Source organism: Nesoenas mayeri, assembly GCF_963082525.1.
Source record: "Nesoenas mayeri genome assembly, chromosome: 6".
NCBI classification, from domain to species: domain Eukaryota; kingdom Metazoa; phylum Chordata; class Aves; order Columbiformes; family Columbidae; genus Nesoenas; species Nesoenas mayeri.
The window spans coordinates 14,830,645-15,119,002 of NC_137545.1; the positions used below are offsets into that span (position 1 = coordinate 14,830,645).

The 288,358-nt window shown below is 37.7% G+C and overlaps 3 protein-coding genes across 3 annotated transcripts; 1 reads left to right on the forward strand and 2 right to left on the reverse strand.

Annotated features, from left to right (window-relative positions):
- Positions 1-100,566: 100,566 nt before the first annotated feature.
- On the reverse strand, positions 100,567-104,537 carry LOC308041792 (baculoviral IAP repeat-containing protein 5.1-like; the record flags this gene model as incomplete). Its single annotated transcript, XM_080346701.1, has 4 exons — positions 103,894-104,537; positions 102,755-102,864; positions 102,168-102,282; positions 100,567-100,755 (listed from the first exon to the last, which is right to left on the reverse strand). Exons 1-4 carry the CDS (start codon positions 104,029-104,031, stop codon positions 100,567-100,569), a joined length of 552 nt encoding a protein of 183 aa, XP_080202827.1. The 5' UTR covers positions 104,032-104,537.
- A 5,160-nt stretch (positions 104,538-109,697) lies between these two features.
- Positions 109,698-204,935, forward strand: DNAH7 (dynein axonemal heavy chain 7; the record flags this gene model as incomplete). The annotated part of the gene is made up of 64 exons (XM_080346702.1): positions 109,698-109,739; positions 110,439-110,504; positions 110,981-111,092; positions 111,205-111,358; positions 111,690-111,759; positions 112,993-113,173; positions 114,776-114,851; positions 116,840-116,965; positions 118,364-118,483; positions 120,023-120,206; positions 121,653-121,832; positions 123,140-123,415; positions 124,370-124,497; positions 124,673-124,751; positions 127,963-128,187; positions 129,572-129,718; positions 130,321-131,006; positions 133,034-133,220; positions 138,054-138,247; positions 139,571-139,769; positions 140,858-140,998; positions 142,087-142,299; positions 143,187-143,296; positions 143,764-143,932; positions 145,168-145,270; positions 145,372-145,499; positions 146,646-146,858; positions 147,922-148,020; positions 149,644-149,892; positions 151,037-151,186; positions 152,265-152,447; positions 153,089-153,265; positions 153,578-153,709; positions 154,357-154,581; positions 156,050-156,247; positions 158,478-158,633; positions 160,957-161,125; positions 163,662-163,788; positions 164,640-164,859; positions 165,902-166,774; positions 167,617-167,846; positions 168,896-169,226; positions 173,960-174,306; positions 175,386-175,566; positions 176,591-176,776; positions 178,888-179,051; positions 181,244-181,398; positions 182,318-182,508; positions 184,308-184,441; positions 185,112-185,447; positions 187,946-188,072; positions 189,227-189,421; positions 192,289-192,381; positions 194,060-194,236; positions 195,145-195,306; positions 195,758-195,958; positions 196,779-196,940; positions 198,215-198,400; positions 199,120-199,257; positions 199,669-199,899; positions 200,950-201,102; positions 202,920-203,097; positions 204,221-204,324; positions 204,729-204,935. The coding sequence occupies 64 exons, from the start codon at positions 109,698-109,700 to the stop codon at positions 204,933-204,935; spliced, it is 12,036 nt and encodes a 4,011-aa protein (XP_080202828.1).
- Positions 204,936-208,196: 3,261 nt separating this feature from the next.
- SLC39A10 (solute carrier family 39 member 10) lies at positions 208,197-227,002 on the reverse strand (the record flags this gene model as incomplete). The annotated part of the gene is made up of 9 exons (XM_080347055.1): positions 225,962-227,002; positions 224,658-224,859; positions 218,905-219,074; positions 217,902-218,120; positions 216,461-216,581; positions 214,150-214,518; positions 212,247-212,327; positions 210,267-210,457; positions 208,197-208,355 (listed from the first exon to the last, which is right to left on the reverse strand). Exons 1-9 carry the CDS (start codon positions 226,997-226,999, stop codon positions 208,197-208,199), a joined length of 2,550 nt encoding a protein of 849 aa, XP_080203181.1. The 5' UTR covers positions 227,000-227,002.
- Positions 227,003-288,358: the final 61,356 nt, after the last annotated feature.

Here is a 288,358-nt window from a genome sequence, read left to right on the forward strand (position 1 = left end):
AAAATAGAACCTTACCCCAGAGTTTGGCAGGTAAAAAACAATAAAGAAAAGCAAACTGTAGCGGTATATGCATCTGGGATACACCATCCCTAGTAAGACCAGGAACAGATGTTTGAAGTTTGCAACAGCAACTGCTGTTCACGTGCCAGTGCCTGCTGCAATCATGCCTGGCTGGGTAATGTGCTTTATGTGCCTCAGCATTGTATACGCTGAATAAAGTAATGAAGAAGGAGCAAAACAAAAGTCCTGTCCCTGCCCTGGGCACCATGGCTGAGCTCCTGCAGCCACGGTCCTGCTGCCACCAGCTCAAACCAGCCCAGGCACCTCCCACGGGCAAACATCAGCCAGAGCTGGGGTGAGACATTCTCAGATGGGGGATCCCCATGGCCACATAAATTGTGGGATGCCTTGCATCTTGAGAGTCAAACATTTACATAAAGTACCTCCAGCCCATCTCACTGAGTGCATTTATTGGTTTCTGCAGGATATGGGCATAAGTAGCTTTCATTTCCTTTAAAGCTGTAAATGTTTCCCAAGAAAAAATTAATAAGATCAGAGCTATCTAAAAGTGTTTGAAAGAGTCTAAGAAAGAATGGCTGCAAAAACACCTAACAAGACCTACTACACTTCAGGAATCTTTCCTAGAAGTCAATTTAAATTCTTTATATTGAAGTGTTACATAAAATGTCTTATGTGAGATGCAAACCTTTGGATATCTGATCAGTGTCTGCTTGGAATTAAAGGAATGAAGGAGGAAAAAAAAATGACATAATTATCAACTTAGAAGCTCCAAGAAGTAGATTTCAGGACATTATACAGGGGAAACTGTATTATACGTACTGAAAAGTTCATAATTGCTTTTTAAAAACCAGGTTGTAAACATTTCACTGGGTGTCATTTTCTATGTTGATTGCATGCTGCTGCAAAATCCATTGCATTATGTTTTTTGAGGTGCTAGTGAACACCAGCAATTAAAAAAATCCAAACCCTACGTATAGAAATTTTACCTTAGCAACGTCGAATCTAGCCAGTTTATTTCAAGATAATGCTCATAAAATGTGGCAAATGAAAACCATGGAAAATGCAAGGAAAAAATGCATTTCAGTGAGCAGAAAACCCAATAAGATAAGGTCAATCTTAATAAATGATTCAAAAGTATTTGGTCAGTTTTCAAGAATTTTAGTCAATAGATGTACGAGTTGTGTATGTATCCAAACACCCCTTTCAACGCAACAATGCTTTTTTTTTTTTTACTAAGAGACTAAAAAAACTCTGTATTTTCCCTCAGATTTCTGCATATTTGCATTTTACTTCTGAGTGCCTTATTAATTCCACTGTTAAACTGATACAGCTGATTATTTTGAGATTCATGTTAATTGCTTTTATAGGAAGAAGAGATAAACCTCAGTATTTTTAAAAGGAAAAAAAAAAGAGGCAGTTTAAAACAATAGTTGCCAATGATATTGAAGTGACTGAAACTATGTCAAGTCAATTTTAACTTGTTCAGGTTCCTAAGAAATGAAGATTCTCTGCACAAACCCACACAAGCCTGAATACCCAAAAGAAACTTAGAGGAAGTTTCTTCTGAGTTGCTGATCAGATATTTTTAACATTAACTTTGAGAGTTTACACTGGAGAATGGCCATTGCACATCTGCCTTTTGGCAGGGATGTAAATAAACGTCAAGATATTTGTTCTTTCTTTATTGTTATTATTTCATTGTCTTGCAAACAGTCAGCAAGGTCCTGATTCCTTAGGTGCTCTAAAATTATTTAAGTAGACAAATGCCCTGATTCTCAAATCAACTCATTATTCAGGACCTGTGAGTTATTCAATAAGAATGAAATGCCCCAGAGTACTTTATGATATCCCTGCCAAAGAAAGCTAAAAATTTAAAATATAATTTAAAAATTTTTCCAATAGTTAACTGAAAATCTTTTTCCATTTCTTCCCCTACCCCCCTCCCCCATAAAATTATGATATCGTAAAGAAGTATTAAGGAGTGATATCCATTCATTGGGTCTCCTTAGATCCTGGCTGTACACAAGGATCAGGATTATTGCATCTCTTGAATATGCATTTCCACTAATACTGTTGCCTAGCTTGTTACATCTGAAGGCTAGAATAGTTTAATTTATGATCATATTAATTATGTCTAGGGTATTAGTCCCAAAGTTCTTCAGTTCTAGGATAATTCTAAAATGTGCTAAGTCTCCCATTTGAGTAATTCCTGTAGAGAGCATTATCTCTTAATTCTAGCTGATGCAGTCACGATAGGCACATGTTTAATTAAGTAAAGTTGTTAACTCTTCCAGTATATAATATTCACATCTTTAATAGCTTAGTAGGTAGATTTATCTCAGTTTGAATCCACTCCTTATTTATAAAGCCCAATTTAAAATTATCCCTAACACACAGAACATGATAATCTAAAGATTATATGGCAACAGTTACAATAAAAGAGAAAGAATAGTTTTACATGTAAATATTTTCCATATTCATATCGCAAATACAAAAATAAATAATAAGGAATAAACAGATTCTCCAATGAAGCTCCTATACAATCTGTCAGACACTAGAAGCTGGGAGGGAGAAATATGTGCAAGTTCAGCTTACCAATAGTGGTAGATTCAAGGGAATTGAAAACTTTGTATTTGAAAATTCAGAATTCTACCTAAAATTAGGGTTTTTTTTTTAATTGAAATGAAGAAGAATTTACCTTAGGAGCAAACAATTTGGCCTAGTAGTTGAAGAAATATATTTAATGTAAAGATGTAAAACGATGCAAAGAAATCTCAGCAAACAGATAAGAATAAGGAAAAAAAAAAAAAAAAAGTGATTTCCGGATCATTCAGCTACTGTTCTAGTCGTCCTTAATTTTCTTTAATGCTTCCTGTCGCAGGTCTGTAACAACTTCCCAGAGTGACACCTAGCGTTTATTTCATTTATAGGCAGCATTCGGCTTTTCTATGTCAGCCCTTTGAGTACTTACTCCATTCACCAAGCCAGGTCATCACAATATACTGTCTTCATGCTCCGGTTTCAAATTCTTAGGAAAATCAGAAAATATGAAGGTTTCATAAAAATAGGACATAAATAAAATGTCATTACAACTTGGGTAGAACTGATAGGAAAATAATTTTGATTTAATCTATATTAATTAGCCAATTAGTATTATCCACAAAAACTACTTCATATATCAGATTGAAATACAACATGATTTTCATTTTCTGAAACATAAGCCAGCAGCCCAGGTTTGCAGTGCTCTCAGGTATGAGGAGAAGCTTCCTAATGTGTACCATATATTACACTAACATGTCACTGAATTTTTGAAGTTGTGCAATGTTAGAGTATTACTTAAACTTTCCACTACAACCTTACTGCGTGTTAAAGCCTTAAAGCACTCGAAAGCTCTTGATCATAATAATTCACCTGAAGCTGAGCCTTTCAAAATTAACTGGCCTATTAGAAAGGGAGGCAACCTTTGATAAGAAAATGTATTAACTTCAATACAGAAACACAAAGCATATTCCAGATGAATGATTTCTTTCTGTTGTGAATTAATATCATATATTATTCATATTGAAGCTGGAAAAGGCAGAATTTAATCTGCATTTTTAAGCTAAATTTCTAGTGAATAACAATATTCAGAGCTGGCAGCTGAGTGAACTGTCATTTTTAGCTCCCTCCATTTGGCAAAACCAATTCCAATCCCTCACTTGCAGGTAAGCCCTTTGTCAGCTCTGCTGTCAAGACACTCCGAGATGCTTATGCAGGGAAATAATTATTAACCAATCTTTTGAAAATAAAGTTATTTTTTGTTTCTTCCTCTCTGCTCAGCAAGTTTTGTTACTTGCTTTTGCTGTTGCATAGTAAGATAACATTGAAAGAACATAATGAGATACTATAGGGAAGACCAAGAGTACCTTCAGGGACTATGGATGTGTTCTATGCTGACATTACATATGGTTGCAAATAGTAGTTTAAACAAACAATATAATTATTTATATCAGATATCAGTAACCTGCAATCAACCTTGAGAACTAACAGACACATCTTCTGTTGAAGATGACTTTGGAGGGGTGACAGCTCAGGCCAACTTTCATCTTACTCCTCTGACACTGGAAGGAAGGTTCACTGCTGAGCACTGTGATTATCTGGTCAGAGGGAGATCAGAAGCCATTCATGGTTCTCTGTTTGCAAGCTGCACCTAACTACCAGAGCATAACATTAGTAAATCTTATGTTTTCTTTACTGAAAGCACACTGTGTGTAGATTCTAATTGCTGTATGCAATATAAAATGTACTTTGTTGTTCTACATGTGTCACATGCCAAGGAAATAACAGTGCGCAGAAGAAAGCCAAAACCAGCCTGGCACATGTTTTCTGCATCTCACTGAAGCACCATCTCCCCGGGAACTGCCTGAGGCAACTACCAGCAACAAAGCTCCGAGCAAACAGCAAAAACGAGGAAATCACTAACAAAAAATTAATGGTCACAGCCACTTTCTCAGCATCACACAGACTGACTCAGCAAATAGACTGAGCCAACCTGACGTGTTACCTGCTCATTGTGCTCTGACCCAGTAGTCAGGATTCACATCAAAGGAACATCGATCAAAATAGAATAAAAGGTCTTGCTGTTTTACCACAAAGATTTTTTTGATCCACAAATTCACAATTCCTTATAGAAGGTGGTGATGGGGATTTCAAATATTTTATAGCAAATAATTTTTCACATCAAGTTTTTAAAATATCATAGCTGTAGTGAACTTTGGTACACAAACACTGGTTTAATCACAAAGACAACCATGTAACTATTATTTACTGTCAAAATCCTAAACATCTGCATATATCTGTAAGGATATCATAAATTCAGTTAACTGGCTAACTACAGATATGTGGGTCTATTTTCAGTTTTCTAAGTAATTCCTTAATTAAGCTTTCCTTCTTGCAAGAATTTGTAGAATCTCCTGCAAATACATTTTATGCCAGGGTATATAAGTCTGCAATTACCATCTTTTCATCACTCCAGCCCACAGATGGGTATATAGCCCGAGAAACAGTAAGTGTGTTGCTCATGTGTATAGACTTCTTTTCTTTTTTAGTATTTTACATACACAAAAAGAGACATGGAAGTAATAAAACCATTATGAGAAACACAAGCCATATGACACCAAGAATCTGTTTTACAGAAATCACAAGGATTAGAGAAGAAAACCTGAATGCAACTTTTAATCAATCCTATAATATTTTCAATTTAAAAACAAAAAGATCATTGAAATTACCTTCCATTTTGTTCTGTTCAGCAGTTATTTGCTTTTAACTTTTATTTGCTGTTCCAAGATAATATGAGCTACTGAAGTTTCTACAGATGTTGTCTGTCTGAATTCCCCCAGTGCACCACAGTTACTGCCATAACTTAAGCTCCCCCCATGCTCCCAGTGACACTCCTGCCACTCAAGAGATGCCAAATTTATGACCCATCTGCATATGCATATTGATTATCTAAGTGGTTGCTGCTTAAATGAATTTATAATGGCTGAGGCTTGCCTGCCCAGTCATCAGTGGGAATGCTCTGTTCCTCGGCACAGCTGCTGAAGGTCACACAACTTGTAGGAAGAGATATCACAGAGATTTTTTTTCTCCCTAGTTAGATTTGGTTGACAGTGGTCCATTGGTTTAAAAGTAATAATGGACACACAGATGGACATAATCTGCAGATCTTAAAAAGAAAAAAAAAAAAAGAGCCAAAATTATATATTTCCTTTTCCCAAACTTGCATAAGCCATGTTCTACCACATGCATATAGCTGCAGAATTTGTACTTCAAGTATTTAAGACAGATGCACTAATTTCACTGTCAGAATGGACTTCGCATCAATGAAGTTAAAGTTTCTCCCAATGTGAGGACAGGTTTCAAAATTCAGAATTGAAATGTCCAGTTGACTTAAATGAAAAATTCAGCAGCCCTTTAATTCTGTGTATACAACCCCTGTTGTAGAAAAGAGGAATCCTCTAAGCTTAACATAAAAGCTCACAGTCAAAAATATTTTCTTCAGACAACCCCAAATGGACACAAATTTCGATAAGATCCACCTGATAATTATGTTCACCTCCTTTCTTTTGAGAGGCTAGCAGAATTTTAATAGTATATATTAAATGTACTATGTAAATGAATTATGAGAAGGTTCTTATTAGATTTTGACATCAACCAAGCCACAGTTGTAGGCTCCCTTAGGTACAATGTCAGGAACAGATGGTCATCTTTTTACCTCAAAAGAAAATTGGTGTTTGATAATGAAATCTTGATCACCTGCCATCTGCCTGCTAATGATTAGCAGCAACAGGATCATTTGTCTGAGAATACTCAAGGAGAAGTGCCTCGTGGTCAACTTTGAGGACTCTGATGATCTTAGTTCACAAAGTAGATTATGCACCGAATTTTAGAAAGGTTATAGGTGAACTCAAGGTCCTCATTTCTTCTGTCAAGTTTTGAATCTTTGCTGAGATCCTTACCAGAAAATATATACTAAAATATTACATTTTCTGCAAGTAGATACACGTAAACCCTCTAGCCACAATTTTGTAGAGTTTTTGCTTCCTCAGAAAGAAATGTGAAACCTGAACAGCTCTGCAACAAGAAGCAAAATAATAAAACCTCTCGATTGCAATGCTAATATTTGAAAACCAAAAGCCCAACACTACAGACAAAGCCTGTAGCTGTGCATTTGATGGGGAAAGGCTCATCTCCCTCCCAGCTGCTTCTTTGAAGCAATTCCTTCCTGCAGGTGCTACAGCGAGGTTTTTGCAGAACACAAAAATAGCCAACTACAGCAATATAACTTTAAGTAAATCCATTCATAAGACTTTTGCTCTGAGTTTTCTTTGTAGTTCAGCAACTTTCAGGCTCTCTGAGCCAAAAGACCAAAACACCATTTCTGTGGATATATGGGAAAGACTTAATTTCTTCACTTCTGAGGTCTGTCTGGCACAGCTGCCAGTAACATCCCCTGATCCTCTCAGAAGTCTCCTCCTCTCCTGCCCTGACTGTCTTCCCACCACGTGTGCCCTGCTCTCACCAAGGGATCATCTGCCCCTCTCCCTTCCAAAGGTTCCCAGAAGCCCCGAAGTGCCACCACCAGAACCTGGCAGACCAGCCACCTTCCTCTTGGCCCTGTCTGGAACAGGGCATTTAAAGCAGCTCACAAAGGGCTGGAAGTCAATCAAGTGTTTGTTTCTCCCATCTGTCACACGTCACTCCTACAGAAACCCAAGGAGGATTCTTCTGACATGGCACGGAGCAGCATCTGTCCCTTACGAGCACGTTCCTGGACAGTCAAGACATTGATACCTTTGCTTGTCAGTGTTTCCACTCGCATGCCATCTGTTTGGCAAGACCAAACTTAACCTCCTACATTTTGAATTATCTTTCTCCACAGTATCTTATAATTTTAGAAGTGTATCTACAATAGAAAGCTACCCATGCACACAAGATAACAGTTTCTTAAGAGATGGCACAATTGCCAAGCATTTCTTCTCCTCTTTTGAATACAGAAAGTGATAATTCTGCTGAAATACATACTACAGGATGTAGTATTTCTTTAGCATTCTCTTATACACCAGAGCAGATTCTGAAGTATCTCTGAGTATAGCAGATGACTCTAGTTTTGTTTTGTTTTTGTGAGAAACCATTTCATCTGATTCACTTGGATCTTCTGTACTGCAGTTCCATGGACTGCAGTTCAGGATGGCATTTTGACTGGGTGTGAATTTACAGGGTTACTTTTGTTCATGTCTTAGAACCCTCATCAGCATAAATAATCAAATCTTTTTCAGCAACACAGAAACTGAAATTGGTTCAACAGTTACCTTGTTGAGTTGCATTGTGATGTATTCCAAAAAAGGCAGAATTCCTCAAGGTTTCGGACAACAACTCACTTAGTTTCTTTTGAACCAACTAATCAAATGCACACTGGTGTTCTCAAATAAAGTCATTGTCCCACCTGAACTGAAATTGGCACCTATTTCTACCCTCTCTAGATCTTTTTTTTTTTTTTAAGGAATATGCATACTGTTCCACTTTCAGTGCAGTTTGTTTCTTGTATTCTTTGAACCCTACCCAATATATTTCTAAGTAGTGGAATGTCAGCTTTAATCTTCAAAAGTTACTATACAGACAACCTATTTCAACAAATATTTTCTTGCTTCATGTGATCAGTCCTACAGAGTTCAGCTTCCTTCATTTTACCAGAGGGCCTGTGGTTGTGTTGCACAGTCACAGGTGAATAAGCTTTCAGAGCATCTCCCTGCAGGAAGATGCTACAATTTGAATAAAGAGAGAGAGCAGAGCTGCTCCAGAGGCTTCTCCAAAGCACCAAAAAACATGACCTGGAGAGACCTTCTTTGAAGAAGTGAGTATGAAAATTACATAAAATTTGCAATACACAAACATTATGCAAAGACATAATTTCAGGGACTCAAAGCTAAACTCCATAAGGGGGAAACTCAGGTTAATTAAAGTTAATTAAGTGAGATGTCTGAAGAAAGAATAATAAAGCAGTGATTAATCTTTGCTGATTTTTTTTACCATCTCAACAGTTTTTCCAGGAACTATTTAAATATGCCATCTTAGACCATCTGTTCAGTCCAGAAAACACTGAAGATACCATCCAAGAACAATGGTGATAGATTATCATAAGACTACTCACTCATTACACTTCAAATTACTGGGTAGATTTCATATATCTCATTACACAAAAATGCAGCAGAGGAAATAGTAGTAGGTACGACAGCAGCAGACAGACATGTGTCCTCTAACACAACAATGATCAATGCCTGAGTCATTTCAAATTTTACTATGGAATTGCAGGTGATATTAATATAAATCTCTACCCATAAAGAGAAGATGTATAAAGCTATTTTATTTATGGTGTCACAACAAGCCCCTGCTGATGCTATCTGAAAGATATTTTAATTTCTAAAGACAAACAGTGACATATCAATACCTAATGAGATAAGCAAAAGTATATTGAAATATTCAGAAGTTCTACTATAAAACAAAAGCAGTGATTTAATATCATTTTATCAAAAACAAGTTATGGAATAAATTTTAAAGGAATAAAAAGACAGGTGAATTCTCCTTTTTCCCTATCAGTGTTTATCCTGTATATTAATTCACATTTACATAGACCATATGCCCTTTCACATACCTTCAGAGTGTCTTTTAATAAATATGTGAGTCACCTTACTATCCATAATAATTTAAAAATGGGATATTAACCTACAAACATGGAATTTACTTCTATTACTATCATTTTACAATTTTCCCCCAGCCATGGCCATCAGCTTTACATGATGGAGAAGACCTGACCATTTTCTTCTACTTCTCCCCCATCTTGCGCTATGTAAACTGAAACTGTAACTAAGTGCAAGAAATTGGAGGCACTTCATCCATTCCAAAATACTTTTCTACATATCTTCAAATACTGTAGGTTGTAAGGTCTTCCTGACTTCTTTTTTTACAGAACTACAAAATATTTTATTTAAAACTGCTTTTAATGGATTAGTATTAGTGTTGTTGAGCTCAGGATGTTTAAGGCGGTAAGATTTATACGGAAAATTAAAATCTTCCATTAGACTCAGCAGAGTAGTTCAAAAAACCCAGAAAACCGTTGGGTGTGCAAATATTTTTCTGAGCCCAAAATGCAAGCAACAACTTTAATGCTAATTACAATTATTAATTCTTTTGGGGGTTTTGTTTTTGTTTTGTTTTACTTTAAACTTGCCCTGTATCTGCAGTATGAACGTGCTTGTGTTCAGTCTCTGGCAGCTTCCCCTCGCCGTGACTACTCAAGGTTTTGCCCTTCCAAGACAAATGTTGTCAAACATGATCCAGTCAAGCAAAGATTATTACTTAGATGAGAAAAAACAAGAAGATTTCCCTACTGTGTTTGATCCAATATTTGTTACTTCTATGGCTTTTGCATCAAGCACTCTGACCACCTTGTCCTTCTGTGTGCCCCTTAATAAATTTTTGGACAGGAGTCTTCCCATTACTGAAACATTGCAAAGATGAGAAACAATGCTAAATGCTTCCTGACTAGTTTTTGGTTTTGTTTTCTGTTTGTTTTTGGTTGTTTTGTTTTGTTTTTCCCCAGTATTCTGTTGCAAGTCTTAATATCCAACATAATGGAAATAATTCCCCCTTAAACTGACTAGAAAACAAAGAAACAAACAAGCACTAAACAAAATCACCCCACTTCCCAACCCAAAAAACCCAACCAAATATAAAAACAAACAAACAAACAAAACCCACAAAACAAAACACACACACAAAGCCCCTTCCTCCAAATCCTGAAAGGATAATTATAGCTATCATAATTATTTGAAACCTTTGATGGGAACATGCATCCTGTCACACAATAATGAAAAAGTTCAGACTCTCAATGGTCAGAAGTGAGCTGAAAACATTTACAGGAGTACCACTCATCTCATCACAGGCCATCACGTTGCAGATTTTAAGAAACACCATCAAAATAAATTGCAAAGGTAAATAATCAATATATTCCATATACTTTTACTCTTTAGCTCATTAATCAATATATTCCATATACTTTTACTCCTTTAGCTCATTAATCAATAGATACCTAAAATCAAGGCCAGTCACAAACTGATGCCACAAAATACTCATCTGTATCTGTACAGCAAGAGACTCTGAAACTTATCTCCAGGCACCAGCAACGTGGAAAACATCCATCTATCTCAGGACTCCCCCAGCTGTCCTTGTTGAGACTCATTAATTTTCCCAAGAGTATTTATGATTAATTACTGCATAATTAAGCATATGGAGTGCATTTCCTAAAATACATAACAAGTCTACTCTCAATGAATAGATTTCCTTATTTCCACAGGGGTCTAAGTTCTCTAGGGGTTACTTGCTCCCGAATACCAGCAGAGGACACACAGTTGTTCTATTAAATGTTGGCTTGTTCATAGCAAAAGTCATATTCTCCTTAATCTGGTTATTTTAACCCAACATGCCACATTAAAACAGCAGTTCTCCACCAGCTTGTGTGCTGTGCTGCCCCAGCAATTACAGCATCATAAGGAATAACAGTTGTGTGGTGCAAACGCTCCAACAGTTTTACAAGTAAACAGCTGGCAGGTAAGATAAACACAGCCCAAGGCACATGTAGCTTCCTAAAATTATTATTATCAAAGAAAATGACCATGAATGCAGACTATCACTTATACCCATAGAAACCAAATGTCTTTCAGGTGCTCAGTTTTGTTTCATATGCTTCTCCATACAGAGATGGGATTTTTTTTTTAGTGCGCAGAGTGAAATAGATCAATAAATTCCAAAGGTGGGAGGGTGAGAAGAAATATAATACGACACAGGAAAAGGGTCATATGGTTTTGTTAATCTGCAGAGATAGCCTGTGTTCAGAGCTGCATCACTATCCTACAAAGCAGTGACTATTAACCACTGGGCAGCCATCACTTCTCTGCTTTGCCAGTCAAATAAATGAGGTAACAGCAAGTGAACTGACTCGAGCACATAGCGGTTTTATGTATCAATCAGTCACATGAAACACGGCACTAGGGTGAGAAAATACAAACTGGAGAGACAGCAAGGATCAGCATTACCTCTCTCTTCGGTCAAGTAGCACCAATGTTATCATAAAACTGGAGATGCACACAACAAATCGGTGGGCACAGAACTTCTACACCAAGCACATGTTAGCTATTAGGATCACCATGGCAGACATCACTTTCTTATTTGTTCTGTTACTTTGAAGGCTGCAGAGACAAACATATCAGGGCAGCACAGTAGGAAGCAGCTGCCCCTACACGTGGAGCTTCAATCTCTCTTGCTCTCCTACTGGTCAACACTTAAAATTAATCTATCTTGAAACTCTCTTCCCTTACTGAATGACTTCTGCAACAAACTGCAAAGAACACACACCAAGAAATCACGTACAGTAGGTTTGAGAATGGCAGCTGCTCACACATGTGATCCTCTGGAGCACAAATATTCTTTGGCCATAAGACATCAAAACCAGACCCTGCCATATTTTTCAAGCCTGCTGCAAGCACTGAACAAGGGGACAGATTGAAGGTGTAACCAAACTCCTACCTGCTGGAAGACAGAGGAACTGAATAAACATTAATGCTTACTGGTTACAGCACATGATTTTCTTATATTCAATCTTAAACTGAGATGGTGAATTGTCTGAGGCTTTCCAAGTGTACTGAACACACTGATTTTTTTTTTTTTTTTTTAAATAATCCTATTAGAAAAGCAACCAAGTCTTCACCTGCATTTTGTAACAAACACCACCTCCACCACTATCTTCAATAGAAGACCGATTTATGCCTATGGCCAAACTGCCAGTTCTAGTTTAATGTCCTACATATTTAGTTCTTGGTGGTGTTTTTTTATGCTTATCTTAATTCCTCCTATTCTGTTCCACAGTCCTATTTAAGTCTTGGCTTTGTTGTTACTATTTTTGACTCCTTCCTAACTTCAAGATATCTCAGTCCTTATCAACCCCAAAACAATCCTGCTCACTTCACTTCTCTCTGGTGGTTGTTGCACTTTGACAGCTGCAAAAATTGACAACATGCATGACAATGTTCAGAAGTGTGGCAGGGTAGTGTTTCATGGGATGTAAAGCATGTTAAAGAATGCACCTGCCCATCACTACCAAGCAAATGAGTTTGACTTTATCCCCTTTATTCTAGGGCACATTTATTCACAACAAATCCCAGTGTATGTTCTTGGCATAGCAATTCTGGATGGCTGGCTGTATCGGCAGGGGACAGCACGGGGCTGGAATGGAAAAGCTGTTTGCTGTCCAAGGTGAGAGTCACTGCAGGGATATGGAGGCAGAACAAAGCTGCAGCACGCAAGCTGCTGCTTCTGCCTTCCTACGAGCGGGAAGCTGGTGAAAAAGGCCCAAAGCATCCTGGCCTCTCAGACCTGTTCTCTCACATCCAGCTAATAAGGGTTACAGATTTTAACATTTCTATGTGTTCACTTTTGCAGAAAGTTTCATATTTTTGCAATCACTATACTAAAAGAAACCCAAACAACCCACACAACACACCCAACTACACAGACAAAACACATTGAAAAACTAATGAACTATATGCAACCTGAGAGAAGGCGCAATCTGGATATACTGATAAAAAAATTTTTATCATATCGTTCATATCTTTGTCTCCTTTCTCTTACTAAGTTAGAACTATCACACTCACTTTCACTCACCAGAATCAATCCTCTTTGCTTTTCCTCAGGCCATTTTTCCCTTCCCCTCACTCTGCAAATGGAGTTTCTCAGTCTGAATGAGCTGGTATAAAAAGAAAGTCCTGTAATATACTGGCACCAACTCCATGGGGTACAGGTGAACTCGAGAGCAGCTTAAATGGACTTGAGAAGGATGCCCATGCACCCTGTGTGTGCTAACATGAATGGAAAGCAACAGTAAAAAGTACAAGAGCAGCAGGCCTGAGAGTGGGAAAACCAAGTGAGGCACAGGAGGCAACTGCAGTTACTCCAGGGGCTGCGGTGTGAAGCAGCAGCCTTGCCCTCTCTGTACATCCATACTGTCAGCTCCTCACCAGCCACGTTTGGTCATTATAGAAGTTGAAGGAGACTCTGCCAATCCTGGTTATTGATTTAAATTCATTTTCTTTCCATATGCTTCCGAACTCTGTAATTCTAGCACATAAAAAGGGTTTCTTATTGAAAAAGAGTCAAATCCAGTCACTGAAATGACCAAGTACAGGAACACCAGCTGTATTCAAATACTGTGGCATTAAAATTAGTTTTACAACTGGTTTGGAATCTGCTTATTACAAGAACGTACAAGTAAATACTTGTAGTCTGTTTCAGTCCTAATCTCTTAGAATAAGCAGTGCCTCTGTGATTTGGTGTTAGGTTATGAAAGATATGGCGGACGGGAGGGGAACAATGTGCTTTGTGCATGTGCTTGAGTTCCCTGCTCAGAGCTGAGCTCTGTCTGCATTCTCATGAGATATCCCCTCCTGTAAACTTTAAGAAATCTACTTATTGAGTGCAGACTCTTTAATAGTGATTACACAATTTAATATCTTTCCCGAAAGCTAAGTTACCATGCTGTTTATGATGTATGCTTAGACTCCCTGGTGAAAGGTTTATGAATTGTCATTTATAACTCTTCTCCATCTCTCAGAAGTGCTTAGAGCACCATTATGAAGGATAAAATGTCATCCTGAAGAGGACAAAACCGAGCACAGGGAAGCAGAAAAATTAATTCTATGGCAATGCTTAACCAAAGGACTTGCCCATTTCCCGTGGTAGACATCTAAATAAATAGCTATGAGAGAAAAGTGAGTGTAATTTACAAAATGCTTTTCTATCACAAATACTACTGCTTCACAAACACCATCACCTTAGGAAATTTGAGGCACAAAATAAACCAGGATCTCTTATACTGAAAAATTACTGCAAAAAGTATTGCTTAATAGTTCACTAACATCAGTTCAGGTTTTTAGTTCTGTGGAAACTGGCAGGCCCTTTGGCCTCTTGGTAATGATATTCAGAAGATCTAGCAGATAAAATGGAGTAAGGAAGAGGAGCACACGTCTGTGTGTATGTGTGTTGGTGTGCGTGTGTGTGTGTCAGAGGGAGATGTATTGCACAGAGGGCAATAGAAGGGGGAGAGAAATGGGAAAGGGGAGGCTAAAAAGATCAGTAGCAAAGAGCCCGAGAAAAGCAGGCGGAAACAACTATCAGAAAATAAACCAGAATGAAAGAAAGAATAAACTTAACAGTAATTTGGTCAAAAATGACACGTTAAAGTTCTACAGTACAAACATTTCAGAGTAAACATAATGGAAACAAACCAAAGTGAATTAAAGCACCTAAGAAAGAAAACAAGGAACAGTATGCAAACAGTCCAAAATAAAATATGAGTATACAAAATAATTTGAAACAAGACATTATGAACATGTCTATGTTAAAAATGAGTCATGGGAGGAATCAGGTCTCTTTCGTGTTTTAAATGTATTTATCCCAGGGTCGGCTTTTGAATGAGCTACTTGAACTTCTACCAGAAATGGATCTGAAGGTAGGTACAAGTCCACAATGTTATTACCTGCCATGCAAGAGCAGAGTGATGGATTTAATCTTAAAGGCTTTGGAGCATTGTCAAAGATTCAACCTTACTCAATGATCAATGTTGCCACCTTCAGCGGAGCAATTGCACAGCTGGGCATTTTATGGGATGCCTTGGAAGAATTTTGTGTCTGTACTGCCAAGCCCATAAAAAAGGCTCAGAAAATAGAAGGCTATTATTAAGTCAAGAAAAAACAAAAAACAACCCTCTCTAAAAAAAACAACAACAAATCTCAAAAACCCCCGAGCAAAACAACCAACAACTGCAGTTCCGTCTTCTACTAGCAGCAGACTCTTAACAGTTCATTATCTTAACAATTGCGTTTAGACATGATATTGCTGATTACTTACTAAAAGGCTTCTGAAATACCAGGAACATAGAGAAGCAACCATGAATGAGAGAATAAATAGAGATTTCACTTCTCTGGGAAACTACACCTCCATTTAAGTGCCTTGTTATCTACATAAGAATATTTCTGGACTACTAAGAAAAGCAACGTGAACATCTGAAAGATATGTTTGGGGACCTGGTGCTCCATCTCTGTGTTCTGTGATGGGCCAAGGTGAAGATGCCCAGGTACCACTTGATGCCTCTTGGTCCACTTCTGGACCAAACCCAGGCCATCCCACTGACATGGCATCAGTTCATGCTTCAGGCAAAGCTATGGGAAGGGGAGGGGATCAGTCATTCCCACTGCGCTCTCTGGGTGGGAATGAATGGCTGAACCAGTAAATGCTGGTCTCCCGCTCCTCCGCATCCCAGCACACACCACATGGGAGCAGTTCTGATTATAGTCAGGAAAATTACAGTCTCTGATACTGTTAGATTATTTATGGCAAATTTGCTTCCACCTGTGATGCTAATTGTGAACGTTTTGAGTCAGTGTGGCTACAAGGGATTGCAAAGTAACGAGGTAACACGTAAACAGACAATTTGAAATGCACATTGATACATTTGCACTTTTTATCCATGTACTCTTTGCTTAGAAAGACAGAATAAAAATTAAGATTTTAGACTCAACTTACTGATTTTCACGTTTTTCATTCAAAAGTATGTGGTACCCTTAATGCTGTGAAGCCAAATACAGGGACACTCTTGCCAAATATTGCAGATATTGTCTTCATTGACTCATGATTATTGTTTGCACCTTAGTCACAAGTCATATGCTTTTATTAAATTCAATTATTGCATTTTTCATTTCTAATAATTTACCTTTGGGCACAGGCAAGCTGTTACTTGGGGTATATGTATTCTGGCTTTATCTTCAGTTTCAAATTGCAACGATAAGCCTTAAACATTATGTATTGCTATGTTTATTGTTGATGATTTGTAAGTTTGTTGTTTCAATGTTTAGATGAACTGCACAATTGTTAAAGGCATCAGGGCAGAGCTAGGAATACTTTTCTAATCATATCACTTACCATTGTGTGCACAGGACTTTCATTTCCACAGGCATCACATTATTCAGACTGTGTGTCAATTCTGCCACTTAGCAGTATGGCAACTGGAAAATTATACTTCCAGTCACCAAAATGGTTTGCCTGTGATTCACCTATGGTGGCAAACACAACTGGTTCAGGTACATTGAATCTTAATATAGATGACACAGGCAAACAGACTGTTATTTGGGCTTTTATTTGTTTCCTTGTCAGTATTAGTTTTTGTATCAAACACTTTTTTTCCTCAGTGCTGCAATAAACTTTACTCCTACATGAGCTAGGGCATCAGCCATGCACAGCCCCACACAGAAGAGAACGTAGAAGCTCAGTCTGCTTGGAATTGCATGGCTCACAGTCTTGGGTACAGGTTAAAAATATAACAGTAGAAATAAAGGAAGAAAGATTCAGCATCATGAAAACATTTTTAAAAGAAACCTTTCTGCTTGACTGCTTAGAGACACACGGAGGCATGTCCCAGTGAGACAGTCAATAGTGAGGTTAGAAAGCTCAGCCACCAGCTGGTTCACAAAGTGTCTGTGCCACCGGCTGCCGCTGTCACTGGAAAAGAGCCACTGAAGATGAAATAGAAGCAACACCCCTCATCTAAGACCTCTCAGGCTTTGTCTTTCTCACAATGACCCTCTCTGCTGTATCTTAATTTCTGCACATATATTTACAAATACGAGCATTAGCCGTACCACACAGAAAAGAGCTGTGCCTCTGCAGTTTCCTCTGTAATTAAGTCCTTAAAACTACAAAAAAGGGAGCAGAAATCTACCTGAGGATTTGAAATGTATGCAACAGTCTGGAGCGCAGCTGGAAGAGATCCAGGGTGCAACATTTATTGCACTGTGCCCCAGACCCTACTGTAAGCAGAACATGCAATAATAAAGTGGATAACTAACTAAAGTATCAACTATCAAGTCAAAATCCCAGGAAAAAAAAAAAGTTATTTCTGCTCATTAGGCTAGAAAAATTCACCCTTTGATATCCCTAAATTACAAAAGAGAACTGTTTTCAAATCAAAGAATAAACAGTTCCATTTGTCTTGAACTGTTTAATCTAAGTCAAAGAATAACAACATTATACATTAGTAAAATTACACATGGAAGCTGTAACCACCAGCACTACTAATATAATGTGCTGTAGCACTGAGGGCGTTGTTGTATTATAAATATTCATTCAAATGGTAATTTATGATAGTTACATTGTACCTGCAGGAAAAATATATGCAGAAAACCTAAAATGTTTTATTAAATAATGAAGGCAAACAACTCAAGCACTATGCAAACGTACTGGATGCGTTAACTTTGTTACTTACTGATAAATACAAAGCGATGCAGAATATTCCTATGTTTTAAAATTAATTCTTAATGACCACCACAGTCACAGGGCAACTATATCTGGTTTTCTTTGTACTCATCACAGTGTGTGATCCTCTTCTTGGATAACATCTATGGAGTGGTACATCCCATTCCAGCTCTGACGCCTTCCCTCATGACAGCTCCTGAGGCAGTTCTCCTCACACAGAATCACAGAATGTTAGAGATTGGAAGGGACCTCAAGATATCATCTAGTTCAATCCCCCTGCCAGAGCAGGAACACCCAGATGAGGCTACACAGGAATGTGTCCAGGTGGGTTTTGAATGTCTCCAGAGTAGGAGACTCCACAACCCCCCTGGGCAACCTGTTCCAGTGTCTGTTACCCTCACTGAGAAGTTTCTTCTCAAATTTAAGTGGAACCTCTTCTGTTCCATTTTGAACCCATTACCCCTTGCCCTATCACTGGTGGTCACCAAGAAGAGCCTGGCTCCATCCTTGTGACATTCACCCTTTATATATTCATAAACATTAATGAGGTCACCCCTCAGTCTCCTCTTCTCCAAGCTAAAGAGACCCAGCTCTCTCAGCCTTTCCTTACACGGGAGATGCTCCACTCCCTTAATCATCTTCGTTGCCCTGCGCTGGACCCTCTCCAGCAGTTCCCTGTCCTTCTTGAGCTGAGGGGCCCAGAACTGGACACAATATTCCAGGTGTGGTCTCACCACAGTCCATCTCCAGCTGATGAACAAGTGACTGACAGATGTTCCACGTCACTCATCACTGGGTTTATGATCTTGCGCTTCATAGCACTGAATTTTTTCCCCTCTTCATTGCTCCACCCCTCCACATAATTCCGTTTTTCCTAGACAATATTCTAATCCTGCTCTATACTGATTATTCCCTCCTAACATTAAAGGACATTTTGATTAACATATACTGGTTTTATTCTAATCCTACTCTATACTGATTATTCCCTCCTAACATTAAAGGACATTTTGATTAACCTATACTGGTTTTATGGCCTAAGGTCAGTAACGAAAACAAGGCTCAGGCTGTCTCTAAAATAGGTTACTGAGGTTTTCCAGCAGCACCATTCCTGCCATCTCTTAAATTCCCTTTTTGGCACAATGTCAGGACTCTGTAGCATGCTCTTCATCCACTTTGCTACTTTGTACTATAACAACCCTTCCTCCAGCAACAGTGGCTCAGTGTTCTCCTGAAAGCTCATGGGCAGCCAACCAAAAGACTGAATTTTTGTTCAAATGGTAATTTATAAGTGCTTTCTAGGGCTCTTAAAAAAGGTCTGTTATTCCCCCAAAACAGGCATCAGGATACTTTGCCATCTATTAGTGTCACATTTCATGCCATTTATGCCTTTATCATCATCTTATATTTTTGCTTTCTTGGTTGATATATGTGGATTACTTAGATTTAAATATAAACTGAATTTCTTATTTGCTACTCATCTGAATACCCAGGCACACTTAAAACTTGTTCCTTGACCTGTGATTGTGTATGTTACTTCTTTCAATATTCTTAAAGGGATTTATCCAGTTTCCAAAAAATACAAGCACCATGTACTTTGAGCTTTCTTCCACTATAAAGGTAATATTTTCTATTTTAAGTCACATGTTTCCATTATTAATGTTCTTCATTACTAGAAAAAGTTCAATATGCATTTACTTTAGGCAAAGCAAAGATTTTTATATTGAAGAAGAAGAAAAAACTCCATTTCTTCTTGTTCTTTGTTTTAAACTACTTTAAGACAGCTGCCAAGTCTATAAATATTCTGGTTTCCAAGATATATGTAATTGCTGATCTTAAAAGGATTCCTTTATGGCTTTCTTGAGAACATTTTGCTTTAAGAGACTCCAGCTTTCCCTGTATCCTAGTCTTATTATCACATCAAATTATCAGTCCACAGTATTTTGCAATAATACAGAAATATATATATAGCACATATTAAGAACTTAGAATAAGAACCTGGTGCCTCAAAACAAAAGTGCAGACTAGACTGACAGACATCACCAAGCGACTCCTTAAAGAATTCCCAGCAAACACCATTAAATCCATCTCATAGCATCCCATCCTTCTAGGAAAATGAATATTAATCAGTGAAGCCACTCAAGCCATGGAATCAGCTCAGTTCTGGTCTTTTCTCTTGTATGTATACTCTAAGTCGGGTGTGCTGATTTTAAAGATACTAACTACTCTTTATTCTACTTACATCTCAAAAATCAAGAGAAGTAAACTTTATTCATTGCTGATTACATTCTCATAGTTTATACCAGCACAAATATTGTTAGTTGAGCACTAAATCATATGTTGCCATTTATCTCAGACCTCTTATTTTTCTCATTTAGAAGTTTTAACTGAGAAGCAAAAGAATCCCAAACTCTCAACAACGCTTCTAAGACAATGGATGTCTTCCTGAAAAGGATGCTTTAACAGGAATGTCATATAATGTGGAAATTTCAAAACCAAAAGCCCAAGGTGGTCGCAGTCCATCTTAAATCCAAAGACACTCATCCTTTCAAACACAGGCATACCTATCATTTTTGGTGTTTTAAGCTTTTTTTAATATGCAGTTTTTCATACTAAGCCTATGTGATTCTAAGGCTTCCTGTGAAATTTAATTTAATTTGAGATAAAACATAGATTATTCACAACCTCTGCAAATATTTGCAATAAAAGCACCTTCAAGCACTGGGAGCAGACTCGCATACAAGCTTAGCTGTTACAGACTTGCATGCCTTCTTTTTCTGCTTTTGGAATAATTCTGTTCACCACAGTTAAGAAGATAGTACTCTTTTCCCATCATGATGCTCTGGTGGCGAGGAATCTCATGCCTTACTTTTTCACCTAAAAATGGAACAGGTGCCATGTCAACTAGCAAACAATAAATATACACAGATTCAATTTAAATATTTTAGTCACATATTTAAACAGCTATAGGTTTTCAGATTGTTTTGAAAGTAAAGATTTACAGTTGACGATTTTCTTTTGTGGGAGAGAACACACAACAAAGAGATAGCATTATAGGTATTTGGAGTATTGCTATTAAAATTTTTGCTTGGATTTCATTACCAATAAAAAGTATTAACAGAATTGATTCACAAATCTTAATCCATATGAATACAATTAATCTTAACTGAAGGCAGCAATTATTTATTATGTTTTAAAAGTATAAAAATAGTGTGATTCTCCCTTATTGCTCATTTGAAATACTTTAGGTAAATGTTATTCCACTCCTCACTGAACAGTGATGAACTTCTGCAAAGTAGGAAAAAAAGTTAGAAAAAACAGAAATGAGTATATAACAAAGCAGCATCAGCCTCTCTGAAGAAAGGTGAGTTGAAAGCTTACAACTGGCTGGAGCTGCTGAGCTGCTCTAGGACTAGATGCTGTCATGCCTCATCTTGGGACACCTTAAAGACTATTAAAGAAACCAGAAGAGATGGTAAAAGAGATTTAGAAATATGAAGAGGTTACATTACATTTTCCACTCCTGAATTTATTCCGGTATTTGAACAGATTAACACAAACTGGAAGCTATTGTGTGGATCCATAAGCAGGCAGAAGCGGAGAAAGCCTCATGTAAGTTACCTGCCACTGAAAGTGAAAATTATTTAAGCCTTAAAACCCACTTTATATTATTTCAGAAAACACCACTGTCTCTACTGCATGATAATGGAAGTTCAGCTCCAGGTAATTTCAGTTCTTTCCAAGAAGGTGCTTTGAGAAGTTATTAGATCCCTTGACATGGGCTTCCTTTCTTTTTGGGGCAAGGATTGTCGGTCATGTTGTTTTGTTCAATGTTATATAGAATGTATTTGCCATTATCTGTTTTAAATAGGTGAATTTGAAAGGCCAACAGAGGCAAGGAAAGTATGTTCACTCTGTTGATCATTTAGAGACAAACTGGAAAACTACCTGGATTCAACATGATGGCAGGTGTATTTATTCTCTGTTTGCTTGTTCCAGCACAGCAAAAACAGAGTGTATGTGCTGTTTCCATTTTTGCCTGGGGCACAGAGGCTTTATATTGTAGTTAATGGACCATCTACAAACAGAAAATTAATTTGGCAAGAACTCACTGATGCTGTGTAAATCAGAGAAGCAGAGTCCGTTTTGAAAACAATTAATCCAGCCAACAGAGAAATAAGATTTGGGTTGTTTGGGACACAAGAACTTTGGCATACGGAAAGCAAGAGAAACAAAGCCTTTTTCAAAAGAGCTTACCCACAGAGGGACGTGCTATATTTTAGAAACAACACTCAAAGAAGAGCAGGCAACATTTCCAGTAAAGGAGCAAGGTTGAAATTTCAGTAAAATAACATGCACCTTGCCCAGTTTAAAGCTATGCTATTTAGAAAAGTCACTTTCTGTAACTGTCAACACATTCATATTCCCTGACAAAAATGAGGGGCATCAACACATCAAAACAATCAATAAACTCCAGGAATCATTTGCTGACACTATTGGATAATGATGTGACCAGCAGGAATACTGGTGCCTTTTGAACCTATTCTATGTTGGAACACTGAAACTTGACTCAAAATTCTAATCTATAAAGTCTTTTAAGATCTATTTTAAAAATTATATCTTGAAGAGAACTATAAAAACAGTTTTATAGAAGTGCATGTAATCAGTGTAAACAAAACATCAAAGTACTAGACTTTCAGGCACAGGAAGGACATGTGTGGACAGTCAACAGCCCAATTTCATCCTGCCTCAGTCAGAACCTTAAATTCTTGTCTGAACAATAAACAAAGAAGAAAGCTTTAATATTCACAAACCTTAACATCATATTTCCTCCCATTTTAGTGATCACACACAATCTCAAAGTTCTGTCTTTATGTCAGAATTGAATTGTTTTACATTGACTCTTTAATTCAGCTGAAAAGTAGGTGAAAACAGGACTTATTGAATCTATGGGCTCATGCGAGGAAGTAATGAAAGGAGGAGTTTGCACCATTCTCATCCTCAGCTTCAAGTTGAGCCAAGTGTCACCTGAGGGCTAGAAACAAATACGACATTGAATCTGATGGCATTTTTTAGCCTATAACATCTTCACTCCTGGGGATGATGCTCAGCCCAATAAGGTCATCATTTCATCAGAGTGACAAGCTTTGATAGGAAGAGCATCTATTTATTGTAAATAGAGTAAAAGTGAAAATAGCATTTGAAACATAAATGGGCAGCTAACAAAGGCATTTTAAAGGATTTTTTTTTTTTTTTTTAAGTAACACACAATACTGTAACTACATATGATCTCCGATCTCTCACAACCAGTTCAAAAGAATGCCAAAATAGTAAGTTTTGCTTTTTAGGAAACAGCTTCACTGGTACGCTGGTTAAAAATACTGTGGTGATCAAGCAGAACATGGATTAGCAATTAAGTTATTATTTGCTAGACTACTAAATATATTTTAATGCTACTAGCACATTAAAAGTTTTTAAAATAATTTACATGTAAAGGTGAGAGCATTTTTCCTCTAGGTAGGTGCAGTGAGACACCATGAATTCATCACGGGGCACCCTCCACATGCTCTGTACTCTACACGCTCTAGTTTTCTCATTACCCTCTGAAGACATGCATATCTTCTCTCATTAAAAAGTGAAAATTAGGTATAACAGTCTAACTTCTAATGAACAACTCATATCCAGCCATCTGAAGAAAAGAGATCACAAAGGCACTTTGGGAATAACAATCATTAAGTCAACCTAACACTGATTGTCCTTTGTGCAACAAAATTCATCATCAAAATTGGATTTATTGCCACATAAGATGCAGAGTCAACTCTTTAACAGGAGGCTACAATCTACTAAGAGATCACTACTCAGAAGTCAGGATAGCCAAAAAATAAAATCTCCTCAGTTGTACTGCATGGATTGTCTAACAAATTTAAACTGTTAGGGTGTGACTCTGCAGAGACAGAGATGCACAGATTTGTCTTTCACAACACAGAGCAAAAAGCATTTGCAGGTAGCATTTGGTTCCCTACATAACATCATATTCAGATTTCCTTTTTTTGTTATCTTTGCTAGTAAATAATCATCCTCTTCCCTGGTACTAGAACATAATAGAATGAAAAGTACATTTGTAAAATAACTACACAGCATGTATCCTGATTATAGACATCCAAAATAACAGTGAGATGAAGCTGAGAAAGTCATGCACAGTTTACCAAGATTTCTTCTGTGTTCAAGTGCTAAAGTGCCTGAAGAAACCTATGCTGGCATTAAATACGGATACATTGCTGTTAAGGAGTTGCTAACAGACAATATGATGAAATCACAGTTTGTTCAGTTCTAGAACTCACATTTATAAGCAACAACCTTTATAAACATAAGAAAACCTAAACATTTCATATATTCTGTTGTCGTAACTTACAGAAATAAGTGAACATTGACATTCTGCTCACATAAAACTGTCACTAGACTGAAGGGCAATGCCTCTGCTGGCCAACGGAAATATACAGAAATGTGTTATTCAGAAATATTTTGGGATGTAGAACCTAAAACACTACGGGCCTAGTCCTGGCAAATATTTCAGCAGTGCCTGAAGGGTTTGTCTGATGAGCAACTGAAATTAATATAAAATGAAAGTCTTCATTATTACTGTAATTCTTTCCCTCTTCAGCACCCTGCTGTGCCACAGCCTCCTCCTACACATGGAGGAGCGCTTCTCCGGAAACCTCCTCTGAACAGACACAATTTGTGTCCCTCAGCAAGCCCAAACAAGTGCACATGCACAATGTCAAGGCAAAGCCCAATCCAAACACCGGCTTTGCTGTACAGAGACAGATGGCATAAACTCCAGTGGATGTTACACTGGTCCCAGTTTCCTGCTCCAGTTCAATGCAAACTCTTCCCATGGAGAGACATTCTGCAGAGCAGGGACCTCCAGCTCTGCTCAGCATCACCCAAAGCTGCAGCAGCTCCTTGCCTGGGACTGACTGCATCTTGCTGATGGACAACAAACCTTCAAGGTCACCGGCACAAAAACAGCCAGCTGTGGAAAAAAAAACAACAGCTTCTCCTCTTCTCCTATTCTGGCCCAATAGTTTATATCACCTCTTGCAGCAGAGTTCAAAACACTAGTCTCAGGTTTAAAATTAATATATTTGTCTTAGTTAAATTTGACAAATATATTTTTTAATATGCTTCTACTATAACTAGTCATTACGTCTGAAAAAAGTTAAGGGAAATTCCTCTCACTTATAACACAGAGCTCTGGGCACTTGCTGGTATAAATAAGTATAGCTACAATTTAAATACCATTTGCACTAGGGCTGTAAATATTTTAGCTTCCTGTACCTTCCTGAACATCATCAGCAACAATCTGACTAAAAATAAAATAAAAAGTCTTGGGCAACAGTTTGGATTTTTTTCCTTTGTACAGAGCTTTCAACAACTTCCCCTCTAGGTCGTAAATGGAAGTACATACACCAAAATACACAGATACAGACAGGGCTTATCTGTAAATGGTAAGCTTCTTTCCCCATTTTTGGATTTAAGGTCAAATTTTCCAAAAACCAAAACAGAACAATGTCAGGGGAAGGACTCTTCCTTTAACTTATTTTTTGAATGAATAAGCTATTTTCAAAAGCAAACTTCACCATTTCTACCATTCTACCATCTTTGTGCCAAGGCAGAAATGTACCAAATTGGCACATGACTACACAAGGCTGTCAGAGGTCCTGAAAATCCTGCTCAAGGTACCAATTTCTCACCTGAGAAAAAAATAAGACATGGCAGCAGGTGCAGAATGAGCCAGCAGATAGAAGCTAAACCACAGTAGCTATGGAGGTGTGTTGAAATCTCTTGGAGGCATAAGACAAACTCTAGAGTTTGGCACATGTCAGACTGATCTACTTGGCAAAAGATTCTGTGACGAACTGCATGCAAAAAGACCAAGATAAACAGGGATTTGCACGAACAGTAACAGACAACTGGGGAACAGTGAAAGCTAAATATCCAGATTAACGAAGGACACAGGCTGCAGCAGTCTCCACTCTTATTCATTTATAATACGTACATGCAAGGTTTGGGTTTTTGGATGCCGCCTTTTTCTTTTTTTTTTTTTTTTTTTTGGTGGTGGTGGTTTGTTGCATTTTTTTTTCCTTCTTGAAACACAAGGTATGGCTTATATCTGGCCACTCAGAAAATGGAGGTGCTCCTGTCCCAGGTATCCTGGCACAGAAACCAAGGTGAGTTGCATCAACATCCTCCCAAGATCTCAGGATGTGGCTCTGGCTCTCACTGACACCCAGGACACTCCCTGCAGCTGCACAGCCAGATGCACAAGAACTGGGAACGTCCCCACCAGTGAGAGTGACTCCTGAGTGCACAAAGCTCAAACCCATTAGACTGACCTAATCAACAGAATGAAAACCAACACCGAAAAGTAGCATCTTTAAATGAAATTATAAATGCACTACTAGATAGCTGCATCGTATAGTACAGATGAACCAATTTATAACTCTGTTTTTCAGCCAAGAAGCTCAATGGGATCTATTGAAACTTAGAAGTTATTTCTTTAATTGTACCCAAAGCTGCCATAATAGCATATCCAAAGAGATGTCACCATCTAAAAAGCTCATTATATAAATAGAAGGTATCTGGCAAGATGATAGGTAGTACATTGCAAACCTGCTTTCCTTAGATTTTCTTAATTTCTTTTTTTCTTCAACCTACCTCTTCATTTTTTGTCAGAGTTTGAGGGACTTGCTCATTTCACAAGAATATAAAGTCTTTGTACTCAATTCTGTGGGTGATCCCTACAGATTATTCCATTTATCTCCCTTTAAGCAGAGGCAACGCTATACCAACACTGCCAAAGAAAGAATACAAAATTCAAAACAATGTTTAGGGTTTGGTTTTTGGTTGATTTTTTTTTTCTTTTTTCTCTTTTTTTTTTTTTTTAATATTAACTAATAAACGCATATAATCTTGAATTTAATTGGCAAGTGCACCATGGAGCAACTAGGAAGGATGTATTTTCAGTTTCCATCCCTTACAACTTAGAGGCAACTCCAAAAACAAGCAGTGGTGGTTTAAAATTCCAGGTACTTCCCCAGACCATTAATAGTATTCTGGAGATCAAACCTGTGAAATCATTGTAATATTCATTTCCTTACTCAACTCCTCTGTAGCAGTGGCATTGCAATAACTCGGATGGACAACCTGGAGGAGAACATCATCTTATCTCTGGCTTATCTCCACAGCATCGGGTAGCTAAATTCTGTACAAAATAAATTCACTATTGCTGTTTCTACAAGTTCCTGACATGTCTACTGATTGTCTTTTTTCCTTTAACACCAGTTTTAAGTACTTGATCCAAATCTCACATAAGTCGATGAAACTTGTTCTATGAAAGTCTATGTCAGATTCTTCTGGTTATCTCTGCAGACAAGTACAGAGCTTAGTCAAGAGAAAATAATTTATTTCCTTTTGATTTCAGGTCAGTGGCAAAACTACAACATTGCTGGTAGATTGTTTTTCTTCTGCTAATTCACTCTAACTTGTTGTAGTCAAACAGAAAATCCTTGACACAGCAGTAGATGTGCTCACCGAAACGCCAGAAGAAATCAAAACAACAGAGCAGTGAGCCATCACTAAACCTAGATCAGCTACATAATGCTAAGAGAGCTAAAGCCTTTTAGAATAATATAAACAAGCTAAGTCCAGAGCATAACATAGGTAAAAAATTCTATAAAGAAGAACAGCAAACCAGATTTTTCCTGAGAGTCTCCACAAATTAAATGAGAAGTGCTTAGTGGAAGCTAACTCTGACAATGTTTTAGATTTTGACAGACCCTCCAGATCTCAGATTTGGTTTAAGTTTATACATTATTGATAGCTTCTTATTTAGTCATTTAAACACACAAAATCCAAGAGCATTGTACCAAAACACATAGATGAGATCTCCACAGGCTCCTCCAACTCCCTCTGAACCCTATAAATATCAAATACAAAATCTTCTGTGCTAACAGCCATGAAACAATTGCAAGTTGCATGAATTCTAAACATATAAAATTCTATTCTCCAATAAATCCCAGATTTTTGAAGTATTGTTCTTTTATACAGAATCCTCAGATAACTGTGCATCAAACAATTCTCACTCTCAAACCACCCTTGAAATCAGGCATAGAGCTGGAAAACCCCAACAGAAAGGGACACTGTGAGAAAAAGCAAGCAAGGAAGGTAACAAGTAGGAGTATGATACTGGTACCAAAAAAAAGTCATAGCAGTATGTTTTGCCTTCCATTATGTATATATATAGGTGTCACATAACCTTACTGTAGTTGTTTCATTTTTGCATTTGCTTTATTCTCTCTCAAGGATTAAATCTTGCCTGTCATTTCAAGAAACAGACAGAGACTGTCTCCAAACTCAAACTCTACGTATGAAAAGGAGAAATGTGATATAATGTTGTAAGAGGGGATGAAGTAGGTTTGACACTTTGGGAAACAAAAGGCGTCATCAAGAGAATTGATGTGGTAGCAGAATTTCAGCTGACAATAAAAGAATATACTATGTTTCTAAAAATAATTTTAAGAGGAAAGCAGCAGGTGGTGTCAGCAATACCAATTTACTGAGAGTATACAGGGCTTTTTAATAAGCTTGTGTATTGCCAACAGCAAAATCATTCAGATGAGAGCAAACGGTATTGTGGAAAATAAACCTGACTTCACCCTTTCATATTAAAAAAAATGAAACAATGCATTAAGAAGAAAAGTAAAGTACCAGGCAAAAGAGTATACTTAATACATTCTATGGTGAAATTGTATTATGGTCTAGTCCATAGGATTTTCAATGAGGTTTTGAGATTGCTTTAGAGCTTTCAAGTAAGAAGCCCACAGCAATCCAGCCAATGATTTCAGAAATTCACAGGCTGTCACAGCCAGTGGATCTTACTAACCTTTACTCACCTAGAAGTTAGGTTCAACTTAGTTTTAAGCCAGTTTAAAAGATTCCTCTCTTTAGTCACTGTAGGCTACTTGTATTTGCTTTCCCACATGGAAGGAATTTAATCATAATGTAAGTGTCCTCAGAGCATTACCAGAACGTAAAAAAACACATTTAAATAAAGTGGCTGAGATGGTGAGTGTTGCATCAGGCAAACACAGACACAAATGCACAGAAAGGCAAAGAACACCCATCAGGGAAGGTGTGAATTTCCAGCTAATCAAATACATATTACATGTCCGAAATTCATGATGATGTCTCACGCTTCTTTCACTATGTTGCCATAAAAGCTACTGCATAGACAACCCTGCTGTAGGCCGAAACTGATTAACAGTTTAAGGAGCAGCAAATTAAAATTACAAGATCAAAAGTGATGTTTATCCAAATCCATCCTGTCCTGCATAGAAATCAATAAAAATGCTCCAAATGAAACCTCATCTCCAGTCAGCTGGTTCCCTCTGGAACATGGAGGAGTAACCAACAGCAATTTTGATTTATCTCTCAAAACAATGATCACTGAACAGTTTTGGGAAAATACAAGTGGCAGGAAATATACATTGCTTATTGAGGTTTTGGAGGGTCTTTGGACCCTTTCTTGAAAGCTGTCTGCTATTTCTTGTCATCTAGCACTTAAAGGATAAAAATGATAGCGTTATAAAATATTAATGCATCTTGTATCATGTATCTTGTATTTTTTTTAGATTAAAACATGTAATATATTACTGTTATTGATTGACCCTCATGGAAGGTAAAAAAGCCACAGACATAGCCAATTGTTTAGTCAGTGTATCTGAGAAACATTTCTGTGATTTGTACGCTACCTTTTATTGGGAAAGCATTTGCGGAATATACAACACAGAGACATAATGTATATTTACTTGTTCCTCAAATAAAGGTATCGTAAACACTTTACCAAGCCCTTTAGGTCTTGGCTGGCTCTCCTTCAAGATCTATTGCTGCATATCAGCAAGGACTTGCTGAGTTTTCCAAACAAAAGGGAAAATTTCTAATTTGTCAACAAAGCTCACTCTTAAGTACTCTTATGGGCTTCTTACTCAAATAAGTAAGTACAGGTGATTTCTCGTGGGACCTTCACTTCTTTCCAATGTCTATCACTCTCTAGTAGTTTTTCTAGGGGCTCTGACCAAAGATGCCCAAAGCAGAGAGAAGTGAAGGAGTCAGATGGCAGAATGTAGTAGATATCAGGGATCGGCCTGAGAAAGACACAGGTGACAATGAAACAAAGGAACAAAAACTCAAAGGTACAGAGCAACATGCAAGGCAGGGAAAAAAGGTGGAAAGGAAAAGCGATATTTCAGAAAGCTTCATCTGAGGAGAGGTAGCAACGCTGTTTAAGAACACTGTGTATGAAGATTTGTGTATCTTCTGTTTGTCTGATGTGGAAAATTTGATTACTTTTGTTGGGGTTTTTTTGTTTGTTTAGGGTTTTTTGTTTGTTTCTTTTCCTTTTAACATTAAGTGTTTTGCTCCATGAACAGCTTTAATCTGTAACTTCTTCCAAAATGTGCCTTATGATATGCCTGATGGCAGCTGCCAGCAAGTCGATCAGTTACATAACTTTACTATTTTGCTTATATTCAGCGAAGAGATGCATTTTAAAAGCACAAATCATTCTAAACAATATTTTGCCATTTAAGGAATCAAGTAGTTGCTACATGACTATATGAGAAGAAAGGTAGCTCTGTTAAGGTAATTCTGTTTGACAGAAACCTTTTCTATTAACAGTTTATCCGTTTTAACAAAATTCTATTCACATTAAAACTACTGAAAATACACAACAATGGATAGGGTAGAAACAGGTCTCTACTGACTGAATGACTCAGTTTACTTCCTACTGACTGAAGAAATGTCTATAGTTCAATGAGCGTAATTATAAGCATAATTCATTATATGAATTAATACATAATAACACAAATTATCACCGTGCAGGAATGAAAAGCAGACACATGCCCTCTATTTACATTTCATGATAAAACTCAAATCTATTACTTTTGTAGGCCCAAAATCCAACACAGTTTTCACACTTGAAAAGAGGTTCTCAGGAAAATGTTAAAAAAAAATAGTTTGGGCAGTATATGCTGCTATCACACCGTATTTTCTTATTACAAGCTTGAGTTCCTTTTCTGCATGTTATTCACAATCTACCAACATTAAGCTAATCACCATCTCTAAACCCCATGCTTTACCCACAGTGCAAGGGGTCTACAACTCATCTACGAAACATTTGTTAAAATCATACCATTAAATCAGTTAATTAATGCAGACTCCTGGAAAAGTGAAGGGAAAAGAGCTTGAGAAACTGTGGAGTAATAACGATGAGGAGAAATAGTAATGTAAAGAGACTGTCCTCTCTGATGAACTACCCTAAGTTGTATTCCCTTCTCTGGGATGGTTCAGAACACAACCAGAGGTGCTGTGTGGCATCAGGCTCTCCTTTGCTCTGTCAGGCCATAACACCTTTCCAGATCAGAAAAAAGGGAAAGCCCCATACAAGTGCAGCAGACAAAGTACAGGGGGTGGAGAGGGATTGTCCACAGTGGTAATGCCACTGTTCCTATAACCCTGTCAAGCTGGAATCTGCTGTGCCCTATTATATGAAACATTTTCATATTCCTTTAGAAATAGAAAAAAGTTTGGCTTCAATAAGCAGAACTTCTGATGCTTCATTATATATATTTTTAGTCTGTTCTAATATTCTCTATCATCAAGAAAATCATTAAATTAAAAAAATCACTGTTCACATTTTTGCCCTGAATTGATTCTCTTCAGTAATTTCTAATTTGATACCTTGAAGATGAAATGAGCCATACTAAACGTCCACACATGTCTAGTATAGACTAGATGTTTCCAGATGCTCAAATATCAAACTGAACTCAATGTACTCACAACAGGCACAAGTGCTGGATCTTCACTCTGAAGCACATAATATTTTTTTCCATGCAAAACAGAAGAAAAACTTTTCCAATAAATAAAATTCCCTTACTAAAGTTAGAGTACTTTTTGCTGATGAAAATTAGGGGGTTATTATATTTTGCTGTTCCCCTGCCTTGGCCCCAGATTTCCTTTCATTCTCAAACATATCACTGTCCAATTAAGACATCTCAAAAAGTCTGCAACTATCCATCCACTACAGTGAAAAATGTGAATAATTTGGAATTTTTTTCTTTAAATTACGCTATTATTAATTCTAAATATATATCGGATAAATTGACAATGAAAGTGTGCACACTCATCTGTTTACTTCTTCTGTTAAACTTAATTTTCAAGGGTTTTTTTCAGCAGGAGCAGAAAGCACCCAATGCAAAGAAGGATCATTCTAGATTTGTTGGCACAACAAAAATTCTTTAGTAACACTACATTAGTTAGAAAGCTTTAAAAAAAGTTTCAAAAAATACTTCTCAAACTCGAAAGTGCATTTTTTGTGACCTTCTTAATCTGACGGCAGAAGTCAAATTTCTGCATCATAAATACCACAAAACATACACATACATGCCTAATACAGAGACACAAGGAACATGCATGTGGAAACCCCTACAATAAATGTACCTTGTTAAAAAAGAAATAAGATCACACAGATCAGCTCCATGAATGAGAAACAGCTCATTTAAATTATGTTATCTTTTACACTCATGAAGCTCAGTGGCTTCAGCCCAATATACATGTGGCTTCTTTTAAAGTATAGATTGCTGCCCTCATCTGCACCCTAAAACATCATCAAAGCTGCAGGTTGCTCATCATGGCATAAATGTGCAAGCAGATCTAGCCTAATAAAGGGGGCATAATATGAATATAAACACCTTTTTCAAATAGTACTTTAAACATCTTTAAAGATAAACCAGCATAAAGGTCTCACATTATTTCCTGTTGCTAAGCAGAATAAAAATCAAAACACCCTAGTACTACTGACATTCAGACTAAACCTAGAGAACACGTGATGACGATGCTTATCCATAGATCTGACGACACCTGTTCACTTGTCATTATTTAACAAGTGAATTTTTTTAATTCTTTTTTTTTTTTAAATTCTTTCTTTCTGTACAATAGTGTGTGTGTCTGAGTTTCAGGGACAAACAGGGTTTTTGAAACTTCTGCATTTGTACCAAACAACAGCGGCAGCTGGAATGTGATCTGTTTCCAAGCTGTATTTCATATCCGACTCTTCAAAATGAAATCAGGAAATAGAGCTAAACCATATGAGCCGATTACTTTTAGACAAGTTATCAAGTAGATGTAGAAGTAAAATCAAATCAGATAACCTACTGCATCTTAATTACTAGCAATGTTCTCTCTTGCATATGAAAATCTGAACATTCATTAATTCTGAGCAATTAACAGTCATGAAATGAATGCCTGTGATGCTGAAGTTTGAAATTAGATATGTCAGAGTTCAGTAAAGGATGCATGAATTAACTTCTTAACATTTTCCATCGGGAACCATCCATGAGCACTGTGGTGACAAGTTATTGACTATAAATGTATGCAGATCAGGATGCTGAAGTCTGAAGAAGCGACTAAAGCAAATGTTTGTTCTAGAACCAGGGGATGGTGATGGCTTTGATGTCTGTGTACTCTCTGCAGCAGCACGTTCAATGCAAAGTGCAAGAATGCAATTCTCCATTCACAACGTGCTCAGGGGTGCTAATACAGTATCATGAGAAAACAGCTGTGTGGATCTATGCCAAAAAATTGCAAAGAAAAACCATAATTTTGCCAAGCAACATTTGTTCATATAATGTAGTTAGACCTAATAAGCCTCTGGATCTTGCTTGCATAAATTCCCTCTTACTCAGCTCTGTTCCAGTTGTAAAGTATAATCAGTCTCTTTCAAAAGTATCACTAAACACAAATATACACCATGAATAAACTTCTGCACTTTAAAAATAAGGTATAATCTAATCTTTTGTATGTATATGCTCTGAAGCCTCCAATGACATAATGGACAGCAGTTCATCAGGATCAGAGACTTGTGCAACTTGTATTGCATAAAGTACCAAAACCAGGAAAGGGAAACTAGAACAGAAATGCACAATCTAATGTAGAGTCTTGGCTTTACTCAGCCTGTCTTATCTAAAGACATTTAACATTCTCTGAAGTAATTTTATCTTTTTCAACAAATTAAAACAACTTGATGATCCTGAGGGTCTCTTCCAAACAAAATTACTCTCTGAAAAAAAAAAGTCTTCAACTCATTATTAGTGATCTAAATTAATGAGAACTTAGGTACGTGACTATTCAAGTTTCCCACTGTAAACAACTCCCCTGCATGAGAACCATTTTTACCCATGCTGACCTTAGGAACACACAACAAGGTTAAAAACTCAAGTGCCACTTCTATACTTCTGGTGGAAATATCAGAACAGCTACTTCTATAATTTAGTGGTATGAGTCAGAAAACTAATGAGAAGTCCCTGAGGAGAAACTAGGGAATATTTTCAAACAGTGAATACGGTGAGTAACCATTTTTGTTTCCTAATCATCAGAGGCACCTCTACTTCTACAGGAAGACTCATTATGTTATATTCTACTTGAAGGTTAATTAGAAAATATGTTACCAAGGACAAAAGATTCACGAGGTGTAATTTTTCTCCTAACTTTCAGAGGTATGATATGATGTATGATTCAGTTTAATCAAGAAACTCTGAAAACTAGAAAAAAAAATATTTACAAGTTCTATGAATAGAAAACCCTCTGACTCCAGGCCACTTTTACAGCTATAGTAAAATGCCATATTTGCCAAGACAAGCAGCATGATAGCTCACTGGGCCCAGTGCTCTCTCCCTTCACACTCTCACTCTGAAATAGTTACTTTTACAGAAATTCAAAAGGTTTTTCCCTACTTGTAGTAATGTAAGTCTAGCAGTGGAATTCATACAGTGTAAATCCCTCCTGGTCTTTGCAAGGTATTATTCGTCAGTGCAATAATCCACTAGGTTGAACTACTCATTTCTCTAAGTCTAACAGTCAAAGTTCTCCCCTGTAAGACTTTCCAGCAGTTAAACATTCACGAAACATTTCTTCTTGTCTGCTCCTTCTGGGAAAAATAGCAAGACAACTACTCTGGTTGCCTTAGGAAGTTTATCACATAAGTGCTTAAATGATTGCATCAGATGCCATTTGGTCTTCTTCAATTTTTAAAACTCTTAATAAAGATTTAGATAATACATCAATTGCCTGCAGGTGAATACAGTTCATCCCCAGCCATAAACTTTTGCTTTCTGAGCTGGTCACCTGGTGACTTCTTTCAGGCAACACACAAAATTTTCTGTTCCTTGAACCAGCAAGAGCTTGTTTCATGTCTTCTCTTTCCATGTTCCTGAGTGAAAATATCTAAGTAAAACACTTTGCTTCTGTGCACATTTTACCACCTTCAATTTTACACCTTAACTTCTTGCAGTTTGTATAGCTTCTCTTCCCTAGTAACCCTGTATTTTCCCAGAATTAAATGTACACTACACCTGCTCAAGTGTATTTTCTGGGCCAGGTCTGTTTATAATCAGAAAATAAAATATATGTGCATGTATGTGTTGACTCTTTGCCATGATGCCTAAATACCACAAAGGGAAATAAAAGTCCAGCATTTTCCTTCACAATTAGAATTCTGTAAAAAAAGCTATGAAGTTAAAAAATATGTTACACATCTCCAGGATAGTATGCAGTTCATACAATTACATTTATGCTTTATCAAGGTGTTTTTTGATATTGATTCATTGAATTAATTATTGATTACTTTAAAGTGTAAAATATAAATTAGTCCTTAAATGGTTTCTTGGAATATTCTTCCGGAATTTTTGCATGGAGAAAAAACCCAAACATATCAGAATTCCATCCAAGATCATTTAGAAGATTTTGGCTATTTTAATTATTGTAAATTGCAATTAAATACTTGCTAACATGCTGTTACCACAACAAGCCAAGCCATCAGCGCAGTTTAAAATTCTCTCATCAAAACAAAATTAACACACACCCCTTGCTCCTATCCCACGCATTTCACCAGCATCTACTTATTAAACTCATCAACAGAATTGAGAGGCAAGTAGGATGAACTTTTTTTGAGTTGGTCAACAACCTCACGTATTTATTTGTAGAAACTCCTGACTCTACAAACATCTAGCCTGATATATTGATGATAAAATGATTAATATCTCCTGCAGGTTGCACCCCTGGCCTGACTGGAATTACAAATAGTTTGACGCACATGAACAGCCAAACAAACCTCAGAAACCATTGAAAGAAATCTGTGAAGTTACTAGCTTTTGTATAAATACTCTGTTCTTTGGTGAGTGTGATGGATTGGGCTGTTAGATTGCTGGCTGACAAAAAGGGTTAATAGATAATGGATGTTTATTCATATACAAATCTCTTATGTCCTATAGAAAAATGAAAACCAAAACAAGCTGAGTTTGCTCTGCAGGGATTTTTTTTTTCTTTGCTCTTGCTTCTTCTCCCTATCTGAAACAATCCACTTTTCACCTTAGGGTAATGCATTGTCAAAGAGAGAGCATCGTGTTGGTTAAAAGCTATGAGACCACTTTAGATGAGGTAGGTTGGCTTGAACCTTTTAGACCCATGGATTCTGAAACCTCATGTCACTGGACATTTACTTCAATTGGAAAGCTTAGCTTAAGCAGAAGCCTGTTTCTGCCCTGAGGGCAACTACTCTAATCTGGGAAATTTCTGAAGTTTAGGTAGTTTCTGAAACTGGCCAAACAGCTGTATGTCATATGTACTCTTTTTTTTTCCTTTAAAACGCTCAACATTCACATGGTTGTCAAAACCTATGCGGTGGACAACACAAACTTTCCATTGGAAAGTCAGCTTAAAAATGTATCATTAATAATTCTATACAAATTAGATATGACTGTTGTATAGGAAGACTTCATCTGGCCTGACAAGCCACATCTCTGAACTCCACTGACACTCCATCAGTGGTGTTCTCAAAGTGGCTGCACCAAACACTATGTAGGAATCAGTGGTTGACTGTGCAAGAATATCCAAAAATTTTTCACTAAAGTTTTTCCATTTAAAGGAATGATGGCTTGGAAAAATTATTTCATAAGTAGGTTACAAGCAGACACATTTTTAAGTAGATCAAGAACAGACAAGTTTGTGCAAACTCAAAGGGAGTTCGATACAGAGCTGGACTGCATACAGGTACATCAAAGTTGGTTAAGCTACATACAGATGTATACATTCATCACAGAGCATACAAAATACTTTAAGCCACCAGGTAGCACAATTTCAAGTCAACACCGATTTTCTGTAAATGTTAATTAACTGTACATTTGCAGACATTCATATAGTACTTCCAAATAAAGTAACAGGGATTACTACAATCCAAGCATAAAATGAACTTCTTAGGCACAAAAATTGGTTTCCTAATACTCTTCTAGAAATCAGATGTTACTAATGTTCTTTGCTATTACGCATTAAAAAAGCCCAAAATATCCCGACACACCTAAACTGTATGCTCAGAGCACAGAAACACAGAATCCATCTATTCAGTAGATTAAAATGCACAATAAAAGAGAGCCTATATTTATCTATTAACCACATCCTTCTCATCCTTATCTCTTCCAAAAGCCTTGGGATAAGAACTGGTAGAAGCAATAACCATGAAAATATTTCCATTCAATGTGTTTTTCATGCATATTTGCTAGTGTGTGTATATATACACACACATTTCCATTTCATTTCCATTATCATTGTAAAATATGCTCCATATGCTATATTCCAACAGCATATCAAGTGTTCAAAATAGCAGAAATAAATAGTAATATGTGAAATGGATGTATCTGTACTTATCTGAATCCTGATACTTGCTACTGATCTGCAAATATATAGCAGAAGAGAAATCTTTACACCTTGTTGATCACTGACTGTCTAAAAATTGCCATAGTAATCCTGAAGCCACACAAAAGCATCAGAGTTTGGATGTTTATGTGTCAGAAGGCTGTATGTTATGTGCAACCTGTGTGCCTTGAAACCTCTGAATTCCTGCCCCAAAATAAGACTTGCTAAAGTAATAGAAGAGATGCTGCAGCCAAACAACCTATTTCAGAACCACAGTGTATATTGTCTCATTCTCCTGCATATGGAAAAAAAAAAAAACAGATGAGAAACAACATAATCTAATATTGCCAATGAGATTGATTGGTTCAAAAATATTAACAATAAAAACATAGCATAAGAGTTGCAGCTTTCCATAGATGAAGTCTTTCTCTAGTGACAAGAGCACCACCTATAGACTTACAAAATCATCCTTTCATTGTGCTCGCTCCTAAACCACAGCAGCTTTATTTCCAGTCTTTAAAACTGTAAAATGTTGCGCCTGTCCCAAACCCGTAGTTAACAACAATGCAGTAATTGTGTAGAATTTATATCAGGTAAAAGGTCTGACCCTATTTCCTTAGAAAGTTACATGTTCAAAATATGGGCTCCAGCAAAAAAAAAAATCATGTTGATAAAGACCACAACACTTTGCTTGAGAGGGACTTTCAATAACATTGCCTTTGAACGGTCCTTAAAAGACAAATGGGTATATAACAATTAATACACACTAAGACAAGGTGGGTGTGGAAACAATAACACTGGATGCTATGAAATCAGCTCTGACATCGCTGTAGCCTTGTGTTCTGTCAGCTACATGTGCCCTTACAATGCAGTGAGGGGCAGGTAGCAAATCCACTGTTTGCTCAGCACGGACTCAGTCACTGCCCTGGTTTCACTGAGGCCCACGGGGCTGCGCTGGTCACACAGGAGGGTCACAGTTCAGTCCTGAGGGACTCATTTCAAGATCTGTGCAATTCCTGACCTAATGATAAACACACTGATAAGCTAATAACACTGTAAAGTAACAAGGTTAACATATTCTGCTAATATCATAGAACCAATAAGCACAATTCAACTCACTTTTCTTAGAATACCAGTCTTGTCACCTCATGAAAGCAAACACAGATTTTTCTATTTCTACAAAAAAATAAAGACACCAGGGAGCTACAAAAGTTAATATCGATTAAAGAAGGATGGTGAACTAAGCAGAAAAACCATAATCAAGCAAACTACTTTTTTAATAATTTAATGAGTAGACACACATGAATGACATTGACTTATTCCTAATTACTGCCATTAATTTTCTACTTTGGAAAAAGGTTAAACTAAACCAGAACAGAGCACTCTCTCTCTCAAAAGAAAAAAATCAGAATAATCAGAATAACCACAGGGAATATTTTTTCTGAAGACTTAATCACAGTACACACTAGGCATAAGCAAACTCCAATAGGGTGAAAGTAACATTACAGAAAGCCTGATGCCTTTCTTAGCTAGTAAGATGCAAAATCCTCTAGTGTTTTTCTTTGTCTGAAAGAACACGTTTACAAAAATAACTGGAATTGCTCCATTTTTTCCTCATCAGTCATCTGAGTAATCTTATTAAGAACAATCAGGCTCCTTACGTGCAAGTTTTAGGCCAAGAGATTTGCTAAAATACAGAGATTAGCACTACAGTTACCAGGTCTTTATCTGAAGTGATTAGAAAAATTGGTATTTAAAGGGCCTAAGTGTGACCTTGCAGTGATGTAAATCCAGTTTCCCTGGTTTGTTCCACTAAGATAAAAAGGTTCACTTTTTCTTGTACTCCAAATAAATTCCCTTAAATCATTAGTTTCTAGCTCTGTTCATTGACAGCTGGTTAGGACAGTACATGACAAGGAGAAGGAACCACACTTGGCTACAAAACCCTCCTCAGAAGTCTGAGCCAGTGGGTCAGTTACCAACCAGATACCAACAAAACCAGAAAACCTGCTGCCCTCCTAAAGGCCCTAATAGTAAGATTCCATAGTGAGGAGGATGACCTGCTATTGGGGAACCATGAGGAACATTTAAAAAAGAACAATATAAAGAGTTTTCATTTTCCCACAACCCTGTGAACAAATTTCAGTGGTCAGCCACAAACAAACCTTCAAGATCAGGATTGTCTTTAACCCATATAAGCATCTTGATATGTTTTTGCAAATGCGCATGTGTCATGTAGGAAACAATCATCTTGCCAATACAATAGGCCCAGGAAGGGTCTCTCAGCAAAGGACCTCAAGTGTGAGATAACTTATAGTTATTACTTCAGCTTTTAAGGCCATTTCACCTGCTAACCTATTTCCCCTGACATAAAGGAGTTTCTTCTCTGATGTCCATTAACATGTACTACAGCGACCTCTATTGGTGACATCAGATTACATAACACTAGCCCAACTAGTTCTTCACGAACCAATTATTTCCCTTTGCTATTAATTAGACCCTCTTCTTCCCAAATTTTCCAAAAGATGTGCACTACTCCAAATGCATATCTAGAATCAGTATAGATGGTACCTTCTTCTAACATTTGCAGTGGCTGAATGAGAACATATATCTTGCATGTTTGAGCGGATCAGTTATTAGGCAACCTTCCCACTTCCTATATTTCACCACTCACGCCTTCAGTGATGGCACATCCGTTGTGTCTTCTTCCCTCAATTATCCTTGAGGGGTAATGAAATGGTGCAGCCCTGCATGTAGGGGTATGTCTCTCAAATCAAGTCTTACTTTAGTTTGGGTATTCTATCAAGTTTAAACAAATATGCTCTAAATCTTGATCGTCATTGTCACTTCTCCATAGGAAAGCAGCAGGGTTTAGATATGATTCTGTTGTTAAGATCAAATCATGTTTTTCAATTAACGTAGCTTCATATTTCAAGATTCTTGAGTCAGTTAGACACCTCCCAGCCTTTTGGGTCAAGTTCCTCCAAAGGTCATTTTCCTGCTTTCTTCCACCAGAAGAGTGGTTGCTGCTGCTGGGTTTAAGAGCTTAGGTAAGTGTGCCACTGGTTGTCACTTCCCCAGAATTCCTATATGGAACAGTAGTAACCTTCTTCACAGCTTGAATCAAGGTGTTGTATCACCCGCGTGCATTGTGAAAATTCAGGGAATTCAAACAGTTCTTGTGCTGGATTCCCAACTGATATAAAATAATTTATTACTAAACAACAATTTAGCTTTTCATTCCCTTTCATTAACTGACGGCCATAACTATGCTACTGAAGTACTAAAGAATTCACTAACAATGAGAGGCCACTGGAGAATGCACTGAGATTACAGTTCTGAGTAAGAAAACATCCATTTTCTCATTTGTTCATATTAACTTGCAGTAAGCTTATGATAAATTTGTGCAATGAGCACTAAATTCACGAAAATAACTGCCTGACAGAGAGAATGACTGTCTAATAAGAGTTCAATATAGAGGACTAAAAAGTAACGTCAGAAGCTAATAGTTTTAGAGCTTCCTACAACCAGAAAAGCCAGGCTAGGATAAAGAATTTTAATTATTTTATTCTTTCACAAAGTAGATATTTCTCATGACTTAAATTACCATGAGAGAAGTTAAAACCTCACGCACTTGTGTTTAATTCCACTTCATCCCATTTATATGGGGAATTGTTTCCTTGACTGTTGTAAAAAAAATAACACTCGTTTTTTTAGCCTAAGTAGGAAAAGCACTGTTTCTCCCTACACCAGGCTCACACTGAGGGTAGCCATTAGATTTTCTTTTGATGGATTTTTTCTCATTTATTTAATCCACCAAGAGTTAGTGCAGTAGTTGTAGGAATTACATTTGCGAAAAATCGAGTTGTGATTACCGCAATCATGACTTTTCGCTTTTGCCTGCCCTGGCAGCAAACAGAAATTACTGAATCTGGACCACTGTGGAGCAGGGTCCCAAAAAACCCTGCAAGACATAAGTGTGTGCACTTATATTCACTTAGATTCATAAGGATTTGGAAATAGATGATGAAAGAATTCCTATGTACCACAACTCAGTGTGCCATAAAATGGAACTAAAATTAATGTCTCAGTGCTTCAGGTAACAAAGAAGCAGGTTTATAGTGATGTTTGTCACAAAAAATAATCAACAGCAGAGTGTGAAATACTTGAAAACTATAATAATGCAATTATTTTACAATGGAAATGGTTTACAATTTGCAATGTAAAACAAGCATTTCCATCTTTGATAGCATGAACAAAGAACCAGTTAGAACCAGTTAGTTTTTTTTTCAAATAAATAAAATTATTTTTTCTTTGCTTGGCTAATATCAGAGAGAAGCTACAAAATAGGTAAAGTGTTTCTTGAAGCTTGAAAACTTAATTACTCTGAAACATGCTCAGGTTCAGAGAAAAGTGAGAACAAACTCAACAGGACTTCATCCAATTCTAAGGAAAGGGCTTGTTGGGTGGGTTGTTTTGTTTGTGGTTTGCTTGACTTTTTGGAGCTTGAGGGTTTTTTTAATTAAGTCAGTTAACTATAGTTGAATCACTCCAAGCTGAGGTAAACAATCCATAAAGGTGTGCTTAACTTATTCTTGAAATTAAATTAAGTTTTAACTTTCAGTGTCTGTTTCTAACTGTGTCAAACTGAAAAAAAAAAAAAAATCATTATTATGACTATTTCAGTTGGATGCATTTTTGAATTAAACCTTTGGCTTAGAGAGTATTTGCAAACCAAAAAAATTAGCTAGCAGGACTTGGAGCTGTACAACACAATACTGGCTGAAGTGGTTTTTAAAATCAAGCACTGCACCAGAGCATCTTATCTGTGGTTGCAGAATAAATGCTTATCCAACACGATATTCTCCTCTTAATCACTTCAGACAGTGTACAAAGGATGAGAGTAAATTTGCAAAACCAGTGAATCCAGGCAAACTGACATTTGTAGGGGTGGGTGTATCTACCAACAGAGACACACAGCTTCTCCCAGTCAAGGGCCCACTCTCAGGACTCAGCCATTAAGTTTGCAGAAAGTCACTGCTGTAACTAAAAAAGCTGGAGGAATATAGTCCATGATGAAATGGCTTTTAATTGTAGATAAATACTTTTTAGCAGTACTCTTTCCCATGTGATTATCCAATCTCCACTGGAGATTACTCACTGGCAGTAAGTGGAAACATGAGACTAGATACACTCAGTTTTATTTCTTCTTTTAATTTAACATCCTCAGGCAGACATTCAGCTTTTCCATCACGGCTGTCATTCTAGCTATATGGGGCAGCTGGAGATATTATCCAGTTAAAATGTGTATTAAATATCTCAACATAAAAAATGCAACACACATCATATGTGTCTAGCACTATATTATTAATATAATGCTTTGATGTAACAGATTGAAGCACAAGTCCCATGTTAAATAAAGTCTGTGTCTCTGCTGTATACTATCAGCAGGGAAACACTACTAGTTGTCTCAATAAAAACAGGCCATTTTCTAATAGTATAAATAGAATTAATACATGTTTATTGTTAGACAAGAACTTTTTGTTTGTTTTAGAAAATTATAAACAAGCTTACTTATCAAAATCAATTATGATCTTGAAGGGTACATGATTTCCATTTACTTATCAGCTTTATATCCATTAGACTTAAAAAAACCTAACATTTTAAGCTGCCCTTCGATATTTATGAGAAATGTGGGCTACTGAATTGGTAGACTATTACACTAAGCTTAGTGTATAAAAGGAAGGTGTCTGTCAGGAAGACTTAGGACTAATTTTTGTGTTTAAAGCGTAAGGAAATCTCAAGCTGATAAAGTTTGAGCTACCATAAAAAAATAGATATAATGATATAATATCCTAATAAAGAGTATAGTAAAAAAAAAAAAAAAAGGTGCACAGATAGTAATTTCACATGCAGTCTTATGCTTACTGAATATCATATATTCAATTTGTGTTCTTAATTTAAGTAAAAATCTTTTTCAAGTGCATCTCTTGGTTGGTGCCAACTACTAAGTGCTCTTGAACAACAAGGTTTGCAAATGCGTAAAAAAATTAACTTGCAACTAAACAAACAGCTAAGAAATCTAAAAATTCTGTTAAATTGGCATAACTGGCCATTTCATCCTTTCTGCTGCCAGCTAGAAAAAAAAACCTGGAATATGTGTTTAAGCTGCACATACTAAAGCCTGCATGCATGTGAGATTTGTCCTAGGAATGTGTACAAACCCCCACTGTGCTTACAGGTGGGAGCTAAATCCTCTTCCCTCCTGAGGGACATCTGAAAAAACATTTTACTCTCCTAAAAAGCATAAAGAACTTATATGGGCATTGGTGGAGGCACCACCCCATCCTACTTTGACGCCTCCTTGCTAAGAGGGATTTAACATCAGGCGGCTGGTGTGAGGTGCATGTGAGCTCTCATCAGTGAAGTTTTTGGAGGAGGAAACTTGCTGGCTTAAGAGCTCTAGCTTAAATACTTGGAGATGTTTAAAGGACAGAATTGCACTGAAGTCAACAGAATTATCACTGTCCATCACACAGATGCCATGCGAGAAGGAAGAACGAAGATCACTAGTTTACTTCTGCTATCTTTGTTCAGTTTTGTTACAAGGGTCATGTTCAGGAAAAGAAAGATGCTCAGACAATTAAGAAGAAAAAGCAAAGTGTCAGGAGGAACAGTATTGCTTTGTCTCTAACAGTTGCAGGGAACACAGAATACTATTGTTCACAAAAGGTCAAAAAATGCTGTGTTTTGGAAACTTCAAAAGAGAGTGTATGGAATAAAACGAACACAAGTTAGTGGCCTAAAGTCCTGTAGGGGATGGTGACATTGTCTTCCAAAATGCATACCATCACTTTGGACATCTGAAAATAAGATTCAGCAACGAGAGAAAACATCAGCTTAGGAATTCAGCTGTTTCTGAGTAATGGATAAAGATGAAAGATTTCCCTTCAAGTTGGGTATCTGTGCACCTGAGAGAACTTCCGTGACTCCCAGGGGCACAAGACATGAAACCTGCAGCTCAACAGCAGCCACTGCACAGGAACCACCGTGCACAGTGAGCACACACGTAGCACCAACACAGCAGAGCTCAGGCCAAGTTACTGAATGGACAAGTCATTCGAAACACATTTGCCTCTTGAAAGTGCCACGCTCAGTAACCACCTAAGCAAAACAGAGGACAAAACACAATGGAATCTTCTCTCTCGGACACTCCAAACATCGGACCACACACCAGGAAAATTAAGAAACTTCCCTGTTAGGACCAGATGACCCTTGTGGTCACTTCTGACCTGGTATTCCATTATCATGACATTTCAATCAAAAAAAAACCAAAACCATATCACCTTTTGGAACCTTTTATAAATCATTCTGAAACAGTCCTGGTCTCTGTCTCTCAGTGAAAAAAAACAAACCTTGGGTGACGGAAAGAGGATAACTTTTTCTTTTAGCTCAGTGGGGAGTGGAGATTTTCTGGAATTTGGAAGTTATCACCAACTCCTGAATGTCTGTGCAGAATCCCAAGGTGTAGCGTCCAGTCACTTTGCACAGTCATCTAGTTACAACCCTCAGACTCCAACAAATGAAGTACAGCTCAACTATGATGACTTTTCTGGAACCACTTCCATAACATAATAGCGAATAACATTGTCTAGTGGGGGTTTGGGTTTCTTTGTTTTTAGTTTGGGTTGGTTGGTTGGTTTGGTTTTGAACTCCAAAGTGTGCTGCATAAAACTTTTCAAAAAAAAGTTTTAATGAATCTTTCACAGTTCAATAAAATATTGTATTAGTCCATTCTCCTGATGAAGCAATATTCAAATCTCATCATACTTATCCAGAAGGGAATAAGGTACTAGGTTTTATTGGATGTCTCATAAGTAGTTAACAAGCAACCTGTTGGATTTAACTTTGCTTATACTCTCAAGGTTTAAAAAAGTAAAAGAAGGGGTTGTGACAAGCAATATTGTGCTGTATGGAAGTAGAAGGTAATGCATCGCGCATAGTAACAATTCTCTGGCATCCTACAGCTGGGATGTGCCTTAAGCTTCAGGGTACAACAGCCTCTTTCTGCTCCATCCTTTTCCCTCCTGTCAGCTCTACTTTTCAAAACAGCAGACCTGAGAATAAACTTTAATGGCTGAATGCTCTGAAGAAAAAGCACCAGGCGGTCCCTGTGGCTGATGCATAATTAATAGAAAGTAAATCAGTTGCTTTCTATAGGGGAGAAAGTTAAAGCCCAGGCAAAACCACCAGCCTCATCACAACATTCTGTTTCCAACAGAAATTAATTTTGTGAGCTGTAGGAGTTTGAAATAAACATGTGAGTGCTAAAAAGACCTATTGCCGTTATCTCAGCATGGAAAGAAAGATTGAAAGGTACTTTCAGAATAAGGGTTACAGTCTCAGGACTGCTCTGGGTATGGACAATATTTTTCCCCTGTCATCTTTAGGAAAAAAAAGAACAGAATAAATAGTGCCACATGCCTTCACAGCTGGAACAATTGTGACTAAGAGGTTGGCACGAATTTATCATCTTAGGTAACCACATGAATCTAATCATAAGTGACGGACATGGATGTAATGACACTGTTTTACTGATTTTCACTGGGATCAGAGCTCCTCAGGCCTTAAGTACTAAAATGTGTTAAAAGAGAACAGGATTTCTTGAGCATTCACTGAGGAAAATATGCTCTCATTTTACCAATCTTTAGCTGTTTTTTCATCTGAGCCCAAAGGCAGCCTGAACAAGTTGATATAAAAAGGAATCTGTCGAAGGTTACTAAATATGCAGAAACTCAGAAAGTCCCTGTTCTGAGACTAGCTGGATTTGGGAAAAGCATTAAGAAATATCAAATATGCTTCTCCTGCAGGAAAGGGGCTCACTGAACCCAGGAGAGATCCCTGAAGTTCTTGGTTCACGCAAGTTACATTCTGTATAATTACACCTCCTTATAGGCAATAAGTCAGCATGGCAATAGCACACTAAATACTATTTTCTAGAAATACAGCTTTATAGTAAACGCACTGAAGGCACTTAAATGCGTTTGAGTGAAGCACAAATTCTGTTATCCGTCAAAGTAAACAGCATGAACACACCACTGGTGAGTGCCAAACTCCACTCAGATTTTACAAACCTTTCCTCTCCCCGCACTCAAGATCTTTCTCTAGACTCAAGATCATTCCAGTATAACTTCCTAAAGACTTTATTCCATCCTAATACCTGCCAGCATTTTTAAGTCCCTCTAAAATATGTTTTCTGGAAAGTATTTTCCCGTAGAAAATTCTTCACAAAAGAAACTCCAGAAGATTTCACATACATACTTCATCCAAAAATAATTGGCTTGCTAAGGAATTCATAAGCCTGTAATATGTAAATACAAACCCCTCAGCTGTGATCAAGACATCTGTATTCAATTTTAAAAATTAAAGAAGTTTCTTACACACTGGATAGAACCTCTTTTAAGAAGGAAAAAAAAAGACAAGTCCTGTCATAGGAAGGGCAAATGAATCTGTTTCCATGGCTTTGTTTCTTTTGCCCTGGGGAGCGCTACCTTTTTCTTGCAGTTCAGTGAGAGGTTCAAGGGAACATACTCATACATAGACTGAAATACTGAGACAGAGACACAGAGGGAGTCACCTTTTCTGTGTCCCGGATTTTTGCCTTTGATTCACACTCTTATAAACACTTTGGAAGAAAAATGTTTTTATGTTTAATACTTTTCGGTACTTCTTGATAAAAATTACTGCTAAATTCTAATATTAAATAAAAATTATACAGCTGACCTGGCTTTGTATCTGAAAGAAACAGGACACAAACTTGGGGAAGTCTCATACAAAACTAGCCATGTTTTTGCAACGTACCAATAAAGAAAAATCACAGATATTTTCAGAAAGAATGTAGAAAGCAAGTAGCTGGAGATGGCAGAAGTTTTCATTCACTTTTTTCTTATACTCCTAAGACCACATCAGTCTTAAAATTGAACTATAGCTTCTCACAGCATAACCATTCTAGGGAGATTACTTTCCACTATTTCACACTACATTTTCTGAAGAAGGAGTCTGTAAAGTAGTATAAGTTATTTACTATATTGTGCTCATTCATTCAAATTATTATTAATGCAAAAAAACAATTATGAACAAAAACTATTCCTCTTCATTTATCTGGCCTTTTCAAACCTGATATAACCTAGATTAACAAAGTCTGGGGTTTTCCTTTAACTGATCCAAATATTTATCACAGGTTAACCATTCCCACTCAACCCTCTCCAAAAAGACTGTCTGATTTTGAATACATTAGAAATAATTTAAACACAAATATGTTACATTTTAACATTCTTTCCCAAGGGTTTGGATGATTTGGGCCTTATGTAAATACGGTCCAATTTTGCTGCCACTAAAGTAAATAGGATTCCTGCCACTGACACCAGCAGGAATGGAAACAGGTCAATAAGGTTGAATTTAAATTTAATTAAACTAACAGAACAGAGGTCTATAACACAAGCCCCATGAACAGCTACAACTGCTTTTACAGTATTGCTTGTTAGCTTTGATTATCACAGCACAAAATTGCATGAAAGAGCTCCAGTGCCCTGGAAGCAGCCAACGACAGTGACATTTTAAATCATTACAGCCTTGTCCACTGTCCATTTCTGTGCTAATGACATCTTTTGATAACAAGCTGGTTTGGATCCCATCATGGAAAGCACCTCCTCCTGCTGCTCAGTGTGACTGCAATAATGTTTGGCGATACATTAGCAGTCTAACTCTTAATCTTTGTTGTCAAAAGAGCAGTTGGTGAACTCACCCTCTCCTCACTAGTGTATTTACCTTTTTCTATTGATGTGTGCTAATTTTCTTGTTTAGTGTGCTAATTCAGCACCTTATGTATGGTTTGTTTGGGTTTTTTTTGTTGTTGGGTGTTTTTTGTTTGTCTGGGGGTTTTGTTTGTTTGGGGTTTTTTGTGTGTGCATGGGTGTGTTGGGGTTTATTACTATATACATTTGTTTGATCGTCTAAGCCTCATATGTCCTCTCTTACAGCTATTTCTTCAGTGTCCCTTTCTAGTCATCTAAATACACAAGTCGAATTGTTTGATATATATGAGTGCCTGACATCACCAACACCCATCGTCCTTCCAAGCTGCTACAATTAAACTGGACTCTTTTTACAAATTTACTCAATAGTCAAAATTTCCTCAGTGATTTCCCTGCATCAGCAAAAGCAATATTTTTAACTGTTTCCTGGCAGTGTAGTTCAGTGTATTCCTGCCAGTGGTTCAAAACACACACAGCCCTGCCGGTCACCCAGGTAACGCAGTGACTGGGCTGCTTTCCAGCAAACTGGTCTTCAGATGCTTCATAAAAATTCCATTGGGAAAAATCTTTATTTCTTGTTTGTGAATTTGCTACGATATCACAATCACTGCTTAGGGATATATCCACACAGTCCATCAAGGGGGATAAAGTCTGTTTCCACAAACACTATCACTGCTTTGGCAGTTTAAAATACCATTAACTAGTTCTTGTGTACATATCAGATGCAAATATTTTGGGTGCTACTTTTTATAAACACACACATATAGCATTCTAAAAACATACAGTGAAAGAGGTTAAAATATCCAGAAAACAGTCAACAAAAGGCAGCTTCCCAAGCAGAAACCTAGTGGCAGTATCTGAATTAGAAACTGCCCAGACCAGAAACTGGTCTGTAGACGCAGGGAAAAACACAGCATCAGAAACTCTGTCTTCTTTTGAAGTTCTAACCTGGGTAACACCATTCAGCTAAACCAAAAGCTTCCAGAAATAAGCAGAAACTGTCCAACTCATAGATTAAAAGTAAGAAAAATCAGTCAAACACATCCTAAGTTTTAAGCATAGTAAATCTTAAACTTAGTGCATCAGTTTGTTACCTGCAAATTAAGAAGTGTTTAGCTTCTTTTTACAGCATTTCATAAAAGACAGTATTCAATTGCAGCCTTCTTTGTTTAAAGTGTTACGATTAAAACAAACAAACAAAAAAAGCTCGAAATATACGATGCTTTTTATTATAATAACTGGTACATATTAGCAATAACCTCTGGCTCTCTCCTATTTTCATTTCCTCAAAAACATCAGAAAACAAAACTCAAAGCAACCTCACATGTCCAGTCTCAGATTTTTATATGTTGTTATTGGAAAAGGTTTTAGAACTGCTTCATTGAAGGCTCTTTAAAAATCTAAATGTACCTGCCTAATTTAATAATTAGCTGCATAAATTGCAGTTATGGAAGACATTATATAATAAATTGGGAAAAAATTGTTTGAAACTAACATGCAAATTGATAACATCCAGAGAATGCCAAATGAAAACAAATTGTGATGACAAACTAACATTGAAAGCCTTAGTGCAAGCTGCATGAGAAGGTAAAACAAATAGAGAAAACCTAATTTTGTTGCTTTTGTTTTAAACAAAGCCTTAATATTTAGCATATGTAAACCAATGCCATCTTTGTAAAAAAGAGTCAATCTCTTTTATAAATGGATCCAACTAGCCCTGGCAAAAGTGGAAAAAATATGTTTTCAAGTTGTTTATATGTATGTACTAATCCATCTGCAGTATATTGTATGAATCTTGTATTCCAATAACACTTATAAAATGACTATTATTCAGAACCTTGTGATCCAGTTTCCTAAGATAAATTAACTTATAAAATTACCCAACCTCTGTTTTCTATAGAAGGATAAATACAAAGCAGTCGGCAGCTCCCTGTAAATTGAAATATTCCAAATGCTGATAGTTTGCAAGACAATTACAATCTTCACTCTTAATTTTTGACATAGGAGAGTCTCTTTCCAATTAATTGGTCTGAACATCTAATAAAGTAATTCTGTTGAGTAAATTATAATAAACACACAGTTACACAAACCATTGCGCTATAAGGCAACTGTCTGAAACACCAGGCAGTTTCACAGCTAAATGCTACCTCAGCTCATTTGGCTGAGCAAGGACATCTCAGCCCTTCTACCATCACAGCCAGGGTCACCATGAGCATGAGAATTCCAGGTAGGCAATGCCAGGAATCTCATTAACCATCCTGAAAAGCAACAGGTAAAAAGGGAGATATCATGAACTTGCTGTTCTCATCCCTTTTAAATTCATGGAAGTTTTGCATGCTTAAAAATATAGAACTGACCTTTCATAGCACCTCCTTGTCCTGCACAGGCCCAGGAGTTGGACTTGGTGATCCCTTGGATGTCCCTTCCAACTCAGGGCATTCTATGGTACTGTGACATCATTTGGCTTCAACACTGATGCCTGTTATTAACACAGCTACCATGGAGATGAATGTGCAACATCACTTCTCCTTTCACAGAACCTATAAGTGAGGTGCCCTTTGCAGTTCCACAAAGCTACACTGTGTTACACCAGCAGAGAATCTGTTAATTGTCTGGTACTTACAGCTTTTTTATCCCCCTTATTGATGATTAGATTTTAAAAAATACAGTATTTTAATTAATTAAAACTAAAGTTAATTTCACTGAAATACAACCAAGGTGTAAAAAGCTGGGTCCAGCTCACCAGAGAGGGTTTGAAAATTACTGCAGGAGGACCAGAATTCAACCCAGGTTTTATTTTCTGTTTGGTTGCTTTTAAAACACAAGACATTTGGAAAATCATACATCTGTTTAGGGATACAGAATGGCCTTCTATTGAATAACCTAATCCTGCTGAAGTAAAAAAGCATTCTGGCATTGATTCAACAGAACCCAGATTTGGCCTCTGCAGTATAACAAAACAACAAGAGCACGAAAATACAGCATTTACAACTGCACCAAAGAAAATAGTAAATACAAACCAAAGCTTACTGTTTCCTTGGTAAGATCACAGACAACGTGACAGTGAAAAAATAGCATGTTATACAGTAGAGATGCAATCTGTTTTCATAAAGGTGAGTGGGGCACCTGCTGATTGAAACAGGCTTTAATTTAAAATTTGAGGGCATATTCTTTATACCAGTTCAATTAGACAGATTCTACCTAACTTCCTGCTATAACCAGAAAATAGCAAGCAAGTAGGGTAAATGAGGTCCATAGACCAAAATTAACATTTTCTATACCTGCTTACACCTTACTTTCCAATATCCCCAAAAATGACAGAGAACAGCCCCAATGAAAGATGTGCTTGCATCACCAGGACCTGGATGGACTATCCCAGTGGGTGGATAGATTCCACTAATGCACAGATGACAGGCAAGGTTTAGCAACATCACGTTTAAAATTCAGCTCACAGCAGCTCTTCCACCAGAGCTTCATCCAGGTTTGGGAATTGACCTTCTGTTTATCTCATTGGTTTCTTAATTTTCCAATTGAGTTGCCAAGTGGCAGATAGTGCTGCATCCCTGAATAAACTGAACTGTCTCGTGTATCAGCTTGACTGAAAGAACTTCCAAATATAACTATCAGAAACACTAAACAAAAAGCTGGGGCTAGTCTGCTGAGCAGCCTGTTTGGGGTAGTCGCATTTGCCATTACTCATAGGAAATGTCCATTCCTTTATGTTCTAGGGTCCACATTTACTTACGTATATTTGAATATACATAGCAAAATGGTAATGCAGCTTCACAGAATTAATCACAAAAACCCGTGCAATGGAGCACTCAGGTTTCAGAGGGGACTTTCACTTTAGTCACCACCTACAGTTGTTTGGTTTTACTCCAAGGCTCTTTAATCTTTATCCTTGGCCTTTTCCTCTCGCTTTCTGTCACTAGCTGTGATGTAGAGCCATACTAATGAAATCAAATGATCAGATGTGCTTCACATTTCTTTAAAGATATGATAAATCCATACTTAATATGCCAAAACAAAAAACCCCAGAGTAATTAAAACCAGAGAATGCAATACCGGTTTTATAAACTAAATGCCTACGGCCATGGGTGTTTCTTGGTAGCAGTGAACATGGAAGAGAAATAACAACCTGACCTCCTGGTCTCTGCTATGAGATTGCTTGTTATAAATCACACTTTTACAGTGCTATAGATCAATATTCAATATATAGATCCCTAAGTCACAAGCAAACCCACAAGAGCTGCTTACCAATCAGTGTTTCACAAACGTTACAAAAAATGAGGACTTAATAGGAGGTTAACATTAGAGATTCACTCTTCAAAATAATGCAAACTGCTTTTAAAGTGAGGTTAGCTTTTTAAATGTTACAAGCATAAAATTGAATTAATCTACTGTCAGCTGAACATTGCTAATGTAAATTATAGATAACAGTGTCACGTCATTCTTGAGTAAATTAGTTATCTATCATTATGACACTACTCAAGGCTTTTAAAAATTCTGTTGTTAAAGGCAATCAATTGTAAATTAAACTGTGTGTATTCAGTCAGCGTCCTAACCAACGATGAGGCAAATATGTCTTAAGGTGATAGTAGAGATTTATACCACCAAAACTTTTGATGTAAAATTTAAACAAGTTGCAATTTGAAAATCAAATGAAGCTCTACTATATTTTGCCTACAAAGCTCTTCCTTCCTTTCTGATTTATTTCTGGTTACCACTTTTTAGATTGAAGGTTGCTTGAAGTACTAACCCCTTTTGAGACTCACCAGCATTTTCAGCCTGATTTCAAATCCACTGAAGACAATGAAAAAACCTGCAAACTTCAGTGAGGCCTTTTAGGATCTGTAAGTGCTCAGCAGCTACAAGCAGTAGGACTGAAAAGGCTTTGAACAAGTTTCATGATACTCAGCACATGATTTGGCAATCAAACATCCTTTAAAAAACACGAGAAGTTAATACTTCAGCTCTTCAGTGTGACTGTCTCTGCTCTAAGACAACTTGCTATGTAATGGGAATAGCAAAAGCTATAAAATTAGGAACAATATACATAGCTGCAAGATACAGAAAAGTTAAGGAAAAAAAATCTTAAATTATACTTGTGTATGTACATATAAAAAATGCTACAATGACTTCTGCAAACTCTTCCTGGGGGATGCCAGGCAAGACATTCATTTTAGCCAAGCTGCAACTTTGGCATTCTCTGGACTGTGGACATTCTGGGGCACACTTATTTCTTCACAATATTTCCTGTCACAGAAGTGAAAATGACATTGACATCTGTTCTTTGGTAAAGTTGCAATTATCCTCCTTGGGGATAGAATTACTCCATCACAGATTATATTCTGTGTTTATTTTTTAAGCGATTGTCAATAATAGTGTCTATGCTGTGTGTGTATATATATATGCTTATATATATATATCTGTATCACACTGGAACAGCATGAAGCTTAAAAGAAACATCCTTTTGAAACCCCTGAAAAGATCTTCTGCATACACAAAGAAGAACTGGAAAGTGTCAGCTGTTAGCAGTAAGAATTTACCTCCACAATTTAGTCACAATATATCATCTCACCTCTTACCCAGAAGGACTTAAGAATTGAAAAGTCTGCTCTTTTTAACTCTGTTAGTCCTTGACCATGTAATTTCAGTCTCCTGAATTGGCCATTGACAACTTTTCAACAACAAAATATGTTAAGCGATCATTAACTTGTTTAAGTTAGACTGTTGAACATTGTAATTACATATTAGTAGGAATGAGACAAGTAATTTTGCCCGAGGGTTCTTTACTCCATTTCCTTTTTGCCCCCACATTTTAAGCCTGTAAGTAGTTCTTTAGACAGACCTGAGTTTGCTTCCATCACAAAACAAACAGACAGCAAATGCCTCCAGTCACATCCTACAGCACAGAGCTTGGTTTTGGGGAAAGGGAAAGTTGCCAAAGCACAAATATTGTTCCTAACAATGCAGAGATGCACTCTATGCAATCTTTGTGTGTACATATTATTCCTACAAACTGCTCTCAGCTCCTGTGAAATCTGGGAGCTCAAGTCCCAGTTCATGAGTAATTTTTATGCATTATGCAGTATTTGTTTGAGGATATTTGTATCCCCAGCTGCTGCAGGAGAAATCGTCAGACCTCTTATGTGTCTGTCCATCAGTTTGCAACTTTCACACCTTCTAGTAGCTGATATAGAAAATGGATATAAGCCACTAATATCCACACATTGCTCAAAATATTTGTCAGGCAGTTCCTTAAGCATGATTTTGTACCAAAGGACAGAAACAGCCTGGAATAAATACTGCACAGAGCAGTGATAACTTCACCCCGAACTGACATTTTAAAGAGTAAGAGGGCTTTTGCAGTGCAGACTTCTTGATGTTCTTTCTCTATTATTTTATTAGATTGAATGTCCAATCTGTCCAGATCAAATACAGAAATGCATTTGAAAGATTGCATTTCTCCCCAGAGCTAATGTTAGGATCAGATCAACTGCAAAGTTATTGGTATTCACATCTAAAACCTTTCAACTGATGACAACTCTTGTCTTTCACTTTACAAAGACAAATTAAGTGCAGCAAATCTGATATACCTCACAAGGCTGGCAAGTACCCTCCAATATCATTCTGATGAAACCTATGCCAAACAAACACCACCCTCCTTGGCCCTTTGGACTTGCTTTCTTTGCTCATCAGTTGTTGGAGAAAAGGAAATACTTTTTTTTTTCCTGCTCGCTTAAGGAATATAGCTATACATTTCTGTCAATAGACATGGTTTTGGTAATAGAAATAAAATGTTGGCTGTTACAAGGGAAATAACATCTTCTAACAGTGCCTCAAATATGATCTTAACCAGTAATCTTTTTGTTCCTTGGTGCATCCCTAAGCTGCAGACAGGGAGAAGAGAGTGGAGAATGGTCACTAAAAATCTTTACCTTATACTTTTTATTATTTACCTCCTACTAGCAAGTGCAACTGGTTTTATGTTCCCAAATATATCCAAGTTACTAGATATAGCACCCAGATCTTGGCTCTAGCTATTCCTGTCTCCTTTTTTCTTTCTTGTAAAAAATTAGTTAGCTAAATATGGACAAATAAATACCTGAAATACATGAAGATAAACAAAAATGAAAAGGTATCCTTGGAGAGGTATCATAAGAAATTATTTTCTCCTCACACCTTCCTTTCTTTTTAAAAAAGCCGATACCCCAGGAAGACAACAGAAATTCAATTCAGGAACTATTTTAGTACACATCCAATAAAATTGCATTCCAGAGGCTTGTAGCCTTTATATCTCCTTCAGCAATCTCATGTAAAGACCTTTACAGGAAAGAACACAGTAAGAAGTATTTGCGATTCTGATTTCAGAAATTACTTCAAGAAAAGGAATTATTTATCTGTTATTTTCTACAACTTCATAGGACAGTATAGTTTAAATTTAACACACTGATGTTATTTAGACTGAATAGGATTACTTTCAGTAACAAAATTGTGTACTGATTCCAATTTAGCCCTTCTATTTAGTCTGTTTAAATTCACATTCAAAACTATTTAAATCATACACAAAACAGTTTAAAAGTAATAACTCCAACATATCAATTCATAAAAATATACATCAAAACCCTTAACAAAGGGAGAAAGTGTCCATAGTTAGCCATGCACATGTACTGTGCAAATTAATCTTCATGCCAGTTTTGTGTTTATTCAGGACAACGTTGTGTGTGAAAGCTCTTGAAAATTAGGCACCACAGCAAACAAATCCAAGTGAAATAAAGCATAAAACAGAATAACTAGAAATATTAACACTTCAAAAACCTATTCAGAAATTCCTAACACTTGCTATTGGGAAGTGCGGAATTAACTGATCTGTTTATAAGGAATTATTTAACGTTTTAGTAATGAATATATCAGCAATACTGAAACAAGAACCAGAATGGGTGGCAGGAATGATGAAAACACCTTGGTCTATCTTGATAATGTTGTAAGGCAAAAGTCAGAGAGTCAAACAACAACAAAAAAACACCACAAAAACAATAAAAGATCGAGAAACAATATAGATACTTTATATACTAATAATAGATACTAGTTTTCATTAAGAATATTAGTGTACCAATAAGCAATGGTTTAATTTAATCCAGACAGAAAATGATAATACAAGCTTTTAATAAACTTTTAAATAATATTTGCACTAACAAGTGCTGAACCTGTGTCTGAGTGCACATGAGCAGGGCATGAGCAATACAACATTCTGCAACTTAAGAATGCTATTGTGGGCATGCAGCCCTGTGACAAATCTTTGGCAAGTGGAGGGCATAGTTCTGACATGTTGCCATCATTGGCATGGTGTTTAGTTTAGACTAAGTCTAAACTATAAACTTCATAGAGTTTTTCTAACCAGACCATCAGTTAAACCCTACAAAATCTCATTTCTGAATTTATGCATAGATTCACAGAAAATACAATGCCCAGAGACATTCCCTTTTTAAAAAGGATAAAAATAAATATATGGAAAATCATATATACAGACACATGTATGCCATGTTCACATCAATGTTGGCTTGAATATACCATCAACATGTCATTTTACAACATATCAAAGTTACACTCAAGGTGAGCATGACACAAGTCACAAAATCCTGACAAATTTCTGGCATTCCTAGAACACGAAGGGACAGAACTATTCTACAACCTAAGATTATCTACTGTTTGAGAATAGAGAGCATCATTCCTCCTAGATAGAAGAAAACGTGTTTATATGTGGTTTACACAAAACTGCAAACATTGAAAGCACATTCATTCCCATAAATGTGAAAGAGTTCCATATCTTGAACAACCTGTTCAGTGTGTTGCTTTTCCAATCAGTATATGCTCATATTTTTTTGACATATCGCTGAGTATCACAGAGAAGACAGTGAGTCTGCAACACAGGACTGTTATTGCTTCCAACAACTAACTCCAATAGAGATTTCCTTTACAATTTCATCAGGAGTCACTACCCCACAGTTTTAATGACTACAGCTGACATGCAGCAGTGCCAGCCAGATACAGCCTTTTTATACAGTTTAGAGCTAGAACTACAGTACCACATTGGAAAGAATATGCAGTATTACGACACTGATTTTCTACAGCTAGAGTAGGGGCGTCAAACTAATTTTCACCAGGGATCACATCAGCCTCGCAGTTTCCTCCAAAGGGCTGAATGTAATTTTAGGACTGTATAAATGTAACTACTCCTAACTGCAAGGCTGATGTGGCCACAGGTGAAAATGAGTTTGACACCCCTGAGCTAGAAGAATATGAATGGTCAGATACTAAGCATATCAATTAGAGAACTTAAATTGCTGTGGAAAGAGTAGTAACTCAGGCTACAGAATCCAGGAGCTTTGCAGACAAAGATTGGTTTCACACAGCTCTCTTGAAAAGCCATCCTGCTTCCTGAGCCATTTCACCCCTCAGGAAGGCCAACAACAATGAGACCATGTAACAGAAGAGTCTTCTGTATCCAAGTACCTTCAGCACCAAATTCATTTGGATTATATAAAATCAAGGTATTTCTTTATTTCAAACAATTTACTATCAAAATAGTTCTCCAGTATTTAAGTCACTAAAACAAAAAACTAAAAAATGTATCCCAAATATATTTAGAAATGTATCCTACAATGTGTTGAAGTCTAAAAGTCACATGAAAAAAGCATTCCCTGATAGGCAATGTGTTCTTGCAGTTTTGTGGCTCTCTGGTCTTCTTATCAGTTGATTATTTCCCATAAGAACACAAACCCTCCAGATTTACCCCAGCAGAGCCCTGGGCTACCATGTATGCAGAAAGACATATCAACAAGGTGATACACAAACAGGACATCATGCAAACATCATTATATTGCTCCTTGACCTCCCTTATCCCTGGAAACAGAACAGTCATAGTTTGTTCCTACATCTCTGAACCCATTCTTCTACCACCTCTGTTACCCCTTTTTTCCCCTGTTACCTGAGGTATCCTCTAGAATATTTTTCTGGACAACTGAGAGCCAACACATTTGACAGAAACAGAGTGTGCTTCTGCAATGTTTTTAATAGGCTTGTGTGGAAAAATGATTGGCAATTTTATTAACATGTTACTTTCCACTGCCCCCAGGGTCCCAAACTGTTTTGTTAGTTTGGCCATCATGCAGCCTGCATCAAATTGAAAGCCAATATAATTCCTAATACAGTTGAAAACAGAAATAGATGTCCCCAGCAGGAAACTCCCAGGACTCTGGAATGAATACTCTGCACATATATCTCCTCTTACAGAGAGGAAAAAGATTTGTCAAAAATGCTGAATGGTTTGGAATATGCAGCACCAAGGGATATGGTTGTGCTCAGAGAACCTCCTCCCCACCAGCTTTGCACAATATCAGGTCTGGATTCAAAGTCTGGGTGCTATTACTGTCATTTTAACCATCCGACCTGAGTCACAGCATGTTACATGACATTTGTGACACACACTGCCTGAAGATGTAGATTAATCACAAGAGAGAAAAGGTATCACACTGTTGTATTTGTAGCTAATGCCTGACTGAAATGGCTTGTGACACAAGGGTTAGCAAGAAGGAAAGGACATTCACTCAGTTTGTCTCTCTTCATTGTGGAAAACTGATTAACAGTTCACGACAAATTAGAAAAACCTCAGGTATTCCAAACCATGCAGAATATTGTCTCTTCTTTGTAGAAACATCTGGCTTTCGCTGCCACTGACACCCACCGTGAAAGCATCTTTGTACCATGACAGAAGAAACAGGCTGCAAGCAACAGGCACTGGGGAGCTGGGGCAAGATGCTTACACAATCAAAAACGTCAGAGAATTTAAGCTTAAAGGGTGTCAGCAACAGCTAAATCATGATAGCTATCCAGTAAATATCAAGTTGTTCCACAGGCATTTAGAATCCTGTAATGGCTCACAGGGGGAATTAACAGAAAAAGAGAATAAAGACATGAAGTTATAGGTCTCTCTGATTTACTGGACTTTTCAAGAGGGTTCATAAGAAAATTGTTCTGTGTAGAAAATCACCAAGGAGTTTAAGTCAAGTTAAAAGGAAAACATAAGAGAACATTTGCTTGTTAAAGCCAGACAAGTGGAGCATGAGTCCAGGTATAATACCGATATCATATTAACTATTGGAGGCATGAAACTTTTTTGTAGGTGCAGCTTTCAGATTTTCCCCTCCACATTCTTACTTTGGATCCTTAATATTTGTCACCATCAATTATATATAATTAATAAGATATTGCAGTAGAGAAAATTATTTGAAAAGCCATTAGGAAGTCTAAACATTTAGAAAAGATCCACGGGAAAAACCACATGTTATGTATTCCGCACACATATTTACAAAATATGCATAAATACAAACTAATACATTATCAAATATTGTTCCAATAGACAGTGGAGCTTAATATTACGAAAGTTACTTTTTAGCACAAGGAAGGGATACATTCATCGTGCTTTAGGATTTTCACATCAGTTTTCTTTTTCACTCAAATATCCTTTTATCATTTATGATTAAAAACAAATAAATATTAGAAGGAAGATAAATATTATTTAGAGAGTATGTGAAATAGTGTAATTAAAGGGAAATGGCTGCAGACAGGAGACTGTACTTGTTGCCAGTAGGCAGAAGTCACCTATACCCAAACCTGAAGTCACGGATGCAATTAAAAAGTCCAGGTGATTTTCACTAAATTTCAACAAGTCTCTTATCAGAAATGCTGAATAAGTTTCTGACATTCAACTAATTTTGCCAGTCTTAGTCTGAGGAATCAGAGCTGATACCAGTGTCCGGCACAGGATCTGAGAGCACCTGTCCCAGCAACAATTATATGCAATGAAAACAGAAGATTGTGCTGACCAGATCCTACAGAGACCCTGAAAATGTTTTTTCCATTACTTTTGTGTGGTACAAGAGCAAATCTGTTAAATTTTGCTTTGGTAAGTGTTGTAGACATGAGATATTATTATAATCTGGAAAATAAAGTTCTATCACATGAGCAGTCATTCGACATTATTTAAGAGAGAAATTGAGAAATTGCATTAACATCATACGTATTCAATATATTAATATCCACATTGTTTTTAATTTCATCAAAACACACTTCCATACTCATGTCTTCCAGTACTATTAAGAAAGCAAAGAACCAGTATATCCTTAATTCAACCACATTTTCCTCTGCCCTGTAAAAGAAAAGCTGCCACTGAAAGAGCAAGTACATCCCTGACACATCAAGCTTGTTCCAAGATTGTTTTAAAGGACAACTCAAACTATGATGTATTATGTAAGTACAAAAGCTTCATCTGACTGTGACGCAGGAGACAAAGATCTGTCCTGAGACCACAGTTTTATTCAATGCTTTAAGGAGGATTAAAACACACTTCAAAGTTTTTTGAAAACCCTTTTCAGAATTTGTATACTATTGCTTAGGATGCTGAAAATACAGCTTTGTTAATTGCTTCCAATTTTCTAAGTTACAAAACTTTACTTTTCTGAGTCAATAAAAACCAGTTATTGCATCTTGATTTGGCCTTTTTACACTGTTTCGTTTTTATCTCAACCATTTATATTTTATTTTTAAGCTCCATAATTTTGAACATTAACAACACTAATCTTTTTAATGAGTCATTATGTTATTTTTAAGTTAATTCTATGCTTTCCAGTTCCTTATGACATTCTTCTTTAGGCTACAGAATACTGAATGTTCCAGCACTAGAAAAGTACAGCAGTAGTTGAATATTAGTCTATATGCTTGTGGGCAGGGTATTTAGGCACATGAAAGAAATATTTTATTTATGAGTAAAAAATAGGAAAACTGCTTTAACTTTGTGTATGAACCAGTAAAACAATATGAAATTGGCTACTAAAGCAAAAGGATTTCTTTAATGCAGTAATATTTAAATTGGACTTCACTTGACCTCCAATGCTGCCCCTACCAGTGTGTATTCTCTAGTTTTCCAAAACAGTGCAATAAGAGGATATTTCACAGACACTTCAGGACAGGCTCAGGAAAAATCAGTGAAGTCCTAAATTTAGTCCACAGTCCTGTAATAAGATACATTTAGGAAGATGTGGCACTCAGGTGAAACCTGTGACAGTTAACAAAGCTCATCAAACTTATTTACTAGCATGATTTTTGAAGTACTAGTTTCACATTAGACTGAAAATTTGGCACAGTGCTTCAAGACTTAATTCTAAATTCAAATGTATTTAGTAATAAACTAAATATTACTCTCCCCTTTCAAAACATTGGTAACTAATTAATGCTCAGTTTGGATTCAGTCAGCAGGGAAATGAACATAGCTAAATGAAATATTTCAAATTAACAGGCTATCTCTATCAACTATGAAATTATTCAAACAGAACTACTGTTTTATTACTGCTGGGATCTTTGGTTCATTATGTTCTCATAATGCTCTCAAATATATCTATTAATCTGCATAATCACAAATGGCAAGAATTAATTTCAAACAGATGCAGTAAGTTGCTTATTCGCTCTTGATTTCATCATGGTTTTCATTACAGATATTTGTATTTCAAAGAATGTTTCTAACACATAACAAAAAATTGTCTTATTCCTAATGTCACGAGTGTAGTTCCTTTACAAAAGTGAATTAAATAGCTCTCCCAAGACCCAAAGTCCATGGAACTCAGAATTTCTTTCACTCAATTAAGCAGAATTAAGATAAAACCCTTAAGTTTGTCTTCTGCTTAGTTTTTTTCTGTTGTTGTGTTTTTGTTTTGGTTTTGGGGTTTTTTGGGGGGGGTGGGGAGTGTTGTGTTTTGTTTGTTTGTGGGGTTTTTCTTTTTTTTAAATCTACAAGGAACTGAGGTTTAAAACTCTCTAGACTAGGGAATTTTAAGCCAGCAGGGAAGTTTTCTTCTGAAATTTCCAGAGGATTTCCCCACCCCCACATACACCAGCACATCCTTTAAAGGTGAAGGTGAAGCATCCTTGACACTAACAGCAAAAGGCACGATTATAACTTCTGATATGTTCACAAGACAACAAATGAAATTCCACTATTCCTACATGGAACTTTTATAGTCTAGTTCACAGCTGGGAAATTATGCTTTTTTAAAGGGGGTTGTGGGTTTTTTTGGGTGCTATTTTTTTGGTTTTGTTGGGGTTTTTTGTTGTTGTTTTTTGTTTGGCGATTTTTGTTTGTGGTGGTTGTTGGTGGGTTTTTGTAGGTAGCGGGGGTTTGTTTTGTTTTCTTCTTTGTTTTACCCAATCCTGAATTCAGTTTAACCAAGTTAGGAACAGCTACAGGGAAAAGTGAAAACTTTGGCAATGTCTGAGGTCCTTCTCATGTGAACTGCAAACCACTTCACGTCCAAGCTCTATTTAAGCATATTTTTCCCCAACTTCCTCCTCAATCCAAGGACAATTACCAGGAGTACAGTAGCTTTTACCGTAACCTTTTCATCCCTTGCCTCTCTCCCCACCTTTACAAATATATATTTATAGATGTACTGCATATTAAAAATATATATTTATATTTGTACAGGAGTTGAAGCACAATGACACTTCAGTGTAATGTGCTTTGATACATACGCTTGATCTCTCTGCGTATAAAGGGATTTGAACATCATATTTAAGGGGAAGTTAGTGGACAAGGGAGGTGTTTTCACACATACTGTATCCAAATGAAACTCAGGTTATTTGTGCCCTAGGACCAATTCGCTTTTGCCAGATTCAATAAGATGGTCAAATACTTACATGGTCAAATACTTGTGATCAAGTAGGATTAACAAACCACCAGTAGGTGATAACATTGCAGGCACAGAATCTGGCAGAAAATGCCATATAAACTATTCCCCAGCTGAAGCCTGGAGAAAGGACAGAAGGCAGGCAGCAGAGTAATTAGTTTTAGTCCATACGTGGATCCCCCAAAAGACCAAACCATACACTGTGGACACCATGTCTTTAGTGGACAAAAATCGAAATGACATGTTGCAAGTGTGAGGAAAAGGTGAATAGTTAAGTTGAAAAAGGATCACACCTGATAGCTCTTTTGACTGAATTGCTTCCATCATTCTAAATACTCCAGACAAACATTTTCTGCCTTCCCATTCTTTATACTTTCTGTGCTAAGGAACGCCCCTGGCATTTTATAGCTTCTTTTCTAGAGGTGAACTGAATCAGTTCCTTTTATTGGAGATGTTTCCATGATATGAACAGTTGTTGGGAGGTGGCCAAGATCTTGTAACGAGAATATTTCATCTATGTCATCTACTTACCTGGTTATTATTTCAACATGTCAGTTTGCATTGAGGAGAAAATAGAAGGAAATATGAGATGCTGAAACAATGAATGAAGTAACAGGGCAAGGGAAAGAAGTTAGAGCTGAAAACTGAACATGTATTTATTGACTATAAAGGATTAAGCAGGGATTCTTCTTCTCCCTCCCCTCCATTTCAGCTCATAATTTCTAAAAAAAAACCCAGTCAACTAAATATTAGGTCCTGTATCTGCATGGGAGGGATACATTAATCCTTCAGTTAATCCATACTACTGCCTGCAAAGAGTTTAATGAATTGAAAAAACAATAATAAAGTTTCTGGAAAATCTTCCATTACAGAGACCTCAAAAGTGGCTTATAAATATTAAGAAGTTTCATATTTACATTGATAGATAGGAAAAATAAATTTAATTGTTCATTTAAAGTCAGTCCAGAGGATCCGAAACAGATTCTGCATCTTCTGCATTGATGTGGACACAAAGCAGAATTGTTTGTGACAGATCTAAACAGATAATAGTGAAAAAACAGGTGTTTCTTGCAAAACACAAGACCAGTAACTGTGTGATGCTACTGGTTGTTGCCCACCCTGATCAGGTTAGGCTATGGTTGGACTCAATGATCCTGAGGGTCTCTTCCAACCAAGATTATTCTATGATCCCAAAGGCAACTTCTGCAGCCTGCCAGTCAACTACTGCTCTTATGAACTAGAGAACACTAGAAACATTTAACCATGAACAAAGTTGAAAGCCATGTATATACACATCCTTCTAATTTTCCTCCAGCTGTTTAGTGCACATAACTTGTGCTATTTATTAAATTCCATTTGAAATTTTGAAGGCTTTTTCTCCTAGCTGTTGCCTCCACCTCTATTTTACATCTCCTCATATTTTCCTCATCTATTTAGCAACCATTGGGCATGCTTGTTTTTCACTCAAGGGGCAAAGTATGCATTTCATACTGTTTTATTGTGTATTAAATGTAATTGTATTATTGTATCTATTTAGGACTGCCATTATTTTGCCACAGAAAACGTGGCACATCAGGGAAACCATGCATTACATAGGGAAAAGTGCTCTAGTTTAACAATGATTCACTAACAACTTTGTGGCTCTTAAAACAAATATGCATTTTACATATCCAAGAACGCTTTCTTCCTTTCCCTTCTTCCCCAGCCTTTCCACAGACACAGATGTCACTATAACAAGTGGTCACATAGCACTGGCAGAGGTTTATTCTGAACCTTACATCAAGCCGTCAGCTCCAGCTCTCCCGGAACATCATTGCATTCAATGCAAAATACAGTGAGGTCAGAGAAAAGATTATACTTTCATTGAAACAAGACAATCATTATTCTTATTAGGCTTCTTTCAGGAGACAAGAATCATACATTATCCAGCATATTCTTTGTATGCTTTACCAAGAGGCCTTCCAAGTTGTAAGTCATGGTAAAAAACATCACCACCACTGCACTCCAGAGACATTACAGAAGATAAACTCTTTAATAATTTATCAGCTGCTGTTGACAGGAGGCATTTCAGCACACTGAGTCTTTTTATTACTCTTTATTTGTTGAGAAGCTTTGATCTGTTCTCAAACTGGAAGAACTGTGCTGCAAAGTCTTTGTCTGCCATCACCAATTTGATTAAGTTAACTAGACACAATTACCTCGCTCTCTTGAAAATCATCTTCAAGAAAATCTGAACAAATGATTGCAATTTAGAAACTGAACTGTCAAAGATACAGACCAGTAGGCAGACAGCTGTTTGGTTAGTTTTGGTGGTGCTAAGAAACTCCTCCTGCTTACAGTGAGCTCCAGAAACCTCAGTCCTTAAATAATGAGCTGGCAGGGGACCACAAAACTGCTGGAAGATTCTCTTTAAGCTTTAGTCTCAGCAGAGGAACGCACCAGGGAATCACTGCAGGGCATCACTCACCAACATTAATCAGAACAACAGGCTACAAATGCATGCAGATTAGAGTTGCTGCAAACAACAGACATGAATTTCCTACTAGCTCCTTAGGAGATCCTCAAGTATGTCTTCCCTGCAAGCTACAAAATGCCTTTTCCAATGAGCTGACAGAATGATGTACAAGACTTGCTCATCTTTCAAGTGAGGTGGGAACTGCCCAATTCTGACTTTTATCCAGTTGTATAAAAGGGGCTGATCATTTCCCTTAGTTATAGGTTATTTGTTGATTATTATTGTCATTTTTGTTATCAAATTTGTTCATATCTACACATTGATATGAGACCTATGATGTTTTAATTGATTAGGAGTTTCAGAAGTAAAACTTTTCCTTTATTGAAAGTCCAGGAGGCATTTTCAAGGTACCAACCTTTACAAACTAGAATAAGCATTGAATTGCATCTGTGACCCAAGTTAAAAATGTTAACACACAATGATAACATTCTGTCTCACAGCTAGTGCCATCCAGTGCCAACTCTTAAAATCCATTTGTCATCAAGGGGTGATGTACACAATTCCTGTTTCAATTAGAACTAGTGAATAAAAATTTAAATGCTGAATATTCTAAATGCAGTCAAAAGAGGGAGGTTGGAACACCAGCTAAATAATTCATTTGAAATAACCTACTCAAAGAGTATTACATCATGAAGATGAATCAGTGACAAGTTTTCAAACCTCACTTGAAGGTTTAAAATAACTTCTCTCTTAATTGAAAGTTTTGGGATTTATTTTTTTTTTAAGATTCAGTACTAGTATGTGCAAATACTGGAATCAAGTAATAGGGAGATGCCTATTCAGGAATTGACAACACATTCACTGCTAGATACTACTTATATCAAACTGAGCCCAGTGGCCACTGATGCACAGCACACATTGAAAAATCACTGGCCTGCCACATTGTATTTTGTGACAACATAGCTATGAACACTAACGAGTGTTCACTTAACTAAAACTTTGTTCCAGTTTAGAAAACATCTTTCAGAAGTATTTCAGACTGCATCAAGCACTCAAAAAGAATGTTATCTTACTCTGTGTCATGTTTATTTTCATAGGAAGCATCAGCAGGAGCCATTGAACTCCCCATCTTGGGAGAGAGACAAACAGCACAAAAAGATCTGGAATACAGCTACTACTGAAGTAGCTATTTCACTCCCTTGGTTTATATCCCCTTCCTTCCAGTGCACAATCTTCCTTCTTTTAGGATCGTTCCTACCTTTGCTGTTTCACAAAAAAAAATTACCACATCAAGTCTTCCTCAGTCCATTTTCAGTTCCACACTCAGACATGAATAACCCATTCTTTTCAATAGCTTTCACCTGCCCAACTCAAGTTCTCCAGCAGAAAACTCCAGCTTTCTCTCACTATTTTGTCTTCCGAGAAAATTCTGCTGCTACATTACATAGGAAGACAGTGATGCATTTGAGTGAGCAGAATGGTCACAGAGCTACTGACCAACACTTAAAAAGTGATTAAAAGCTACACCACCTAAAATGAAAGAATTCAAGATGACAAAATGTGTGCCTCTATTTCCCAGCCTCGTGACTTCCCTTTACAAGTGTTTTGCTTTTCAGTTGTATCTTTAAATCATTCAATATGTGATAAAATAGTTTTGTTCACACTTTTCAACAAATAGGAACTTTAATATATAGCGTGTGACATTAATTTGAATTTCAAAGGCTGTATCCTCTACATAAACAAACAAAAGAATCTGTTAGATACCTCCCTTCTGCATTCAAGAAACGACCTCAGGACAGTCAACTTCTGAGCATTATCTGATATGTTAAGGATGGAGGTTCTTCACTAGACATTAGTGTAACTGCTCATTCCCTAGCTTTTCTGCTAGATAAATACTAATGCCTATTAAAATTATTTCACTGCTATTAATCCCCAAACTTTTACATCCCATACTGTTAGATTTTAGTAAATCTGAAGTGTGACTCTTTAAAACACAAGTCAGTATGGATGTGTTTAAACTACTTGAAAATGTTCAAGAAGTTGCCATAGTTCACACTCCTCAAATGTCACCTAAAGCATTAATTAAAATTCCTTTCCAGAGGGGCTGAAGAAACACTGTTGTGCACTGGCACCTACCCCTGCTTGCTAAATGCAGAGAATGAATTTCAATCTCTACAATCTGAAGCTGGCAGTGAATTTATAGAACTCTCTCTATTGCTTAAGTAGCAAAGATAAAATGTGTAAAGATCACAAACCAATTGTTAAGTTCAAACTAGGTAAGGTGGACTGAAAACAGGCTGAACTGCTGGGTTCAAAGGGTTGCTATCAGTAACACAATGTCCAGTTAGTGGTATAGCCAAGGGGTCAACAATGGGGCCAATATTGTACACTTTCACTAAGGACTTCAATGAAGGCATCAAGTCCACCTTAAACAGTTTGGAGATACCAAACCAGGAAGAGTGGTTGATAGATCGGATGGTTGTGCTGCCTTTCAAAGCCACCTTTACAGGCTACAGAAGTGGGCAGACAGGAATATCGTGAATTCCCAGGTATGGAAATACAGAGCATTGTACCCAAGAAAGAACAAGCCGAATGCATTAGCACGTGATTTGATAGCAAGTCCCCAACCTTGAAGAGATTCAAAACACACTGGAAAGAGTGTTGAGCAACCTATTCCAGCTGATGTGCTCCAAAAGCAGGGTGGTTGGACTGAAAAATGTTCAGAGGTGCCTTCTGACCACAATCACTCTATACATATTATACATATATATAAAATTATATATATATATAAAAATATTTTTATATATATACACATATATATATTATACATATATATTATACAATCACCTTTATGCTTTTGGGCAGAAACTGGGGGAAAAAGTGCCATTTTTCACTGTAGTCCAATTGGACATAAAACACAGATTTTATGTCTTTCAGTGAAGTCCAGTGAGAATCAGAGTAACTGGTTGTCATATTTTGTCTGATATAGCAGATTTTCAAGTTTAGCAACCTGATCAAACACTGAGTCAGGTAGTATATTATGTGCTAGTCAGGCTTTTTCTTTTCTACATGCATTGTAGAGAATGTAATTATGAAAGCACTCTACTCTCTAACCAATTTTTCAGGGATAAGTATATTCAGTGAGAATTTTTTTTGTAAGAATACCATTGTACCTGTCCTTTCTCTGTTACTTGCTCCCAGGGCCTTCTGGAGTTTCTTTGCTTAGAAACCCTGAGGCATATAATTCTGTCAAGCTCTGTCTGCATCTCTGCCTCCTGACAGAGTGACACACCTTGTTCTTGTTGCTCCATCCAGTCACCTGCACACAGGCCACTACCTACAAGAAGCAGGAACAAGATTCTTCCCCAAATGGAGAAAAAACACACACACGCACACCCCAAATCACATACACTTACAAGACAAAAAAAAAAAAGAAACACCTTTCTTGAAAGAACATCCACTTCTTTACATAGCTGCCAAGATCTATCTTATGGCAATGGCTGACAACTGCCCAAGATCCAGATATGAATCTCCTAGGGTTTTCCTTATTCTGACTTGTTGGATTTGGCAGTCTGTTCTCAGATCAAGCTGTATCTGTGCCACATTTCTAAATTATCTTGTCTCCCCTCTCATTTTTTTCCTCACACCTCTAATCACAGTTAACTTTTTCTACATTGACTATCTACCAAAGCTCATGGCATTTATAGTCATTTTAACTATTCTGAAAAGCCTGGATGCCCTGGTGTAATTATGTCTGAGAGTAAGTTGCAGAAGAGCAATGGCTGAACTGAAACAACTTGCCTTAAAAACATACTTAGGAAAATGACAGGCTTCTAATCCATTCAGTGTGCATGTAAATGAGACTAAACAGAGACTAATGAGATTTGGCAATGAAATTTTCACATGAATACCACATTCTGACTACACTTCATGTACTGATTAAGGCTGCAACCTCAAGTCTTACGCTATGTCAACTTCACAGTGAATTAATGGCTTGAACAAGGCAAGTATTTTTCAAGTTTTCTATGGTATGTTTCCAAAACACAGACTTTAAAGTCAGCAGTGACTTTGGATAACTGTACGCTTAAAAAATTGACTGCTTCTGTCCTACCTCTGTATTTCTTAGCCATCTCATTTCCCTTCCCAATACTATTCCTTTTTAAGTCCTTCATGTTCAAAACAAGAGGGACTATTCCAGGGGTGAGATACACAAGCATAGGATGGATGATCATCTGAGGGCATTTGCAAAGTTGGAACAGTTATTCAAATTGTTACAAATGTTTTGCCCAATATGGGTGAAAAACAATGTTGTGCCATCACACAAAACAAACAACAAGCTTTTTACATCTTCACTTGTACTCCACTACACACCAGCCCTTTAGAATCATAGAATCATTTCAGTCGGAAGAGACCCCCCAGGATCATCGAGTCCAACCATAACCTGACTCTAGCACTAAATCATGTCCCTAAGAACCTCATCTAAGCACCTTTTAAACACCTCTAGGAATGGTGACTCCACTACTTCCTTGGGCAGCCTGTTCAGCTTTGCTCACTGCTCCTGCACTGTGTGCCTGGGAGTCTCAGAATTCCAGCAACCCAAGTGTCTGACAGAAAGAATCAACTTACACGCCACTCAGGGCTGGGTTTCCCTGGAGGAGGCAGCTGGATGCAATTTGTCAAATGCCAGGAGTGCTTTAGCAGAGAAGTTACTCCAAATGACTGCAGCTATTGCAGAATAAAGGACAAGAGCCAAGGATTAAAAATGTTTTATCACTCAGGTCAATTGAACTCTTAAGGATTAATGAACATATATAGAGCCTTTGCTATCTTCTCTTTTTATTCAAAAGCAATTAAAGGAATTAAAAAGATCCTTCTCCTTAATTTCTGTGTTTTGCTACGTCTGATGCTCAACTGAGGCACCACTGCTTGGTGAAAGTTCAATAGATTTCATTAACAAAGTACATATAAACATTTAAAAGCTATTGCTTAAGTCTTAAAACTAAAACCAGGCATTTTCACATCAGTCAGAGCACCAAAGAGGTCCCTGAGAATGTCTCTGAAATTTCACATTGAAAAAACAACCAACCAACCATAAAAACAAAACACCACACCAAAACCCACCACAAGACCAATCACACAACTACCACCACCCCCCCCACCCCCATACCAAGACCCTCATTCGGTCCCAGGAGAGCTCTTACACTGTCATTGTGTCATTGCAAATAGACTCCTGTGAAAAACTTCACTATCATACAACATTATTGTACAGTTAGAGCATACCAAATATAGATAAAATTAACTCCATAATTTTAATAGACTGCAAAGAAAGCTCAAATAATTCATTTGAAAGATCTTTGCCTCCATATTTTTTATTCGCTGAAATATTGAGGACAAAATTGTCCCTGTAATTACTTAACAGTAAGAGAATGTAAGTTAGATTTGAAGCATCCCATTATACTACAGGGAGTATTTTATTGTTCAAGTGAGCAGGGAAGCAAATCTGGCTAAACACCACACCTATTCAAAGACATGGGGAAACACTGAATTTGAAAGTTATTCCCTCCCAAACATACACTCAACCTCCTAATTTTAAGACCACTTTGAATGTTTAGGTATATCAAACTACAAACACAGGAAAGAATTCACAACACCTTGATATTATCTTTAAAGGTTCCAGGTATAGTTTTCACCATTTCCACTTGTAGCAAGCTCAAGTTCTTTCAATTGATCAGATACCTGCAGTTTTTAATAGAGTACACTTCCACAGAGTCATATGCTGCACATGGAGAATGATTGGGAACACAATTCTCACTTTTAGCCACAAATTTATTTCCAGATATTCCCAATATTTCTGCACAGCAAGTAGAATGCACATGGTCATGAAACTAAAAATACATGACCTGTGAGACAAGCATGTTGTTTTTGTTGACCAGCCTCACTTTGCTATCAAACGCAAGAACTTTCAGTGTCAGGAATTAATTTGAAGAAAGGCTTTTTCATTACACTTACTGCTGAATTACCTCCAGGAGATCCATCTTATAATTCTGAAAATAATACACCTGGATGTGCTCTGTACAAAGCCTTTCAAATACATTAAGTAGAGCAAAATATTATAAATCCATACACAAAGCATAAAGATGTAATTTGGCCCCAGGCATTAAGGGCATCATTGCCCAAGTCAGCACAACCTCTGAAGCTCAGAGCTCTGCTCATCTGTTCAAAGCACTGCACTCAACTCTGCAAATTTGTGATGGTCATTCGCTTAAATTAACTGCGGTGGCCAAATAACACTGTTGTTTTAAGTGAAAAGTGACATTTAAAGTGTAATTAAATGCTAAAACAAACCAACCAAACAAACAAAAAACCCTCATAATAAATAGATCCTGTCCAACGAGGAGAACTTTGGGTAACATGATGAAGCAACTGTGGAAGTAGACTTGTTGTCATGGTTTAACCCAAGCTAGCAATACAACCACAATAGCCGCTCACTCACTCCCTCTCCTACTCCCCTAACAGGGGAGAGAATCAAAAGGGAAGGGAGGAACTTGGATAAACACAGTTTAATAAAATAACAAAATACTTATACACTACAAGTAAACATAAAATAAAAGATACTCAAGGCAATTCCTCATGAACATGCTAAGCAGCCAGTCCTAGGAAACAGCACCTGGTCCCAGCAGCTGATCCCAAAGGGAGAGATGAGAGGAAAAAGGCAGAAAAGCCCAGAAGCCTCTGCAAAATGGCAAAAGGCCAGGCTAAGCATTCCAACTGAAACTTTCCAGCTGTCCCCAGAGAGAGAGAGACGACCAGAGAGATTGGTAGAGCCAGAGAAAAGGGGAGCAACCCAGAAGAGCAACTCTCCTTAAATAAATAGCATGAAGCTGATGGGATGGAATATTCTTATTGATCGATATGGATGTCAGTCAAGCTTTGGTCCCCATCTTGCTGCCTCACACCTGTGGGCAGAGCACTCAGAATATCCTCGGATCTCAGACCAGAGCAATTAAAACTGTAAAACCCTGGGACAGAGTTAATATCTTGTTCTCAAACTAAGTCCAAATAATGACTGTGCTAGCTATGAAAAAGAAAGGTTTCTAACTGCACAAAGAATATTAACACATTTTCAGTCAAACCAGCACACTTGTCCAGCTGCATCTAGTTGTGCAACTGAATAACAGCCACTAGTAAAACAAATAGAGTGAATTTACACAAGAATTAGACTTTTTCCTGTTTGATTTTACATAAACACAAACTTGTTGGTCTTAAAGGATCTCCGTACAGATTTACACAAAAGATAAAATACCCTAAATGCAAGACACCTCAAGTGACAGAATGCAGCCAGTGATATAAGCTCTCCTTCAGAATCTACTTGCAGCTATAAAGATATTTGCTCTACTGCATAATTTCGTAATTTCATAAGTTAGTTTCCAGGTTATCAAACATCGTCCATATTATAGCAAAGCTAAAATTCATTTAAGAGTTCAGCTTCTGTTTCAAGATATTCACAGTTTTGATCCATCGTTAGAACAATAAAAACATTTTGCTTGAAAGTTAGAAAAATTATTATTTCACTGTTTATTTTCACTATTAAGTGAACTACATTCAAAGACTTGGATAGACAGGTCTGATGCTTCAATACAGACAGTGAATACATATACATATTTACACACACACTCAACCCCCATACAGTTTATCTACAAAAATATTCAGTATTTTTATTGCAAAATTGAAACTCAAAAGTTTAAGTTATCATTTCATCCTGTCATAACAATCATCAAATCAAAAATTTCCATCAGATTCACTCTTACCAGTTAAACTATATGCTTATTTGCCCCAATATCACTGCTAACAGAACCTTTTAATAGCTAGAAGGTAAATTCAAAAATCATTTTACAGTGTTCTGTAGACTGAGTGAAAAGCAACTGATCAACCTTGCTAAAAACCAGTTGATCAATGACAGCGTAGGAAGCACAGTGGTTTTCTTGCACTTTGAATAGTAAACCACCACATAACTTTTCTTTAATCTTATCTGGCATAACAAATGGCTACAAATTAGATCATAACCATATGGTAGAAGCTAAAGGGTAGAGCGCAACATGAATTTTATCATACAGAACCAGATGCTGCACTTAATGTCCATGATGCCTTTCTATTTCAACACAGATGATGACTATAAATTAGCACTGTAAAGGTGAGAACTCTATTAAATTCGATAATCAAATGATCTTGAACATTGTCATACAGTATTTTCCTTTATCACATAATATCAGAGGATGCTGTGTTATTGATCACTTTTGTACTATTACAGATAGTAACTTTAAAACTGCCGGTTATTCAAGTAGCAGTTTGGTAATGCCTAAAGCAAAACTTAATAAACCATTTAAAGGCTGAAGCTCCTTATAGTTCTTTGCCTGTGTTGAATAGCATTTATTATACAATACTGCCTTGAGCTAAATTTGTTGTCAGTCAATTCAGTTGGATTTTTTTTTTCCAGTAGATTTTTACCAATTAAACAGATATAGACAAAACTAAATAACAGAATAGTATTCCTGACTACCTAATGAAATCTGAAACAAAGTTCTTACAACTGATACCACTTCCACTGCACCACTGTTTTTGATGCTGTTTTCAGGAATCCATCTCTGCCACTGCAAATGACTTGCTCAAGGGAAGCGAAACTAATATCATACTGAAAACCAGCTCTAGTGTATCTATCTACTTCGCTGTTCCTGTCCTTCAATGATTTGCCTGAACATGAATTAATGACACTGGAAACACTGAAGTTTGCATCTAAAAAAGGTCCCCCATTGACACTGTCCCTCTCTCCAGTAAACACTAATTCTTTTAGGCTTTTTCTGTGCAATAAAACTATGCTTTCTAGTATTTACTCTCTCACAATGAATTGCAATTTCAATCTTAAATAACAGTGGCTTGAGAGCCAATCACAGAATAAATTCATTAGTTTTAATAAGATTTTTGGATGTTAACGGGAACAGGCTTATATCAAGCAATACAGCAATGGGAAGGAGAAAAAGGGTAACTCTTTAGCTTTGACTGGAACACCAGAAGTAGAAAGGAAGAAGCTTAGCATGTGTAGACTGTCATATTTTTTTTTCTTCTTTATTCATTGACCTGTCAGAATCTTACCATATAGGAAACCGCAAAAACTCCTTGCCATTATTTATGAAGTCCATAACACACATTTGTATCATTTTAAGCAGGATCCAGTGGGTTTAAATTATGGAAGTTATTTGTAAGTACTATTAATTCCTCCAGGCATAAAAGCAAACACTGCCAGTTTCTTTCCATGCTACCAATCCAACTGTCCCCTCTGCTCTCAAGAATCCAGCCTTTAGTACCCTCACCAGAAGGTATGGGATGAAAGGGTTCTCAGCAAATTCTCTGACAGCTCTTAGCTACCAGTACCACAATGTTACTCAGTGACAGGATAATTGCTTTCCAAATTTCTCTTATTTTGTCAGCCCCCAAGCGGTCACAAGAGGCTGTTTTGTACCCAGACCTGTTCTACCCACTCCCCACCACTCCCTTTGCATTTAACAGGGAGAACCAGGTAGCAGAAGATGAAGAAAATGCATTTAAGCATTGAGTCCTTCAATCCACAGTATGCTTATAGATGTATGAAAACAAAGGGGAAAACTGGTTCCTGATTCACAGACAATTTAGTTAAAAGAGTAGTAAAACCTCCTTATCTCTTCTACCACGTCCTGGGCTGTCAAAGGACTAACCTGAACATAGGTAAGCCTTATGTTACATTTTATAGATGTATTATTTGTAATCCTGTTTTTGTCCAAAGGCTTCAATAGTGCAGAGATTCAGTTTATGTAGAAAAATAATCTGTATTAATTTGGAGAATAAATAAATGTTTGGAGAATAAATAAATACATTCTCTTTCTCTTCAAAACAAGCTTCACTTCTGGTCAGAGAGAAGGAAGAGAGTACAGGTACAGCAGAAAAAAAAGGGAAGCCAAAAATGCATCCACACCAAATTGCTGCATCTGAATTTCCTCTACATAATGGGAAAAAAGAATGGCATGGCTCAAGAGCAACATCTCTTTGATTTTTAGCTAGGAATTATGTTTTATAAATATCCCCAGTAGGAATGTGATTTTTTAAAAATAATATTGTATTAATTTGGTGCAAAATGTGCATCAAGGTCCTTTTATCAGATTTGTGTGATTGCAAGTAAAAAGAATTAATGCATCTTATCTTACTTCTGCATATAAGACCTAAAAGCAAGAGCAGCTCATGCAGATTACGTAACTGCATCTGTGGACATCACATGCAACATTAATAACACCCAGCCCACAATTCATTTGGCTTTGTTTTCCAGAGCATATCCTAGAGGGCTTATGAGGACTACTACAGTTCTATAGAAAGGGAAATTCAGTGGAATGCTCTCATTAATGCTCTTTTAATGAAGTATTAAATCCGCTGTGGCAGAAAGTTTATGGAGGTAGCCATCTCAGAAGCAGTCTAAGCAAAGCAATGTGTACACACATAATTAAAGAGAACATCAATTCTCTTTCTTAGGAGGTGAGCAAGATGAATATCAAAGAAGTGGAAAATACATCTGGTTACTTAGAGCAGATGATGTTCAAAACATGTTCCTGTAGTGAGCAATTCAGATGAAGTGCTGGTGTTTTATTGATCTTATGACTATTTCCAAATGGAATGGTAAATTATTTCCTCCAGAGTTTCCAGCAAGACCTTGTGCTACTCTCAGTCACATCATCTCTTTGCTTAACAATTCTGCTGTTTTGCTTCTTATGACTTCAACCCATACAAAAATTAGGACGGTGATACCGTAAAATCAGCAAATTAACGGACTCTTAAAAACCATGTTTTAAGGTCTTAAAAGTAGCATTTCTTATTCAGCACCCGGGCTGGACCAGGGGTGTCCTTCCATAGGTCCACCACTGATTAGTTGGTCATTCATGGCTTATATTGGTACAAATATTACATATCTATTAAATCATTATCATATCACATACCTATTCTGAGAACTAATTGCATATGTATGAGGTACCTTATTTTATGGTCTTTGCTGTCATCTCCTGTCCCTCCATCAGTACTGCAATCTCTCTTAGCCCCTTCAGCGGTCATTACTTCCTCTGGGGCATCGTTTATCCTTTTCATCACTTGTTCACTAGTTGACCTTTTCCTCATTGGCAAGTTGCTCAGCAGGTGTAGTTCCTTTGTGCTGATGTAAGCTTGTTAGTTTGACAACACTAAGCAACCTTTCTATAGAACAAGCAACATTTCTATAGCTTCAGTTACTTATTGCCCTCCTTATCTGGTTTAAGTTCCGCTCCCAAGGATTCTGTTTCCTGCTTCAATAACATGTTTTGTAAATTCGTGATCAATTGCAGGATACAAAACACAGATCCTTCCCAAATATGCTTAATGAGCAACAGAGTATAGGTGTTACCATAATATGGTTGAAAGGACAAATCCTACCTAGATACAAACTATAGTTAAAGTACAAATCTTACATACAGTTACAAAATCAAAGCTATAATTTGGATCTATCAGGATTATATAAAAATATATGTATCTAGGGCCAACTAGTGGTGGGGCTTTGAACTTTGATTTGCAGCTCTTAAATCTGCCTTTATGAACAGATTTCCCTTTAGCATATTAAAAATATCACAGTCTATGCTATTACGACTGGAAAACATTACAGCAAATGACTTCGGCACAAGAACTGCACAGCACGGCTCAAGCTGTCATTTGCCACTCACTTTGCTGTGCTTTTCGAGACTGGGGTGAAACTTCCCAACACAAATGACACTTTAATTTACTTTTTGAAAAGCAAAAATAGTGTAAATATGGACATTTAAGGTAGATTTGTAGAGTTATTTTATTGATGTGACAAAATTATCACCTAGTCAAAGAGCCTTTAAAGAGACCGAGGGAAGGAAAATAAGATCAAGTGGGCAGAAATACACAGAAAGGCAGGAAACTGCAACTGTGAGGCTATGAAAGTTACTGAGTAAATAATTCTTCAGTTGTAAAAGAGCAGCTATGCACAAACAGTCTAAAATACTGCCCATTTTTATGTATGAATGGGCATATATATGTATGCCCATTTACATATGCCCATATACATATGTATGCCCATTTTCAAGTATGAAAAGAAAGTCATATTCTAAATAGGTAATTGTACGAGAACGAAAAGCAGCTCTGCCTTTAACAGCTTTTCACAGCTAATTACTCAGTATTAGATCAGCACAATCATTGTTGTCTTCACTATTGTAGATAAACACAGTAGTTAGCATCTACTCAGCAACATTATTCCACACTCAACACTGTTAACCAACATTTCAGAAACTATAGGACAAAAGACTTTAGCAACCACTTAAAATTTTTACAGTTAACAGTAGACAATTGAGTAATTAACATTGTCACAAAAGCATTGTGAAAATTCATTATAAACTTAAGTGTAACGGACAGACTGCATGCAGTGTCTTTGGCAATTAGGCCCTTATTTGTCTTGATAAATATAAAACCTTCTCTGATGTGGCCCACAGAGAGCAACTTGCTCAGAATTACGTTCCTGCAAGAAAAGCCAAAGCAAAAACACCTGGAAACCCTGGTTGTTTCATGCAACCAAAGGAAGTGCAATATGATTCGTGTGGAAAAATACATCTATGTGAAAACATCAATGGAAAAATACGTGAAAATGTAGTTGAACAAAATGAATAAAGAAGATAAAAAGCTGAGACAAAACCTAATGAAAAGTTAGAATTCCCCAGTTAACAACAACTCAAGCCTTAAACTCCCCGCCAAACGTCATTTGGGACACAGACAGAAAGGAGGATGGAGGGAACATAACCAGCAAATGGATGGTGAACAACACGAACAACAGCCTTGCTCCTTCTAGGAGCATGTTTTAATGGTGGAATACACACACCAAGGGAAGCCTTATTACAGATCACAACCATTAACCAACTCCTAAAATATCAAATTTCTATTATCGCAGGAAATCAGAGTTTAAACACGTTCCATATCCAGATTTATTGCATGCTGGATAAACTCTACAGATCACAGAAGCTGCTTTGCTGAACTCAGATAATCCAGATGCCAACCGCCCACCTCAGGAACAAATGCCTAAGGTGCTAAAGAATTTCTCAGTATGCATTGATTATGGGAGGGGGTGAAACATTTTTATTGAATTTATTATTATACTTTTTAGTTTCAAGTTTATTTCACTGCACTTAAGAGATATTGATTGATTTTGATGTTCTTTAGAGACTACAGACTCGAGGTCTGGGAACAGACAGCTAAATACAATATTAAATATTACTTCTTTTATGAAGGATAAGTTTTTTAAGAAGACAAGCACTTCACTGATCATGAAAATAAGCTTTAATTGTACTAATCTTTATTACGCTGTTAACGTTAATTTTAGAAAACATAAGACATCCTTAACTTTCGAAAACATAATTTTACTATAAATACTTGGAATATTGGCCCAAACTCCCCCACCAAATCAATATTTCTGAATACAAGGAGCTGAAGTTGTGTGCACATGTGTATGTCCACATGACTGGGATCCAACGCAGCACTGCAAAGCAGCTTGTTTTCTGTGACAGCTTGGTGTTTCACATATTTGAAAAAGCCAAAATACCAGAATAAAAGAGCTCTGATGCTGGGCAACCAGGTTACCTCTAAATGAAAAAAGAGCTTGACCACAGTAGCCTGACAACATTGCATGCAAGCAGCTGGACAAGAGGAACAAAAATGAACAAAAGGAACAAAAATGAACAAAATATGAGGACACATACTGAGTTAGCGAGATTAATCTGTTGCTGTGTAGTAGAAATCTTATTGACACTTATGCCATTTCTTTTCTTGCTTCCTACACAGAGACTCTGACATTTGAGGAATACTAACAATTATTGAACAGTACAGAATGCTTTCAAATGGATTTTCAGCATTAAGGAATAAAAAGACTACGCAGGAACAGAAATACAGTACAATTGACCATTAAAATGCTAAAATTATGGTGAACAAAAGGTAAGACATTTTCAAAGACATATTCTAGTAGTTTCTATTTTAACGGGGTTTTAAAATACTTTGCAGTTCCATTGCTAGTGTCACTTAACACATCTAAGAAACGTTTCAGAATACCGGTCACAACAATGGCCACATTTCAAGGTAAAGCATGAGATGAAAGAGACCCCTTTCAAAAGGAACAGATGAATGACATTGCAGTTCCCCCTCCCACCCACCTCCCTCCTTTGTGCCACAACAATTTATCATTTTATTTCACTTTACCAGGTTCTCATCATTGCCAGGAGTTGTTTTCAGAGCAAGAGCTAATTTTATTTAGCTCAAGCAAACTTCTGGTACTAAAGACATACATGGCAAAACCCTAACTGATCTTCGTGAGATCAAAGGGACAAATGACAAGCTTTGATAATTCAGCCTGCTTATTATTTCCAGCCTCTTTCCCTCAATTGGAGATTTTTTGTTTGTATCACAGTATGTTTGGGATTGGAAGGGACTTCAGAAGATCATCTAGTCCAATCCCCCATCATCTAGTCCAACCCCCCATGTTTGTGACCATGGTACAGACAGTGCCATGCTGCCTCCCTAGTACCATGTGTTTTATCCAGAAAATACTTGAAAAATGCCATTGCAAGTGTGTCCAAGAACCTTTTAAAGAAGAAAAGGGTACTGTATCAGGCACATGCTCCTCCTTCTTTAATATTACTAAATTCAATTTCATTATTTCATCTTCATTAGAATAAAACAAAAATAATTTACCAAGTACATTTCTTTAGAAGAATGTTTATACAAACAATGAAATTCACATATTAAGGGTGATTCTGCTCCTGGCTAAGCAATTAGGCGAATACTGAAATCAGTATATAGTTTTCTAACAAAACACAACCATGTACACTGGGGGGAGGGTGTGGAAATGCAGCTTTCTGGCCTCTTCAAAACACTGTCTAATCTGCAAAAACATCTTCAATGGACAGAAATTGGAATGCAAACAAGCTTTAGTTTTCTTGTGCCTGTAGTTCCTCACTAAGGAGCTGCACAGACAAGGGTGTTAATTCTTTCTAAGTACAGTAACCAGCATCATTCATCATTTGGGATTCTCAGAGCCTAATTGTTCCAGTCTGGGAGGATTAACACAATTCAATGCATCTGACAACATAAGCTTCCCAAAACCTATAAAGACAAGAAATCAACGTTACTGGAAAAACATTTAATCTCCCAAACTTTCCCATGACTCCCAAAGCACTTTGGGTGCTCTGCCCCACGAGCCAGCATCCAGCTCTCACACTGGCCACTGCGCAAGCAGCACTGTCAGTAGCCACTGTATTTTATAGTTATGTTGGAGTTGCATGGGAACTTGTCCCCTACAAAAGGATAAATAACATAGAAAGCCTGAAGATGAAGGCAGCATAGGGGCTAATGAAAATAAGAGGTAATGTAGAGGGCTCATAGTGGATTAACAATAAAAATACCCTTCAAAAGTTTATATTACACAAGGTACCCGGGCTGATATTACAAAGATAAGGTTTTCTATTATAACCTAATTTGAGTCATAATTATCAGAAAAAGTTCCATGAAGTGTTCTTGGTAGGAATAAACTTTAAATAAACATACTGGAAAAACTGCACATGGCCCAAACATTTTAAGATTAATTTAGGAAGGTATTCTGCTAGTCTTCTGCATTCACATGTTAAATAAGATTTGTTCTCCTGTATCACCCCAAATGGTGATTCCCCCAACTTCTTTCCATTTCATTGCCCTTCATTACTCAAATCATAAGGCATGTAGTATGATTTTCTCCTCCAGGGAGGGAAATCTTCAGGAAAGGCAGATCAGATCACAGCATATCAAGAGGAACAAGCAAAGCACTTACTTAATCCCAGTGTATCCCAAAGTAGTCTGAATCTTTCTGATTATCCCTGCTGAGACTGACACTTGTTAAACTCATCTAGGGGGGTGAACGGGACAGCTGAATCTTTATCAAGCACCATGCAACAGATAATTCTTCAATTGCACATTCAGCAGACAATCATTGAGTGCTTGAAGTTTAATATACCTGGAATTTTATCTAATATATATGTTACTTTTATAAAAAGAGAGCCTTGTTCATAATTTTCTAGACTTTAAGACATACCAAGCATAAAACATGCATCAGTACCAGTATAGGGCATACATCAATCCTTTGAAAGGAAGAAGAAAAATAATTATTGTATGTAATATATATAATGTCCAAACATAGAATGAACACAGATGTGTTACTTTCACCCCTCACTCATTTACTCTAAATGAAAGTAAATAAATAATTGGATCTTACACATCTGCACTATCTAAGGAACACAGTTCATTTTAAATCTAATCTGCTGCTATATTTGTGGGCTGCAGTGTCTCACAATACCTAAAAAAGGTCTCATATTTGCACAAAATTACTGCCAATGATCAAACCTGATCTGGCAAAACAAAAGTGTGTGCAGAAGCAAAAAGAGAGAATACTATACCAATGAGACCATTACTACTAAACTTCTGTTACAGTTTGGGTCAAATTTTACAAAGATAGGGCATTCACGTAAGACCTCAATGTTCAGTGCTGTTTAATATTTGACAGTGCTGTACTAAAATGAAAGGGATACATGGCATGAATATCCCCTTTAAGAAGGGGACAAGTAAGGAAAACTTGAATTACACGAAGAGGGGGGGAAAAAACCCAACAACAAACAACAAAAAGCACAACACGGGTCCTCCCACCACTGACTCAAATTCTCTGTGTTCCTGCCACTTTCTAACAGACACTCACCTTAGAAACACACATTTGTGCCAAATAGAACATCCAAGAAACAAAAAATGTTTGTTCAAGTTTCAAGTGCAGTAGAAATGATAAGACTTGAAAACTGGACTGATGATATTGTAAAATAAAGCTCAGCAGGTCTCATAACTTACTGGTTTCTTTTCAGTTTAACTTGCAATACAAGTACCCGGTAAGAATGAACATTTACAGACTGACTTGAAAATTACCTTATGATAAAGTTCCAATAATTTTCAAGTAGTGATACATTACAATCCTTAAAACAGGAACCATATCACAAAAACATTGAAAAGTTTTGGGGTAGAGGGGAACAAAACACCCACACTCCAACAAGAACAACAAAAAACTTATCTCCCTTACAGAAAACTTACAGAAAAGTTTTACAGAATTCTGACAGCCAAACGGGTTAATGTACCTAGAGAGTGTGTAGATATCGATACATATACATACACACAGAGAATATACTTTAAAACTTCAGATACAAAAGATACAGACTTTTTTTTCAAAACAAAAATAGACCTGCTTTTGAGTTAATAATGCTTTGTCTAGGCTAACATCTTCAATAAGATGCACATTAAATTAATTTGATTTCTTTTGGATGAAGCCAAAGTAAAAAATAAGCTTCAGGAATGCTCCTAATGAACTCCGGCTGCAAACAGGCATCAATCCATAGGATTAACTAAGAGCTGATCTGCAGTTCAAAACAAAACACGAAAAATTAGTGGCATTGTGATGCTTGTTGTTTGTTTGCTTTTCACTTATACATTCCAAATCTGGAAGCTAATGAAGAGATGAAGGTCATGGAAGGCTTTTTTTTAAAAAAATCTGTAATTACGAGCAATAATTTTTCTCAAAAAAAGAAACAAACACCCTCTACCAATATGAATGAATGATCAGATCATAGCCTAATATGAACTGTAGTAGCCAAGATATATGTGCTGAACAGCTTTATGTGCTCACTGCAATAGCATGGAGAAGCAGAGAAGTGTATTAACAATGGTGCAAAGTGCCTTACTTCTATTATTTTATACTCAATGTTCATCTTCAGATCAGGAGAGGCCCGAAAACTCAACACACCAGCCACTAGGCAGAAGATAAAGTGCCAGTAGCTGGCTCCACGGGCCAAGGGCACACAGAGAAGATAGTTTTATGATGGTCCCATATTATATTCAAAGCAGACAGACATGAGGCACGTACTACACACAGTTCACACGGCTGTGTGAGGGTAAAATGGTTCCTGAGCTAAAAAGTTTGAACAAAATAAAGTGTACTGACATGCCCAGCCCAGAATGCTGCTGTGGCTTAAACTATGCTACAAAAAACCAAAAAGCAATGCAACTGAACCCACAAGTCCCTGCAGTTACCTGCAAGCAACTACTCCACTTAAGGGTTGTTCACCCCTTTTTCAAAACAACCTCCCCACACAATCAAGCATTAATTAAGGACAATTATCTCACTTCACTGCCTAGTCTCCACATTAACTAAGGAAAGAGAAAAGAAACAAGGGGAGAAAAGCTTTGACAACTTCCTAAAGATGCTGTCAGTTGCACATTTTCTGTGAGAGCCCTAGACAAGAAAAGTTTGTTTATTCTCTGTTTTGTAATTTATTTACACACAGAGAGAAAAAAGCGTAACTTCGTACTGCACCACACCTGGACTTCTGGAGGTGTCCTCTGCTCTCAGGCTGTGGGAGCAGGTGGAAGCGGAGATCCCCAGCCTCAGCCCAGCCCAGCTCACTCTGGAGCAGCTCCACACATCCAGCTGCAGTTTTCAGAGGAGACTATTGCTACAGAATAAAACCAGCTCAAACACCACTGCCTAACTGCACTGTTCACAGGCATCTATCCACAGACAACTGCTCCACCACTTCGCTCTTTCCAGTTGCTACAAAAGCCAGTAATGCAGAACTAGGATTCAAACTTGTTAAATAAAAGCAACTGCACTTGCATATATCCACGTTTAACTCATACCATTAGCACCTGGGAATTATTATAGAGGAAATCCAGTGGAACAGAATTCCATTTGTTTTAAAATATATATATATACTACTTTGATTAGCAAACTTACTGAAAACCATCCCAGCCATGAACTACCAGACCTGGGGTTCCTTTTCTAAAGGAATAAACAGTTTGGTACTCAGTTCTCTCTCTTCCAAGAGCTACTCCAGATTCTTTAGTTCAGAAAACTATGCAGGATCCAAACTTTGTCATACCTCCAATGCAGAGGTTACTAGAAAACAAGATCCAGTGTTTTAACATTCCCACAGGTACTGTCATACAAGTATGACAAAACACAACTCTTCAGCATCCTCATTTAAGATTTTTTGTTTGCTGGCTTGTTTAATAAATCCTTCCTCAGAGGAGCAGTCTCACATCAGTACTAGATTTAAGAATTTAGATTTAGATTTCACTTACAGTGATTTAATCATGATTTTGTAGCTGTCATACCACAGGGATTTCAGATAGGACCAATGCAGACTAAATGCAGCCAGACTGAGGGTTTGTAACTGAAGTCACTCACTGATTATTACATGATCCACAATTATCACACTGTACCTGATGCCCCTGCCCACCCAGAGGAACAAGCCAAGTTCTCTCTTATGCTCATTTGGTACTATTTCAATACACACTTATACACACAAAATAGCATTTTGGGATTTACTGCAGTTTCCTCAGACTTTGAGGACTAGAGAAAAGGAAATAGAGGGAAATAAGTGCATTTATCCTGTACAGCATCCAAATTCATAATGACAGCATGGGCTTCACCACTTATTCCTCATGCTCATCTATTCACATGGTGGATAAACATCTTATGAGGATTTAGAAGTTGTAGATACAAGTCAGTTAATAAAAGTCCACAAAAGAAGTCATAGTAAGTAATTAATCTGTTGAATTAAATCTCTGTTTGTGTTGTTCTCTAGTGTTCTCTAGTTCTGTCATTTCAAATATCTCTTTATTAGTGGAACAGACCTCAGCCCCAAGTCCATTGCTTACTGCTTGCTGTGAGTTACAGCTGAGTAAACAGACTTTGAGGATCTGCATCAACAGACTGATACTTCCCTCCTCAGAACAGTTTCTTGCTCTCTGCTTTTAGTAGTTCCTTGTCCAGTTCATCAACCACAATTTTACTAATAACACCTTTACTGAGCACATAGTTTTACACAAAACTGTTATAAAGTTCAGATCACCAGACTTCCTACATTTAAGCAAAGTAATTATTTTACCAAGTAAAAGGACAAGTTACATCTGGCACAACGTACTCTGGAAAAACACCTTTTATTGCCAAATGCACTCTTTCCTTCTAAATGTGCTCTAAAAGTCTTCTATCCTCTTCAGGTCAGACGCATTCTCTTGCTTCCCCCTTATTTTTTAAATTATTTTACATACCATTTTTCTTCTCTTTAAAAATATACTCATGACGTTTGCAAACGGATTTTGCAAGTCCCTAAAGGTTTGGTTCATGAGTAAACAGCAGCAGAGGTAGATGCAAACATTTCTCAGAAAGATATTTAATTCCCTGCTTCAGACAGATGACTGTTTTGGTTGGTTTAAGGTCTCTTTACTTCAGGTGATCTACACATCTGTGGAGGCTCATGTACTCTTTCCCTTTTTCTTTTCTCCCTGCCCCCTCATACACACAAGCACACTTCTGCACACTCCAGGGAAGAAATTTAGATGTAAAGCAGCTCCTTCCAGTCCTAATTTGGCCCCTTCCAAGTAAAAACATTATTCTACATGAGAATACTAAAGTGGATTTGACATTCAGTGTACTGAGTTCCAAGAAACCTCACTGCTACAGGAAAAGCATTCTCTTTCCAGTAGATGAATAAGATAATTCTCTAAATTCACAGTTTGAAAACCATCCTGTGCTCCTTGACTACTTCATGACTTGAAAAACATCTTATAGTCTGTATGGTGTGGAGTGGAATCTCAACACCTCTTTCTTTGGTACACATTCCATGACAACACTGTATTTCTGAATGCCAGTATTTGAAGTATTGTCCAGTTTTACAAAGGCCATCCTAAACAAGTCATTTGAAACATTATTTTTTTCCAGAGACTGAATACATATTATGTATCCTTCTCACGAGGTTCTTTAATAAGAACTTTTGAACTAAAATTAGTCTTCTCACTATATTGGCAGGAGAAATAAAGAATCACATTTCTGACCTGTTGAGTTTGCTGTATAAAATTAGCTTTCCATCAGAACTTTAGCACAGATGTTATGTTAGCAGAAATAGCTCTGCTCACATGTATTTTAGAGAGTGATATTTGTTATTTTTTTTCTTTTTTAAAAAAGCTTGCTTATGAAAGTTTTATGACACTTCAGCCTGCAAAGTCACCTCTGAGGAAAATATTGAAAAATAAAGGAAATATTACAATTAAACATTAAGAAGCACCTGCCCTAAAGAAAAAGTGAAAAACACCTACTAGAAAGGAAGACAAAATTGCATCCACAATTCAAGTGAAATTGGTTATTTCAAATGAACTGTTACAACCTTTCAGCACTGAACAAAAAGCATATGTGGGTGAGCTTTGAAAGATACAAATCCTCATGTAAAACAGCATTTTCAACTACCCAAATGTGTTTATTGTGAGATAGTAAAGTATCTCTGGTACCTAAGAGATACTTCATATTTGTCAGGTTTTTACCTTATGTTTAATGAGCCAAATCTTCCTCACTCAAAATGTTTTGCATAAATCCACCTATCAAAGAAGTATTTGTCAAGGTTTGTCTAGAGGCTGCTCTTTATTGTAAGTGAAATGTTATGATATAAAATCAGGAGACTTTGATAGCATGGAGGACCAGATTGTGTGGGAAGACCCGGATGGCCTTGATAGCCAGAATATAAGATGGGACACCATTCAGTAACAAGTAATAAAGTTTATGTGCTAATGAGAATTGCTGTGATAAGTAGGAAGCTCTTTAAATAAATAAATAAATAAACACTTTTTTTTTCCCCCCTTTTAAATATATATACATATACAGAGCTCTGGTTACATTGACTCCCAACAGGCTGGCCATAAGCAATGAATGTGTGGAAGTTGTGGAAGAGGTTTGGTTTTGAAGCAAAGGAAAACATAGACTGTTATGAGCTGACAAGGCTGCAGTCTCTAGTTTCAACACTAACATAAGCATGAGTAGGAAGGGAAAACATAGAAAACCAAGCAGTACCAGCACTTTTCACCAGGGAATTAGTTGGATTTGCCTCCATAATAACCATTCATTACAGCAGCATTTGAATCATCTAGATTTTCAAACAGAAAACTAGTTACTTACAAAGAATGTAATGTACCCCAAAAATATTTACAAACACCTACTTTCAAACAGCCATTTAAAAATATTCTTTTTTACATACCATTTGTTCTTGAAATTACTTATGAAAGAAGGATGCTTGAGTACCACACATTTACAACAACAACATGAGAGAATAATAGCAGAAGCACATAACCCACAAACCTCTCTTGTGTGGGGTAAAGTAACAGAATAAGAACAACTCTTAAAACAAACAAAGTCAAAAAAAGGATCATTGGATCACCTGATCATTAAGGGTTATTGCTTCAGAAGAGGTCATCAGGGCAATTACGAGTGTCAGGCAAAACCAATTTGTTAGAGAAACAAAGCAGCATTCAGAAGCCTGTTTCAGTTTCATTCTCACATCAGCAATTGTTTATACAGTTAGAAACTGATACGCACTGTAAATAGAAAAGGCTTTGAAAATATCCCTTATAAAGGACGCTCTGCTTTAGAAATATCATACATAAAGCTCGACAAATAAATATTTCTGAATCCAAAATACTGAACCCGACAAGGCTTAAAAAAATTAACCAGCAAGGCTATTCTAAGATTATAACAGTTTTGGATTCCTTCCTCAAAATTCAGTTTAAGTTTACTTCCCAAAAAATGTAAATAATAAAGCAGGAATTACATAATTAAATCATGTTTCAAGTGTTTTAGTAGTTTACTTTCTTCCCATCACTATACTGGTGTATTTATCGGCCACTATTACAGACAGAAACAAAGGACAACATCTATTTGCCTGACTGTTTTTGGGGCACACATTTCCCAGAACATTCCATCTAAACTCTCTAGTCCACCTTCTATCAGTGAGTATCAAAATCAAAACAGTAACAACCAAATACAAATACAAAATTCCAATACAACATATCCACTGCTCTTTCTTCATCATCCATATAGTACTTAATGGAACAAAAGAACTTTACCTTTTCTGCTAACCCTTTGTGCTGGTTTGACTGAAAATGAGTTAATTTTCTTCATGCAGTTAGAAACATTTCCTTTGCATAGCCAGCAGTCATTATTTGAAGTTAGTTTGAGAACAAGAGAGAACACCCCAGCCCAGAGTCAATGTTTTTAATTGCTCTGGTCTGAGAGCCAAGGGCATTTTGAGTGCTCGCCCACAGGTGTGAGGCAGCCAGGAAGGCAGGCATGGGTGGGGCAGAGCTTGACTGACAGCAATTTCTCTCACAGGGGTTTTTTTTCTTCACTCTTTTTTGCCAGAGCTGGGGAAGTTTTGGCTCAGGACATTTACTTCAGCTTTTTGCCATTTTGCAGAAGCCTCTGGGCTTTTCTGCCTTTTTATTTTTTTCTTTGCGATCAGCTGTTCAGGACCAGGTGCCACTTCCTGGGACTGGCTGCTCAGTGTAGATGGAGATCGTGAGGAATTGCCTTGAGTATCTCTTATTTCTATTTTATATACATATTTACTGGTAGTGTATTAGTATTTTGTTATTTTATTAAACTGTGTTTATCTTAAACCAAGTTTCTCCCTTCCATTTCAATTTTCTCCCCTATTGGATGGGGAGGTTGGAGAGTGAGCAGCTATCATGGTTGCATTGCTATCTTGGGTTAAACCACGACACACTTTGACAAGGCAGTTTAAGTGTTTTGAAGTGGAATTCAGGAGTCACTATCTTCTGCAAGCACACAAGTAAAACATTCTCCCTTGCCTGTACAGCCATATAAATACTGAGCTTCCATTAAAGAGACATGTTGATCAGAAAAGCTGTGATAAAACAGTAATACCAAAGGTCGAAGTCTTTAGGAGAAAATATGTATTTAGTGGTAAGGGATCTTTTCTAAATCCATTTCACAAATATTTGTTATTTCAAAGAACAATGCACAACATCTTGTTACAAGTGGTAGGGCAGTACAACACAGACTTGGAGGTACAGAATACTTTCTGCAGTGGAATTTGCAGTCACTTGGCGGGGCATATCTGTGACCATATATTTTTACCAGCCCTAAGAACTGCAGGAGGTAATGTCCACGAGACTTGCACGCTAAAGTAAAAACCGTTCACCTCCCATTACATGACAGCCATACCTTCAAATTCATGTAGTGTGTTCTGCCTCTCTCTCCTGTTACCACTACTAAACACTTTCTAAGTGGTGTCATGGATACAACTTAAGGATGACACAGTGCTCAAGTATTAAAGGTAAATTATAACTAGTGGCAAAGCCAACTGCCCTTTTTGGAAGATGAGACGCTAATTTACTAGCACAGTATTTTGATTTGGCTATTTCACACTCCAGATGAAGTATTCCTCTGCCTAAAGGAGCAAGCTTTCCTTATGGGAAGTTGATTTGTGTGTTGAATTCTAAAATTAGATAATGTTACTGCAATATGACAATCTGTGGACTAATCTGTCCCATACACAAGAAAACACTACTATGTTTTTAAACTGCTTGTAGAAGGCATTTCCTAAGGAGACAGAGGATGTGCAAGCTTTATGCATTACTTTGGACTAACTTACCACAGGTCGTCTACATCCAGAAGTTATGTTGTTAGCAACATGTTTCAAGTTCCTGACTGAAATAAGAATTATTTTTCTTTAAAAATATAGAACTGATTTTTAATTTCTTTTATCTCTTTTAAAGGTTTGTAAATTCCTCACAATTAAACTTAATGAAATTCAAAATTTCACCCTGAATTTCAAATCTTATTTTTAAAAATTAAAGTCAAGGCAGTATGATTCTCCACTGACGTCTCAGTTCAGGTGTGATCAACATTTGTTCCAACTCATCTAACAGAGGTTCAAAATAAACTAAGCATATGCTATGAGGGTTCATTAGTAACTACTAAATGTCTAAGCTCTTTAAAAGGCACTCTGTATGGAAGAGGCTTCAGAGGTTCAGTTTCAACTCCCTGATGTTAGGTAACAATAAACAAAATTTCTCATGATGGTTATAAGCTTGAAGAACAAACACTCATCCTCTTCAAAAACCTCACTGTGCTTTATGTCTGCTTGGATTACAGGTAAAATTTTGGTCCTTTTGAAATGAGTGGGAACACTTACCTTGTTTCCCCAAAATTAAGACAGGGTCTTATATTAATTTTTGCTCCAAAAGATGCTTATTTTTTTACACGTATAGCTGCCTGGACACTATTTAAATTGACTTTTGAAATGAACTGTAACTAGGGCTTATTTTTGGAGTAGGGCTTATAATTCGAGCATCCTCAAAAATCCTGAAAATCCATGTTAGGGCTTATTTTAGAGGTAGGCCTCATTTTCAGGGAAACAGGGTAATCACTCAATTGAAGCACTAGCTCTTTTTAACACTAGTCCTACCAGAGTTTTATATTATTTCCAATTACGCTTATAAACACCCTGCCAAGCTGTCTTAAACTTTTCTAACTTCATGACAGCTGTTCAGTGTTTGATGGCACTATTGTCAAAGCTTCCCCAACTTATTGTGCCCCTTTTTTGATCTCCTGTTATATTACTTCCTCAGTTTAGAGAAAAACAAAATAAAAAAAAAACCCTCCCAACCCCCATGAAGAAGAGTGAACTCAGACTGGTTTATTTATACAATTTTGCCAGCCAGCAAGTATTCAAGGCAGCTTCATCATTAAAGCTGCTGTTCATTTCCAATAATCACACATATAGCTGGAAAGTCTGACAGTCACATATGGCAATTGTAATATTGTACATATCATAGAAAAGCAAGACAGAAAATTTACTGCTGTACTGTCAATATTTATTGCATCTAAATATGCATGACATTTGACATAACCATGACAATCTGGTAGCTGGATGTAATTTCTGGATGCTCAGTCTCCTCTACATAGCTTCCTTATCAAAATGTGAATTTTCTCTCTTGTAAGCGTATGGTAGCAGTAGAGTTTAAAATCAACTGTGCCACCGCCTTAAGGAATATATTATTTTTGTAACCCAAATAAGGACTAGGTCCAAAACATTTCAGAAAAAAACACAGAAGTGTATCTGCACATCAGGAGCTCCAAATCACAGAACTCATGGTTAACAAGGGGTCCTGGCCCATCACTGACCTTCTCGTGAAGCAACTAATGCACAGTTACTTGTCTGGGTAGGATGGGACTTGATTTACTCAGGAATGATTGTACATGCCTGTACTGTTCAATATCTGCATCCTTTTTAACAAGGGGAAGCATCAGTAGCAAAGTCCCTCACAGATTTCATGTGAAATTCCAAATTCTTCAATTTGGATGTAGAATACTCTGTCTTTGCTAAGGTGAAGAACTTGGAATTCTTATGTTTAATGTCCCTGTTCCTCGTACACTTGGTAGTTTGTCAGAAACAGTAGGAAGAAGTTTTTTCTGAAAGTGCCATTGTTATATCAGAAAATGATTTTAAATGCAGGATCTGTGGAGCATCCTAGCAATGGTAATGTTTTGAGAGCTGGCTTTACCCTCTCTGAAAGTGTTTTTTTCTGTTAAGCTTTAAGTATCATTTATTTGTTAATAATTAAGAAGGTTTTGCCTCTGACCAGTTCTGTTGGTGGACATCAGCAATTTGAGATTGTCCCTACTATTTACTTGCTTCAAGCTCCAGCTTTGTTCTTTACTTTATCTGAGAAAAAGCATTTATCTTTAGTTTGCAGAGGGTTTAAATCTGTCACTCATGACACAGCCTGAAAGCAGAGATTTAAATAAACACCCGCAACACTCAAGGAACTCAGGAAAGGACATGAAAGCAGCTCCAATGCTATAGGGGACAGGCGAGACAACATCTTCAGTAGTTTCTCAAGCATCCTCCTTTGTGACCAGTCACATTTGATCTTTCTTGCTCAATGTTACATGTTTCTTGTTGGCATTTCTTTAGTGATAGTCACTGCACCAGGGAGAAGAACTAGACAATTGCCATTAACATACTGATTTGTAAACTCTAAGGCAGATATCAAACCAGTGTCTGCCTCAATAACAACAGCCTCTGGATTAGAAAAACCAGCACCGAATTACTAAGTTTTTTGTGGGTTTGTCGTTGTTGTTTGTTGTTGTTTTGGGGTTTTGTTTATTTGTTTAGTAAATGCTGTGCCTACAAACAAAAAAACAAAAGTCTTGATTAAACTCATTTTCCTGTAATTCTTCAAAGATGAAAAAAAAAAAAGGAAGCCTCTCTCTGCTTCTCTGCTCTCTTGAAAATATAGAACTAAGTGTGCTAGCGCTTAAAATAAAGTGCTTCCCTAGGATTGCAATAAAAGTTGCCAGAGGGAATATGAAAACAATAACTCAACATACCAAGGATAAAACTACACAAATCTCAAGTCCAAGACACTAGCAAAAATGGTTTAACTAGTTCCACTATGGAAGGCTCATTTGCAAAATTTTGGGCACAAAATGACACACGAATTGGTTTTGAACCTTATTACTGCCTGTTGCTAGGTGACGTGGTATTAATGCTACTTTATCAACCTCTGCTTTTCCTCAAGCTGCATAAATCATTGTAAAATTGCTTTATCTTACTTTATTCTCCAGAAATACGGAAAGATAGTCTTCAGACTTTTTGATGGGAATCTTTCCGTTACAGGGCAAACCACTTGATCATAATAAAAGCAACACATCCATCAGAACATTTCTGCCTACTGATGCAAAACCACATGGACTCTCCAAAGAGACAACCTGTACCCTAAATTCTATACCTCAAATACACTGACCACTTACATATAAGTGTGACCAGTTTGTACCTTAGCCCTTTATAAGGGCTTCTGGTGCATCTCAATGAATCTAAAAGGAAACAGAACAACTTTTAGAAAAAAGCTGAATCCATTTCCATGGAAGATATTTGTTTATTCAGAAATCCAAATATATATTTTTTTAAAAGAGCGGACATACTATAAACACATTAGACACGTATGGAAATGTCATTTTATCCATTACTAGCATAACCATCCCAAACAAAAACAGCTTAACTCATGTTTTTTGTTTTATCTTTCTATTACAACTATTAGGTTCAGCTGCTAATCCTGCTGCCATAAAGCTTAACGAATGATTTTTTTGTCCCTATACACATGTGCACCATCCGCACATCTTGTGAGCATCACTGTGGTTGGTCACAGAAAATAACAGGAAACCTGTATCTAACAAAATATGGATACTGAAAATACTTCTTCCATTGGGAAGAGGATTGTTGGAAACAATACTGAGGATCACTGCAACAAAATACAAAAATAGATTAAAAGGAGAGGGGGTAGGTGAGCACAAATGCACTATTATTTTCCATCCCTTGTTCTTACACTGAATTATTTATTCTACAGCACAAAGAACCAACAAATCTGAATGTACTCTAGTTGAGGACAAATGAAGAACAGTGCTTACTAAAATCCATCCAGCCAAGATTTTAAACACAAAACCCCAATATATACACTAAGTGTAACAACCTTTTGACGTAACTGAAAGAAACTATTTTGCCCTCCCATTTCATCTTGCATCATCTCAGATTTGAATAAATCAAAAAAAGTGATAAGAAAAACAAAACAGAATTTGTCAGAATAACTGCCACAGCTCTTCCTTTCTCCTCAAAATAAAACAAACCTGCATGGTTTGAGTCTCTCCAAACTATTTCAGAGTTGTAAATCTGTGGCATTTTGTTGAAGATTTACTGACTTTTCTCAGCTCTCTTTTCCATTGTCTGTGACATAATTTATTCCTAGGAAGATCTCCTCACAAGGACTTTATTTCTGAAGATGTTCTCATAACTCTGCTTAGTAGCTGAAATGATCATGGTTAATGGTTAGACTGATCATCAAGAGGAAAGTAGGACAGGATTAAGGCTTATTGGCCAGTGTGAAGGTTGTCTTCTCTACTTTCATAGAAAAATTAATTTTATTTTTATCAAAACCTTGCCAAAAATAAAATAAAACATTGTCCAAGCACAGACAGCTCAAACAAGATATTACTCTCAAAATAAATTTGAGGCCAGATAATTTGTGCCATTGTCCTCTCTGAGATTATGGAAAACAGTGCAAATTTTAATAATCTGGTGAGACCAGGGGGAGAAGGAACAGTTTTTTTTCTTTTACACTGTGGATATAAAAACCACACAGTGGTGGAACACAAAGTATGCATCTTATTTTACAGAGGAACAAGTGATGAGCAGCTGCCTCATACTGGATATTGCACTGAAGCAGCATGTATGAATTAAAGTGTTAGAACTGTTTTCTTGGTTCAAGATGGGCATTTTCCACAGTGAGGGGGGAAGCAGGTGTGTTCCAAACCTCTCCAGTAGCCCAACATATTAATTATTCAAAGGGCTGCAGACATTTAACATCATAACAAGCCATGTTTGATATGCTGCAGACCTTTGTCACCTTGATTAAAGCAACTTTTTAGTACTGGAACTCTACTGGCTCTGCAGACAGCAGTTCTTAGTACCAGGTTTTTTACAAGAGTTACATAGTCAAGGATAGTCAGGTCATAAACAAAACAGCCTGAGTATTGCATAGGGAATCATCCCAACCAACTATTCACAGTAAGTTCTAGGTTGAAAAACACTCACAGAAGCTTAGTCAACAATACCAATAAATAAATTCAAGGAAATTAAAATACAACAGTATCCTTCAAGGGGTCAAACAGGAAGAGAAAAAAAGGTATTCATTAGTGATTATTTATCGAGTCTTTCTATAATTACTTAATGCATTTTACTTTCCTATATACATCTGGAGAAAATACAGCCACTTTATTGTGCCTTTCTCAGGCCAGTCTCCCAGCTTATGTTAAGCAGCTTATTCTCTCTGACTCCAACAGAGCTATTATGATTTTACGCCATCTGATCCTTTTTTTATTACTACTCACAGATTTGCCTTATACTTTACATGGCAATTTTTTAATTTCATGTTTGCTGTTTGGAAACCTAGAGCAAGCACAAAAGTCTAAGGGTGAGTAAAAAAGATCAAGCTTTAACTTATTTGCAAGTCAAACTTCAGACTCCAAGAAAAAAACATCATTTTTGTCCCAAAGCCTTTCATTCTTGATGACAGCAAGAGAACTATGAAGGACAAAGTAAAATGGAAAAGAAAAAGAAAATAAGCAGGATTGCTACTATTGACTGAATGGAATCTGGCATCTTCATTTATTTCAGCGGCAGCAGCCCAACATCTCTTCAGGTTCACTCCTGTCGCTGAAATGTGCTTGTAGGTTGCTGGAAGCAGGGACAGTTGAACCATCTACTCAAGTAGCATCATTCCAAACAGCATTTGCCTTCCTCATGTTTCCAATACAATGCAATTTCCAAAGTAATGGCTTGCTGTTCTGCCAACTTATGAAGCACATTTGCTAAGGCAGATGAGAGCATCCAAATAGAAAGGAAAATTACCACACACCACTCAAAACCGGCCTTAATATAGTCATTTTTTCAACTAGTCCCTCTACTGGAAATGGGATTTTCTGCAAGTTTATTTGCCAAAGACTTTATTCCTACTTCCAAGCGCTTCCTTCTGCTACATTAGTTTCACAATACTTCCGTGATTTCTCTCAATTCACTTAGCTGCTCACTCCTATATGTCACTTATGGGGCTAAACAGTAATTGATTTATACCCAAAGGAAGATGCTTCCATTCTAATTTAAAAGAGAGCAATTGTAATAGTTGTACTTATTTAACTGTGTTTACATAAATTACATCCTTGTAACAAACTACTTTAAAATGTGTGATATAGTTACATTGTCCAAGTCATTTTACTTGGATAAGCCCCAGCTGGCACTGTATAATTGCATTCAGCCCATGAAATCACAATAAATCAAGTCACTCCATAAGGGAAAGAAATGTGAAATACATTCAACTGCATTTATTTCACTCCAAAATGATGCTTATGTTACCATGACAATCCAAACAGCACCTACATTTGGGTGTAACCATCATCCCCCACAGAAAATAGTCACCTCCCACTTAACTATACATTTTTAAAGAAGTATTTCTGTGTACACATATCTATTCAATCCAAAAATTAACAACAAATTCACAAGAAGCCCCGCCATTACTGAGTAAACCTTCCCAAGGAGATTGATGTAAAAAAAAATAATAAAACTTAAAAAAAGACTGCACTGAAAATTCTCTATACAAATCCAAGCAGTAACTTTTGCAATCAGAATTATTCTACAGGGGTTTCATAATCCTGTTCCCCTAATGGCATAAAAGAATGTTTCAATAAAGAATGTAATTAAGACAGATTGAACAAGTTTACTTTGGAAAGTACTGACTTACCAATGCAGAATAATACCCAGAGTAATTAACTAAATTAATAAGTTTAGTAAATTCCAGCTACATTGGTGAGATAGCAGAAATATCCACAAGGATTTAAAAATTTGAGGTTTTCCCAAAGTTGCCAGAAAAGTTTAGTAGTTTTATTATAGCTCTATGTAGGGCCTGACAAGTTTTGTTCAAGTAAATATCTGATGCTGTTAAATAAAAAGCTCTTTTCTGATCTCAGGCACAAGGATTTCTCACCATCAGATGTTTCTCAAGAAGAGATTTTTCTCTTTCTTGCTAAGTCTGAACAGTTGTCTTTTCCCTTTTCTCTAGCTCCATTTTCTTTTCAGATGGTACTAAAGGAAGCATTTGGATTGCAGAACAGTTTAAAGGACCTGTCTGAGGTCATTATCCTGTGGGATACTAGCTGTGCTTGGAGATGTGATGATCCTACAGAGAAGCTCAATGGTCTCATCAATTATGGCAAGTCTGTACTTCTTCCTAATACAAACTGCACTTATGGTTACAGGGCCAGTGAGCTCAGCTCATACAGTGGACCAGGATGTACCACATTGGTTCTCATTCAAATAGAAGGACAGTTCATCTGGTCCATAGCTCACTTTGGGAAATAACAATACAACATTAAGCAAAAGAAGAACCACAAGGCATGAATTGCTCCTGTGGCGCTTTTCATGGGCAACAGTGAGCCATGAGCCTACGTACAGAGGCAGCAGAACATGTTTCAAATGGTAACACAATTTTAACAGAACCTGCACAATCGCTGCTTCTCTTATCTTTTAAAACAACTATTGCAACAAGGTGCTGGCCTTGAGTCCCATGTTGTAGTCCTCAGATTCTTTAAAAATAAGTAAAATGGTGATGCTGGAAACTAAAGGTAAAATATTGTTATGGACACATGATCAGAGTCATTTTCAGAAAATCTGATGCAATGAAAGCCTCTCTTGTGGAGGTAGGAAACAACAGCAATGCAGATGGCGTGTGCTCATGTAGGGAAGGAAAGGTTACTGGCAGAGAAGCTCATTATGAAAATCATGGGTGATGGTGTGGCAGATGTGCTTGACTGCCCCCCAGCCAAATCAGCAGCAGTTTGGTCCAGGCTCCAGAGGAGGGAAGGGCCTGAGCCAAGAACTCCTTCCAGGAGACTCACAAGGAAGCAGAACGGCAACTGAACACCAGTAACTTGTGGGCACAGGGAACCTCACGCACACTCTTCCTACTGTATGCAATTGACTACGAGTCAACCACCTTATTCTATAAATATGACAGTCTGGATGACCCTGCTTTGAGCTCTCCCTGCTAAATAAGTAAGCTGTATGGCAATGGTTTTACTACTCACAGTTCAGTGGATGAGCCCAATTTAAGTTTAATATTAATAGTTTAGGTTAAGTAGATGCATACTAAATGTAGTGAATTATTTAGAGGCATAAGGTTGTATGATTTTCAATATACTCTTTGATTCATGTTACTTAGTAAGCTGGATTTGCTAAAATTTTAAGCTGTAAAGTTCTGTTCACATTTACAAAAAGCAACTACAAACTACACTGAACATTTACAAGGCCTATTTTGCACTTTGCTGAGAAGAAAGGTTTTATTCAGACAAAATAGTATCTACAAGACTGTAGACCATAAACAGTGTCTACAGCCAGTTGCTCTTACCCAAACTGACAAGGATTCTAAAAAACATTTCACCCTCCCTTCAAGAGAAATATTATTGTCAGCATCCATTTCACTCTTGGAAAAAATAAGCCATTTGCTGCATATCTGTCTTTGCTTTATGAGATATTTCTACACAGCTGCACATGCTCAGGAAGAAGGGCTCTATTCCTCAAATTACCACTATTAAAAGGTTACTAGTGACACAGAAGAGATAGGTACACATAAAAAAGATTTTGTATCAGATTATTAGCTCACTACTGGGACCATATGAGACCGCTTATGTAGGAAGCTTGTCCCTTCGCTTGCATTTTCTGTTCGAAGTAGCACAAAGAGGCAGCCCTGTGAGCAACATCCAGGCCGGTGCCTGTAGTAACTTTCCAGTGCCTGTCAAGACAAAGCTCATGGAAGCTTTTTCTTTTAGAGAGCACCAGAGGAAATTTAGTGGGATTAGGAGAGACACAGTAAACCTGTGGGAAGGTTAAGTACCATTGTATTTCTTGAACAAGGCTGCCATCTTCTGGCAAGTTACAGTTTGAGCTCTTTGATGTTGCTGATGAGGTTTTGGGCTGTTGAATGTGGGCTAGGCAACTAAAAACACCTTGGATGTATTAGGTTGGTGCAAAAGAAACTAAGGTTCTGGCATTGTTGAAATTTGCCATTTGATATTGGAAACATTCTTTAAAAAAATTAGCTTACGTTATACATCTGAATGCGCTTTGCTCGCTTTCTGGGCTTTTTGCTACTGATTTATTACTTGCTGTTTATATTTAAGACTATGGAAATTATGTTAGACAAAAACCAAATTCAAGCAAATTTCTTATTCGAGTTCCAAATGGGTCTTAAAGCAGCAGAGGCAACTCACAACATCAACAACCCATTTGGCCCAAGAACTGCTAACAAACATGCAGTGCAGTGATGGCTCAAGTTTTGCAAAGGAGATGAGAGCCTTGAAGGTGAGGAGCATAGTGACTGGCCATGGGAAGTTGACATTGACCCATTGAGAGCAACTGTCAAAGCTGATCCTCTTACACCTAAACAAGAAGTTACCAAAGAACTCAATGTCTACTGTTCCACAGGCTTTTGGCACTTGAAGCAAACTGGAAAGGGGGAAAGGCTCGATAAGGCTTCCTGGAAACCAACTGTGGAATCAACACTCATTTTGAATTGACTATCTCCAGGTTTCTTTAGACTGAAGGGAAGGCTTGAATTGTGTTTGAATTCTGACTAAGTTCAGAGACCAGTGCAATGAAAGAAGCACTAGAAGAGCTTTCAAAGTAGACAAACTATGACAGTATTTACTTAGTTTCTTCTCTTCCTCTGAGTACACCTGCTATTTTTTCTCCTACAGCTTTTTTGGTGGATGTCACTATTTATGGTAAATTTTGTCTGACTCAGGGAGATAATTTAATGGTAACGAGGACTATAGGTGCCTAAAGGTAGCAATTATTGCAGATACACAGATCCTTTTTGTTCTACGGAAAGTGTTTTGAGGCAGAAGTATTCTGATCTGAGTCTGTCTAGCTGTAAGGATGGAATATAGCACAGATCACAAGAGATGCTCATAGTTGCAAATCTTTATTCAAAACAACAAAAAAGTCAACCTACTATAAACCAGAATTTCCACAGACAATTTTTCATATAATCAGAGGCTAGTGGGACTACTGTTAGTCCACACCTGGCTATAATAAAAAGGTCACTGTGAAAGGGAGGACTTAGAATAAACAGTGAGAAGCTCTGCTCCATAGAGCCTATGAAAGGAATTCTCTACACTTCCTCACACACCTGTTCAGCTTTATATTAGTACTCTGATAAAAACAGGAATGTTTTTATTATATAAATAAGAGAAACTTGTAGAGTCAGGCTTGACACTTCACTTCTCCTGGATGTTTTTTGACTGGCAGTGTGAGCTTTCAGAATGTTGGGCAAATGGAGCAGCATGGAGCAGCACTGCTGGTGGTAGTGAATACTGATGCTTGGAGACAAAGTTCTCCACAAGACGCTGCCAAGTTGCAGTGACTTCTTCTTCAAAAGCATTTATTATGCTTCTGCCAGTTTTGCACTGAAAGCAAAGCAAAAGATCCAGACTTCCAATTGAGCTATTTAACTGTCTAGTTCTGCTATGTTCAAAACTTAGATATCCTCAAAAAAAACCACTGATGCACCATTGATTCTAGCTGAGAAATCTACTTGTGGCTCTGGTCAGCCGTACTGCTGGCTGAATGCTACAGGGCAGTTTGGCAGATATTTCACATGTCCACCCCCATTTGATTCCCAAACTTCTCCAGCAGCCTTAGCCATAGGACTCAGTTCAGTGACCACTCTGGGTGTCTGGTGTACTTCTCTGTTAAAGAAAATTGTGAACCTACTGTTTAGCTGTAGTTTACATCACATCAGGGAGGGAGACCACAGTTTGATTTTCTTCTCTGTGTGAAGATACATGATCTTGTTGCTTAGGATGCATTAGAACATTGGTGCTCCAAGATGGCAGCACACTCTGGATCAGCCCTAGTGCATAGCCCTCCAAGCTATTGGTGACAGTATTCTTGGGGGCAAAACATCCCTGCTTGCAGCTGTTGCTTCAAGTTTTCTGTATGCTGTACTTAGAAATCAAGTGATATTTCAGCTGAGACCCCTTTTGTGCCTTGAAACACTGCTCTAAAGCATTTGCTGGTCAGGTGAGGTAAAAATCTTCTCACTCTTAGTCCACCTTTTAAGATATCAGACCACACCCACTGCAGCATGTGATCCTATTTCTATAGATTTGAGACTACTGTACAGGGAGCTTAAATACTTAACCTTGACAGTCACAGAATATTATCAGCAAAGCAAAGACCTTATTTGCACAACCCCCCAGGAAGTAAGATGCAGAACCTCTCCTGTACTTCATCAGGGAACTTGGTTCCCCTGATTCTCACTGTCCAAAGGATTAGGGGCCATAGATCAAAGATGAGCCAATCTTGATCAACTAGTTGAAGTTCAGTTTTGTGTGCTTCCATATGCATTTACACTATGGCATGCATGAAATCCCAGAAGTGGGGAGGGGTAAAACTGGATATCTCAAAGATTTGAAATGGGCTTTAAGTTTTAAAAGCTTAATTAGACTGATTAACATGAAAAACTGGGCATGTGGTGTTCATCCCTCCTGAGAAAGACAGAGCTGCTCATTGTAGAGCTTCCTGAACTGATTGATTGTATTTTGCCCACAAGTTATTTTTTCTGCCATAATGAGTTGTTGGAAATAAGATTTCTAAAGGAAACAGGTATTCTTTCAAAAGCCAGACAATAGACAACACTGAGAAGCATTTAGGTGCAGATTTCTTAGCCGATAATGCACATAAATCATTACTTCAGGATATCATGTTCTAGCCTGACACAATCACTTTGTCCTGATGATGGAAATCTCAGAGATGGAAGCTCTTGTTTACATTCTAGCTTTGAATCTTACTATAAGATTATTGGATTAAGACTTACAAGGAAGGTTCTCAGCCGTGTCATCTCCAGCATGTAGTACTCCTCCATTGTCAGGTCATCCAGGTGCTTAGTAAGGGACAAAAATCCACAACTGTGACGTTTGGTGTGTTCCTCCCTGTAATATAAACCCAGAATAAGAGCAGATATTAAAGCCATAACAGTGACATTTCAAGAAGTGAATAAGTCTGAACAGACATGTCTCTTCAGTACTTTTAGTGTCTCTCAGTAGAAAAAGTACCATACAGAAAACAGATGAACTCAATCTTAGTGGAGCTCAGATAAAAGCTGGTTGTGAGCCAAGAAGGTACAAGGGAAGGTTTGGACAGAGATTACAAAGTGGAGAGAAACTATTTTCTACTTTGTGGAATCAAAAGTATGCTCAGAGGCAAAAGAAAAGAACCATGAAGAATTGTGAGGAGCATAATTAACAAATTATGAACTATTTCAAGGTCACTGGGTAAGAAACTTTGAGTAGGCTTCAGTTTTGTGAAATGTTAAAGAGAAATGAGTAATTTTGTAATGAGTAGGGAATACTGTCTAAGGACTGTGGAGAAATACTTCAAGAACATAGCTACCTCTGTGCTTACCATGGATCATCATTTGGTTCCCAGCTTTCCAGTTCTATCAAGCAAAAGAAACATTTTGCCACATCTGGTCTGTTTGCATTTGGACAGTGGACAAAACCCGCCTTTGCCATCTGCAGGTGACAGGGCAGAAGTTTAGAGCCTCATCCCACACACTGCTCATGTTCCCCTCAGCCAGCTGCTGCTGAGAGCTTGCAAATAATGCCTTTCCCCACAGTGGCTGTCAGCACAGAGCAGGCTTGAAAATAAATTTTGAGTCTGAGGACTGCAAGCAAATAGATAAGCAACTGGTAAACGCAGAAGGAACAGGCTGCAAGTAGTAAAGGGATTTCTGCATTGCTGTGGTGACTGGAGCAGCTTTGTTCTCCCAGGCTGCAGCTGCCATGCAACACAGGCATTGCAGTAGCTGTGTGTGAGATCTGCCAGAGTCAGGGCTGTAAAGAATATTTTCAAAAAAAAAACCAAAACACAACATAGTATCAGGCCGTGGAACCTTTAAACATAAATCATGCAAGTATAGTGCTAGATCTTCAATTTTGTTTTTCTGTCACTTTAGAGTCATATCTCACCAGAACACCAAAAATCAAGTCAGTTTTTTTTTTCAGCTGTCAGACGTGACCCTATCTCAGGTAACTCCTGCAGTGCAACTCATCTGAGATCCAACCTGGAACTTTCCTGCGTGTGTGCCAAATTGGAAGTCAGGTCAATTGTTTTAGTGCTTACATCCAAGCCCGCAGGAACATTAACTAATTTATTTTACTGAATTTTAAAGAGTGATCATTCTGCTTTTTCAGCCTTCCTGCTGGGTGTGTACTTGTTTCTTCTAAATCAGGCTTTTCTGTTATGAATGAAAGTTTGCTAACAGAAAGGCTACATAATACAAGAAATTAAGCTCTAACTGGCAAGAAAAAAAAAATGAAAATAAGAAAAATAACTCTTCAGTTCTGTAGCTAGACTAGTGAACTGAACATGCAGAAGCTAGTCATCCTACTGCGGTGTTTCTAAGCAGAGAACCAAGAAAAGTCAGGCTTAGCAGAACCTCACAGCTCTTCTTGAACATGAATATACTTAACAACAACTTCACATTCAGGTGCAGTACCTGAAAAATAAGGCACAGTCAAAATATCAGTTTTCAGACTTACATTCTCCGGGGTACACTTGCAGTTCTCTGTAAAAGGCCAGTTTGTGAAGGTTTTTAAACGGTTCTCATATTCATACATATCCTGAAAATCACTCAAGATCTTAGAAGCTGACCCAAGCTCTTTCAAAAACATCTCCATCTCTAAAGCCTGCAATTAGTGCAGCCTAGAACCTTCCTCCTGCTCTCCATTTTAAGGCATTACACTAATTGGTGACACATTGCACCTGTGCAGCAGGTTAAGTTTGAAAGTAAGTAAAAACACAGGTGAGTTGATGAGTAAGACAATCAAGATAAATTAGAACATTTTTCACCTGTGCCACATTCTTTTGTCGGAAGCTTCCTCCTCTGTGATTAACCTGAGATGACTCTCATGTAGTCTTTTGACCTCTGCTTTAGGGACCTCAGACTCCTCCAAGGAAGCTGCCTGGGATGATTTTTTTTTTTTTTTTTTTTTTAATTTTTGTAAAACTTTCTCTTCTGAGACCCAGCCAAGACTTCTCCCATGTGTCTCACAGAGTCATTTTGACCTCTGCTTTAAGGATCTGAGTTGCTTGGGTAGAAGCCCCAGCCTCCTCCAACAAAGCTGCCTGAGACTTGTTTTTTTTTCTTATTTGTAGGAATCTCTTTCCTCCAGGATCCACTGAAGACTCCACCTAGGCGTCTCCTGGATTCTCATGTCCTCCTCTGAGAGCAACCCAAGATTCTGGGTAACAGCCCCAGACTTCTCCACAGAAGCTACCCAAGAAAACTTTTCTTTCTGCAGAAAGCTTTGACCCCTAGATTGTATCTGAGATTCTTCCCAGACATCTGCTGCAGTCTTTTGACCTCTGCTTTTGGTACTTGAGATTCTAGGTAGCTGCCCCAGACTCCTCCAAGGAAGCTACCCTAAGATGATTCTTCTCTTTTGCTAGAAGCTCACTCCTCTGGGAAGAACCCAAAACTCCTGCCAGGCAGCTCCTGGAGTATTTTAACCTTTGCTTTAGGGACAGAAGATCCTGGGTAGCAGCCTCAAACTCCTCCAATGAATCTACCTGAGATGATTTTTCTTTCTCAGTGGAAACTCTGTCCTGTGGGATCCACCCAAGACTCCTTCTAGGGATTTCCTGGAGTCTTTTCACCTCTGCTTTAGTGGTACAAGATCCTGGGTAGCTACCTCAGACTCTGCTAGAGATGCTCTTTTCTCTTTTAGAAGACACTCCCTCCACTGGGATCCACCCAGGCCTCCTCCCAGGTACTCATAGAGTCATCTGACTTCTTACAGGAATCTGAGACCCCAGGTAGAAACGCCAGACTACACTGATGAAGCTACCTGACAAGATTTTTCTCTTCTAGAGAAAACTGCCTCACGTGGCATCTACCAGCAACTCCTCTTGGTCTGGTCCTGTCTGGTCCCTACCCCATGGCATGTCCCCAGCACGTGTCTTCATGTCAAGACAGCTCTCAGAGAGGCACTGTGCCTGCAGTGAGGTCACAAAGTCTGTGATCTATCTCTTCCTGCTGGGGCTGGTGCAGCCTCACTTTCTCATGGTGTTTGCAGGAGAAGGAGCTGGAGAGAGAAGAGTCTGGGAGATCTGGGAGATCCTGCATCCATGAGAAGGATGAGAGCACTCAGAGGTGACGGGCTGATGGGAGGCTGAGGGCAGTGCCTGTGTCCCAGCAGGGTGCTGGGGGCTGCATCCCCATCACCTCACATCCTGCTAACAGGCACTTTGCAGAGGGCTCTGGATCCGTACTGTCCCTGCCCTCCACGGAGAAGCCTGGGACCTCTGAGACAGTCCAGCCCAGATGGCTCTTGTGGTCACTACCCAGCTCCAGCCCTCCTCACCCCTCCTGGTAGAGCCCCATGTCCATTCCCTGTTCGGATCAGGACCCTGCACTGGGCTCCTTCCAGCACGTTACTGCCATCCTGATACTGGGGAGCCCCGAATGGGCCCAGTGCTGCAGGGAGGGGCAGACTCCCTCCTCTCCTTCCACTAGCTGCCTTCTTGCCAGTACAGCCCAGCATGGGCTCGTGGTGCTCTCTCCTCTTCCTCCCCTTTTCTGGCCAGCAGGGTCTGTGTATGCTGAGGAAATCACGGGGAGGTCTCCTGTCTCCCAGAGATGATGGTGGTCTGTCTGGGAACAGGGTGGTCTGTCTGGGAAATGGGTGGTCTGTCTGGGAGCGGAGGCTGCTGCAACCCTGAAGCCCCAGCAAATGGTCCAAGGAATAGGAAGGCTCTTTCCAGCCTGGCATTTGTCAACCATTTATCAGGATCAGGAAATCCTGCTGCACCAAGTTCAGGAGGGCCCGGGGATTTCCCTGGGGCCTTCACTGCCACTACCCTTTGTTGGTATCTGGGGCCAGAGGTTGCGTTTCTTTAGATGTGACTCCTTTTTTCTCCTGGTGTTTGTTCCAGCCAAGACCGAGCAGGTGCCTCAGGCAGATGAGATCCTGTGTCTGTGTGAGGAGCTGAACAGCCTGGGCATCCAGACTCTGGAGAAGTCCTGTGACAAAATATCTGAGGTAACTGGCCCCAAAACAAGTGGGGTGGGGGCCCAGCTCCTGAGCTCCTGCACCTCTGCCTGCTATGCTCCAGAGCCTCTCGCTGTCTCCAGAGCAAGCTGTCCAGGGAAGTTGTTGTTAGCAAGTACCAGGAGGCTTCTAGATGACAGTGTGGCCTTCCTGGGTAACTGTGTGTCCCTTGCTTGTGCTCCCTTGTGCAGAGTCCTGCTCCACGCTTGGCTCGTATCCCACAGCATGGTGCAGACCCTCTTGCCATGGCTGGATTCCTGGTCAGTGAACCTCTGGGTGACAGCTAAAGCTTTCTTTGCTGAAGTGAGGCAGCAAGTGGGGAAGGAAAGGCCTGGAGGGTTTTACTGAGATCCTGCTCCTTGAGATGTTTGGTTTTGCGGACACATTCCTGGAGAAGGGTTCCCTGGAACAGGGTGGCTAGGGGAGCCCCTGGCCACAATCAGGTCCCCACAGTGCTGTCTGTGTCGTTCCACCTCAATGGGACTCCAGAATGACAGGGACGTGTGGGGGAGGCAGCACCAGAGGAGCCCCTCTGCTGTACCTGTCACTAGTCAGCACCAAGTCAGTTAAATATTAATAAGTATTATTAAAAATAGTAAATATTAATTAATAAAGCTCATCACCAAGTGCCTGAAGAGGAGTGTATCGTTTTTGTTCCCTGATGGCACACTTGTGGTTGGTGAGATGACATGTGGATGTTGCGGAGGAGTGATTGAGGGTCCTTCTCCCTGCACAACAGTGTTGAGCTCACTGAAAGAAAAGTGTGACTTAGTGCTAGATGGTGAGGCTCACTGTTACTGACTGCAGGGAAGAGATCTGCTGAGCAGCATCGGTGAGAGTTGTTTGAGAGGGATGTCCATGGGGACAGGAGAAACAGATCCCTCCATAATTCAGTACTTCTGAAATGCGTGTCTAAAGTCACAAGGAACTGTGAACCTCAAGGAGTTCGTTGTACAGCAAGGATGAGAAAAAGTATAGCAGTTTAAAGTATTGTTTTGCTGTTGATATCTAAGTTTTGTAGAAATACACATCCAAAGACATGGAAATCTAGAACTGGGCAGGGACCTCTGGAAGTCATCTTCTTCCACTTGTAATCTGTTCCACTTTATACATTTATCATTAAGAAGATTTAATAGAGATCATAAAGTTTGAAAAAATATATTTTTCAAAGGGGGAGATTTGCTAGTATTTCATGGGAATTACTTCTGACTTACAAAACCACTATTTATATTTGTGCTTCTGTATTTTGAAACCAAGTATGTGAAAAATAAGCTATATAGCAAAACATACAGACCTGGTTTTGTCTTTAAAATTTTTTTTTTGAGCTGAAAAATTTATCCTGATTTATTTCTCCACTGAAAACTTGCCTAAAGTGTGGTGTCTCATCATTCATGGTGGGTTGAAGTGTTAAATTCATCCTGTTTTGAAAGAATCACCGTATCTAATTGCATTTGAGTTGCAATTTGAGAGACAAGTTGTTGGCTGACAACAACTCCAGGCTGACAATCTCGGGGATAATACCAGTCGAGCTGCCGTTCAGTGCGGCAGTTGCAGAGCCCCCGAGGCAACTGACAGACACCCTGGCCGGTATCCTCTGCTCTCTGCGGTTTGCCAGCCGGTGCATCGCTCCCCTGCCGCGCTGCAGCGGTGCCTTCGGCAGCGCTGAACCGGACCGGGCGTCACCGCGGAGCCCAGCGGCGACACCCCTCCCGCGCCGCTCGCGCCTGGCCGTTGGGGCTGGCTGTGCGCGCGGCCGGGGCGGTAGCTCGGCAACGGCGTCGTCCCCGCACAGCCGCAGCCATGGGCACCCAGCAGGTACCGGGGCCTGAGGGTGCGCCGGGGGCCGGGCAGCCCCGGGGCCGAGCGATTTCCCCCCGCGCCGTCCGGCTCTGCCAGGCGGGGGCTGGGAGCCTGAGTGCGGCCCCGGACTTGGTGGGAGGCTGTGGAGCAGCTTGCGGGCTGGGTAGCGGCGGGCTGGCTGAGGAAAAGGGCTTAGGACCCTGGCTGTCTACCGAAAGGGCTGCTGGACGGGGGGGGGCTTGTGTTTCCTTTAGACAGTAAGCTGGAATTAAGCTTCTGAAATGAGGTTTGTTATCGCTCGTACTTAATGAAGTGCTTGACCTCTGTGAGTGAAGATCTGGTGGGGCAGCTGTGTTTGCAGAGAAAGGCTGCAGGCCACTGGCACAGCAGTGCCAGGCTGGTTGTGACTGATCCTCTCCGGGAAAATTAAACTGGGATGTCTGTCCGGTGAACACCTCGAGTCAGGGTTTGAGAAGCAACATGGTCCGTCCTACAGCTGCTCAGGTGTCCTTTAGTTACTTCAGCAGTGCAAATTGAAACAGACCTGTTTTGTTTGGGCTGCCGTTCCTGCAGTGTTTGCACGGAGAACTCTCTACTCAAGGTATCCCATTACAATGCACAGAAATTCGTTTTAGTCTTTAACATGGTACAAAATACTATGTTGTAAGTCCTCTCCGCATTTCATTTTTATTTTTTTAAACACGAAGCATGAGGAAATTTAGTTAATGCAGTTTATTTCCGGAATTGTAGGAAGCTTAAATACTGAAGACAAATGCCAGTAGAAACGTGTAGCTATGAATGTGGCTTTAAGTTATTGGGTGCTTTTCTGTGGCTGCCAAAATGCAAGATGAAAACAATCACAATTGGCCTGCTTGGTGTTCAAAGTACTTGAATTCACCAGGCATTTTGATCTCTATTCAAGGGGAAGCCAGTGTGTTTAATCTTGTTTGGGGAGAGGGAGGGGAAGGATGGATCTTTTGTTCATTAAAAGAGTAGTGCTGTTGATTTTTGGGTTTTGTGCGAGTCCCTCTTGCAACTAGTGGTAGTCAAGGAGTTGCTCCCCATCACATTCAGGGGAAGAACTCCCTAGACTAGGGGTGTCAAACTCATTTTCACTGGGGACCACATCAGCCTCAAGGTTGCCTTCAAAGGGCTGAATGTAATTTTAGGATTCGCCCTGCGGTCTCATGTTTGTCACTCAGTTATGCGCATTGTACTCCTTTATCACCGACACTGTCTCATAACACAAAAGACATACTGTTTTTTTTCCTTGAAACACAAATATGTATTTGCTTTCCTATCTGTCATTAATTTGCCTTCCTTCTGCATCATTCTTTGTCTTACTGGACATTTTGGGATTCAGATTATTCCACCAAAGATGGCATGGTGTGCCACCTAAGTGAAGGACCAAGATATCCTTTTGGACCAGGTTAAATAACACTTAGACCCTCTCATGCAAACTCACCTTTCATTCAACCCCCCCCCTTCCCCATATGGCAAATCTGGCCATATCCATGGAAAACAATGTAGAATTCGTGAGTGGGACCCTGGCTGCTGATTACAAAATATCTTTTTACAGGTATAGTGTAATTGCTAATGTTCGTGTATCTGGCTAATTAATTAAAAAATTAAATGAAATGTTTGCTCAGTTGAGAGTATCCCTTTAAGTGTCCTCTCCCCTCCCCCATAATTCTTATCTGTCTTGTATTTTAATGCCCCAAAGCAGTTACTAGTGTCCCCCAGCAGTCTCACCTATTACTCTTCTTATACAGCCTCACCGCTCTCCTGTGGTCTATGGCCACAGCTCCCGCTATTCTGTTCCTGCAGCACAATGTGTGTCACACGCGCTGCAGATGTGACCAGTGCGCCGGCAGGAGCCTGGGGACAAGGAGCTTTATTTATTTATTTATTTCCAGCCGGTGGAAACAAATACTAAATAAAGTGCTTGGCCAGATCCGGCCTGCAGGCCAGGTGTTTGACACCTGTGCCCTAGAGCTTCCCTCTCACAAGCTGCACCACATATCAGTTTATGAAGAGGTTGCTAACAAGTGATAATATGTGCCTGTACATATTTTATCACTGTCAAATTCTTGTGTTTTGGAGGAGGTTTTCTTTGGAGCCTGATTTGATTTTTGGCTCACTTGGGAATTACCAGAGTAATTTTTGTTTTGTTTTATTTTGTTTTGTTTTTGTTGTTTTTTTTTGTTTTGTTTTGGTTTGGTTTTTGTCTCTAGCCCAGTCTGCGTGGCAAAGGGAAGCTGGCAAAGAAAACGGAGAACTTACTACCACAGTTGTCTCAGGTAGTTTTATTGGCTATTTTGATTTTGCTAAGCTTTTATTTTCAAATATGTGTCACAGCATGATTATGTAAACACCATGATTCTTTTTCATTTAGATGCTGAGCTGTATATTCTCTCTCTCTCTGCACTATGTATGTATATCCTGTATGCATGTATGTGGAGCGTATTTCAATATTTGGAAAACATTGAGAGTGGAGTATTTGAACAAGCTTGAAAGTATTCAAGAAGGATATAAAACTAGGGAGTTTACAAATATTAGATGTAAGTTTAACATGCTTCTCTCTAATGGTCTGTGTGTTTAGAATTTGAGAGCAACATGTAAGTACTAGTTTATTGTATTATTTTTATGCTGCCTTACTCCTGCTGTATATTATAGGCTACAGTTTCTTTGATTTACTATATTTAAGAAGTTTTGAAGTGTGTGTTAGTAGCACCAACAGCAAGTGTAAAACTAAGATATGCAATATTTATTCCAGGCAAGGTCTAAACCACTATGGCAGCAGACTTGTCCTTCTTTTCATCTGAGCAAAAAAGACCAGAAAGATGACGAGTCAGAGGAGTTGACTGTAAAAAATGAGTATTCACCTGGTAAGATTGACATTTTTACAACTACTAAAGAAAACCTCTCAGAAACAAAAATGTACGTGCAATACATTTGAACTTTTTTGAAAACTTAATTTCAAAATATATCTTTTGCAAGTCGGCTATTTGACGGGGGGATCCAAGAGACGCAAGATGCAGGATTCTAGACACAATGAAGCAGGTGCTGGGCCATCAACTTCTACAATGCAGAGCAGCAGTCACTTGAAAAAAAGACATGAATGTTTCAGAAGAGCTCTTGTTGACACTATATTGTGAGTTTCCTTATCTCCAAATGATGTGTTTTTCCTTTTTGATAGATAAAGCACATTTTAAAAATTACTTTAAAAATTTGGTGATTATGAGGATGAACTGTATCACCAATTTTAAAAGCTGAACCTTAGCAGATAAAACACAAACTTGGTCACATGCTTCAGTGTTCTTTTGGAATCAAAATGTCTTGTTCTCATTGTAAAGTTTTGACAGTTCCCTTGTATTTGTTTTGTTTGATCACAACTGGAATGTAGGATGGCTGTGTATTACTTATGCCAGTAAAATGTATTTGATGAATGTGATGCATACTTTTTTTTTTTTTTTTGGTTTCAGAGAAGAAGACCTTACTGAAGACCAGCCTACAAGCGCAGATTCTTCCAGACCAATAGAGAAAGATATTTTGGTAGCTAAAGACTGTTTTCTAGAGTAGTAAATGAAACACAGTGCCAGTTATTTATTGCAAACAGTGACTAGATGATTGACACAATGAGAGATGACTGACGGTGGCATATTGTTCCATTGTTAGTTTCACACCATATAGGATTTATAGTGTTAGAGCTGAGAATGGAGCATTCGGAATGTATGGCTGATTCAAAGAAATGTAGAATGGAATAGTAACTGGAGAATAACCAATGTCAGAAGTAATAAATGCATCTTTTATATGCTTGCTGAAGGTGCAACTAACTTGCAAGGGAGGGTGTACTGCTTTGTCTGAGCAGGTAGAATCTGTAAGATTCTCTTCGGGTTACTCTCATCCCAGGGCTAGGATGTTCGCTCTGGTTTAAGAGACCTTGTATAACACAACTGTATACACAATTTTATGGTTGATGTATATTTAAAATAGTTGAGGTACATTTTGGGATAAATTGATTGGAATAGATTCATGTGTTACTTCCTGACATAAGTCAGTTGATATTCCATTCCAGTTGATATTCCATTCCGCATTTCTTTGAATTTGGACAAATATGTTTCTTCGTCTGTGTTTCCTTTAATGCTTTGAGATTTTGTTAATGGGATTTCACATGCCTGTTTAAATGCTGGCATACAAGCAGATGTACGTATTTGTGGTTATACATTCATATTCTGAGCAACCTATTAGCTGTACTTTTCATAACCACACAAAACTGCAGAAGGCATGGCTTTTTTTTTTTGAATACATGGCCCAGTCCCAGAGCTAGTGATTAATAATGGTGAGATAGATAAATATATATTGAAAATGTATTTAAGGAAAAGGTTGGTATGGGGATAGTATAAAGGTGAGGCATCTCACTAGAATTGTAGAATTTGAGAAGCAAAACCAAAACAAAAGCCAGATTTTGAGGAATTTGCCCATTCTTCAATGAAAATTTTGTTTTATACCTCTTATCAGAGAAATGAAGTGAGATTTATGCCACTGTACTCTGTTTTTCTATTTCAGCAACTTTTTATTGTTACTCTACCCACTGCTGTTTGTCAGGCTAATGAAGGTATTTACATCAGATTTAGTGATGTATAACGTAATTTACAACATAAATAAGTACTTAGTACCAACTACATTTATATTTACTAAAGAAACCCACATATCTAGCTAAACCTGTAGTAACAATAACTAGTACTGGCCTTAACTAATGCATCTTATTCTTTTTTTTCCCTGCAGAAATATCACTATTACATTCACCATGGAATTGATACAGCAAATGTGGCCCCAATAGGTGAATCATGGCTGGACCACATCTTAGCTTTAGTTCCACAACATCTGAAAGTGCTTGATAAAAGTATACAGTCCCTGACTGATGAAATAAAAGATGACTATCTTCTGAGCGTGAAAAAGGCTACAGGTAGATGTCTCGGACTTTACTTGCATTTTCTCCTCAGTTGCTAATATGCAGAAGCATTCCTTGTTGAGTGTCGTTCCCTGCTGAGAACTGCCTGTGTGGAAGAGTTCTATAAAAGTGCTCTCTTGGATGTTAGAGGCTCATTTTAATGGAAATAACACTCAGGTTTTCTTATCTTTGCAATGACCAAGAATAATATTGTTCATTGTTTTTCATCTTTCAGCACTTTTAAAAAACATTATGTTTTAAATTCCTGTTTAGCAATATAGCTTTCTCCTAAATCCCTTTTCATGTATATCTAGATAAAACTGTTCATTGCAATGAGTTGTGGAATTTGACATTTTGGTTGAGACCTTGAGGTGCTGCAGTGTGTCCAAAGAAGAGTAATGAAGCTGGTGAAGAGTCTGGAGTACAGATCTGATGGGGACTGGCTGAGGGACCTGAGGGGTGGTTTAGCCTGGAAAAAAGGAGGCTGAGGGGAGACCTTTTTGCTCCCTACAACTACCTGAAAGAAGACTGTAGAATGGAGGTTGTTGGTTTCTTCTCCCAAGTAATGACAGCACGAGAAGAAACTGCCTGAAGTTTTGCCAGGGGAGGTTTAAATTGGTTATGCGTAAAAGTTTCTTCCCAGAAAGAGTTGTCAGGCATTGGGACAGGCTGCCCAGAGCAGTGGTAGTCACCATCCCTGAGGGGTTTAACAGTGTCACTGTTTACTTCAGGGCGACAATAAACCGTGACAGATGCTCTCTGTCAACCACTCGCCCTCCCCGCTAAGGAAAGGTAATAGGAGGAAAAGGGAGAGAGACTTGTAAGTTGGAAAAGTTAAAAATGCTTTACTAATGCTACTAATAAATAGAGAAAATAATACAAAATATACAAAACCAATCTTGAATTTCCCTGGGCAGCGCAGTGTTGCCTGCTGCAGAGCTGGCATTGCTCCCATGGCTGCAGGGCAGGCACCTGGAAGTCCTGGGCTGAACTCCACAGTAAACCGGAACTGGATCCAGGGATGCAGGATCTGGAACCAGACCTTGGATTGCAGGCACAACAGGCAGGGCTCTCTTCAGATGCAGGCCGTGGTTGAAGAGAGTGAGACACCCTCGTGATCTCCCACTTTGATAGGGTGTATGGGATGGAGTACTCAGTTGATCAATATAAGTCACCTGTTGTGTCTGCCCTTCCTTGCAAATATGCCCTTCTCACTTATGGGACGGGCAAAATTGATCAGTAACTTTGGCTGCCATAGCAATAAGTCTAAACTTGAGTCTCTTCTGCATACCATTGCTGCTGTTATCTGCTCCAGAGTGAACAGTATCTGAAAAAATGTGCAGCTAAATTCAGAAAAGTGCAGTTACTCAGAAGAACTTAGCTGAAAGGAAAATTGACTAAAAGAGAACTGGTCTTGTTTTAAGCAAAACCAGGACAAACAGACTTGTAGATGAGGTTCTTAGGGACATGGTTTAGTGGTGGAGTTGGTAGTATGAGGTTTATGTTTGGACTTAATGATCCTGAGGGTCTTTTCCAACCAAAATAATTCTGTGATTCTATGATTCTATTCCTTCACTAAGCTTATTTTGTTGGTTTTTTTTTAATACTTTTTTTCAGTTGACTTTGTTTTAAGAGACCCCAGGGAAAAAGGTGAAGACAAGAAGAAAGATTTTCTTCTACCTCATCGTGCAGAGTAAGAAAATATGCTTCTTCAAAAACAGCAACTAGAGAGGAGTGGGGTAGAATAGCATGTATAAGGAACAGGCTTAGTAGAGGCAGTCAGTGTCAGCTGTGAATAAGAATTGGTTATTAGTTAGGTAAATTCAAATAGTGATTATACAGCATGTTTTGGAAAACGCTGGAAAATATGTGTCTTCTCTGAAAGGTTGTTTGGAATTAGTTTTGTTTAGCAGTGCTTAGCTGGTAAGAAGTCTCAGGATGGATCCCCCAGCATTTGATATGGCAGGCCCAATGCTCACGCAGAAAGTGCATTGTAATCAATGGAACAATGTCATGTTCTTTCACTGAAGCTCTGTCTTACTTACAGATTGTGGCAGTTTGTCTCAATACATGCAGGCTTAAGAATGTAATAAATACTGACTGTTTTTTTCCTTCGGAAAAATTCAGCAGTGTTCAGTAGAAACAGTAATGGGTGCCTGGTATTTCTTGGCTGGGGTTTCTAGTGTGATGCTACCTCCATACTGGAGTGGCCAAATGTGACCTTTGTTTCAGAGGAATGGCCTATGGCCACTGGCCTTAAAAAATCTGCAGTCTGCTGAAAGCAAGTTTAGTGCTGCTCCCAGGATCATACATCTGTCCTTTGTGGGTCAGCTGACCTAGTATCGGTCTTCCTAGAACGTACTTTAATTGTTCCTGACATGGGAATGTGGAGAGAAACTTCATTCATAGATATAGCCCAAACCTGGTAAAATCAATTTTCCTTGCAGAGGAGTGAAATCTTACAAATGCTGCAGAAACAGAACTTTTCTACTGACACCAACCAGGCTCTATATTTGGGATAGCATTACTGAGTGATTTTAAGAACACAGAAGGTTATGTTATACAGAATTTCTGGCCTCTGGTTTGAGGTAGATTCTTTTAGATATCAAATGGTCAGCATTAGAATCTAATAGAAGGGGTGGCTGTGACAGATGTTACTGAAGCAATTTGCATCTGAAAAAGAGAAGCAATATCTGATGAATTTATTGTTGTTATTTTATCCCCTGAATAAGAGGCCATCTTACATATGATTTTTTTTTTTTTTTGGTAGATCTTCCATATCACCCAGGAACTATGTAGGACATCACAGTAGTTTGCATATAAGCTTATGTGAAATGCTTACGTACAAATCCAAAAGCACAGAATTCTCTTAGTAGAATAATCATTGGTAAAACAGTTTTATTCCATTACCGCTATTTGGAAAAATGTAAGATAGATGTGGAAAAACTTGAAGTTTTAAAAATTTAACTTCCTATAGCTAGTTTTTCTGTCTTCAATAGAATACTGTTTCACTGAGAAATGGATAGAAGTTTTATATCAGAATATTTTTTTTAATAGGAATTCATTATGAAAATGAGAACAAAAGTATTACAAATATGACACATTGATCAGAAGTGTTTTTGTTTTTCTCTTGCAACCTAAAGGTTGCAGTGCTTCAGATTTTAATAGTAAAATCAGACTGCCTGTAGGAAAACACAATTTTTAAAGAAAAAAAAAAAAAAGGGGGCAAAAAGCTGTGAGTGTGTAAAAACCCTCACCAAAATAGCTTAAAGCTGTTAGCAATTTGAAAGCAGACCAACTGATCTTATGAAAAGGCTCTAAATTTATGAGTTTTTACAGATTTGATGTGATGAGTATAAAGATAGATACTATTTATTGTAGAAAATTGTGTATTAATTGACTAAATATGTTCTATACTTAAAATGATTTTACTACATACTAAATATAAGGGACCAGGACTAGGCTGCAGATCTTTTTGGATTTGGCCAGTATGTGTCTCATATGATTTCTTTTTTTTTTGATATTTGAATAATGAACAGAAAAGCTACATTTATCTCCTGAATTCTGTGCTTTCTGGGCTGCAAAACAATTATCTTAAAGCACATGTTTAAATATTTTGGTTCTTAGCTCAGCTACATTCATCTTCCTGTTTCTTGTTGGGTTTGTGCTTGTTTTTTTTAGACTAGAAGTAGTGCCAAAACCTTGGAACAAGTCTTTCTTATCAGCGTGCCGTTACATGAAAGAAAATTTGCATACAGTAAATCCTACAATACGTGCTGTTGGGAAGTTATGGGAAACCTCATTTAAGTAAGTATTATCTCTATATCTTAAGTTTCAGCTGCTCAGTGATTTCAGAGTCTATATAGGGAAATAATGGATGGTGACATCTCCAGGTTTTCAAGTTGCCCTTTTGAATTTGGGACTGCATCAACATGTACATCTCTACGCAGATAATGGAAATGATGGCTTTGTTCAAAAGCCATGATTCCAAAGATATTTGTCTGTGTTCCCTCTAACTTTGCTTTGAAGAGTTCTTTTGTAGAGATCAAGGTTCCTTATCTGTACTTCCCCAGAAATCACATGGAACATTTTTCCATCTTCATTTCCTTTGGTATCTGGGCAGTTTCAAGCAAGAAGCTGCATGTGAAAGTTGACTAGTTTAGCTGTTTTGTACTTTATTTTCTTGAACTTGGGTGAAATGCCATCTGGACTGGGCAATTTGTGACTTTGTTTTTTGGTCTGCTCTGGTACAGAAAGGCTCCAGAATGGAGGTGCTGTGACCTTACTTTCTCTAAGCTTTTTTTTTTTTTTTAGGTTTTTTCTTTGTTATCTTACAGACTGAGGCAAGCTTCCTGCTTTCATTTTGGAAATTACTTCAATTTTTTAAATAGTCTGGTTTGTTTTAGTATAGTCTCTTAGTTTCTGTTTAAATTTGACCGTATTTTTCCAGTCTTTCTCAGGTCAGGAATATTCAAAACCATTTGTCTCCCAAGAAGAGAAGCATTGCTGTCTTGCCTAGCAGGGCACTTATGGTTTTTTTTTTCCTCTTTTTTGGTTAACAAAGGATTCTATGGGCTATTATTTTCTGCTTGCCAGAGTAGAACAAACTGCTTGCTTATTTCTTGATCACGTGGTACAAAAGAGAATGAACTGACCTGTCTAAGCCAGATGCTGCAACAAGTTTCAGGGAGTGGTTGTCTTTTTTTAAAAAAAATAAAGTTGTTGTATCTGCTAAATATAGAAGAAAAAAAATCAGCCATCATATTTTAAAAATATGAAAACTGAAAATTGTTTTGAAGCTAGGTTTAGGTGGTTATTTATTTCTTTTTACATTGGTTTATAATATTTGTAAAAATCCACGCAGCCCTAGGAAAGAATGCTATTTAACAAATTCAGAATTTTAAGTGTTTGCTTCTATACCTAATGGGAAGCATGTACACAAACTCTGATTCTGAAAACAATTATTAATATGCTCAATTGCTACTTCAATTTAAGACCATGCATGCAGACAGCACTGTAGTGCTTGTATTCAGTTGTTCTGAAACAATAGAAGCTAATTTCTCAAAATAACATTATTTAAGTATTAAAAAGGTCTTAAAACCCTTTGTTTGAAATGTGAAATATGAACACTTTTATGGAAACAGAAATATAAACCAAGATACAGTGAGTATGCTTCTAAACTACTCATGTTCTATTCTGTTTCAGGAATTTACGCCTTCTTGATACAAAAATATTTCACAAGAAACGAGATGCTGAGGACCTCTCATTTTTCCAGTATAAAGTCATGAAGGAAATTACCAAATCCAAAAGGATTCTATCTGAGAAGTATGATCCAGTTTATCCATATTTTTTAAGTTACAGGAAGTCTTTAACTTTTTCTTCAGCTGCTTTTGAAACTCTAAACTTTCTGGAGAGAGATGGAATAACCCATAATAATAATACATATTAAATAATTATACATATTAAAGAAACATTCTTTGAGGCCTGTGAACAAAAACTGCTTTGTAAATATTGAGCATGTTATCATGATTTGTGCAGTTTTCTTATTCTGAATTTTGGTGAGGCATATTTTGTTCACTACTTAAAGGGACATTAACAGTAAGTGTGTTTTAGTCTTATGACAAAAGCTTTTATTTTGTGGAGTCATTTGTGCTGGATAAATGAGAAAATAGAAAGTTGCTACTATCAAAAATTTGACATTTTAGAGTATAAACTGTGATATAACTTCCTATGTAATAAGACTTGCTGCATCCCTGCTTCATGCAGAGGAAGTGTCTCATTGATTGGAAGATTAACTTGTTATTCCTTTAGTGACAGTATCTCTGTAGAACACCTATTGATGATTTTGGAATTTCAGTTTCTATATTCTCAGTTTTGTAGCTGCTTCTGAGAGCAGAGTCATCTGGAAAAGATTGTATTAATTAAATCAGTTGACTTTAGAGATTATGACTGAGATTTTTTAAAAAGTAAAGTGTTTGGATATCATGTTTGTATATTCAGTCTCAGATATATTAAGAAGAAATGCGGTTTTCTTGGTAGTGCACTCGATATGATGCAGCTAAGTTTTCAACTGAAGTATCAACATTGCTAGGTCTTTTTTAGATATTTGTGGCCAAACTGTGTTGTTTGTATGCATCAGATTCTTTAACCAATAATGCTTGATTGCTGTAGTTATGTATGACTGCATTTTTACTATTTCAGGTTTTAATTCACTGAAACAACTGTCAAAACCACTATATTCTCAAATAGCGTTATGTATGTTTGTTTTTCCATGCTATTAGCCTTGAAAGTTTTTGTTTCTGTCCTTATCTATGATTCTGTTCTGTATTGCCTTTCCCATTTTCAGAGGTGTTTCTTCCCAACCCTGAAGATACCTTTCTGCTCTCCACTGAAGGCTGCACACTTCTGTGCTGCTTTTTTCCTATTTCTCAGCAGTGCCAGAGCCAATGTTCTTTTGGTGCAGGGCAGCTGGGCAGAATTCCTTTGGGGTTGCTTTCACATCTTCACATCTCCTGAAGTTACAAGGGTGCGTAAGGAACGGCACAACCCCTGGGACTTCAGTGTGCTACCTGTGAAGCCTTTGTGGCCCAAGACATAGGAAACCAAATCAAGATTGCAAATTGTCTGTCATAACAGCTTACATCTTAAATGTAATAAGATGTAGTTCATAATAATAGAGAACATTTTCAGAGACACAATTCCTTAGAATTTAAAAGTACTACCATCTACCTACTGAACTAGAGTTTCACAGGTGTAAAGCAGCATCTTTATATGTCATATAAATGTATATAGCAAGTAACTTAAACCCACAAGTTTATTAATGCTAATTGCTTGAAAAACTTTAAAATATTGTATTCTTTTCAGGTGGTTTCCAGAAGTGCAGAAAATCTTTTACCACGGCAATAAACGAAAGCAAATACCCAGCAATGCCAGTATGGCTAAATTAGAGTCTTTCTTCGGTTGTGCTGCCACTTTAATGACTCATCAACTGCAACATCTACTTTTGCGTTCAATTGAAGACTTTACAGACTTAATTGTTCAACCTGCAGTAAGTAGTCTTTCATATGTATACTAGCAACATTGTTTATCCATGTACATACAATTAGTTTCCTGTTTATTTTTCTGCTTTTGAAAAAATGAATAGAAAGTTAAGTATGAACTCTGGTGGCAGGTGCTTTCTGGAAAAAAAATGAATAATATTTTAGGAATGCATTTTTAATTAAGTGGAGGTTTTTTTTTTTTGTCATACAAGAAGGGCAATATCAACATATTTTACATCTGGTATCCTCAAGAACACCCTGCAGTCAGTTAGACATACAGTAGAAATTCATTAATAGAAATGCTGTTTGCATCTTGCACTAGTGCTCTTTCTCTGTAACACCCCTTCTGTCTGCTATTAGTAGGTGTCTACTACATGCTTTGGCGGAATAGTCCTTGGTGGGGAAAAAAGGTTACTACCTTTCTCTTTTGCACTCACATAATGTCTGCTGTAGAGGTAAATATTTCTTGTTGATATTTGATGTCTTGGAGTGCAACTGGATTTTTATTCAGCTTTTTGTTAATACAACCTTGCCATCAAATATCCACAGAACTCTGGCTCCAGATAATATTGATGAAAAAGCACGCAGGGAATGTAAAGAAGTAAGGAATCCTGTTATGGAAGCAGAATGTTATTTTTCATTCCTCATCCTCTGTAATTGCTTTTTATTCATCTGAGTGAAGTGAGCTTTGTGTGCTGTGCTGTTTTCTGTTATGATTAATAATAGCTATGCATTTTCTAATCTTATCCTTCCTGATGGTGATCCTATGCTACCTAGTAGTGATAAGTTGCTTCCTCATGTTTCCTAATGAAATGTTTGTGTAGTTGGAATACGTTAGTTGATGTGGGAAAGTTAAGAGATGTCTGATCCAGATAAGAGATATGATGAAAGATTGAATTATGCCACCAAGGACAGAAGCATATACAAATTTTCATAGTGGAATACATGGAAATTCATTCTGCAAATATTGTCCTCATAGTAGCTGATTTTTGTAGATCAGATTCTTGTTTAACAAATAAAATTGGATGTAGGTTTTTTTTAGGTTAGTAGGTTCATAGTGACTCCTCCAGATGTTGAATACATGTGCTGCTCTACACAGAATAGCTTATATGTTACTACATTTGTTAGGGCTACTACTGTAAAGTGACTCTGCCTCAGTCTATGCACACAACTTTATAAAAGCTGTTGACTGGTGTATAGAGGATGCCTCTTGTGCCTACTAAAAATAACATATTTCATCTTAATGAACATCAGTTTATGTGATTTTTATCAGAAACATACTTCCTACTTGCACAAGTATTTTTGTTAGGATTATGGCCTGTCATTGCAATTACAGTCCTGTCAATGTAAAATGCATATACTGAAGTAATTCATAATGATCCTTTCACTTCTCCTGCATGACTTAGGTTAATTAATATTTTACTTTCCTTTGTTTTTTTGTGTGTGTATATTAGAAATCAGTCGAAGCCTACGAACATCCAGGTTTAATCTTGAAGCTCATCCTTGACAATGATCGTATTAAATTTGCACCTGATTTCAGTGATTACGAGGATATATTACTGAATGTTTATACTGTTATGATTCATGCTGTCAGTGATATACCAAGGGTTGAGACCAAATTATTTTCAGAGTGGGTAAGAAATTATGATACTTCTGGGTTTTGTATTATCATTCTATTGTTGCTACGTTTAGTTCTTAGGTATTTTAACGAATAGCCCTATTGTCTGAATTTGCATAGTAATACTATAATACTCTTTCAGGACATTTGGAACACTTTGAAATCATCTTAATTTTATTAATAAGGCCCAATTCCTGTTCTCTGAGCAAATAAGAAGCCAATATTTGACTAGTTTCCTCTCTGAGTTACTTTCTGCAGCACCTACTACAAATGTACTACAAAAAACTTGATGCATTTAAATTTTAAGCATATTTCTGCAGTGTTCTAGAAAATACCTTCTATTTTGACACCGGAAAGGCTACTGTCTTCTAAAATATAGAATCTTTTGAGTAGACTATCCTTTTAAAAAAACCCTAAACCTGAATTTTTAAGCAGTTTATATTTTAGTTGTTTTATGCATTCAATCAGATTAAAATGTTAAGTCTAACAGGAAACAATTCAGGTTAAATAATAAGACTTTTGTGAAGTAATTTTTTAAAAAAGTACCTACATGGTTTAGCATTGTGTGTTACTTTTGGTATAGCAGTGTTAGTTTTTAATATGGAGAGAGTGCAAGTGGCCCTCTGGTCCCTCTTGATCATTTCCCAGTGAGCTGTGGGAGGTGAGCATTTGTTTTTTTCCTGAAGGAATGTCATGTGGACATTTTGTTGCCCTTTTTGTTTAGCACCAACTGAATTTTAAATGAAGATGCTGAACTTCCACATTTTGGTTAATATGCTTGAACATGCGTTCAAGGAGAAACTTCAGTAGTATGCTATGCTTTATAAAAGCACTAATCAATAACCTGTGAAAAGACAAATTAAAAGAAGCATCTCAAGCGTGTCTAAATGCACAGGAGAAAGAAAGGCCTTAGATCTTCTGGAGGATTGCAGGAATGTGTTTTCCATATTACTAATATTACAGATTCATCAGCTGATAGCAAAATTTAAGTTGTGCTGGTCGTTCAGGAAAAATCAAGTAGATTAAAGCTGTTGATAGAATTGTTTGGGCTAGGTAAGTACGTGGACTTGTGAGTTTCTGAATGAAGCGGCTCTGATTTCTTACTTGTTGGAGACAAGCATCCATAAGTTAGGATTCCAAAAAAATTGAGTGTAGAAGGTAAACAGCTGTCTGATTACAAACCTCATTTTGCAGAGACTTTAATTAGAAAGTTATTAGAGTAACATTTAGTTGATTTTTCTATCCTTGTATCTTCCATGAAAGACGTAATTGTCATTTGAAAATATGTTTTGGTTTTTTGTGTGTGTGTGGTTTTTTTCCAAGCCAAGGGGTGAGTTCTCGTCAACTGTCTTGAAGCCTGTTGTCCTCGATGAGATCTTAGATGAACATAAGAAAAGAATCAGAGAAGAAATTAACAAAGAAAGTGCTGGCCCTGTGGAACATCTAAAGCTGTATAATAAGTACAGCTCTCTGATAAACAAACAAGCTGAACAAAATATTGATCGATTCCTGACAGAGGAACATACCTTTGAAGAAAATAAAAGGGAATTTTTAAAGTACCGGCAACTTGCTAAGGAAATAAAATATACTTCTAGGAAGGTAAATTATACTAAATTCATAAAGTGAGAGGGATATCGTTTTACTGTTGATTTTTATACTAAGAATGTTGTCAGTCAAAGGTGATGATAATCAGCTGTAAGATAATTAAAATGAAATCAATTTTTTCAGAAAAAGGTAAAGTTTTCAAGAGTTGGCCTTTCTGGGGTACACTCGTTACACTTAAGTGAGACTTAGTTATTGTGCTAGAAGTCGTTTTAGGACTTCTGAAGGCATTCAGAGTATGCTCCTTGTAGATGTGGAGGAGTAAGTGTGGGTCCAGCCACCTCCGTATTCTTTCCAAGCATCTAAAGCAGAATGAGGGTCCTTAACATGAACCACTTTTGTTGTCCCTGTAAGGATATTCTGTGGTAAGAATCCTTTGTCTGTCTGTTCTGTAAAGAACTGGAAAGGCTAAAGTGTTTTTTCTGAAGTTGTTTCTCTCCAAACACTCAGTGCAAACCTCGGTTCTGGAGAACTAGGGCTGACAGACGTGTCATGAGCCTTCTGGGTGTGGAAACCAAGCTCACTTGCCTTCTAGTCAAAGCAAGCATTGGATTTGGAAACTCGCTGGGAGGCAGAGTCCCTTTTATATCCTAAGCATGTAATGTGTCAAGCGAGATTACTGTATTTCACATGTCTCTCAAACTCTGTAATTTCACCAGACAACGTCCACTTCTACAGACAGTAGGTGCCCTTCTATTTTTGAGGAAGTAGATTATATGTCAAGGTAAAAAGTGATAGACATAAGATTTAGATGAAGTTTGGTGTGCAGATCAGAAGAACAGTTATTTGCAACTGTAGCTTTTTCTTTCTCTTCTTCACTTGGAAGTTTGAAAAGAATTTTATGGTTTAACTAGATTCCTTGGTGAGATCCCTGACATTCTGCTTAAGACAGTGACAGAAAATGAGTAAACGCTCTTCAGTGTTCTGACAACTACTGTATTTGTCTTGCAGTGTCTCCGTCTAGGAATGTTTGAATTGCGTTGTGATGAATTAATAAGTGCTTTGGCAAAGCGAGCTGATAATATTTCTGAAAAAATTATTTTTAAAATGCTCAAAGATCATCAAGACATGAGTCTGAGGTAACTCTCAAACTGAAAATGTGTATGGAAATGTACTTAGTTTTGTTTCCACTGTTTTTTTCAATCCTTAAAGGATATTTTGTTTGCATTTTTGCTGATGTAAATGTACGTGATTTGTCCAAGGATGATTAACAAAAACCACACCCCCAAACTGATTATTTCATCTATTTTTCAGGCTATGCGATGAGTTTGAGAGAATATCAGAAAAAGCCCTTTCTACTCCATCTAATACACAGGAACTAATGGAACTTAAGGTACTCTCTGCTTTGTTCTGAGTCCAAGCAAGAAGTAGCTATCGATGCTATTGCTCTGACCTTAAGCAGTAGCATATGCAAGTTCTTCCTTTTACAGGTCTGATTCTGGCCTTGCTCAAGTCCCTGGTGCTGGTTGCATATTACAACATAGAAAATAACAAATGTTTGGCTATGAGGCTCAGTGTCATACCCTGTCTCTTATACATCCAGCTAAACTCTTTTTCCCCACCAAAAGGTCATGGCTGCAAGCAGACTGCCTGTTTAGGATGGTCCTTTGTTCCTGCTGTCACTTGCCCTGTACAGGACCAAAACCTTGTAGGGCACCTGTCTCCAAACTGGGGGATGTGCAGCCCAGGAGGTGCCCAAGATGATCCATTGGAGTATGTGAAGGAAACAGTATTTATTTTTTATCTAAACAAAAACAAGAAGGGAATTAAGCTTTAGCAGTATTTATTATAGAGATGGGCACCGGTGCCTTCACTCAGTCTGTATGTCAGAGGGCCCCATGTCACGTACATATGGGAGATGTCCTGAGGAAAGAGTGGGCGTTCCACAATACAGAGATTCACAGTGTCATGCTGACTTGTTCACTTTCTTTCAGCGTATTGCTATGTATTGCAGTTTATGTGCCCAGACAAGATTTACAGATTGCTACCTAGTTTTTAATAACCTAACCCTCACAGAATGGGCAAGTGGCTTAAAAAGATTGCCTCATAAAACTGCTGGTTGAAGAGAATACTAAGAACGTGGGCACAAGTGATCAACAAGAAAATGGCGGAGCTGACATTGCCAGTGTGAGCTCTTAATCATCCACATTACGAGGTTAAAGTATTGATGGTCTAACCAGACTTGACAAGTTGGCCAAAAAAATCAGAATTATCAGGAAGACTATTGGAAATACAGATTTACATCCACTATTGTTAACAATGAACCTTGCCTGAAATGTCTGTTGTGCCTTGAGCTATTAGTTAATGAGAGTATGAAACCATTAGCAAGTCAAGTGAAAACTAAGCATCTAGCTCATGAAGAGAAACCTCAACAGTTTTTTCAGTGAAGTTTTGAGTTACATGATACTCAGTCCAGTGCTCTACAAAATGAGATGATCCATGCTTAGAAGACTCAGAAGGCTGCTCTTATTAGTGGAAGAGAAAAAGCCACATACCACTTGAGAAGCTCGTCTTCCTGCTGTGGTAAAAATGGTTGAAATAATACATGAAAAAACCACATGATGACAAACTAAAAAGCATTTCTTTGTCAGCAAGTACTGTTGGAAGGTGCATGGAAAACATTGCTGAAGATGTGTAGAAACAAGTATTAGAAAAAATGATGCAGTGTGGGAGATGTGCTATATAGCTGGATGAAAATGCTTATGTTTAGTGTACCTCAGTTTACGGTATTTGCTTGATTCTGTTTCAATAATGAAATCCATGAAGAACTACTTTTTTCTGAGCCACTGGAAGAACGATGTGTTGAAGAAAATATATTCTTGAAGTCAATTACTTTTTTAATAAAAACAATGCCTTATGGAAAAACTGTTCAAGTGTAACTGCAGATGGAGTGGCTTCTTTGGCCAGAATGAAGAAAGGATTCTGGGCAAGGTTCCAGAGAGAACACCATGGATGAATTCGTTCACTGCATCATTCATAAATGTGTTATGGCAGCGAAGTTGTTGGAGCCACAGGTGCATAAAGTTCTAGAGGATGTTATCCATGTAGAATCTTCATAATGGCTTGTGTTGAGACTGGGTGTGAGCATGAAAATCTTTTGTGGGTTTGGTGGTTATCTTGTGGCAAATTCCTTGTTGTAAAACTTAGAGTTGAGTTATGCATTTTTCTTTTACAAAAAGGCAAGTGTTCCTGATTTTTGTGGACCTTTTGTGTGATAAGTGGCTGTCAGTAGTATGCTACCTAGCAGGTATTTTTGGTAAAATAATGACACTTAATCTGTCCTTCAAGGTAAAGGCGATATTGCTAAGAATGAGTAAGAAATTAACTGCTCTTCAGAAGAAAATAATGCGATGGAGAGAGCATTTTGAAAATGGGTGTTTGGAAACGTTTGCACTGATCTGTGATTTTGTTGCTGAAAACTATGTGTCCCCTCCTATAGAAACTCTTATCAGTACACTTTAAAAACTTGGAAACAATTTTCTAACCTATGTGGAAGTCTCATAAAATATTTTAGTGGGTTTTGAACGCGTTTGCTAAAAATGCAAAAATGCAAGACCTTCCAGTCAGTCTGCAAGAACAACTGAGTGACGTTAGGGATGATGGAAATTTTCTGGATGAATTTCAATAAAATCCTTTGCATCACTGGTGGATGAGATTGTGATCCTTTGCATCATTGATAGATGGCATCATGTTTTATTAAGTGCAGCCATGATGCAGTTCTTCTGTTTGGAGCTATGTATCTTTCAGGTTTTTTGTTATAAACTAGAACCACCATTAAAATGAGGTTCTGAAATAAATTGAACTTGGAACTAGACCTTTGAATCTCAGAGTATTAAGCTAAGGTTAAAGAAGCATATTCAATCACATTGCTCTCACTAAAAATATTATTAATAATAATATTAATGAAAGCAAAAAGGTTTCTTTAAAATTAATATATAAAACCTATTTTAAATGTTTTGTTACTCTTCATTTAATTATTTTTAATTTCAATTTTTGTGCATGTTTTATTGTGTCTATAATAGGTTCACTAGTATGTTGGTGTAATTGATAAATATCCATATATTGGGGGTGTGTGCTCAAAAATTTATTACTGATAAGGTTGTGTGATCAAGAAAGCTTGGAGACCACTGCTGTTGGGGTCCATGGCATGTGGCTGACTGGAACGCTAATTGAATCTGTTAGTCATCTAGGTCCTTAGTTAGCAATATAGGTATTATGTGGAAGTCTTGTCACTGTTTTTTTATGAAGCAAAGCATTCATATATAATGGCTTGGGATAAGCACATGATTTTCTTCTTCCATTAGGCCAAACCTTTGTGCATACAGCTTCACATATTCTTTTGAGTTTTATTCAATCAAATAGTTAGTCGGGCAGTTGTATTAAAATATTCTGTGCTGTAAAAATGGCTAATACCATGCCATTCCAAATAAACACCTTTTCAGATCATGTATTTCTAGTTTTATTTTCCTTGTAAAAAGAAGCTTTAGAAGTTATACCTTCTCGAGTCATCATTTTAGCATTCCCTTTTGATTTCTGTTCCCCAGGACTGTATGCAGAAAATGGAAACATGTGACGTGCTTGAACTGAATCAGAAAGTAGTGGATGCTTTAAGTTGTGTTGCTTTCCTGGTAGAATGTGTCGATCTTTCACCAGCAGACATTCGACTGAACAGTAATATTTTCCACTGGTATGCACGGATGCCAGATATCTTTGAAGAGCACAGAAAGATAATTGAAGAAAAAACAGTACAATTTCAAGATCATCTTAAGGTTTGTAATGACAATACTTTAAAAAATCCCTGAGTTATTAATTTTGAATGGCATATAAGACATGAAATAATGGAGAGAATAATCTTTTTTCCTTATACAATTTACGAAGAAGTTTGAAGTAGATGTTTTTATATTATTCTTGATGTTAAATAATGTTTTCCTGCTTTCCTCTCATTTGATTTTCACAAATCCACAAGTACTGCAAGACAAGCCATATCTCACATTTTGTACTCTGAAAACTCTTTGCTTCTAGAACTTTCACTGCTATTGATGATAGTTGTCTGTATGTGAAACAGTAAAATTCAGATAGATCCTTTAAAGGTGTGTATGTGGCCTGAGGTATGTACATGAGTAGTCCTTTTGGAGTCAATGGTGGTGTGTGAAATTTCTATGACAGCTAAAAAAAAAAGATCTGCGTTAATTTGTGTGATTTTACTGCTAGGATAATGTTAAATAAGGTAGTTGTTTAACATAAGTGCATCTTGATTCAGGTATGTTTTATTTGTTTTTAATTTTTAATCTTTTACACTTTACATGTATTTTATCTCTGTTAGAATTTTTCATTCTATTGACTAGGCTTTTCGAGTAGAGTTTGTTCTGTTTTCTAAGTGCTGGGGTGACTCCACAAGGATTGCTAATGACAAGGTTGCTGACCTGTGACAGTTACGGCCTGTGTAGCTGTCTGCTTTGGTTTTCTTGTGCTCCTTGGTCTCATCACCACGTGGTCTTGCCTCATACATATCTTGAGACAGCGAGCTTCTATGTTTATGCAGTATGTTTAAAGCAGTAGCTGGTGAGTGTTATTGTGGTAGAAATCAATGTGCAGCATAGACTCTGTTATCTTGAATCATGTTATTGCTTTGTACAGGTTGATACTTGGTTTCAGACATTTGCCACTACTAATACTGAGTATGAAATATGTGGTATTGAGTTGTATATGTGAGGAAAGAGCTATCCTTTACCCACATGGCTTTAAGACCGTGTCCTTTGTGTCTTCTGAAACAGTTTAGCTTTGTCTATCATTTGATTAATCTTATTCTGCTATGCATGTTAATTTGAGATATGCTAGGCATTTGAATTTAGCTCTTTGTTATTAATGTGCTGGCCATGTCCTTCACAGAAAGCTGCAATTGCAATGTCCAATTCTATCATATGACATATAACCCAAAGTTGCATCTGTCAGCCCAAAAAGTCACTGCAGGTAACAGTAGGATTCAGGGCAAATTCTGTAATTTTCAATGGAACAGACACTATGTTGAATGTCTTGAGTTTTCTGCAAGGATAAAGTGTACTACTGTAGAAAATCAGCATAGGTATTCCCTTTTTTCTGAAATTGATATTGATTTTTAAAAAATTATTATATGTTTGCTTGATGTTTAATTAGGTACGCTGTGAACAATTTACTGAGGAACTGAAAAGCTACTCTAAGCAGGTCGAAGAATTTAGCACATTTGGAGATATTCAGAAAGTCAATGGGTATTTGAAGAAAGCTCAAGCGTTAAATACAAAATTGGAACTTGCTTCTGAGAAGGTACAGATTATAGTCTAAACTAGTCTGGCAGGATAAATTGTAGATCTTAATATTTGTATTATCTGAATCCAGAGTAACTGACTTTGGTTAGTAACGCAGTTACTGAGATGTGCCAAAATAATTCTCAATTCAGCTATGAAATATTTTTACATTATTTGCAATTTAAACCGCAAATTTACTGAGCACAGTAATTGGTTACTATGTGGTCTGGAGTTAACACAGCAGTGCTTTGCATAGTGGACAAGTGAATTAAGTTTCTATAGGTTTGCATAGAAATTATACCTTTATGTTCTTGAGAGTGCCACTCCTGATGCTTCTGCCTGTTAAAGCCTCTGTGGTACTGTAAGTGATAGGGGAATGCCCGGGTACTATCTTACACCTCTAACTATATTCTTATATCAACTGGCATGAGTGGTGAGCTGTTACTGTTAAAGATTACTTGAACTGCAGTCAATGGCAGCAATGAAATAAAGGGCTGTGTTAGTAACTCAAAACTGAATTTAGAGCTTGTCGAAGACACTGGAAAACCTCCCTAATGCCTGTGGTGAGGACTTGGTAGGACAAACAACTTTGTATTTCAGACCTCGCTTCTGTCTCCACAGATTGATCAGCTGAATGCAGAGGAAGAGTCCTTTGGATGGCCACAATCTCAGTACCCTCAGCACAGAACCATCTGGAATACTCTTTCTCCATATCTTCGTCTCTATGAAATGGCTGTTGAATTCAACAGGAAACATGAAGGCTGGACAGAGGGCTCACTTACAGAAGTAAATCCAGACCAAGTAGAGGTAGATGTAGGGAGCTACTGGCAAGGACTGTATAAGCTAGAGAAATCCCTCAACAATTCTCCAAATGCATTAGCAATCGCAAGACAGGTTAAATCAAAAGTCGAGGAATTCAGATTCCACATTCCTCTCATCCAGGTGATTTGCAATCCTGGTTTGCAAGAAAGGCACTGGGAAGAGATGTCAAATATTGCTGGTTTACCGCTGACTCCTTCTGAAAACTCCACTGTCTTGTCATATATTAATTTGAATCTTGAATCCTTCTTAGAAAAGTTTGAGACCATCAGTGAAGTAGCCAGCAAAGAATACTCCCTTGAGAAAGCTTTGATGAAAATGGTTTCTGAGTGGGATCAAATGGAGTTCACTCTTCTTCCCTATAGAGATACAGGAACCCATATTTTGTCATCTGTAGATGATATTCAGACATTATTGGATGATCACATTGTCAAAACTCAGACTATGAGAGGATCTCCGTTCATTAAGCATTACGAAACGAGAGTAAGGTAATTTTTTTTCTAACAGAAAGTCATCAAGTACTGTTACTTTATCGAAAGCACAGGGACTTCAAATGTTTTCATTTATCCTCCTTAAGCAGTGAATGAATCTTTTTTTTTTCTAATGCAGAAAATTAAATTCCAAAATTTAGTATTGCATGTTAAAAAAAGTATGTACTTCCATCTTCAAGCATAGATTTTAATCTGATTTTGTCTCTTTCCTCAATAAATACTTTACTTGTTTCTTAAATCCCTCAAATAGAGCCATATTGTGAAAAACCAAATGTCTTTCATTGAAAGTTTGACTGTAATTATCTAGCTGTATATGTACCTCCAAACTCCCATTAACCTGCAAAAATGCTATTTCAGATTTCAGCACATACTCAATGATATGAATACATAAGTACATATACATACATGTCTGTTCCAATAAGTATTACTTCTCTAATTACTGCTGTGCTCTAGTCTAAGAGTACCTTCCTTGTTAATGTAAAATGGTGGGTTTTGCTTATTGAAAAGGAGGAAGCACACCATGGTAATTTCATCAGAGTGCTTTGGTGACTGACAGCATCTGTAAGAATACAAGGTATTACCGTGACTTCTGTCTGTGAGGTGGAGGTGATTACACAACGGTTGCTTTCTCAATAATCCAGCCAAGCATGTAGGATTCTGGACTGCTGCTGGAGATTATTCCAAATTCCTCATCTTAAGTTTTCTGTAGTTTTGGTATAAGCAAATTAAGTGACCTGCCTAACAAGAAGTTAAAGCTGCATTTTCCTCTACCTCTTGGTGGAAGGAAAATCACTATAGATGAAGTAACAATACCTAGAAGATGAGAAAGGGACTGTGGGTAGAGGAGAAGGAACATGCCAGCAAAGCTGTCTGTTGTTTAGAAGCTGTGGTGGGTAGATGAAGGAAGGAGGAAGTGAAGGATGTTTTAGCATTTCATTTTACAGAACTCAGTGCAGCCCATGTGTGAGTGTCCTGTGGAGAAAATTATTGCCATGGTTCATTTATACAGTAGATATTTTAATAGCATGCACTTTTAATAATCTATCTGTACTGTCCAGTGGTTTGAGAGTTGTAAAAAATGATACTTCTTATACAGGCAAGAAGACTATATGTACTTGTTATAGGATTATAAATAGCATTTTATTTTCTATATTTTTTGCAAATTGCTTACATCAACAAATGAGGAATATCAATGACGTTAGAGATGAGAATCCCATCTGTCTGATATGGGAGAGATAGTAAGAAGTATCAAATCTGGTGGTGCAAGTAATTTTAAAACAATGCAGAAAAATTGAGAAGACTTAGAAAAAGGTATAGACTGAAGGTTCTTGAATGTTTGGCTATCAAAAGGAAAGACCAGATAGATATTGAATTGTAATATCGTGTGCCCATAGTGGTGTGCAGTATTGTTGAAAGATGCTTTATCAGACCATTGTGTTCAACATCCACAGTTGGAATTAGAAGTCATAAATAAAACATGACTTAGCCACTGGACTATTTACTACTTGAAATCTTTTAATTAAGACCACATGTCTTTTTAGGACAATGTCTACATATTTTTGGGTTAGTAGTTTAGGTTGTTTTCATGCCTTTCTTTTGCCATCTCAGCCTGTATATCATAGCACACAGAAATAATAGTCTGGGCTTTGGTGTATGCTGGAAACCAGATGACGTACTCAACTGAAGTGAATTTGTCCACAAGTGCTATAACATGATAAAGTAGCTGCTATTGCATGCTAAAATATGTTCTGTGTTTATTCACTGATACTGTTAGTCTATTGGATAAGCATAGTTCATAAATCCTACAGGGGAGCCTTCCAGATGATCCAGTTGCAGAAATTAATGTGGACTTTGTTATGCAGGAAATTGGGCCAGGTGGATATGATATTCTGCTGAAATCTGAAAATTTCTACCTGTTGCACTTGCTGATGAAGATGCAAGTTACTAAAAAGACCTTACCACTCTGCTGGAAATGTTTGACTGGAAGCACCAATGAATGCATTTATCCTAATGCTGTTTTATAGGGAATGGGAAAGAAAGCTGCTGTTGGTACAGGACATCCTGGATGAATGGCTGAAGGTTCAGGCTACTTGGCTTTATTTGGAGCCCATTTTCAGTTCTCCTGACATCATGGCTCAGATGCCTGAGGAAGGGAGACGATTCAGTACTGTGGTTAAGATATGGAAAGACTTAATGAAATCAGTTTTTCAGGTAAGTACTGCTATCTTAAGAATATAGAGTGAATTTGTAGCACGTAGAGAAAAAAAAATTGCTTCTGGTAACAGAGGAATCTGTTTTCTGTTTCATCCCAGCCCCCTTTCTTAGATACTTTAAAAAATTATTTTGCAGAATTGTTTCCAATAGAATCCTAGAAGCATTTATTGGGAGGGCCACTGGAGTTCACTTAGGCAAACTTCTTTCTAAAAGGGGCGCTTTTACCAACACTGCAGCAGGTCAGGCACAGCTTTGTTTAGCCCAATTTCAAAAATCTCCAAGGAAAGAAATTTCTTGCACATACCTCCAGAGACTTCAGTGCCATGGTACCTTCCTAATGAATACAAGGACACTTCTAGTAGGATATTTCATTTTTAATCCTTTTTTTAACTGGGCTTACTAAACTATTCAACAGACTGGAGGAGATTTCTGAGGTCCACTGTTTTCCAGGGGAGGGACAGAAGGTTGTCGTCTGAAGGAAAAAATTAGAAGCTTGTTTTTTCACCCATCTCCTGCCTTTGCAGAACTTTTCAGAGATCCATTGTGTCATGAGGACAGATGCTAAAATTTTCACTCAGTCTAAAAGGTTCTGGTTTGAGCTTTTTTTAATTTACAGATATGGTCTTGATGTAGGAATACGCAAAATATGTAGTATACAAAAGAAACATTTGCTTAATTTTTTGGAAATTCAGCCATATAACTTAAAAATAAAGTTAGTTATTTATTTTTATTATCTTTGGAGTCTTTCTCATTTCCTTTCTTCCCCCGCTCTCCCTTTTTCTCTTTCTGTCTTACACTCCCCCTGCCCACCCTTCTTTTTTTGTTTTTCTTTCTTCTGATTTAGAAGAAAATCAGGAATTTATCCAATAGAGCTGTGAAATCAATAGTATTAATTTGGGGGAAGAAGTTGAATAAAAATAAAAAGGGCAAGAATTTCAGAATTTGGTTGAGTATTTTACTTCTGAACATTGAGTGCTGAATGATAAAATCTTCTAATTTAGATATTCAGTGCTAATCAAATACAAAGTATTTTTTTAATGTGATCTGTGTTATCACTGGCAGAAAAAAATAATCAGCTTGCTTTGTACAGAGGTGTGTAAATGCCAGAATCAATGTTTAACAGTCTAAAGTTGACATTGGCTAAACAAGCAGGCATTATTTTCCAGCAGATGGCGCTCTGTTTCCACAAATGCAATGTTTGAGTTTCGTGGCTTAAAGGAAAGCATTTCCCCGGTGTACATGAGAGGTCTTTCTTAAAGCGTAAAGCTAACTTGAGTCCCTTTGTGCTTTTTTGCATTTATATGCCATTGTATTAAAAAAAAACTCCTTTAGTTGCTTACCTTTTCACGACAAATTTGAATGTATTATTCCTTCATTGTAAACATCAAATTTAAGCGAAGCACGTTAATGAGGATCAAATTCCTTTAAAAAAAAGCCAAAAAAAAAAAAAATCACAGGCTGCAACCTCTGATATGTTCAAAATTACAGAGTTAGAAACTAGAGTTAGTGATGGTCTTTTAGCAAAGTATTTGAACTATTTTTATACACTTGATTTATACTATTTTCTTGATATAGTTTTTTTCCTTTAATTGACAGCCTCATTGACAAAATAAGTTACTCTGGTGTTTTAACTGAGAAATTATGGCATTCACTTTTTTCTTCGTGCCTAAGCAAAACTGTAAATAAAAAAATCTCTGAAGCATATTTTTTTTTCTTCCCTGACTTTTTCTTATATGGATGTAAAAGCAATCAGGGAGAATCCCATTTCTAAAACTGGCAGCACAGCTTTGATTTGCTTTACTAGTTTCACTTATTCTATTGGATGATAAAAATGCTAAGAAAGGGAATAAAAGCCCTTTCTGTTGAAAATGTATAGTTATATGATTGGTTGTGCATTAAAAGCTGTTTTATAAAACCAATTATTAACTATGTTTTTATGGTGACAGCTGAATTGTTTATGTATAGATTAAAAATATATGTAGTTATTGAGTTTGTTCTGGTTTCGTATGATGCAAGAGGCAGAACAGAACAGAAGATGAATATATTTTATGTCCAAAGGAGGACTATGATTATTGTATTAGGCATCCCCATGAAGATCAATTAGATAAACATACAATTCTGGGTTGTTTTCAATAGATTAGAAGTATATGTGTAACATGAGTAGGGAACGGAATGAAGGCTGAATGTACATTGCCAATACTTTAAAACATTGTGAACACTTGCACTGAACCTGAACTTGGAATTTATTATTAAATTCTGCCAAGTGAAGCAGAACAGCAGTCAGGTTCCTGGCTCCAATCTGTATTGCCATCCCTTCAGAGGTTTATTTCGTACAGATGTCTTTTGCACCTTCTGGGCTTTGCACAGCAGCCTGGCCTGTCATCTGTCCCTTGCAACGTGCGTCACCCAGCCTTCCGCTCTGAGACACTGTTCTGCAAACTCTGTCAGAGGTTTTTACTGTGTGGGACGTTGTCATGGTTTAGCTCGAGCTAGCAATACAACTATGATAGCCACTCACTTGCCCTCCACCCCTCCAAATACGGGAGAGAATTGAAAGGGAAGGGAGAAACTTGGATTGAGATAAACACAGTTTAATAAAATCACAAAATACTAATATACTGCTAGTAAATATGTATATAAAATAGAAATAGAATATAAAATAAAAGATGTAATACCTCTCAAACTCCATCCACACCAGTCCCAGGAAGCAGCACCTGGTCCCAAGCAGCTGATCCCAAAGAGAGAAAAAAAAAGCAGAAAGGCCCAGAGGCTTCTGCAAAACAGCAAAAGGCCAAACTATATATCCAGAACCAAACTCCCCCAGCTCCGACAAAAAGAGCAAAGGAAGCAAAGAAGCAAGAGAGACCAGAACATCCCAACTCTCTTTAAATATGAAGCATGACATTAATGGGATGGAATACTCTTATTGATCAGTCTGGATGTCAGTCAAGCTCTGCCCCATCTACGTCCTCCTTCCTCGATCCCTCACATTAACTCTGTCCCAGGGTGTTATCTCTTGTTCTCAAACTAACTCCACATAATGACTGTGTTAGCTATGAAAAAGAAAGGTTTCTAACAGCATGAAGAAAATTAACTCATTTTCAATCAAACCAGCACAGATGTTCTGTATTTGTAATGGGCTTTGACAAAGCTCTTCCTAGTGGAAATAGCCTGGAGACATTTTTGGTTTCTGCTGTCCGTTGTTGGAGTCTTTGCTGTTACCGTGAGCAGTTCTTGCAAGCCCTCAGGAGACTGACTTGTCTGAAGTTCTCTCCATGGATCTCTTGGGTGTTCCTTATGGTTAGCGATACTGTGTCTCTTTTTCCTGTAATCCTGGCTCTGTTTTCTATGCTGTGTGCTTCCAGGTGCCTGCTCACTGGGAAGAGCAGAGGGGACCTAAGGGCTGACTAACATTTCTGGTTAACTCTGTTTCCATCTCCCCTCTGGTCATTCTGGCCATATTCCATATCTTGGGAAACACTGTCTGATGTAGGTGGTAGTGGAGAAGCTGTGGCAGAAGCTGTGTTTTCTGACTTCAGGAAGTGGAGCAGGGGTTGGGGAATTATTGATCTCTATTTCCTTGCAACAGGAGCGGGTTTGACAAGTCATTTAATGCACTGACGCAGGCCTGAACTAAAGCTGAACTTGAATAGATTCAGTCACAGAGGAACCCAAGCCCATACTGGAACTGAGGAGAAGCATTTGCTTGGTTTGACTTCCTCAGTCGTAAATCTGCGTATGTGTGTCTTGTTTTGCTCCCCAAACCCCATGCTTGGTGAGCAAGATGAACAAATATGATGATTAGGCTATAGGATGGTCATAAGGCGTATTAAATTCCAGAACCTGATGTTCAGACACCTGTATTTCTTTAATGCTTCTTAGCTGGGCAACCATTAGGTCTTTTGCAAAATCTTTTTTGTGTTATACTTGTATTAACTGAGGTAACTTTAATTTTATGTAGCAGTTCTTCTAAACATTTAATTAAATTGAGAGGTTAGTTTGGGAAGCACTGGAAAGAATTTGGAAACCACTATATATCTTAATATATATTTTGCCATCTACACAGTGCATAAATATAAGAAACCCAGTGTTTATCCAGTAGTGTATCTAGACAGGTGGTATTCGGGTGGTATTGTAAAAAGAAATAATAATCTATCTGTTTATGTTCTTAAAGCAAGTATGACTTTCCACATTATACCTAGCAAAAAAATCTTTGAACATGTATTTGGCTAATAAATGTATGGAGATCAGAGAATACCATTTGTTACATCACGTGAATAGTTAGTGTTCATACTGAGGTGTCAGTGTTGCCTGTCTAAAGCTTTGTCATCTCAGTACTTGTAATCTCATCTCTGTATTTATGAATTTTGGATGGAAGGAAAGATAATTTTTTTTTGCATTGAACTCGGACAGATGGCTACCACCTTAAATGTGTGACTGCATTGTTGTCGTAGAAGTACACTTTTAGAAATCTGTCAAAATGCTGTAATTTTTCTTGTTGCTTGATTATGTAATCCAATGGAATAGCCAGTGTAAACTGATGTGACTTCAACAGAATGTGATGGGAGTTGTGCTGTTTGAACTGATCCTGTTTTGAAAATTATTTTCAAAAATAATAGTTCATGTTTTGAAAACTTAAGTACTAACTGCCTAACTATTTTTGCAGTGAACCCTGGCAATGAAGAATATTAGTAAATTATAAACTTGACAATGATTTGAGTAAAGCAGGTTTGAGATAAAGTTTCATTTTGCTGAAGACTTCTGCAGCTCTGTGTGGTGATTTACTTGAGAAGGTATTAAGATTTTTGTCTGGAATAATTTCTTTTCCAGGACAAACAGGTACTGGGAGTAGTAATGATAGACAACATGTTGGAGAAACTGAGGAAGTGCAATGGATTTCTGGAGCTGATTCTCAAGGGACTTAATGAATACCTGGAGAAGAAGCGCCTGTTTTTCCCCAGGTTCTTTTTTTTGTCTAATGATGAACTCCTTGAGATTCTTTCAGAGACCAAAGATCCTACTCGGTATGGCCATATTGAACAGATGTATTTGTGAGTTACAGTGCATGCAGATAGTCTTGTCATGTGGTTTCTCTGAGCCCAGAACTCTCTTTTTTTCCTCAGTGACAGTTATGGTATTAAGTATCTACTTGGTTAGATTTTATTATAGGTGAACACAGAGTCATTTTTAATGTGGCCAATTTAATTCAGTTCTGTTTTCTTAACTAGCAGCCCTTCCATACACTGGTTTTCAGAATAATCAGAAGTCTGTGAAGTAATTGGTGGTGCAATGAACATACCAGATTTTTCCTAGTAGAAAATAGAATATCAAATGAAATCTGTATACCAGGGGTGTCAAACTTGTTTTAACCAGGGGCCACATTGGCCTCACGGTTGCTTTCAATGGGCTGAATGTAATTTGAGGATTGTATAAATGTAGCAGTAGTTATATTTACACAGTCCTAAAATTATATTCAGCCCTTTGAAGGCAGCCACGAGGCTGTTGTAGCCCCCGGTGAAAACGTGTTTGACACCCCTGCTGTATACTACTGACTTGCATTTTACCTCTTCAGGGCAGTCCTAATTAAAGTATTTCAAAAGTTTTTTTACTGTGTTTTAACTCTCTTTGGGATGTCTATTTCCCAACCACACTCAGAATTAAACTGCAAAAAGCATAGCTTGGTATGATATCTTCTTATACTGTTAGCTCTATAAAGATTCCTGCAGAAGTGATCTTGTTCACCAATTTAACCTTCACTCTAAGCAGAGAAACTGGGGTTTGATTCTCAGTATGCGGACTTGATAGCATGCAGTGAATACAGTGCAAGCTCATGCAAAAATGAGAACAAAAATGAAAAATAAAATGTCACTTCAGTCCTGGAGAAATGCTCAATGAACAGGGAAAGAGGTCTTGTGAAGAGAAAAGATCTTAAAGATTTTTTAAAATTATTTATTACAAGCTATTGTTTAAGGTTGTACTTGGTTGCTTTACTCAAATTCCTTACTGTTCACTGTATTTTGCTGGGAAGGTATAAATACTGGAATTTTATGTAGTGTAGGTGGATTACAAGTTAATAAAAGAATACTTGTATATCCTTACTAGTTTATATATTACGGAAGCCATAAGTAATATTTTACACCTTTAAACTGGTCTTCTAAAAGTATAGTGGTAAGTATCTTGCAGGGTGTAATACAAAATATAAAGTGGGTTTTTTTTTTAACAAACCTAAGAGGAACTTTTAAGTAAATTGTTCAGAATTTTTTTTTTTTTTTTTTTAATTAGATCTTCTTTGATACTGTTGAAGACAAAATTGTCAGAAGCTGTATAATACTAGTTTTGTTTTCTAGGGTACAACCTCACTTGAAAAAGTGTTTTGAAGGAATCGCACGAGTGGAATTTACAGAGGCTTTAGATATTACACACATGAAAAGTAGTGAAGGTGAGATTGTGGAACTCATAGAGACAATCTCAACATCAGCAGCTAAAGGTCAAGTTGAAAAATGGCTGGTTGAATTGGAGGCAGCGATGGTGAAGTCTGTCCACAAGGTAACAAGTCCTAACCTCTTATTTTCTAGGCCCATGTCATTCAGCATTGATTTCTTCAGTAAACATGTACACATACTGGAATCACGTTTAATTTTTTGCACCTAGCATGAACATTAGAACAATGAATTCTGTCTTTAAAGGTTATATTTTTTTTAAATTAAGTTCTAGTATCTGTTTCTGGTTGTAAAAATCTCTAACATTCTTTTAAAATTAAATAGTAGAGTCAGAAATGTTTGCTCCAAGGATTTCTTTGCCAGAGATGGTTCTATACTTGATGTGGTACTAAGGGACAAGATTAAATGGAAAGATTGCCCATGTTTTTTTTTTCTAATGTTCCTCTTAATTATGACTACCTTAAAACTACTAACTCTTCTTTTCAAATGGGATCTTTACGTTGTCTCCTCATTATGTTTTATATTTAACCATCTCTGTTGTCATCTTTATTTGGTCCTTTTCAGTGTCAATGGGGTAATTAAATGTGCACTTTCTCTGATGTTATCTTGGGTTTTGTTAATGGCAGGAAAGTAGCCTGTTGATATACACTGGAAGATTTTTCCCGTGCAAGTTTAGATTTCATTTGGATTATCCTTGGGTGGTGCTAGAACCAGGTTAATCATTCTGTTATTAGAAAATACACTGGAAGTTAGGCATAAATTTAATTAATATGACGTGCAAAATCAAAGCTCTGGCTTTTTATTTGAATTAATAAATGAAAAAACTTCCTGTTTGGGGATATTACTTCTAACTGAATTGTGTTTGTACTTGTTTTCTAGTTTTCTTGCAGATGGAGCTAGAAAATATTAAGTGTCTGATGGCAAGAATAATTTAGGAATGTGTTATGAAATAAGTTCTCAAAAATTTCATGTGATCACTTTGTTCATGTTACATTATTTTGGGGTTTTTTTGAGCTTTGAGAGATTTGTCTGCAAGATATCAGTATTGAGTAGATCAGACTTGAATTCGAGGCTGAATCTAGACCCTTATTTATTTTTTAATCTCAGGAATACAATCTAACCTAAATTAATTATAAAACTGAACATTATGTGTTTTCACATGTAGTTAGTTAGAGTGTGCTTTTTCTTATCTAGGTCATTGGGGAGGCAATTGAAGCTTATCCAAAAACTGCACGTGTTAATTGGGTAAGAGAGTGGCCAGGACAAACGGTTCTTTGTGTATCCCAGACTTTCTGGACAATGGATGTACAGATGTCTATCAGAAATGGCCAAACAGTAAGCTTATTTTAAATTTAAATTTATGTCAAATAATGCAGTAATAAATCAGGTCTTTGGTAGTAACATTTTTTGGATGAAGAACTGTTCAATATAGTAGTTAATCTTTTGAAAATCTGCTTTAGAGATCTATCTGAAATGTGATCCTTGAAGACTTTGAAGTTAATATTTCCTTTGGGATGTAGGCACCAATGCTTCTGTGCTGTGTTAGAGCACATTCTTTTGAGCTTAACATATAGATCCCATGTTTCTGGGAAAGCAGCCCAGTGGTGTTTTCAGGTGGTACAGACTAGCACAGCTTGTCTGCATGAGAAGTCTCACCTTCATTAATGTTTAGTGCTTTTTGTGAAGATGGGCTAGGACTAGCTTTAGAAGATATATACCATCCTCACCCTTGTCAAATAATGAACCTATATGCCTGACTGGTACAGAACTTCATCACATCTAAGTACTGTGGTGGTACATTGGTTACTTTAACAACACAAACTATAATCAAAAGTCAATAAACTGAAAAATTGCAGAAAAAATACATTTTCTTGTTAATTTTTTTTTTTAATTATAGTTGTGTTACTAACTTGTTAAAACATTAAAAATGTTTTTCTAGTATGATAGTGTCCCATAACGATAGAAAGTATATTGTAGATGTACTCAGTGGATCTTTAAAACACGTGTGGCATTTTGGCATTTTCCTTACTCTGAAATATGTAAAAAAAAAAAAAAAAAAAGGAATATTTCCTGTGTTCCAGGAAGAAAATAGTGTATGCTGGTGTGTTTCCAAATATGTATCATCGATGTTTCACATACACTTCCATAGAAGTTAAACCAGCAACAAAACAAACCCCACAAAACCAAAGAAACCACTACCACCACCACAACAACAAAAATCCACAAACAAACACCCCTCCACACCAAAACCAAAGAAAGAAACAAACCAAAACTGTGTTGAAATACTGGTGAATGGAGGACATTGTACTACTGTTTTAGTGAGAAGAAACTTCTTAGTACAGAGAAATGAAAATGATACAAGAAAAAGGAATCATGCCTTAGACTAGACACGGAACTAATTAACTTCTAAAAATTTTTTGCAGGCACTAGAGAATTTTCTGGAGCAGAATAACAGACAGATTGAGGACATTGTCAGCTTGGTGCGAGGAAAGCTGTCAAAGCAAAATCGTGTGACACTGGGAGCACTTGTTGTTCTTGATGTTCATGCCAGGGATGTTCTTGCATCTCTAGTAAGCAAGAAGGTCAAAGATGAGAGTGACTTTGAATGGTTAAGTCAGCTGAGGTACTACTGGGAGGTAAGTGATACCTCTCAATCCTATTAGAAGGTAATTTCTGTTAACAGCTTTCAGTTTCTGCTTGCTTGCTGACACAGAGAAAGGTTACACTACTGTGAGAATTTCTGCTGCTAAGAGAATACCTATAACTGATCATTCTATGGATTGCTAACTGGAATGGCCAGTAGCCAGATGCAAACAGTTTTAATTAAAATTCCTTTTTTCATCACTGCTGAGTCTCAGTATATTTGCTGAATGTGCGAGGAGAGGTTACAGACAGAATTTGTTCACTCAAAGGCTGCATTTTCATTTTCTGATTCTGTAGGATAGGCAATGCTATATGGATGACAATTTTCACTTAGAGATTTTAATCTGACTTATTGTCAATAATATTTTATTTGTACAATATAATGTTAATGGTGAGTAGTGGTAGGATATAGTATTTTAATTAATCAGGACAAGATTTCCTGTTATATAGAAGACATGGCATGTGAAATTTAAAAAAATGTATCTGTAAGGATCATACATTGGTGTATCACAGGCATCAGATTGACCATAGCTACAGCTATTGTTTGTGATTATTTCTGTTTACCTTTTAGAAAGTCTCTCTAAATAGCTACTCAAGACAGTTTAATTCTGCAATATGATTAGTAGAAACTTTTTTGAGATAACAGTTAATGTGAAAAATTGACTTTTTGTGTTACTCCTTTAGTATCTATTAATTGGCTTTTTTTTTGTTGTTTGAGTCACACCAAAACTGGTGTCTCAGAGCAGTCTGTAATCTGCCCTGTAGTTGTTCCTAATAGAGTCAGGCCTGCTTAGGAAATGAAGAAATAGTGTTGAGTTGTGGCTGTGGGTTTTTAAAAAATTCTGTGTTTAATTTGTAAAATAAATGCCTTGTTTCTTAGGAAGGGCATCTAGAAACAAAGATGATCAATGCTGGACTGAGGTATGGATATGAATATCTTGGCAATAGCCCTAGGCTTGTTATTACTCCACTTACGGACAGATGCTACAGGTAAAACTGCAAGTAACTGAATGAACTGTATTAGCAAGAATTTGTTTAGTTGAGATACTTTAATTAGTCCTGAGAACAGATGACTCCAAATTTGTATTTTTATGTTCTAATAGTTATAATTAGAATAGGATATATTTCTTTTGATGGCCTAGAATCGATCTTGTATGAATGTTTTAATTTAACTTTCTGTTAAAATTAATCTTTTGTGACACTACAGTAATAATTACAAGACAATTTAGATTTAGACAGTGAAAAGTAAGCTGTTCTCCATTGTGAACTTCTAGCAAACTTCATCCATTACTACACATTTGTAAATTACAGCTGGCCAGAAGCTGGTAAACTGTACCACTATAAGAAAATGCGGGCAGGAAATAAACTTTTTGAAGTTCCTGGTAGAAGTTAGAGCAGCTGGAAAAATAGTATGACAATTTGTACAATTTCTTTTTTTTATTTTATTTTGTTTTCAGAACCCTATTTGGTGCACTACACCTACATCTTGGAGGTGCCCCAGAAGGTCCTGCTGGAACTGGAAAAACAGAAACTACAAAAGATTTAGCAAAGGCTGTAGCTAAACAATGTGTGGTTTTCAATTGTTCTGATGGCTTGGATTACCTTGCATTAGGAAAATTTTTTAAGGTTTGGATAAATCTTGAGGGTCATTTTTCATTCTATTAAAGCCCTTTAGTTATCTGGCACTTAAAGTGATCTTAAGGTATTGTGAAGGTATCTTCCTCCACTTCCGGGCCACTATATAATGCAAGTATTGTGCATTGAAAATGCAATATATCATCATGATTTTGTTTGCTTTAAATAAGCAACATAGGTATCATTTCAATGAGTACATTTTTAATAGCTGATTGCAAATTTTGGGGGACTTGAGGTTTAATCTAAACTGTAAATAAGGTGGTAAGAGTCACATTATCCAGGAGGAGGCAGCTCTGTCTTATGAAAATCTATCCTGAATGGTCACCTGTGTCTTGTAACCCTGTGTCCTGGTTTGGACTGGAATGATACTAAACCAGAGCAAGTGTGCTTTCCTCCCTGGCATTATTCTCACCTTGTGAGTTACAACCGGCATTAGAATGATGTGATTGGTCTTAAAAATTCAACATGCTGGAAGTTCATCAAAATAAGCTAAATGAAAGGGTTTTATTTAGAATGATGAAAGCAAAATTCTGTGTTTTAAATGGGAATTTTAGAATTATTGTTAACAAAGCATGAAATGCAATTGAGAGACTAGCAGTGCTGCAGAGATGGTACAGTAGCATTTCGGGAGCATATTTCAGAAAATACCTATGAATTAACTAGACCTGCAGGAAAAGAGAATTATTCTTTAGTTGCACTGTAGGTAATGGGGTATGCCATAACCAACTGGTTAATTTTAGTTATGCAGAAGTCCTAAGCTGCCTTTTTTCACTGTGAAACCTGTTAGCATAGATGCTAAACAAGAATTTGGTTTTTGGAGGCTTGTTTAGTGCTGAAATCTTCCCCCTTGTCCAGTTGTCAGATACTGACTGTGAAGATAAAACATGCAAAGTGTGTGTATTTGACAGGCAGTTTGCATGCAACAGAAGAATTGGGGGCTTGGATTAGTTTGTACAGGGTTTTTTGTACAGTTTTGGTTTGTTGTTTTTTGTTTTTTGTTTTTTTTTTTTGTTTTTGTTTTTTACAGGCAAACATAAGTTTAAATTATGTAATTCTCCTTGAAACAAATTCTGGCATGATTTTGTTTAGAAGTTAGTGCTCTGGATAATGGATGCAAGTCCTTTTTTTTTGCACATAAAAACTTTTCCTTGTTGCAGAATTAGTTTGATCAGCATGTCCGAAAGAAGTAGATATCTATTAATTGACCATCTGCTTGTTTCTTGTAGGGTTTGTTGTGTTGTGGGGCATGGGCTTGCTTTGATGAATTCAACAGGATTGATTTGGAAGTACTCTCTGTGGTTGCTCAGCAGATTTTTACTATACAAAGAGGTAACCTCTTATTTTAATAATCTCTTTTACTTATGGATGACAAATAATAAAGATGTAACAAAAGATCCCCAGAAATAACATGAGTTTTGATTTCTCCATAGGCATTAATTCAGGATCTGAATTAATAGTATTTGAAGGAACTGAATTGAAACTGAACCCAACCTGTGCTGTCTTCATTACCATGAATCCTGGTTATGCTGGGCGTTCAGAGCTTCCTGATAATCTTAAGGTATTATAACATTTTGTTACTTTTAATAGCTAATGGAGAAAGTACAAAAGTAAGTCACCTTTTATCAAATATAGAAATTATTAAGAACATCTAATATTGGTTACCGTCCAGTTTTTATTAGTGTAGTGTAAAAATCATCTCAGAAGAAAAAAGAAATGAAAAAGGGTAAGTAGACTGAAAAAATAGGAATAAACTGCATTTTAGAATGTCAGGAAGTCATCGCTTGGTTCAAGGTCTGATTGTCAGGGAAAAAAAAGAAAGTTAAAAACTCCCACTTTTAATTTCTGAACTGTCAGGCGTTTAGCTAAGAAACACAAAGAAGCATTTATAGTGTACAGCAGTGAATAATATTTTGATATTGAATGAAAATGTGTTGGATTTTGCGTGATGTTTTTTTCTTTTTTCTGACAAATGATCTGAGCGTACTTGTGGTGTTTTAACGTAAGAGATTTCTATTCTGTTCAAGTGTATTGTTGAGTGCTTGTTGCAAGTGCTACATGCTTTCTTAGCTTTAAATACATTTGCCCTGTGTCTATGGAAAGAAAAGGAAATCTGAGCCAATATATTGATAAATTAATAAAAACTTAGAAAAGTAGAGTCTTCGTAAATATCTCCTGGGAATCTTACTCACTAACACTTGTCTTGTGAAGACAAGACTCAAAAATATGACTTGTACAGATGAAAGATAATAATTTTTAAAACGCTCTGGTAGAGTATGAAAAGTAGAGGAAGTTTTCTCTGTCTGAAAGTATTTTGATGCTTGTTTGGTAGAGCCCTGGTGAAATTGAAGCATAGGCTGCAGCTAAACAATGCTGGTAGGAGTCTGGAGCATCAACTTATTTGTGGGAGTTGTTTACACTCCCCTGTTCTTTCTAGAGCTTGTATTGTTTGATGTGATTTTGTTGCTAATCTTGAAGGAAGAACAACCACAACCATGAGTTGTCACAATGGAAAAGAAATTATTTCTAAGCATTTATGGAGAGCCATTAAATATATTGTAGTCAGATTTGTGATATGTAATTGACTGTCACTTTATTAATGAAATAATGGAAAAAAAGAGTATTTTGTGTAATTGTAGAAAAAAGTTGTATATAGTGGTGTGGTCTGCTTTTTTCTGATGTCATTTTTCATGTGTATGTTTGATAGGCTCTCTTTAGAACAGTAGCTATGATGGTTCCTGATTATGCCATGATTGCAGAGATTGTGCTGTATTCTTGTGGTTTTGTTACTGCTCGACCTCTGTCTGTCAAAATCGTAGCTACGTATCGTCTGTGTTCAGAGCAGTTGTCTTCTCAGCACCATTATGATTATGGGATGAGAGCTGTGAAGTCAGTGCTCACTGCAGCTGGCAACCTGAAGGTAAATGATGTTTTAAATTGTCTTTGTCCTCCAGGAACATAATAATGTGTCTCTTTTGTAGCAGAAGGTACACAATTCTACCTCCCAGCAAACTGCTATTTAAAATTTCATCCTGTAATACCGATTAAAATGAAAAGGGTCTGTATTAGGGCGTAAGCTGAGGAAAGTCAAGAGGAGAGACAGCTCCCTGGGCCATTCAGTGCCCCACTTGTCACTGAATGGCATGCCTATTAATTGTGCTGATTAGCCTTCAAGAGTTGTTTGGCCTTTTGGCCACTGCTTTGCTCTGTTTTTTTCCTCAGGTTCAGTTACCTTTGCCATAGCCTGTGAACACTTTCCAATAATACACGGGCTAATATCTCCCACATGTGATTTTGATCACTCTTTGATCTGTAAGCAAAATGGTGGAGGATGTAGTTTTTTGTTTTGTCTTGCATTGTGGGTTGATGAATACATCTTACTAAGAAACTACGCTGTAATTTCATTAATTCGGTTATTTTTGTTTAAGTTGACTAGAAGAATTTTACCATTCCCTCCCATTTTTTTTTTAACCTATAATTCTACTATTACAAAAAAATCTTGCAAACCCCTCAGTCAGTAGCTAAGCTATGTATTGTGGCAAAAGAGGCACTTTTTTACTTTTTTTTTTTTTTTTAAATAACCTGGGAGAGAAATCTGTATGCAAGCTTTTAGAATTTCCACTTTGCTGAAGGCAGAAGTTTTACATTGAAGTAGGGGAAATTATTCTTCTTAGGAAGAAAAGGAATACATCTTAGAAAGCAATAATCAATGGGTTAGGAAACAAGTAATATCACTTTGCTAGTAACACCCCTCACTGGGCATAAACTACAGTGAAATTGGCCTGACTATAGATACCTACTGCAAACACCTTAATAGGAATGTGTAAACATCCACCTGGAACACACATTGTTAGTAGTGGACCTGAATGTGCCAAAATAATTACAGAGAAGGACAACAGGAACTGTTCAGTAAAACAGGCAAGTTTAACATCTGGGTTTTGAAACTATAAAAATTAACTCACACTATTTTTTGTATCTTTTAGCTGAAATATCCATCGGAAGATGAAGAAATTTTGCTCCTTAGATCCATTACAGATGTCAACCTGCCTAAATTCTTGTCTCATGATTTACCACTTTTTGAGGTAGAAAACACAGATTTTTAGTAATATATAGAGCTTGCTAAAAATACTAATCATTAAAAATATTATAGAGTAGCTTTATGAGAGAGATGGACCACAGACTTCTTTAATCTACCCTGGAATTATTTTAAAACTTAGTCTTAACTGTTCCTTCCTAGCAAATGTAGCGAGCATTTGGGTTTTGATAGTTAAGACCAATGAAAGTTTCTGCCAAGCCTACTGCTGGAAATGTTAACATGCGATTTTTATATATTTTGTATTCAAACTTTCAGAGTAGTTTATAAGTATTCTTCCTAAATAGGTAGGTACTAATAGTCTCCTTTTTATAAGAGAAAAATTGCATTTTCATTTAAAACAGTTGCAAAATAGTAAAGAGAATAAATGGCCCACATCCATTCTTCTCCTGAGCTGATCTTAGTATGGGAGTGAGCTGGAGAAAATGATCTGTCCCGTGCTCCCCAGTCTGTGATCTCATCTTGTGCCATTGGTATTGGACTTGTGATCTCTGAGTGTTCAATACACCTCTGATGGAGCCAACCATGCCCAATGTAAATGGGAGCTGTCAGCTTCCTCAGCAAAATTTTGCAGTCTTTGGGAGCTGCTAGCTTTCTGTGTCCTGTTAGAAAAAGGGGGAAGGATCTGGGCTTCTGTACATACATCTTTGGAAACTGGGAAAATATTGTCCTTCATGTGTACATTTTTAAACATGAGTGGGAAAACCTCATGTAAAAAAAAATTCTTTCTTCATATAGAGACCTGGGAATTTGTGTGCAATTATACATTCACAATGAAAAGTCTCACGAGTTATTTTAGATAGTAATAGGTATATTTCAGCACTTTTATTAGTTGAAATTTTCCGTGCAAATTCTTATTTTTGTGTAATTTTCTTATAGAATAAAATGAGTTAATTTCTATAAGAAAACATGCATGAGGGTGTGCAAGTAACAGGAAAGTTCTTTCCTTTAGGCATTTTAGGAAAAAGCCTTAGAAATCTGAAGCACAGAAAAGGTAACTGCCTTGCCCAAAATTATATGAAAATGTAATGAATTAGGAACTGAACATATATCTCTGGACACTGTCCCTCCGATCTAATTAAAATTCTGCCGAAATTACGCACTTGTTCCTGAAAACAAGTCATGAGCATTTAAGGGAGATGTCATATTTTCGTAAGTTTTGAAACAATGAAGATAAATTTAGAGAAGTTGTCTTGGAAAGTGAAAACATCTTCACTAGTTGTTTCTCTAAGATTTGGTCTTTAAGAATAAGAATAGCAACGTTAAGAATTTAGCATACAGAAATTGCTATATTTATTTACGAAGTAGTACTATATAGTAATGTAATTTAAAATTGTAAATGTTATTTTTAATAATAATTTCAGTTTTTATTGTGAAAAATATTAATTTCTTCCCTTAATTTATATATCACACTTGAGAGAAATGGGGAAAAACGCATATTCTCCCTCAGAGTCAGAGTTTTGGCTCAGGCAAGGGTGACATGTTAAATTCATGATTCTTTTATTTATCAAAATAGATATTAGTCTGCCTAGTGTCAACAAAGCATTGATTGCATGAGATTTGGACCAAATTACTGTGAAAATAAGTGTACTTTAATTAATTGTTTGGACAGGGTATTACTTCCGATTTGTTTCCTGGTGTGAAGCTACCCAAACCAGACTACAAAGACCTGTTTGAAGCCATCAAAAAAACCTGTGATGCTATGAATTTGCAAATGACTGATGCATTTACTATGAAGATCCTCCAGATTTATGAGATGATGATTGTGCGTCATGGCTTTATGATAGTTGGAGAGCCTTTTGGGGGAAAAACATGTGCCTATCGAGTTCTGGCAGGAGCATTGGGAGACATCTGTGAGAAGGTATCTAAACATGTTTATACATATTTCTAGTGAAAAACTATTTTCAAACAGATTTTATAAACATATTTTAGTATTTATATTGAATACAGAATTTACTTTAAGGAACAGCTAAAGAATATAATTGAGAAGATGTACTTCCAAACTTACCCAAGATAGGATGACCCAATTTTTTAATCTACGTATTTCATACATTTCATGCATTTCTACACATCAGGTTTTCTCTAAATTCTTTCATGCGACTGGACAAGGGCTCAATTAGCTACTTGAAGTTTTATGATGAGCTTTTCCTTGAGAACGCTTTTACAGATTTCCAGCTTAATCATGTGATAGCTACTGAACTCTATTTTAACAGAGATTATTTCATTTAGAACTACAGAAAACAGTGGGTCTGAAAGGTTATATGTATGTGTGTGAGGAAGGTAATCAGAACTGGTATGAAATGATGCTGAACTCCCGATTTCTCAGTTCAAGTTCCTAAACGCTGGGGATGCTTTTGGAAGGAAAGAGTATTTTTTTCTTCAATTGGGGATACATGTCTCTCATGTTCCAAGGTTGTAGTAAGTAGGTGTTCAAAGGAGTGTTTGCAGGTTGTTGCTTTTGCTTGTAATTCTTTCCTGCAGAACTGTGTTTTTCAGCCAGCTGATCTCTGATGTGTGCAGTATTAAATGTCATATTTAGTCACAAAAAGAGAATAAAACAATATGTTTAATCAAAAAGAAAAATCAGGTATCTATACAAGATTTAAGTAAAAAACAAACACAGAAAACCAATCAAACAAAAAAAGCCAACCACCAAGCCAACTTTATACGTTTATTTTGACATCAAACTCAGAAATGTACTAAGGCAGTCATATTTATTCATTGATCATGGGGAAAATGGGGTAGAGAGGAAAGGGCTTGGCCTGTTGTAATCCCTGGAAGTCTAAGAATAGAACTTGGATCTCTTTGTGGACTACATAATGTCCGGTTCAATTATATTTAAAAAAAAAAATCCATTTTCATTTATCAAGCCACACTGTTCAATATTAAAATGAGACTTCCAACTTTATATGATAAAGTTGGAATAATTGTCTTTCCTGCTGTAAACTGATAAAATGTTTATGCATGTTTGGTGTTAACAGATTTTATTCCTTTTGTGTCTTCAGGGGCTGATGGAAGAAAACAAAGTTCAAATCACTGTTTTAAATCCTAAATCGATAACAATGGGTCAGCTCTATGGACAGTTTGATCCTGTGTCACATGAATGGTCAGATGGTATCCTAGCGGTGAGCTTCCGAGCATTTGCTTCTTCCACAGTAAGTGCTTCACACCCTTAGAACATTTGAGGAAACGACTTTTCCATTTATACATCTTAGATTTTAATTCTGTGATGTGTGCACAGCCATTCTGTAGGATTCATGTACTTAATCATGTGAATGCAGAGGCAGCAGTTTGCCTTGATTGTAGGATGCTCCCTGCGAAGTGCTTTTTGGATGCTAGTGAATTCAGCTTTGTGTTTCAGATGTCCTTACATGAAGCTAAAGGGGTTTTTTGTTTATAAATAAATTAATATTCAGTCTTTCTACCTTCTTTTCATTCCTTGTTTTGTCTGATTATGGCCCAAATTTTTGGTTTCTGTGTATATGGGCATTTCGATGTTTCTTTTGGAAGAAACTGCTGTCTGAGTGTGGCTTCTGGCTGACCTTCCATTAAAGTCCATTGAAATATTTTCACTATGTATAAGAAAAGATGCATGTACCTGACAGAGACTTTCTGTTTTGCAGTGTCTTACTCTTTGCCCCTATAAACTTAAATAAATTGATAGTATATTGAAGTTGATCAGTGCAAAGTTCACTGTCTCTATTAACATTTGCAGAACTGCACAATTGCTTTGTATTTTCCTGTAAGAAATATGATTAATATCTGTGACTATTTACTTATACTGTAAAAAAAAAACAACAAACAGACCTATTACATTTAGGTGTTACCATATTCCTTAAATGAATTCTGTTGACTTCCATGGTAAGCGTGCAGTAGGTATTACTGAGGAGTAGGAACTTGTTATATTAAGAGTCTCACCGTGTCGTAAGTCAAAATATTTGAATATGTTGCAGTCTGACAGAAGCAATGTACTGCATTGTAAGTACAACCGAAAGAAACCAGTCAAAGATGTTAACCTTCTACAGTTAACTACAGTATATGCTTTGAAGTTCTAAACCTAAATTGTGAATATAGCTTGTGATATCAGAAACTGCTTGTGATTACAACTCTGTACTCGGAGTATTTTCAATTTTATTTTGTGGAAAATAACTTTAGGTCTATAACTTTAATTTTACAGTAAAGGTTATAAAATACATTGCAAATGTTTGACTAAAACTGTCTTCTGCAAACCAGACTCCAGACAGGAAATGGCTGATTTTTGATGGGCCAGTGGATGCAGTGTGGATTGAGAATATGAACACTGTTCTTGACGATAATAAGAAGTTGTGCCTTATGAGTGGAGAGATCATAACAATGTCCCAGCAAATGAGCCTTATTTTTGAACCAATGGATTTAGAAGTTGCTTCTCCTGCCACTGTAAGTACCAGTCTTTGAAAGACTGGTTACAAATGTCTCTGATTATTGTTATATATATTCTAATTTTTTAAAAAGACACTTTGCTGAGAAAAGTAATTACAAGTTTGAGTTTCTTTAATTTATGTTTAAAATTTGGAACATTGTAGCTTGATTTTTCTTGTCTAAATGTTTCATAATCTTACAATATGATGTGAAAAATGACATATTTTTATATGCAATGTAAATTCCATATACAGAAGACCCTGTAACTGTTCAGAGTCCCATACCTATCATGAAAAAGAAAATCATTCATGTGCAAATCTTTAATTTGCCATATAAATTCCCATAAAACAAATAATCACTGCATTTCTGGCACCTATTTTTTCTGGTGGCACTTTATGGAATGTAAATATTTTCTCTTCAATATGAATAGAGTTTCAGATGGTGATGTAAATGTAATAAAATATCTGCATAGTTGTGCTGGAATGGAATTTTTGCATAGAAGTTATATGAAACAGAACCACACTGTATGCTTTCTGCCAGCTTCTGATCATCCCACAAGCTGTATGCTCTACCGTGGAATGTTCTTTTAACTTCTTGTAGGTAAGAAAAAAACTTTGGAACTCATGTAAGAGAATATGAACCTGTTTCTTTATTTTCAGGTGTCAAGGTGTGGCATGGTCTATATGGAGCCCAATAGGTTGGGCTGGAGACCATTAGTGATGTCTTGGCTAAATACAATGCATTCAGGAATCAGCTCTGTGCATAAGGAATTTATAACAAGCCTTTTTGACAGAGTGGTTCCACTCTGTCTTGAGTTTATCCGGAAATACACAAAGGTAGGATAAAGAACTTTTCTGAGAAACTGAGAGTGTATGAATTTTTTGCATTTCCAAGTGCCAAAGGAACAAATTGTTTTATTTGCACCATATTAATTTATATTTATTAGTATTTTAAAACAGCTTTTAAGGAGAAGGCTGTGAGCAAGGTTTCTGTATGTATTGTTGAACATGCTTCTGAATGTATTTTAGACACATTTATCCTACAGTTTTTTTTTTTCATCATGGTGAGGAAAAATGACACTTTTTAGTAGTCTCCTCTCAGTGCATAAAACACACCTGCAGCTGAGAGTATTTCTTCTTTCTTTTCAGGAACTGTCTCCTACTACAGATACAAATTTAGTTCGATCACTAATGAACCTGATGGACTGCATGATGGATGAATTTGCTGATGAAGCCAAAGTTAAAGCTATGGATGACCAGAACATTTTCTCTTGGCTTGAGGTAGGCAGTTTAACATGCAGAATAAGGAATTCCAAATCAGGCTTTATGGAAATTGACTTCACAAGCAATAAAACCTGTGTTTTGTCATTAGAATACGTATTTTGTAATGTCCATTGAGGAGAATGCTATTATCTTCTTTATAATTGATATGTAATTGAGTCTGACGTGTTTGATATCTTGACATAGATTTAATGAATTTTAGACAAACCAGCCAAAATTGGGTATGATTCCCCAGTTTCTAGTGTCTCAGTTTATTCCTGGTTAGATCAATGCTACCTAAGATTGCAGTTCAAGGAAAGCCCTGTTAACAGACATAGCCATCACTGTATAAGATAGGCCTTTGCATAACAGAAAGCTAGCCTAAATTGTTCTGAAAAAAAAAGCAGCCTGTGTTTTCTCAACCTAAGGGCTCTGTGCTGAGCAGGTCAGGCATTTTGCTGCACAACAAAGGTGATCAAATGCTGATAGTTAATATCAAATGCTGTTCTGTTTTATCAGCAGCATGAATCTATACTAGAGACATAAAATCAAGTTGGTCCATTGTAATTCTACTGTGATTTGTGGCCAAGTTTTTTTTTTTACTTCAATGAGCAAGAACTTTGTAAATGCATGTACTGAAGTTACCTTTTGTTTTTTCCCACCTCTAGGGTATTTTTTTGTTTTCACTGACATGGTCCTTAGGAGCGAGCTGTAAAGATGACGATCGACTGAAATTTGACAAAGTTGTGCGAGAAATCCTTGCTGGATCCATTAGTGAGGAGACAAGAGCACGATACCAGTTGTTGAGTGGTTTTGATCAACAGCCTTCAAAAATTTTCACAACCCCATTTCCAACAGAAGGAACAATTTATGATTATCGGTTTGTCAAAGAGGTGAGGACTGCAAGATACAGACTTCCATTTTGAAGTAATCTTTTATGAATGCTACAAGGTGTACATTGTTATTGTAAATTTGTTTCTGCTGCCTGCTGCTTTTCTCACTGACTAGGCCAGACATCCCTCCTTGCAAGCCATCACTGGTCTAGCATTCTGGCTGGGACTTGGACTACCAAAGCGTGGCTTTTTGGCTACCAGAATAATTGCCTGTCGTGTCTGAACGAGTTTACAGAAAATGTCAGCCAGTTATTTTTTTGCAGTTATTTTTTTATTCTTGATTTCTTACAAGAGTATTTTATTTTGGGTTTCAGCTGTTTTCTTTGGTTGAGGAAGCCCTTGATATGCTTTAGGCCATAATTCTTTCATTACTGTAGGAAGCTACTTCTCTGCCTCTTTCTGTGTCCCTTTTGTCCTGGGATTAAGATGTGAATCCATGATGCAGCTCTCCCAGTGGAGGACAAAACTTCTCACTCTGGATCTAGTAGGCTCCAGAGACTCCCAGATAAAATAAATGTGTTTCCCCCCGCTTTTTTTTTCTTTTTTTGAGCTTGTCATTCCTGGGGAGTCCTGTTACAGTGCAATGAGAATTACTTCAGTCTAGATTTCAGCTCATGCATGATTCCTGCATTTTGTCAAGGAATGTGGCTGAGATGTCAATCCGCAGTAAAGGCTTATGTCTTCTGATCACAATCCATAAAAACATGTTGTTACAGTAAAGGGGCCTTTCTGCTCAGGGGTGGGAATATGTTCCCTCTAAGAAAGACTTAAGGAGAGAACAATCTCTAGAAATTTCATATGATTTTTATCTCAAGATAGTAGTGGTGAGGTTTTTCTGTTGGTTTGGTTTGGTTTTTAATAGCATAGAGCATACAGTTTTTTCAGGGCTACTTTCAATTTTTTTAAAATCTCCTGATACTAGTTTACTACTGGAGACTTTTAAGTCTCCCGTAGTAGCCTGATAAAAAAGAGAAAGCTTTGCTGTGGAGCTTCAGCACTAAATTTAATCTGCCTTCAAATTCCATCATTTGGAAGTATTTATTCTTAATAAGTCCGTGGAAAGCCTGACTGTACTTTTTTAGTTTCAGTGATTAAATTTATACAGCGATTTTCTATTTGATTACATGTTTATCTACCATATATAATTTGTATATAAATATATGTATTTTTCCATTTTATATATATATATGTGCATACAGTGTGTACAGATATAAAAGGCAAGATAAAATCCTTGTCTTTCAGTAGCTACATGCTTCAGGCACAGGCTTTGTTTTTTTTTTCTAAGTACTCTCAACTGAAAGCACTGCATTCTGATACGAGACTATGAAATTCTTCTTTAATCCTTGTAAAAATTGGTTGCTAACCCCATCTGTTAAGTCACAGAATTTTGATTTTTCTTTTTCTGTTGGTTCTATGCTGCTTTTCCCTGTTGATTCTAAATATATGGCTTTCCTCTAAATTAAAACAGGGAGCAGGAATTTGGGAACCCTGGATAGAAACACTCAAATCAGCTCCTCCTATACCAGGAGAGATGATGTTTAATGAAATAATTGTACCAACTCTGGATACTGTTCGATATATGGCATTGATGGACTTGTTGACAGTACATCAAAAACCTTCTATATTTGTGGGGCCAACAGGAACTGGAAAAAGTACCTATATTACTGTAAGTACTTTTAATACTGACATAAGATATAAAAGGCTCAGATAAGGAATAATTTCCTAACTTCTTTTAAAAAAGTAAAATGAGACTTGAAATTTTGAGTATTATGAAATGTATTTATGGGCAACTAAAAATGCAGTTGCATAGCAAAAAGTGGTGGTTTGGGGTTTTTGGTTTTGTGTTTGGATTTTTTTTTAATTGTTGGTTGTTTGGTTTTGTGGTTTTTTGTTTGTTTGTTTCTTGTAGCAGTTCTGCTCTACTTGCAGACCTTTAAACCCTGGCAGTAAATGCAGGCAAAGAGCACCTCTGGAGGATGGATTCTGTCCCCATCTATGACAGAATCCTCTGGAACAGGAGACAAGTGCCCCAAGTCAGATTTCATCCAGGGAATTGTTATGTTCCTCCTATTCTGGGGGCTGATCTGAATCCCTGGGTTCTGATGTGCAGAAGTGCTCTTCTTCAAAAGCAAGCTGTTGTGCCCCAAAGTCAGATATCTAACTGGGTCATATTTTGTCCATTACCTTTCCATATCTTTATACTGGTGTGTACCATAATCTTGTAAGAGAATGATAAATTTTGGTTTTGAATATGATTTGAATACTATTGAATAAATCAGGTGAGCACTGAGCACTGAAAACAAATCATTGACAACTGTTTTTTAAGTTACCGGTGTGCATTTTTATATTGAAAGAGGCAAGATACACTTAATTCTGAGTGTGCCTGATGACATGTGATAGTGAATAATAAAATAATTGAATCATTGTTAGTTTGGGACAGACCATTTCCTTTTCCATTTTCCTCTTCAGTCACTAAGTGATACTGTGTTCATTTTAATTTTGTCATATAGTTATTAAAATAACAAGATGGGTAATGTAGAAAATTATTATAATGGTTTAGATTAAAAAATTTAGATAAATTTTAATTATTCAGACAGATCTGACAGGTATTAGACTATGGATTAAATCCTGATATCATCATATTTCTGGGAGACTATTAAAGCCTGACAGGCAATGGAGCTGTGCCAATGGAATGTTCGTGCTGTAAGCAGGATAAATAAATTTGGCTTCATGCTCTTGAGTCTGTTATCTTTCCTTCCTTTTGTGTGATTAAAAACTGTGAACTTACTGACTAAGGCTTGCTTAGTGTAGTTTGGGGTTTTTTTTAAGTTTTCTGAAATGATTTTGAAGAAAATAAATATAAGACTGAAGAGATCTGTTTATCAAAGACTGTTCCTGGAATATTGATGTCGGAAATATTAGAAATCATAAGGAAAGCATCTATTTTTAATGAAGAATATGACTAGTTTCTACTGCCTGGTTCATTTCTGGCATGCTAGTTAAGAATATGATATTTCTTGGGACTTGAGAACTGATCAAAACAAGCAAAGAAATATAGCCGTTGAGTACCAATGCTCTATAGTTTCTCTAAGTTGTCATTGTTACACATTTGTGCAACAGCTCAGATTTTTCCTCCAAGACTGGAGATGAACCAACAGCCGATTTAATCTGGAAGGTCCCAAGGCTGTTGTCAGTGCTGGGACTGGTCATATTGGAGTCATTGCTTGATGTGCACTAATGCTCTGGAGCAAGTGCTGGCAGAATGGAAGGTGGTATTCTCCTGGGTGTGCTCAGCTCGGGGTAAGAAAGGAGTCCCCTTCTTTCTCTCTGGAAATGTGCTGCCTGGAAATCAGATTTCCCCAGAGGTGAACTTGCAGCTCACATCAGGGTCTGGGGAAGGTCGTGAGAGTTATGAAATACTACCAATCATTCTGGTAAAGCTTGTCTTTAGATAGTCTTGCTATGCCCTTCAAAGGTAATATTCTTGGACACTCTTCAAAACTAGGTGTAAATATTGGGACCCATGGATACTTTTGCAGCTTTGGGCCTGGATTAGTACAGGCAATATTTATCAACTCTAATCAGTACTATAAGTTAGTGTGTGTACAAAAGATTAACATACTAAATACATTAGGTAGACTTTTTTCAGAAAATGTGAAAATGTCTATATTGGAGGTAGAAGATTTTATCTGACAAATTAAGTTGATTATTGTGTTCTAATTACTCAAGGATGTTGGTTTATCTGATGCAATATGATTATTAGAGTTCTCTTAGAGACTAATTACTATTTTATAATTTTAAATGAAATAAATATGGTACCAAAATGTCTGTCTGTTTGCTGAAGTGCTATAAAATCTGTACATAGTTTAACTTTCTCCTCTTCACAATCCCTCCAGAATTTTCTTTTAAATCATTTGAATAAAGAAGTCTACAAGCCACTGCTCATTAACTTTTCAGCACAAACTACAGCGGCTCAGATTCAGGATATTATAATGTCCAAGCTGGACAAAAGGAGAAGAGGAATTTTTGGACCTCCTCTCGGGAAAAGAATGGTAACTGATAGATTTCTGCATGTAAAGAAGTGCTTAAATGCAAACAAATATGTAAATGAATTATTTTCGCAGCTGATTATGGATGATATCAGGAAAGGATGCTCAATTGGAAATAAGCTGTCAGAACTCTAATTCTTCTAATTTAAATCCTCACATTTCTCTTCTTCTTTCTCCCTTTGCTCAGTAGTATGCATCTTGTTGTAATCAACAGAAGAAAATGTGATATTAGCTCTAGTATGAATAACTGTGAACAGCATTGTCATATTTCCCCCTCCATACTTTGTGATGTTATTGAGAGTTCTGTGTGGATGAGTGTCACAGAGGGACCCCAAAGTCAGTTTTAGGCAGCAAAACAAGTTCCAAAAGAGACTTTATTCTGGCCGGAAAAGTACAGCCAATGAACCGACCAAAATAGGGTTTATACAATTAGTTAGCACTCTGATAATGTAAGATAAAGGTTCGGATATCAGTTGAGGAGATTATTGGGGTGCAGCAAATGAGAATAATGAGGATCCACAGTGTGTACGCATGCACTCACAGGGAACAAAGCCAGAGCCCTCTGCCCCAGATACTACACTCACCTGGTTATGCAAGGACTACACTTGCCTGGTTGGCAAGGACTTAAATTATCACTCATCCAAACAAGAAGGTGAGGTGCTCCCAATCCCAGGAAATTTCCTTAGATGGCGTTCCCACCTAAGGGGACGGCTTTGGCACAGACCTGCTGCTCCAAGAAGACCACACAAAGGGAATCTTCGGCAGGAACCCCGTTTTATAGTCTGATCAGATCTGGCTGTGGGCATTCCAGAAGCTTCTCGGCTTCTCTGGGCTCCTCCTCCTCTGCTACCGACCCTGTCAACCAACTCTGGGTCCCACAAAAGAGCCATTAACTGCCCCATTGAGGAAAAGGGGGATGTACAACTGCCACAGCAGTTATCAGAGAGGAGGGGAGTGCAGCTGCCACAGTGAGCTTGTTGCTGGTATGAAATCAGTGTTGAGAAAACGGCTTTGAGCATGAGATTGGACCAGGTGAACTCCGAGGTTCCTTCCAAGTGGGATAGTTCAATGATATTGGAAGCATTGAAGGAGATTTGAATCTTTTATGTTGTTTTGACTGCCCAGCCCTTCAGGATCAATGGAACTGAGAAGCTTGAGAAGATTAGAGTAGACCCTTTTTTCTTTCCCTGCAGCAAGCAAATCCTTTTTTCCTCTGTCTAGAACAGTTGCAATGAGACTGAAAATTGAAATCTAAGGAATTTCCACGATATCTTTTTTTTTTTCTTTTCAATCCAGATGATGGAAAAATTTAGCTTTTAGTGAAAATTTGAAAACTGTTATGTTTAAAATGCAGTGATAGATGTGTGTGATATAATACTGGTACTTTTAGGAGGCCTGTAGACTTTTTTTATCTGCAACCTTGTTTTTTTCTCATTGTCAGTATTTCCTAGCTATTATTTAAGAAATGCTTGTTATCAAGAGCAAAATGTATTAATGTTAGAAGTCCATTTAAAGTTAAAATAATTTAAAGTCTTCCCCTGCCTCCTCCTCCAAGCTATTCTTTTAAAGATGTGTTTTAGTCCAGTCTTAAAGATGTAAATGTACTTTGAAGGGATAAATTTTGTCTGATGTGTATTAGTCAAGAACACCTCAAGCTATTTCAGTACATGGCCCAGATTGCAGTGCTTGACCAGGCCTATGATTTAACCTGTTTTTCTTTGGACCAAATTCTACCCTGTATCAGTTAGAAAATGAGAATAAAGGGAGATAAAAGGCATAAATGTGTTTCTAGAACTTGCATCGGTTGCATGAGTTAGTTGTATGAAGGTGGTTTGTGATCAGCAATGGCCTATACTTTAGGAACAGCAGTGCTGAGAAATATGTAATATTTGGCAGATGAAAAACCAGAACATTAGTCTCACTAAAGTTTTAGATTTTTGTGGGTCTTCCTGAGTATTAGTTTACCATCTTTCACTAAATACACTTAGAAATTTCTAAGAAGAAGATTTTTCTAAGAAGAGAAGCACAATGTTTCTCTCCTCTCTAGGTATGCTTTGAAATGGCTTTAGAGTGGTGCAGTTACTTCCTAAGTTTGACTTTTATTTAACCCAGCAGCAACTCCACTCAGAGCTTAGAACCACTTTGCAAAACTGTGTATTTATGTGTATTACTTTTATCAGTTTTAGTGGGAGTGAACTGATGAGCAGCCAGAAAAAAGCAAAATGGTGGCATATATTCAGTAAAATGAATGCATGCAAAATCCTTGTTGGGTTTTTTTTGGGTTTTTTTTGTTGCTTTTTTTTGTTTGTTTGTTTGTTTGTTTCAGATTGTGTTTGTAGATGATGTGAATATGCCAGCACGAGAGGTGTATGGTGCTCAACCACCTGTTGAGTTACTCCGGCAGTGGTTGGATCACTGGAATTGGTATGACCTGAAAGACTGCTCAATGATTAAACTTGTCGATATTCAGCTTGTCTGTGCAATGGGACCACCAGGTGAGGGATGGGTATGATGCCCTTTTTGGGTATGGGTATGATGGGATGGGTATGATGTCCTTTTTCTTTGGTTTCCAAATGCTGAATGCTTTTTCATGCATAGTGTTACAATGTGGGTCTTTATGGTGGCAGATAGGATGCAAGGAACCCTTGCCTTGCAGGCAGCATGGAAAGCACTCTCCTAGTTAGAGTGGTTGAGGAGCAGCAGAGAGACTACATGAGCCTCTCAGGAAAAGAGAGGCTGTGATACTGTGATACTGTGAAAAAGGGTGCTTTTCAGGAAGACAGAATGTATCTACAAAGTATTGATGAAATCCCTTTGGATTTATGAGACCTTCCATTGGCCTTCAGCTAATTTTATTCTTCTTCAAAACCTCGCTGAATAGCACTAAGTGACATTCTTAAGCCGGTAAACCTTACTTTACTTGACTAAAATAAAGAAAAAAAAAGAAAAAAAGAAAAAAGTAAAGCATATGATGTAAAGCAGTCGTTATATTTCCGATAGCCTGCACACACATTGACTGTATGAGCTGTTGAGTTAAAAAAAAAAAATGGGGTCTGGCATATTTGATCAGTTAAAGTGAGAAATTAGTGTTTCTTTGATGCTGTTGTGTTTGCTTTTAAAGAATCTATACAACCTATTTCCTTCACTACAGCAGGAGTTGTGTAACAGAATTTCTTTCCACAGAATCATTCAGAGCTTCATCTCTGACATAGCCCCTAAAAATTTGTCATAGCCGAACACATTTACAGTGTTTCATCAGGCTATGATTGGTGCTTTGCTTCTTGTTCCTGCTTTTGTAGGGTTGTTTGCACAGACATACACACACACACACACACACACACACACACAAAGGTGCCAGTGAACCTTCTCCGCTGATCCTACCTTTGTTTGGAATGGTGACACATGCCCATGGGACAGGACTCTGTTGCTGTTTCACCTGCCTGGTTTCCTAAAGAAGCAAAACTGCTTCTGGCCATCATTGTAAACTGGGGGTAGTGTTCATCCACAGCTCAAAGCGCTTGATCAGTCTGTGGAATAGCCGCACAGAAGGAAACTGTGAAAGAATTTTAAAATTGTACATCTTCATTTTTCCTAAAGCTTAGGTGAAGTCATTACTTGTACTATATTTGGGGTTTTTTTTACATCAGAAACATCTAAAATGTCCCTTCATACGATGTTTCTGTTCCAGGGTGATAGTGCAGAGGTGACTTTCAGCTGCTCTAAAATTGGGTGTTTTCCTTTCTAAGGAGAAGTTTGTAGCTGATTTTGTTTGAGTCCTCTTCTGGGTGAAGAGTGAAAAATGGACTGATCAAATGTACAAGTTAAGGTCCTATCTATTTGTGTCAAATATTGCAATTCAGCTCCAGTCTGAAGAACTTACTTTAGTAGCTTTGTCTAGGAGGCTACTTCCAGGACTCACAAAATTATATTCTCCTTTCCAGCCTGTGTATATATTTTTTTTCTCCTAATAAGAAATTAAGATCTGAAATCTGTATGGCTGAACAGAGCTATTGAAGCAAACACAAGGCTATTTAAAGAACACTGAAAGCTATTTTGTTCAAGTTAGGTATAAATTTTATGTTAGGAAGTGATAATCTTTTGGGTAAAATTCATGTTTATATCTCAATTGCTTGTGTAATTTTACTGTGTATACACATGTAAACTTCAATAGCATTAGTGAACTGCTGTGTCTGAGAGATGACCTTAGTTGGGGTAGAAAGAGACAGGATGAACTGGCCTATTCAGCATAAAACACTGAGATTTCTCAGCAGACACTAGTAATGCATATGCAGATAAATACAGACAATCACTAGTTCTGTTGCAGTCCCAGGCGGCTGAATGGGAAACGGCTTCAGGCCAGGAGTATTTTAGTTTCCTTAGTGTAGGGTCATAAGTGACCTATGAAGTCACATTTTTTAAAGGAACTTACCATGCTAATTGGGTTGCACTTTGCTATGCCCCTGGAGTTAGGGATGATATAGTACATTGCCCAGTTTTCAGCTACTTTTTTTTATTTGCTGCTGTAAGAAGGTTGAACACACTGTGCAGCAGCTTAGCCCTGAATTCTGAACAGAAGGAGAAAGTATCCAATAAATTTCTTGTTTATGTCCCCTTATTTCTACACATAGCTTCATTGTCCAGATCACAATCTAGTCATAAAAACTACTAACTCTAGAACTGGGAGAAAATTTACATGGAATAAAGTATACAGCATAACTTGTAGAGGTTTCTTTGACTGGGATGCTTTGAATATCAAGAACGTGGGTTTAAAGTTTTCTTTTATAACAAAAGCATAGTTTTAACATAGTGTCAAATCTATCTATCTGCAACTGAATGATATCAATCTTTATTTTACAGACCATTGGTTACAGGAGAACAGATTGACACTGAGCTGCAGGTTACTTTCATTAGGTTTATGCCAAGCATGAGCCTTCTAGCTGAATCAAAGATCAATTTTAGAAACAAATGGCTAAGCTTTTCCTGTTTTCTTTTGAGTTTTTCTCTTACGTGTTGATGCTTTCTGATATCTAGGTGGTGGTCGAAACCCTATAACACCACGATTCTTGCGACACTTCAATACAATTACTATTAATGAGTTTGATGACGACTCCATGTACACAATATTTTCTAGAATCTTAGACTGGCATCTAACAATATGGTAAGTGACATCAGTGTATTGGCAAAAATCAGTGTTTCAATAATGGTAGCCGGAAGTCTCCAAGATATGTTTGTAGGACACTACTCTTGAAAAGGAATTATAATCTTTTCTATCCTGTGCCTTTTGAGTTATTCATTATTTCACAGAAGCAGGGCTCAAAGATCTTTTTCCAAAGTCTCTCACAGAGGTTTGGATTCGACAAGGCTAATTCGCTTAGTTGACATATTTCTCTAACACAGTATTCTTTGTGTAATAAACAAGAATAGAATTTGGTTAGTCATGATTCAAAGAATAGAACTGGAAAGTGCTCTTAAATTTCCTGTAGCCTTTGCAAAGGCTTACTATTTATTTGGCATTTCACTACTGCATAATTTTTAACTCCACTCTTAGGAAAGAACTTCACCTTTCATTGTCTCTCCATTCTGATAGCTAAGCTCCAGAAGATGCTCATACCCTGTTTCTAGGCTAAGTTAGTGATTTGATAGCTTCTGCCCCTTGGAGAGAGAACGATCTCAGGAGGCAGCAAGGCATGTTGGACCTGATTCCCCTGGTGCTGCTGTTAGGCATAAAAGTGAGGGAGGAGAAGAGGATAATTAGCTGTCTGACATAGCCAACATTGTCAGAATGGGCCACAGTTTCCATATTTGATTTGCAGAGTTAATCTGTTAATCCAGTGAGAGAACTAAGATCTGTAAAACTACCTGTGAGAAAGCAAAATCGCAGAACTTAAAAATTGGCACAAGCTTCTAAGTAAATCAGTGTACATATGCACTGTTATTTATTAATTGACATGCTAGTATGATGGAACTGCAAGAATCATTCTGTTCTTACCACCTTTTATAACTTCTCAGTTATAGCTTTCCATCAGAATATGTAGCACTGACTCCACAAATTGTTAATGGAACCATGCGACTCTATAAAGAAGCTATGAAGAATCTGCTTCCTACCCCAGCCAAATCTCACTATTTGTTCAATCTCCGTGACTTTTCACGTGTTATTCAAGGTGTTTGCCTGTCAAGGCCTGAAACAACCGAATCTGCAGGAGCGATAAAACGTCTCTGGGTTCATGAGGTAAATTACCTAATACCAAGAAATTATTTTTATGATAAATAAGAAAAAGATGTGGATTTGTCTGTTAATCCTTTTGTGATGCCATTTCCTATTGGGCAATAGCTGTGAATGGGTAGCATGCTCCTGAGAAAGGATTTTGCATAGTGTATGGGCAGAAGAAATCAGACTTTTTCACAATATGGATCTTAGTAGAAAAACTGACTGTTGATACCTTCAGTTTCACATGATTATGTTGATTTTGTTTTCTGTTGTTTCAGTTGTTTGGGTTTTTTTTGTTTGGTGTTCTTTGTTGGTTTTGTTTGTTTGTTTTTCTCTTCTGGGCTTCCTTTAGAAAAAATGATCCAGTTTACTGTCTTCAGCAAATGCTGTCTGTCTTCCAGTCATATTAAGATAGACAGGCTGAAAGAGCTCAAGTGAAACATCCCTTTCAAAAACAAAAGGAAAAAGCCCCATGTAGCTGATAGCTGATCTTTGAGTGTTTTTCCTGGATTAAAAGAAAGCAAGGTCATTGACAATCGTCACCTTTTCAATTTTTAGCTCTAGTTCATAGAATCAAATCAGCATAAAGTGACCACAGAAGAGACCTTTGGTGATCATCCAGTCCATCATCCTTCCCCAAATCGGGATCACTTAAAGAAAGGAACAACGGTTACTTTGGAAGTACTTTTTTTCTGAAAATGTCTTACAATTCTCTATGGATAATGGATGTTCAGGCTTCCAGGCAATCTAGCTGTAGTGGAATGATCAATATGTTCCCTTCCTCTTTGCAGCAGCCTTTTATGCATTTATGTAATAATGTTTATAAATATATGTGTGCATATGTGTTTCTGTATGAATTTTCATTGTAATTCAGAAGTTATATTACTGGGCTCAACTGTTTGAATTGATTCGAAGTATCCATTTTGGCCTTTCTGTGTACTGAAGTTTCAGGTACTTTCTATTTTGAAGGCTTTTTCAGAATTGTATTTATTTTGTCTTGTTTAAAGTAAATATACATTCCAAAGCAGAAGCAACTATTAAAATAATTGTTTTTCTTCTACAGGTTCTTAGAGTGTATTATGATCGCTTGGTGGATAATTTTGACCGGGCTTGGCTTGTTGGATTTATCCAAGAAGTAGTGAAAACTGACTTACATGAAGACTTTGATGAACTTTTCCAGCATCTGGACTTCAACAGTGATGGCAGAGTGGAAGAAGATGATTTACGTAGCTTAATGTTTTGTGATTTTCATGACCCTAAGAGAGATGACACTAAATACAGGGAGATAAGTGATGTGGATCAACTGAGATTAGTCGTAGAGAGTCACCTTGAAGAGTTTAATAACATAAGCAAAAAACCAATGAAGCTTGTCTTGTTCCGATTTGCTATAGAACATATTTGTAGAATTTCCCGTATTCTGAAGCAGCCTCGCAGCCATGCCCTCCTTGTTGGTGTTGGAGGGAGTGGTCGACAATCTCTTACTCGGTTAGCAGCCCACATGGCTGAATACAACCTTTTTCAGGTGGAAATAACGAAAAGTTATGGTGTTAATGAGTGGCACAGAGACTTAAAAGTCATTCTAAGAAAATCCACTGAAGGGGAAACGCAAGGAGTTTTCTTGTTCACAGATACACAGATTAAAAAAGAGTCATTCTTAGAAGACATTAACAACTTCCTAAATGCAGGTGAAGTGCCCAACCTCTTTGCAGTAGATGAGAAACAAGAGATTTGTGAACAAATGCGTCAAGTAGATCGTCAGCGGGACAGGAGCAAACAGACAGACGGCAGTGCTATAGCTCTTTTTAACATGTTTGTTGATCGCTGTCGAGATCAGCTTCATATAGTCCTGGCAATGAGTCCCGTTGGAGACGCTTTCCGTAATCGCCTTCGTAAATTCCCAGCTCTTGTCAACTGCTGCACACTGGACTGGTTTCAGGTAAAACCAAAACTTTTCTTGAGCGTGTTCTCTAACAGAAGTGCAATAGAAACATGACTGCAGCCCCTTTTGTAGCAAGTAATTCTCTTTGGTCAAGTTAGCACTGAAAGATATCCTAAATTTTCTTAGTGCCATGTTTCATATTGCTTACACCATTAGAACCTTTCTGATTGTAATAAAGGCTAGTACAGACTGAATGCAAAACCATCAAGAAAATAACCTTCTGACTGTGGTATACAACTCTCAACTGCATTAACATAGCACTGTGGATGTTACAGATTTAAATATGTAGTGTTTTCTTCTGTTAGCAGGACTATTGGTATCTAGGGTGCCAAAAAAGTTTGAAACTGAAATACTCGTAAAAAAACCAGACATTTTTTGATGCAAAACACTGTATTTTTTTTCCCCACTGCTCTGCAGTAAAACCATATTCTATCTGTTATGTGCGAAAGACCTTGGAATACTGAAGAGGTAGAATTTAATCATATAGAGAATCTGAGGAACTTGAATTTCATCAAGTTTTGAAATGTAGTACTGTATCTTTGAAGGTTATTCTGAAGAGGAAGAGCAGAGACAGTTACACACACATCTGAACATAGGGAAAATACAAAATATTATTTTAGGAGCAGTATTTCTGTAAGATTAAATAAGACAGAGGGCTTGAACTGAATCTAGGTAGTCTGATTCTTTTCAGTTTTGTTATTGCCCTGTTTGATTATCTGAAGTCATTCTTCTGTGCCTCTGTAATTTTATCCATGCAGTAAAGATAATTTGTTGAAAAATGTTTTGAGATTGAGTGTGAAGTACTGGGTAAGTGAAGTGCATTTATTCATTTGTTTTAGACGTGGCCTGAAGATGCATTAGAAGCTGTGGCCTCTCGCTTCTTGGAAGATGTAGAAATGTCAGAAGAAACTCGAAGTGGGTGTATTGACATGTGTAAAAGCTTCCATACATCTACCATCATTTTATCTGACTTATACCATGCAGAAATGCAGAGACACAACTATGTTACACCTACTTCATACTTGGAATTGATCTCCACTTTTAAAAGTCTACTTGAAAAGAAGCGCAGGTAAGGATTTAGAATGTGGCCTTTTCTAGAGGAACTCAAGCTCACCAAAAATAGTATTTGCTGTCTCTTATAGCTAATCTGAACAAAACAAGTGAATGCTTCTTAGTTAATTTAAATTGATGGAATGGTAGATGGATAAAATGTCCTCTTATTGGGCAAAAGGTCTGACTTGGTGCTTGATGCGCTCAAAAGATACTCGGATTAGACCACTACTAACATGCCTGTTGATGTTGCTCTATGTTGATGAATTACTGTGGTAGCATCATATCCATAATGCAGCCTCCTTACCATGCGGTTCTCTGGAGGCTCTGGGCAACCATCTTCCAAGTTGGTGTCATTGGCTTGCTAGCAGGGTTCAGCTGTGCTGTGGCTGTGCAGAAAGGAGCTCTGTGTGCATGTGCACATCTGTTCTGTTCTCATGGCTGCTCAGGAAAAGTTCCTTTTTCTTTTCTGTCCTCCTCATAGATACGACACTTCCATAACAAGTGCATAATTTGATCAACAGGCTGTGTGAAACGCTGCACACAGCAAGAAATTCCAGGAAGAAAGGAATACAGTTTTGAATGTAGTGATCCAATGCCTTTGGAATTTCTTGATTCTGACACTGTTGGCTGTCCCCAGAGTCATTCACATTCTACTGCTGAAATGTTTTTCCCAATTCTATTAATCCTCTTTGAACATCACCTCACTTCGTAATCTTCATGAGTGTATCCTCATCTCCTCCCTCTCCTTTTCTTGTCTGTTACTCCTGTGCCGTCTTCGTTTTGTAGCTCCTGCCAGCAAAGAGGCAGCTTAACAATCACTTGTTTTTCTCTATGTGATCACTTATTTCTCTCTATCCAAATCTCTGAGTATACATAATGGCATAGTTCAAGACCACAGCTCAAGTAATCACTGCTAGTTTTACTGCTTGATGAGCAGATCAAACAAGATTGGCAGAGTTTGTTTGTTCAGAGTAGTGAGAAATTTGGGGAATGGATTCCAACGAATGAAGTGACCAAGTACTGATCAAATATCTTTATAGCGAGCTACTGTTTTATTTATTTCAGTAAGGTGAAGAAAATGAAAAGAAGATATGAAGTTGGCTTGGAGAAACTGGAATCTGCTGCATCTCAGGTGTCCTTGATGCAGGCTGAACTGGAGGCTCTGCAACCTCAACTCCGGGAAGCTAGCAAGGAGGTTGATGAGATGGTGGCTGTTATTGAAAAGGAATCTTTGGAAGTAGCCAAAACGGAACAAGTTGTGAAAGCTGATGAAGCAGTGGCAAATGAGCAGGCTATGGCTGCAAAAGCCATCAAAGATGAATGTGATGCTGACTTAGCACAAGCCATGCCATGTTTAGAAAGTGCTCTGGCTGCCCTGGACACTCTGACAATGCAGGTATGGTTAACTGCATGTTAACGTGCTGGAGAGGTATTCAGATATCCAAAGGCAGGGAATATCTACATTTTCAGATTTTACATTATACTTGCACAGTTTTATAATTTAGAAACCTTTTGACATCTTTCAGTCTTAAAAAGCAAAATGCTATTTGTCTTTATATTCTAGTGAAAAAGCCATAAGGATAAATTTTTCTGGAGCACAAGATCAAATATTATGCTAGACATTTCAAAATTTATAGCTACCTATATATATAGCCATCCTACCCTCCAGCAGATCAACACTCCCACCCAATTCTGTGTCATCTGCAAATGTACTAAGGGTGCACTCAATCCCCTCATCCAGATCATTGATAAAGAGATTAAACAGAAGTGGCCCCAATACTGAGCCCAAGGGAACACCACTTGTGACCAGTTGCCACCCGGCTTTGGCTCCGTTCACCACAACTCTTTGGACCCAGCCCTCCAGACAGTTCTTATCCATCACAGAGTACACCCATCTAGGCCATGAGCTGCAGCTTCTCCAGGAGAATGCTGTGCGATACGGTGTCAAAAGTTTTACTGAAGTCTAAGTACACAACATCCACAGCCTTTCCCTCATCTACTAAGTGGGTCACCTTGTTGTAGAAGGACATCAGGTTAGTCAAACAGGACCTGCCTTTCATAAACCCATGCTGACTGGACCTGATTGCATGGTTTTCTTGTATGTGCCATGTGATGTCACTCAGGATGATCTGCTTCATGGCCTTTCCCAGCACCAAGGTAAGACTGACAGGTCTGTAGTTCCCTGGATCCTCCTTCTGGCCCTTCTTGTAGATGGATGTCATGTTTGACAAATCCAGTCAACTGGGACCTCCCCAGTTAGCCAAGATTGCTGATAGGTAATGGAAAGTGGCTTAGTGATCACCTCGGCCAGCTCCCTCAGCACCCTTGGATGTATCCCGTCTGGCCCCATAGACTTATGGGTGTCCAAGTGGTGTAGCAGCTCACTAACCATTTCCCCTTGGATTATTGGGGCTTCATTCTGCTCCCCATTCCTGTCTTCTGGCTCAGAGGGCTGTGTACCTGGAGCACAACTGTTCTGACTACTCAAGACTGAGGCAAAGAAGGCATTCAGTACCTCACCCTTTGCCTCATCTTCTCTCACTATGTTTCTCCCTGCATCCATCAGGGGATGGAGATTCTCCTTAGCCCTCCTTTTGTTGCTGATATATTTATAGAAACATTTCTTGTTGCTGTTAGCAGTGGTAGCCAGGCTCAGCTCTAGTTGGACTTTGGCCCTTCTGTTTTTCTTCCTGCATAGCTTCACAGAATTCTTGTACTCCTCTTGAGTAGCCTGCCCCTCCTTCCAAAGGTTATAAATTCTCTTTTTATTCCTAAGTTCTGAGTCTATAAATGGAGGTTGAAATCCAGTGTCTCGCCATGTTAGGGGACCACTCTTGATAGGAGTATGACAGTGGAGGCAGCCACCTGTGTTTTTATGGACATTCAGTTTTTCTTTGCCTGGATAATGTTTTGCTCATGGTGGGATGAAAGGACATCTCAGAGATTGTAAGAGTGAGGATGTGCTGTGTGCTTCAGCAGTTCGTGCTGAAAACAAGATTTTCAAAAACTTTCAAGGAAACCTTAGAAAGCAGGGGGTTTGTTATCTGCAGCTATCGTTTGCTATCAAAAGTTTTAGGTTCTGGCACTGTCAGATCATTGGCATGCTTTGTGAAAATAGGAGATGGCTATTTAGTCACTTCAAGACAATTGCATGATGGTTGTGAATAACAAGACAAGAACAAGGCTTTGAAGGCTAATGCAATGATCCTTGAGCTGCTGTCAATGCTTAGTGTCTCCAAGAGGGGGTATTATAATTCAAGAGGGAAGAAAAAAAAAAGGTAGGTAGTTCCAAGGAGAAAAAACAGAGTTTTTTTTCCTCAAAGTTGTAGTTGAATAGCATGATGAACACAAAAAATAATAAAATCTGTGTGTAGGAGAGCTTAGAGTACCTGTGGAGGACTGTTGGTTTTGATTCAGCCATCACCTTGGCCACCACTGGTGGAAAGCAGAGCGAGACACACGTTGCAAATTCTTCCATAAACAAAGTGTTTTGTTTGGAGAAAAAGATCTCTACATGATTCAGTACTTCTGAGATTAGTACCTTAAGTGACAAGAAACTGTGAGCCTTTTATGGCTTGTTGTTTAGCAAGGGTGAGAAAAAAGTATAACAGTTTTAAGTGTTATTTTGCTGTTGACATCTAAGTTTTGTAGAAATACACATGCAAAGACACTGAAATTTAGAACTAGGCAGAGACCTCTGCCAGTCATCATCTTCCACTTGTAATCTGTTTCACTTTACACACTAATCATTTAGAAGATTTTCCTGGTGTTTGCTATTAATCTTACTCATGACAATTTAACCTTGTTTTCTGTCCTGCTCCCTTTGGACCTGATTATTTGTCTTTTATGCAGTTAAAGACTTTCCTCCTTGATCTCCCCACCCTCAGTTTTCTGAAAGCAAGTCATCACTATTCATTTAGACTTTTGTCACAAATCAAGTGAGCTTTTCTGGTTATTCTTTCTGTACCTTCATACATTCAGTTTAGGTGCATTGCCCAAGGCTGAATACAAGATTTCAGCTGTGGTTTGCTGAATGCTGTGTAGAGTAGAGGAGGAGGATTATTGACATGTGTAGTTTGTCATTCATGCTGCAGCTGTATCATTTCCTGAAAATCACAATCATATAATAATTGCTTTCCCTTTTCTTTTTGTGCTAGTTCTTTAGCTATAGTTTTCCATTTCTGCAATTTCTACAGATTTTTTTTTACTCTCTACTCCAATGTATTTGCATTTATTCTCAACTTTCTCTCGGTTGAGAATATAATATATTCTCTTTTCCATCATTCATTTCAGTAATGAAAATATTGCATAGGTCTGGACCTGCATGAGCTGTGTCAAATCTTTGCTGTGTTTTGACAGGGTTATCAGTCGTGGTGGTCACCTACTCACAGTTAATCTTTTAGAGACATCAGATGCAAAGAGTATTAGCGTTTTGACTATGTATGTTATTTACATTCTCACCCTTTTCACTGGGTGCGTAGCCAGGACTTTCTTGCTTTTCTTACTAGTACTGTAGTTATAGAATTTTTATACTTCATAGTCGTATTGCTTGTAGTGGCAGCTGAGTTTGAGTTTAGCCTTTAAAATAGTCTTCTATTCTGCTTACAACCCTGGGTTGTATTAAGTTAATTTGTATTTGTCCTTAATTTTTTTCCCAGAATAGCTGGCTAAATTTGATTGTTCATCATCTCCAAGGACTTCCTTCCCTGGAGATCCCATAAGCTAGTGTTCTGACTGCATCATGGAAATTCCATGGCATTATTTACTTGCTCTTTTTTCCCCTCTCCTGCACACTTGTGTGATTGTAGGTGTTGTTGTTTGTTGTTGTTTGTTTGTTTATTTTTGGTTGTGTTTTTGGTTTGGTTTGGGTTTTGTTGTGGTTTTGCGGTAGTGTTTGGTTTTGTGGTTTGTTATTTTGCTGTTGTTGTTGGAGGGGTTTTGTTGTTTTTTCCTTGTAGGTCCAGGAAAAACAACAGTTGCAAGTAAATTGTCTTTTTGTCATCCAGCCATAATGTTTCACTCTTGTTTATGGCACAAATGAATGTTCCCAGAACTCAAAAGATACAGCTTTCTATCCAAATTGCCAAGGTTTTAGACCTCAAAGAAACCATGGGCTAGCTCTCAAAATCTAACACTATTTGGCAAGATACACACAAGATTCTAGAAATCCTTGAATTTATTGGAGTATGGATTCTGTGAGAAAAGCTCTTAGAAAGACTGTTTGAATTTCCATGCAGAGTTATTCTTTGGAAAGAGTAAGAGAGATTATTCTCCATAAACCTATAGATTACAAACCTCTTGCTTGATTAGTTGTACAAATATGTGTAGAAGTGTTTCATTCTTATGTATTATTTTTCTATATTTGCAGTTAAAACTTTGCTTATTCATTTCCTGATATTTCTTCCATGTCAATACTCCTTACCTAATAGTTTTCTTCCTTTTAGCTGCCACTCCCCTCATTAAGCTCACTCAGGGAATTTAATAACTAACCAGAATACAAATTGATTTGTTTTCTGCCCTGGAGACCACAAATCTTTAGTTTTGAGTCAAAGGAAGCTTTTACTTTGTTCTCTTCAATCTTCTAATGCAGTGTTGATGTGATTCTGTCAGCTTGGAAGTGTGTGTTAGAGCCTGAACTGAAAGGTCGAGTGTAATGCTGGAACAGCTGGCCTCCAGCACTGTGGTGCAATGCCCACTGCTGAATTAGGAGCAGAAAAAGTACAACTGAAAATGAATTGCATATAAGAAGTTTTTGCTTCCTCTAAACTGGTTGTTGACTAGATTTCAGATATTTTTGTTTAGATGTCAGTGTTAGTTTAATCTGCATAACACCTTGAAGAAAGGACTAGAAAGAATGGAAAAAAAAAGAAATAAATTTTTCTATAAATAAATTTAGATATATATGTATGGACCATGCAGGCTTGTCCTATGAACATGAAATCACAGTGTATTTAAAAACATTGACTAAGGATAGCAAATGTATATGGCAAAATATTATCTTGACATAAAAAGTACTATTATTTCTCTTGTAATAGAAGAATTAATCCACCTATGTTCAGAGCACTCAGGGTATTGTTTTATTATTATTATTATTATTATTATTATTATTATTATTATTATTCTTTTAAGGATATTACAGTGGTTAAGTCCATGAAGAGCCCTCCCGCTGGTGTCAAGCTTGTAATGGAAGCTATATGCATCCTTAAAGGCGTCAAGCCAGATAAGATTCCAGATCCAGGAGGTTCTGGTAAAAAAACTGAAGATTACTGGGGTCCTGCTAAGAGACTTCTGGGTGACATCAGATTTCTTCAGTCTCTTTATGAATATGACAAGGATAACATTCCCCCAGCTTACATGGCCGTCATAAGAAAACGGTATATTATGAATCCTGAGTTTGTACCAGAAAAAATTCGAAATGCTTCCACAGCAGCAGAAGGTCTGTGCAAGTGGGTCATAGCCATGGACGTTTATGATGTGTAAGTATGCATAAAAATTCTTAAAAAAAAAAAAGGTTAAAATACATTTTATTAAAGAGATCAGTTTAACACCAAAAGAGATGTGAAATTATGCCTTACTAGTGGGAAACTTGTGCAAACCAACTGTCATAAGATACCTGATGTTAAGGTGTAGAGCCTGATTTTTCACTTCTGAATTTTTCTCAGAAGTCATGTGAGCAAAGATCTCTTCAGTTGGCAAATAAAGTTAACTTCTTTTTACGGTGTTGCAATTTGAAAGTTCAGTCATGGTAGGGAATGTGTGCATTCATTTGAGAGAAGATTTTGTTATTGGACTGAAAGCTTAGTGAATGCATATTTGGTAGAGTTCTCAATTTGAGAATGACTATTAACATTGTAAGTATCAGTTGTTAGAAAACTAACTAAAAAGATGGTCTTTAAAGGAGAACTGCAACTTAGAGCAGTACAAGAGGGGATAATTAATTATGAGGCTAATACTTGTGAAATACTGTTTCAGTTGAGCATAGGGACATTTTAGCCTATTTTCTTGCTGCTTGTTTTTGGAAAGATAAACAATATCTTTTCAGTTATATGTTACTTCAAATATTTTCCTCACAAAAATATCTCTGTAAAAGATTGCAGTCCTCAAAACTGGAAAAAAGATCCCTGAATGTGTAAAGCTGTTAATTTTTTATTTTGTGTACACAGTTGCCTGTATGTATGTGTGCAGTGTCTGTGAGTGTTACTTAATATATTGATTATTGATGTGTTCCTAATGGCACAAATCCATGATGGATTCTCAGTTGTGGTGAAAGGGGGCACAGCTTGGATGCGTAATCTTTTTTGCCTTTAGTCATTACCTGTTATTACATAAAATAATGCAGAAACTGCATAAATCAATCAGTATCAGTATAGAAACAAATGATTAAGTAAAATCCAATTGTCTTCAGGTATCATGAAAGTATGGAAGGGAATCCTGCATGAGCTACTGAGTTGCTGAGGTTTCCTTTCATCTCTCCTATGTTCATTTTTTTTTAATAGTAACCCTGAAGTTAGGGGGGATCTTTCAGATATTTAATATGTTCTTTGACTTTATTCAGAGTGACAAAAAATGTTGCACCCAAAAGGCTGAAGCTGAATGAAGCTGAAGCAGAACTGAAGATTGCTATGGATAGTCTAAGAAAGAAACAAGCAGACCTGAAGGAGGTTCAAGATAAACTGGCTTTACTCCAGCAGACACTGGAATCCAAGAATCAGGAGAAGGCTGACTTGGAAAGTCAGGTATATGATGTAAAAGATGAACTGACATCCAGACAAGTTATTTAAAATTTGCTTCTTTTTCAAATGATATTTTTCCTTTTCACTGCCAATATTTTCAACAAGTCAAACTTTTAGATAAGCATCTTCTTATTATGGTGTAATGGTCTTAGTTATAAATGGGCAAATCATGGAGAATAAATGAATAAACATTAGAAAGTGTAGATGTTCTGAATTTACCAAGTGATATCCCTCTCCTACATAGTCATTCATATTGGCTTTCTTGTGAGGAGATAAATTTTCAGTGATTATACTAGGAGTTTGATTCACCTATGAACTTGCAAGTCAGTACATTGGAAGTTTTGAAAGTCTAATGCAGTTTTGAAAATGTTTCTGGTAAGCTCTGTTCCTGACTGCTAAATAACTGTTATGTATGCAGAAAGAGGCAACATTTAGAAGACTTTTTTTTTTTTTTTTTAAGATTTGCAGTACATCATCTTACATCATCTTGAGCTTTTTATTTTTTTATTTTTTTTTTTTTAACAAAAATAGTATTGACATTTGAAATGGAGTCATAATTCTTGTCTGTAGTTAGTCAGCTTTGGAGTGCTTCTTCTGCATACTGGTGGGGTTTGGAAGCAGAAGGGTGGGACTCCACCAGCAGTTTTTCCTGTGGTGTCAATTGGCTGCATGGTTACCAGAAGAGAGGATTGTAACAGCAACAAGAGTTGGCGTCATCGTATGATGTTTGATCATTTCCTTGCCTATATTTTCCATATTGCATCAGGAGCTAATTTGAATTGCGTGTGTTACGCTGATCACCTTCCTTTACTTGGGCGAAAATATAACTGAATAGTATTGTACTGGTACTGAGATTGTTTTTGTTCTTTAACCATTTCCATTATAATAATAAGGTGTTTCCTTTCTATTTGATGAAATTACTAAAGAAAATGTCTACACAGGAAAATAATCCTTGAATGCCTTTAATCTTTGTAAAATGAGTGTAAATTGATCATGTAATATAATCAGCAATTTTTCTCGTTCTGAGGTTGACTTGTGCAGCAAGAAACTAGAGCGAGCAGAACAATTGATTGGTGGCCTTGGGGGTGAGAAAACTCGCTGGCAAGAGACTGCTTTGCAGCTGGGAAGGCAGTACACCAATTTGACTGGTGATATACTTATTTCCTCAGGAATTGTAGCTTACCTAGGAGCCTTTACATCCAGCTACAGACAGGTATTATGTACAGTGGTTTTGTCCCTATGTTTTGTAGCAATCTAAATTTTATTAATTCTAAATTTTATTAGTTTTTCTTTTAATAGAAGTTCTATATTTTCAAATTATGTTTTAGCAGAATTCATAAGTGGAACTGAAACTGTATTGTGGGCTTTTGAGTATTGTTAATAAAGCTCATGGAGGGAATTCTTCCTTCATTCTACTGTAAAGTACTTATTGCGGTGTAAAGTGTGGAGTTGTTCGGTTGCTTTTCTTCTCTAAAGCAATTGCCGGTAACCTTGTACCTCATGGCTCAGGTTGCTTCTATTCCATTCAGTGGCCAAATTCTTCTTGATTTCACAGAGGTCAGAATGAGCTTCTATTTCAGCAGCAGCACAATTAAGCTAGTTCTGAAAGTGCAGTAATTCTGTACAAAAAGAGATGAAGATACAGTAGCTCAATAACATAGCAGATTTGTATCTGTAGCTTGTAGTGAAGTAAAAAGGGATTCTGAATACAAAAATATTTTTTTTTATGTGGCAACAGACTTTAGATACAACAATGTTTGGATGTCAAAATTACCCTGACTTTGACCACAAAAACCTGTCACTGAATTCAGCCATTTATTTTGAAAATCAACTTGAGTGTTTCAAATATGGCTAAAAAAAGAGAGAGATAAAAAAAATAAAAAATGCATACCTCATTTGAACACATAATTTGGATATAATCCTTATTTCTGTTTTTCCTTCAATGTACTTCCTTTGACCATTTTTCTTTAGAAAATTTGGTACTGTTCGTTCATAGAACTATTTTCTTCATAATGCCCATACCATGATGTTATTATTTTAAAACTTGACAGAGTGAGAGTTTATGGGGTATTTATAGCATAAATAAATAACAGTTTTTACAGTGCCAAATGACATAATTCGGAGGGAGTGTTCTCTTTTCTGCTTACAACCTGCACTGTGTAGAACATTGCACCTGGGTAGGTAGGGGCACTTTTGGTGAAACACCTTCAGGGGTGCTGAACTGCATACCAGGCACGTGTAGCTACAGGTGCAGATGATTTTCATAAGAGGCAGAGACATCTGCATGAATATTCACTAAAACTTAACATGTAGTGATTTCACTGAAAATTTTAGTGTAATTTCATTCCGTCTGGCTGCAGAGTTGCTTTCTCTGTGCAACAGTGGGTCTGGATTCCTGGTTGCTTATTCTGACTCTGATGATTGTGCAGACACAGATTAGACAGGTCTCTCTTTGAGAAATTGTTGTATAGATGCTATCACTGTTGTGTCGTTCCTCATTGCTTCTGCTGCTGTGGTTTTTGTTTCAATAAGACAAAAAGTGACTTTGGGAATAAAAGTGAGCTTTGGGAATATGAACTTTGTTTTCCTCTGGGAATGTCTGTAACCCTTGGACTATTTCCTTGAACAGTGAATATCTGAGTTTTGTTGTTTGAGGCTTTGCCAGCTAATGTTTTTTTTAGAATACTATAGCATATTTCTTTGAGTTTATACAAAGCTTTCATACAAGATTATGCCTTTCAGATGAACATGGTATTTCTATATATTTTCCTTCTTTAGAGGCATTCTTCCTAGTGGAATACACTTTTTCGTTTACATCTTTGAAGGTGTGTGTCTTGATTATTACTGTGCACCATACAAACATGTATAGTTTACACAACTGTAGTGAGTTAGATGATACAGAGAACAGTGAATTGTGAAAAGCAACTCTTAATGATGGTTACATTTGGTTAAGTCCTGACAAGTGTTCATTATGTCTATCCTTACATTAAATAATTGAGATACTTTTTTTTTAGTTAGAATATCTGCATTTGTTCTACACTAATTTTGTAGTAGACTACCGCTGAAATGGTAAATAAAAACATACCAAGGCACTGACCAAATAAGCATATATTTCATACATAGAAATCACATACAAAGGCATTTTTAAGAGACTTTTTAGACATTTTATCCAGAAGGATTAATTTCTTTCCATTTGAAGATATAGTGAACTTGTACATAGCAATTGTTATGGGAAATGGGTTGAAAAATATATATATTTTTAATAGTTTGAAAATTTTGTGAATACAGGGAACTTAAGTTAATACTTGTTTTCTTCTTCTCTAGATGCAAACTAAAGAGTGGACTTTGCTATGTAAAACAAAAGACATTCCTTGTTCTGATGATTTTTCCTTAACAAATACCCTGGGAGAACCAGTGACAATCAGATCTTGGACTATTGCTGGACTGCCTTCTGACATGTTTTCTATTGATAATGGCATCATTATCTCGTAAGTAAAAAAACAAACAAAAACCCAACAGAAACAATTACAATTAATAATTTTCATTAAATAGCTTCTCACAACATGCTTTTCAGGTTTTTATTTTTATAGACAGTTTTCTGCTATATATCCAATGTAACAACCAGAGTTACAAAATGACTATAACGTTTAAGCTTGTAAGAAATACTGGTAATCCTCTGTAACTTGATAATGTCAAGTTTTTAAATCTCTGAATTCAGTCCACTCCTTTTCAATTCCTATGGATTGCTATAATGATACCTTCCCCTTCTCTGCTTTCTTTTTTTTTGACAAACATACTGCACACTGGATTCACTTTAAAACATCTTAAAATGCTTCAGGAATAGAATTTTAATACTATTCTTGTGGTACAATCAGTAGATAAGGAATTAATTCTCCTTTCAAAAGTTAAAGCTCCTTGATTTTGAAGAAATATGCTAGCATCAGGAGCTACCAAAAGCTGTTTCTGTAGAGCTACTGAAAATAATTTTGCTAATCTTTCATGAGGGTCACATACTTTTTCCTTAAGATGGCACTGGAAATACTGTAGATGATGTCTTGATTACTTGTCTAGACAGTTTCTTAATTCATGTTGCCAGCTGGTACGAGATATTAACACCATGTTTGTAACACGTGTAGCGTGGAAAGCCCTGACATTTTGGCAGCGTTGGTTTGTGCGCTAATGAGCTGAGTCTTGCCTTTCCTGGGTCACAGGAACGAAACAACAACCAAAGGCCCAAGTATCTCTCTCCTGAGGGCAGTTAGGGAGGTACAGAATGTCTGAATGGAGAGAACTCCTCGTCTGCTTTCTTACAGGGGGTGATTCCAACCACACACACACTCTTGGCAGTTTCCTGCTCTGTTTCTTGCCTTTTGGTCAATGTCCTTTTTAACTGCTTCAACAAGAAAAGGTGTGAGAGGCCTTTCCCGTCATAGCCTCTGATTTCAGAAAGGTGCATTCACATCCATTCAGGCAGGTAGAGATGGATCTTCCTCATCCTGGAGAGACTTGTGGAGAGTAATGAAAGGTGAGAAGGTGTTTCTGTACTGACAGTTTGCAGTCTGTTTTCTTGAGGGCCTCGTTCCCGCGGCTATCGATACTTCATACAAACTGGATCAGTCATGATTTCTGCGTACAGAATTATTTTTTCACTAATACACATACATGATAGTTAGGAATAACACTGCTAAGCTCAACATCAGTTTGCTCATAACGGCATCAAGCATTCTGTAAGTCTGTGCTCACCACAAGCTGGCACTGAGGTTGGGAAATGTTGGCCTCCGTTGCATCTTGGCAAGGACTGGTTCTTGGTCTTGCTGAGCTGCCAGAGCTGCCAGCAGTTGCTAAAAAAATTAAAAAACAGTCTCTGCTTTTTCCTTCTTTCCAAAGTTCCATAAGATTTCTTCTTATGCTGAATCTGGGGGAAAAAAAAAGTATTGCTGGCTTTTTTCTTTGAGTAGTAGGCTATGTTATATCTGCTAACCAACTGGGATCTGACTGGGGCCCTTGATCCAAATATTTAGGACTGTATTGGAATTCTCACTTGTGCCTACCTGGCTGGGTTTTTTTTGCTGTGATTGTAATTGGCCATTACAATGTGTCAGTAGTCTTTGATATCTTGGTTAATGTAACTACATGAGGTAGAGAATATTGTAAATATTAAGTGAAGTAGTTACTAAATCTGGCAAAAATAAATCCAGAAGTTGTTTGTGTCCATTGCTGCCTTAGGATTAGGGATTAAAAGGTAGGTACCTTTGAATCTGTTTATGTATTTCACTTTATACTAACTCTAAATTGTCTCTCTGGTGGAAAAGTCCGTTTTGAAAATGCTCACTCATGCAGAAGTCTGTATTAAAGCTGTTCAAAACCTAGAGCCATCTTTTTATTTTTAAAGTGTTGTAAAATCAGTTAAATTTTCTAGGAAGTAACAAGTCTTATTCTAAGTACTTTCTTTGGAAAAGGAAATATTTTTTTTTTTTTTTAAACAATGACCTTTAAGATTCATCTGTCTGCTGGTTAATTCATCAAGGATTGTGCCCAAGGATGTGCCTGTTCATACTGTTTCATACTGATGTGCTTTTGTTTTAATGCTAGAGGGAATCAATTGCCTTAAGAAGTCCTTTTAGGTAAACATTTGAAGAGCTTATGCCTCAGTTTTGAAAGTTTGTATTTTTCCCTTCAGGAATGCAAGAAGATGGCCTCTGATGATAGATCCTCAGGGTCAAGCAAACAAATGGATAAAGAACATGGAAAAAGCCAATAACTTGCATGTGGTCAAACTCAGTGACCCTCAATTTGTTACAACACTGGAAAACTGCATTCAATTTGGAAGTCCTGGTAGGTTGGCTAATGAAAGTGTGAATTACAGAAGAATCTGGAGGGGTCACAATTAGCTAAAAAATGAAACTCCACTGAGAATCAAATGCTATCATAGTTAAGGAAAACTGAGAAATTTCTCTCTCATTTGAATCCCATTAGTTCTATAGTAATGGAAGTCCTCAGCCCAAGTTACAAGATACTTCTTACACAATACAATGCTCCATTTAATTTGTATCTTTTGATTGCTTTATTAGATTTGCCATGTTTTTGTTTTCATATTATAATAGTGTTATTTCTGAAAAGTAGTGTTGTTTTTATTTGGCTTTTCTAGAATATCAATACCGGATTGCTAGGCTGTGATCATTAATGATTTTAATATTCTCTGTCGGATCTTTATTGCAAGTAGTCATTATTAGCCTGAAATAGAACTAAATTAATGAAATACCAAGTTACAACTCCAGCTATTTTTCAATGATTAACCAGACTACAAGTAAATAAAAGGATTATTTATTATCCATTATTTATTTATTGATTTTTACAATCTGAAATGCTTACAATGAAAACAGAGGCAGACTTAGTTACCCCAAATTATTTCTGTGGTGTGTGGCATTTAATTTGTTGTTACTTCCATTTTTAAAAATGGTAACCTTCAACTGCTGTTCTAAGCCATTGGCAGCAGTAATAATGATAGCATTTTAGTGGCTTTTTTTGCAAACTGGTATAGTATTTTAAAAAAATGAAAGGTACATTTTGTTGATTCATTTTTCAAGCAGCCGAATACTCTCAGAAATGTTAATCTTATCTCTAGATGTTGCTCAATTAATTTTTCTATTGTTTACACACAGTAAATACACATGATACCTATGTATTCAAAAGAATAGTCAATTATTAATATAAATGCCAGGAAAGTCCTACTAATTCTTATGTTATTTTGAAGTGCTACTGGAGAATGTTGGAGAAGAACTTGATCCTATCCTAGAGCCACTGTTGCTCAAACAAACATTTAAGCAGTCAGGGAGCATATGCATCTGCCTTGGAGACTCCACTATCGAGTACGCTCCTGAATTCCGCTTTTATATTACAACTAAGTTGAGAAATCCACATTATCTTCCAGAAACATCTGTTAAGGTGAGAACTTGCAAAATGGATGTGCAAGTCTGTTTTAATTTTAAAATGATTCTGTTTTTAAAATCGAGGAAGAATTTCTGACATTTGCTTACTCCTCCCCTGGCAACGCTGGGGTTTTTTTTCACACTGCTGGAAGACTCGTATCATGTGTTGACATTGCTCAGGTCTTATACTTCACCTTGCTATGCTGTCATTCTTTGAGGAATTTAATTAATGAATTGATTTTAACACCTTTCCCAGTCTGTATCTCCTGATGCTATTTGGTCACCTTTTATTATAAAAATATTTACAAGGACTTACTGTAATAGTCACCTCACATGCAACATCCACATTAGGCTTTCACATTCATGATTTTTATCCATAGTGTAGTTATGAATGGTAGTCTGAGCAATTCCTGGCATTGTGCCTTCTTTATAGCAGAAAATGTATTTACAGAATGATATATTTGATAACTATAGCTATTCCTATTTTTCTGTTAGGACAAAAAAATAGTTGATTTCCTGCTTTAAGGAACAACATTGGTGTTTAAGTCTTTCTGAAGTTGCTTGGGAGATGTATTCCCCCTTTTATTTATTATTCTTTTTGAAGAACTGTTTATAGAAAATTATTACATATGTCCACCGTGGTTCAACATTGACTGTACTGAAACACAAAACCTTGAAATCAAAACTTTTAAAACCATTATGAATGTCAGTAAAATGAACAGAAAGTTGTTTCAACAGTGAAGGAGTACTGCTACAGGGAAAATGGACAAGAGTTAATGAAAGGGAATAACTTCTGTTCATTTCAGTGCAAGAACACAGATATGCTATCTGTCCTCCAAATTTTTTTTTAAGATGAGGCTTACTCTAACAAAAAACCATGAGTGATGTATTTTAAGAAAGTTAAAATACTACCCTTCCTAACTTTGCAAGCAAAACTCATGAAAAAAAAGCCTCAAATATTTGGCCAATTTTGAGATGTCATTAGTGGCAGAAGCAGATCAAGACCAATTAACTTCACAGGTATTATATTCCATATTCTAACAAATCACTATGTTCAAGGCAAACATTCTTCTGAAACACAAGTCAATGGTACCCATACCCACCAAAAAAGCCCAAAGAGAATCTGTAGTCACTATTTCAATGAATTGAAACCAATATTTTCATCAGTCTTGATGATGGGTAAGTAGATTATTTTCTTGATTTTGAACTCCATGCATCAAACTATTTTCTAGCCTTCTGCTAGTTAAACTATTGCTTCCCTTTCTCCTGTAAAATATTGTCCATTTTGTCCTTCTTCAGCAAGAACACATGGGCTTTTCCAAATACATTATAAATATGGCATGGGAATACTTTTAAACAATAAGTGATTTTTCCAGTCACTTTCCAATGAAAAAGAGAACACGATGCTATCCTAATTCTAGGATTGTAATAAGGATACTAATATCCCTGTAGTAATAGCACCACAAATTCATGTGAACAAGGCTATTAAAGAGAGAAAACTTAGGCAGCAAACATAATGATGTTCATTTTTGTTATATGGACCAGTCACTTGAAGCACTGATATTCAAAGTTTCCATGTACAGAGGAAAGAATGAAATTCTATAAATTCTTGTCACATCCCTTTAGTGTTTAATTTTTCCATGTTAAGCCTGGAGTTTGCTTTCCAACTCATCAGCTTAAACTCTCAGCTGTAATTCATTTCCTCTCCACGTTTGGTTGAGCATATGACATGGTCTTATACTAACTTCATCTTGTAGATGAAGCAGCATTTTAATTGCATCTGTGCTATCTTTCCAAACCTGTTTCTTCTACCAGGTGACATTATTGAACTTCATGATAACTTCGGAAGGAATGCAGGATCAGCTGCTGGGAATTGTAGTTGCAAGAGAAAGGCCAGATCTTGAAGAAGAAAAACAAGCCCTCATCCTTCAAGGGGCTGAGAATAAAAGGTACTGAGAGAGGCTCCCTTGCTAGGGACAGATGCAGACTGCAGTTTAAGGAAATACAATCATGGGAAATATGTTTCAGAGACCATGTTTTTGTTTGATTTAACAGGAAATTCAAGACTGTCCAAACTTAGACTTCTGCTCGTTTTTAGGCTGATTTGGGTGCATGCTCTTACTCATATTCCTATTGGTTGTGCCTTTCTTCTTCTGATGTGGTTTCCTATTTCTGGTGTTATTAGAAAATGCCAAAGAGCTGAATTGTGCATTGTGTAATTGCAAAATTTAACTCTTGATCCTGTCCTCTGTCTGTTTTTACATGTCCCTTCCATGATGTTGGCATACAACTTGCTGTCCTTGCAATTTTGGATTAGATACTAAAGGCTGTGTGTTAGATTTGCACTGATTGCACACACCAAAGGGCATCTTTCCTTGTGGGTCAAGGCATGAAATGTACTGTATTCCAAGTGATTTGTCACTTCCTCCCTTGACCATCCATTTTTAGCCTGAAAGTGGCTACTTTTTCTTAAATTTAACGGAAGGTTTAATGAGGAAAAAAGGTTTTGCTATTTAAGTGACATATCATGAATAGAAGCTATATGTTGTCTTGTTTTGTAGAAACTAACAGAAAACAGCTGTAATTTTCATATGTGAAAAATCTTCTATAATATTTTAGGCAGCTAAAAGAAATAGAAGACAAGATTTTAGAAGTTCTTTCAGCCTCAGAAGGAAATATTTTGGAGGATGAAACTGCTATTAAGATATTGTCATCTTCCAAAGTTCTGGCTAATGAGATTTCTGAAAAGCAAGCTGTAGCTGAAGAGACGGAGAAGAAGATTGATGCTACTCGTATGGGCTATCGGCCTATTGCCATCCATTCGTCAGTCTTGTTTTTTACGATTGCTGATCTAGCCAACATTGAGCCCATGTACCAGTATTCACTCATGTGGTTCATTAACCTTTTCATCATGTCTATAGATAATTCAGAGCAATCAGAAGTTTTACAATCAAGGTAAGAGTGATAATTTGCCGTTTGGTGATCTATTGGTGATCTATTAATAGTTAGTTCAGAAATGTTACTGTAATTTCTCCAAGGACTGTAGTCTCAGGCACTATATTTTGAAATGTTTTTTGGCATATCTGTATGTCAGATACTGTTTTCTGGAAAATAATTTATTCATAGAAACCAAATATATACAATATATTACAAGTGCAACACATTTCACTATTTCTATTGAATAATTGTGTGTGAAATTACTAAGTATCAGTTAGATTAAAATGTTCCACCTGCTTTGATTTTGCATTTCCTTTCATGTAGTGACTTTGTATGTCTTCAAGAAACAGGCAAGAAACTTTTTCAGACAACTGGTGAGGGAGAATGAAGTCTTGTGAGTGGGGCTCTTGGCTGTGAAGTGTGCCAGGCAGCAATTCTGAACCCAACCACTTTTAAAATTGTTTGATTGTTGTTTTATACTGAAGGTGTCCCTCCCTCTTCCAGCTTGTTCATGAGAACAGGAAAAACTGTGCAATCTTTAATAACCTGAATTTATTTAACATGTGATTGACCTCACTATTATGATCCCATTAGGATGATGCAAACTATACCTTTGAAGTGAATTATCTACACAGAGCTGGTTTAAAGAAAGTGTTTCAGTACCCTGTCACATCAGTTACTAAATTCTAATTCAGTGTCTTTATTTGATCTTCAAATTACAGAACATTGCTTATGTTACTTAGATACTTGCATGTTCCTCAGATGAACAAAGGATAGGAGACGGAAACTGATCTCCCAATTTGTATACAGAATTTTATTCTAGTTAATATTGCAAGTAGCCATTTGGGGATTAGCCATTACTCTCCATATTTTATTTAAACACAAGTAAGTTGTAGTACATGGTAAGGCAGTAGTTAGTGTGTAGTTTAATATATAGTGTTCAGTTTAGTGGCATACTGTTAGGCACGGTATTTTTTTCATTAGAATTTAGACAAGGTCTGGACACTCTTAGTCTAGCATAACTGTATTATCAAACATATTGCTAATAATCATTTCAGTCAGAGCTTAATCTTTTGGTGTCATATTTGAAACTGCATTCAAGGTAGCCTTTTACCAGTAAGGCAAACTGTGTTCTGTAAACTTAGCTCTTGAACTTTAAATCTTACTCTTCTATATCTCAAAACAACCTCCTGTATGCCTGTGTGTCTAAGTGAAAGAAAGCAATAAATAAAATAATCTCATTTTCACTCAGAACCTTTGTGTCAGAAGGAATATAAAGATACAGGAGCCAAATCCCAGCTGGCAGTGTGCATCCCCAGGGAATGATTGGTGTAAGCCCATTTTGATAATTTTGCCCAGTGAAGGCAGAGGAAGACAGACTCAGAAAATTCTCTGTGAATTAGTAATTCACATCAGACCGTTTGTCTTGGGCTGTCTTCACTAGTCTGATATTTTTTAATGCAGCCTCTGCTGAGATTTTTTTTTTTTTTTGATTATTCTTTTCTCATGCAAACCATGCTACTTCTGTAACTTGAGAAGAGTTTACATTTTGTCGCACTGTCATCTTTGTGTCACTATTTTGTGTATAAATTGTGTCTGTATCCATTTAACTGATGAGCAATCATTAATTTTGAAAGGAATTAAAAAGCTAATAAAAAACAGTAGTGTATATTACAATAATAATATTTTAAAAGGTCTATTTCTTGTCAGTTGAATGGAAGAAAAATCTAGATTGAAACACAAAACTAAAAAGGAGACATGGATTAAACAACATAGGTTGCTCTCCATCTTATCTCTCAACAAAAGCTTTCCACTTTTCAATTCTAATGGATCACACATAGGTTTTAGAATGGTCCCCATGTCTGAACTGCAGGAACGCCCTCTGAGTACCTCCCTGCCGAGGGACTGGTGACTCTGGAAGTTGGAAAAAAGCCACAGCACCCCTGCAAATCTTTGTCACTGACTTGAAAGAAAGATTTGAAGTCGTTGTGGAAATTCATACACTGCATTTCTAACCACCCCAAGGGACTTTTCCTTATTTTGACTAGGTATTCAAGGTATTAAAACTGAAACCTTTATAAAACAACAGATGGCCTGCTTGCTTTGTGTTTAAATAAATATTTGGTAATAAATCAGGGAGTTTTAAGTAAATTTGTATTACAGCATATTAAGGAAAATTGTCTGTAGAATGGGAAACAGATTTCAGATAACCTTGAAAGATGGATTGTTTTGATTTTGGTCCTGGTATTTATATTCATAATGAATTTTAAAATTGCTACCCTTTTGTACCCCTCCCAAAAGGAACCTCTCACTTTCTCTGAAAATCATGTGTTGCTGAGATGTTTTTCATGTTATTTTGCTCTCACAATGGTACATTCATTTAACGATTGCTTTGGGGTAATTGACTGGAGAGTTTATTAGAATAGAGGATATATGAATGGTTTGTAAGAGGTTTCCAGAGGGCACCACTTTAGAGTGATATTAATGGAAGATTTTTTTTTTTCCAACACCTCTAGGTTGAAGATTCTCAAGGATCATTTTACTTACTCACTTTATGTCAATGTCTGTCGCTCCCTCTTTGAAAAGGACAAGCTGCTATTCTCTTTTTGTCTAACTGTGAATCTACTGAAATATGAAAGATTGGTCAGTATTTAAAAATAATTTGCTGTTCATATGAGATACAAACTGTCAGTAATAGGAACATACAGGATAAGACTAGAAAGATAAGTTTCTATCTAATTGTATTATTTAAGCCTCAATTTTGTGGTGCTTTTCATTTCAAGAAGCAATTATAAGCCTGGAAAAAGATTCTCTAGAATGAAATAAATCTATGACAAACTGATATGACAAAACTGAGCTGGGTGATAACAGTTTTTCTACACATTACTTCAAGCAGAGGCCAGGCCCTGTTATTCTTACAGTGAATACTTTGCAACTTTACTGTAACGTATGAAGTTCTAAGAGCATATCAAAATGAATTATAAACATTGATTTAAGAAGCTACTAATCTTTTTCACTTATGGTGCTAAATATATTTATTTTTGTATGGAATTCCTCACAATCAAACACTTGTACTAACTGAATTCTGTTGATTTCTAGTAATTCTTTTCAAAGTATTTCTTTACAGGATTTTAAAAAATTCACATGTATGTGAATGATATTGTCCTCAAAACAGTCCGTACAGTTGCTAGGGGTTATTTCTTTCAGTGTAACATGTAAACATTTCAGATTTTAGAAACTTTTGAAATTTTTATCTCAGAGAATACAGAGTAGAAGTGAATTCCTTCAAGAGCTGACAGTAATAATCATGGGACCCTGTTCTCCTAATAACAGGGACTTCAATTTACAAATTCAAGCCATCAAAGAAATTTTGAGATAAAGGAGTATTGTGAAAGGAATGAGACATGATAGGCTGATATTTTGTTTTCCTATTTAGACTTGCATTATAGGAAAAGGTTGCAAAAGGCATGGTTCCCTCAAATATTTCCAGTATTTTTTTTCCTTCAACATTTTGGGATTTGAAGAATGGGTGTAAAAAATGTAATCAGTTAACATTGTTCATTCCCCAAGTTAGGAATGCAGATGAATCTTCAGACTGGCTCATATCTTAAATTCCTTAAATTCTTGTGTAACTGAAAACCAGATAGTGAACACTTTGGAAATAAGCTTTTAGTAGTGATATAGAAGCCTTTTCAAGTAATGCAAGAATTCAGATAAAGGTATTGATTTCCTCCATAATTTACTAAAACCAATAGATATTATTTATTTAGTCCTAAGAGCAATGTTTTTTATTGCAGATTGATGAGGATGAGTGGAAATTTCTGTTGACTGGAGGCATAGGTTTGGACAATCCCTTTTCTAATCCATGTACCTGGCTTCCTCCAAAATCGTGGGATGAAATTTGTCGACTAGAAGATTTGTCACGCTTCACAAATATTCGTGAGGATTTTACACAACTGAAGGATGGATGGAAACTGGTGTATGACAGCATGGTATGTTAACATCCATGATTGCTTGCATTCCTAAGCTAATTAACACATGGCAAATATTTATTTAGGGAAAAGAAAGTGCATGGTTCTTACATAGTGGAATGTAAATATTTAAGCAAATGGTGTGTAATAGTAGACTATTGCCAGTTTGTCAGGTGGCTTCTGAATAGCAAGTCAGGATTTGAATTGGAGGGAAAAAAACACAACAAAACATGGAGTGGTAAGGTGACAGTGACATTTGCTAAACTTAAGGCAACCACTGTCCCTTGTAACTCCATACATTTGTTTTGCATACTTTGAGGATGCCTTTTCATGCTATTATGTGGCATGCTGCTTTGCTGGATATGTGTGAAAAAACAATTATTTCCATGTCAAGAAACTAGTGTGGGGTTCAGGAGACCTGTGTTCTGTTTCCAACTCCGGCAGTGACCTGAAGATATGTGCATGAATGACTTTGTGTTTATCCAGCTTCATCACTGTTTCCTTAAAATCTATGCTCTTTAGATGAATTTTAGTCCACATTTGGACACTTGATTCATCTTTAATCTTACTATCAACTCCTTTATTTTATCACACTCTCTAGTTTATTCATAGGCAATGTGTTCATCATCAACATACCTCCTGAAGACATGATTAAAAAAGTTATCTTCCTTTCCTACTTGCACCATATCTGACCATAACCACTTCCATGTGCCGCTAATACTGTCTATTTGTGCTTTTCTCACTGTTAACTTAAACAATGAAAATTTATCACCAATAGTCAGTCAAATGATCCAGGACCTTTTACACCCCTTTCATAAAAATGAATGATGTGTTGTATTCATTGTAAATGTCAAAGATTTAGAAATCCTTTCTGTTTAACAAATGGCCTGAAAGTATGCAGAGAGAAAAAGAATGGATTTCTGATTGGAAATGCTCATACACTGAAACATTAAAGAAGCTAAGCAGCTGCAGCTCCTTTAGTTGTCCAGATTGCAGGAACCAGGCGAATTATAGAGCTAACACTTTCCTTGGGCATTTACAAAAAGATAGAGCAAGTTGAGGGCTTTAGTTCTTCTTTGGGAAATAGTTGTTTGTGAAATAAACAGAGAAATTATGGCATTTGAAAAGCAGATTGAGAGAGGCGATTATTCTGTGACGCACTTTGAGATGATAGCTTTTTGAAGCAATGCCTGTTATAAAGGAAAGATGCTGACTTTCAGAGGTAAAGATTCAAGATATATGTGATAGCTCCGTGTGCACTCACACGGCCAGACTGAAATAAGTAGAAAATCCTTCGTTTAAGTGACATTCAATAAAATGAGAGCTATAGAATCAGATCATCAATTAACTGATAAAGAACCTAATAAACAGTAATGCTGAAGCCAGGAACATTTAGTTACAGAAACCTGAGCGCGAGATCAAAAGGAACGGCACTATGTATTGCTGTCCTCATACAGAAGAGTTGCCATGCCTTTTACTTGTTATGTGAAACCATTTTCATGACCTCTCTAGCCTTCATGCTAGTACTTTCATGTGAATACACTACAATTTTCAAAAATACCAATTCATAATGGGTCTTGGGGAAGATGCCTTTTTTCATGACTGTGGGCTTTTTCTTACTGCTCTAGTTTATCCCCAGTAATATGCAACCAGCTCTATTTCCTGTCTTGTTAGTGATGCACAAATATAAATAAAGGGCAGTTTCATGCCTGTGTGCATGTGTGTTAAAGAGAGAGGGCACAGGAATCAGTGTTGCTTGAGGGACTTTGTCTTCAGAAGTCATAGACTAAATATACCTGTTTTTCAAAGGAGTTTGAGATGCATTTTTCTCCTCCTCCTCCTGTAGTTAAGGTTGCTTTGAGAAGTACGGGAGACCTGACTTCAACTCCCCAGTTCAAGGATTCCATGTGTTTTATCTAAAGTTGTGTTGCTTATCTTGGAGTAGGGACTGAAACTCGGTTATCCTCCAGCTGGCTGACCTGTTCTCAGAGCTACTGGTGCATCTTTTCTCCCGGAGGAGAGTTTTAGTACTCAGTGGAGTTTTCAGTGTATTAATACAAAAATAGTGCAGCATTCTGGATTCCAATCTGAAATTAAGTGCCTGGAAGTTGGGGAAGGAGGGAGCCAGGCTCCAGATCCTTAGCAGAACCTGAGCTCCATCGTGATTTGATTTGCTAAATCCATGCTGCTCAGAATGCAGCTTGTGCAGGTCTGTCTGCATCCCTCTGTGCCAAGCCTTCCCAGCCCAAATGGTCACCAGCAGAACCAGAACACCACTTTCCAGACAGGCACACCTCACTTGCACTCTGCCCCAGTCTAACAAGACATTCACATGCCCCACAGCCATGGCTGCTCCCATCTGATTCCTGCAGTGACAACATGATGGCTGGATTATTCTTGGGCCATTGACGAGTCAATGGGTCTGGGGCATTGTTTCTGCTTCTTGTTTCCCTGCACTCATTTTCTGCATTCAGATGCAACCTAACTCATGCTTATCATGTAATACTGTAATGTAATTATCCCTGATTATATGGTTACCATTGTAATACTGAAGACTGACACCATAATTCAGGTCTAACAGAAAGAGGGGAGTAAAGTGCATTTTCAGGTTTCCTCCAGCATATTCCTTCTCCATTTTCTAGAGAAGAACTTTAGGTTATTGTCTTTTACACACTTAAAAATTACCATAACATCTCTACTACAAGAGAAGTTTATATATTTAAAGATTAAAAAAAAAACCTTTAAAGCTTTAAGCATGTCAACCCTATTTCTGTAGATTAAGAAGAAGATACATGATGGATTGATGTGTCAAGTTAAAAGATAATTTGTTCTCACTATTGGTAATTCACAAATCCTTTAAACAATATTGAAATACATCTGTTTTTTAGGATCCCCAGCATGAGAATTTTCCTGGAGAGTGGCAAGACAAGTTGGGGGAGTTCCAAAGGATGCTCATCATTCGCTGCCTGCGACCTGACAAAGTATGTACAAAACTTATCCAGAAAGGTTTGTCCATTTGGAAACCAAAATATTTGCGAGTATGCATTTCAGCTGTGTTGTCTACAACCATTCTACCCCAGTCAGTCATAAAGGGAAAAGAAATTAATGAGATTTAAAAAAAACCCAGCAAGTATGAAATGGTAATGAAAAAGCTTCTTGAAACAGAAGGGTAGGTCTTTAGCTTTTAAGTTGCAGTGCACACACCAAACTTGCCCGAGCTCTTCCTCCTTGAGACTGTCTGACAAACCTTGTGACTTTCTTTTTTCAGTACACCTGCTATTTTTGCTTGTACAGCTTTTTTGGTGGATGTCCCTATTTATGGTAAATTTTGTCTAACCTAGGGAGATAATTTAAGGGTAAGGAGGAGTGCAGGTAATGCAGGTGCTTAAAGGTAGCAATTACTGCAGACACACGGATTCATTTTATTCTATGGAAAGTGTTTTGAGGCAGAACTATTCTGATTTGAGTCTATCTAGCTGTAAGGATGGAATATAGCACAGATCACAAGAGATGCTCATAGTTGTGAATCTTTATTTAAAAAAAAAAATCAACCTACTGTAAACCAGAATTTGCACAGACAATTTTTCATATAATCAGAGGCTAGTGGGACTACTGCTAGTTCACACCTGGCTATAATGACAAAGGTTAAATTTGAAAGTAAGTAAAGATAAAGGTGAGTTGATGAGCAGGACAATCAAGATAAATTAAGTATTGGAACTTTTTTCACCTGTGCCACATTCTGTGTGCTCAGTGCTTATTAACTGAAAACACCTGTATGCAGTATCAAAATACAGATTTTATTATCAAAATGTCAAAAATGGAAATTAAAACCTCTAGTTACAAATACAGCAATTTTACAGATAACATTAAAAAAAATATTATACCTGATTGTGACCAAAGTGTTTGAGTTAAAATTGTTATTTGAAACCTTTTGTATTTCTTGAATTTTGGGTTCAGAGATGAATTCTTAGTATCACATTTGCAAATACTAGTTCATTTCTTTAAAGGGGAGGTGGTTATTGTAAAATATTCTAGACTGTGTCCAGAGATAGAATGAGTGGTGATATTTAAAGGAATTATATCTGTAAGGTTTTACAAGACCAAAGCGTTAAGCGGTCATTTTATAAGTGTCTCTCATGTTGGTAAAGAGCCCAGTTCACTTCAGCAGGAAGGTTAAACACCAGCGTGTACAAGACTGTTGTCCACAGTAGTTGTCCAAGATCTTCACACCTTTGAAAGGTGTTGCATTAGGGACCTGAAACTTGACATCCTTTCCATAATACAGGTGGTGTAAGTGCAGAGAACATCCAGCTTCCTATAGCAGCCTGTGAGTCTGTCCAGATGTGGTGACAGAAATGAGAGGAAGGATCTTTTGCCGAGCACTTCTGATTCCAGCCCTCTTAGAGCATCTTCAAGCTTAGAGCCTATTTTTTTGCCTGGATTTACACTTGCTAAATCATGGATTCCTCTGGGATTTCACTTGTATCTCATTTTATATGCAGGAATACTGTCCTTGAAATATATCTTATAATGTTTAGAGTGATCTGTGTTAATGCTTACACAAAATGAGGACACTTTTAATTAATTCTAGTTTTCTTAGTCTTCTTTTTTGTTTGGTTGTTTGTTTTTTGGTTTTTGTTTGTTTGTTTTTTTTTCTAGATAATACCAATGGTGCAGGAATTTATCATTCATAACCTGGGACGTCCATTTATTGAGCCACCTCCATTTGATTTGTCCAAAGCATTTTCTGATAGTAACTCTTGTGCGCCACTGATATTTGTACTTTCTCCTGGTTCTGACCCCATGGCAGCCCTTGTTAAGTTTGCTGATGATCAGGTATTTCAATATCTCCACACTTTTTAAATAGAGTTGATGGTTGTGTGTGTGTGTGCACATACATATGTTTGTATGAAGCAAGAACTTTGTTTCAGTACAAGTAGAAATGCCAAAGTAAGCTCAAAAACCTGTTTTGAATTGCCCAAAAACATGTTAAAATTGATCTCATGGTTCTCTTTAACACAAGGCACTAATCAATGCAAGTGGATTGTTTTTAGGAATGAACAATTTGTCTATTGATCATAAGGAATCATATGTTAAATATTTTTGGCATATTTTATAATGCAGTGATGTCATGATCTATTTAATCAGTTTGCATGATCTAAAATGGAGAAATGGAAGAAAACCATACTAGTGTAAACATTCAGTTTAAGGAACCTTATAGGTTGATGGTATTTTTTTTCTAGTAAGCATGATGTGTAATATATTACTTAACCAAAAAACACAGTAATATAAGATCCTAGGTGACATCTACACCCCAGAATTCAAATACGGATTTTTGATGGCTCTGATTCTTGAATTTCCTGACTATTATTCTGTCAGAATTCTGTACTGTTGAGAATGACAGACATACTTCAAGTTTCCAACCAGCGGGCTGTAAATGCAGCCTGCATTCTGTAGGGGGTTGTCTACGTCCTAAAGAGTATGCTGGTTTTAGGAGTATTTTGCAACTGTCAGACTTTTGCAGTTCTGGATTAAAGGGATGTGCAGTTGAACCTTTTTACTGGAAGATAGATAAGAGGTTTTAGTCAACTGGAATGACACAAAGAAAAAGCTTATAACTGTATTTTAAAATATACCGTACATAAAATATTTCAAGAATGCATATAGATGTGAACTCTCATACCAGAAGTTTTAGTGTATTTATGCCATATTATTCTTACTTATTGTATGCTTTATCTGTGCAGGGATATGGTGATACAAAGTTGAGTTCTCTGTCACTTGGTCAAGGCCAAGGCCCAATCGCCATGAAGATGATAGAGAAGGCAGTAAAGGAAGGAACATGGGTTGTTCTGCAGAATTGCCACCTGGCCAGTTCCTGGATGCCAACACTGGAAAGAGTCTGTGAGGTAAAAATAAGTATTATCTTCTTAGAACTACTTTAGAAGGCATGTCTGATCCAGCCAGCCCAGCTTTAGCACCCTTCATGCTGGTTCCCATGAGATAAGGGTCATTGTCACCTGTTGAGTTTTATTCCTTCTGCCTACTGGAGTAGCAAGTGCTGACATACGTGGTGGGTCTGGCCCATTCCTTGGGCATCTATTCCACAAATGTGCCCAGAGAGGACAAAGTTTATTTCAAACTACTCAAGTCTGGAATAAAAATAGACCAGCCGTAGAAGGAAAGTTGTCATTCGTATCTGTGACTTTCACTTTAATCACATATAAGCACTTAAGAAACTAAACTTTGGACTGGTATGTTTTCCCACTTAAAAAAATCGCTTTAATGGTAACAATATATGAGGTATATATAAGTCTGCTGTGTGTTCCAATTGCCTGTTTTAATATGTGTTTATTGTAGGAGCTAAATCCTGATACAACCCATCCAGATTTCCGAATTTGGCTCACCAGTTACCCATCTGCCACTTTCCCAGTGTCTGTGCTTCAGAATGGAGTGAAGATGACTAACGAAGCACCGAAAGGTTTACGGGCCAATATAATTCGTTCGTACCTGATGGATCCAATATCTGATCCTGAGTTTTTCAACAGCTGCAGAAAACCTGTTAGTAATGTATTGGAACTTTGTAAATCATTTGAAGCAGACCCTGATGACGGTGTCTGTATGCTCCGAGGGAAAAAACCTTCCAAAATTAAATAGTTATCGTCCACTGCAGTGAAACTGGTTTAGATTAGTGGCAATAGTGAAGTAAATTATATTTTTATTTTATTGCTAGTCTCCTTCAATTGAGATTTTGTGTTATGCCTTACAGTTCTCTAGTTAAAAACAAACAAACAAACAAAACCTAGGAAAAATCTTAACCACTCTTTCATAATTAGATGTCTGTTTGCAAACTTATTTTACAGTATTTTATTTTTCTTTAATTAATATAGTTCTTCTAAATGAGGTCATATGCTTAACTAAATGGTCTCAATTGAAAAACAACACAAAAGTTTCTTCCTGAGGTTTTTCATTGAAAGCCTGAAATCTCTTTTTAATGAGAAGAGAAAAAAAAAATAGCAGAAAAGTTGTGTGAACAATGTTTTATGCAACAATGGTGTAAAAAACAGTCATAGGTCCATGCTTCTTACACACCATTGTATGTGTCATGTATATCACATATATGTGGTTATATAGCTTTAAAAATGAAATTGCTTTGATGGTTCACGCTGGTTTAAGAGAATATGTAGAACCGATGCTTATGACAATTTGAAGCCTTCATATGTCAAGAAAAGCCGCCCCTGACTCATCACCAGTGTGTTACTGGAGAAGGAAATGATGGCTCTACAGTGACTCAGAGAAAGCACTGCGGCACAGGGGGTGAGAAAAATGAAACACTTCAAACCAGCCATGAATTCTTAATGGTGATGCATTTGTTTTGAAGGCTGAGTTCAAGACGTTGCTGTACGGCCTCTGCTTCTTCCACGCACTGGTGCAAGAAAGGCGGAATTTTGGGCCGTTGGGTTGGAACATTCCATACGAATTCAATGAGACTGACCTCCGCATCAGCGTGCAGCAGCTGCACATCTTCCTCAACCAGTATGAGGTACAGGAACCTTTCCCAGCGGTCACTGGACCTTGCTGATGCTTTCTGGGGCTGTTCATGCATCTCCGAATGCTGGCTGAGGGCTTCACAGCAACAGTTCAGAGGGGGCAGAGAGTGAGAAACCAAGCTCTGATTGCAGTAGGGCTGAGCATATTGTCTGTCAGCAGTCAGTGTCCCTTGAGCAGTATAGAACTGGCATGGGAGGCTTTCAAATGACCATTTAGAAGTTCTGCCATGCAAAGTAGAGCAGTGTTTGTTCTATAAAGTTGCCTTATTCATTGGAATCTTACCCTGTATCTGGGCATGAGCTGCAGCTTCAGCTCTTTGTGGTTACTGCAAGCTGTAAAATACCATACTAAAATACTTAATTGCAAACCATGATTTACACAATGACAGGGATAATACCAGGCCCTGGACTGGTGCAGATTAATAACAACCTTTATCTATTTGTGCAAATTTGGCAGATGACATTTTCGTCTCTGTTTGCAGAACTCAGCAGTGTTTTGTAGAAGCCTCTCTGGAATTTGCTGGCAATACATGACACTTCTTTATGTTCCAGCTTTCTCAGCAACTCCCTGTAGCAAAAATCTGTTACAGTGATGGCTGGGGGCAAGGGAGGGGGTGTTATTTTCAGCCACCGTCAGCCTGGAGTGGTTTTGGTTCTCAGTGTGGTTAGTAGGTCAGTTGTGATTCAGCAGGAGAAAGCAACTTATGAAGGTGTGTGTTTCTTCTCCTGCAGGACAGCAAAGGGGGGTCTGGGGAGGATGTCCTCCCCTTGTGTGACCAAAGCTTATGACCAAATGTAGTGCCTAGCAGGCAGGGAAGCTTCTTTTTCCTGCCAGATATGCAGTAAACATAGTTCTTGGTACTTTTTTCAGCTGATTTGCTTTATCCTAGTTCTCAATGTATTACCCACTCTTGCTCTGACTTCCTGTAAATAATTATCAGCACACCTATGGCCCTGTGACAGCACACATTATGTATAGCCATAAGTTTTTCATAAATCTCAGAAAGTTCCAGCTGCATTACGATGGAAATTTCTGGTGCTGTTATTCTTCAAAAAGAGCAATGCTGGGGGACTTGATAGATGATTATTAAAGTACTGGAAGATCAGATCGATGGTACAAGCATGAACCAACAGAAGCAAGTAACAGCTTTTTAAACTTTCCAGTGAAAATTCTGGATGACTTCCAAAGAAAGTAAAATGATGCCAGTTTAGCTGCCCAGAGAAGTGCTGGGCTGCAGGTCAGATCGTGGTTCGGCATTTTTTTCAGGAGGTGCCATATGATGCTCTTCGCTATATGACTGGAGAATGTAATTATGGTGGCAGAGTCACTGATGACTGGGATCGGCGTACGCTGCGTAGTGTTCTAAACATGTTCTTTTCCTCGGAAATAATTACAAATGTGGATTATAAATTTGATCCAAGTGGCCTCTATTTTGCTCCTCCTGAAGGAGATGTAAGTATCCTGAACAACGGAATTACTAACAGCTTATTTTTTTAAAAAAAGACATCTCTCTTCACTGACATTGATAGGTGCCTCAGTGCTTACTGCTGTTGCTGCTCACTTTTGTGGCTTCATCTCACATTCTATTAGACCCCGTTTCAGCAACTTCTAAGGAATGGAAATGATGGAAAAAACCACCCCAAGTACTACCAGATGAACTGACTTTGCTCTGTGTGAGTCAGCGCACATAGGGGACAGTAAGGGAGAACCCCAGCCTGCTGAAGTTAAAAGCATTCTAAAATAGGTATAAGCGGGTGAGTTGAGCATATCTGCTGGAGGTATAAAGGACAGGAATCAGCTGAATTGATCACAAGGGAGAACGATGTTCCACATCAGCAAAACACCTTCACAGACCCTTGGCAAGCAGTGGACCCAGAAAGGGGCTGCAGCATCCTGTACTGGGTATCGTATTTTGTAGGAGTATTTCCAACAGAAGTGATGTCAGAAATTATTTAAGCCAAGCCAATCCTGATTTCGGGGTAAGGGCCAAAGGCATTTGTGAGGGTAAGCCCCTGTATTTCCTTTTATCTCTTAGTTTACACACTGCATTCATTACACCAGGAAAGTCTGTAGTGGTTTTGGCACAGAGCTGGCAGCCTGTCATGGGCTGTTTGGCTCTTTCTCTGTCTCCTTTTAAATTTAGAGTTGGTTTTGTGTTGGTTTTTTTTCAGTATGAGAGCTATATTGAGTATACAAAAACACTTCCACGGAATCCTTCCCCAGAGGTATTTGGAATGAACGCAAATGCTGATATTACCAAGGATCAGTCAGAAACACAACTGTTATTTGATAACATTCTTCTTACACAGGTATGTAAAACATCACACATCATCTTACCATAACTTCCTGTTCCACATTAGTATGTTCAGACTTTTTTTTCAAATTTTCCTGCGCTGTATTATGTTGTATCTCAATTCTGGTGAAATTACTGTTCCACTTAAGAATCTTGTGGCAGTGGAAGATGGAATTCAGGGAGGGCAGGGGAAAGAAAGACACAAATCTGTAGGAAACCAGATTTTGTTAGTTCTAAGGTAATAAATTATTGCAATAATATCGGGAATTCTGAACCAAATTAATTTCAATCACAAGGGAAAGAGAGTTGGAACTGTAATGATTATTTAAAGAATGCCTTTATACCAGCTCTACTTTGCTGTGTTTTAAATACTTGCTGTCCTAAGTTCTTTTTCTCAAAATAAATCCAAATTTTTTTCTCTCTCTAGTGTAAAGCATCTGGTGGTGGTGCAAAATCCACTGATGAAGTTGTTAATGAAGTCACAGGTGACATCCTGAGCAAACTTCCTCCTAATTTTGACATTGAAACAGCAATGAGAAGATATCCAACCACTTATACTCAAAGCATGAATACTGTGCTTGTCCAAGAGATGGGACGCTTTAACAAATTGTTGCAGACAATACGGGACTCGTGTGTGAACATCCAGAAAGCAATAAAGGTGAGTTGAAGAGAACCTGTCAAGGCAGATACCTAGAGCCCAGATTCCATCTCTGAGTGATCAATGCAAATCCCTTATGGAACTGACCCTGAAGTCTGATTCAGGTCGGTCAGTCAAACACTCTCAAGAATCTGGATCCCGCACTGATTTATTGATCTGTATCTTAAAACTGATAGGAGTGCAATGGAGTATAAAAGTACTGTTGTGCTTGCTGTAGAGAAACCAAACCAGAAAGTTAACTACAGATTTGCTAGCAAATAAGACAAATGGTAACCAGGTTCACATCTGTTTTTCTGCTTCACTGGCATGAGAGACTGAAGCACCTCACAAAATTTCTTACAGCTGAAAGCAAATCTCCTCAACACCTCAAATTACTGCTGGTGAGGATTCCAGTAAAGACATCACAGACTAAAATCAATGCTGGTTCTCAGTAGGAATCAAAAGGTACAGCTATGCAAAAAAAAAAGGGCAGGAAGAAGTCAGTTTGGGTAATTTGGGGTAATTTTTGTTTATAATATTATAGCTTAAGGCTGCTAAGGCATTAAAAACAAAATAAAAACCAAACAGCTCCCCTCTCCCTTTTAAAGCCCACCAAGCTTTAAAAAGCTTTTGTACTTTTTTTTGTACTTGTACAAGCTGAAAAGTCTGCTGCTTTAGAATAAAGCACTTGGCAGCAATATTGTTTTGAGGAAACTTTAAATAATAAGAAGAAAAAAGAGCATTTATAGTTATGAAATCTGACAGGAGCTCTGGGAAGACCTTGTTCCTGAGGAAGAATGGCAAGGCAGAATATTCCAGTATGGGCAGTTTTCTCCAAAATAGGCCTTTTCCCTGTCCAGTCTAGTGCCAAACTACCAGATCAAACCAAAGACGGCCGTCACTTTTGATGAGCTCCAGGATGCCCATTCTTCTTCTCAGTGTTGCTCCTGTCTGACTTAGCCAGTAAATTCATTGCATCTGTCAGACAAAGAGCTATGTTGGTTTTTAATCATTAAAGCACAGCTGTTAGGCAAAGCATTTTGACATCTTCCTCTCCCAAATTTCTTGTAGGGGCTAGTAGTGATGTCTGCTGAACTGGAAGAAGTGGTCAACAGCATTCTGAATGGCAAAATTCCAGGTCTCTGGATGAGTAAGTCTTACCCAAGCCTCAAGCCTCTGGGCAGCTACATGACTGACTTCCTGAACAGACTGAAGTTCTTGCAGGTGAGCACACCCTCTTTACACAGATTTGTTCAGTGTCGCTTATTATTTTTGTCTGTCAATGTCAGGTGCCTTCTCCACAAGCGAGCACACACACAAATTACTTCCCCTGAGTAATTAACAGGTAAAGTTCAGTTCATTTGTGCATGTTTTGTAGAGCCGTAGCAGCATCTAATGAAGCATATGTTGCCGCATCCCCTTCACCTCTTGAAAGGGAGCTGCAGGACATCAGCAATGTTGTCTGACAGAACTGGCCTCCTGAAGTGAATGTACTAAGGGCCTCAAACTGCATCTAGATCTGGTGCTAGTAATGAAGTTAATTAAATCAGAACTTAGGAAAATACTGTTGAGTTTCTTTGCCAGTGAGCCAACTAATTAAAACATGTTAACACAAAATCTTTAAGTCAAATGCCAGGCTTTCAGTAGAGTGCTGGCAAAGAAAGCTGGATGAGTTAGGGAGAATCAGTGGGGTTCCTCCACCTGTAAGACTGCAGATTCCCAAAACTGACTTTAAACATATAGGGCCTCAGCACAATGCTGATGGTTTAGTAATCTCAATCAACTGAGGAAAACCAATCACATTGCAGGTTGCCTACTCCCTACCTGTTGTAAAAACAGGTTCCAAGATAAACAAAATATCTAAGAACAAAAATCATAAGTAAATTTAAAAAAAAATCAAAAGCATCCAGTTTCAGGTCTGGAAGGATATTAACAAAATCTGCATTTCCAGAGAACCTTGATGTTATGTTTTTGGACTCACCTCAATGACTTCCAGTGTCATCTGTAGTAATCCTGGCAGCAATGTGTAAAGAACAAAAGTGCCATTTCTTGAACAGAAGCCAGGACAGAAATTAAACTTGCACAAACAGAAAGCTGCTGGTGTCTATGAGGATGTTTATTTATTGGTCAGAAAACTACCTACTAGTAGAGACAGCTAGATTAGTTGTCTTCATTGTAATTCTCTGCAGTGAAAAAATCATAGCAGATTTTTTTCTGACATGATTCAAAACTGATGTTTGCAACAGTCAAGAAGATGTCATCTTGCATGCAGTAAATATTCACTATTGCAAGATTTCACATATATTACAACCAAATCAAATGAATTTTGGCATTTTTGAAAATCATTTTTATTACAGAGGCCTCCACAGTGTAAGCCATTAATAAAAACAACTCCAAACAAAAAAACCCTCCCACCCTGCCAAATCAATTGAAGTTTAATTAGGCCACATTCTCCTCATGAGGGAATCATCCCTCATCTTCAACTCGCTGTACACACAAGATGGGACTTTGGCTGTGGAAGGGAAATGTGACGCTTCCAGAGAGAAAACAGCCTGCAAAATATGTGTTGTTTGCACAGAGAAACCAAGGCAAAGGCTGAACAGCTTCAGTAACCAGGGAGTTAAGGAGAACTGAACACTCAGGTGATGAACTTACAGAGATGATGCATGTTTAACAGACTTATTCGGACCAAGTTGTTCACATAAGCTAAGTATTTGCAGGCAACAGCGTTGGGATTTTTCTGTGTATTTTTTTTCTTTGAGGGTTTTTTTTAGTTTGTTTATTTGTTTTTTAAACAGCTCTAGTGACATTGTAAACAAGTTGTTTAAAAAGATGTGGCCATCTCCAAAGTTGGGCTGCTTTCAGGAAAGACAAAAGCAATCCTGGATTCACACAGGGAGAAATTACTTTTGCTGTTTTTCTGGAAGATACTTACTTCCCTCAATACAAAATAATAATAATAATAATAATAATAATAATAATAATAATAATATAAACGCAGTTGTTTTCTTCTTTTCTCCTCTTCTCTTTTGCTGCTACAGCTGTGGTATGAAAATGGAAATCCACCAGTCTTCTGGATTTCAGGATTCTTCTTCACTCAAGCCTTCTTAACAGGTGCACAGCAGAACTATGCCAGAAAATACACCATTCCAATAGACCTGCTAGACTTTGACTATGAAGTGCTGGAAGATAAGGAATATGAAGTTGGCCCTGAAGATGGTAAGTAAATGCATGACACAATTATCTGCCTGATATATTCCGAAGTTAACATTAATTGGCAGACTCAGAGTTATGCAGTTAAGTTAATTAATTCAGGGGGAAAACATACACAACCTCGCTGCTGCTCATGAGATCCACAAGAAGAGAAAAATACTAAGTCCTTAAGGATTGCTGGGATGAGCTGACCTGGCTTAGCGTGCAGATATAAAATACCACCAACAGAGGACATTCCTTACCCCAAACTTCCTACAACAGATTGAAATTTTTTGTCATATCTAGTCTGCCTTTTTAAAACTTTTCTCTCTTTTTTCACTCTGTTTGCGTATGTGTCTGAAGATGCACAGTTTCCTAAGCCAAGGAAAACCAAACGTTTAGTTAAAATAGCCTACACAACTTTTCTGCTGTCCCTACAGAAATGCATAATGTGCAACAGGGGACCACTCCACTTTATGAGGGAGAAAAGCCCTATTTTTTTATCAGACTGTTTTACTAGATATTACTTACCTCAGGTTCCATTTGCAGATACATTTGTTACCTTCCCTTCCTCAGACAAAAAGCACAGCTGAAACGGAACTATTCTTAATACTCTTTTTAATAGTTGCCTGAGGCCCAGTTTGACGGAATTTGTGTGAAAAGAAGGGCTTGGCAGGTTGGCTGGGCAAGCCCCATCCAGGCAGTTTCTGTCGCAGCAGGTTTACTTTCCTTTCCATCGTAGAAATTACAGAAAGACTGCTTCTATGGTCAGATCCCCAAGTTTGGAAACGTTGAATCTGGCAATATTGTACGTAGAGAAAACTTTATAATAGTGACAACTGTACAAATAGTGTCCTGTACTTTGGAATGATTTTTAACCTCTGTCCCTCAAAAAGGCTGGATACAACTATGATATTGCTAGACACTGGAACTATAAATCTTCATAGACTTGTAATCATAACAAATTGTAGCATAGCATAAGAGTGTGTTATACTCCAAGTGATTTGATCATCACTTGAACACATAAAATTGACAAAAAGTCCCACACAATCAGAAGATGGTTAGCAAAGTGCGTTACGCTAGCTGCTGCTCTCAGCTAGCAGACGTTTTCCGTTTTTGTGTCACATGGTGTCATTTCCAACCGATTCAGGGGTCTACGTTCAGGGGCTGTTCTTGGATGGAGCACGCTGGGACAGGCAAATGAAGAAGCTGGGAGAATCTCATCCCAAAGTCCTCTACGACACAGTACCTGTGGTCAGTATATTTCGTTTGGTGACATTTTTTAGTATTACATACCAACTTATAGTGTAGAATTGATACACTTAGATTCTAGTCTTGAAGGAGGGAACAGGGTAATTCTTAAAAAAGAAATTAATTAAATTATTTTGTGTTGAAATAGAAGCAAACTGTCTAAGAGGGGCTGAGAATCCTCTGCTAATAATGACAGTGAGAGGAAGTTTGGTGTTGCTAATTTTAAAAGGGAGAGAAAGCAATCTGCTAAGCAAGATGAAACAGGAAACAGGGTTTCAGAGCTACCTATTAAAAAGCAAACAAAACAGAAAACCCAACAACGTGACAATGCTTTGGCCATGCCGAGCCTATTTCCCTGCTTTTGTTTTAAAGGGAGATGAACAGGATTATTTTCCTCTTCCCTGCAGATCTGGCTGAAGCCGTCTAAGAGAGCAGACATTCCCCAGCGCCCAAGTTACCTGGCCCCAGTGTACAAAACCAGTGAGAGAAGAGGGGTCCTGTCCACAACAGGCCATTCCACCAACTTTGTCATCGCCATGACTCTCCCGTCAGACAAACCGCAAGAACACTGGATCAGGCGTGGCGTGGCGCTACTATGTCAGCTGAGCTCATAAACCTCTCACCAGCCATGGAGACAGAGGTACATTTTCCCCATTGCTTAGAAGGGATTGATGTTGCTCCTGAAATACCACTAAAGAGAGGAATCAAAATGAGTGTATTTACAATGTTGCATTGGTGCCTTTCATGAGATTTGCAATCAAATACTAAACCATAAAGGTGCAGAATAAAACCTTACAAAAGCCCACACAAATGTCCGTTCCTTGAATAATTTTATTTTCTGAAGGCTCCTTACTTATAAGGAACATACATAAAATGAGCACAACACTGTTGACAATGAACAAAACAGCATTTGATAATTTCCAGCTTTATAAAACTTTTAAAAAATGATTTATTTATAACAAAAAGACTGATAGCTCAGCAAGTTATCTCATAGGACCATAGTCACATTTTTAAACCATAGATGCAATTGTTAATGGGAAGGGAAAGAAAGAGAAAAATAAAAAAAATCACACTGCATCTAGCAACTACCATATTTTCTAAGCATACTCACAGTGGATTGAGTGCAATGTGATCTACATCAAAATTCATATGGGATGTCACACAGTGACAGCATTGTAATATACAAGTAACATTTATGCCCTCCAACAAATACAAGTTAAATGAAACTCTGGATTCAAGCAGAATGGAATGTTGAAGCCAAGTAGGAATGTAGTGGAATTCAGATTGTCTGTAACATGACTCAAAAGTGTACAGGACAATCATTTGGAATTCAGTACTGGTGGAAACATAGAGAAGAAGTCACAGCTGTTACACTGCTCTTCATAACTTGTAATAAATACTAGAAAATAAAAGGAAACAACCCATATGTAACAAAATAATACAGTACCTACCTTCAAGGACCATGTTTTTCCCTTGTCTGAAGATGGTCTTGGAAGGAAGCGAACTATTTTCCTCCAGAGGCAGTGTATTAAGCTATAACTATATTCCAACTAATACAAAAGTAAATATACTACCTGAAATATAGAAATCTTCATCTGAAAAGTATTTAAAGAAATAACCTTTAAAAATTATTTGACAAAATAACAGTTTGACCACATATTGACCTCCTTATATTCAACAGAATTAACAGAAAAGGAAAATGAAGGGTCAGTTAATTACATAGGAAACATGGGTTGTTAAACTTAGATCCTCAGAAGGTATCCAGTGAGTTAAGTCTCTTTGAAGATGGTACTCAGTGACCTCAGATGGGCACTATGACAAACCGTCACCCAGGATCTTTACAGTGCAGCCATTCAGTAATCTGAAACTACCAACAGTGTGTTTGCTCATTAGGGTCCAAGAGTAAATGTGTTTCAAGAATGAAAAAGCAAACCTGAGTTCAGAGTGTGCAGTGGCTGCGTGCCTGAACTCCCGGCTCTTGGCTTCTTCACTGAAGAAACCACACCCTTCTTGGAAGAAGATGGACCCTTCATACTGTTCCTTGATATGGCATGAGGGACAAATACTGGCAAGAACCAACAGATATCTTGAAAATACATGAGCTGCTCTCAGTAAAAATTACATTGACCAACAAAGCTTCACAAAGGAAAGGGCCACAGCAGGCACACATGAACTTGAAATGGAATGAAGATACCAACTGGCTCGCATTAAAGGTGTCAGGATCAGCGTTCTTAGCAGCTACACTGGCACCAAGCAGACCCAAACAAAACTTAGGGCACATTGTCAAAATACAGCCTTTACCTGGCATACACAGAAAAGAAGATGAACTCTATGTTTTCAAAAAGGCTCCTACCATGCTTAGGACTGGTACTGCAGAATCAACTTGCACTCCTCACCAACTCTCTTTTAAGGAGATGGGTACAAGAAGAACTAACTTGTGTCTGGCAATATCAGCACAATCTGATCTAGGATAGCTCATCCCAGCAAGTTAAGGCCCAAATTGTCATTCTATCCTTCCAAATTATACATACCAGAGACCTATCATGCCTGCTTTTTAATAATCTAATTTAAATACCAAAATTATAAAAAAGTAGCATAGAAATGAACTCCTTTATGCTGGAAGTAGAAATCTTCTTACATACACTCTACTGCCAGAAAGGGCTGGTGCTACAATGCCTGGTATCAAGCACTGTAGAAACAGATTCTGATCTGATCTTACAGTATTGTAAATAACCGACCAAGTACTACATACACAGAGCATAATTTAACTTTGTACCCCAGTTCAATAACTAGCATCTTGCACTTTGGATTGTTTGAACACAAAAAGGAGAAAACAGTTCAAAATAACTGTTTAAAAAAATGACAAAGTTCCCATATGGATTTTCCGTTAAAAGAGTTTGCACAAATTCACAGCCACAATTCTTCAGTAGTTTATGCTGCAAGTGGCACACAATACATGTTTAGCATCTGTAAAAAAGAACCAGAAATAGCTCAAGAACTCCAACATCAGGGATTTCCCCAGGCTAACACTAATTCTACTGCATTTTGCATTTTCCTACTAATATCAAGGAAGAAACATCAAATAAATCTTAGTCAGGAAAACACCGTCAAACTGATCATTGACAGAACACGGCACTTTGCAGTGTATATTGCAGCAGCTGCCTTCTTACCCAAGAAGTTTATAGTGATGGAGTGCAGCTTAACGCATACTTTAAGAATTTAAACAGTGTTTAGGTTTTGGTTTCTTTTTTAAAATGTAAACCAGCACAGTGGTTTCCAGTCATGTGCTGTTGCAAGATTTAACACTTCCAAGTCACCACTATGCAGCAGAATCAGCACAGAATGAAAAAATATATATACACACACATGCACATATATATATATGCATGCATATCTATATATCTCTCTCTCTGTGTATCTATACATATATATAGATATATATGTGCGCTATGTAAGACATGGCACTAAAAGCTCACTGAGGTTCCTTGCAGAGGTATGAATTTCAGCTGTAATGTTTTCTGGGTTCTGTTGAAATGTACTAATGAAATGGGATTTTCCCAAATGAGCAGATCATTCCCTGGACTTTTTCTTTCTTAACTGAGCAGGGCTTCCTGTAGAGTACACTGAACTTGGATTTCTTGCTCTTATTTCCTGTTTCCTAATTGTCAATCACTTGTGTTTAGAAGATGCATTGGGTATCTTATCTGATTTGAATTAGAAAAAAAGAATTAATCTGCAGGGAAATGAATATACTCGACTTGTGTAAGTAGTGCAAGCCGCTGCTCTTCCTCTGAGCAATGTGCGTACAGTGAAACAGTGCAGACTCAAAGCCAGACAGTCACGTTCCTGTCACCACAGTGCTGACCAGAATTGGGTCAAAACTGGATGTCCAGCACAATTTTATCTTCATAGAGGGCAATCACCAGCATGATGGCAAATCCCAGAAGCAGGCCTAAATTCTGAAGAATGAACTGCCCCACAGGACAATAACCATGTTCTTCGTTATCTCCGTCTCCATGGAGCATTTCTGGAAGCTAAAAGCAAAAACAATTTAGAAAGTTATTTCACATCTGCACCATTTATACACAGACAAGTTTACAAGATGATATTCTCAGGAATAAACACTCCAGGATTCAGTTATAAAGACAATTCATTAAGACATAACTAAAACTCTTCCTAACCACTACGTATGATAAAACATGATGGTATCACATATTTACAAAACAAACTAAAAATGCCTTTCCTTTGGACATCTTTTCCCCCGGCTTTTACTGGATGACACATTTGCTTGAACTTTAAGTTCCTCACAATAAAGACCAACCCAGCATTCTCTGAGTTTTGCTCTTTCAAGTTTTTTTAGTGTACTAAAATTAAGTCGTGCTCAAATAAAGACAATAACAAGCTTTTATTGCTGCAGTAATTACATTGCTACAAACATACCCTTTATAATGACTTTGCTGATTAACTTAGCCCTTCCTTTGTCATGTTATATGCTTACACTTATTCACATACATTTCCCTGTTAAGTATGGGAATAATAGCAACAAGTAGTTCAAGAGAAATTCTATGGGAAACTATAACAAATCCTGAAAGCTCTGGGTATTCCCTATATTACTCACCTATGAAGAAAAGTCAAATAGTGCTGACAAAAGCAACCAGTAACAGTAGCCTTGGAAGATGTAAAACTAGATCTTACAAAGTGTCTCACAAAGCCACCCATACAGAAGAGAAACAACATAAAATGTTTTACCAAGAAATTAATTCAAGAAAGCATAAAGAAAGTGAAGGAATTCCTACAAGACATCCTTAGAAGAGAAAAACATAATACAGAACAAAATGGAAACTTCAGATAGTTCACAGCACAAGTCTCTATTGCTTTTCATTCAAGAGGCTGAACAGCTGGTTATTCAGAATACCTGAAAACTGCACAATAAACAATGACAAATTATTAGAGGATCAAATCTGCTAAAGAAAAGCAGATATTCCCCATCTGGTCTTGTACTACTGTTCTTAGAAAAGATACATAAAGCTGACAATTCATTTGATCCACTGAGTATTTAAATATAAAACAATACCGGTGTGAAAAATGTTTATCTCTACTGGAACATCGCTCAAAGCCACAACTCAAGTTCCATATAAGAATTTTTCTCTAAGCAGTATGTAGCCAGATAAGGCGACCCAAGCAGGAATCCACTGATATGGAGATGCCTACTTAGTCTATCTGAGGAGAAAAATACCAGCTGTGAGGAAGCTCGCCTCTGCTTTGGATGTCTGTGCTCGGAGAGAGTAGTTTGTGAAAGAAGCGATTGAAATCCAGGGAGCCACTCCACCAAAAGCTCTCTGAACCAAAAGCATAACTTGCACTAAAAAAAAGTCACAGAGAGGGACCAATTCTTCTCAAGGCCAGTGCCCAACTGCACACTGCACAATCAATGCTTCGAAAGTTGAAGGAATTGGGGTATGAAGTTTTGCTTCATCTGCCTTATTCACCTGACCTCTCGCCAATTGACTACCACTTCTCCAAGCATCTCCGCATCTCCACAACACATATTCATGCTGTAGGAATAAGTAAACTTATTTCTTGTTGGCAAAAATGTGTTGATTGTAATGGTTCCTATTTTGATAAATAAAGATGTGTTTGAGCCTAGTTATACTCCTTTAAAATTCATGGTCCAAAACTGCAATTACTTTTGCACCAACCTAATATTTTAACAGGAGTCACTGGCAGACTTCAGTAGCAGAAGCCCAACCAGGCAAGCAACTACAACACTTCACTACATCTCTCCAAGTACCTGCAACATTTTAAAAAGTTGTAGAACAGAATCAGCCATCTCTTGTCCACAGATATTTTATGTTATGACAAAAAAAGTTCTGCCATAGGTGCCATTTTGAGTCCTAGTTTTATGCGTGGAATGCAAAAATGACAGAGAACCGTAACAATCTTACCATGTCAACCAGTGCCACGTAGAGGAACATGCCTGCAGTGATGGCAAAGATCCACAGGGTGATGTCATTAGCGTACTGTCCCACCGCGGTGCCTATCAGCATCCCCAGGTAAGCCATAAGGGCAGACAGGAGGTTGTACACGATTGCTTGCTTTACTGTCATACCTGCTTTAAGCAGCACAGCAAAGTCACCTGAAATGGACACAGAATATGGGGGTTTAGTATCAATGCTCCTCGGGAGAGCAAGTAGATAAATGACCATACATTTACTATCTCACCAATCCCAGGCATTGCCAAAGCCAAGATGCTGCTACAGAGGCTCAAAGGACAACTAGACAGCAGGATCTGACAGCTCTTCTAAGAGCTGTATTTATGTGCAGCAATCACTCAATTAAAATATAATTTACAGGTGCCTCTTCATCATGCTGATTGTCAGAAAGGCAACAGCAATTAACCGTTCTAGGTAAATGGAGGAGCCTAGATCTGGTCCTCTCGCAAAGAACGTATCGTGTCTTTACTTCACAGATGTTCTTCACGGCACATAAAACCAGAAGCTTAGTTTTGATCAATACCTGTGAAAGTTCCTCTTAGCTATATACACTTCATTCTGCAAATTCAAGAGGCAATTAACAAGGCCTTAGTCCTCACAGAAGGTGACAGCGAATTTGAGAAACACAGCACTAGGAAAAGGAAGACTTACTGACTTACTTTCAGAAAGAACGGCTTCACAGCCATGCTGAATCAGTTTGCTGGTTTAAGACATGCCAGGTTAACCTGGTTTATTTTGAAAGCAGGACAGCTCTGCTAAAATTGCTGATAGATGTTCTAGAAAGATCTAAATTTTCATCTTGTAATCAGCTCTGATAGTTTTACCCCTTCAAACTGAACTCTTGTGAGTATGAGTGAAAGCTGATAGTTATGCAGTTATGAGGGTGATTAATGTAATAGTCTCATATTAGATATGTTAGAAATTAATTGCTCAATCTAGAATCAAAACAAAAAAATATGTATAGCCAACTACTCACTAGCAAGTTATAAGCTCACCAATACATACTGCAATCCTTTATAGACGGCAGCAGCTTCACTTAATTGACGATTGTATAGTGCTGTTGTCAAATAATGAACATCTGCTCTATTATTTCCCATCTGTGCCTACCACTTACCTTATACTTAGTATCTGCCTATATAAAATGCTTTCACTCATCACCTCTAAGGGTTGTTGAAGTACTTGTTTTACCTTACTTTTGACCATTCAGAGCTAGCAGCTCCTCAAGTAAGCGAGTTGTGAGTACATACACAGTTTAATCTAGCACAATTTCACATTACTGGCAAAAAAAGATGACTCCTCCTCTCTCTAGCCACTCTCTTGTAAGTCTCAAGGTGCACTAAAACTTCATGCACTCTGCCTTCTGGCTTGGAGGAATACAACAGTTTTTAGCATGGCTGGCTAACCTCAAGAAGAAATGCTTCAATTAGTGGGGAAGAATCAATGGCACTCTACACTGCCTACAGGCTTTATACCCTTAATACCTATACACACCTACTGGACTCATCAGCAATTGGTATGAAGTATCTTCTGAAGACCTCCACAAAGAATTTTACTTAAGTAAACTTATGTTTACTTCTGTAACGTAACTTTCTGTAAGACATCGTCATACAGAGTACCGTGGAACTCCCTCTATAAAATGCAGAGGTGTAACACCAAACTGTAAACCTTATGTTCCTAAGAACACTTCTAAAACATGTTCAAAAAGCTTGACAGCACTGCTGTGACTAGATACCTACCAAATAGTCCTGTATTAGTGTTCTCATTGTATACTCTGAAGGAATATTGCTCCATTACTCTCTCAAGCTCTGGTCACTCTTGCAGCATCTGCATTGCATTATGCTTATCAGGATGAGTATCACAACAGCTTTTAGATACATACATATTTGGTACAGATGAAGAGACTGAACACATTTAGTTTATATAATTAGTTACCTAATTCATGGGGAAGCTCATGACAAAATACTGCTATAGATGTACTAATTCCTCCTGTCAGTCCAGCACTAAAAGCTGCTCCTAGAAAAAAAGAAAAAAGATTCAAATGATATTTTACTGTTTTCAAGTCAGAAAATTTAATCTGCAGACTTTCCAGAGATGACATCTGACATCCTCTGTTAGAATGCATGCTTTGATATTTTTTTCATTATGTCTGTGTCCTGTCTGTATAGAAACTGAAAATACCAGAAGTATCTTGGAGGGGCATTACTGCTCTGTACTTTATTATTCAGTTTATCTGAAGGACAAATCCTCAGAGAGGAGAATATAACTGAGCAGAACATAGACATAAAGGCAACGAGCTAATAAATAGCACCACTTTTATACTTTTAGCAACTATGAAGTATATCAGGACAATTAAGAATGCACATGAACAACAGTCTGGCTCTCTCCAGGCTGGAAATCCAAACTAATATTTAATCCATAACCTCTCTATTTCCTTTATGCTCATTTGTAGAGCACATATCAGCAACATTAAGAAGCCAGAGCTAGAATATGAGGAAAAACAGTGGTGTAAACCTCTTTCAGTAACTTTTGTGTAAGCTAATTTAATTCAATCAACTTTTAAGTTCATACCTTAAATAATTCTGAGACTAAAAAAACTGGTATTAAATTTCTGTACTGCAGCAGAGAAAGGCACAAGAAGAGCCTGCAGCGAGCAGTCAAAACAGGTAAAATGGAGTAGAATGAAAAGACATAATCTGAAGACAGGGAGGAAATTTAACTTCCCTCTGGATTCCTCATAGCTCTATATATTAAAAATATGAACATGCTTTTCTAAAATCTACATTTTACCGAAGATTCAGCTGTTCGGGCTTGACAGAGGAGTATTTAGAACGGGAGTTTCAATACAGTGATGTTCCCACCAGGTGGCGTAGTGATCCCTTCTGGCCTTAGAAGCAACTGTCTAAACGTTTTACCCGTTTAATATGAAAATGAACCAAAAAGTTATTTTTTATGGAGTTTAGTTTCTTTATAAATTGTTTGGAGAAAGTGGAGAAACTATACTACATTCCATTATTAACCCCAGACCCTAATAAGTAGCTTATCTCCCATGCTTCAAGATGGATGTGTTCCTTCTGATAGTATAATAGTTCAGAACCCTGAGTACTCCTAGAAGCTACTTTAGTAAAAAATTAAAAGCATGCACTTCAGTACTCTCACCATCATTTTCACTTGTATGACATATATTCAAATTAATGTGTTTTACAGTTCAAATCACATTTAGAGGTTTAAGTGAATCAAAGTTGACTTAACAAATCTAACAAAATCTGTGTGGTATTTCAATATCTTCCACATTTGGCTAGAAATAAACAGCCAATACTTTTCTCAAACAAAAATTTAAATTACCCTAAGTAGTACTTTTTAAAATATTATTTCATTAACCTGACTCGTAGTACATTTATTATTTACAAGTCCTGTATAATTCTGTGCATTAGTAATAATAGAAACAGTATTATTATTTTAAATAAATCATTATAAATAAGACTGCAAGGAACTTATTATTTGAAGGCAAATACTAAAACCTGAACAACACACCTGCATTATATGTGCTCCATAATTCAGACAGAGATTTGCCTGCACCTATCTTTATTTGGCAGAGATTGCTACTGTTGCTACTATCACTATAGTAATTTTGGTGGAAATAGTCACAGAATATTAACAAAGGGAAGACTATTACTATTGATGGCCTTTTAATTTCTGTTCTGAAGGAGATTAAACAACGCCAGTAACCACAGTAGCTAACTGGAAGCCTTACCTGTGATCACTGATAAGTAAAATAGTACCCATGTTACTAAAGGTAAGAAGAAACTGTGGAGAAATACTGAGTGCTTTTGCTTACCGATTGCTAAGCCATCACTAAAGTTGTGAATGCCATCTCCCATAATTACCATCCACGCAATATTAGCTATCCCAGTATCTTTCAGGTCTTTTCCAGAATGACAGTGGCCATGGGAATGATGGGAATGTTTGTGATGCCAGTGGTGACTGTGTTTTCTAGCTATTATTTTATCTTCGCCGTGGCTGTCATACTCTGAATCATGAAGATCATGCTCATGAGCAGTATGTGAGACATCATTGTGAGAATGGTGCATATTGTTCTCCTCTTCCACAGACAAGAAGTTTTTGGGTGGGGATTCCAGCTGGCCATCTAAATCAGTGAGTTCTGTTTCATTGAGTCGGTCTTCAGATAACACCGAGTCGTCTGCTCCTACATGGAAGCCAGTTGGGAGAGACATCGTGTTAATTCTTATTTAAAATATCACCAGCAACTACTGCATCATTGAGCTAAGTATTTAACTGCGTTCTGAAAGCAAAGAAGTATTTTAACACATACAAATCTAGAGACTTTGTTGTCAACATGCAGTCCAACAAAACATGTATTTCTCACTGCCCCGTTTTTTCACTAATGTGCACATACAGCCTGTAGAAGTCTCCACTGCAAGGCAACAGAACTGTATCCACAGCACACAGCGTCCGTTGTAGCCCGACCTAGGCTTGGATCTGTAACATTGCTACTGACAAAGCTGATGATTCAACGTTGGAAAGGGAAAGTTGCCAGAATGAGAGTAATGTTTTCCATGCTATTGATGGAACCTGAATGACTCAGGAAACCTGAACCGGCAACTCTCTGTGCATGCTCACACAGGTCGCAGCTCAGCAAGATCTGCCACTGACACAACCGATCTTTACATAGTTTCTGTGTTGCTGTCAGACACTTGTGTCCTACAGTGAGCTCCTCCCCTGTAGCTCATTACTCTGCCAGCCATTTTTACAAAGAAAAACAAAGTGAAAACAACGCAGAAGGCATCTGTGCAAGAATTTTAAGTGTACTAATATTTCTGAAATATCAACAAATAAATGAAATTGGCAATCTGTGCTCCAGGAAACAAAATCACTTGTAAAAAAAAAAAGCAGTTCTGGACAATGAAGTTACTGGCTCACAAAAACTCCAGAAAAAATATTTCAGGAGTCAAAAATAAGCAGACAGCAAGCGGAATTAAAAAACCAGGCACAGAGTTTAAAGAGAAATGGAATGGCCATTCAGGTCAGCGGTAGTGGCACTGCAGTTCAAAATTCAAATTCAGCATGGGCTTCCAGTGCCTTCAGCACAAGTGATTTGCTGATGAGCAGAGTGCATTTTCAGAGGAATACTATTACAAAACAAGAACGTGCTCCATGTTGTTAGAAGCAAAATTCCTCTGATTGCCTGTTAAAAGAAAATGAAGACATCTCAAATATATGTACCACCATCCTCACAGCTGAAAGTCTTTCTATGTTCTGCCAATGTCCTAAATCCCATTTTATGTTATTTGAGTGGGGAAGGCTACAGTCAGTCTCCCTTCTACAAACCATTCAAATTAACAAAATCGCATTTGTATAGCCTATGGATTCTTCATCAAGAAATTAATTCAGCAGCCACACAGGCAACAGAAGGGCAGGTTTATGAAGCAAACCCTGTCCCCTTCCCTCACCCCTTCATAGGGGTGATGTGGCATTCCCTCTGGGAACATGCTGCATGAGTACACAGACTAGCGTGGAGGAACGGTATGTGAAAGATGTTTTGGATACTTGAGGAATACTCAGGATACTTGCTTGTTATAGCCAAGCTATAATTGGTCAGAGGCTGGAATCTTCAAAGATCTCCCTTTTCAGGTTGTATGTGTTCATTTTTGATGTAATTTTTGTCAGGGCTGAGCTAGTCAGGCACAGCTTAACCAAAAAACACCTCCAAACAAACCAAAAACCCAAACCAAACAACCAACCAACAAAACATACACACAAAAAACCCCAAAACAACAACAAACACAACAAAACTGAAACAAGCAACAACAACAAAAACAAAACAAACACAAATAACAGCAACAAAAAAACAAAGACAAAACCAAAAAACACAAAGAAACACAGCCACCCAAAAGCTGACAGCTTCAGAAGTCTCAGAACACTTGTATGGCACATTAGGAAGTGTCCTGAGTGCTCTCAGATCTACAGAAAACAGAACTAAAAAGGATTTAAGAGGGAAAGCCTATTAAGTCTTATTAACAATTATTTGCATAATAGCAGCAAAACTGTACAAGAGATTACATGCTACAGGTTACATGCCATTACTTTGAATCTTGTAACTGGAGAAATTTCTGAAAATAAATGCCTACCTGCAAGGGGTTTGAGCTGAAGCCAGTCAGCATCTGGTCTGTTATTTAATTTGTGATCAGAAAGCTTCCTTCCAATTGGTGACTCTTCAGTCTGTTTTTTCTTGCACCATTTCTGCTTACTCTGCGAGAGGAAACAGGTAACAACTGGCTTGTAAAATGACATAAACGGAAATAAAACAAACTGAAATGTCGTATAAAAAATATCTTGAAAATAGACTAGTTGCTCTCTCTTAATATGCCTAACAGAAGTATGTGACTACAGAACATGAATCTTTGTAAAGCCCAGCAACAGTATCTATCCCAGTGGAAATTCTTATTTACCTACCACAGAATTTCACCGACTTGCACAGACAGTATTTCACCTCAGTAACAGAGTACATTTTGACAAGGATTGCTCTAACAGCCCAGAAACACGTGTACGTAGAGTTATTTGCTTCCTTTGTTTGAGAAAGCAAGTATGAAGCAAGAACAGCTCCTCTGTTTCGCTCAACTTTAAGTTTTATACTCCTATAACTTCCTTGCATTTTCCTTCAGAGAAAAGCTTGCTACTTTCCTATCAGCAGCCCATACAACAGAGATCTTAGATTTGCCAAAGCAACCTAGGAGATATAATTACTTAATTAATCTCAAAGAAGATACGCCCAGAGTAACAGCTTTTATCTCTTTATCAGAAGATCTGAGAAACGCCTCCTCCAACACAGAAAATCTCTCACTGCCTGTCCAGCAAGTCTGATGTAAAACAGAGATCTTTAATTTTTTCCACACTCCTTTTGGGAGAAGCAGCTATAGCTTCACTAAAGTAATTTTCTTCTCAAAGCTGAATGATGAAGACAAAAGTTAAAAGTGTATTTATAACTACTGTTCAAAGAATACGGCTCTTTGGTGGTTTGAATTTCTACCCACCGTCACACTCGCCCTCCTTTTGTACCACCATCACGAATACAGCATGCTCCCAGCCCTAAAAATCCAATCATTTTCAGGGAAACAAGTAAAAATTTGATTGGCAATTTATAGGAAGTAGGAGATCTTTAAATTTTGGTATTATCGCATGGCAAAACAGAATACCTCTGTTACACTGGCATCTTGTAAATTGTCTTACAATTGTCTGGCTCTATTACCAGTTCTTTCTCACATACTGCCTTTCATATTTTTGCAAAAAGATCACAATGCTTTAGAGAAAGAGCCATAATCTCTTTTACTTAGATCTACCTCCAAATATATCTGGCCAAAAAGCTGCAGTCTTCCCCATCAGATTTCTACTTTGTCTTCCCAAATTACCTTGTTAAGAAAAGCAACATCTTCATAAAATCAAACAGAATGCAGATCAACAGCACTTGTTCGTGTAAACAGAATAACGAATCATCGCACAGACAATCCCTCAACACTCAGAAGATAAGTTCAGGTAACACGTTTTAAAACAATATGCAATTTTAGAGCGTACCTTCTGTTTATTGTAATGCTTGTACATTCTTATACAATGTTCAATGATGAACAAAAGATAAATGCCTCCAAGTGCCACAAGACCTTTCAGCACTGGATCATTTTCTTCTAGAAAGCCTTCAGTCCGTACTCCATGTCCATGGGCATGTCGGTGAGAACGCTTGTGTTCATGAACATGACCGTGGCCATGGTGGTGACTGTGGTTGTGGCCTCCATGTGACTATAAGGAGAGAAAATATTAACACAGCATCACCTGGTGTAATCAAGAGTCTGAAATGGCTCTGAGCTCAGATGATAATATATGTAACCTTGAGAGAAAAGTGGCATAAAAGACTTTAAAAACTGGGTTGCGGGTTGTTTTTGTTTGTTTGTGAATTTGTGTGTGTTTGTTTTGGGTTTGGTTTGTTTTAATACACACACATTTTGATCTGAAATATAAACTGTCCAAAAAAAAAAAAAAGTGACCAAAAATTTGTATTAAAATTTACACAAAGAAAACATGTAAACATTAGTCTTTTTGCTAAAAGAATTAAGGTAACAAGAATTACAGTATACCATCACAAATTAGAAACTGGTTACCTTCCCAGGAACCCGGACAATTTCTTGATTCAGTAAGTTAGAGGTTACTTTCTCCCCAAAAGCCAGTAACCAGGAAGGCTAATGCCCCTGAAGTACTTCTAGGTGGTACTGATACATTAATTAGACAAGTAGACAAGAGATAGTAATATTGCTAAATTTAAAATACTCTCGTTGGTCTCATTAGGCATTCTAAAATACTGCGATAGAAGTTAAACTATGACTACACAACTACTCTCTTTTTCTGAAACACACATTTCCTTTTTGTTAACAGAATGTCTCAAACACTGTTTCAGGATGTCCCTCATAGACAAGTCAATCTACATCTGCACCAGTGGACATTTATTTGTTGATGCTTGTCAAACAGTTCTTCAAAAAATCTACATACAGTTACAATTACGAATAAAAGGGCAGGAAACAATACTCACATGTGGCAACAGATGGAGTAGTGCATCTCCACTCATTGTTCCTACAGCCAGAGCTACCAAGAAAGTTAGAAGAAATTTGAAGCACCATTGGTTAATGATGGGAATCAAGATCACACCTAGCAAGGAAAGCAGGCTAATGACGGTGATAGAGATGATACCACAAAACCAGGCTGTAGGGAGAAATGAATACAGAAAAATTGTCAGAAAAACACTTGTAAAATTTTTTAACACTGATTAATGACTTTCAACTATCTCTTAAGAAGTTGGTGACTTTCCTTAAACCTAAGTTGTGTAATTGTTCATTGAAAAGCTGTTGAGAAATATGAAGGCAGTGCTGAAGTCCACAGCAAAAAGATACACATGCTTATTCACAGTACAGTACAATATAGCAAAAGACATCAGAAGATAATCGGCTAAAAAGAGCCCAACAATTCTTCCTGATGGTAAGTTCCAGGCTTAGCTTTGTAGCCCTTAATGAAACACAAAAGCAAAAGATTTCACGTTGGAATAAAAACATCTCTGCTACTTAACTTACTAGGGCTCTATAAACACTAACTCATCTTCAATATTTGTTTATAAACACAATCCTGATGCAAAATTTAACAGGAACCAATATTTCTCCTCCTTTGTTAGGAGTAACATGTTCAGTCAGGCACCGTTCTTTTTACCTGGTGCTTTGAAACATACATTTTTATTTAAGAGAAGTAAGACTCAACCGTTGACAGAGGAACTTTAAAAAACAGATGCTTAATAAGAGCCTGAAGAGCTGAAAGCAACTTGCTACCAACAAAAAGCAGTATTTATTTTTTTCTGAGAACCACTATTATTATCATTAAAAGTGATAGTGGGGTATGGTACACTCAACATAATCCTGTTAATTAGGGAAAATGTGCAAATTTCTATATGACAAGGAACAGGAGGAAATGCACAAGAAACAAATCCTATAAGCAAAGGATCATGGCTCTTGTAGTCAGCATCTCACCCTACTAAAGTATTTTTTCTCATATTTCAAATCATCAGTTATGCTAAGACTTTAAAACTGTTGGGTTCTTTCTTCTCTATCTCTGCTTCTCTATCATGTCTCTTGTTTCTTCCTATCACAGCAATTTCAAAGAACAGTAAGAAAAATGGTTTAATTCCAGCAGTACAGCTCAAAAGGTTAACAGTCCCAAAGACGGAATAGTTGGTGCTCCCATTTACACACATTAACAGTTTGGGCTGAGATCTTTCATGAGCATGATTTCCTCAATCTGAACTTTTTATTTTTTTAAGTTTTAGCCTAAATGCTTCAGATTTTTCCAGTTTTTTTTTTTTCTCCAGCTTCATTCTTAATCAAGAATGTCTACACAGTATGCTGAATTTAATGAAAGTTAACAACTCCTGATCTAAAATCATCAGCATCTCCATACTTTGATACATGATCTGACTTCACTTACATCTATGAAGGTCCCCTCATTTTTTATAAAGTGGGGAAAACATCCTGGGAAACAGGGGAAGAGAAGAAGAGAGAAGGAATGAATATGTTGTAGCTGTTTAATTAATTTTATCATTTAGCAGTCAAATGTCAAAGAATTCTATCTGTAACAAAATGCTACAGATCAGATCTGATCCTTGCCACTAAAACTGCGGCTGCTGCCGGCCTGGTCTGGTTCAACAGCAAAACTTACATCACCTGCTGGTTTAAATTTTATTTTGGTATCTTCATTCTTATAGAATCCGTAGCTGTCATTCCACAACAGTGCAGAAAAGGAAACAATTCAATTCAAATGCAAAGGGTACAAGAGCACATCCACCAGGAGCAACTGATTAGGAAATGCTTTACAAAGTATGCAGCATACACCCTAATGTATATTGATACAGAAAGGAAAACAAAGCTGGTGAAAAGGCAAAGACTGCCACCAGATGAGGAACCAGCAGAAATAAAAACCAGAGGCTGGAAAATGGGAATATAAAAGTAAGTCTAGAGTGGAAGCAGGACCCTGCTGAGCAAAATCCTGCTGCTACACAGCCTTGACTCATCTCCAGAGCACCTCTGTTATGGGCTCTGGATTAACAGGCTCTGCCAGAAAAAAAGAGCTTACACGGACTTGTAATTCAATACAGAACCACGTGTGCATGCACAGATAGCCCAAATAAAAATTACACAGACATTCTGGCAGGACATTGGCTCTTCAATCTGGACACAGACATTATGAGTTAAGTGCCAGGTTAAATGACCAACAGCCTTACATGGAAAAAAAAGGAAAGGAGGTTATGCAAACTGGCTCAAGTTTCATATATCATAGAATGGATTTGGCAAACGCATCTCTGAAGAGCTTACATACTCTTCTGAATGATACAGTATCTAAACATGGCACGATGATTAAGATGAAGCACATGAGAATTAGAATATGGAATCTGAGCATCACTCAGATCTTGGTCATTGCTTTTTGTCTCCATTTAAACTGTTAAAAAATTATATGGCACCAAAATTATCAGCAAAAGGTTCTCGTCAAGTTGAAGAGAAAAAATATATTATATACAAAAGCTGTGCATGACTCCACAGTTACATATATGTATACACACTCCTCACATAAAAATGACTACTGAGGAATACTTATGACAAAATTCTGATATAAGTTTTATTGAAGCATTTATTCAACTGTAGTGTTCAAAACACTAAAAATTTATGGAAGTGGAACTGATATGCAATATTACGAACACTGCAAAAGCTCTTAAGTTATAAGAGATCTTGGTGTATTAATATGACACTGCTAGGATTACTGTATAAAGCTTGGTCAAGAAGGTGAGGTTATTATGCACTTATAAGCTTATAAAGTACTTCTGTGGAAAACAACCAAGAGGGAGGTGACTGAACAATTTCTTCAGTAAGGAACCTCTGTTCAAACAGTGGGTAGCAACCAAAAGACAGCTCCTTGCTCTGGATTTGGACAGCTGTCCGTAAATTAAAACAGACTAAGAGTGTAGCAAGGTGACTCCTTGGAAGTCTGAGAACGGTTAGGTACCTGCAAGCTGTAACAAGAAACCAAGCAAACAGAAAGGCTCTGCTGAAGCAAAGCCTTCCAGGGCTTCCTGGTGAGTTCCAGGGAACACTGGCATCTGCACAGACAGATTTATAAGATATATGGGATCTCAAGTACTTTTAATCAACAGCTCTAAGCAATCTCCATCTTTAAGAAAAAATGCTCTCTGTATCACTTTTATTAGCTTGATTCATAGTAGGGTGCACCTTTCCTTTTAAGTTAAGTTGTTGAGGAGCCCTCAAGGAGAACAATGCCACCTCTTCCAACAGGTACACTGCAAAAGCTTGGTTCTATGCATAAGCCCTTGAAAATCCTCTATTGGAAGGTGTTACAGAACTATCTGCAGATTACAAGAAGAAAACTCAACGTGGCTCCATAAGCTTTTGGGCATCGGTTTGTTAAATGATTGTTGTAGAAAATTGCACTATCAGAACTAATGAAAACCTTATGGGTTAGAAGTGATTAATAGAAGCAGCACTAGTCTATTAAGTTTTTTTGAAAGCTTTAATTAAAACTAAAGAAACCCACAGAAAGCTGGTGTTTAAAAATGTCTGCATCCTCCTAACTTAGGCAAATATTTTTATCTAAAATGGTTTACATTCGCCTGGGTAAGAACACATTTTCATTTTAGCAGTATCCTACAACCTGCAGGTTAAGTTACTCTGCGGCTGCTATTTGTCCTATATCTTCCACAACCCCTATATTTCTGTTAAGATCTGTTATTTTGTGATTCAATTTCTTACTTAAGAAGGGAAAATTACTATTACATCAACTCAAGACTCACTGTCATCAATACAACAGAATACAGGAAATTTTTATAAAGAATGATTTATCATAATCTAATCAAGTTGACCTGCTTTACAGGTTACTGTTTGTTTTCAAAGCCAAATCAGTAAATTAAAACTCGATTTTTTACAATTAACTGGCAAATGCGTTGTTTGTACTCAGGATATCAGATGCCATAAAACATGTTAAAAGTACACAGTAAGCTTCACTAATTCTGCAAATTAAGTCTCTTAAAATGTTACAGTTCTTCAAGCGGAGTTATTCATCAACTCCCTTACTCATTACAGAGAAAGAAAATGCATTCTTTTAAAAAGAAGCATTCATCTGTAGAAGCTTTCTAATTAAACTGGTTCAAAGCATGTGCAACATAACAGTTTCGTACATGGTTTCAACATTTTAATTGGCAGAAAATCCTTAGAGCTGCTCTACAAATCCTCTTGGTAATAAGGCAGGGTCAACTCTTGCTACAATGAGACTACCCCACAAAACAATTTGCTCCCATATAAAACACACAGTATATTCACTTTACAGCAATGTTGGAACAGTTAACAAGACAGTAGCTGTGTTGCTATAGGAGATTTATGTACAACAAGTTAATTACTTTAATGACTCCAGCATTGTTAAGAAAGACTACCAGTAATGTGTCCTTTCCAACAGCTACTAACATCTATGAAAGTATAGTTACTTCAAGCTTTATGTCTAACAATGCTAGTAAGCACCTGTGGATTAATCAATATTCCCAATATTATTATTTTCAAAGCATGGACATTGTATCCAAAGTTTTTTTAGTTATAATATTTCACTGCAGCTAAACATCTATTCACAGTTCCATTATATTTATGAAAGACAGCAGTAGTAAACATATTTTAAAAGCATACTCAGTTAAGAAACCGTAACAACGGATGCTGCCTTTAAAAGAGTAAAAGTATTTCTAGCTTAGAACTACAGTAAAAAGAAAAAAAAGTCTACAGATTTTTACTCAAGGCACACACACATCAACAAAATTAAAACTGCCAACAGAGGATTTTGACTGAATAGTTCTCCTACACTTAATAGAGTAGTATGGAATAACTGACATTGGAAGTCAGAAAAGGGAACTGTTGTCAAGAATGGCAATTTAAATGCTCTTGCACCTTGCTTAAGTCCAATTTAAATGCTCTTGCATCTTGCTTAAGTCTTTGTATTTCTTAAGTTCACAAAAAATTCTGGGTGCCAATGCTAGAAATTTGCCTCACACCTAGAATATAAAAATGGTGACACCTGAAATTATATTTTCCAGCGAATGAACTGTGACGAAGGTGCTTTGCTCTATTCCTGAATTAATATATCCAAGTCAAATGTATTAAGAAAATTTGTGCCAAAGTAACACTGAAATTTTCCAACTTTGGGATAAACATAGGGACCACCTCAGCCACACTAAGTGAAAAAGACATTTTAAGTGATGGAAATAATCCAAACTCTGTGTGGACTTACTCATCCCTAGAGGTCTTTCTGTCTCCAAAGATTCTGTACCTTGCCTATGTTCCTACTACAAAAGAGTGCAACTTCTAAAGATATGCGTGAAGAAGCCAGGCCAAAATGCCCGGGCCATAGGCCCAATGATAGGACATTAGGCCTCAACAATAGAAAACAAGAAATCAATAAAAATAAGCAAACATAAAATAAGAAGTGAAATTTATGAAAAAGGATAAAAAGGTACAAGAAAGATAGGTATGTCCCCCTGAGCCAAGGTGACTTCAGAGAAGCTGTTATACCACCAAACAGGATGCTGTCTCCTGTCCTAAAGGAGCATGCTGTCTCAGATTTCTTCTAATGCATATGTTAAATTTAAACTATTTGTTTACTCCACCATAGTCAATGCTAAGTTATATGACATTTCAAACTTTGAAGTTAATATTTACAATGCAAAATACTTTTATAGGCTTTCGGCAGTTGCACACCTACCTGATGCACCTGTTTTATCATTATGCTCAACTGATGAATTTTTACTTTTCATAAAATCTTCAAGCTCATCATAATGTACAATACAAAGCCTTCTCTCGATCTGGTACAGCAAAGCAGGACACATGTATATGAACAATTCAGGAGATATTGGAGAGCTGGTTTCCAGACCATAGTGCCGTAGCAGCTGGGTAACATTTAGGCACTGCAAGCAAATTGTACAAACAAATTAAATATGAAAGCAACTATCTCATTAAAAACGACAGTTATGGAAAATTTAGCATATGATTCAAGAACACAAACAGAAAGTATAAACTCTGGCCCACAACATTCCACCAGTGCTAAAACATGTCTAAGCTGATCTAAGTGGTTTACAAGGGAAAAGAAACAGTAAAAATATCTGCACTACAAACTCAGAGACTCCAAACACCTAAGTAATTTTTGATAAATATCAATGAATATGAGTTTCCATATTCTTTACCATTACACAGTACAAGCACTGAAGACTGAGCAACAGGAAAGGAGCGGGAGGACACAAATCCAAAACAGGTTTTCTAACACTTTTCTTTACCTACCAACCTTTTGAGTTTGGAGTTTCACTTTTTAATTAAGTTTAAAATCTCAAATGTGGCACTGACTCCCATCCTTTCCTATTCTAGTTTAAAACCACGATATCAAAATGTCCTGCTTCTGTAGTTAACTGTAATGGGCAAGGAAAAGTGTATTTATGGTCCTGGCAGAAATAATGGATGCTGAAGGGAGAAATGGAGTAGCTTACACTGAGCACGGTGCTACAGAAGTTACATCTATGCTGCTTCACAGTCTCTCAGGACAAAGAAATTAGAAGCATATTGAAAAGATGCAGGTGTTTCTTTTAGGAAAGAGTCTCTGTGCAGTCTCCAAAAATGTTAATGATCTTAGAATCAGAAAGAAGTCCAAAAAGTGGCGGGGGGGGGGTAAATGGGAGTGGTGGGCAGGGGGAGGAGAGCAGGGTGAAGTATTCATGAATATTGGGAAGGGAAAAAAAACCCTACCTGTAAGCAGGGTATCTCAGCAAGCTTTAAGGATCTCCTTTATACAGATCAACAGACAAGAAGATAGATCTCAGAGGAAAGATGGGCGATGGGCAGACAGAAATGAAAACGCCTAATCTCAAAACCGTGGTCATGATCTTGAGAGTTTTCACTCAGCAACCTGTGTTATGCAACGGTCACAGACATGCTGCTGTGTTATTTCTGGGTATGCACCTTCAATTAGTATCTAACAACAGCGAAAGTCAACTTACGTGTTCTCTATTTCATACTCACCTCTTCACGATCACGTTCATCCTCATTATGATCCTTACGACTACGTGTTGAAAAAATAGCATGTTTTCTTACATGAGGTTCCTCTCGCTTGCTGGTATGGTGGTGTCCATCCTCATTACCTAAACTGGACTCTTGATGTCCATGACTAGTAGAACGATCACTACTGTGTTCATGATGGTGTCCATGCAAGTGAGATGCGTCATGTACATGATCGTGTTTATGTACACGATTGTGATCACCTGGATTATGATCTGGGGCATAATTCTGTGCAGCAGCTTCTGAAGTGTCACTGATCTTTTGCTTCTTCTTCTGTTTCCGTTGTTTTCTTTCTGGCTGATTCTGAGTTGTGTTTGTCTCTGTTGAAGGCTCATGGTTCTGTTCTTCATGTTCACTATGACCAACTGAATCATCATGAGAATGATGTGTACCATTATGGTCATGATGATGTAGACGAGGGTGGCGATGATGGTGATGGCGACTCTGGTCACGAATGTGTTTGCCATCATCTTTTACTGATGGCACTACTGCATCTCTCTCGGGTTCACATTTATGGTTTTTCTTTGCAGCCATACCAGTCGTCGTTTGGTTTTCTGGACCTGCATGGCTATGAGGATGGTTATGCGAGTGAGAATGCTTTCCTTCCTGTATTTCTAAAGCGTATAAATGAGAAACATGATCATGGCCAATATCATCATGATTTATCATCACTACTTTTACCTCTCCTAAACCAAGGCTTATTAACAGTTTTTCCAGGCCAAAAAAAGATAATCTTCCATTTTCACCATAACGATCAAAAATCTTTTCAATGTAGTGTTTTTGTTCATTTTCAGCTTCCAACGTTGAAAATTTACTCGGCACAGATTCTGTTCCTCCGTTATGGAAGTAGGATGCATTTGAGATCTGATAGTCATTATGGTGGTGTACACGTTCCTCGTGAGGACCATGGTCATGTCCATCTTCATGGCAATGATTGCACTGATGAAAGATAAATGTCAGCAAGCAAATGATGCAAAATTTTGTGTGCATGTGTACCTTCATCTCTGTTTCCTACAAGAAAGACAAGGGGAAGCACTTAGGTGTAAAAACATCCTCAACATTGGTACCACATGAGCTTCAGTCTGGTACTTGGGCCAACTAAGTGACTCTCAGATATTTTTAAATATTGATGTTAACAGGATAACAATTATGGTATTTTTTACTGCAGAAATTGTATTAATATACTTTTATTATCCAACAGTAAGATGGACTCTGTGTATTTCAGAGATGCAGTCTTACATACCATACTTAAGGAGGTAGTTACAAGAAAAAGATCAGCATTTACAGTCAGTCACAACTGAGCATTTTTTGTGTATGTTTTCAGAGACATCTATGCTTATGCTAGCCTATAATATTGAAAATCTCATTAAAACACAAGCTGCAAAAGAAAAATTATTTTTAAAAAAGAATACTATATTTTCTTATTTATGAGGATGACAGGCAGATAAAACAGTCAAAAACCCACACAACATTTATTCTTATGTGCTGCTAAAGTATCTCCACACTGCAAAGTCCCTATTTTGAGTAGTAATTAGTGATTTAAAAACTAGTTGTCATCATTAACCAACTTCAATGTATTGCTTAAATGTTCATATTTTTAGTATTTTTTTACTCAGATGAGCGTACCAATTTCAAAGATCTACATGGACATTAATTTTAAAATAAAGTTATATGCAAAATGTGTTTTTATGCAACTTGAAAAATACTGTTAATGCTGATACACTATCGAAGTAGTTAGTGCTGATTTACAGAAATTATATCACCTAAATAACATGGTTTTCTAAATGTAAGAAACTATTCAATATCAGGTAATGAAAAGGACACTGCAGAGTCTACTTTGTGTTCAGAGTTGAAAACAATTCACTATTTTACAAAATACGTCAGCTTTATTTTGTTTACATCTGCCAGCAAAAAAAATATATATAAAACTGGAATAATTAGTATAAAACCTTGTAAGAAAAAAAGTCCAAGTTTATATAAAAATGTTATCAAACTAGAAAGCTAAAGGTAAGCCAAGAGCTGTATTCCATGACTTCTGTTTTCCAGAGATTTATTTTAGGTATAGTATAACCTCTATCATACATGGTTTTTTTAAAAAATAATAATAATTTAAACACTGCCAGGGTTTTCTAGCAACACTTAATTGGTTCTGCTGGGTACCAAGCCAAATAAAGTGTGTAACATTTACCATGGTTCTGCTAGATACATGTAGCCCTCTGCTAGATACATCAGGCCCTCTGATCACCAAAGGAGCAGACAAGAACGCAGCGTGGAACTTTAAACAGCTGAATAACTACTTTGAACAGCTTAACAGAGTTGATTAAAATAGACAAAGTCGGTAAGCACAGGAGTAGAGCTTTTCCACATAACTACCTGAATTTACAATATGACTGAGAAGTAACTGAGAGCTCAGAGGCAAATAAGGACAGAACTGGAGCTTCAAACACATGCAAGATTAAAAAAAAAACCACAGAACTACTGACCCAGTTACAAATGTGAGATCAGAAGAATATCTGTCAACAGAGGCATCTGCATCAAAACTGATTCCAGAGACATCAGATAGGTCAATGGGTAATCACTGTACACAGTGCTTTATTTTTGTACACAACTACTTTGTCATCACTCTGCAATGACCACAGTTTGTCTCCAGTTCAATCACCTACATTCCAGTTACTGATTTAAGTTACTGATCCCCAAAATTTACTGAGACGTTATTTTCATATAGATTTTTTCACTCATGGACTCTATTTATGGCATCCTTAATGTTCTTCACTAGGATTAGTACAGAAACATTAAAAGCATCTCAAAGCACCTTCCAGAAGCTTCTTCCATTCTCCTTTGAGGAAACAGTAAGTACAGAGTTGTTAACTGGTGGAGTGAAAAGAAACAGGTTCCAAATCTTTATCCAAGAGTCACTGGACTGAGTCAACCCTCAGATCGTATGATTGTCTGGAAACTCATTCCATAACCTTTAGATAAAGAACATATGCTCCTTCTCACACAGGCTGAGAACCTGGGCTCTGTGACTTACATCATCCCAGGCAGCAGAAACATTCTGGCAGCAAGTAAAGGGACTGGATCAGGAGTATGGCCGTGGACGCAGCAACAGAGCTCCACATTTCTAAAGGAATATGCTAATTTTCATCAACTGAGGATTTACAAAGTCAAATGTTGCCTAATGTGAAGAGCAGATTTTGGATCCGGAATAAGCAGTGAAGGTACACGCAAGGCAAATGAAAGCCCTGGGAGAAAGATGAACTTCTCCATGCTGGCACAGAAGGTGGCAGCAGCAGGTGAGTACATGCAGTATATACTGTAATCATCTAGCAAATTGTTCAGTATCTTTTTAACTTCAGTTTCTCTGTACTGAAAACAGCACCTCAAGTTTAAGTAAAATCCAGTTTCTCAAAGGATACTATTGTTTTTTTTTTTTTTAGATATGACACCTTTTCTCCCCCTTTGTTCATAATGATAACATAACCAGAATAAGCAAAGTCAAATAATTATTTAAACAAACACAATCCAGACTAAAATATCTCTACCAGGAAATTCAGGACTAAAGCATGTTCATAATCCTTTTCACAACCTCATGATCTTTTTCATATGATTGTCTCATACAATGCTACTAATACATTACTTTAAAACTTCAGTCATGCATCCCTAATTGTGGTGTTCGGCTTTGAATGGTACCTTTCCTCCATGCCCTAACAGTTAAAATCATTTGTAGCCCTCTGATCATGATTCATTGCTGAAATACAAGAGGTGAACATTATCAGACCGATTTCAAAATCAATTAGATGTTTCAGTATTTTTAACTAAAATAGTAATAAACGTAGCACAGTATTTTTAACCTTCTATTATATAATCTGCTGTATCTTCTACTGTAATTCTCATTACAGAACAAAGGTGCTTACAAAACAAATGTACACGTCATAAGAAGTCTCAAACAGAACAACTATTACAAGTTGTTTCTTTTTAAACAAGCTTCATTATTCTCTAGGCAATTATAAATAGCTATCATGTTCAAGCTGCCAGGCAGCATTTGCACATGTAAAATACTGGAAAGCTGAAGTCTAAATTCTATACATTTCAGTGGCACAGAATTGTATATAGTTGATCTCAATACAAGAACATTCAGACTCTTGAATACCTTCAAAAGAATATGGAAGGGCAACCTGAGGAAAAGGCTACACGAAAGTTGAAAAAGATTCTGCCTATTATTGCTGTTAGCCATTGCATTATTTTATTCACTCAATGGATTCCCTCCTGCCTCCCTGACTCAGAACGCAGAAGAACAGTGAACATTTACAGTGGAGAAGATAAATAGTTCTGCCACATCAGCTGATATCTCAGAAAATGCACACAGGGCTGCCAAATGCACCCCATCCCCTCCCCTCCTCACTCCTCAATGCCAGCAAATCATTCATACCAAACACAGTGTGATGTGATGGCATATCCACACACACAGGTTTTAAATCAGAGAGTTGAGGTCAAAATACCTGAGCAGTACACCAGAGTTCTCTTTTCTGCAGGGAAAACTCACAATCTTTATGCTAATACCACTGTCTGCCTATGGCCTTTCATCTATTAAACTAAATGCACCTCTGATGAAAGTTGGCATTTTTTTTTACAAACTTTTTCATTCTATTTCCCCTGGATTCCTGAAAATTCTCCACAGTGCCTACTATTTCAACTGTTCTTCTTTTATAGCAGTTTATTTTTGACAAGACTTCATTTAAAGCCTCATACATGAACATGATTTTGGGGGACATTTTTGTTTCTTTATCACCAACTGTTTCACTGAAACTAGAAAACTAGTTTAATAGTTAGGCTTTACTTAAAACAACAAACCTTGATTCAAATAATGTGGTCATACAAAACTCAAACTCAATTGAAAGTCACATCTACCATGTTAGTAGGCTATTTGAGGTGCCACACTTTCTTACCCCCAGCCTTCTTCCTGTCTTCTCCCAACAATTTTCATAATCTGAAATATTTGTAACATAAATGTACTAGATTTCTCCCCTTCCCACACTCCTTCCCAGGTTATTTTAGTTACTGTCCCTTTTTATTCAACTTTCTTTCCTTGCTGTCTCTGAACAATGTTCTGCCTTATTTTTTCTATCTGCAGAACAGATCTTTGAGAAATATCTTTGACTCCTCTAAGTACTCAGCTTGAATGCCACAATGACTAAAGCGCCTTAGCCAAGACTTCATGCACAACCCGAAGTTCCACACCAAATACCAAACACATTCTTCAGCTAAGAGAGAAATGAAAAAGACAAAAAGCATCAGAAATAAAGACAAAGCAATATTCTTACCAAACAAAGATATTATCTGTTCACCACCAAGAAAAGAAGCACTTACATAATTCATTTCTACTAAGAACTACTCAGAGTAATAACTCTATGAGAAATTGCCTTTTTTTTTTTTAGAGAAGTATTTATTGAAATAAAGCTACTGATCACACAAAGACAGTGTTTCTTAAAATCCCTGAAAATTAAAATTCTTTCTTATATTGCAGGTATTTACTCCAACGTACATGCAGGAGAGATGCCTGCAGCCCCTCCCCAATTCCACTCCAGCAAGTGTGCAACATTTCATGCTCATATTCAGTTCAAAAAAAGGCTGAAATCTGAAAATCCAAATGAACCTACTCTTTATTTCCTAAATTTCAAGTTTTTAACAAATGCTAGAATATGAAGTCCTATTAATCGAGCACACATTTTTAAGATAAATGATTTTTAAAAGCCCTATTAATATTAAATTAATATATTGCTGTTACTGAAAGACATTTTAAGAAAGCCATAAAAACTAAATAATAATCTCATTCTGTTTTATCAGTCTTAAGATGACATTAGCTTCTGGATATACAAATAGGAAAATATGCTATAGATCTAAAGTTATAACTAACGATTTCTAATTTTAGTTCTCACCCATCTCCTGTATTTTCGTCCCTCTTCAATTTCAGTAAAACAGGTTTGTGGATTTAAGTAAAACTCATTCATTTGAAAATCTACAGCCCAGTAGGAGGGGCACTTTGTAAGAACAGACCATTAACTAATTGATCCAAGCCATATTTGCTAAGTTAATACCAGATAAGAAATAGTACAGAAAGCATTTATGCATAACTGAACACACCATGGAAACTTTTTAAAAATCTGAAATGTGAGGTATTTGAAATGCCAAATCCCAAGCATACTAGAAAATTATCCCAAACATTAGCCATCTACTAGCTCAGTTATCCAAAAAAGGGCATTTATTTTATTTTGAATGGAAAAAAATGGACAGACTTCTTCAAAAGGACAGTTATTTGTAAGGAATTGCTGAGTACAGGATCCTTCTAAGAGCTCAGAAGAATACAAAACCAAAAGTTGGAAGTTCTATAAATATTAGTTCTGCTTACCAAGAATTAATTTTCAGTCTTCCATATATAAACTGTATCTAGTCCATAAGTCCATATTAATGCTCAAAATTTATAATGGCGATGGCCTGATTTTGTGACAATATTCTATGGTTCAGCTAAGTCCCGTTAAGGTACCAGTGCTTGTAAGACTGAAATACTTCAAAAGATGAATGAGCCACACCTGCATTTTAAGATTTTATTTTTCTACAGAAAGTAAGTAAATGTTTTTGTTAGAGCTAAGGCTGAAGTTCAACAAATATTTTAAGGTGGTGTTTCATTTAAAGCAGCAGTCCTGCCCTCTCCCACAGCTTCATTCATTCATTCCCATTCCTACAAAACCATTTTTGTACACAAGCACATTTGTTTGCTGATCTGTTCAATGTGCAGCTGTACAACTAGATTCTGCTGAAAAACAGCCTAAAAAAAGAAGAAAAAAAAAAAGATTATTTTCAAGATAGATTACTTTTCCTATCTGGTTCACTGTGCAGCTGCACAAACACCATAGTTCACATAAAAAAGAGCAACCTTGCTTCTGATGGCAACACCAGCTTACAGATTTGGTCGATTTGCAGCCTAACAGTACTTCAGCTACAGAACACCTAAAACAACCGGCCACCTCAGAATGTACTCAAATAACACTGGAAAACCAGCAATGGACAAATTTCCTATTGAAAGCCATTTAAGAATGATTTCTCCAACTTTCCCGTCAACACAGAATACTGTTTGCAATAAAGTGTTAAAACAGCTGCAGTATGTTTTATTCTTCCTATTATTTAGACCACTACACCTATTTCATCCTTGTGCTATGTTAAAATACTTGCAGTACATTAAATGGCATTAAAGGCATATCACAGCTACAATCCAAAAAGGAATTCTGTGACTAAGGCATGTTTCTTTTACACGTGCTATGCCAAATTAGTGCCTGGCAGCTTATGATTAATAAAGTCCGCTTCTAGAATTTAGAGGCTGCAAACTTTTGACTTGACAACATACACAATTGATTCAAATCTGTATTTTTAAATAGAAGATTTAATTAACGAACCACTGTCATCGACTTTTTATAAGGCCCTCTGTCAACACACCATCCAAATTCTTCTTAGCAAATTCATTCTGTTGAGTACAAACCAGGAGAACTACTACGCTTCTTAAAACAGACCCTTTTTCTATGAGTGTGAAGGAAACCTGGGAGACGACAGTTAGGAAGCCCTCACACCTGGAGTCAGTGGGAGACAAAAGTGTTTGTAAAGACATCTTGGCAGATTCAGAAGCAGCACCCTAACCAGTCTGATCTGTGATATAAAATAGTCCTATGTATTTCAACAAGAAGATCCATGAAGAAAATGCCCAGCTGAACCAAAAGATGTGTAATTTCTATCACATTCCAAGTAAGACCTCAACAGAAGTCATGACATTGCCTAGCTCTGATTTATTTCAGCCAAGATTATTCTTAAAGATCTACATGGCTACCCATCTGTGGGATGATCAAGGCAATCATTCGAATAGATACAAATACTGATTGACTTCAAAATTCACCCACGATTAACTACTAACCTGTCTTAACAAAGTATTAAGGAAACTTTGAAGGGACAGATCTTCAAAGCAAATGAATGAAAAATGTAGTATTCAATATCCAATATTACTCTTACTGCAAGATTAGAGACAGAAAACAGGAAAGGAAGCAGAATTCTTAGAGTCTTAATCTAAAATGCAAGCAGAGATGTCTTCTTAGCCAATCTAATCAATACTGATGGGCTAAAACCGAATGAAATCTTAAAAATACCATTACTTCTCTGTGTCCACCACCTTACAAGTGTGGGTACATTCACAGAGGAACAAGTACTATGGAACGTGAGACTGAAACCCACTAATTCAATACATCCTCCCAATTACGTGAAACCTGTCAATTTCCATTAATAAGCAAGTGAACAAGCTTCTTGTGATTTTTCCAATATTAAAATTTAAAATGGTTTCTACTGTCATAATATGGTACAAAAAAACCCTAAAAAAATTTAAAAAAAAAAAAAAAGCAAAAAGGACTCCTTGCTGGCTCTAACTTTTAACACAAGTAACCAGTACGCGTATCTCAAAGCAAATCCAGTAGTTTGGAGGAATAAGACCATCCCAACTAATCAAGAAGCATACTGCCGGAAGGGTGGTGTAAAATATTTGTAGTTTTTTTCTTTTTGACAAACAGAAATGGTGTGGCAGCCTACCACTGAAATTATGGGTTATCAAATTCCTCTGTGAAAGACGTTTTATGCTCTTTGCCACTGATAGCTGAAAACAAATGAAAACTGGACTCTACCTCTAAAATCAAAGGATCAATACATGTGACCATTATTTCACAGGTTCAACTTCAAAAATATTTAAGATCCACAGATGTAAACATGAGTTTCTCTAACACACACTTTTTTATTCCATGAGTCACTATTTTCTGTTAAAAATATCCTTCCTCCCTGCCTCTCCCTTTTGCTACTGTAACTGACAGTACATCATCCCCTTCCAGAGTCTGCTGAGCACATCAGAGTCACATCACAAAATACTTGCCTGTTATCCTATTAAAGCTATCCAAAGCAAATGCATATGTCGTCAAGGTTGCACAACTTTTCTACAAAATGAAGCCAAATTAAAATTGCTGTATTTCAAATTCCATGTTTGACTAATTAACAGACTTGTGGTATAACGCGGCTTAAACCACTGGGGTAAACTGACACACATCAGCGTAATTAAAATCTACTGGAAGAACCACTTAATAATCAAGACAGTCACAGTCCATCTACACCTCCAAATGTATTTTAATTTTAACATATAAACCAGCACAGTTTAAAATATCAGTAAGCATAAACAGTATGGGAGTTTAATCCCAAGAACAAACTTTTGATTCCAGTTAACCACAGTTTAAGATACGTAAACATTTACGTGCTGGCAAAAGAGTCTGAGGCTTTACTTTTCTTATTTCTAGATGCACGACAGTTTCTTGTGAATCTTCTGGTCTTCTTCATAGTCATTTAAGTTGTTATGTTATCTAGTCACTAGAATAACATGCTGTCTCCTAGCAAGCCAGCTTGTTGCCAGGTTACGAAGTTGAAATACCTTAATACTGAGACCAGTATTTGGCATCCACATCTACCTAATGCCATACCACAGTCCCCAGTCAGAGAAGTCTTCAGTGTAGGGGGAAATCTCATAACCTGATGCCTGAATAAAAAAGGTTGATATACCTTTTTTTTTTAGAAATTTGGCAAGGCTAACAATGTATCTTATCTTTGGCCAGCATCCTCAAAGCAAAGCACAATAAGCAAAACCACTAAACAATATTTTCCTGTCTGATAAGCTAAGTTCACTATTTATAAATTTCTGATTAAACTACATGTACTTTCTAGTATTCAGCTTTAACTTTTGTAATGTAAATATTACATTTTAAAAGTACATTACTGGTAACAGGACTGCGAGGTAGAAATGTAAAGGATCACACTTTGCTTATTGTCAAAAAAAGTAAAACCTAAGCAAACCGTAACTGTGTGTACAGAATAGACAACAGCAGAGCGCATGAGGTATCGTTTCAGTATTTCACTGCGATTCAATCACTGCTTGGAACTACTGCACAACATATTTGGTAAGATATAGGCAAAAATTCAGAAATTTATTTTTCCATAGTTAAAACACTTTCCTTTTATTTGAAGAACAATGTACTCCTTTCAATATTTCCCTTAGAGAATATTTTGTTTATAAAATGTAATCAATCCTTCCCCTTTCATGTCCACATTCTGAATTCATTGTTAGCAATTAAGCTACGGTAAAAGAAAAAATTCCAGTAAATTAATTGTAGGAACTCTCAGAACTTTCCCTTAAGTGACTATTTACATTTTTCAATTTTATTATTCTTTAAGAACTCAACAACATTACACTGTCTTATTCCAATATACCATTCCAATTTGTCCATAGTCTAAACAACACACACACACACACAAAAAAACAACAAAAAAACCAAAACAAACAAACAAAAATCCATACATTTTAAGGGGTTCTTGGCTTAAACTATACCACAATTAAACGATGAGAGGTGTTCTTATGCATCAAAGGCTAAAAAGTACCATAATAATTCACTCTTCCATTAGACAAATGCAGCCACTTAGCACTGACAAACAGCAGTTTCTGTGGGGAGTACTAGACTTAGTAAGGTCTTCAAAGACAGTGAAAGTATTTTTACATCATCTAGCGTAACTGTTTACTGTAATTAATTTGAACCACAAAGCTTGATACAAAGAAGACAGGAGTAATAATAATTTGCTATATTTGCTGCCTTCTTATTAAAGCATCTCACCCTAATCTATTAAGAGTCAGCATAAAACACTCACTTCTCTCCCTACTACTGTACATATATTGTTAGCTAAAGCCAGCATGAGAATTTTTACCCAAAGCCAGTAAAAATTAAGTTCTGCTGGAACTCTGTACGTTACTCTGCAAGATACAGATGCATAAATTTACACTGCATGCTTTAAAAAACTCAATCTCTTAACTGTTGTACAAAAAAAAATAACTGTGTAAAAAATAAGTTTTAGCATCGGAGGGAATTTAGGCTGTTTTTCTTCCATAACATGACAATTAAATAGAAGTCTAGGATATCCTACAAGCATTAAGAAATTATCTATTTACAATAAAAAAACTAAATGTTGAAAATATCCTGCTGCAGCTACTATATATATATGACACTGAATATATGGTACAAGTCTTGAGGGCAACTGGACAAATCAAGCACTGCTAATATAATACAATGCCTCTGCTAGACAACTGCCTCAATATGCAGTTCAGAACAGGAATGATGGAAAGTCTATCCTTTTTATGTATCATATCAAACATCAAATAAATGAGACTATTTTATTTTTAGCATAAAAATGCAGCAGTGCAAGGCTACCACCTTATTTGGACTGTAGCCAAGCAGCATATTTCTTAAGTTTTAATGTAAGCCAGTACAATTTAGAATTGCACTTCTAGGCTGAGATATTTGTCCTTTAGGCAGACATTCAGGTCAGGAATAAACAAAATGCTCTATGTTATGCAAACAAAACTAGCTAATAAATATGGCCTAAATGATATGCTTTGCATTTCATGGAGTGAGAGTACTTCTCAAGGCAGTGGAGCCCTAACGAAAAAAAGGTCTTTCTTTACAGGACTGGAGTACAGAAATTGCCCAGAGCCTTGAGAAGTAATACAATCATCAGTTAAACCATGGAGTATGATATTCCATTTGATGGTAAAGAAGCTCTTCTGTCCTGCTGTGTGTATGATACGAATGAAGTAGTGCGTACAGTGGCAAAATAAGTCTTAGTCAGACGCATACCTGCTCACTATTCCCCCTTATAGGAAATACTTGGTTGTGCTAATCAGTTATTTTGCAAGATGAGTTAAACTCAACTTTCAATTGTACAAATGACACACAGTTACTACTGTGAACCTTAGAACCAGTCATCCTGGAATACAGTGCTACTCGGTCCTACTTAAATTGCAAATCAATATTAACAGAGATATAAATATTAACACAAAAAATCCATGTCAAGATTCACATTGAGTGACACCTTTTTGATGATATTTACTTGGAGATTACATATATCTTTCTTTTGTTTTGCTTTGATACTCCAACCTAAGTATGGCTGCACACTACCATCAGCAATTAGCTTGGCTAAAAGAGGAACTGTTTATAGAGCTCCAATCACCAATCAATTATCATTAACAGTTATGCTTCAGAATTAAAGGTATTCTTTTTTTGCATTAATAATCATCACACTGCAGTTAATAAAAATGCTGCTGTAATAAAAATGCAGAAAGATCAGTTTATGAATGTAGTACAAGTCAGCTAATCTTGAGATATCTTATCTTTATATATAAACTGTACAACAGCACCTACCTGCAATTCACATTTTATTATAGTGGCATTTGTCAGAAGCTGTGACTCGAAACTATTTCTAAAGTGTTTATAACCTACGTGTAGAAACACTGCACAAAGTCTCTGTGGAGGAGTTTGTAATTTTATGCAAATCCCGCAACCTTGCATATAAAACTTCCTTTGCATGTTCTTAATCTGAAGAGTGTTTTATCTCCCATATGCATTTTGTCTTACAAAAAAACTAACCACAGGAATACTTTTACAGGACTTCATTTGATTAATGGGTTTCAGACATGATCATAGTTGTTCATTAACTTCCAGTATTATGTGTGTCTCTTTGTCACTTAAGCGCTAACTCAAATGCTTACAGAATACAATTTTCTATACCTCTTAGAGCTCTATAGTTTGTGAACTGTTAAGTCCTCTCTAATTAATATTCCCCATTTTGTACATATTTGGTACTTTAATATTGAGATTATATGACTGTCAACACAGAAGAAGAGGAGGAGGTTTCTATAGCAAACTTCATCATAAGACTGCAGATATATTCCTCACAAGTGAAAACAAGATTTCTTTTAGGACTGCTCTTCAAAGAAAACCAAAACCAACCAACCAAAAACCAAAACCAAACAAAATGCATAAACAAACAAACCTGGAGTTTAATTTTATTAAATTTCACTGCCAAAAATTTCTGATAAGCAAACTGATCCACAGATTGCTACGTTCATTTTTCCAATTATCAAGATCTCTTCAGGTATATTTCTTACTCTGTTTATGTTCACAGAGCAGCACTAACAGAGCACTATACCTACATTCAGGCTCTCCAACAGACAATGCAGTTATAAATTCTGCAATAGGTCCACCTGTTTTAGCAGCAGTCTAATTTTGCATTAGCAAAACCAGCAGATTTTCTTCTCAACCTACTGCTTTGGAACACAGCCAAGCTATAGCAAAAGTGATGGCCAGATGAGAATGAAGCTCCTGGGTCATCAAAAGCTGAGAGAGAACAGACAACAGCTTAGTCATTCCTCCTCTGCAGCAACACACAAAGAAGTCAGAAAATGCAAAGAGAGAAGATGAGGCAGCACAATGTGATACCTAGACCACCAGAACATTTCCTACACAGAATTTCAATATCCCTTTTTCTCATAAGCTTTTGAGACTGACATCAGGAAACCACCATCTTCCCAGTCTTTCATGATGGCCTCCAACTTTTTGGGTATTAAAACCTGTACAGGGTTGGATTATCACAAGAGGTAACAAATAAGTGATTTCAATTATTTTTTTAACTAACTTCTTTACTCCTCAGATTTTTATGGCATCAAAAAACCCAAGAGAAATTGCACTGATGCCATAGCACATAATATTTTATGAACAGGTGGACTGATGTAGTTGCATATCTTTCCTTCCTTCAGGAGATTACAGCATAGGCAGGACATAGTTTCCAGCATTTAAATCAGGTTTTGAAACTTAATAAAAACCATTTGTTTTTATTAGCTTTGGCTAATTGGTACACATTTCCTTACCAGGCTTTATTAGGTATTTTTCAAATAGTATCTCAGTTGCAATTTAAAAACTATCTAAAAACAATCTAAATTCTTTTTGCATCAGGTGTTACTTCAGACCTTTGTCAGCAAGCTAAAATTACTAGCTCTCGTTTAAGATTACTTCAGTAGCCCACCCCCAAAGATGAATACTTTTCATATGATAAAACTGTTTTAAATAATTGCTCCCTAAATTAAGTTGGACTCCCACAGAAAAACAGGAAGTTATATTGATTTTCTTCACCTTAGGAGAACAGAAATTGCTTCCCGCAAGGCATAAATTCTGAGTACTCACAGAACTCTCTCTGCACCTAAAGCTCAATTCTGTGAAGAGCATAGCTACACAAAGAACAGAAATATGATTAAGCTTTCCTTCTTTTAAACTTCTATGTGTTAAGAAAAGAGTCAGGATATGTTCGGTTGACAATCTGGAAAACATGCTATAAAATAACATGCTATAATAGCAAACGTTCTGACAGTTGATAGCCAAACTGTAAAGAAAATGCTTTTCTTGCTTTTCTTGTTCTGATATAATTTTAATTGTTCACACATGCAGTTACACCTGCCTAAACCCAACGCCGTAAAGTAGTTTGTAAAGATGCCACAATCTCTCCACTAAGTTTCACCACAGTCAAGGACTGAATCTTAACTTAAAGGAAAACTTTCATGCTTAACTTCAAGTAGCTTGTGTAATTTTAATTCGGTAATTTCATCTGATGAAAACACCTAACTGTTTCTAAATCCAGACTGATCTGTCACTGATTTATCAAGTGCCCATCATAGGTTCAAAATAAACTTCCACTTCTGTAAAAACTGTGACAGAAACAGGAATAACAGCCATTACAATAGGTATAATCATGATCAAACGATGTTAAAACTGGACAGCCAAAGCAAAAAGTCCAAACGTACTTCCTCTAGGTCTATATATACTCAAACTTGAAGTCCACGTTATCTCGGCACTACTTAAAAGTTTCTTCCTACTTAAATCTGTCACTGCTTTGCAGAAAATGTAGTATGAATAAAGTATCTTATTTACAGTTGCTTGACTGACATGACATAGTGAAGACCATGAAGGAAATTTATGCCAGGCTAGCTATGTTAATTTTTCTATGTGTATACATTTATCTTCTTTATGTAAATCAAAATATGCAAAAGGTACATACCTTACTAAGGTTTCCTACTGAATATTCAAAAGTAAGAGTTTATTAACATATAAGCCCTAAGTACATATGCATTCAATACACTCCTGCTGGCTTTTCACAACATAACTCCAGAAAATGGATAGTTACAATTTTATAAAAATCTTAGTTTAAGACTGCTAATTAAAAAGTAGTTCCACGCACTGTAATAGATGAAAGTCAGCAGCAGGATCTGTGCTTTTTCAGGTAAATTTATCTTTCTGGAACATGCTTGAATTACCCTGATGATCCAATTTCACTAGACTTTTTTTGTTATGGGAGAAACAAACATGAAGACATCTAAACCTGTGAGCTTATTCTCACCATTTTAAACCACAACTTTTTCTATAATTGCACATTTTATGACTGTTTGGATACACACTCCGAATTTTCTACCTGACTTTTATTTAAGCCAACGTGGAAAGCATGAAGACCTACACAAAACCAAGGAATGCCAATTAAAACAAACCTCACTGTTTTGAATGTATTTTTTTAATGTAAACAGAATCATCTTTCACGTTGCCTATTCCAGATGGGCAATTGTGTACATATCTTCTATATCCACTTTCTGCAGACACCAGGGTACATTCCCATATGGAACTTACACCACTAATCTCATAACACAATTGATTTGCAGTACATATACAGGCCCCATATTTTATTTTTTTTTAGAAATAGATTGCATAGCTGCATTCTTTTCCCCTCTAAAGCATGCAACTGTTGCAAGCAGTTTAAAAAGAAATCCTGCAGTACCATACCACCAATTCTATTTTAAGCTGGTTTAGAACAAAAATCTAGTAACCATGTAGTCATCCAATTCTTGCTTTGGAGCTTAGTATGCCTCACTAGTCCACACAGAGTACCTATACCCCTACACATCAAACAGAAAGCACATTCTGCAGCAAAGGAAAATCTGTGTTTTAAAACCTAATAGGATACCTGTTATGTATAGAAATAGTATTCTATTTTTATGTAATTGTACCAGTTACTACTACCCAAAGGGACACTGTAACATACCAGTTGAACACCCCCCAGGAACTGCTTTAGTTAACTAGATGGCAATTGCTTCCATATTTCTGAACGCTAACCAGGCCTTCCAGTGTGCCTTTCTCAATGCTGTACCATGCTTCATGTATCACAGGTGCCCTCAGTGTTATGGCACAACATCCTACCTTCATTAAAAAAAAAAAAGTGATTGTTACTTAAAAGTCGTAAAATATTTAAAGTGCTAGAAACCAGAATTATTTCTAACTCTGGCAACTCTCGCCCAGAAGAAAGGGTTCAAGAGCTAGTGGGTAAGAAAATTTTCACAGAATGGCGCTCAAAAAACACAAAGATAACTAATTTTCAAGAGTAGTTTTATTTCAAAGTTTCAACGTTATGTTTCCAAACGGTGCAGCATAAGCAGCAGAATAGTTGAGAACAGTAAATTAATTCCTTTCCCTCACGATTCCTGTGCATGGTGTGCTACAGCCACTGACCAACTCTCCTGATCACCTCTTGCCTTTGCTCAGGGTTGTGTGCGGGTTATAACTGCCCGAGCGCAATTCTGCAGTTGTTAACGCTAGCTGGGATCACTAAGCCAAGCAAGATTTAATCGCGTGGCTCGTTCATCATCCGTGATCACCATATTGCCCCGAACAAATACGGCACAAGACCATTCCCTCAGAGACCGTGACCCTCTCCTTGCAGCACCCAGCGGGAAGAGGCAGAGAGCACCTTCCACCCACACCGGGCACCTCAACGTGTCTCGCCGGGGCACCCCCACCCCGTCCCCACAGGAAGGGTGCGGGAAGGAAGCGAAGCTCAGACAGGGAGGAGAGCTGCGTGCCCCGGGGAAGCGCGGAGGCCTCCCCGGCCCGAGCCCTGCCTGCAGCGGCCCTGCCGCCCGCGAGCTCAGCGGGACCCCGCGGCGCCCCCCGCCACCCCCCCAAATCCCTTTTCTCTCTCCGCCCCGAACGGCGAGGGGCAGTTACAGCCCCGCACACACATCCCAGGCCCCTCGCTGCGGGCGGGGGAGCGAGCAGCGTTTACCTGCCGCATGGTCGGCTCAGGAAGAGGAAGAGCGGGGTCGGGGGGATGCGCCAGCGCCGCGCCTCGTGCTCCGCCGCCTCAGCGAGGGGGAGGCTGCGCGCGGCCCCCAGCCCCCCACCCCCCTCGGCCTCTCTCGCCCACCCGCGCAGCCCCGGGCCCGCCCGGCGGGTCTCGCCGCCGCAACGTGAAGAAGCGGCCGCGCCGCCGTGTCCCGCTCATGCCGCTCCGCATCCCGGGTAGGTGGTGTCCGTTACTGCCGATCGCCACCGACTCCTTCGCCTCCTCCGTCACCCCCCGCCCCATCCCGCCGCCAGCCTGGGGCCGGCCGCCACCCGCACCGCAGCGCCGGCCGGTTGTGGGGGAGGGAATGTAAACAAATGGGGTTTTATAGCTACCTCACTCGAGTGCCGTGTGCATCTCCCTCTCCGCTCGGTACCAAACCGCCGCAGCGCCTCCTCCTCCTCCTCCTGCAGCTGCCGCCGCCGATACGCTATTCACCAACCACGGCTACGCCAGGGCCCGGCGCGCTCCCCGCGCTCACCCTTACGCACCATGCGGATCGGACCACACGGGCGGCCCCGCGGCCCGCTTTGCCCAATGCGGAGCCATTTCCTCCCGTGCACCCCACGCCGCCTCACTTCCCCCTCCTCGGCTCCGGCGCGGACTACGAAAATGGCGTAGCGCCTGTCTGCACCCCCCCTCCCCGCTTCCCCCCCGCGGTGGCTTGCGCTCGTCACTCTAGCGATCGCGGCAGGAGGAACGGCCCGTCGCCCCGCGGCCGGCGGGTCCCGCACGCTGCCGGCCGTGTCGCCTGCGCTCCGTGGACTCCGGCGGGAGCTCGCACGCAGCGCTGCCTGGGCCGCCAGCCCGGCGGAGGACAGCCGGCCGCTTAGCGGGGAGCTGGGCCCGGCCTGCGTGCCTGCCGCTGGCGCGGGGAGAACGGGCCTTTGGGGAGGAGAAGGCTGTCTCATGGACAGAGCTCGGCTTTCTACCGAGGTGCCTTTCTGAGAGCCAGACGCGTATTTAAACCCCATTTATGTAACTCTAGAAAATACCGCCAGGCTTTCTCGTGAAATAACAGCAAAACCTGTTCATCTAGATGACAAATGGCCCTCCTTTTTGAGGTGGAGCCCCTCATCACCGAACGTTTGATTCCTACACAACAGAACAAAACGTGATGCTGTATGCAAATTAAAACTTTTAGAACAACACTGAGGATCAGTAGACGTAAGATCTACAGGGAATAAGAGTCGTTCACATGGAACACAATTTTAAAATAAACCAGCTTATTTTGTAATGGTTATTTACAGAAAGTGCAGTTGTAGGAACACTTTAAGTTTTGGGCCATTTCATTTTCCTGAGAAATTTGCATACAGTTTTCACCACATTTTCCTCCAGAAATAGCTGATGTTTCCATAGCAGGCTTCGATCTACAAGCAAACCTCCCCTTTATTTACGAAGGAGGCACAGATTTTTCTTCTAGACTCTGTATTACTGAATTGAACTAATTCACCTAATCCTTTCTAAACTTGTCCCTTTGGTTAAACCAGACGATTCACACCAGCACTGACCTAAGTCTCGCCTGGCAGAGCCAGGATCTAGTCCTGTCCATAGTCCTATCTCAATCCAAGCCTTACCACATAATCACCTGCCCCAATACCCTCCCAAAGTCATTGTGTGAATTTTTGCTTGGTGCCACATCCTAAGAAAACAAAAACAGTTTAAAATACTAAAAATGTAAAGAATTAATAGTATTTGTTTAGAAACCGAAAGGACGTTGATATCTGTAAAACTCCAAAAACTGTATAAGCATAAAACTGAAGTCACAGTGCAAAAGAAAACCAGAGCAAACTTTTCTAGGTAAGATGGATTTTCATTATAAAGCAGATAATGTAAAAACCTGATAAAGACATATAGAGCGCTTAAACAGTTCTGGACCGAAGGCCACATCAGCTTTGTGTGTTATGCTACACTAATCTTTTGGTATGTGATGCTGAATCTTCACTGAACTTTTCCAATTACTTTTTGCTTTCCCCTCCCCTCAGTCATTTTCATGTCCCAGTGACAGACTTTCTAATTTCAACTCTCCTCCAACACTTTTTTTCTCTCTTCAGTATTTATTTTGAGGGGAAAACTATAACATCTCTGTTCCCTCCTTCATTTTTTTTTCCAAAATCAAACACTAGAATACAAACCACACTAGTCCAAAAATATGACAGCCCCTGCTAAGGTCAAATTTTAGGGACTGTTGAAGTGATTATGAGGTCTTATATCCAGCTTGCACCAGATCGTTCGTATATTGATTTGAGTGATTTCTGCCTCAAAGTGGGTCCTTTATCTCTCAGAATTTTATACTGCAAATAAAATACAGATCTGATTCTGACATTGGTCATTAGACACCACAATACCCTCTGGTGATCACTCGGATTGACTGATTTATGTTGCTTTTTAGCCTAGAAAGAAATTCACTGAGTGCAGAGAATGTAAAAAATGTAAAGTTTTGTATCTTCTTCCTTCAAAGTTTATTCTGAGTGAATTGTACACGGAAATAAAATAGAGCATATGGGGTTTCTTAGCTTTTCTGAGTAAAATTCAAATATTGTAAATATCTCATTAAAATAAAAAATAAAGAACTCCAGAAAAAACATTACAATTGATGAATTGAAATTAAATGAATAGGTTTGATACAGAAAGGTCCCTTAAAATTTCAGAACTGATTGATTTTGCACTAGTTTTACTGTGTTTAGAAAATGTAGGGAGGTGGGTGAGGAAGCTTTTCTGAAAGCAACTTTGCCCTATTGTGGAGGTACTGATGCTACATAGCTACTTTCCAGAGATTCACCCAAACAAGGTGTACCAATTAAAAAAAATATATTTAGCATTTCTCTACACAGCCGCAACACTCTGTAACATGTATTTGTGTATTTTAAAGCCAGAAGGGCCCATTAGTAGGCCTGCCAGCACTGTGAGATGGAGTACCCTTTCCTGTTAGGAAATGAGACTCTCATTTGTATTTTGGGTTAAGCTATAACCTTCCTAACTTCCTTCTGGTGGTGGTTTGCTACATTGAGAAGTTTGTTTGTCTCTAGAATATTTTCTCTATAGTTTTACATTGTATTTTGCAGTTCTGTTACTTCTCCATAGTTTTAACTGTATGTTTTAGTACAACTGCTTGCACATCAATACTTAAAAGGAAGTACAAGTTTCTGCACCCCAGCTTCAGAAACCCAGAACAAAACCAATTAAATCTGGCATTGCTATGAAAAACATGCAGCTGAGAGGTCTGCTTCCCTGCTAAGCACGTGGAACAACTTTCTGGGCTGCAGGGAAGCTGGTACAACAGGGTGCTGACAGCTTCAGATAACACAAATGCACACAACAAATGCAGATTGACTCTTCAAGCTTCAAACAGAACCATATGTTACTATACTTTTAGAACGGAACTGTCTGGTTTGGGTTTTTTTGCGGTGTTTTTTTTTGTTTGTTTTTTTCCTTCTCCTCTCACAGGGCACTTACTTACTGAGGAATACGGCACAGGACGTTCTTGTACACTGGGCTGCAGGAAGGGAATATATCCTATCACTAATATAGCAGGGCTGGGGGTATAATGCTACAAAAGCAGATGATGGCTTCTCACAGGTCTTGTCTCAAGATGGGGTCCTGCCTAGAGGCACCTATCCTGCTCCAGAACAGAGCTAGGACCTCTTTCCAGCACTCTGTGGATCTGAAGCATTTGGTCAGCAGACCCTAGTTTAGGTCAGCAGACCCAGTTTAGGTCAGCTAAGCCGTGTCAGCACAGAAGACAATAAAAGAAAGAACCAGGATCTGATGTTGTGCTTCAGATGTGAGATGCAGCCCTAAAGAGCAGATGTGTGAGATGGGACAGCATTTGGCAGATCTCATATGCTGATTTCTCTTCCTGTCCTCCATTTTAACCACCCAATTGCATGCGAGGGATAGAAGGCTGACATACGTACATATACACAAAAGCAGTTTGTTAAGAAGGTTTTTCCTCACTGTTCATTTACCTCCTAAAGCACAAGACTCTGGCAAATTCAACTTGTTTGAAGAACCCAACTTAATTCTCTTACTTTTGAAATCCTGATGTCTCAAGAAAAAGCCAAGATAATGGCTTGAAACATCAACTTCCTCCTTCATTTGAAATCACTTTGTCCAAAGATTTAATCAAAATTTAGGGCAGTTTGAATGCCAATATAGCTGGGTTTGTGGTGTATATGTTACATGTATATTTCTGTTCCTGTTCTTTAAAACATTTTCCTAGATTCTGTCCTTGCCTTTTATTCATTCTGAGAGCCTGAATCTAAGTCAGAAATGCCATTTCTTATTTGACAATGGCCAACAATTATTGTTCATCTTGCTAAAGAGATGCATGGAGATAGCAAGTGGCAGAATTAACCTTGAGAAGGCAGCGAATGGCTCACAGGGCACAGCTATTGTCAGTGACGACTTGCCAAGCAGAGAGGTTTTGCCAAATTCCTTAGGAGCGAGAGCCCTTTGCTACAGGAGGCTTTGCTCAGAAGCGAACTAACAAGAGCTGCTGAAGTGAAATATCAGGGAATCGTACAGAAGACATTTTTTTCCTAATTATGTCATTTCCTAATCTGGATCTCAAAATATGACCTGTTGACACTTGTCTCTTCTGCTTTGAATTTACCGATGTACTTACTATTAATATACAATTCTATATGTACTTGTACTCTCACTATTGGGTAGTGGGATACATACTCAGGCTGTACAAGAGGGCACTGAAAGTGGGTGCTGAAGCAGCTAAAACTCTGCTTATGGCAAGGACATAAGTGAAGGTGTTTAAGCCTCAGGGTGAGCTTAAGGATCTCTCAAGTGGTGATCTGGTGACTAAAGCTCATGGTAGACATGATGTCCCCTGAGGGCTTCCACTGCTGCAGGTTTACTTGGCTTCTTTCCAGTGAATTTAACACCCAATTTTATTTAACTCCAGGGCCACATATAAAACCAGTACTTTTAGTAGAGACTAAATTTTTTTTTTCACATTCCTGCTAAACTGGGTGATCTTGTTTAAGCCTTTGCTTGGCGAATTTGTTTAGTTAGCTCTAATTGGTTTCGACGGTATAAATTCCAATGGTAATTCAAAGTAGATCTGGCTAGTTCTGTACCACTAGAAAGTATAATTTGAAAGTTTCATTACTCATGAGATGGGACAAAAAGGGAAATCCATCTGAGCTTGTTTTGGTTTGTTTTTAAAACAATTCTTACCCTTCTTCTCTTACAACAGCATGTACATACTGCCATGCTGAGACAGCATATAAACGGTTATGGGCATATGTGTAGGTTTTGAAGCAAAACCATTGATGTCAATGACACAGTCTGCGTAATTTTAAATATAGTATCAGTGTAAATACTGACAGGAAATTAGTTTAAACAGAGGGCCATGTTTGTTTGTTTGGTCTCTTATTAACATGACAAAACTTCATGCAGTTTTTAAAGATTTTTGTTTTACGAGTTGGTCTCTGGGGAAGGTCTAGGGGATTTTATTTTGTTTTTAAACACAAGCTGACATTTTTATTGAAAAAAAAATAAACCCTTTTTCATTTGTTCTAGACTTAAAGTTCCATAAACATCAAAAGACATAAGCAAAAAGGTGTGGTGCTGCAGCAACAACTGAAGTATTTGTTCTACACAAAGCTTTTTTTCTGCAATATAGACCTTTGGTTAATTTTGCAAAACTAGCAAACACTAGCATAGCTTGTCCACAGGAAGACCCTCACTGGGCAAACTTTATTAAATTACTCTCCCTTTGTTTCGCTGTTATTTGTTTTAAACACAACTTGGCAGTTCTATTATCCAAAGCAGCCCAAAGCCCTTTCCTTGGATCTGAGACACATGGGATTTGCTGGCAGCAGGGCTAGGATAAGATTCAAATGGAAAATATTAGAAAGTGAGGACAGTGTCACAGCCTTCTTCCTCTTGCAGACTCAGGTTTATTTCTTTTTCTCCTGTCTATCATTCGTGTTGAAAACACCTGTTTTCTGGCATTTTTTTCTGTGTGCAATGGTTGCAGAAAGATCTCCTCTTCATACCAAAGGATATGACAGGAGGGTAAAGCCCAGTCAGCTGCTTCCTCCAGCACATGACTGGGGTGAGATTGCTGAGCACAAAGAACTTATGGTCATACCCATAGAAAAGCTCTGTAGCAATAAATACGGGATATTCTCTGTTGGAGCCCAGCAGGGTTCAAAACATTAAACAAAGCTGTGCTAGCTGGCTGGGTGGGGTAAACTGGAAATTCCTCTACACTTCTGAAAGCAAACTGGATCGATTCCAAAACTGACCCACCTCACTGAAGAGGAAATATTGACTTTAATGTAATCTCTTTACACACTGAGGAATTTGTTTTACGCCCTCTTTTCAAACAGAATGGAAAAAAAAATAATGATACTGTTGCTGACATTATCTGAAAGAATCAAGGAGCAGAATAAAGTAAGGAAATGAAGGGCAGTATCTTTTATGTCAGGCCCTGCCAATTTTTAACCACTGGTTTGGTGACTGGCGATCTTATACATAACCTAGACTTAGCTGAGTAATACAAGTGTAGCTCTTCTAAAGCTGTTTCTCTGTAGGCAGCTGGAGTGAAGTTTCTCATTTCTTTCACCTCCACGGCACATGGAAGTGGAAATGACAAATTTTCAACTCCGGCAATTCCTCCCTTATCAGCAGGCAGTATTGGGAAGCCAAGGCATTCTGCAGTTACTGGCTACCTATTTTCAATACCTCAGGAGGGACTGATCAGCTATGAAATGTCAGCAGTGGAAAGGGGAGACAATATGAGCTACTGCAGACATGTTTCAGTGACTTAAGCATGAATGAATGGCCAAGGATGTTGTACGTCCTCATCCCTTCTTTATCACAGATCCAAACCTCAAAGGAACATCGACAGAGAAGACAGGAGACAAGAACACGCACTGGCGGAGAAAGCAGGCAAAGTTGTTGTTTGCAGAAATAAAGCAAATTATGAAATGTGTGTTTCGTTTGCTTTTCTTTAAATCAGCTCTACCAGTACCAAAATCTAAAATCAACAGAGAGGCTATCAAAATTATCGATAACTAGCTCATAGTTTAGGCAAAGAGCTAACTTAAGATTAGCTGTGTTTATCCTTTCATGCCTGATAATTACATATGTGGGAATTGGAGGGAGCAGTAGGATGCTGGCTCTCAGGGTGCCATTGATATTAAAAGCACATGACCTTGGCTTTGAAATGCTGGCATGCACTGAAGTCATTGGGTTCTTTCCCCATAATTTATATTTTTGTGTTTGTTCCGCCTGTATTCTATGGCATAAAAGCATGTTAAAACTCCCTGTTCCTACAGAAAATAAATGAGGCACCAGGAGTATGAATGACATTAGGAAATACCCCGATTTCCAAATCTTTAACTACAACCATTTGACAGTACTACTAGGTGCTGCAGCTTTATTTTCCATGTTGTTGCCCCCAAATGCTTTGCACAGTTGGAGGGTAATTGCAGTTTTAATGACACAAATAGGAGTGTGAATTTAAGCATAAACAGCTATGAAGAAGAGGGTAAACTTTAGCTGAAATACAAAAAGGGAAAGCATAGGGACATGTAGAATATGGTCTAAATGACAAGAAATGTGAAAATCAGAGGAGAATACCAATGAAATTATGTGGAGAGACAGGTCATGTGGATGTTGCACAGCTAGAAGCTGGGAAGAGAGGCAAACTGCTATATCATTGCTATTTTTCAGCTGCATGACTTGGCAACCTCAGTTAATGCCTGTTACTGTAAACCAGCAGTAACTCTGCTGAGAGCAAGCGACAGCAGCAGAAGGATAGAATGATACAGGGATGAATCAATCCCATTATCCTTTAGAAAAGGAAGAAGAGTTTTGAGGCATTTCCTCAAGCAAGCATGGGACTAGAAGACTCCTTGTGAAAGACGGGATGTGGTCATGCATCTTTGCTGCCACATCAGCTGATGCATTTGGCACCTATCAGAGCATCGAGGGAGCTCTGAGAAGCCTCAAGGATGGGAATGCCAGGAAACAAGCAGAGAGAAAATAAAACCATTTCTGCAAGGGCTGGGTTGGACTAACATTGACTAACATTAGTTATATCAGCAAACTTGGAGCGGAAAGCAAACAACTCTGAGACAAACTTGATGCCAGCTTTGTCAACACTAAAATTGGGAAGGAAAAAAAAGAAGAAAAAGGTTATGTTTTCATTTCACTCACACTATGTCTTTCCACCTCCCTCAGATAACCATTCCCTCTTTTATCTCTTACCTCTCACTTTATAAATGTAACTAAAACTTCATTCCCATATACACAAAAGGTAAACTCATATGAGCCTGTACAGTAGCTATAATGAAAGTCTTGTGGACTTCTCCAAGAAGAAACATACGAGTTTGAGTTCATGCCTTTTGTTGGTAAAACAGTGTGTTCCAAGAATATTTAGAATAAATAGTTGTACAGCAAAAGCTGTTCTTTATAACTGATTTACATCATTGAATGTACACCAAAGTGTTCCACAAGCATGCAGTGATGAAAATTAATTGAAAAAGAAAACAAACACTACCGTCTTTAGGACAGACGGTGCAAAATTCAAGGTCTTGGGAGTAAACTGCTGTTTATTTTTTCATGTATCACAGTGCCATGTCTCTAGTAAATATGTCTGCTTGGGGAACTGCTTCCAACAGGTGGCTTTCCCTAAACATATGAAGAGCGTATATGTGTAACTTCTGAATAGTTTTTCAGTATAAGTTACTCCTGAGGTAGAAGAAAAAAAAAAATAACCCATGAAGGTGCTTCACCCCATTCACATATTAAAGTGAGTGGCTAGTGGTTCTCACTAAAAGCAGTCTCACAGTAGCTTTTGGCTGTCAGACCATTTACGTGATTACCTAAACCTCGTACCTTAACACAGCTGTTTCAATCACAGCCATACTTGGAACAGTATTTAGTTAAGAGAATCAGCTTTCTCTGTTTTTTGCAAGTAGCTTAGTGTAAGTCTTTGTAACTGCGTAAACACTAATTTCATTCACATTTTCAGAGTTACTTTTCGATTAATTCAATGTTAAATATATGAGATACAAATCCACTGGATTAATTGAAAGTGAGATCTGAAGTTTGGAAGCCTATGATCTATCACATTTCCAGTTCACTAAAATTCTGAGAATAAGTTTCTGAAGCACAACATAATATCCTTTGGCAAACCAAAAGATATGTAATGAAAAGCAGGAAATTGTACTCAGGAGTTTCGAGACATTGTTTCTTAAAACTAAACAGAAGCTAAAACTAAAGCAAATACTAACAATTTTCAAGGAAGGTTGGAATGAGAATATTTTAGGCAAGACAGCTACTTGGAAAGAGACAGCTTGGGGCTCTTGGGCTGGGCTGGCTCATTGGCCAATTCCCCTGTGAAGCACAGACCTGATGCAGGGAAATTCTCATCTCCAGACTAGTTCACAGAATTTTACTGAAGTTTATATCAAATGACCAAAAAGTGCTTAGTTTGGACAGTGTGATTCTGGGATAACATTGTTTATATGACAAGGTGTGTCAGATTTATAGCATAAGGATGACAAGGATTCATTGCTGTTTTTCTAAGGGGGCTGCGGTTTTAATGTAGTCTAGACTCCTTATCCTAAAACAAAGGTATACAAATTTTGGCCCCGTTATCTCAGAAGATACTAACACCACCACAGCTCTCACTAATTAGACTTGATTACGCAGCTTCTAAGCAGCAGTGAATCAGCAAACAAACTGCCAGCCACGATGCATCTGAAACTACGGCAGGCATCCCTGTTCCTGAGAGCAGTGCAGACACGTTCCAGAACAGATCCCTCCACTTCCATGCTGCTGAGTGCCAGCTCCATCACTCAGGACAGCAGAGTCTCACCCTTGCCTTTTCTCACTGTCTTCTCTTCCTCATTTACAGGAGGGAACAACTGCACTGCCTATAGTCACTTCCCTCAACAGGAATAGTTGCTATCTATGCAGTTTCTTTATTGAACTAAAGTATTTTTAAGGAACTGTTTGAACAGGGTGGGAGTTTTTTGTTTGTTTATTGTTACATTGACATTGAACCTTGAGCTAGTAAAAACAGTATTATGGTAGCGTGCTATTTCCAAAGCCAGAACTTCTGTTTTCAGAGGAGGTCACTTCCAATTGCTGCACAAAACTTTTAACTGTTGAGCACCGAGATGCGTGCAGTATATGAATCCCAGGTACTGCAAACGGCCAAGCAGCAGTAGGCTATTTTTCAGAGATTATTACTGATAATTTTAATTGTAATCCAAGACTTAACACAGAAATTTTTGCAAGGGTGGGTGAGGTGGATCAAAATTCATGCAATTTTTCCTTCTTTTTTTTTTTAAATGCTGCTTGTGTTTCACTGCAAAACAGCACAGCAACAGCATTCATCTCAAAAGTCAGTAATCTCCTGAGGGCAAAAGACAGAGAGTCTGTCTTCATGCTCATATAATCTGATCAGCAATCGTTCAGAAGGCTGAGTGAGGAGGAAAATGACAAGATTTTGAGAATTTGGCGAAGGCAAATGGAATTGCCCCAAATCATGTCTGTCTGTTTGTTTGTTGCACCCAGAGCAGTTCTGTCTTCCTCAGGTGTCCCATGGATTTCTGTCATGCTATGGCTCATGTTCAGCCCTTTAGCTGGAACCACCAGCAAGGTCACCCTGCCATTTTTGTTATAATACCATCTAAATAAGACCAACACATACCTCTGCTCTCTTGTCCTGAGAAAGCCCGCTTTCCTAAAGTCTGACAGATACAGTGAAAATAACTTGGCTTCAGAAACCTTTTCAGAGATTTTTCAGCCTTCATAAAGCAATAGGGGTGTAAATCTTTTTTCCCATGAATCTCAGCAAAAAGCCCCCACCCTTCTTTTTCCCAACGTCACTTAAATATATGGTCTCATCTCTGCAAAGGCCCCAAAGACACATTCTAGTTTGCAGTTGTAGGAAACCAGACCAGAAATTATGTTCCTTCTGGGGACAGGATTGCAATGTCCTTTCGTGACAATGTAAACCTCAACACAGCCTAATCTGTTGAATTTCCAGCTGTTGAGAAAACTGGAAAACATTTGCCAATTTAAATAATAACTTTTCCACTCTTTAGGTAGGTCAGTGAAGAGCTGCATACTGCTTCTGTGTTCAATAACCTGTGCTGAGGTGGGACTTATGGGTGGATAAAACTGGGCTTTTAATCTTTTTTTGTACAGTCTGTGACACCAAAACATCTCAGTGTAATAGAAGAGCAGGAAGAGGATTGACAGCAAGCTCCTGCTTGTATGTACATTTTTTTTCCCCCAAAATAAGTCTCTCTCTTTAATGATGCCAAGAAAAAAGCCCAGACATTGACTGTCTGTGCTGGTGGTGAGGTGTGTGCAAGATAGGACAGTCACATTCACAACAGACCACTGCCTTGAAATGCTACAAATCCTGACATACTCAATCTGGGAGATGCTCTAAAATAGATTTCCCCTTCTGGAGTGCTCTTCCCTCTTTCATTCTTTTTCTCTCCTCTAGTTTCTCCTACTGCTCTTACCAATGCAGCTCCAGAAAAGTCATGCCAGTATTAGGACATTACCAAATGGTCATTTGAAGTTAGTGCTCTGCTAAAACCAGCTTCTCCTCAATGGACTTTGTTTGTTTTAGCCTGGCTTTATTTTCAGGGGTTTAAAATTTATCAATAATATTTGTATGGTCTTGAAACTGTCTTCTGTTTTTGGAAAAAAGCACGTTGTTAATATGAGCTCAGAGAGGAGGCAGAAAATGTTTTCATTTAGTTTCACTTTGTCACATTCTAGGAGAAGCAAAACAAACACCAGAAACTTCCCACATAAAATCTGACTGCTAAAGCTTTTTTAGAGAACTTACTTCGAAACTGATCTTTCAAAAAATATGTTTAAAATGTTGTACATATTTTTGAGATACCTGTAGCAATACAGCTTTGCTGACGTGTTCAAAGCTAGAATTTAATACGATTTAGTCTTAAATACTCCAAAGCATCCACAAACTACAAGGTAGGAATAATTACTGCAATGCTTAAAAAGCAAGTAAGTCATACGTGAGTGACATGATTTTCTTCTGTAGCCATACATTCAAAACATATACATCCCCTTTGACAGGGAGATGCTTTCCGTCTGACTAATTGGTAAATCCTTGGAAAAATGGACACGTATGTTTGCCAGGGAACAGCGAGTCCTGCGCAGACAAAGGGATGTGAGACTTTCCTCTCTCCGCCCCACGTTGTGCTGGTGGCTGGGGGAGTTCCAAGAGAATGTGGGAAAGAGATTAGTTGGTTTCTGTTACCCTGAAGCAATCATTTCCAGTAGTCACCTAGTGAACCTAAATAAGTCTATTTGTTTGTTTCTTTTTCCCTGAAAATGACAATAAAACAAGTTATGAAAGAACACAGAACTTACCCTTTATCAGGCTCCAGTTCTGGATTTTAAAACTTATTGCTGGCTTTACACAGACAGGTATTTACCTTGACTCAGCTGCTTAGTAGCTCCTTTCAAATCAATGGGAATGTAAGTGTGCTGTGAGTGAGGACATGCTCTAGGGTCTTGCTGAATCACATCCTTTGTGTGTCACAATCATTACTGAAAAATGTGGTCATGACCATACACCAAATTGGGCCGGGAGCGTTTATGACAGAAGGTGGAGCGTGGCAGGACACAAAGCTGGTGTGCATGTGATTGCGGGGGGAGCGTTTCCTGCCATCAGACTAGCAAGCAGTTAGATCTTTTCCAGATTCTACCATTTCTGGATAAAACCTCAATGCTAGAACCCAGGCATTTTGAAAGCCACGTTATTTCTCTAAGTGCACTGCATTCACGTAAAAAAAAAAATAATAAAAAAAATCTTGATTTCTTCCAGGTATATGACACTATAACAGCAACTGTAACAACATAACAAATCTGCTTTTGTATGCAATGCTTCATACACACTGAACTCAGTAGGAATCAAGATGACACGGTTTCTTTCTCTGTTTTATAGTAACATTTAGGCCTCTATGGTATGCAGAGAAGCGTATGTATACTGCTCCCAGATATTATCACAGTATCACAGTATGTTTGGGATTGGAAGGGACCTCAAAAGATCATCCAGTCCAATCCCCCTGCTGGAGCAGGAATGCCTAGGTGAGGTCCTACAGGAACATGTCCAGGTGGGTTTTGAATGTCTCCAGAGTAGGAGACTCCACAACCCCCCTGGGCAGCCTGTTCCAGTGCTCTGTCACCCTTACTGAGAAGAAGTTTTTTCTCAAATTTAAGTGGAACCTCTTGTGTTCCAGCTTGATCCCATTACCCCTTGTCCTATCATTGTTTGCCACCGAGAAGAGCCTGGCTCCATCCTCATGGCACTCACCCTTTATATATTTATAAACATTAATAAGGTCACCCCTCAGTCTCCTCCACACTAAAGAGCCCCAGCTCCCTCAGCCTTTCCTCATAAGGGAGATGCTCCACTCCCTTAATCATCTTTGTTGCCCTGCGCTGGACTCTCTCCAGCAGTTCCCTGTCCTTGAACTGAGGGGCCCAGAACTGGACACAATATTCCAGGTGTGGTCTCACCAGGGCAGAGTAGAGGGGCAGGAGAACCTCTCTAGATCTACTAACCACCCCCCTTCTAATACACCCCAGGCCATTGGCCTTCCTGGCCACAAGGGCACAGTGCTGGCTCATGTGGCTCTATGAGAAAGGCAATGTACTGAATGACTGATGCAAAATCTACTAAAATTAATATACTCCCCTCAATAAACTCTGGATAAAACTTCAAAGGTGGTTTTGTTTCTCAGGTTTCAGTTTCAATAGATTTTCCCAATGACAATGGAAAAGAAAAATATTAAACTCAACATCTACAATTAAGCAGCAATGCACAGCTATCATTAAATGGCATGGCTCAGTTTCTTTCCCATAGAGATCTTTGCACATGAGAAAAGACTCCCTTCCCTCCCACCTCTTCAAGAAAATGGCTTTAGCTTTTAGTTTCTTTGAGCCACCATAGAAAATTTCCAAGTATATGTCATTGTAAGCAGCAAGGTATTTAATTGCTTTCAACTGCCAGAAGTTGTTGCAGAAAAGTATGCAGCATAAATATTCCAGAAATTACATACTGTCTGCCTTAATACATTGCCTCTTTGCTTTGCCTTCATTTGCTTGTGTTCATATTATTAGCCTGTAATTATTAAAGCCACTGTACTCATAATGACAATTCTGTGTCAGGAAAAACCTTTCTGTTTCTATGCTGAGGAGATTTATTAAAATATTAAATTTAAGAGTGAGTTGTTCTTGTTTTGCCACTTGGAAGAAATTTTTCCTTTGCTGTTTTGGAGCCCACTCCTGTGGATCAGCTGTAGGAAAATTGTAACTAGAACTGGCAGGGGTAACAGAGGAATGAAGTGCTATCACACATGTTGTCGAGAAGGCAGAAGCTAAGGCTCCAGATATATTGAGATACATGTACCAGCCTATTCTCTGGAAATAAATTAAGCACAGACCCCTTCCCCCAGAACTTCAAAGTGAAATATACAAACAAGATACCATTGTAAGTAAAAGGAAATATAAAAGAGAACAAATAATATGAACTAAATACAGAGGGAGATTGTGATTAGTCCAAAAGCATGGGTATTTGTATTTTTGCAGAAGTTTAGATAATTTTCTTATTGTTACTTTATGTCTCTGTTAACAATTCACAAAGTTTCAAATTCACTAATTTTTTTTTTGTTCTAGATTTATAGGAAGCAAAACCTGCATTTAGAGCTGCTGACCGGCACCATATAAATTTATGACAAATTATATTTGTAACACATGTAATTTCAGCTCCAGCGCTGTAGTTCTGGAATTGGAGTAATGCCTATTACCAGAAAAAGCACTTTCTTTTACAAAAAAAAAAACCCCACTATTTAGGTTTCAGCTAATCAGTTTTCTGGTTTCATAGAATTCCTGAGCCCTGACAGCAGACTTAAAGTTAGACTACATAGTATCTGAAGCTGGCTCGCATTTGACTGACTACACCATTTTAGTCTGACCTTTGCAAGTTTTATGGGAATCTTTAAAATGTATTTTAAAGCAAGTTGTGCAGCACAGAAAATGAAGTCATGACCACTTACAGAAGACCAAAACACTTAGACTATGATACTCAAAGACTGCTGACCCCAAGATTCAAAGCCCAGTGCCACTTTTGGAGCTGTAACGCATGATGTTATGATGTTAGCTAAAAAATTTGGGGAAAAAAAAAAACCAAACCTGGGTCTAACTATTGTCACTCTATGCTTCAAGGCAATTTATAATAATTCTGATAGGAAAAACTATTAATCTAGATAAGCCCCTTTTTCACATCTAAGTCATCACTATTCCAGCAACGTCTGAAGTGTTACAGCAATGTCTTATTAGCTTTAGCTCAAACTAGCACAGCACCTTTCCCACGGATCAGATCTCTCCACTCACAGGCAAAATGGATTCTGATTCTGTTTCACTAACACGAAGATATGCCCAAATCGAAAAACATTTAATGCAGACATGGAATCAGGGTAAATGGTCTTGCAGAAGAATGGAGCAAGCATCTTGTAATTAAGGAAATAAAATATTTTAATGAGTTCAGAGGTGGAAGTTTACTGGATTAAGGCAGGAGTAGGAAACCAGCTGTGCCCTGAGGATGGCTTTCTAGCTGGAGCACAGGAAGACACATTCAGGGATCAATCAGCTCAGCCAAGCCCAGTTAGGTACACAGCATACAGCTTCTTAATAGACTCTGTCTACATTGATTGACACTTCTCATATGACCAGTTTTGTTGGGATTTTTTTGTGTGTGTTTGGTGTTTTGTTTGTTTGTGTTTATTTTGTTTTAATGAGAAGGCTGGGGTTTTACCAGCTAGATTAAAGATCGATAACCTGAAAATGTATGAGAGCCTCTCAGTTTATGTGGTGTAAATCTGAAAAAAATAACTTTGTGTTGTCAGGCATAAATTACCACACTCCTTCCAGAGTGGATATCTATTGTGGGAGTAATTGGTTTGGTTAGGATTCCTCTCAATGGCTGCACATTAACTAAAATTAATAATGGCATTTCCTCTATTTCCTTCCTTATAACATTTATTCATACATTCGGTTCTAATCTACACACCAAAGAAACTTTGGAAATTTAAAATTCCAACATTAAAAAAACCCTCCAACATACCATTTAAGTATTTATAATTACTTAAAGAAACACAAGAACACTGCCTACAGCATTGCCCAAAACATACAAATGTACACTATCGCAATAAACACTGGGTTTTTGTTTTGTTTTCTCCTGTTTCAGTGTCCTGTGAATTCTTTGGGATGGTTTCCATTTATTTATGGGGGACAATGATTTAATGTTTTTAAATGTAGTGATTTGGGTTAATAATAGCTTGCCTAACACTTCAAGAAGAAATAGCAATTTTATTTATTTAGCATTGAAAAAGCAGCACACAATTTGCATGAGGTTCCTTCCTGCAGTACCATGAGTGCTCCACTGTAGAGGACTGATGCCCCATCTATGCAAAGTCAAGGTGCTTTCTTCTTTTGTATGAGAGAGGAAGGTCAAAGGTTAAGCCAGTAATCACACCAAAGAGATAAGGTTTGAGTAGCAGTAGGGCTGACATTCCCCTATAGTAAGAGAGGAATGTGATTTAAAGCATCAGTGCAGGGAATACCTGCAGTGTCCTTCATCTGAGGAGTCACTCACAGACTCCTCTTGAGTTAACACTTCTACCTTCTGTTCTTCCTTCTGGCTACTGAAGACTTTAATTCAGGTGCAGATTTACTGAAGGTGCTGTGTGGCAGTGGGCTAATTTAACTGTCCCGTTAATCCTGCCTCTTGCCATTTTCCTCCAGAGCTAGCAACCACCATAAGAAATTGGAGAAGGGTGTGGGAACGCATACCAATAACAGTGAACAAATAAATGAGGAGGTGGTAAGCATCCTTTATCCAGTATCCAGATGGAATTACAATAATGATTCTTCTTGGCGAAGACAAGACAGATGCAGTCATAAGAAGCCACAAGTTTTGAAATTCTGCTAATCTAATTGCTCTTGAGAGCCCTATTTGGTTATACCAATGAGTACACATTTGAAAATCGTAACAGAAGGAATGCACAAAGTGAACAACTACTGCTCTGATCAGATATCTTGCCCCCTCTCCTTTCCTGGGAGAACTGAAGGGCTAACAACCGACTAGCTCCACATCATTGGGTTCTTATTAACTGGAGATACTGGTCTATAGAAAGACTTTTGGGGGGCTTAGGAGGTGCGTGTTAACTACGAAGCTCAATTTCACTATGCAGCTCAAATATATCTGAAGACCAGATGTCAGGAATCCTCAATTTGAAAAAAAATACAGTTAAGATGTACAGCATGGGCTTGCTTCACAGAAGGTTTTTAAATGTAGTTCAAGATTGACTCAGGGTAATTAAAACCAAAGGGTCAGAACCAGTTTCAGACAAAATGAAAGAGGTGGAAAATGCACATCATTATATGATCACTGCTTTGTTAGAATAAAAGGGTTAACCTGAAGAGAGGCAAAACGGAAACTAATCTGAACAGGTGAGTGTCACAAGTCAAGTGCCTGAAGAAGCTGGCAGTGTCAAAAAGCTTTCTGCTCCCACCTGCCCCTTTGCAAAGGTGAATGGCAGATATGCTGAAGCAGTATTTTAGGGAAAATTCAAACGGTATTAATGTAGCTGGAACAATGCCTAAAAGGAAGTATCCAAGAACATTAAAGTAGCTCATATGACACATCTAACCATTTTTTGAAGTGACATAGATTATGAGAGAGTCTTTTCATCTTCAGATTGGGTAGTTTTTATACTGTTCAGTAATGTTCCTGAAGCTCTTGGAAAGTAGCTCTAGCTATTTGTCATTCATCCGTCCCTCTTCCCAATATTCAGGCTGTGACTAGATTAAGATTCTTGCTCCTAGATTTCTCTCACTGTCATATCTCTGGGAAAAAAAATAAGAAGTTGCTTTAGTAATATAGAATTACCTCATCAATGTCAAACTGTCTAATACTCTTAATATCCATGTATTTCATCCATGGAGAACTCCTGGAAGATCTTCTGGGTGGAGACAATCAGAGCAATGATAATTTTATGCTTTCCAAGAGAGTCTTCTGCTCCTAGTATCAAAATGATCTTGTTTTGGACAATTAACATTAACTTGATGTTCCAATTTAATAGTAACTGCATTATAAATAATGACATAAAACCCCCCAGCACATTGTCATTTCTGATGGTACTGCAGCCCTGTGCAGGGGCAGTAAAGTAACTTAAAACCAGGGATCGGAAAGGAGAGGCAAAACCTAGAAGCTATTTAATTCATCTACTATTTTAAAAAAATTACTATCTTTGATTTTTAGTAGATTTCCTGGATAAGCCTAGAAATGCACTTAGTGCTTCAAAGTTAGATATACTGAATTAGCATTATCATTTCCACTGGTGTGAGGAACAAAACTGGTAAATGAATGCAAATAATTAAAGTATGCCAGCGAGAAATAAGACAAACATTGTAATACCTAGGCTTGGAAGAAAATCCCAAAAAGTTACGTAGCGGGACGGATGCACAAGTGGAAGCACAACATAGAATTTCTGACAGTCAGTTCCACTCTGTCTCCTTGCCAATAAAGTCTAATTTTCTTTAGAAGAAAAGAGTATAACTCATGCCTATTACTGTAAAATAATATAATGGCCAATACTTCTTTACCACAGGTGCACCTGGAATGACATATTAGTGTCTAAATGGAAGCTTAATAGAATGAGTTAGAGAGAATAATGACAAGAATAGATGAGAGTGAGGGGAGGGAGGGAAATGACAATCAGAAATACTAAAAAAAAAAATAAAAATGTCTGTTGGACCAAGTAAGAAATCATAAAAGCAACAGATATTATGGAATAAAGATGAGGGTGTAAATGGAATGAATAGGAATAGATTTTAAAAATGTAAATATGAGGTGAAAAGAAAAAGGAAACTGAGAAAGGGATGGCAAAAACTATTAGGAAAGAAATAATGGAAAAGTTTTGTTGACTGAAGAAGTGCAGTGGCCCTAAAAGAATAAGTTTGACACCGTGAAAGACTAAGTAGCACTTGAAACCTTAAAGAGACATTTTAACAGGTGAGACACTTTAAAATTTATCAAGATCAATTTTGATTCAGATTTGAGTTTGTATAATTCCAGTTCAGGAAAAGAAAAAAACCCTAAACTGTCTCTGGTTATGACTTTGCCCCAAATCCCCCTGAAAGTTGACAATTTAACTGTCGGAGTATTGTTGATGAATCCATATCTTCAGTGTTACAGGTAGAATTGCTACAATATCAATTACCAGTTATGGTTGGGAGCCTGTATATTCATCATATAGAAGTAAATGTGTGAAAAGATTTATGCAGGCACAATCTGAACAAGGTGATAACACTTTTGAAAGCCTCTATATCACCTAGGATTAGACTCTCAAAAAGAACATACATGGTGAATGTTTCAATGCCTGAATCAACATAACCTCTCCCTAAAACAGAAGCCAAGTTCCTTTACATTGTGGAGTACCATACCTAGCAGCTGAGACACTGAGCAGAAAGCTGCCAAAATTCAGCAATAGGAAACATTGAGTATTACTAGTTGTACAGGCCCCACTATTTTAATGTATACCATGGAGCTTTGGCTAATGCTGCTAATGCTACTGCAAGACCAGAAATTTCTTCTACTTGCTTTCTATCCAGCCAATATACTGTTAGATTCTTAACACACATGTTCAGAGATTCAGTCTTTTTGCATAGTTTATATCCCGAGGGACATAGGGAGCTCAGCTTTGGGAATTCTTTGTTTTCTGCACTATCAACATCCTTCTCGGGGTGTTATTAAGATTCAAGCCTGCCTCCTCACTCCACCTTGCTGAGAAGGATTTCTTAGTATTAATTCAGTCCCAGGTAACTTCAGAATATCTCCCTGCTTGCTACTTAGTGCCCATTTATGCTTTCAAAATGTTCATTTCCCTTAGGCCTGTCTGGGAGCAACCATTACCCGCCTAGGCAGAAAACAGAATATGCTAATGGTGCTCCAGAACCTTAAAGTTTTAACCTGGTGTGATGCATAATACCCATTCCTGTCAAGCAATTCAAGACCCAGGCTGATGACTTTTTTCACACAGCTTATCATACAACCTGATATTTTACATGCATATGTAAACACTCAGTCTTATTTTATATAATTGCACAACTCAGTTTACTTGCAGTTTATGCAAGATCAGATCTTATCTGAAATCAAACACTGCAGCATTTTGTAAAAATGGGTTTGGGAAGACTATCCCTTCTGCACTCCAAACCATTTCCCTCCAAAAATTGTTAGTTGACCATGATCTTGCCACCCCTAGATTTGATATTTAACTTGAAGTGGCACCCCTAACCCTTGCTTGGCTTTAGCTACTGATGATCCATCACTGGTGAATTAAATTCTCAATTATATAACACATTTCTTAATCTAAAAAAAAAACCCCCACTTTTAAGCACACTATATAACACTCATTGCCTGATAAGAGTGTAATAAATTTAACATAACTTTTTAAATGCAGGTGTGTGGTGAATCCATTTGGACAGCGAAGTTATCTTCTGCTCTACCACTTTCACATTATTATTCATCTGTGCAATGCCTAAAACAACTCTAAAGAAGAGTTCAAGAGGAAATTATGTAATTTGTTTCTTTTTGAGCTTCTTCTGAGTAAATGCCATTAACAGTCTATACATGAATGGTGGGAAAAGAGTTATGATGTACTAATTAAAGACTGGTGATGATAACAACAGCAGCATATTTCTCTCCTTCATTGCTGCTTTAACACACCTGATTTGACTATGTTCTTCACTTATTCTGTACTTGTCTACTCTCTTTATTTTTTCCTGATCATCCAGCAGGTCTTTACTTTGTAAAATCGACAGTTTGATCAGAAAACAATACACACTGCTAGCCCAGCTAGAAGCTCTTTATCAAGTTCCTGAGTGCATTTAGTGTGTAACAGGCTTTCATATTGCCTTCACCACATCTAGAGCTTCAACATCCAACTCTCCCATATGAAGAAGTTTCAAAACTTGCAGTGCTTCTGAATTAATATGAAAGATGGGTGTTGGTTGATAAGAAGCTCAACATGACCTGGCAACGTGGCCCAGAAACCGGCTGTATTCTGAGCTGCATCACCAGGTGCATGGCCAGCAGGTCATGGAAAGTGATTCTGTCCCTCTGTTCTCCTATGGTGAGACCCCACCTGCAGTGCTGCATCCAGCTCTGGGGCCCCCAACATAACAAGGACATGGAACTGTTGGAGCAAGTCGAGAGGCAGCCATGAAGATGATCAGAGGGCTGAAGCACCTCTCCTGTGAGAGCAGGCTGAGAGAGTTGGGGTTGTTCAGCCTGGAGAAGAGAAGGCTTCAGAGATTCCTTCTAGCAGCCTTCCGGGGCCTAAAGGGGACCTACAAGAAAGCTGGAGAGGGACTTTTTACAACAGCAGGCAGTGACAGGACAAGGGATAATGGCTTTAAACTGACAGGGGGAGATTTAGATAAACTATAAGGAAGAAATTCTTCACCGTGAGGATGATAAGGCCCTGGATCAGGCTGCCCAGAGAAGCTGTGGATGCCACAACCCTGGATGTATTCAAGGGCAGGCTGGATGGGGCTTTGAGCAATCTGGTCTAGTGGGGGTGTCCCAGGTGGCAGGGGGGTGTGAACTACATGATCTTTAAGGTCCCTTCCAACCCAAACTATTCTATGATTCTATGAATATATTATTACATCCAATATCATGGTTCCCACTTGTGAACCACTTCCTGGGAGTGTATTTGATGCCCACAATATATTTTCATCTAAAAATATAATACTAAAGTTTCAGTTTTATTGCTTCTGTTCACAAGCTAAAGGAGTACTGTTCTCTCTTTGCTCCCCATGATGTTTCATTAGCACAGGCAAAGTCAATTGACTTCTTTAACTCCTGGTTTAATAAAGTAACCAAATTCTGCCCGCAGGCTTACACCTCCAAACTTAGGGAGATGAGAGAACACTCAGATTCTTGTGCTGCAACTTTCTTAACAATTCTCTAGAAGTTTATTATATTTCCCCACTTCATTGTCTGGTAACATACTGTCTGTTCAGTAAGGATAACAGAAAGAAACGAAGTACCCTGTTATACTTACTGGCTATCCCGGAGATGACTGGACTTTGTCTTCACAGAGGCAGAAAAGAGACCAGAGACTTTACTCATATGTAAAGTGTTCCCTAAGTCTCTCATCCACAGCAGTGTCACGAAGACTACTGGGGAAACATTTTATGGACAAGGAGGTCCAAAACACGTGGAGGATGTTTATCAAATGAGCCCGCTGCCAGGAACTGGCCATGAAATGGGGCACTTTTGGGAAAATCCTTGTCATGAAAACAATGTAAAATTCCTGCCTCTCTGACTTCTGGTAGCAGCTTTGTGGATTCCCCTGAGACAATTTACAAACAAAAGCCACGAAAGCGTCCAGAGAACATGGTAGAGTAATTGCAAAGTAATTTCTGCGCTACAGAAATAAGGTCATTATAGTAGTGATTTTTTTCTTGCATCAGACAATAGAACGTCAAATATCAAAGAATTAATAGAGTTAACTTGTTTCCCTTTGCTTTTACATCAGTTTTGATAGGAAGTAATTACAGGTAGCTTATTCAGACATGATACTAATATTCTTTGTGTTTCCACTGGAAAAAATGCACATTTGACTAAGTAGAATTAGTATGATAAACTTCAGATATTAACTGCACGTATTTAAGATACCAAGTATATATCAAATATCAATCTTTATAAGTTGCTTCAACATTGCAAGCTAAGTTTAGACACATACATTTTGCTGTGTTAAACACGCACATTATTCAAATCAGGGCAACTAATCTGTAGATTAGAATCATTTGTGCAGGTAACTGAAACAAATTAAACTCTCTCCATTACAAAACCAAATTTGAGTGCTAAATATTTAATTGTTCATCTAGGGTAGTGTTGTACACTCAAAAAATGACATGGTTGGGAAATAAAGTCAGGCTATTCTGTGCCACAATTTAAAGGCTGTTTTCGGATGCTCCTAATCTAGTTTTAAGTTGTTTTCACCATCAAATTTGCATTATCCCCAGAACCTGTTACCAGTGAAGGCATGTTCTTCACGCCAGGGATAACCAATCCCCCCACCTCTGCACGGGTCAGAGCAGCTGCAGCCATGCAGGGTGATGCACCCCTTGGGCAGCAGGTCAGTCCAGGGGAAGAGCAGCTCTGCTTGCCAACTGAGACAGATCTTGTTAGTCTGAAAAGAGACACAGAGGAAAGGATCTTCCTCCAGCCAGGAAGGTCTCGGTACCATGTGTGAGAAACTTGCCCATCCACGTCCTTCTAGGAGTATCAGTGGGCTTTAGTTTTGTATAATCGTATGACTACAGAGTCAAATAATAGTAGAATTTGGTTTCTCTAATTGGATAAAATCCTAGAAGTCTGACCACCTGCTTTGGGAAGCCTTATTACATATCTGTTAGGCAAAGAGTACAGATCAGCATTAATTATCAATACCTAATTTAGATGGCCAAATTTACCTTTCATTTTTGCACTGATGCATTCTCTGTATAATTGCATGCTTTGTTGTGAACATCTTATGTTATTACAAGAAATTATAGTACATATGGCAAGAAATTTTTTACAATAGGGGTGGTGAGACCCTGGCCCAGGTTGCCCAGAGGGCTGGTGGATGCCCCATCCCTGGAGACATCCCAGGCCAGGCTTGACGGGGCTCTGAGCAACCTGGTCTGGGTGAAGATGTCCCTGCTCATGGCAGGGGTGGCACTGGATGAGCTTTGGAGGTCCTTTCAAACTCAAATTATTCTACAATTCTATGATTTTAAAATTATGCGAATAATTAATGTGAATCTACCTACATACAGAATATTTTAGTACTCTGAGAAGTAAAATACTAATTATGAGTACAGAGCTCAAGTAGACTCCTGGAGCAGAAAACAATAACAAGCAGCTCACTAGAAATTTACATTTAAATATGAACTGCCTTCTAGGTGCTGGATAGTTATTACAGGGTAAGGATGACACGGTTCAGATTTTTAAATATGTGAGTTTTCTATCTCAATAACTCTCAAAGCTCATTTTAGATGAGCCAGAAACTTTTTCTTTTTTGCACATACACACACACCAAAAAAAAGGAATTTAAAAAAAAAAAAAAGTGTTTTTTCCAATTTCTATGTCACTCAAGTTTGGAAGGAGAACAACATTCTAATTGCAATTATTCTGTCAAACTCACAGGACTTCAATGCAATCTACTTGCAAAAATTGGCTAAACTAAGAAAGAGTTAAGGGACAGAAATCCAAGTATTTGCTATCAACAAAACAATTTTATTTCTGGGTGATGCAAGAACAAGAAAGACTAAAACTGCCAAATGCAGGAGACTTTGCAACCCCTGCAACCCACTGCAACACGTTTTAACGCAGGTAAACGTAAAACAATGAGACAGGACCAATTACTAGATATTTGCTGATAAGAAAGAAATAGAAGAGATGTGAGTGCAGGGGAAATAAAAATAGACACATCTTCTGCTCCCAATACACCTAAAACAGTCAAAGGGATTAGAGAAATCACTATGTAATGAGGGTGGATTATAAGAAAGAAAAGCTTGAGTTGCCTGTTACATATGAAACAGCAGCAGTGACCTTATTTTATACCCTTTTAGATCTCTCTTGAATGAAACCTTTTTTCTGAAATACATCACAAAATGTAAATATATTTACAAAAGGCTTAGCAAGAAAAACAGCAGCTGAATGAGGAACCCTTTACATCAAAATCAAAACTGTTGCTTAAGGCCTGAATTGTGAAGACGGATACTTGACTTTTACTGTAATTCTGGTCATTTCAATGTCTCAATTTACTTCTGTTGAATCTTCCCCTTCCTTGTTGTCATTCAGTTGTCTTGATAATTCACCTTGCATTTGCCAGCTGACAGGAGTTCTACGAAAGTTGTTTAACAAAAAACTACATACCCTAAAACTACAGCTCTGGAAGCAATTTTTTAGCTATCCAAAGGATGGCCAGGGAATCTCCAGTTTCACCATTTTTTTTCCCCAATATGAAATAACAAGAGAATTACTCTGTTTTCCTGAAGGTCAGATTTAGAGCATTTAGAATTTTACATGCAATATGTAACCAAAATAATAAATACCTCAAAGCCCTGAACAGAGCTATCCATTAAGTTCCTTATTTGAAAGCAACTTTGCATAATCATTTCAGATTTGCTGAGGAAGCAAGAGGAGTGATGGCTGAAGGACACCAGCAATTATCACTCAAGATGCATCACATAGGTAAGGAGTGGACGGACAGATGCTATATTTTTTTCCCCAAAGGGAACAAATCAGCAGGAACACAGCACATATCTTGTAAAATTGAGTGGGACAGGACTTATGACCAAAACAAAGGCTGAAGAAAATTAACACAAGAGCACTGGCAATTTGCCTTAGATTCAGAATGGTGAAAACTACCGGAGATCGGACCTGCTGGAGCTTGATCTTATTTTTTTTTTTGTTTTAGGAGAGAATTAAACAAACAAACAAACAAAAAAACACACAAAAAAACCCCCTAAAACCCAAAATACAAATACAAAAAACTCCCCCATTCCAAAAACAAACCAAAAAACAACCAAACAAAAAGAACACCACACCAAAACTAAACAAACTCCCAAAAACCCAAAACAACAAAACCCCACAGCATATTTGACTGTAAATAATGGAATGTAGTATCATAGAATGATATAATGTCCTAATGGATCCTTGTCCACAAGGATCCTCGAGTCCAAGTCCCATCCCTGCATATGACAACCACACAGTTCACACCATGTGTCTGAGGGTGTTGTCCAGTCTCTTCTTGAACACTGTTGGGCTTGGGGCCGTGACACCTCCCTGGGGAGCCTGTTCCAGTGCTCCAGCACCCTCTGGGTGAAGAACCTTTTCCTCATGTCCAACCTAAACCTCCCCCGGCACATCTTCCTGCCATTCCCTTGGGTTCTGTCACTGGTCACTAAAGAAAAGAGTTCGGCGCCTGCCCCTCCTCCCGTTGTGAGGAAGCTGTAGACTGTGATGAGGTCTCCCCTCAGTCTCATTTTCTCCAGGCTGAACAAACCAAGTGACTTTAGCCACTCCTCATACAACTCCCCCTCCAAACCCTTCACCAACTCCATAGCCTCTTCTAGACACTCTCTAGTAGCTTAATATCTTTTTTATCCAGTGGCACCCAGCTCTGCACACAGCGCTGCAGGTGAGGCCGCACCAGTGCAGAGCAGAGCGGGACAATCCCCTCCCTGCCCGGCTGGCAACGCTGTGCTGGATGCACCCAGGACACAGTTGCCCTCTTGGCTGCCAGGGACACTGTTGGCTCATGTTCAACTCGCTGTCACCCAGAACACCCAGATCCTTCTCCACAGAACTGCATATAATAATATAATAATAAATATATAATAATATAATAATAATAATAATAAAAAAATGCTAAATTGTTTTCTATGCAAGTTACTGGTTTGGATTGCCAGAATCATGTCATTATATGATCTGAGATAAGATGTTCAGTATAGCTACAATGGCATTTAAACTTTCACTCTTCAGATGCAGTTTAAGCCATTCAGCTGTCATTAACTTGAACAGGATGATGATCTTTGCATGTGGTAATTCCTGCCTTTTTTCCTCCCACTAATTTCCATGAGCTCTATGCTTGCTACAGGGATGGCTTACTGGCAACAGCTGTTTGTATTTATAAAATCAAAGTGTTCCTTCTATTCCCACCATTAGTCCTTCTTCTCTTCTGAGCTTTCTTTGAAAAGAAGTGGGTGTCACTTTACATTTATTCCCTTTCTGACCTTCAGCAATACTTCTGGGTACAGGTACTTGAACTACGTTATGGACTTGAGTCAGCCTGGCCGAATTGTCCCCCTTGGGATTGAGGCTCTCAGAATTCTCCGCAGTGAAATCCTAGTACGTCCATAAGCTGTATGTTCATACTAGTAAGTAGTTAAATTTATTTGGTTTCATATCCTGCTGTTGCTTACATATGATCTCAATTTTTAGTTATGACTTCTGCAAGGTATGTACAAATACTTCCAAGCTTATTTGTAGAATGCTAAATACTCACTAAAAACAACGGCCTCCTGTTTAGCATCTGCTGATTTTATACTCACAAAAGGAATTCTGGGACCAAAGTTTGACAGGCATTATTTAATAAAGATAGCATCAAACTGGGCTGAGAACAAGTATTCACTCTAATTTAACCGTATTGCCTCTTAATACTATGGAACATCCTTTCTTGAAAAACAGAGGCTTATCACCTGTTTGTAGAATGCATTTAAAAATCATAAAGGTGTTTGGTTATCAATAAAAAACAAACAGCTTCCTAGATTTTGTAGATAAAGCAGGTAGGCATAGGCTAAGCAAAATGTGAGAACCAGCAGCAGACAGCATGATTAAGTTTAGCCCATGCCATTATTAAACCGATGCCTGTACGTGCTTTTGAGATATCAACTAATGGCTTGAGGTGCCTTTTCTCGGAATCGAGATCAAAGTTCTGATTATACATGGCCGCCATCAACAATTTAATGTCTTTTTCTGACTTTTTTTTTGTTTTTGGTTTCCATTTTGCAAGAGGGGACGTGTTGCTGTTTGTGGCACTCTTCCTGCCAAAATCCGGTTTGGGCTGCTGAACACTCCCAATCCAGCACAATCTGGTTTTGCTACCGCCTGTTTTATTGGAATCACGCTGCAGGGTATGCATTTGATAGTTAATATACTTATTATCAAGTGCACCTTTTGCAATGCCTCAGCCTTTCACAACCAAGAAGCCCAATATGGAAGGATCCCAAAATTTTAAGTGTTCCCCATTTTTTCACCAGGACACCCACCAACATAAGTACTGAGGTTCAGTAAGATCCCCAGCTGTCAGAATCATCTCCCATCAGTGTGACTAACAGTGGCTCATACTAATCACCTAAATTAGGAACACGGTGGCCTTACCTCATCTACACAATGCAATTAAAATCTGGACTATTTTCTGGGGACAAAATAATCTCCACAGAGCCTGTGCCTGGAGCTGCTTCACTCAGGAGCACTGCATCCAAGTTTGGCTAATTAGCATTGAGGAAACAGAGTAATTAATTGTATATAGTGGAGTCAAAGCAGAGTTGTGATGCCCAGCAGCAACACCACACTGAAATCTGGGGCTTCAGCAGGTTTCCAAGGAGACGAGGACACCATATCCACCTCTTTTAATCCAGCAGCTCTCTGGTTTGAGCTGAATGACAGCAGCTGTCCCTGTAGAAGTAAATTTTTGACAGAGAAAGCTGCTAGCATGCAAGATTATTGGTGGTCTAGAGGAAATGGGGTTTCCGAGTTGTGTAGGTGTTACTGCCAATATCTTTTCCCTCTTTTTCCAGACCAGACGTGTTTCCCCACAGTAATGCAAAGCCTTGTTCACTCCTATGTGGCAAGCAGCAGCTTCAGCATCAAAAGGTCATGGTAACTCCATGGAACTCCAGCTTCTGTGAGCAAGGAAACAGCTGACGAAAATGTGGAAAAGTTTGTTTTCCTGTTCGGCATTCCCCCGGTTTCCCAAGGAGCAGCTGAAGGGTAATGGTGGATAGCAAATGTTTGGTAACCAAGGATATATCCTTCTGCTTTACTCGTAACTCAGAGAACATTCAACATCACTCGGTTCCTGGTGAGCCTGGAAGTCAACAGGAACCCAGGAGCTGAGCTTTGCCTCCCTTTTGGCAAGAAAACTACCACCTGCTGAACCACTTTGAAAGGCTGCAAGAAGCAATCTGGTTTGCAACCAGGCTGCGAAGCCCTTTGTTCTCACAAAGAATAAGCTAGAGAGGCTTCTCTGCAGAGACACCAATCAGGGAGGGCCCAGGGACTGCGTAAGGTGCAAAATAATAGGAAGCGATAGCGTGCGTGGTACAGGGCCCGGCTCCAAACGCTTCCGATACAGTTCCCAGCCAGGTTCTCAGGTACTGAAAAATGATTTGTTTGAAGGTCATCCATTCTCCTGTGCTTAAATAAAGTTTCTGGTCAAGTGTTAGTCATTCACAGAAGAATTAAGCTATTGGAGACACACAGTTTCATGCTAACGGATCATCATATGGTTACACTGGGCCTGAGGCCAAAGTAGTTAAGAATTTTCTAGGCTCTCTTCCAACCATAAAATCAACACCCATATATACATATATATATATACACACACACATGTATATATATACATACATACACACACACAGTTTAATAATTACATATCTATTTGCAGGCTCTTTAGTTCAACTCTTTAATTTTAGTTTAGCTCTTTAATTCAGCTCTTAATTAGCTGAATTAAAAAAGCAGTCACTGCAAACTGCTTATATTCATAAGTTTACAAGGGCCACTAGATTTAGTAGCATTGTATGTTACCTTCTCTTGCCCTTCCCTGCAGGACAACATTTCCAACCTTTGAGTTAGGAAAAGGAGCCAGTCTATGAAAGAGATTCCAGACAAAGCAATCAATGATCCTAAATTAGGAAAAGCCTCCTGTTTAAGATGAGGACTTGTATACATTACATATTAGAATGCAGTGCAAAGATCCTGCGGCCAGAGTCAGAACTGAAAGCAGCATAGCTGGGCAAACATAGCTCTGTAGGACTGGAATTCATACTGATACTCATTGCTCTTGGTTGCGACTGGGTGTAGGGGACAGAACGAATGGTGCAGGCAATGGATTTAAGGTGCGAATACTCTGGTTAATGATTAGGAAGTGAGAGGTGATTTCTGCTAAAATTGAAAATATCACCCAGAGGAGAAAATGTTTTCTTCCCTTCCCTTAGAAACATATTCTTTCCCCCTCCAAGTTTATAACTGCCATCTTTATTTTATGGAATATGTTCTTTCTTATATTAAGTCTGAATGCCTATCAATAGGAAGGTCACGCCTGTCACGCTATTAAGAGACAGCTGGAGCTAAAAGTGTCATGCTCACACAGAGGCATTTTCAGAGGTAGTGGAAGAGTCCTGTCAGAGCGCAAGAATTTTTGCTGACAATTCTATCAAGGTGCCACTTCTGTAGGCTCTCTTTCTACCATGTCCAAAAGAGACGATAGAAACAGCTCTGCTGCAGAATGGATGGAGCTCTAGCAAGTTTGAAGGGAGCACATCTGCAGTTTTCAAAGTTATCCTGTGCTTTTGGGAAAAAGGCAGCTTTAGGAAAAGCTTAAAAAAAAATTAAAAATCCATCAAACTTTTACATCTATTGATCAATGTTTTGGACTTTCTCAACTACAAGTAGTCTAGAAGCATCTTGATAAAAGCAACCTAGTCCAACAGCTGGGCTCCTGATTAGCCTTTGCTGTTCTCTTTAGCTCCTAAGTTGAAAACATAAACAGTTTTTGCTGGATAGGCCTCCAAAGCCTCATGTACCTTTGGTACTCAGTTGATCCAAAAGCGCAGGTTTGGGATTATAAGCAAGAAACAAAATGAAGGAAAGCCAGGAAGTCAATCTAAGAAAAAAGTAGAAGTTTTAACTTTGCCTCCTCCTGACAACTGATTAAAGGCTAACACAGGAGTTTGGCTGGAAAGATTGCTTCCCTCCCAAGCCCCAAGGTAAGCAAGTATTGTAAATGCTTTGGGGGAGTGGCAGCAGAAAAAAGGCAGAAAATTGCTATTAGCATTTGAGACTTATTTGACATGGGCCCAAACAGAATCTAAGCAACTCTTCAGCTATGAGGTATGTTAATCTTAGCTACGAATCAGAGCTCTGCAGCTCATGACCATTGTTAACTGAGAATCTTATGTAATATGTTCAAACATAAAAACTGATTTAATATAGCATATGTATGTGTTTGCAAGACAGCAAATAAGCAAGTGACAGCCATACACAAACATACATTTAATTTCTTTCAATACAGAAAGCTTTACCTCAAAACAGTTGCCCCAAATGATGGGTTGAAGATGAGTGTTCTGCATAGAACTGGGCACCATTTGCCATGTGGGAAATCACCTATGAGGTGGATCAAGCTACAGATCTGAAGATACAAAGGTAGTATGTTCACTGTCAACGTCAATGATTATACAGCCTTATTACAAATGGTCATATTAATGGAGAACAGACTTGAGGGAGGACCAAGGTTACAGCACAGTAAGGCAGTACTGATGAAGGATATGTGGTAACAAAGACAATTCACATCCTCTCCCTCCTCCTCTCTCCTCATCATTTTGCAGATGAGGTCACTGTGTGCAGGAAAGGCATGAAATGCAAGCTTATCTCATGCAGTCAAAAAGGTAAGAAAGCTATTGCTCCTATCACTCCTTGCTACATTTTCTGAGACACTGAAGGATCTGTTGTACAAGAGAAGCCAAATGTCTAGGGCCACATCCTAATGTTGGTTCCTGCAGTCTAGCTGTAGTTGTTACTATTCGCAAAGAGCTATGTGAAACAAATGGTTGCCCTATCACCTTATTTCCACCAGGAATGTCCTATTCTAAGAGATCTCTTGCTGTATTATTTTTATGAAGAAAAACCTGTGGCATTACCAATATTTCTACAGAGGGCTGGGGTTTAAGCACTATTTCTCCAGAATGAAGACAGTAAAATCTTCATGATGAGAGTTTTAACAGCTGCATGTAAGGGGGGTGTACAAGGAACTAAAATAGGGCTATATGCTAATGTGGATGGGGAAGAATAGGAACTTAGAGTCTTTATTATTTGACAACAAATCATGTTTCAGATTCATGTTGGCCTTTACTGGCATATGAAATCTAAACTCCGTGTGTGTGAGAGAGGGTTGATGTGGTGCAGAATACCGCCCCTTCATAAAAAAAAAAACCCTACTATTGTGATGGAAGAATATAATCTTTCAAACCTGAGCAGGACCTATAGCATGAAAGAGTTTAAAAGTTTTCACATTCTTTTGATCATAAGTGGGAAAACTGCAGGCTTTTAGTGATGCTGAACTGAAAGGAAGTATAATAAAATAAGAACACAGACATAGCTTCACTAACATTCAAACAGCTAGCAGCTGTCACATGTGCCAGAATGATCTGGATTTAACAACAACAGATTAGGAGGATCATAAAAACAAACAAACAAACAACAAACCCTCTCCCAAAACACACAAACAAAACCCCCCAAAAACTCAAAACCTCTGAACCACAACCCCAAAGCTACAAAGAATAAATCTATTTTCTGTGAATAATCTAGAAGAAACCATGAGTGGCTATATTGCCAGATTTACACAGTATATAATTATTAAATGAAATTATTTGGGAGAAACTAGTAGAACAGCAAAGGATGAAACACTTTTGAATTATGATGCTAAAAGAACCCAAGCTAATTGTAGGTTCATATAAAAGTACTGAAAATAGACAGTTAATTACAGGCCATAAATGAAAATCAGAGCAACCCAGCAGCACTAATGAAAGAAAAAAAAAAATAAAAGCCAAAACAAACAAACAAACCAACCAAAACACACAAACACCACCCACCACCCCCCCTCCCCAACCAAACAACCAACCAAAAACCAACCAACAACAAACCAAACCCCAGGCAGGAAGATGCAACATTGAGAATAACTAGATTTTTGACATCTATTTTAAATGGCAGAACTTTTTGTTGTGGCCAGTTACAGCGGCACTGAAGTCAAATGTGTCTTTAAATGAAACACCTGAAGAACACCAGTTTGGACTGAGCCTCTTGTGAAAGTCTATTTTGTTTCCATCAGAATTCAGTGGGCACTGGTCACCTGGGCTTCACTGGACTCTGACAAATCTCAGCCTTAAGTATTTGCTTTAGAAGTATCAGGGAGAATTTTTCCAGGTTATTGAGTATGAAGTTAAGTGGATTTGAGAGAAAAACTCTTGAGCAATCAACACCAATTATGTTCCTTTGGTAGTAAGAGATCAAAAAAGCCATTACCAGATTAAACATACTTTTCGTTCTTTGGAAGATTTGCTAGATCACATGGCTCAGGTGGTTAATTTAAAAAACTATCCCCTTTGAGTTTCCCACTTTGTTGTACAGATACAAGCAATTCTAAACACAGTTGGGCACTATACTTTTGTAAGCTATTGGATTTATTTAAGTTTTCTCAGTAAAACATTACCTGTAAAATAGAAAGTCAGGCCAAACATTATGGGGCATTTTAATACTTATAACAACAAGCAGCACACAAACCCCAAACAAGCCCTCCAATCCAGCACCATTTAAGTTTGCAAATTTGGTTAATTACATTTTTCTGCCTGATATTCAAGATTACTTCTACTTTTCAACCCATATCCGTATAGTTTCAGTACTCAAAAAACAAACCAAAACTATTTATATATAATGGATAAAAATAGCGAAACGGAAAAGCAAAGTCTGGTTACCAATGCCATCCCCAGCAGAGAGGCTGGTTTCAAGAATGAAAGTATGATTAAATATCCCTTTTAAGAGTTGAATTATTCCTAAAGAGGTTGTAAATACAACCAGGATGTTTGGCTTAATTAGTGGGAACATGGACAGAAATGCTGGAAAAATGGTAGAGGCTATTGGCACTAGACATGGCTAAATGACAAGACAGGACGTAATATCTTTTGTTGTTTCCTTGCTTTAAGTAATTTGAAACCAAAAACCTAGAAGGTACTTTCAAATTTATTTCTTTCCAAGTTCATGCTTTGTTCATCTCGAAGTGATAAACTAACACATCACTTGCTAAAATTCTTTAGCATGTAGAGGATAACAAATGCTCTATAAGTTTGATGTAATAATATCCCTTACTTTTAGAATTCCATGGCAACACCAGGAAGATGGGCTCAGAATACAGTTTAAAAACAATGTTAGATACCTGCCAACACAATCAAGAACCTATCTTCTAGGTCTCTTCCAACTGAGGTTGGTTGTTTGCATGCTAGTCACATATGATTAGCAATTAACACTTTCTAACCTGCTGACAGTGGAATTCTGGGGAATTTATTTTTCTTCAGAAGGCATTTGTTAACCTCAGTTAATGTTCTAAAGAAGTATCACAATTCAGTTTCGTTTTAATATATTATCTCCTCCAGCAATCTGTTAAATCATATGTTTATACTTCAAGTAAAGGCTGATTAGTAAAATTTATTCACTTTTTAAGTGTAACTCTGGCAAGAATTGCTGCTGATAATAGCTCCTGATGCTGATAAAGCACGCTAGAGCTAGGCTTCACACCGAAGTAAGATCAGTCTGCTGTTACTGAAGACCCACAATATTTATTGCAACTTAACTGTGAAAATTGCCATTTATCAAATTTTTAACCTGCAGCTCATTTCTCCACATGTCTGGGTGTTTAGCAGTGGGTCAGCAATGAAGCCTTCTCAGAAACAGGTTAATGCTTTGGAATGCTCACAGGGACACAACTCTCTCACATCACACACAAACACACAGAGGATTAAAATGCTTGCAAGGAGTTCTACTCCACAAAAGAGACAGGCCCCACAGGATCAGCAGAAGGCATTTTACTTGCACACACAGACTTACTTAGCTTTACATATGAGGTACCCCAGCAAAGTAAAAAGGATGATTCATGTACATTAAATAAACATACATTGAAGTCTTCAAAGGCTACAGACTCAAGGTTTTACCCATCTGTTCCCCAACTAAGCATGCTGGATTTTTACTACCCAGTCCCTTGCGCACTCTGTTCCTTTAAAGGCCCCAAATTTGTCACACAGACTGTAGAACAGTATGTTCCTTGTTCACTAGAAAGAGAAGCATGGAAATAAACTTCATCTAGTTGAGAGTTTTCAGATTAAAAGGTGACTTTCAGTTTTCACTGTACACATCTTCTGATCCTAAAATTAATACCATATCCCTGGAAGCTTCAGAACTCACTCTTGGGGGTGCTCCCACAATATTTGTCATGTGTTTTAGCCAAAAAACCATCAGAATTTATTTCCCTGGTGCTCTAAGGATCTGCTCTCTTTTGAGTTTTATATTGAAAAAGCAATAAAATGATTTGTTTTCTGTTCAGCTTCCATGATCCATGCTTCTACATCAAAGTGGATTGCTTCCAAAGACACAATATTTTTTTTCATGCAATCTCTGCTTAAACTGCATTACCTCACTACGAAGACAGATAAAAGAGTGTCCACGTAGACTGCTACTGTGATTCATTTGGCAGGCAGCTATTTGTAAAATATTGTAATTTTATTGTATGCTGAAAACACAATTCATCCAGTCTGTGAACAAAGATTTGCTTTCACTTATTTCAGATTTTCAACTAGAAGCCTACTCCCCAGACTGCTGTTTAAGGATTGATTGTTGTTAATCTTAGTACTGCAAAGGATTTACAGTCTTCCTTTATGAAGGGCATAGTACTCAGAAAAACAGGGGTCTGATCTCAGCTAGCTCGTCTTGATGCTAATGATATAAAAACGCATCAATGGAGAGGAGCTGGTTTTACTGTCAGTTACATTGAGACTGAATCAAAAGTGTATTGAATGCACTAGTGTTGAGATCAGGCCACTATCTAGCACTAAATATTTTGGTTTGGATCAAACAGAACTAATGTGAGATAGGATAGCCTGCATACGCCTTTTTAAAAAACAAGCAAACAAACAAACCAACAGCAACAAAACCAAACCAAAAAGAAAACAAACAAAAACACCAAACATGTTTGAAATCACACCATGTCAATGTTTCTCAGCTGTGAGATTACAAGATGAGATAATGAGACAACTGATACTAAAGAAACATGACTAATCATTTGTGACCACAGAGGAATTTCACTGGAAAGGGAGAGAGGGCAAACAAAAGCAGAAGAAAAGTAATCTGACTGGGGAGGGTGGAAAATGAGGCAACAATTTGAGATTTCATGTATGCTGACCCTTCCATTCTAACTGCTCCGTTTCTTGTAGTTGTTTCAGGCTTTGATTAAAGCTTTTGCTGCTCCAGTGGGGCATTAATAAGATTTCTTTCACTGGCATGTTTATTCATTTAGATCCTCTAATGTCAACCCAGAGTGCTACCTTTCCCTTTATCAGAACACTTGTAATTCTGTTCTCTCCTGTACTTGCCCTGTGCTTTGCTCTCTGTCCTTTACTTGATCATCAACTGCCACTCATTAAGAATTTAATTATCTGTTACAGAAGTCTGTTTTCTCTCTGAACCATAACTACATTACTACATCTTCTGCAGGCTTCATGCCACTGGACCACCACTAGCTGAAGTAGTAGCAAAGCTCAAACCACCTGTAGGTCAAGGAGGCCAAATACTTCTCCCAAGACCAACACTTCACTCGGGCAGAGAAAGCTCCTAGAACTTGAAGGTAATTTCCTGCTCTGCATGAGATTTCTTGAGTGTTGCTTGTGTGCTGAGATTTCTGTAATCTCTTTTGTACTGGCCTGATTTTGTCTTCATTCTCCACTATCTATTATTTATATTCCTGAAACTTGTGAATTGGAAGCTTTTTGACTTCAGCCCCTAATTTTCTTACACCAATTTTAAGCTGAACATCTGTGGCTTAGTTGTAACATTAATAAATATTTGAATACAGCACATAGAGATAGTGTACCACTAGAGATTAGCAACGTAGCTACACTCAATTCTTACAATAAACATCTCTTCCACATCTCCTTTCCTCCCCACTGCATCTGATATTGTATCTAACTGCTCAGAGCTTTGCCCTCCGCACCCTCTGCCCCCACGGGAGACTGGCAAGAGAAAGGCAAATGGCTTCATCCATAAAGCTTTTCTCTAGACCAAAGCTGTGTCAGTCCCACTGGGGATCTCTACTGTAAGCACATCTTGTGCTGCACATTGTGTGCTATGTTACATCCTGTTTTCAGTTCTGCAGAGGAGAGTTTACTTCCCAAACAGTAATGGTTAGAGATTTTTGTAATCCAACCTATAAGAAGTTGTATTCTTTGAGCAACACAAACCATAACTGGAGGCTTCAAAGCTACACAATGCAAAAATGTATAGAAGTGGCAGTTAGGGATATGATTTAGAGGTGGACTTGGTAATGTTAGGTTAACAGTTGGACTTGATTGTAAAGGTCTTTTCCAACCTAAACAATTCTGATTCTATGATACTTTAAATGGCATTTGGACACCTCTGCCCCATCATCTTGGTATCTGACAGTGGTATAGGTTTACACTTGCTGATTATGTCCAGATTCCTTATAGTTCCTGGCACTGACTTGGCTTATTCATAGTTCTTCAGAGTAGAAAGTGTATCCCTAACTAAGGAGGCAAAGGTGGACATTCCTAGTGAAGACAACATTGGACCAGGGCAGGCACTGAAAGCAGGAGCAGGCTGTCAGTTTTTCCCTAAACTCTCAAAGATTGTCTTTCTATAGACATTCGGAAAGAGGATGAAAAAGATTTTCAGTTTTAAGGCAGAAGGCCAGAAAGTATTTTGAAGAGGCATCAAATGAAATGAAAGTCAAGGAAAGGTCTGCAAGAGTAGCTAAGCGATTTGATTGTGAACAAGCTAGCCCTTGTACTAGCTAGGTCCCACAGAAAATTGTGTAGGAGATGAGTCTGCAAGATCCCTTGCTCTTTTTTTTTTGTGTGTGTGTGTGTGTAAAATCATATTTCTCTAATGTTAATGATTTAAAAATATATGAGTGACCTCTACACTCAGCAAGATGAATGCAAACTGTACACACCTTCCAATGCCAGCCCTCCTCCTAGCTCTGCGGGCTAACAAAGAAAGAACAGCACAATTGCTTGCACAGATTTTTACTTTCTGAATCTTATGCTACCCCAGCAATATCCAAATGAGTGCCTACATTTAAAATTAAACACACATTACCTAATTCCATCTGTCACATCCCGAGCCAGTATTTTAACTGTGAACTTCATAGCATCTTGCACTTTATTGTCCTTAGCCAGCATCTCTATTACAGGCTGTTTTCTGATGATTTGCCTTCCACAGCTTCTCCACTACAGCTCACTGAAGTCATTGTAGGGCTGTCACTTCAGGTATCATTTCCATATTGCTTTAAAATGGCAGCTGTGGAATTAAAGCTGGCTCTTCATTTACTGTCCTCCTCCTGTCCTCTGGCAAACCCCATCAAATGAGGCTAACTGATGGAGTTTACTTCATCACAGGATCCCAGTTTTAAATCAAGAATTTGGGTGGAGGAGAGTGGTAAGATTCCCAGGCCTATGCACATTATGGGCACAATTAGTGGTGAATTTGATGTGGCATGTTATTCATTCTAGCTCTTACTTCCTAGCGATCCACAGTGTACACATACAAGTTCATTCTTTGCCTTCCACATAGAAAATCATAAGGTTTTTCCTGCCGCCTTGAAAAACCTATTCTCAGTAGTGGCAGATAATATGACAAATGGCAATGATCACAAATTGCAGACTGGAAGATTAAAACTGGATGTTAGGAAAAACTTCACAAGGAGGCTAGGTGTGCACCACTAGAACAAGTTATCCAAAAAGACTGCAGAATCTCCATGCCTGGGGAGACTTTAAGGACCTGCACAGACAAAGCCATGGCTGACTGGATCCAGTATGCATGATGTGATGATCTCCAGAGGTCACTGCCAATCTGCTGTGACTGCACTGGTCTTGATGGTTGATGTACTTTTTAACTCTACAGCCAGATTCCTCACATGGAAGCTGCCATTTATTGACTACTTCAATCCCTCCTTCCAGCCTGTGACTCTATGGTGTCTCATCATGAGGGTTTACAGAGAGTCAGAGTTAAGAGAAAGGACCAGCCTTGTCTTTTGGGAAGTGTATGAGTTTCTGCCCAGTCCTGAAGCAGCTATCTTTCCTATCCCACCTGTAGCAGATACCCACCATCATCGTAGGTTTTCTAGAACAGCATCCATGCTGCTGGCCTTCTTCCTTGAGGGACTCCCCACCATGATCATGCCTTTTGGGCAGCAAGCAAAAGCCCAGGCTACATCTCAGTTACCTGGGTAGGAGGCAAGACAAGGCTGCCTGAACAGCACTACTTAGTTAAAGTAGTTTGCTGCATTGTTGTTTTTCCTGGCTATATTGGACCTTGTTTTGTTACCCAGCTGGTTTAGCCATTGTTTGAATACTATTAATTGCTCTTGGCTGTACAGGACTTATGTTCTACATTTCTATTTTTTCCTGTAATTTGATGGTCTTATCAGTAAAGGTGCTTCCCTGAGGAACAGCTATATTTAGTTAAATTTGGATTCAGTCTTCAGTCTTATAGTGGCAGCTAAGGCCTCAAAAGTAGCTTGTAAACAGGTCTGTTGAAATGCATAAAGGACTCCAAGGGCTCAGAAGAATAGGAAATCGGTCTACAGGTGTATGATAGATAGGGTCCCTAAGGGAAAAACAGAAGAGGTAACTAAGGAGACCAACTATTTAAAATGAATGGGAAGATGACAGTAGGTAACATGAAGATAGGTGAAGGGGCTTTGGGGATCAGCATAGCTGAACTTTGTTATGTGTATTAAGTAGGAAAATAGTGGTGCGGACAGGCTGTAAGAAAGCAGGGTCTATTGCTTCACACAGGAGGAGGAAAGCGAGATTTCTGCTTTGTTAAATAGTAGCAGAACAGCTTGGGGGATAGAACAGCTTTTTCCCCAGCAGAGCAAGTATGTTCCTCACTTTTTGGAGAGAAGGCTTATCTCTGTCTCAGAATTCCCCTTAGTGACAGTCCTGAATCTTTCAAAATATTAATTGGGGCATTGAGAACGTTGGCATGTAACATTAATGAGCTGTTACAAAAACCTGGTTTGAAATTACTTAATTAGCAGCACAGAACAATTCTGTCAGAAGAACACAAGCCACACTCTTACACTCAGACCCACATCCTTAGCTTCTCCTACTCTACTTCCCCATGTTTCTTGTGCCACACCATGGTTAATGGGAGAAGACCCCTGCAGCTTGTCTCACATCTTACCAGGATCAGCATGGACAGCATGTAACTTATCCGTGGGCAACTTCTCTAGCACTAGCTACAGGAATTCTCATCCCTGCTCATACAACAGCTCTCATAAGACTTTAGTGACCTTCACTGTCTTTTGAAACGCTTCTGTCAAGTTTGGTTAAAAGTTGCCAACATCTCCAAAGCTGTCGGGAAAATGAGATAATATAATCCTACAAATCTGCATTATTTTAAGTCATTAATTCTGCATTCTAATGAAGCTTGCAAAAGCTGTAGCAGAGATTATGTTCCTTAGGCACACCTGTTAGGAATACTGGAAGTATTTGGCAAACGGTTAAGCAGTCTCTTAGTCTCTTTGATATCCCTATACAAGAAATTGAAAGCGTGTTTCATGAAGGGAAATCCAAAAACATTTGCCACCTTCTCTGCAAAAGCCATTTTTATGTGGCTTGCTTTTACGCTTCTGCTAACACTATTCTAAGCTTCCTTTGAACATACTGGAAAGTTTCTTAATAATGAAACAACAGTGTATTGTTCAAACATTTTTCCTTAACTCCCACATATTTCTCAGAAGAAAAATCCAACGCAAATGCAAGCGACCCTTCCAGTCCCTCATGAAGTGACGGGAAGGAGAAGCACACACCTATATTTTTTAAGCAACTTATACCATAAAAATCTTCGTTTTCTTCAAGTAATTTGGTGGTTTAAATATCCTTAGCTTTATACTTTTTCACCTAGACACACACAGTTCATCCTGGGTCTCAGCTAAGAATGACATCGAGCAGAGAGAAGTGCTTTTCCAGAGCTGTTGCCTTGTTGTTTTGCATTTGCCATTGGCCAGGGTATCTGGGGGCTTCTATGTGTGCTTGGTCATCTTCTTCCATTAGAAAAACCCACTTGAAGCTGATGCAATTTGGCTCATGAAGATTTGCAGCATTCACAATTCGCTCTTCAGCACAGTCTTAGCAGGGTGCTGGGGATTTCGTACCAAAAGAAGGGGAGGAAGCCTAAGTGCACCCCAAATGAAGGCAAAGTCACTCTGATTAAATGTGGATAGCCATATGCTGGATACCCACTGTTCACTCAACATTTGCTGTGGGCAATTTACTTCATCTGTACAATACGTGGCACCAGTTTCAAAGACAACTTTTCACCTGAGGCATGTCAATCAAACTTTCTTAAATGGACAAAAATATCTTAAAAGAAAAAAGCATGTGGCTTTCAAGAAGATGTTATAAAACCATAGGTGTACGAACTGTAGGTGACTCGTAAGATCTTCAGTTTGATCTCTCAGACAGTTACCTGTGCTTCAGAATACTTGGAAAACAGGAAAAAAATCTTGCAAATGCTAAGTTTAATCTATGCTTACAGAAGCATTTTGTCATATAGTTATTGTTTATAAATATTCTGTTCTTCTTTCTTTCAAATTCCTCATTACCAATGAAGTTTTTTCTCAAACTGACAGTAAGCCACATCTGAGAGGCTGTTCTGTTTTGCCATGCCTAAGACCTTGAGATTAATTGCTTAATGCTTGGTATGGGCAAAAGTAAACCACAGAAACCTGGCAACAACATTCGAGTCACTAATGCTCTTTTTAAAGCTGTATATTACTGCCAAGTAGCCCCAAAATTAGCACAGGTTTTTTTTTTTTTTAATAAAAAACATAATTCAAAGCTAACATTTAGGGAAGCACACTGACATTTCTATTTGCATTATGGATCAAAACTAGAGCAGCTGCAGCTGAACTGTGCTGAAGCTTACTGTGAATAAGTAATGCTTATGGAATGGAAACATCCAAGGGAGATAGACCAAGGAAGTACTGATGAGTTTGTGAGATTAAAGTTACTAGCATAGTGTGGCTCTGATCCTGTAAAACAAACTACTTCATGCACATGGAATTTTATGGTTTAGCTGAAAGGAAAAAGATAGCAATTTTCTAGCAGGTTTACAGGGTTAGACTTAAACTGTTGAAGAGAAAGGGTTGTAGCAGCTTTATACAAAATGGGCCCAAGTAAAGCAGGGAAGGATTCCATAGATATCAATCAAAATTGAAATATTCATCTTGAGTATGTATAGAAGTCTTACGGACAATGGAATTATTTTTTCTCAGTTTTCCTAGTCCTTTCATTACAATCAAAGCTGCACTTGAAGTCAACTATAAGAGCACAGTAATCCCTGTCCCCTAAATGAGGTTGCCCATCTAAGATGTGTATTATTTCTGTCTAGTTTAGTGTGCACAGGCAGAATCCACACTTCAGATTCACTTCTTTTTAGCCTTTGTTTCACCATTTTTCTCTCTTCTTAACAGTTACCCAGGAGACAGCTGCCTACTGTTTTCTTTTGAACAAAACCCCAAACTATACAGTGCTGGATGAAATTATGACTCCTCATGGTGCATAGTCCATGCCTGACAATATCTGTTTTAGGTTGCTCTTCAAATATGCTGTTTCTATGCAAAATGAGTTCGCCTCCCTCCATATCCCCAAATATTTCTTGCCCTCTTTCTTCAGGTTTTGATGCTAAGAACACACATAATCCCAGCCATCCACTGATTTCTTACAGATTTCCCTTTGCTTTACAGAGGCAGCTGCCCAGCCAGCAGCGTCATCCCCACCAGGCATTGCCTCTGTTCTGGCAGCTTGTCCAGATTTTGCACACCTTCCTGGTGATGCCTCACTACTGCAAGACCTGTGTTAGCAGCAGGATTTTTTGCTTTAGAAATTCTCTTAGTTAAAAAGAACTGCTACATTTCATCACATTTTCTTAAGGATTAAACAGGGTACAGAAGTTCAAGAGAAGAAACACTGCGCCTGTCTTGTAACTGTCCTGCCCCTTAATCTTCAAGACTCTTTCTAGTGACTATAGCCACCTGCTCAACTAGCCAAGAGCGACCTCATCACAGGAAGCATCCAGATCATCTTCTACCACCACAGAAAGTTATTCCCTCCACTGAAGGCCTTATAACACGAGGAACACAAAGCACACAACACTCAGATTTCCCAAGCCTGCTGCCCTTCCTGCCTCAAAGTGCAGGCTGATTCAAGTTGATAATTTCCAGATTTGTATTTTTTTCAGCATGACTTTTTGGCCTTTTAGGTCATAGCACTGCTTTCACTTCCAGGGATTTTGCTTGCGTGAAGATACATTCCTGATGTCTGCTATCAGCAAGCAATCTTTCAGCAGCTATCCCACCAGACCCTGCCTTGTTCCAGGGTAGGCTTCCCTCTGTGCTCACCAGCACACTGCACTTATCTCAGGCAGATATTACTTTCTCCTTTAAGTGCTGGCCATTCACATTATAGAATGCATACTCCCTATTGTACATATCCTGGTGCGAGGTCTCCTATGGTGTTTTGGAGCTTGCTTGCTAGTCTAATCTGGACAAGAGTCACAGCAATACAATGACCAATGAGACACACGTGGTGCCCCCAGCACCAAGTCAAGACAGAGGATCTCCAACAGAAGCTTTCAAAGTAGGGAAGGATTTTGGCCGACTTCCACTGTCTAGTCCTATGGCAAGAACTCTTTCACACAGTAACCTGACTTTAAGCACAAATAGCCTTTTGAAGTGGCTTTGTTGAAGTGTAAAATCCTCAGAAGATTTTGGTGGAGATCAGTAGAGAGTGATCTTAGTTATGATCAACGCCAACTCAATTCTCTGTTAGCAGCACTGAGTCTTAAATGCAAATATTACAGAAATTAAGCTGAGAAGAAGGAAGATCATTGTGCTACTTGGTGTGGTGCTAGGACCACCACAATTGTAAAGTAAGCAATGATGTGAATAAAAAAAGATGATAATCCTGAAACAGAAAATGTCTAGAGAGACATTAGACAACCTGGCTAGTATGAAATATTCCTGACCCAAATGTATACTGCAGATTTGTCTGGTTAATGAAGACCTAGATGAAGCAACATAAAAGCTATACACAAACTTCTGTTATTTGTCAAGTGGCAAAATAGGGACAAGGTAGGAAAAGAATATAAGAGCAATATTCCACATTCTTCTATTTCTGGGAGACATTCTGTGAGGTATTACAGAAAAATCCACCACAGCTAGCAACATACCTTCAAATATCTAAGGAGAATGTTGCCTGGTTCATCTGGCCAGTGTTCTGTGCTTGTTCATAGTGGTAAACAAGGTAACCACCTCGACTGCTATAACTTACGCACCTTATTTTAGGGACAAAGCATGTCTGATATAGTGTTAAATTGCTCTAAGGCACAACATTCTATTGCCCCTTTTAAAGAAAGGAGAGTATCCATCTCTTGGGGAACACGAGAGAGGCTATTTTCCAAACTGCCTATGATAATATTTTTTCTCTTCTGTTTGTTATTTAAAATTCTCAAGTTTCCTTTCTGGTTCAGAGCTATACAGACTCATAATAAGCACAAAGGTACAACAAAAATGAAGTGTGAGCCATAGTGGATGTTACAACCTGCATAATCACCCAGTGAAACAAGGCCCATATGTTTTCTATAGATTTGCATAATACATATTTTGAGGATGAAATTTGCATAAAGTTATGCTATTATTCAATCACACTGTGAACAACCCTACCAGCATTAGATAGCGATACCAATAGGTTACTTCACATATTTAAAGTTTTTAATCAAAGGGACCTTTAACCTTCCTCCATGCTCAGATCCTGCAAGAGAAATCTGACCTTGATCTTGTTTACAGAACAAAACCATTACATTAAATATACAACAAAGAACAGTACAGATCCCACAGAAGTCATTGGCCTGAACTACTCAAGCATTTAGTCCTCTACTGGATTTCTGAAAGGAGAATTATAGTACTTGCAAACACCTCTTAAAAGGATAATGGCACTGAAGAAATTAAATGACCTACACATGGTGCCTCTAGCTGTTGTATAGTTTTCTTGCAATATGCTTTAAAAGGCCATTGACTGCAACCGCTTTTTTCCAGATGCAAGGAAATACCTTCCTTTGAGACAGTGCCAATCTATGTTGCAGAGTTAGTCAGAGACCATAATGGCTTAAAATTCTGAAGAACTCGAAGATGAGAGCACCAAGCGCATGTTTGGGCTGGAACTGTGGCCGTTGTTGTCTCAAGTCCAAGAACAGCCTACAGCCTCACTCAGTTCTTACATAAAGTTGTAAAACATTTCTAAGAGTTTACCTCTTAATCATTTAGCAGAAGTGCTTCTTAACCCAGCCTTATGGGGCACAACTGGGCAGCACAAGAGAGTTATGCCAAATGACAGTGCTTAATGAGGGCAGGGCTCCAGCTTTTCATCAAGAAAAAGCTTTTAAATAATGAGTCCTCTTCTGCTGCAAGAGGCAGCCGAGCTTGAAATGTATCTTCTCACCTCTCCCTCTACAGCATTTAGTATGTAACATATAGA